Genomic DNA, 288,358 nt, shown 5'->3' with positions numbered 1-288,358 from the left:
CTTCAAGCCAATGACGCCACTCCTTGAATGCCCACTTCATGGCCAACAACTCACGATTACCAACATCATAATTAAGCTCAGCAGGCGAAAACTTTCTAGAAAAGAAAGCACATGGCTTCATCACCGAGCCATCAGAACTTCTTTGCGACAAAACAGCCCCTGCTCCAATCTCAGAAGCATCAACCTCAACCTGAAACGGGAGCGAAACATCTGGCTGGCACAACACAGGGGCAGAAGAAAAACGACGCTTCAACTCCTGAAAAGCCTCTACAGCTGCAGAAGACCAATTGACCACATCAGCACCCTTCTTGGTCAAATCAGTCAACGGTTTAGCAACAGTAGAAAAATTAGCGATGAAGCGCCGATAAAAATTAGCAAAGCCCAGGAACTTTTGCAGGCTCTTCAGAGATGTCGGCTGAGTCCAATCGTAAATGGCCTGGACTTTAACAGGGTCCATCTCGATAGTAGAAGGGGAAAAAATGAACCCCAAAAATGAAACCTTCTGAACTCCAGAGAGACACTTTGACCCCTTTAATACGAGCAAACAAATCAGACAGCAACGGCAAAGGATACTGAAATTTGACTGTAATTTTATTAAGAAGGCGGTAATCAATACAAGGTCTCAAAGAACCATCCTTCTTGGCCACAAAAAAGAACCCTGCTCCTAACAGTGATGACGACGGGCGAATATGGCCTTTCTCCAAGGATTCCTTTATATAACTCCGCATAGTGGCGTGTTCTGGCACAGATAAATTGAACAATCGGCCCTTAGGAAACTTACTACCAGGAATCAAATTAATTGCACAATCGCAATCCCTATGAGGAGGTAGGGCACTGGCTTTGGGCTCATCAAATACATCCCGATAATCCGACAAAAACTCTGGAACTTCAGAAGGAGTGGAAGACGAAATAGACAAAAATGGAACATCACCATGTACCCCCTGGCAACCCCAGCTGGACATAGACATAGATTTCCAGTCCAATACTGGATTATGAACCTGTAGCCATGGCAACCCCAAAACGACCACATCATGCAGATTATGCAATACCAGAAAGCGGATATCCTCCTGATGTGCAGGAACCATGCACATGGTCAATTGGGTCCAGTACTGAGGCTTATTCTTGGCCAAAGGCGTAGCATCAATTCCTCTCAAAGGAATAGGATACTGCAAGGGCTCCAAGAAAAAACCACAGCGCCTAGCATACTCCAAGTCCATCAAATTCAGGGCAGTGCCTGAATCCACAAATGCCATAACAGAATAGGATGACAAAGAGCAAATCAGAGTGACGGACAATAGAAATTTAGACTGTACCGTACCAATGGTGGCAGACCTAGCGAACCGCTTAGTGTGCTTAGGACAATCGGAGATAGCATGAGTGGAATCACCACAGTAAAAACATAGCCCACTCCGACGTCTGTGTTCTTGCCGTTCAGCTCTGGTCAAAGTTCTATCACATTGCATAGGCTCAGGCCCATGCTCAGATAGTACCGCCAAATGGTGCACAGCTTTACGCTCACGCAAGCGTCCATCGATCTGAATGGCCAAGGACATAGACTCATTCAGACCAGCAGGCATGGGAAATCCCACCATGACATCCTTAAGGGCTTCAGAGAGACCCTTTCTGAAGATTGCTGCCAGGGCACATTCATTCCACTGAGTGAGCACAGACCACTTTCTAAACTTCTGACAATATATCTCCGCTTCATCCTGAGCCTGACACAGAGCCAGCAAGATTTTCTCTGCCTGATCCACTGAATTAGGTTCATCATAAAGCAATCCAAGCGCCAGGAAAAACGCATCAACATCACGCAATGCCGGATCTCCTGGCGCAAGGGAAAATGCCCAGTCCTGAGGGTCACCACGTAACAAAGAAATAATGATCTTTACTTGTTGAACAGGGTCACCTGAGGAGCGAGGTTTCAAGGCAAGAAACAATTTACAATTATTTTTGAAATTCAAGAACTTAGATCTATCACCAAAAAACAAATCAGGAATTGGAATCCTAGGCTCTGACATCGGATTCTGAACCACAAAATCTTGAATGCTCTGTACCCTTGTAGTGAGATTATCCATCCAAGAGGACAGACCTTGAATGTCCATGTTTACACCTGTGTCCTGAACCACCCAGAGGTAAAGGGGAAAAGAGAGACAAAACACACTGCAAAGAAAAAAAAATGGTCTCAGAACTTCTCTTATCCCTCTATTGAGATGCATTAGTACTTTGGGCCACCTGTACTGTTATGACCTAGTGGTCAGGACAATAATGGACCTGGTGGTTGAGAGCACACGGAATGACCTGATAGTAACTGATAATATAGGACGAGCTCTGGGACGTGGGAACTCTGCTGACCGCAATCCCTAATCCTATCAAACACACTAGAAATAGCCGTGGATTGCGCCTAACGCTCCATAGGCAACTCGGCACAGCCTAAGGAACTAGCTAGCCCTAAAGATAGAAAAATAAAGCCTACCTTGCCTCAGAGAAATTCCCCAAAGGAAAAGGCAGCCCCCCACATATAATGACTGTGAGTAAAGATGAAAATACAAACACAGAGATGAAGTAGATTTAGCAAAGTGAGGCCCGACTTACTGAACAGACCGAGGATTGGAAAGGTTACTTTGCGGTCAGCACAAAAACCTACAAAAAGACCACGCAGAGGGCGCAAAAAGACCCTCCGCACCGACTCACGGTGCGGAGGCGCTCCCTCTGCGTCCCAGAGCTTCCAGCAAGCAAGACAACAATAAAAATAGCAAGCTGGACAGAAAAATAGCAAACCAAAGAAATACAAGCTGGAACTTAGCTTCTGCTGGAAAGACAGGTCACAAGAACGATCCAGGAGTGAACTAGACCAATACTGGAACAATGACAGGTGGCATAGAGCAAAGATCTAAGTGGAGTTAAATAGAGCAGCCAGCTAACGAATTAACCTCCTCACCTGTGGAAGGAAACTCAGAAACACCCACCAGAGGAAGTCCATGGACAGAACCAGCCAAAGTACCATTCATGACCACCGGAGGGAGCCCGACAACAGAATTCACAACAGCCACCCCTCCTCCGCCTCCTGAAGCGAAAGTTCGTCTACAGAGCGCGGTCGCACGACCACTCCATCCGCAGCTGCCAGTGTTGCACACGAGGTGTCCCATTATCGAACAGCTAGTGGTAAGCGTCAGCAGGCTGTGTTAGAAATGAAGTGTTTGGGTGACAACAGACACACTGTGGAAGTACTGGCCAAGTACTTGCAGCAACAAACTCAGTCATGGCTGGGCAGTGTACATCTTGAGGCAGGCAAGGTAGTCAGTGATAACAGAAGGAATTGTATGGCTGCCATAGCCCTTTCAGAACTTAAACACATACCTTGCCTGGCTCACACCCCTGATCTGGTGGTGCAGTGCTTCCTCAAAAATTATCCGGAGTTAGCAGCCCTGCTCCTGAAGGTGCGAAGAATTTGCTCGCACATCCGCCGGTCGCCCGTACACTCCAGCCGTATGCTGAACCATCAGCGATCGCTGAATCTTCCCCAGCACCGCCTAATAATCGACGTTGCAACAAGGTTGAACTCCACACTGCACATGGTTCAGAGGCTGTGTGAACAGAGGCGTGCTATAATTAATTTGTGGGAGGATACACATACACGGGCAGGGAGTTGGATGGTAGACATGGAGTTGTCTGGTGTGCAGTGGTCGAAGCTCCAAGACCTCTGTCAAGTCCTTCAGTGTTTTGAGGAATGCACACGGCTGCTAAGTGCAGACGACGCCATCATAAGCATGAGCATCCCACTAATGCGCCTGCTGATGCAAAGTTTGACGCACATTAAGGAGCTGGCATCTGCAGCCGAGGAGGAGGGAAACCTTGATAACAGTCAGCCATTGTCTGCTCAGGGAACTCTCCTGGACGAGGTGGAGGATGAAGAGGAGGAGGAGGAGAATGATGGGGATGAATATTTATGGAAGGAGGATGCTTCACAGGGGGCAATAGAAACTGGTGGTGTTGCAAGGTCAGGTACAGGGTTTTTGCGGGACACAAGTGATGTTGATTTGCAAGAAAGTGATCCTCAACCAAGCACAAGCAGTGAATTGACACCTGGAACATTGGCCCACATGGCTGAGTAATGCCTTGCGTATCCTAAAAACGGACCCCCGCATTATCAAAATGATGACCGATGACGATTACTGGTTGGCCTGCCTCCTGGATCCACGATATAAAGGAAAATTACAAAATATCATGCCACATGAGAACTTTGAGCAAATATTGACTACCAAACCAGCAACTCTTGTAGACCGTTTGGTTCAGGCATTCCCAGCACACTGCGGTGGTGATGGTTCTCACACGAGCCGTAGGGGGCAACATGGCAGAGGTGTTAGAGGTGCACAAATCTGAAGTGGCGTTGGACAGAGGGTTGTGGAGTGATTTTGCAATGACCGCTGACACGACAGGTAGTGCTGCATCGATTCAAAGAGACAGGAGACAGAATTTGTCCAGTATGGTTACGAACTACTTTTCCTCCCTTATCGATGTTCTCCCTCACAGGTCATTCCCCTTTGATTACTGGGCATCTAAAATAGACACCTGGCCTGAATTGGTAGAATATGCATTACGGGAGCTCACTTGCCCTGCTCTAGTGTGCTATCAGAAAGAGTCTTCAGTGCTGCTGGACCGAAAAAAGGACACGTCTGGCTACCCAGAATGTTGATGATCTAACCTTCATTAAAATGAACCAATCATGGATTTCAAATTATTTTGCCCCACCTTTTCCTGCTGACACATAGCTTGCCTGAAAAATGTCTTGCTTTTGGCCTCCTCTTACTGACTTCTCCAATTCCACCATTTGCAGCTGCTGAATGTCCACCATAGGCCAATTTTATACCTCCCTAAATGGGCTGACTCCCCCCACAGGGCCATGGTCACCACCTGGCGCAAGCACCCGTGTGAGTGCCGTTTGCTTGGACAGGTGGGTGCACCCACTCTTGGGCGACGGCACTGGCACAGGGTCCCTCATAGTACAATGAAGTGTCTCTGATGGTGGTGGTGCACAACCAACGTCAGACACACCGTCGTAATATGAGGGGCCCTGTGCCAGTACCGCCGCCCACGAGAGAGTGTTCCCCCAGCTCGAACAGTGCTCTACCACTTGCAATACTTACCTCTCCCTGCCCCACCACTGTGTAGTCTGTGCTGTTAAATCCTTAAATGGCACTGCCAATACAAATTTGTGCCTACTACCACTGTCTGCTACTCAGCAGAGGAGCCCATCCCAGTACCTAGCTATGCCACCTGTTTAGTCCTGTTACCAATTTTGAACTGCTTTTAGCTTACTTTTGTATTTTGGCCTACCAACTGTGTCTGCGCCACTCATTACAGTTGTCCTCCACTGAACAAAGCTATGCTGCCTGCTTAGTCCTGTTACCAATTTTGAACTGCATTTAGCCTACCTTTGTATTTGGGCCTACTAACTGTGTCTGCGCCACTCATTACAGTTGTCCTCCACTGAACAAAGCAATGCCGCCTGTTTAGTCCTGTTACCAATTTTGAACTGCATTTAGCCTACTTTTTTATTGAGGGCCCACAAACTGTGTCTGCGCCATTCATTACAGTTGTCCTCCACTGAACAAAGCTATGCCGCCTGTTCAGTCCTGTTACCAATTTTGAACTGCATTTAGCCTACTTTTTTATTTTGGGCCTACTAACTGTGTCTGCGCCACTCATTACAGTTGTCCTCCACTGAACAAAGCTATGCCGCCTGTTTAGTCCTGTTAACAATTTTGAACTGCATTTAGCCTACTTTATTATTTGGGCCTATATCTGTGTTTCCTCCTCATCCTGCCCATTGCCCAGCCACTGCTAGATGAGTCTGCTGGTACATTGACCCAGGCCACTACATTCCCCTTGCACTCTACACAGCCAGAATCTGAACCTGCTGAAAGTCAGGTTCCCCTTCCCGCATACTATACCACCTTACACGGGGACAAATAGGAAGGTACAGATGAAAGTGCAGGTTCCTTCATCAGGTGGGGGGAATACTCATTAGCAATGTCACTGGCACAGGGCTTCTCATAGTACGCAAAAGTGTCTCTGGCAGTGGGAGGCGCCACCCGCCATCAAACACACTGCCGTACTATGAGGGGCCCTGTGCCAGTGCCAAGTGCCAATGAGTGGGGCCCCCCTGCTTGCTCAGGATCACAGCACTTGCAAAGTTGAAATACTTACCTCTCCCTGCTCCACCGCCATGATGTATTCCGTGCTTCCTGGGCCCACGAAAATCTTGAGCCAGCCCTACCCACCCCTCCCCCCCACAACTTTAGCCAAATGACCCCCTGTTTTCAATGCCTAACTATTATTATAAAGTAAATTAAGATTGACAAGCTTAAGAAATAAGAATTGATGTTTTTGGCATTAAAATAGACACTGTAGGTATTTTCCTGTCCTCCACTCACTGCCGACTTTGATTCCCCATTGACTTGCATTGGGTTTCGTGTTTCGGTCAGCCCCCGACTTTTTGCAATAATCGGCCGATTTCACCTGACCCGACTTTTGACAAAGTCGGGTTTTGCGAAACCCGACTCGATCCTAAAAAAGTAAAAGTCGCTCAACTCTAGTCCGGCGCACCTGCGCCTTGGATTTAAGCTGCTGTACATAACTTTCCCCCCCTGGTGTGAAAGTACTGTCCATTAAGCCACTGTGTGTACTCTGCACCTCCCGCCTGTGGGAGTACTGTCCTTTAACCCACTGTGTGTACACTACAAACCTATCTGTCAGAGTACTGTGCTAAAATCCACTGTGTGTACTCTTTAACCCCTGCCTGTGGAAGTGCTGTCCTTTAAACCGCTCTGTATCTTCTGCATACCCCAGCCTGTGGGAGTACTGTCCTTTAAGCCGCTGTGTGGTTCCTTGTAGTCTGAGAAATAAATAATTGGCTCCAGCCATCTCTTTGCTATAAGTAGTGTAAAGAAAGTATTTTTCAGGACCGCTGTGTGTTTTCTAGTAGTTTCTAGTAGTTTTGCAAAGAACTACAAGTATATTGCATAATCCGTCTCATTGCCGTCCCATTGCCATTTCTAGGCCCAAAAAAAATTATTTTGTCTTTTTGCCATTTACAGGCTAAAGAAATAATTTTACAGGACCACTGTGAGTTTTTTAGTTGTTTTTCAAAGAAATATATTGCATCTCCAGGCCATTTCTAGGCTCAAAAAATTTTTTTTTCTGCACTGGTGTGTGCTTTTTAGTAGTCTGGGAAATAAATAATTGGCATCAGCCATCTAGTTGCCATTTCTAGGCCAAAGAAATAATTTTTTGGGACTGCTGTGTATTTTCTAGCAATTTAGTAAATATATACACTGCTCAAAAAATAAAGGGAACACCTAAACAACAGAATATAACTCCAAGTAAATCAAACTTCTGTGAAATCAAACTGTCCATTTAGGAAGCAACACTGTTTGACAATCAATTTCACATGCTGTTGTGCAAATGGAATAGACAACAGATGGAAATTATTGGCAATTATCAAGACACACTCAATAAAGTTGTGGTTCTGCAGTTGGGGACCACAGAAAACATCTCAGTACCAATGCTTTCTGGTTTTGGTCACTTTTGAATGTTGGTTGTGCTTTCACACTTGTAGCAGCATGAGATGGACTCTACAACCCACACAAGTGTCTCAGGTAGTGCAGCTCATCCAGGATGGCACATCAATGCGAGCTGTGGCAAGCAGGTGTGCTGTGTCTGTCAGTGTAGTGTCCAGAGGCTGGAGGTGCTACCAGGAGACAGGCCAGTACACCAGGAGATGTGGAGGGGGCAGTAGGACGGCAGCAACCCAGCAGCAGGACCGCTATCTCAGCCTTTGTGCAAAGATGAACAGGAGGAGCACTGCCTGTAGCCTGCAAAATGACCTCAAACAGAACACAAATGTGCATGTGTCTGCACAAATGGTTTGAAACCGACTCCATGAGGATGGTCTGAGTGCCCGACGTCCACGGATGGGGGTTATGCTCACACCCCAACACCATGCAGGTTGCTTGGCATTTGCCTCAGAATACCAGGATTGGCAAATTTGCCAATGGCGCCCTGTGCTTTTCCCTCCTGAAAGCAGGTTCACACTGAGCACATGTGATAGACGTGACAGAGTCTGGAGACATCATGGAGAGTGATCTGCTGCTTGAAATATCCTTCAGCATGACCGGTTAGGCAGTAGGTCAGTAATGGTGTAGGTGGCATTTCTTTGGAGGGCCCCACAGCCCTCCATGTGCTCGCCAGAGGTAGCCTGACTGCCATAAGGTACCGAGATGAGATCCTCAGACCCCTTGTGAGACCATATGCTAGTGCAGTTGGCCGTGAGTTCCTCCTAATGCAGGACAATGCCAGACCTCATGTGGCTGGAGTGTGTTAGCAGTTCCTGCAAGATGAAGGCATTGAAGCTATGAACTGGCCAGTTTATTCCCCAGACTTGAATCCAAATAAATGCCACCCCACAGCATTACTGACCCACTACCAAACAAGTCATGCTGAAGAATGTTGCAGGCAGCAGATCACTCTCCACGGTGTCTCCAAACTCTGTCACGTCTGTCACATGTGCTCAGTGTTACCCTGCTTTCATCTGTGAAGAGCACAGGGCACCAGTGGCGAATTTGCCAATCCTGGTGTTCTGTGGCAAATGCCAAGCTTCCTGCACGGTGTTGGGCTATGAGCACAACCACCATCTGTGGACGCGGGCACTCAGACCATCCTCAAGAAGTTGGTTTCTAACCGTTTTTGCAGACACATGCACATTTGTGGCCTGCTGCAGGTCATTTTGCAGGCTACAGGCAGTGCTCCTCCTGTTGCTCCTTGCACAAAGGCTGAGGTAGATGTTCTGCTGCTGGGTTGTTGCCCTCCTACGGCCCCCTCCACGTCTCATGGTGTACTGACCTGCCTCCTGGTAGCGCCTCTAGCCTCTGGAAACTACGCTGACAGACACAGCACACCTTCTTGCCACAGCTCACATTGATGTGCCATCCTGGATGGGCTGCACTACCTGAGACACTTGTGTGGGCTTCAGAGTCCGTCTCATGTTACCACGAGTGTGAAAGCACAACCAACATTCAAAAGTGACCAAAACATCAGCCAGAAAGCATTGGTACTGAGATGTGGTCTGCGGTCCCCACCTGCAGAACCACTCCTTTATTGAGTGTGACTTGATAACTGTCAATAATTTCCATTTGTTGTCTATTCCATTTGCACAACAGCATGTGAAATTGATTGTCAAACAGTGTGTTAGGTCTCGAGTTCCCGCTTCTGCACAGGGGAAATCTCGAGCCATCTCCGCTGCGGTCTCCCATTCTTATCCAGCCGCAGTGGAGTCTGCTCAGCAGGGACGTCGGTGCCAGCGTCTTGCTCAGTCTCACTCTGTACAGAGAGTTACTGCTGCTTCTTCAGCTTCTGCCATTAAAACCAGTGCTGGTCAGCAGCGAGCAGACTTCTCTGGGACTAAATCCTTGTCTGCACACACTGAGCATGCCCAGGGCAAGATCTCCCATTGGAGATCGAGGGTCATGTGCTCAGGCCCTGCAGCACATTCCATTGGTCCTCTTGGCAGGTCTTGGAAGGGCAAAGTTTCTGTGGCCACTTCCTGTGCTGCAACTATATAAACTGCGCATGACCGCACGGCCATGCGCTAGTGTACATTTGCATATGTGTGTTTGTTGTGAGTGCAAGTCGTCCTTGGATACCCCTTCCCTATTGAATGTCTGTTCGCGGAAGGTGTATGGTTGCTATCTAGCGCCCGACTTATCCTACAGCACGAATCACACATTACAGCGTCCAGTTGCTGTGACCGCCAGTACGGCGCCGTGCACTTCCTCTGTGCTTTCCTTACCCAAGCCTGGGTGGTTAGTGGCGTTCGTCAGTGCGGCACCGCATGCACTCTTGTGCTCTATATATTGTTATTCAGCTTCCTTACACACCCAGTTGCGGTGTTGTGCCAGCAAGGGTCTAATCGGACTTCAATCCTAGTTGGGGTTGAGTTCGCTGACTACTTGCTCGCGCTCTATGTGCGGTACCGCGATCCTGTGACGCAACAGGATCGCTTCCTTCACGCTGGGTGAAGTTTAACCCACGTGTGTATACTTATGAGTACCGCCATATAGTCCGTCATTACTTGGCAGCAGGTTCCATCTCTGCACGGTGGACCCCGGGCTGCGAACGCACCATACTCTATCTGTCTTTGTATTTGGTGCGTTCCGCTAGCCCTAACACAGTGTTGCTTCCTAAGTGGACAGTTTGAATTCACAGAATTTTGATTTACTTATATACTTTTGTTTAAATGTTCCCTTTATTTTTTTGAGCAGTGTACATCGCATCAGCTGTGTAATTGACATTTGTAAGCCAAAGAAATATTTTTCAATACTGCTGTGTCTATACGAGTAGTGTGTGTAAAAGTATATTGAATTCTGCAGCTGTTTTTTGTGAGTAGTGTGTGTGAAAAATTATTGCACTTTTCCGTGTTTTTTGCAAATAGTGTGTGTAGAAAATTATTATACTCTGCAGCTTTTTTTGCGAGTAGTGTGTGCAAAAAATAAGTGTACTCTGCAGCCTTTTTTGCAAGTGACAGGTGTAAAACGTAAGTGTACTTTGCAGCTTTTTTGAGAGTAGTGCATCTAAAACATAATTCTACCCTGCACCCTCTCTTTCCCATTTGTTGTGTCTATATGAGTAGCGTTTCTAAAAAGTTACTTTCTCTGAACCAGGTGATAATACTCAACAAGTGTGTAGGTACAATATTACTCTCCATAGCAATACCAGATAACTGTTTATAAAAAGCTCCACTATCACCTGCTGTGGCTTGCACAGTTTCTGAGCATAAGCAAGGTGGGGTTCCACCTTGTGGGTACTTCTCATGTGAGGCAGCGAGCAGGAAGTCAGAAGTGAGGCAGCACCGCAGACAAGTGAGAAGCAGCAGGGTTATAACGCCAAAAGCACACTCAAACTACCCGCACTTTCTGACCAGATGAGTAGACAGTGGAGGAAGCTGAGTAGGAAGAGGAGGCAACATGGACAAAGAAAAGGTTAGGGACTGGTTGCGGTGCTCAGTAGCAGCCAATGTAATGGCTGGGGTTCGGCATCAGCACTTTTTCTCCCTGCTCCCTTGTTTGTGGTGCAGCTGGGGCAGCATGACCACCACCTCTTCCTCTGAACTGCCCAAGTCATTCAGATGGCCTTGACTTCTTGTGGGGTCTAGGACCTCATCATCTCTCATCGCATCATTACACCTCTCAAGTCGTTACTCTGCTACCCTACTAATCCACTTCTGTCCTCGCTGGTCCTCTGCTTCTCCCTTCTGCAAATCCCTTCATTGTCTCTTAATTTCAGAATGTATTTGTTTGAGATACCTGCCATGGACACAATCGTCCTCCTCTGTTGTCAAGATGTTCTGCCGGTCGGTCTGCGCCGGGGGCAGAGCTAGCGCACACTTGGGTGGTACGACTACACGCGGTGTGCCTTGTATGAGGAAGTAGTGAGCAAAATGGGAACACAGGACTCTGTGCTTCCTACTGTTTTTGTGACTGGGGAGACATGGGACACTACGCCACTTGGTTGCCAGGCAACGCAAGACTGTGCTTTGCCTGGTGTTAGCCAATAATGGGAATTTGTTTACCTTGCTTTTCAGGTGGGCAAGGAGTGGCTCCCTGGTCATGACTGGGAGGAATGCTTCACCTGATTATTTCCCTTGGATTAGGGCTGGCTTTATAAGTTATGCTTCTAATCCAGTTAAGCGCTTCCTAGTTGAGCACGGGTTATTTCTCAGTAGTTTCTAATGGTCATCATTGGTTCTTCTTTATTAGTTATTGTCCTGGAGTTTCCCTTCTGTTTTCATCTGGGTTTTTTGATAGCTTTGGATTTACTTTTGTGCGACGCCCACCAGGGCCATGGGGTACTCGGAACCGGGTCGGACAGTTCTTTGGGGAAGTCACGGGTCCGTGACCCGGCTCCATGGCCCTGGGTGTACAATAAAAAATGATGATGAAAGGGGGAGAGTTTATAGGATTGATTCGTGACGCCACCCATGGTGTTCAGCAAGGGTTGGCCAACGCTGCGGTTCAGGTCCACTGGAGCCGTTGTTGATAGCAGAGATGCAGGCCCCAGGGCAGGGCAGGGGTTCATTTGTTGATGATAACTGTTGTAGTGCAGGGAGGTGATGCAGTAAATAATTGAAGACACAGAAAGGTGCAGTTTTCTCACTTTACTCACGGTCTCCAGGTTACAATCTCCGGCCGGGTGCTGTGTCCTCTGCGTCTGTGGTCCAGCCAGCTCTCGGGTAGTTTGGGGTGCACTTCTATGGGACCCCATCATGTGTACCTTTCCAGGTTGTCTCTCTCTGCACTGGCTCTCACCTTCCTGCCCTGTGCCTTACACACGGTGTCCCAAGCCAGCAGCCTTGGGTCCTGTCAGACGATGTCCTTTTGGTCCCCCTGACCATATGTGGCTTCCTTTTTAGCGATTATGTGTAGATTTGGCCATGGCACATACAGACACCACAGCCTCCGGTTTGCTAGCTAAGTCTTACAGTCTCTCCACTAGTCTGGGGCTGGTCCCACACCGCGACCGGGTCACTCCACCCGACTACGGTCAGTGTGGATTCGGGCGCCACGGGTGAATTCCCTCACTCCTCCTGTTTCCATAACAACACCTCACTATCAACTGTCACTCTACCTTATCCATCCACACCCTCTACCTAGTTCCCCCTCCAGCCTGAGATGGGGCCCACGCTAAATAGGGTCCGCCCAGATCCCCTGGCCTAGAGTGGTGTGGTGTTGGATGCTAGTGTGCGGGTACCGGGTAGTGCCCCCTCCTTACCCGAGAGTGGGGTACTACACCTCTGGCTGAGGTGCAGTACCTCTGGCGACTGGATTCTCAGAGGCGCCACACTTGTACCTGACTCCACATCATCCACATCACCAGACGCCAGCTACCCCGTGACAGCAGTCTGGAAAGAAATTTGAAAAACTGACCGTCACATCCAAACATAGACTAAGTGTGAACAGGTGCTGAACCTAGAGTCACCAACTCTTATACAATCAAATGAATAAGGCAGCACACTGTAGCGCCAAAACTTGCAAACATGAAATATGAAAATTTAATTGCATTACTGCACTAGAAATATTGAAAATTGAGAAAGTTTAGCACATAAATTGGTTAATTCATGTGTACCTGGTAGCCACGATAAGGCATTTCTTGTTTGCCAGGACCTGACAATGCCTTTCCTCCCTGAGATTAAAGTGACTCTAGGTTCAGCACCTGTTCACACTTAGTCTATGCTTGGATGTGATGGTCAATTTTTTGAAATTTTTATTCATTAGCCTTCTGACTGAGCACTCCGCCTTTTAGCCACAGGTGTTTTTCACAGCATGACCACTACCCCTCTACCGAGAGAGAGATTTTAGTCTAAGAGAGGACTCACATTAGGTTCCCATTCAGAACCAGAGGTATACTACATGAAAGAGAGGGTCCTGACTGGGTGTTGGTGTTAGTGTTGTGTGGGTCTTACACACGTGCAGGCCGCATTTAGCCAATGGTGTTCAATGTGTATCCTTCACAGTAAGAAACCTTTCCATTTCCACCGTATCTTTCATCTGTAGGCTACTCCAGGATTCTGCAGATTATCTATTTCATCTCTACATCGCCACAACCTATCCTCTAAGCCACAGTTCTAATCAGCAAATTTTTTTCCACTTGCTAAGCAGTTACACATCCTATGACTATGGACCTCTTCGATCTACCACGCGGGATCCCCACTAGTCTCATGCTCTCAGTCCTTTTTAGGTCCATTAACCTTCAGCACTAGTAAGCTCTTGGGTTTCTCGTAACTCGGTGTCCTATCTGATAACGCCTTCTGGTAAGTCTCTCAGTCTCATCAGTTACTCTCTTCAGGATCTTGCTATTCATTGCTCTCGTCTCTTCCAGATGTGGATCACCCATTGGCAGCACTGCACACTTCTTGCTCTCCATATTCTATCAAACTCTATCCAGGAAACACAGTCCTGTGCCTATCACTAAGCCCTCCCATGTGGACTATTCCCAACACTTAACTACTTCTAACCATGCTGTCTGTTGCTGATCAGAACTTCCTTACAGTGCACTCTATGCACTACATTACTTATCTTACACTATACATTCTGTATAATGCTGCTAAACACTATGCATATTATACTAACAATATTTATTACACTCTATACATTACATAGGCAAACACAACAATACAATACAATTCACATGACACAATATATACAAAGACACATGATATAATACACATGACGCAAGTGGTGTCTTTAAAGGGACACTGTCACCTGGATTTGGAGGGAACAATCTTCAGCCATGGAGGCGGGGTTTTTGGGTTTTTGATTCACCCTTTCCTTACCCGCTGGCTGCATGCTGGCTGCAATATTGGATTGAAGTTCATTCTCTGTCCTCCATAGTACACACCTGCACAAGGTGCAATCTTGCCTTGCACAGGCATGTACTACGGAGGACAGAGAATGAACTTCAATCCAATATTGCAGCCAGCATGCAGCCAGCGGGTAAGGAAAGGGTGAATCAAAAATCCAAAACCCCCGCCTCCATGGCTGAAGATTGTTCCCTCCAAATCCAGGTGACAGTATCCCTTTAAGGGCAGGAACGCAACAGCACAGTGCATCACCCTTACATACCAAAAAGGAAACCTCTTTAGACCTGATTATATTCGAGACACCATGCAAAATAAAAGTTAGATATGGAACTTTAACTTCATTATATATTCAATTTTCTCCCAGTGCATTTCAATACAGATCTATGGTACAGTAGGAATAGTGTTCGCAGTATGGTATTCATACAATTTACAGTGTGTTCCTTTCTTAATAAAAAAATTCTTGCTGACTGTACACTTCCTACAATATTCCCTTTCTTTCTAATTCTTTCTTACAGGTTATAGACTTCTTTTGTATCACATGCAGACCAGTTGCTTCTGATGATAGATATTATATGGACCCCTGAGTCTTTGGCCCTCGCTGTGAGCTAGTGTGTGGGCAGGAGCAAACAAACACAAATACAGTCTCCTTCACATATTTTCTCCATTACATCCACACTGTGGCCTCCACTCCAACTCTCGTCTCAATGTTGTCTTTTTGTCTCTTTCTCCCCCTTCTCCTTAATTCACTGCAGCTGTGAAAACCTTCTTGCAATACCCTCTATCATGCGGGCAGATAGGTGAGTGGCAGGAAGAGAATCCCTCTTAAGCCACTGTGGATAATACATACCACATGTGTGAACTGGCAGAACTCCCACTGACCACAAGTCCTGATCAACCAAGGGCCCTTTTGCGAGAAAGTAAAATCAAATAAGCTCACCCTCAAATTAACATTTCATTTAGAGTTTTTCTGATAACCGGTGCGTTCTAGAGATAGTGTTACCCAATCGCCTCAATCACATCATATTTTGTCTGGAATGCCACAATTCTCCTAAATGTGCTTGAATCACTCACTGGTTGTGAGGAGTACTTAACTCCCTCAGGTTGTAATACATCTTCAATGTGTGGCAGCTGGTATACAAAGCACATCTGCCCTTTCCTCATAAGATAGCATTGTGTCAGGGTGTAAGTGGCAAACCCTTTGATTTTGGAATTACACAGGATGACAAGACGCTGAGGTCACGATACATCACTTATAACGTTACTCAGTCACTGAACCTCAGTCACATATATTCTGTTTTTATCACAGTACCTCCAGAAGAAATATTTCTTGTATTGAAAGACACAAGTAGCAAACTTTAGGTTATATTAAAGATGTTGTCCTCCTTTTTGGGCAATTTACTATTTTCTATTTTTACTTAAACCTATGTGTTTAGGGTGAAAAACATGTTTGTAATTGGGTATCATTCAAACTTTTGCACCGATTGGCTTTTACAGGCTCATTGTTTCAATGCACAAACAATTTGATCTGGTCTGTGGTCATAAATCAGCTGAGAAAAGCTAAAAAAATAAAAGTATGCAAATTGCCTCTTCTGAGAAAAAGAGGACTTAAACTCTATAGCGCTACCCGTTGTTGCGAATTGAGATACTGATTTGGCTTTTATCCTAAGTCATATTGCACGACTCGTTAAAGGGTTGATTGTGACTTGTAGGATCGCTACTTCCAACAGGTGGCACTATAGAGTTTAAGTCCTCTTTTTCTCAGAAGAGGCAATTTGCATATTATATTTCCCAGAGGAGCATTGCACGGCGAATAAGCCTCCTTACCTTGACAAGCCAGAGATGGTATGTCACTCTCCATAAGGAGAAACGATACCCCCTAAAAAAAAAGATTATAGACTCTCCCCTCAGACCTTCAGAATGACCTTAGTGACTGACTCTCAGTTAACTCATTCTGCAGGAAGCAATGAGTAATGCAAAACACAAAGGCCTCGATTCATCAAAGCCTTTACACCAAAAAGCTGGTGTAAAAGTATTGAAAAATGTAAAAATTTTTGAGCAACGATAGCTTGCGCAAAAATCTGGTTCATGAAGTACATGCTGTTTCTTAAGCCAAAAATCTGACTTCAGTCTCTGACTGAGCTAAGTTTTGTGGCAAGGCAAACATGGAGGCACATGCAACTTCGCAATTTGCCTAATTTATTAGGAAGCGTACGCTTTTTAATTAATCAGGCGCCTTACACCCCATCCTACCCCTTCATCAAGACTGGCATGAAAAACTCTGGTATTAATGAATTGGTGCCAGAGGCTATAGAAAGGAGCAACTTTTAATAAAATCCAATGGCAAAATTAATTTTGAGCCCAAAATACATTCATTTAAGAAAAAATATGTTAATATTTCAGCAAGTCATAATCAATCCATAACTAATAACATTCCTAATTTTGTTTTATATGCAGCATGCTCAGAACGTTTTATGTAATTATATGTATATACTTTTTTTTTTTTAATTTTTAGCTGCTTTTACAGTTATCATACTTCCATTACGAAGATGATGATGTTAGACTATGAAAACGACAACCCTGATCTATAATATATGCAATCATGTCATGTTGACAGATTCAATAATTGGAGGATTCGCTAGTCACATTGCTAACGACAATTTTCACAGTTTCTCTCATCTCTAATTGCAAGAACTGTTTGGTCTACGTAGCAAAGCCGAAAGAGCTCGACCTTCCATAAACAGCCATAAGCTCTCCTAGAAATGCATAAGTAGGTGGATCAGGTACTCCACTGATGACATTTACGTCTAAATTTTGATGACAATATTGGTATATGCAACGGCATGAGAATAAAGAGTGATACTCCTATTTAAGCTGCTCTAGCCACACAGGTCTCACAGTCTCAGGCATCATAGCCGGAATCCGTACAGATATAATTTAGCATTGCCACACTTCTTATTTTAAACATTTTCAATATGCCTCTTCTGTATGGTCCCGAGGACCTTTTCGATAATATCTACATAACTCTGGTGGTTGTTCATTTTAGTGTTTTACACGGCTAAGTCTTACAACTAAAATACCGCACTGATCCCTTGCATGAATATTTATAAGTCAGAGCTCATGTCTAAATCAACATCCTGCATTAGAATTGTGTGTAATCTTCATCGTTCTTCATCGTTTGGTGGAAAATCTCGTTCGGGAGCAGGTTCAGGCAGTGAGGGGTTAAAATCTGACAGATTGGACAAATTTAATAAATTCCTCCTCTGCTCTCACTTTCTCCTTTCGCCCCGTTCAAGCTTTCGCTTATGCAAATATAAAAGTAATACATAGATCAAAGCAGTTTCTGAAACCATAAATTACCTGACTCGCACTTTCTCCTGTCTTCCATCCATGTGTCTACTAAGCCTGTGCTCAGAGACTGATAATATGACACATACACTGCTTTACACTTACAGTGTCATTTACCCCTTTTTTCACCCACATACTGCAGAAGAAGATTCGGACATGAGTATATTAGACCAGTTTCATGTCCATATAAGCAAGAATACTTCTGGGGAACGGCTATTTTGTTGTGCCAGTAAATAATGTTAAAATACATTTTATTTTTTTTATTGTTAAAACATATTTTATATTAATGCTAACATACAGTATGTTAGTAGTTATCTTAGTTTTACAAAGTTTCTGTTTCCAACCTTTTTTTACAATGCTAAGTGTATGATTTTCCTTTTCTCCCCATGCAGAGTCTGCAGTGTCAGTGAGTGCTTGACCCTTTCTCCCCGCAACATGCTGTGATCTGTAGCATAGAGGAAGCAGGAAAGCCATCTATGTGGAGGAGTTGCACAGAATTTACTTCTACAAAATGGTAGGAAATGTGTAATAATGACAACTCAGAAAGGTACTTAGTATAGAGTTGCAAGCAAAATTATTCAACCTAACTACAAATTAGGTTTATTAACAATAGGTGAACACAACTAAAATAACAAGTCCCCGAATGCAACACAAAATGCCTTTTTTAATTACTGCAGTCTCAGAAGAACACAGCCCCTTCATACCTAGTGTCGTTAGAACTGAATAGATCACTAAGTAGGCTGCTATGGTTTGCTGTGCATAGGCAGACACCAGCTTCTGTTAGCTTTTCTAAGGAAATTTATTCTGTTTTTCTTGTTCCATGACCTCTAATTCATTAATATTCTTGGGTTGTCTAGAGAGTGATCTAAAAAAATTAAGAAAAATTATTCTCTCGACCGAACAAGTAAAAAGATTCTAAAAGATGGAAAATAAATTGAATGTTCTAGAGATACAGTTGGAAACATAATTCACAAGTTCCAAGTTATAGGAACTCTGGCTATACTACCTGGATGTGGCAGAAAGACTAAGCTATCTCTGGCAGCCATCACATTGTTGAAAAGATAGTTGGTCGAAAACCCTCAAATGCTTGTAAAAGACTTGCTGCAAGATTTGATGGCAGCAAGCATTGAGATTTCAGTTTTTTGCACAGTAAAGTATACAGTATATTAAAAGCTGAAGGTCTCCATGTTTAGACTCTAAGACGTACTCATCTACTGACCCAAAAACATGGGAAGAGTCAAACACAAAATCCAAAGACTAGAGATGAGTGGATCAATTAAAATTCGCCTGGTTCGACAAATTTTCCACAAAAATTTGACTTGCATAGAAGCGCAATTCTGAAAAGCCACTAATAGACCAGAAGGAGAGAGAGACCAAAATTAGCCTTACTTGTCTGTAGTGTGTGAAGAATACAAAAAAGGCTGTTATTAAAGGTGCTGTTATTGTAGTATATGTCAGATCAATCAATTCACAGTCAATCTGACTATGCAAGTCCAGCACCTTTGTATAGCACTTGAATGTTGGGATTAGTATTCAAAGACTGAGACTAGGATTCTCATTTTCAATCTGCTTCAGCTCTAAAATAGTACACCACAATTAGATTAGATCTCTTTCTACTCCTAGGTAGAATGAGCTGTGCCCTCTGACCTCCTATCCTTACACTGTAAAAGCATAAATTAAAAAAGCATATTTTAGGAAGTTCAACTTGAAGTTGATCCTCCATAAATTTGGCCACTTATTGCTACCAGAGAAGTTTTGGGTTCATATTCTGCGGAGCTATAAAACAATACTGTAACTTTTCGAGCCTTTGGATGGCAGTATTTCTGAAGGAGGAAGAATGGAGTATACACTGAAAAGAACACCCTACAGTGAAGCTCCGCCATGACTCAATGATGCTCTAGAGTTTATTTGTTTCCTCTTGTACTGGAAAACTACATCACATGAAGATGGATTCATTCAAGTAGCAGGAAATCTTAGGATAAAATGTCAATTGTAAGGAAGCTGAAGCTTGACCATGATTATACCTTCTAACAGGACAATGAGCGCAAGCATACCACCAAGTCCAACAAGACGTAGTTTCAGAAAAAGTCTTGGAAGATTCTAGAGTGGCTGTCAAAGTCAACTCACTTGAACACTACCAGGAGATGGTGTCTGGCTTTGCATCAGATTTGCAACAGGTTATAACGGCTAAAAATGCTCTAAGAAGTATTAAAGATGCCTGTTATGTAGGATTTATATAATTCTGAAATTATAGTAGTGATCTTAGTTTGAACTTCGAGAAACCACTTGTTATGTTCTTTGTGTTGAGCTAAATACATTATTCTTGTTTGCTTTATTACAAACAGAAATATAACTTATTTGCAATGGGAGCTGAATAATTTTGATTGCAACTGTGCATATAGAAAGCAAACAAAACAATAAAAATAAAAAGTCCATAACCATTATAACTTTCCATGGAGAGCCATTCATTATGTCAGGTAGTATGAGCTAGAATAAATGTGAACATTAAAGATGAGCAAACACTAAAATGACTGGATGCTCGTTACTCAAATCAAGCAATTTCTAATGCTCAGGTGCTTGTTTCGAGTAAAGAGTATAATGGGTGTCAATGTAAAATCTGAGAATTTTTCCAACAGACCCTACAAGGAGGCCTGGAGGTAGTTGAAATGGATTTAAAAAGTGCTGAATGGAAGGAGAACAGCAGGAGGAAGATCCCTGGAAGCATCTATGATTTTTTTTATAAAATTTTTTTTAATTTCAGTGTAATTTATAAAGAAAGCAAGAAGTGCCAAATATTAGGGGCTCAGATACACCCTGTATTAGACATATAAGAGGGCCTCATACACATTCTGTTCAAATTATAATGTAGAGGTACTCCTAGACTCATAAAGGCTATGCACTAAGTGAAAATCTTTCCCAAAATTACAAGCAGGTTCTTCCATATACCCTTCTAGACACCAACTGTAGTGCCTCATTCAAATATTGTAAATAAAGTGTAGTTGTGTTACTCCTACACTCATAAAAGCTCTGCAAACAGTGCAAAGCCTGCCAATAATTACAAACAGGGTCATCCATACACCCTTGAAGGCACCAGCTGAAATGCCTCATAAAAAAAAATGAATAAAGTGTAGTTTGGTACTTCTACATTCATAAAGGCTTTGCAAAAGTGCTAAGCCAGGAAAAAATTACAAGTAGAATCATCCAGTCATCCATACGCTCTTGAAGGCAACAACTACCTGGCCTCATTCAAATATTGAACTTTAAAAACACTATGTACTGTATCATCTGGTGGTGTTGAAAATTCGGGTCTAATCCAGGCTTTGTTCAATGTAATCAGAGTGAGCCTGTCAGCTCTTTCTGTTGACAGGTGAAAGTGCCTGTCTGTTATGTGCCCACCTCCCTGGTGGCACTAAACACCCGCTCAGACAAGACCATGGTGGCAGCACAGCACAACTCTTCCAAGGCATAGAAGAACAGCTCATGCCAGGTATCCAGCTTTGAGACCCAATAGACGAAGGGTCTATTGCTGGTATGCAGGTATTACTTGACTATCTTTAAAAACTTTCCATCCTTTTTAAAAATACCCGATCATCAGGGCATGGACACTGGGAGGATGTCATGAATTTTGCCCAGGCCTTTGACAGTGTACCCCTGACTCTGCTGTGTGTCTCTCTCATCTCTCCTCCTTGGTTGGCCAAGGAAGCTTGCCCCATGCCGTTAGCATTGCCTGATGGGATTTTTTTCAACATATTTTCTACAATGGTCTTCTGGTATAGAACCATTTTAGAAAATCACTCTGCCTCAGGAAGAAGAGATGCAAAGTTCTCCTTGTTGCGTAGTCTAGAAGGGTGAACAACCAGTATTCTTTTTTGGCCAAGATGAATGTAATGGGAGGGTTGCAGAAAAGGCAGTGGTACATAAAGTCGGCCTTATGTGCCAAGTTCCTTACAGCTAACACGCCACTCTCTCCACCATTATGACTACTCTCTATCTCCTCCACTTCTATCTCTTACTCCTCATTCCCATTCTCAGTCCATCCACATAGGCGTAGGAGATACGGGATGAATCTTGTGTGGGTACTGGCCTCTTTTGTTCCTTGTTCCTTCTCCTCTTCTTTATCCTCCTCCTCATTGTTACTCACAAAGGGCAAAGCCAGAAAAATAATGATATGGAGGGTAAAACAGTAATACTCTTCAGGTGTCTGCCTCTTCTTATCCTTCCTCGAGAAGCTGGGGGGATTGTCTCCCCAATTCCCATGTGCCTGGGCTGTAAGTGATCCAGCTTCTGGTAGTCCTGAAGCCCCAGACATGTAAAAATGGGTGACAGCTCCTTGTATCACCTGCACCATCACCTGCTCCCGCATAAGTGGAGAGAAACCTCAAGGGCAGTCTGATCTCTCAGGTGTGGTAGCCCCACCTTGAGCCGCATCGAGGAGCCTCTCCCAGGCACATTCATTTCACTAGAAGGTTTCATCCTGCTCGATTTCTTCTCAGATCACACCCACGCATACCAATGATGTTGCCCCTCTATTTTGAGGAATGTGACTCTGCTCCCAGCTGTCAGCTCTTGCAGTCTTCAAGGCAAGTTTACCATCTCTTCTGATTGCTGGTTGAACGAGATGTGATGACGGGTACCAAACTCTTTTATAGCCCCCATCTCCGCTGCCGGTCGTAAGTAGCGGCCTCCTCTCAGGATTCCAAATGTCAGTACTTTGTGGCTAGAAGGCCCAATAGCATTTATCCAGTCCTGGTCCTGGTTCACCTCCTTGTCCTTTACAACTTGCTTAGACCCACAGTCCGCTCACTAGTTGCTGGCCCACGGCTATCCCATCTGCAGTCCGCTAGATCCCCAGTGTGAAGGCTGCGGCCTGAGTTTGGACTTTGATAGTTCTAGGAATGTTGCCGGTTCCATACCAGAGAGTACTGCCACCTCCGCTGTAAAAAAAATTGAAAGGTCACAGATTTGCCAGTGTGGTATTTCTGTTACAGCCGTCATATATCTCTGCTCCAAGTTTTGGCATTGGAGGCCGGTGTACTTATTTTTTGGCTGTGTGATACTCACATTCTATACAGCAATATTCAGCCCAAAAAAATTTTTTAAGGGCCACAGATTTGCCAGGGTGGTATTTGAGGCCGGTGTACTTACTTTGTGGCTGTGTGATAATCAAATTCTATTCAGCCAAAAAAAAATCCTATACAGCGCTATTTTGCATAAATTGACTTTAAAAAAATATGTGAACACAGTCTGTTAGGTCCGGCTGAGGCCTGTCTGGTGTTTGGGTTTGAAAAATCGTAGATTTGCAGGCATACTGATCACTAGGGTTGAGCGAAACGGGTCGGTCATTTTCATAAGTCGCCGACTTTTGGCACAGTCGGGTTTCATGAAACCCGACCCGATCCCTGTGTGGGGTCGGCCATGCGGTACGCGACTTTCGCGCCAAAGTCGCGTGCAATGATGCGAAAAGCGCCATTTCTCAGCCAATGAAGGTGGACGCAGAGTGTGGGCAGCGTGATGACATAGGTCTCAGTCTCCACCATCTTAGAGAAGAGCATTGCAGTGATTGGCTTGCTGTCTGCGGCGTCACAGGGGCTATAAAGGGGCGTTCCCGCCGACCGCCATCTTACTGCTGCTGATCTGAGAATAGGGAGAGGTTGCTGCCGCTTCGTCAGAAGCAGGGATAGCGTTAGGCAGGGTCCATTAACCCCCAAACCGCTTGTGCTGTAGCGATTTCCACTGTCCAACACCACCTTTTGTTTGCAGGGACAGTGGAGGCTACATTTTTTTTTCCTCAGCGCTGTAGCTCATTGGGCTGCCCTAGAAGGCTCCCTGATAGCTGCATTGCTGTTTGTACACCGCTGTGCAAACCAACTGCTTTTTTCAAAGCACAAATCCTGTTGTTCCTTCCTTTCTGCACAGCTATATTGTTTGTTTGTCCACACTTTTTATTTAATTTGTGCAGCAGTCCACTCCTTGTTATTGCTGCCTGCCATACATTACTGAGGTAACTGCAGGGAGATAGTAATTGTAGGACAGTCCCTTTTTTTTTTTTTTTCGTTACATCTGTTCAAGCCACTTTCTGCCACAGAAAATATACTCTAATACAGTGGCCTAGATTTATTCACTAGTCTCCCTGAATAAAAAGAAAAAGGGTGCAGATTAAAATTGGCAAATCTGCATCAGTGGCAGTCCTGTGTGTGGCATCTGTGTCTCATTTTCTGGCACAGAAAACATAAAGTCTAACAGTGGGCCTGATCTCTTGCCAATTCTCCCAGAAATAAAAAAAAAATAGTGGGAGATTAATATTGGCATTTGTGCTTCAGTGCCAGTCGTGTGTGCCATCTCTCTCAAATTGTGGGGCACAGAAAGCCTAGTGTCTGTTTTTTTGTTTTTTGTTTTTTAAATTCTCCCTGAAAAAAAAAAATAGTGGGAGATTAATATTGGCATTTGTGCTTGAGTGCCAGTCCTGCGTGTGTGGCATCTGTCTCATTTTGTGCCACAGAAAACAGAGTGTGTAACATTGTGCCTGATTTTCATTGCAGTCTCACCCACCTATAAAGGGATATCTAAATCCTACAGAAGTTTGAGTTCACCTTGTAAATTGTTTTACAGTAACAAATACCGTTACTTTGGTTACGTTTTTAAAACAATGAGGAAGTCTGGTGGAAGAGGTCGTGGCCGTGGGCGTTCATTGCCAGCTGGTAATGATGGTAGTGGTGGTGGAGCATCAGGTGGTCGTGGGAAAAACAATATAGCACCTAAGTCTCGAGCTGTGGAGCCAGGTTCGTCGTCTGGCTACCTTGTGTGAACGCTCCCTTTTCTGGGAGTAGGAAAACCGCTTTTAAAGCCGGAGCAGCAAGAGCAAGTTTTGGCTTTCCTTGCTGACTCAGCCTCTAGCTCTTTTGCCTCCTCTTCTGAAACTGGTAAATGTAAAAGCAGCGCGTCGTTAGTGGATGTTCACGCTCAGGGACAAGTCACTCCATTGTCCTGTCAGCAAAAACAACAACAGAGAAGGATGCGTCAGGCGACACAACGGGTTACTCCATGGAGCTCTTTACACATACCGTTCCTGGGTTAGAAAGTGAAACACTTAACAGGCCATGCCCATTACAAGTTGAATCGGACATGGAGTGCACAGATGCACAGCCACAGCCAGATTACTATGCTGTTCCTTTGACTCAGACCACAACATTGCCCTCGCAGTGTACTGATCCAGAATCAGACCCTGATGAGACTATGGTGCCCCGTCACGAACGCTATAACACCGGCTTACACGGTAACACAGACGAAGTTGCACATGAGATAGAAGAGGAGGTCATAGATGACCCAGTTGTTGACCCCGATTGGCAGCCATTGGGGGAACAGGGTGCAGGCGGCAGAAGTTCTGAAGCGGAGGAGGAGGGGCCGCAGCAGGCATCAACATCGCAACAGGTTCCATCTGCCGGGCCCGTATCTGGCCCAAAACGCATGGCAAAGCCAAAACCAGTTGGAGGACAGCGTGGCCATCCGGTTAAAGAAGCTCAGTCTGCAATGCCTGAAAAGGTATCCGATGCTAGAAAGAGTGCAGTCTGGCATTTTTTTAAACAACATCCAATTGATCAGCGCAAAGTCATCTGTCAAAAATGTTCAACTACCTTAAGCAGAGGTCAGAATCTGAAAAGTCTAAATACAAGTTGCATGCATAGACATTTAATCACCATGCATTTGCAAGCCTGGACTAACTACCAAACGTCCATTAAGGTTGTAGGACCCTCGGCCAATGAAGCTAGTCAGCAACGCTACATCCCTTCCGTCACTGTAAGGCCACCATTTTCCGCACCACCTGCAGTATCTGTGCAGGTTTCGTTGCCAGGCCAAAGCAGTCAGGGTCAGGGAATCACCAGTTTTGTAGAAGGAAACACTGCATGTAGGGCACCGGCAAGAATACCGTTCTCCAACCTTCTCTCAGTCTGCCATGTCCACCGGCACCCCCGCTAGTTCCACGATCTCCAGCTCTCCAGTCCAGCTCACCCTACATGAGACTCTCGTTAGAAAAAGGAAGTACTCATCCTCGCATCCGCGTACACAGGGTTTGAACGCCCACATAGCTAGACTAATCTCGTTAGAGATGATGCCCTACCGGTTAGTTGAAAGAGAAGCTTTCAAAGCCCTGATGGACTACGCTGTACCACGCTACGAGCTACCCAGTCGACACTTCTTTTCGAGAAAAGCCATCCCAACCCTCCACCAGCATGTTAAAGAGCGCATCGTCCATGCACTCAGGCAATCTGTGAGTACAAAGGTGCACCTGACAACAGATGCATGGACCAGTAGGCATGGCCAGGGGCGTTACGTGTCCATCACGGCACACTGGGTGAATGTTGTGGATGCAGGGTCCACAGGGGACAGCAATATTGGGACAGTTCTGCCTAGCCCACGGTCTAGGAAACAGTTGGCTGTAGCCGTTCGCCCCCCCTCCTCCTCCTCCTCGTCCTCCTGCAGAAGCGAGAGCTCGTCCACAGACCGCAGTCGCACAACCACTCCATCCGCAGCTGCCACTGTTGCACACCAGGTGTCCCATTATGGGGCAGCTACTGGCAAGCGTCAGCAGGCTGTATTGGCTATGAAGTGTTTGGGCGACAACAGACACACCGCGGAAGTTCTGTCCGAGTTCTTGCAGAAAGAAACGCAGTCGTGGCTGGGCACTGTAGATCTTGAGGCAGGCAAGGTAGTGAGTGATAACGGAAGGAATTTCATGGCTGCCATCGCCCTTTCCCAACTGAAACACATTCCTTGCCTTTCTCACACCTTAAACCTGGTGGTGCAGTGCTTCCTGAAAAGTTATCCGGGGTTATCCGACCTGCTCCTCAAAGTGCGCAGACTTTGCTAGCATATCCGCCGTTCGCCCGTACACTCCAGCCGTATGCAGACCTATCAGCGGTCTTTGAACCTTCCCCAGCATCGCCTAATCATCGACGTTGCAACAAGGTGGGACTCAACACTGCAGATGCTTCAGAGACTGTGCGAACAGAGGCGGGCTGTTATGTATTTGTGGGAGGATACACATACACGGGCAGGCAGTAGGATGGCAGACATGGAGTTGTCAGGTGTGCAGTGGTCGAAGGTACAAGACCTGTGTCAAGTCCTTCAGTGTTTTGAGGAATGCACATGGCTGGTTAGTGCAGACAACGCCATAATAAGCATGAGCATCCCCCTAATGCGTCTGCTGGTGCAAAGTTTGACGCACATAAAGGAGCAGGCGTCTGCAGCAGAGGAAAAGGAAAGCCTTGATGACAGTCAGCCATTGTCTGGTCAGGGCAGTGTACAGGACGAGGTAGCGGGCGAACAGGAGGAGGAGGACGAGGAGGATGATGGGGATGAGTATTTTTTTAATGAGGAAGCTTCTCCGGGGCCACTGGAAATTGGTGGCGTGGCAAGGCCGGGTTCTTGTTTTTTGAGGGACACAAGTGACGTAGATTTGCCTGTAACTGCCCCTCAACCCAGCACAACCGCAGATTTGACAACTGGAACTTTGGCACACATGGCGGATTATGCCTTACGTATCCTCAAAAGGGACCAACGCATTATTAAAATGATGACCGATGACGATTACTGGTTGGCCAGCCTCCTTGATCCTCACTATAAAGGCAAATTGCAAAATATTATGCCACATGAGAACCTGGAACAAATATTAGCAACCAAACAATCAACTCTTGTTGACCGTTTGATTCAGGCATTCCCAGCACACAGCGCCGGTGATCGTTCTCACATGAGCTGCAGGGGGCAGCAGACCAGAGGTGTTAGAGGTGCACAAATCAGAAGTGGCGTTGGATAGAGGGGTTTTCTGACCAGGTTGTGGAGTGATTTTGCTATGACCGCAGACAGGACAGGTACTGCAGCATCAATTCAAAGTGACAGGAGACAACATTTGTCCAGTATGGTTACTAACTATTTTTCATCCCTTATCGATGTTCTCCCTCAACCGTCATTCCCATTTGATTACTGGGCATCCAAATTAGACACCTGGCCTGAATTGGTAGAATATGCATTGCAGGAGCTTGCTTGCCCAGCAGCTAGTGTGCTATCAGAAAGAGTATTCAGTGCTGCTGGTTTTAACGGAAAAAAGGACTCGTCTGGCTATCCAAAATGTTGATGATCTAACCTTCATTAAAATGAACCACTACTGGATTTCGAATTATTTTGCCCCACCTTTCTCGGCTGACACCTAGCTTTCCAATGAAAAGGTCTTGCTTGTGGACTGCTCTGACTGAGTTTTCCAATCTCCTAATTTGCAGCAGCTGTTTGTCCAGCATACGACATATTTACACCTCCCTAAATGGCCAAACTCCCCCCACGGGGCCGTGGTCTCGCCACGGCGCCAGCACCCGTGAGAGTGCCGTTTGTCTGAAGAGGTGGGTGTTTGGGACAGCATGTCAAGCTCCCAACATCTACCTGGGCAGCCACTCCAGTGTAACTGAGATGCCAGTCAAGTTAGGCTCTCCTCTAAAAGGTGAATACCTAATGGCCACAGCTTCCCCTCTCAAAGAATCAGGTCTTGCAACCTGAATAGTCTTGGGACAAAGGACATAGTGAAATGGGAATACATAGTGAAAACAAGAAAACAAATAAAATAAATACTAAAGGACCCACCCTAACTTAAAGGTGTGTGCTCAAAGGAATGAAAGTGAAGAGCATGCAAATGTACTGACTGGTCTTGTCACCACTCCTCAGACACTTCCACACCTCAGGATCTCAAATTATTTTGCCTATTGCTTCAATCTTGGGGGTCAGAGTCACCTGACTAGTTGAATATATAAGCCACCAAGTAGTGAGCATCATTCTATTTGCCCTACGTAAACAAGTTAGGCCAGACCCATTTATAAGAACAGATACTACACTTCATCTTAGCCAAGATGCCAAGAAGCTGTATATATACCCCGGCTCAGTTTTCTGTTTTTCTATAGTATTTTTGTATTCAGTACAGATAGGGTGTGGCCCCCTTTTCACTGAGTTGGGCAGTTCATATATAGTCCCTCCAAAGCTGGGTGTCCATTTGGGACCCGATGACTCTGCCACTGTTCACACTAGGTAGCTTTTAACATTAGAGAGTGTAGGTCCTGTCCCATTTGGGTATACCTTGTCGCGGTGGGACAGCTTCATGCTTTTTTTTTAATCAAAAACAGTGTTTACTAAAAACCCTATGTTAATTATTTAATGAACTTGCTTTTTAACTTATTTATTTTCATTAGGGTATATGCACACATTGTCTTTTCTTTGGTTTTGTTTGTTTCCGTGGCCAGTGTGAACATGCTTTTACATCAAGCATGTTTCAAGTCATACTCCGGCTCAGTTTTCTGTGTTTTTTCTATGCAGGGTGGGCTATGTATATGGATATACCTGGGTGGGTCATGTATATGGATACACCTAAATAAAATGGGAATGGTTGGTGATATCAACTTCCTGTTTGTGGCACATTAGTATATGGGAGGGGGATAACTTTTCAAGATCAGTGGTGACCATGGCGGACATTTTGTAGGTGGCCATTTTGGATCCAACTTTATAAATGGCCCACCCAGGTGTATCCACATAAATGGCCCACCCTGTATATATAGTTGTATAGTGCTTTTTCCTCCTCATTGGAGTAAAGTAAGACGGTTGATTGGTTTGATGAGAGGCCTTGACAGATGTCAAAGGGGTAAAGTTTCGCCTTGTGGAGAGTTCCAAGCTGGAATAATAAGACTTATTTTAATGCAATGCTTTCTTGGAAAATGAGGTGAAAAACTTTGAAACATCTGTATGGAGATTCTGCTCTGACTTTATATCATAAACTATGTGACAACCCTAAATAAAGGATTGATAATGATGTCTAAGATTGCTACATCAAATAGGTGGTACTAGAGACCCTCCTCTCAGCCTTTGTGAAGAGGTTATTTAAATATTTAATTTTTCATGGCTTATATGTCTCCCTGACACTCTCAACAAGCAGAAACATTACAACTCATAACCTCTTGACACACTCTAAAAACATATTGATAGGCTGAATTGTAATTTAGGTGGTGATTCCCAATGGGGACAATGACTGATATGAGTGATAATAATCTCTGTACTGCAGTGAAACAAAAAGCACAATAGGTCTTATCTGATAATAGGAGGCAATAAATAGCAAGGAATTGCTCAACTGGTTCAGTGGTGTTACACATAAGGTAAATAAGGGTTGAACAAATCAGCTGCTGTGGATCCACGTGCTGCAAAACCATAGATTGACAGAAGATCAAAATATGTTTTTTTCTCTGCACTGCTAATGGAGTTCTGCATGCTCCTTTTTTCCTTTTCCCTTTTTTCTTCATAATCAGCTTTATTGAAACTGTCAACTGATGAGTCACTGACACTCCATGTGTTTGCTTTGGCGCCTTTATTTGAATGTACACCAAATATAAGGCTGTGAAAATGTAACCTTGTCTTCATTGTGGTTTTATCCTGATGAAGAAATTGGATGAAGTTGAAACACGTTGATAACTACATCAAGTAAAATGTGTCTCCTGAACTTCTTCAGATCTTCTTCAGCAGCACAGATGAACCACATATTCTTTGTTCTTCTAACAATCTCAGTACAACACTAGAAAATATATTAGATCTGTATGAAAAGAAAATAAGAATAAGTAAGGTTTACATTAACACGGCCTTCTTCACTGAGCACTATGTATGGGCTTCTTCTGGAATCCCAAAAAAATTGTATACTGATGGAAGCCCTAAATGAGCTATTCACTTGAATGAAGGCAATGGAGTCACTGTGGACAATGTATGGACTGGCCTCCATCCTGGCAGTAATCATCTTTTTCAAACATGCACAAAAATGAAGCAAATTGAGATGGGAAATTTATTCAAAGAAAATTGAGTTCTACTCACAGTTTGAAAAAAATTGCATTCTGGAGAATATGGATTTAATGTAATTCACTTCTTGCAAATTCAGCAAAATGTAGGCCAGGTGTAGCCACCATTTTGCTGCACAGTAATATTTAAAAGACACAGTCACTTCATTACTCCCCTGAGTCCCCTCCCCAGCTGACCCTTCAGCTCCCCTTCCATGCTTTTCCGTCCCGGAGATTACCCTAAATCGAGGCCTCCAGACTCAAGTAGAATCCTGAATTCACTGTACATGCTCTACTGCTTACAGGTCACCGAAAGCCACGATCTGGAGTTGACACCAGGCTGGAGATATGGCGCGACGTAGGAGTGCAGAAGCGGACAGCAGACTGGGAGCATCGGGGACAGCCATGAAGGTGAGATATGTTTTTTTCTTTATATCTTTTTGCCGACCACCCTTCTGTTTCCTGCACACGGTTCAGTCCTTCATGCCTCCATCGCACCACATCTCCAGATCGATGTTCTCTCAAGGACAGGGCTTCTGACCATTTTGTTCTCTGCACATGTTCTGGGTCCCTTAAGCCTAATAAGGGATATTAAAGAGAATAACTTCTCTACAAATCAATTTCCGGGTGAAATCTGCATGATCAGGCAAATTCAAATGTTGTTAGCTCTACTCTAGTTGCAAACCATGCTGTTGTGTATGTCTGATAAAAGTGAATACTACCTGGACAGAGGCCAGACAATACAGTGTGAATACGTGACTACGTTTTCTTCATTCAAGTGAATGGTTTCATCTGGGCTCTGTCGAGGATCCTATCAGAATACAATTTTCCAAACGAAACAAAGATGTAGAACACTGTGAAACTAACCTGAGGCTTTTGTATGTCAAAATCAAGACTGTCTCCAAAAACACAGAACAGGTGTTTGTAGTTTTTTTCTGTTGGTTCCACTATTGGTTTTGGCTAACAAACACTGATGTAAAATACTGGCCACATAATGACATGTGAATATGCCCTTATACCAGTGTTTCCCAAATTCCAGTCGACATGGCCCCCAATAGGTCATGTTCTTAGGATTTCCTTAGTATTGCACTGATGATGGAAGTATCATCAAGGCATCAGGAATTCTCTCACCTGTGCAATACTATGGAAATTCTGAAAGCATGACTTGTGTGGGTCCGTAAGTCCTGCAGTTTGCCTGTATTAAAAAACATATTGATAGCTACCACAAATAGGATCATATGGTTCAATATGGTATAATAAATGTAAAAGTAATAATATAATTTATGCTGCAACTAGGTGTCTAAATCGCAGTAGCAGTCAAAAGTGTGTATATTATATTAACTTCCAACATGCTAGGTGCCTGAAGGAGTTCCTTTTTTTGCAAGTTACATTTTTCTTTCTGCAATTATATTGCAGCACAGAGTATATAGTTAGTACCGTATATATTTATTGAATATAATATTTTTGCAGTGCCAATAACGATTAAAAATGTTTTGACTTGCTGAAACAAAAAAAATCAGGCTAATTGTTTAGAGGGAACACGAGAAAGCTGTCTGATTTGTTTGCTAGACATTTATTGTATTCATTATATATATATATAAGTAGTTTCACACATCTGTAATGGTCAAATAAATATTTACACACTGATATACTGTATCTCACTGTGATTGACTTATAGTATATGGAGGAATGTATGGATGCCACTATGATAAAATGAGAAGCAACATAGACGACAATGCTATCTTTGAACGTTAAAGCAGCAAAAGTATAGAGCACAAATAGCCAAAAACTGAACATGGTTACATCAGGATTCAGGAACGTAATTCAGTTTATTTTTTTACTAGTGAACTTTAACAAAAAATCAGCTGCAATAAGCTCAAAATACATGTTGCTTGGGCAATTAGTATATACCAAGCCATCCATCAATCTATTGAGCCCCATAGGATTAATTTCTTTTGTGTTGCACACAATTCAAAGTAGAACTAGTTCACCCATTATAGACCAGTTTGGGGAACACATAATTGCGCTGTAAAATTTCTAGAACTGCCAAAGGTAATTCCACCAAAGAAACAAACACAGTTTTGAGTAAATTTAGGTAAATATGTCCCTTTTTTGTTTCCACACAGTAATCATGCTTCTTTTTTACGCTCTAGAAAGTAATAATGTTACTTCAGTGCCCCATAGAAAGAAATAATTCCCAAACTGTGCTCCGTAGAAACCAATCATGCTACATGTATGGATCGTAGAAAGAAACAGTGCCCCTTTTTTCCCCTAAACAGTAATAATGCCTCCTTAAAACTAATAATGCCCATTGTTTGTTGCTTTGATGATTGTAATGCCAGAGAAACCCCCTAAAGAGAATCTGTCACTCCCCGAGACATATACTGTATGACCTATTAATATGGGCATACAGGTAATAGAAATTTTACACTAGTCCTACCTGTCTGCCTCATATTAATGGTCTTGTTGTTAAGAAATGTTATATTCTGTCTTTATGCTAATGATTGCTTTCAGGCTCTGGGGCATGCGATGCTGTAAGAAATCCCTGCCTCCTGTCTTCATTATAATACTACCCACCTCGTATGCATGTCAGTTGTGGCCCCAGAATCCTGTGTCCTGCCTTTCCTCTGAAATACATACCTCAAAATGATGTTGGAGACAGTGGTAAGACAATCACTAGTGTTTTGTAATAATGAAGGTGTGATGTCAAGTGTAGAGTTGAGCGACTTTTACTTCTTTAGGATCGAGCGAAAGTCAAAAGTCGGGTCGGGTGAAATCGGACGATTATTTTGAAAAGTCGGTGGCCCACCAAAACACGAAACCCAATGCAAGTCAATGGGGAATTAAAGTCGGCAGTGAGTGGAGGACAGGAAAACACCTACAGTGCCCATTTTAATGCTAAAAACATCAATTCTTATTTCTTAAGCTTGTCAATCTTAATTTACTTTATAATAATAGTTAGGCATTGAAAACAAGGGGTCATTTGGCTAAAGTTGTGGGGGGGTAGGGCTGGCTCAAGATTTTCGTGGGCCCAGGAAACGCGGAATACGTCACGGTGGTGGAGCAGGGAGAGATAAGTATTTCAACTTTGCAAGTGCTGTGATCCTGAGCAAGCAGGCGGGGGCCCACTAGTTAGCACTGGCACAGGGCCCCTCACAGTACGGAGGTGTGTTTGACGGTGGGTGGCGCATCCCACTGCCAGAGACTCTTTTGCGTACTATGAGGGGCCCTGTGCCAGTGCCAACAAGTATGCCCCCCACCTGATGAAGGAACCTGCACTTTCATCTGCACCTTCCTCTTTGTCCCCGTGTAAGGTAGTATAGTATGCGGGAAGGGGAACCTGACTTTCAGCAGGGTCAGATTCTGGCTGTGTAGAGTGCAAGGGGAATGTAGTGGTCTGGGTCAATGTACCAGCAGACTCATCTAGCAGTGGCTGGGCAATGGGCAGGATGAGGAGGAAACACAGATATAGGCCCAAAATAAAAAAGTAGGCAAAAAGCAGTTCAAAATTGGTAACAGGACTGAACAGGTAGCAATGCTTTGTTCAGTGCAGGACAATTGTAATGAGTGGCGCAGACACAGTTAGTAGGCCCTGGTGGATCAGGGAGAGGTAAGTATTGCAAGTGGTAGAGCACTGTTCGAGCTGGGGGGGAACACTCTCTCGTGGGTGGCGGTACTGGCACAGGGCCCCTCATATTACGACGGTATGTCTGACGTTGGTTGTGCACCACCACCGTCAGAGACACTTCATTGTACTATGAGGGACCCTGTGCCAGTGCCGGCGCCCAAGAGTCGGCGCACCCACCTGTCCAGGCAAACGGCACTCGCACGGGTGCTTGCGCCAGGTGGTGACCACGGACCTGTGGGGGGAGTCAGCCCATTTAGGGAGGTATAAAAATGGCCTATGGTGGACATTCAGCAGCTGCAAATGGCAGAATTGGAGAAGTCAGTAAGAGGAGGCCAAAAGCAAGATATTTTTCAGGCAAGCTACGTGTCAGCAGGAGAAGGTGGGGCAAAATAATTTAAAATCCATGATTGGTTCATTTTAATGAAGGTTAGATCATCAACATTCTGGGTAGCCAGACGTGTCCTTTTTTCGGTCAGTATTGAACCAGCAGCACTGAAGACTCTTTCTGATAGCACACTAGAAGCAGGGCAAGCGAGTTCCGGTAATGCATATTCTGCCAATTCAGGGCAGGTGTCTATTTTAGATGCCCAGTAATCAAAGGGGAATGACCTGAGGGAGAACATCGATAAGTGAGGAAAAGTAATTCGTAAACATACTGGACAAATGCTGTCTCCTGTCACTTTGAATCGATGCAGCACTTCCTGTCGTGTCAGCGGTCATTGCGAAATCACTCCACAACCTGGTCATAAAACCCCTCTGTCCAACGCCACTTCGAATTTGTGCACCTCTAACACCTCTGCTATGTTCCCCCGTACGGCTTGTGTGAGATCTATCACCGCCGCTGTGTGCTGGGAATGCCTGAACCAAACGGTCTACAAGAGTTGCTTGTTTGGTAGCCAATATTTGCTCAAGGTTCTCATGTGGCATGATATTTTGTAATTTTCCTTTATATCATGGATCTAGGAGGCAGGCCAACCAGTAATCGTCAATGGTCATCATTTTGATAATGCGGGGGTCCCTTTTTAGGATACGCAAGGCATACTCAGCCATGTGGGCCAATGTTCCAGGTGTCAATTCACTGCTTGTGCTGGGTTGAGGAGCATTTTCTTGCAAATCAACATCACTTGTGTCCCATAAAAACCCTGTACCTGACCTTGCAATGCCACCAGTTTCTATTGCCCCCTGAGAAGCATCCTCTTCCCATAAATATTCATCCTCATCTTCCTCCTCCTCCTCCTCTTCATCCGCCACCTCGTCCAGGAGAGTTCCCTGAGCAGACAATGGCTGACTGTCAGCAAGGCTTCCCTCCTCCTGCAGACGCCAGCTCCTTAATGTGCGTCGAATTTTGCATCAGCAGATGCATTAGTGGGATGCTCATGCTTATGATGGCGTCGTCTCACTTACCAGCCGTGTGCATTCCTCAAAACACTGAAGGACTTGACAGAGGTCTTGGAGCTTCGACCACTGCACACTAGACAACTCCATGTCTGCCATCCAACTGCCTTCCCGTGTATGTGTATCCTCCCACAAATTAATCACAGCACGCCTCTGTTCGCACAGCCTCTGAACCATGTGCAGTGTGGAGTTCCACCTTGCTGCAACATCAATTATTAGGCACCTTCAGGAGCAGGGCTAATTTTTGAGGAAGCATTGCACCACCAGGTTCAAGGTGTGAGCCAGGCAAGGTATGTGTTTAAGTTCTGAAAGGGCTATTGGCAGCCATAAAATTCCTTCCGTCATCACTGACTACCTTGCCTGCCTCAAGATGTACACTGCCCAGCCATGACTGAGTTTGTTGCTGCAAGTACTCGGCCAGTACTTCCGCGGTGTGTCTGTTGTTGCCCAAACACTTCATTTCTAACACAGCCTGCTGACACTTACCACTAGCTGTTCGATAATGGGATGCCTCGTGTGCAACACTGGCAGCTGCGGATGGAGTGGTCGTGCGACTGCACTCTGTGGACGAGCTATCGCTTCTGGAGGAGGAGGAGGGGTTACGAATGCCTACAGCCAACTGTTTCCTAGACCGTGGGCTAGGCAGAACTGTCCCACTATGGTTATCCCCTGTGGACCCTGCATCCACCAAATTAACTCAGTTTGCCGTGATGGACACGTAATGTTCTTGGCCATGCCTACTGGTCCATGCATCCATTGTGAGGTGCACCTTTCTACTGACTGATTGCCTCAGTGCATGGACAATGCGGTCTTTGACATGCTGGTGGAGGGCTGGGATGGCTTTTCTCGCAAAGAAGTGTCGACTCGGTAGGTCATAGTGTAGTACTGTGTAGGCCATCAGGACTTTGAAAGCTTCGCTTTCAACCAACCGTTAGGACATCATCTCTAACGAGATTAGTCTACCAATGTGGGCATTCAAACCCTGTGTACGCGGATGAGAGGATGAGTACTTTCTTTTCCTAACGAGAGTCTCTTGTAGGGTGAGCTGGACTGGAGAGGTGCATATGGTGGAATCTGTTGTGAGGTGCACCTTTCCACTGACTGATTGCCTCAGTGCATGGACAATGCGGTCTTTGACATGCTGGTGGGGGGCTGGGATGGCTTTTCTCGCATTCAAACCCTGTGTACGCGGATGAGAGGATGAGTACCTTCTTTTCCTAACGAGAGTCTCTTGTAGGGTGAGCTGGACTGGAGAGGTGCATATGGTGGAACTAGCGGTGGTGGTGGTGGTTGACATGGGGGATTGAGAGAGGGTTGGTGATGGTATTCTCGATGTTGGCCTACATACAGTCTTTCCTACCAATAACCTTGTGATTTCCTGACTGCTTTGGCCTTGCGACGATACCTCCACATTTGCTGCTGTTGGTGTCCTAACCGGTGGGCTTACAGTGAGGGAAGCAATGTAGCATTGCTGACTACCTTCATTCTGAGCAGGTGCACCAACGGTACGGGATGTTTGGTAGTTAGTCCAGGCTTGCAAGTGCATGCTGGTTAAATGTCTAAGCATGCACGTTGTATTTAAATTTTAAGATTCTTCCCTCTGCTAAAGGTCTTTGAGCATTTCTTACAGATATCTTTTGACTGATCATTCGGAACTTGGTTAAATAATTGTCACACTGCACTCTTCCTACTATGGAATACCTTTTCAGGCATTGCACGCTGTGCTACTTTCACCGGATGGCCACGCTGTCCTAAAACTGTTTTTGTTTTTGACCAACATTTTTGGCCTGATACGGGCCTGACAGATGACAGCTGTTGCGATGTAGATGGCTGCTGCGGATCATCCTCCTCCGCTTCTGAGCTACTGGCAGCGGCACCCTCTTCCCCCAATGGCTGCCAATCTGGGTCAACAACTGGGTCATCTATCACCTCCTCTTCAATGTCATGTGCACCTTCCTCTGTGTCACCGTGTAAGGTGCTATAGCGTTCGGGACGGGGCACCATAGTCTCATCAGGGTCAGATTCTGGCTCAGTACCCTGCGAGGGCAGTGTAGTGATCTGAGACAATGGAACAGCATTATAATCTAGCTTTGGCTGTGCATCGGTGCACTCCATGTCCGATTCATCTTGTAATGGGCAGTTAACAATTTCCCGTTCTAACCCAGGCACGGTATGTGTAAAGAGCTCCATGGAGTAACCTGTAGTGTCGCCTGACGCATCCTTCACTTTTGGTTTGGGTGAAGGACACAAGGAAACATCTTGTTCCTGACCAGGAGCATCCACTGACGACTCGCTGCTTTTATATTTGGAACTTTCTGAATAGAAGGCGAAAGAGCTAGAGGCTGAGTCAGCAATGAAAGCCAAAACTTTTTCCTGCTGCTCCGGCTTTAAAAACCGTTTTCCTACTCCCAGAAAAGGGAGCCTTCGAGGCCTTGCATAGCTAGATGATGACACTGGCTCAACACCTCCAGCCTTAGGAGCTATTGTGCTTTTGCCACTACCACCAGATGCACCACCACCACTATCAGTACCAGCTGGCATCCACCGCCCACGGCCTCTTCCTCGAGACTTCCTCATTTATTGGAAAATCTAACCAAAATAACAACCGTTATATGGTACTGTAAAACAAGGTAGAAGGTGTATATAAACTTGTTGAGAACTTGAATCTACCTTTTTTTGGGGGGAGACTGACCCAAAACTCAGGCCCAGTGTATAAAACAACGCAGAAAGTGGCTGGCTGACATACACCAAACTAACAGGACTGCAGTAGATCCATTTTGTGAGAATTTGAAACTCCCTTTTTTGGGGGGAGACTGACCCAAAACTGAGGCCCAGTGTATAAAACAACGCAATGTAAGTGGCAGAAAGTGGCTGGCTGACATACACCAAACTAACAGGACTGCAGTAGATCCACTTTGTGAGAATTTGAAACTCCCTTTTTTGGGGGGAGACTGACCCAAAACTCAGGCCCAGTGTATAAAACAACGCAATCTGAGTGGCAGAAAGTGGCTGGCTGACATACACCAAACTAACAGGACTGCAGTAGATCCACTTTGTGAGAATTTGAAACTCCCTTTTTTGGGGGGAGACTGACTCAAAACTCAGGCCCAGTGTATAAAACAACGCAATCTAAGTGGCAGAAAGTGGCTGGCTGACATACACCAAACTAACAGGACTGCAGTAGATCCACTTTGTAAGAATTTGAAACTCCCTATATCCCTTCTTCTGATGAAGCTGCGGCAACCTCTCCATATGCTACGATCGGCAGAAGTAAGATGGCGGCCGGCATGCACGCCCCTTTATAGCCCCTGTGACGCCGCAGAAAGCAAGCCAATCACTGTCATGCCCTTCTCTAAGATGTTGGGGACCAAGACCTATGTCATCACGCTGCCCACACTCTGCGTCCTCCTTCATTGGCTGAAAAATGGTGCTGAAAGCGTCATACAAAACGCGACTTTGGCGTGAAGATCGCTGACCTCATGGCCAATCCTACACTAGGATTGGGTCGGGTTTCATGAAACCCGACTTTGCCGAAAGGCAGCGATCTTTGAATTTGTCCGATCCGTTTTGCTCAACCCTAGTCAAGAGTAGAGGTGTATAATTGGGTGTCATCAGCATAGAGATGGTACTGGAAATCAAATATACTGATTGTTTGTCTAATAGAGGCAGTATAAAAGGAGAGGAGGAGGGGGCCTAGGACTGATCCTTGAGGAACTCCAACAGTAAGGGGAAGATGACAGGACGAGGAGCCAGCAAAAGATACAGTGAAGGAGAGGTCAGAGAGGTAGGTGGAGAGAACGGTATCCTTGAGGCTGATGGAGCAAAGCATAGTGAGAAGGAGCTGGAGATCCGCAGTGTTGAATACTGCAGAGAGATCCAGGAGTATTAGCATGGAGTAGTGACAATTATATTTAGCTGTTAGTAGATCATTAGAGACTTGAGTGGGCAGTTTGAGTAGAGTGTAAAGAGTGGAAACCGGATTAAAGAGGGTCAAGAAGAGGGTGATCTGACGGGAGTGGACCAGGAGTTTAGAGATGAAGGGAAGATTAAAGACAGGTCTATAGTTAGCAGCACAGTTTTAGTTGCAGGATTTTTTTAAAGTAATGTATGTATGATGGCATGCTTAACTGAGAAGTGAAAGATACCGGAAGAGAGAGAGAGAGGTTGAATATTTTTGTTAGGTGAGTGGTCACAGCAGGGGAAAGGGACTGGAGGAGATGTGATAAAATGGGGTCACTGGTGCAAGTAGTAGGGCGAGGAGATGCAAGGAGCCCGATTATTTCTTATTCTGTGACTGGTTCAAAGTCAGAGAGTGAACTAGATGCAGTGGGGGAGGGAGGATAGTGCATGGTCTGAGGGAATTGAGAGAAAATTTACTGTCGAATAAGGTTATTTTTTTTTTTTAAATAATTGGCCAGATCATCAGCGTGGAGATCCGTGGTTGAGACCTGCACTCTTGGGTTGAGTAGGTAATGAAAAGTGTCAAAGAGACAATACTATATGGAGCAATATATGGAGCTCATTATACTGTATGGAGTATTATATGGGTTCATTATACTGTATGGAGCATTATATGGGGTCCATTATTCTGTATGGAGAAATATATGGGGCTTATTATTCTTTATGGAGCACTATGTGATGCCCATAATACTGTATGGAACAATATATGGGGTTTATTATTCAGTATGGAGAAATGTATGGGGCTCATTACTCTGTATGGAGAAATATATGGGGCTTATTATTCTGTATGGAGCAATATATAGGGCTCATTATTCTGTATGGAGCACTATGTGGCGCCCATAATACTGTATGGAGGACTATGTGGCGCCCATAATACTGTATGGAGGACTATACTGATCTATTATAGAATTTGCAATAGATATCACTCATGTAATGTAAGAAGTGAAATCTTTGACATTGTACTATAACTATATTTCTCTGCCGTATCTGTGCATCATGAATTGTGGTGTGTGTTAAAGGGGCCCACTGAGACTCTTTAACCCGGGAACCATGAAAACCTGGAGCCAGCCCCGATAGGCATCTTGGTATAGCAGAGCTTAAAATGCAGACAGCACCTTAAAACACTTGAGTCATGCAAACCCACACATAACTTAATGCAGCAGAGCAAAATATGCAAACAACACCCCAAAACAGGAGAGTAAAGTAAGTAGAAAAGTAACTTGATGTAACAGAGCCAAGTTTGTGCACAGCACCTTGATACAGCAGAGCCAAGTTGACAGTCACTTTGCTATAGCAAAGCTGATTAGACAGACAGGCACCTTGATGTAGCAAAGTAGAGTGTGCCAACAGCATGTTTGTACAGCATAGCTGAATTGGCAGACAGGCACCTTAATGTGTGAATATCACATTGAAACAGCACCTCACTGTAGTGAGGGTTGAACTCCCTCTTGTGACACTATGTGGCCCAGGTAGTCGATATCTCTCTTGAAAAGGTGGCACTTCTTTGGCTTCACCTTCAGGTTATGAGCCCGCAGTCTTCCAAATACCTGTCCAAGCCGGGCAAGGTGTTCTTCGAATGAGGCCGAAAACACAATGATGTCATCCAGATAGATCAGAGTAGCCTCAAAATTTACGTCTCCCAAACACTTTTCCATCAGCCATTGAAACGTGCCCGGAGCATTGGAGAGCCCGAAGGGCATCTGGTTAAACCCGAAAAGGTTTGTCTTTCTCTGCCACGGCTACTTGCCAGTATCCGCTTGCTAGGTCCAGGATGGAGAAGTACTTGGCTTTCCCCAATGCTGTCAAGGATTCCTCAATGTGGGGCAACGGATACGAGTCTCGAACAGTGCAGGCATTGAGTTTCCTGTAATCTACACAGAACCGGATGGTCCCATCCTTTTTCTTGATGAGCACCACCAGGGCTGCCCAAGGGCTCTGACTACTCTGCACCACTCCTGAATCCAGCATTTGCCTCAGTAATGTTTTCACCTCTTGATACTTCTTGGGTGGGATCTGCCGACATCGTTCTCGAATTGGACGAGCTTCTCCGGTTGGTATCTCATGCGTGATGGCTTCAGTACAGTCGAAATCCTCGGCGTGACGGGCGAATGCGGCCTGATTTTCCCACAGCATAGCTTCTATTGCTTGCACACGCTCAGGGCCCAGAGCCTTCACATCCACTTCCATTTGATCAAGGATGACCCGTCCACTCCACTCTGGGGATGGTGTCTCTTCATCCCCTGCAGCAACTGCTAGGGTCCACCCCATACCTTCTTTCGGTGATAAAGACATCTCCTTCTGACTCACCACTTCACCCTTATGTAGGTACACCAGGGCCAGATCTGTCCCTCGTGGCAAGGTGACCTTCCCGGGGCCAACATTCAAAGCTCTTATGGGGACGTGTCCTCGCTGGACCACAGCTATCGTACGAGCTATCATGACTTCTTGGTCCACTCCTCCGCCTACCACAGGCTGAACAATCACTTCCAACCCGTCAAGGTTGCGATGCATCTCCACTGGAAGGTATACTATAGTTTCTTGCTTGGGAGGCAGGACTACAGGTTCTTTACCAGGAGCCCTGATGACCCCTACAGTCTGATGGCACACTCTTCTGCGTCCCACAGATGCGGATCAGTCATTGAAGGGCTTCTTGAGTAGGCTTCCAATATCCAGGTCCCCGTTTCATAAACATAATCTGATCGAGTTCACGTAGGATATTCATTCCCAGTATTACAGGCACATCTTCTTTGATAGGCTCAGGGACTAGCAGGATCCCTTTTCTCCCCACGTCTTGCCCACAGATTCGAATATTCATCCACACAACCCTTGTGACTGGGATCGGTTGTTGGTTGGCAGCAAACAACCGGATCAATGTATCTTTTTCTGGCTTGGCCAGGGCCTGGAAATGCTGCTTGAAATACGTTTCTGGCATTGTCGTCACTGGTGACCCGGTGTCTATCAGGCAATCCACTAGAATTCCCTCGAATTCAGCACGTAAGATGGGGCACCCAGCAATCAAGTGTTCGTTATGATATGGAGCGGCCTCTCTCCTCGCCTCCCACCCAGAGTGCCGCACTATTGCGGGGGTTGGTAGTTTAACAGCGGCTTCCGCTGGCCTTGAATATAGTTCCGACAGTCTCTAGCAAGGTGCCCCCCGTCCTCCACATTCCCAGCATTGGACGCCTCCTCCTCGCTGGGGGGCACCTTGAGCCTGTCCTCATGCCTCTGATGCCTGACAGGAGGGGGCTTGCTCCCACTGATCCCTTATCGATCGGGCCGAAGAATAGTTGCATGAGTACGGTGGGTCAGACTGTTGTAGTTCCCCCACTCTTTATTCCATCTGGGTCAGTTTCTCTTGCACGTTGACAAGGGACCGCTGCAAGTCTTGCACCATCTGGACTAGCACCTTCTGATGGTTTGGGTCCCCTCTTATTGGCACCCTGGACACGCATCACCCCAGACATGTCGCTCTCTTCTTTACTTCGGGCCACCGTTTCTGCCAGGATTTCGCTAAACGTAAGAGCCGGATCTGCCCAGACACGTTCTGACAGTGCTCGCCTCAAGGATGTGATGTGCAGTCCCAGAATGAATTGCTCCCAGAGTATCTGGTCTTTAGAGCCCATGCCACCAAATCCATCCACCTCCTTTCTCTGCACCTCCGCTAACACTTCTTGCAGTGCTGTTGCATGCTGAGAAATTCCTACTTCTTCCCGTTGCAGCCTAGAAAAAATTTTAGTGCGAAGGTGTCCAGCACTAGTAGTCTTGCCATAGATTTCTTCCAGGAACTTCACTAGCTCTTTCACGGTATTGCGGGTGTCTTCTGGTTGTAGGCAGACGTTTCTATGGGATTCTCCCTCTAGGGCAGTTAAAGCAATGTCTGCTTCAAGGTCTGGGCTGATGTTATAAATCTTCAGGGTGCTTTGCAGCTGGGACACCCAGTCGGACAGTGGCATATTATTGCCGTCAAACTTTGGTAGCACACTAAATATAGTGCCCATAGGGAGTGTCCTTGCAGGGGTTCCACCAATGCCCACAGCATCTCCATTAACATAAGCATCCCCGTGCAGGTTCAAACCCTGCTCACAGCGCCACTTGAAGCGATGGCCGGGGGACCACCACGGTGCAGGAAGACTACCGTACACAAGATGAGGTGCAAACAACAAAGGGTAGATTTATTGGAAGGCAAGGAATGAAGTGGATGAGGAAGATGCAAACAGGGGTATGCAATGGCAAAACATAATTTACAAGAGATATATTCTAAAATCATACCAAAGAAAAAAAGCACCAAATGAACCAAAGATTACTAAAACAATATGTCACCTTTATTGATACACAACAGTAAAAGAACAAGTAAAATGAGAGCAGGGACATATTGTTTTAGTAATCTTTGGTTCATTTGGTGCTTTTTTTCTTTGGTATGATTTTCGTATGTTTGCACTGAACCTTATTCCATATATCCTGGCACCATGGTTTATTTTGGACTCTTACTTTTGCACTAAGCATGTTTGGTGTGTGGTCAGGTGTATAGGTATAAGAGATATATTCTTTAGCTTGTCTGTAAAATAGCATGGTGCTCCAACTGTTACAGAATCAACATACGTCACACAAGTAAATGCAAACAATAAACAAATAATGATGCTTCTCTAAATATAACCTCCATGGGCTTTACTAAGCAGGCCTCACTGCTGTCGTGTTCTGACTATTGAAGCCTACACTAGACCCTGACATGTGCACAAAACAGGAACAAACTCACGGTGATGTTGGGGACTCAGATCCAGTCCAGGGGGGCCCCCAACAGTCCAGTACGGTGGTGCGCACGGCTTTCTGCCAGCTCCATGAAACATGGTCTTCTCCTTCTTCTGGGTGCTGGACGTGCTCCTGGAAACTTTTAAATCCCTTTCTCGGTATCTTGTGGCTTCTCAAACTCACACAGGACAGCCACTCTTGCTACACCTGGAAAAGTCTGTCAAATCTCACAAGTCCACTCTGTTACAGGCTGTGGGTCCTCTCTTGCAGAAAACAGCATAAAGTTCTCTCTGCAGCAGCTTCAGCTCACACACGCTGTTCAGGCTCCACCCCCACCCTCTGCACAGTCCAGCTCATTCACACAGCCTCTTGCAGGGGAGAAGCAGAACATTCCATCACACCAGACAAGGGAGTGCAGTCTCTTAAAGTGACAGTGTGTTCCTTACTGTCCATAACAGCACCACCCTCTTACAGTAGCATAAAAAAGTGGGCAGAAAGCACCTTCATACAGCAGAGCTAAATTGGCAGACAGGAACCATGATGTAGAAAAGATGAGTGTGCAGCCAACATCTTGGTAAGCAGGGCTGAGTAAGTCTAGTTGCTATTCCTGAGTGCAAGCACATGGTAGTGACATGATTACTCAAAAACAACTCACTAAAAAGGACATAAAATTCTACAAACTTCACAGAAAACAGCATTGAGTATTCTACTCATCTTTTTCATGTTTTATTGCACATTTTTCCCTTTTTATACAAGACTTAGCAAGGCCCTTTAGTGTAGGCTATGTAAATTGGAGTGTCTGGCCTTGTAGGGCAAACTTGCATAATGCTGGACAGCCCACTTGATCTAATAGTATTGGCATCACTATTAGGCTGTACGTCAGACATTGTACATCAAACATATCTGTGTGACTGGCGCTCTATGTAAGCATTTAAAATACTGAGTAACCACTCTCTCCATGAAGGGCAGGTTTGGGAGTGGCTATTTCCTCAGTATTTTTCACCTATGCTGCTACCGCCTTTTTCCAGGGGGTGTGCTGCAACATATAGTGCATTGGTACAGTGACCTGGTGTTGGTAAGAAAGGATACCTTTTTTCTGCAACATGAATACTCAGGTGGCATGCAGCCAATTGAACTCGCCTTAAAAGGCCTAGGGAGATGACATCAGGGGTGTGTGCATGGTTACCATGGTAGCATGAGAAACTTAAAAGACAGGAAAGAGGGACACATGCTGTGGTGCGTGTATCTTGCCAAGGCATTTTCTATTTTACGCTAAGCCACTTCCTTAACCTTGCACAGTGCTTTATATGCGCCTAGAAATAGTGCTACTAAAGAATACTATTAGAGTTTCCATATAGTTTTATAACACTTTCATGGTCTTACATAGTGCTCCCCAAACACTGTATAATTCCCCAAACATACTACATTCCACCATACATGGTAAGATGCCCTTACAATTCATTACTCACACACAGTAAGGTGCCCCTCACACAGTATGATACCTTCACTGTCCCTCTCATACAGTATAATTCCACCACAGTACTTTCCCCTACACACAGTGTGATTCCCCCCACAGTTCATTTTCCCATGCACAGTTCTTCCCATAACACAACATGATTCCCTCACAGTCCCCCACAAAATAGGATTCTCCTCACTTCCCTCATAGACAGTACAGTACACCTCATTCCTCTTCAGCTAGTATGATGCCCCTACAGCCTTTCACATTATATGCCTCCACAATCCCGCTACACACAGAATAATGCCCATACAGTACATCTGCAGTGCCCAAGAGTCCTGGATTTAACGGGAGTCCTGGTCGTTGCAGTAATGTTATTCTTCCACCAGGGGGAGTGATGTTACGTCTGAAGGCAATGAAGGAGATCTTCTGTCCAGGTATCACAACCACAAAACACACTTCACACTCCAGTCCGCCAGGGGGAGCCATGCTTCTATCTCTTAGGGCACTCCTCACACTTAGGTAAAACTGGTGGGTTGGTTAGCAAGTTAGACAGAAGCTGACTGGAGGGAGTAGGAGATAGTCAGTCAGTCCCGACCGAGTTTGGCAGAGGCAGGTTGGAGTGGGTTCCAGCCAGCTCCAGACTGCGGCCAGCGGAAGGCGAGGGGACACAAAGCTGCGCCTGCATCCCATGTGGCAGCATCCCACGAAAGAGACATTGAACGGAATTGTGTTGCAGTGAGTGAGAAACGAAGTCATAGCAAAAGGAGAGGAACGTCAGTGGGAGACCAGCTAGAAGCAGGCTGCCTCCTTCTGAAGCGCAGTACCGGTAGCCAGAACATCGAGGGAGTAAGGATCTCTATGCCATTACTTCAGAGACTGGCAGGACAGTTGATTCCACGTTGGCTGCCCGACCATATACCCAGGAGGCAGGGTGGCAACTTGTGGGGGCCAGGGCATCTCTAGGGTTCCTATAAAAAGCCTCAGGCCACCAGTCATACGGGTTTGTCTTATCCATCATGGGGCCAGAGAGAAAGAGACTTAAGATCTACAATAGTTGTGCGGACCTTACCGAGTTGCTCAGCAGGGAGGGACTACAATGCCCAGGCGCTAGAGGAAGGCTACTGATTTCCATCTGGATAAGGGACTCTGGATTTGCCTTCAGACCGGCCGGACTCTGCCTACCCTGTGGTCCCTACCCTGGACTGTGGATGCTGAAGCCTTCAGTAAAGGTAAAGAGACTGCAACCTTGTGTCCTCGTTATTCACTGCTCCTTACATTATCCACCAACCACCATCTACACTCTGAGAAGCCCTGGGGACATACTTCACCTGTGGGAAGGAAAACCATCTAGCTGCCATAACATCACCCCAGCGGACCCCTAAGCAGCGTCGGTCACCCTGACCGAATACCACAGGTGGCGTCATGAACATTATCCCTTTAACCCCTTTACCCCCAAGGGTGGTTTGCACGTCAATGACCAGGCCAATTTTTACAATTCTGACCACTGTCCCTTTATGAGGTTATAACTCCGAAACGCTTCAACGGATCCTGGTGATTCTGACATTGTTTTCTCGTGACATATTGTACTTCATGATAGTGGTAAAATTTCTTTGATAGTACCTGCGTTTATTTGTGGAAAAAAACGGAAATTTGGCGAAAATTTTGAAAATTTCGCAATTTTCAAACTTTGAATTTTTATGCAATTAAATCACAGAGATATGTCACACAAAATACTTAATAAGTAACATTTCCCACATGTCTCCTTTACATCAGCATAATTTTGGAACCAATTTTTTTTTTTGTTAGGGAGTTATAAGGGTTAAAAGTTGACCAGCAATTTCTCATTTTTACAACACCATTTTTTTTTAGGGACCACGTCTCATTTGAAGTCATTTTGAGGGGTCTATATGATAGAAAATGCCCAAGTGTGACACCATTCTAAAAACTGCACCCCTCAAGGTGCTCAAAACCACATTCAAGAAGTTTATTAACCCTTCAGGTGTTTAATAGGAATTTTTGGAATGTTTAAATAAAAATGAACATTTAACTTTTTTACACAAAAAATTTACTTCAGCTCCAATTTGTTTTATTTTACCAAGGGTAACAGGAGAAATTGGACCCAGAAAGTTGTTGTCCAATTTGTCCTGAGTACTCTGATACCCCATATGTGGCAGTAAACCACTGTTTGGGCGCATGGGAGAGCTCGGAAGGGAAGGAGCGCTATTTGACTTTTCAATGCAAAATTGACAGGAATTGAGATGGGACGCCATGTTGCGTTTGGAGAGCCACTGATGTGCCTAAACATTGAAACCCCCCACAAGTGACACCATTTTGGAAAGTAGACCCCCTAAGGAACTTATCTAGAGGTGTGGTGAGCACTTTGACCCACCAAGTGCTTCACAGAAGTTTATAATGCAGAACCGTAAAAATAAAAAATCATATTTTTTCACAAAAATTATATTTTTGCCCCCAATTTTTTATTTTTCCAAGGGTAAGAGAAGAAATTGGACCTCAAAAGTTGTTGTACAATTTGTCCTGAGTACGCTGATACCCCATATGTGGCAGTAAACCACTGTTTGGGCGCATGGGAGAGCTCGGAAGGGAAGGAGCGCCGTTTGACTTTTCAATGCAAAATTGACAGGAATTGAGATGGGACGCCATGTTGCGTTTGGAGAGCCACTGATGTGCCTAAACATTGAAACCCCCCACAAGTGACACCATTTTGGAAAGTAGACCCCCTAAGGAACTTATCTGGATGTGTGGTGAGCACTTTGACCCACCAAGGGCTTCACAGAAGTTTATAATGCAGAGCCATAAAAATAAAACAAAATTTTTTTCCCACAAAAATTATTTTTTAGCCCCCAGTTTTGTATTTTCCCTAGGGTAACAGGAGAAATTGGACCCCAAAAGTTGTTGTCCAATTTGTCCTGAGTACGCTGATACCCAATATGTGGGGGGGAACCACCGTTTGGGCGCATGGGAGGGCTCGGAAGGGAAGGAGCGCCATTTGGAATGCAGACTTAGATGGAATGGTCTGCAGGCGTCACATTGCGTTTGCAGAACCCCTAATGTACCTAAACAGTAGAAACCCCCCACAAGTGACACCATTTTGGAAAGTAGACCCCCTAAGGAACTCATCTTGATGTGTTGTGAGAGCTTTGAACCCCCAAGTATTTCACTACAGTTTATAACGCAGAGCCATGCAAATAAAAAATATTTTTTTTTCCACAAAAATTATATTTTAGCCCCCAGTTTTGTATTTTTCCAAGGTTAGCAGGAGAAATTGGACCCTAAATGTTGTTGTCCAATTTGTCCTGAGTACGCTGATACCCGATATGTGGGGGGGAACCACCGTTTGGGCGCATGGGAGGGCTCGGAAGGGAAGGAGCATCATTTGGAATGCAGACTTAGATGGATTGGTCTGCAGGCGTCACATTGCGTTTGCAGAGCCCCTAATGTACCTAAACAGTAGAAACCCCCCACAAATGACCCCATATTGGAAAGTAGACCCCTCAATGAACTTATCTAGATGTGTTGTGAGAACTTTGAACCCCTAAGTGTTTCACTACAGTTTATAACGCAGAGCCAAGAAAATAAAAAATCTTTTTGTTTTCCCACAAAAATTATTTTTTAGCCCCCAGTTTTGTATTTTCCCAAGGGTAACAGGAGAAATTGGTCCACAAAAGTTGTTGTCCAATTTGTCCTGAGTACGCTGATACCCCATATGTTGGGGTAAACTCCTGTTTGGGCACACAGGAGAGCTCGGAAGGGAAGGAGCACTGTTTTACTTTTTCAACGCAGAATTGGCTGGAATTGAGATCGGACGCCATGTCGTGTTTGGAGAGCCCCTGATGTGCCGAAACAGTGGAAACCCCCCAATTATAACTGAAACCCTAATCTAAACACACCCCTAACCCTAATTCCAACGGTAACCCTAACCACACCTCTAACCCTGACACACCCCTAACCCTAATCCCAACCCTATTCCCAACTGTAAATGTAATCTAAACCCTAACCCTAACTTTAGCCCCAACCCTAACTGTAGCCCCAACCCTAACCCTAACCCTAGCCCTAACCCTAGCCCTAACCCTAGCCCTAACCCTAACCCTAGCCCTAACCCTAGCCCTAACCCTAGCCATAACCCTAGCCCTAACCCTAGCCCTAACCCTAACCCTAACCCTAGCCCTAACCCTAGCCCTAACCCTAGCCCTAGCCCTAACCCTAGCCCTAACCCTAGCCCTAACCCTAACCCTAGCCCTAGCCCTAGCCCTAACCCTAGCCCTAACCCTAGCCCTAACCCTAGCCCTAACCCTAGCCCTAACCCTAGCCCTAACCCTAGCCCTAATGGGAAAATGGAAATAAATACATTTTTTTTTTATTTTTCCCTAACTAAGGGGGTGATGAAGGGGGGTTTGATTTACTTTTATAGCGAGTTTTTTAGCGGATTTTTATGATTGGCAGCCGTCACACACTGAAAGACCCTTTTTATTGCAGAAAATATTTTTTGCAATACCACATTTTGAGAGCTATACTTTTTCCATATTTTGGTCCACAGAGTCATGTGAGGTCTTGTTTTTTGCGGGACGAGTTGACGTTTTTATTGAAAACATTTTTGGGCACGTGACATTTTTTGATCGCTTTTTATTCCGATTTTTGTGAGGAAGAATGACCAAAAGCCAGCTATTCATGAATTTCTATTGGGGGAGGCGTTTATACCGTTCCGCGTTTGGTAAAATTGATAAATCAGTTTTATTCTTCGGGTCAGTGCGATTACAGCGATACCTCATTTATATCATTTTTTTATGGTTTGGCGCTTTTATACGATAAAAACTATTTTACAGAAAAAATAATTATTTTTGCATCGCTTTATTCTCAGGACTATAACTTTTTTATTTTTTTGCTGATGATGCTGTATGGCGGCTCTTTTTTTGCGGGACAATATGACGCTTTCAGCGGTACCATGGGTATTTATATCTGTCTTTTTGATCGCGTGTTATTCCACTTTTTGTTCGGCGGTATGATAATAAAGCGTTGTTTTTTGCCTCGTTTTTTTTTTTTTCTTACGGTGTTTACTGAAGGGGTTAACTAGTGGGACAGTTTTATAGGTCGGGTCGTTACGGACGCGGCGATACTAAATATGTGTACTTTTATTGGTTTTTTTTTTTTATTTAGATGAAGAAATGTATTTATGGGAATAATATATATATTTTTTTTTTCATTATTTTGGAATATTTTTTTTTATTTTTTTTACACATTTGGAAAATTTTTTTTTTACTTTTTTACTTTGTCCCAGGGGGGGACATCACAGATCAGTGATCTGACAGTTTGCACAGCACTCTGTCAGATCACTGATCTGACATGCAGCGCTGCAGGCATCACAGTGCCTGCTCTGAGCAGGCTCTGTGAAGCCACCTCCCTCCCTGCAGGACCCGGATCCGCGGCCATCTTGGATCCGGGGCTGGAGGGAGCAGGGAGGGAGGTGAGACCCTCGCAGCAACGCGATCACATCGCGTTGCTCCGGGGGTCTCAGGGAAGCCCGCAGGGAGCCCCCTCCCTGCGCGGTGCTTCCCTGCACCGCCGGCACATCGCGATCATCTTTGATCGCGGTGTGCCAGGGGTTAATGTGCCGGGGGCGGTCCGTGACCGCTCCTGGCACATAGTGCCGGATGTCAGCTGCGATAAGCTATGACGTACTATCCCGTCCAGGGTCAGATAAGCCCAGGGCACCTCGACGGGATAGTACGTCTAAGGTCACAGAGGGGTTAAAGACCTTTCCCCATTTCATCAACCGACTTTCCCCAAGGGCCACGGACCGGGTCAGCCACCGTGACATCCCCACTGAGAACCAAAGGGCCCGGCTCCGAGTACCCCACAGCCCTTCGGGGCGCTCCACATCCTTCCAGCATAATCAAACCAACATGAAGAAAAAGGAGTGCTTAAGAAATCTCATAAAATACATATTTTATTAATATACAGTAGATTAAGAAAAGTTTCCATAAATATCACAAGAAGGGACTGTACCAAAACAAACAGAATACCCCTGTAACATGGTGCCATAGCATGTATATACTATACAGTATGTCATATACAAATATCAGATAAAACGTGCAGAGAATGTGCAAACAACTTTTAAGGTTTAAGACCCTACCCTAGAAAAGATTCATTAATACTCACGTAGAGATGTTGCTATTCTATGTCTAAGACTAGGTGGGTAAGGTACATGTGCTCTGGCTCACAAGCTCCAATGCACGTTTCACCCCAGGCTTCTCTACGTGAGTATTCATGAATCTTTTCCTACTAAGGATTAGTCACAGCACCATGCTTTTATGACCAAGGGTATCTAGGGTACGGTCTTAGGGTACCGTCACACTATACGATTTACCAACGATCACGACCAGCGATACGACCTGGCCGTGATCGTTGGTAATTCGTAGTGTGGTCGCTGGAGAGCTGTCACACAGACAGCTCTCCAGCAACCAACTATGCCGAAGTCCCCAGGTAACCAGGGTAAACATCGGGTTACAAAGCGCAGGACCGCGCTTAGTAACCCGATGTTTACCCTGGTTACCAGCGTAAAAAAAAACAAACAGTACAAACTTACATTCCGGTGTCTGTCCCTTGCCGTCTGCTTCCCGCACTCACTGACTGCCGGCCGTAAAGTGAAAGCACAGCACAGCGGTGACGTCACTGCTGTGCTCTGCTTTCACTTTACGGCCGGCAGTCAGTCAGTGCGGGAAGCAGACTGCAAGGGACCTGACGGACACCGGAATGTAAGTATGTACTGTTTGGTTTTTTTTCCATTTACGCTGGTAACCAGGGTAAACATCGGGTTACTAAGCGCGGCCCTGCGCTTAGTAACCCGATGTTTACGCTGGTTTCAAGCGAACGTATCGCTAGATCGGTGTCACACACACCGATCTAGTGATGACAGCGGGAGATCCAGCGACAAAAGAATGTTCCAAACAATCTGCTACGACGTACGATTCTCAGCAGGATCCCTGATCACTGCTGCGTGTCAGACACAGCAATATCGTAACGATATCGCTGGAACATCACGAATCGTACCGTCGTAGCGACAAAAGTGCCACTGTGTGTCGGTACCCTTAAACCTTAAAAGTTGTTTGCACATTCTCTGCACTTTTTATCTGATACTTGTATATGACATATAGTATATACATGCTCTGGCACCATGTTACAGGAGTATTCTGTTTGTTTTGGTACAGTCCTACAGTTCTTGTGATATTTATGGAAACTTTTTTTAATCTATAGTGTTATGAGATTTCATTAGCACTCCTTTTTCTTCATGTTGGTTTGATTAATTTGATTACAGAGTGTGTCTCCTGTATGTTTTTCTATTTTTTGCTCAGTTTATTTGTTGGTATTTATTCTTCCAACATAGTATGATGCCTCCTTAGTGGCCTGCACATCTACCTTATACAGAATGATGCCCACCACAATCCCAAAAAACACAGCATAATGCCCCCAAAGTCCCCACACAGGCACACTATAATGCCCTTACAGTCCCCATCACAGAGTATGCAGACACCATAGAATCATAGAATGGTAGAGTTGGAAAGGACCTCCTTGGTCATCTGGTCCCACCCCCTGCTCAAAACAGGATTCACTAAATCATCCCTGACAGATGTCTGTCCAGCCTCTGTTTGAAGACTTCCATGGAAGGAGAACTCACTACCTCTTGTGGCAGCCTGTTCCACTCATTGATCACCCTAACTGTCAAAAAGTTTTTTCTAATATCTAATCTGTGTTTCCTCCCATTCAGTTTCATTCCATTGCTTCTAGTCTTTCCTTGTGCAAATGAGAATAAAGATGATCTTTCTTTTTTTGTGACAGCCCTTGAGATATTTGTAGACAGCTATTAAGTCTCCTCTCAGTCTTCTCTTTTGCAAACTAAACATTCCCAAATCCTGTAACCATTCCTCATAGGAAATGGTTTGCAGACCGGTCACCATTCTGGTCACTCTTCTCTGAACTTGCTCCAGTTTGTTGATGTCTTTTTTAAAACGTGGTGCCCAAAATTGAACACAGTATTCCAAATGAGGTCTGACCAAAAAGGAGTAGAGGGCAATCATGACTTCGCGTGACCTAGACTGTATGCTTCTGTTAATACATCCCAGAATTGTATTTGCTTTGTTTGCTGCTGCATCACACTGTTGACTCATGTTCAGTTTATGATCTATTAGTATACCCAAGTCTTTTTCACATGCGCTGTTGCTTAGCTCTATTCCTCCCATTCTTTATACGATTTTTTTCGTTTTTATTGTCCAGATGTAGCACTTTGCATTTTTCTGTTAAAAAATGTTCTCTTAGTTGCTGTCCACTGCTCCAGTTTATTTATATAATTTTGAATCCTCTCTCTTCTCTAGTGTTTGCTATCCCTCCTAGCTTTGTGTCATCAGCAAATTTAATCAGTGTACCCTCAATTCCTTCATCTAGATCATTGATAAAGATGTTGAACAATACAGGGCCCAGGACAAAACCTTGTGGTACCTCACAGACCATAGTCTACCTCAAACAATATGATTCCTTCACAGTCCTTCTCACACTGTTTGTTTCCTCCAGTCTCCTCCAACAGACTGTGATGCCCACAGAACCCCCACAACACAGTATGATACTCTCATAGTCTTACACACAGACACAATATGATGCTTATGACAGTTCCCACACAGAATGATGGCTCCTTACACAACATCATTCTTACTTGTCACATTCAAGCTTGCTGCTCCTATGTTACTGAACTGGACTGCAGCTAGTGTACGTAGCACCTGAATGTCTTGCTAAGATCATTTGACATTCTCAGCTCAGGATACCTAAAGTTCCTTGCAGGCTCTAGCCAATGCCTCTTTTTGGATAGCTGGATCATTTGTCTTTGCTTACTAAATACAGTCAGCTCTTTCAGATTCTAAACAAATCCCTATTAAGTTTGCAGTTATAAGCATGTAAATACATACTTGTGGAAAAATCACTGCAATTCGTCCCCCTGACGAAGGATTTACATCCGAAACGCGCGTCGGGGCGCGTTCGCATGAGGATTGGGCTGACCCCGCTGATCTGCTTGTACAATTAAGGTATAGTGTGCTCCCCATACTACCACTTCATATGCTTGGATTATTTAGGCTGCTGTGATCCCCTTGGTTATTGGTGGACTTTAGTGATTCCTACAGCTCCCAACTAATAGAGTAGTATCATTGCCCGTATTTAATATTGCGCTGCGCACCTTTTCGGCCGTATCTGGCTATATTGCACTTTGGCACCTTGTTTTCTGCTTTTTTTAAGAGCAATTTGCTAGTCTGTATAGGCAGCATCTTCTTTGCTTATCCTTTCACCAATTTTGGCAAATATTGTTGCACTATTGACACTTTATTTTTTGCACACTGCTGATATCTGTGTTTCTTTTCTTGTACAATTTTTTTATATATATATTTGGGCACATTGCACTTTAGCAGTCCAGCATACATCTATATACGGATACTCTTGTGCTGCTTATTATTTTTAAGGCTTTAGTTGGGCTACATACATTTTGTGGGAGCTACACCCCTTGTGGCTTATATATACTGTTGGGGTCAGCCTTTTACTTCAGGTTTTTCTACATTTTTATAAATTCTTTTATATATTATTATTTTTGTCTTTCCTCATGCGGATTTTTTATGAGTATGTAAAATGTACATCTAATTGCCACTGTATTCAATAAAGGCGTTTTTTAATATACAATTCCTGTCTGGTGTTTATCTTGCTTGTATCCATATGCTGGCTCTGGTTGGATCACATTCTCATGTTTGGCTGAGAAAAGCACCATGCTTGAATCCAGACGAACATGTTTGTAGTCCCTGTGCTGTCTATGTGGAGAATAAACTGGTCACATAAATTAAGCGATCCATGTGAACATGGCCTTAAGAAAATTGCCTCACATTATAAAAACATATGTGTCAGCTATGACTCTGAGTCACTTCTTACGGACATGAAGTTAGTCAAGGAGTCCAAGATCAAGAGCCAAGAGGGTACACCATAAAAAGAGGGAAGAGACAAAGGCGTAGTCACTCAGCTCACAGTCCAGAGTCAGAATTCCAAGGTCAGAGTGCATCAAAAGCATAATACAAACGGGTAGTCAGTAGGCAAATCTAGGGTCTGGCAACAAAAGTTTAGAATGTCTGACCTCAGAGTGCAAAGAACAAAGAAAACACCACTCTGAGGTGAAAGCTACAACTAACAGCTATCTGAGACAGACATATTAGGCAAATAGCTGAGTAATAACTATGAACAGAGAATACCTGAAGTAAGCTCAGCACCTCCCAGTGTCAGATTGGACAACTGAGCTGTCAATCAAAATACTGAGAGCTTAGCATGCCCCTGCACTAGATTTGACAACTGAGCAGTCACTCACTGCAGCCAAGACAGACAGTTGTGCTCAAAAGATTACATACCCCAGCAGAATTTTTGCTTCCTTGGCCTTTTTTCAGAGAATAGGAATTATAACATCAAAACTTTTTCTCAACTCATGGTTAGTGGTTGGGTGAAGCCATTTATTGTCAAAATACTGTGTTTTCTCTTTTTAAATCATAATGACAACCCAAAACATTCAAATGACCCTGATCAAAAGTTCATATACTCCATTTCTTTGCCAACATTTTAATGGTAAATTAGTGATGGGTGAGCACTAAAATGCTCGGGTGCTCTTTGCTCGGGTCGAGCAAATTGGAATACTCGGGTACTCGGCCAGAACAACGAGCCCAATGTAAGTCTATGGGAGACCCAAGTATTTTTACCGCGATGCCCCTGGAGGTCCTTTTAAGGTCTAAAAATGTCTGAAAATGATGGAAACACTGCTCAAATGACACAGGGACATCATGAGGATCGCCCCTGGAAGCATTCCTGACTCCTAGTTCACAGCCTTAATCATTTTTTTACGAGATTCATGCCATTTTCCCGGTGCTGCAAAAAACACATGAAAACTAAACCAAAAAGGGTTTTGCTTGGAAATATGTCAAGGCACATCCTTTGCAGGTTAATGACTTCCCTCCAAGGCCAAATATTTAAACCCAGACCAAAAATTTCTTCTCCCACTTAGGCTTAGTTCAGATGCTGCATTTTTGAAGCGTTTTTCAACTTTAACATTGCTTTCAACCACTACAAATGCATTCACTGGGAAATGTCATTGTAACATTTAACACCCCTAGCTGACCATGTGGTGTGTGACACATAAGCAGACCCATCTTGTTTCATGTACGAAGAAGGGACTCTTAAAGTCACAGAGCCTATTTTTACTGGTGCATCAGGCGGCATTAATCTTCTTAAAGGGCCATTATGAAACAGTGGATCTCCTAAGCTGTTGTAGCCTATGCTGTGAGTGGATGGACTGCCAAGAATTATGACGCACCACAATACCCCTTTCATAAGATGTCCAGGAAGGCCTCCTGAAAAAATGTTGCATTGAATGCAAGGCCTGCCATGCTACCAATTCATATGCACCCCAATAAGCCTTGGAACTCACATACTATATGGGCCCAGGAAAATCCCCTTCACAATATGCATTTTGTGCTCCATACTCCTTTGTTTTATACATTGGCAGGAAGGCGAGCCCTGCTGCATAGTCAGTCATAAGCACCCCATTAGGCCTTGGAACCCACATACTGGATGAACCCATGAAAATCTACTTCACAATATGCATTTTGAGCTCCATACTCCTTTGTTTTATACATTGGCAGGAAGGCGAGCCCTGCACCCCATTAGGCATTGAAACCCACATACTGGATGGGCCCAGGAAAATCCACATGGCAATATGCATTTTGTACTCCCGTACTCCTTGGTTTTACACATTAGCGGCAAGGCCAGCCCTGCTGCATAGTCATATACACCCCATTAGGGCTTGGAACCCACAAACTGGATGGGCCCAGGAAAATTCACTCGTATTTTTTAATGGTATGATGGTTCCCTCTTTGCACATTTATTTACAGGAGAATTTGGCAATTTTATTTGACATGTTTTTAACAGTAAGGTTCAGATACAGCTTTAAAAAAGGCTAATACTTGCAATACAAGGCAATTTTATTTCAAACTACAAAATTCAAGGAATAGGATGATTTAATAGTGTGAGTGCGTACACTTTTCTATGTGTTAACTTACACAGGTTAATAAGTACATATAAGGATTAAATAAATATAGTGATTACGTATATATGAAGATTAACTACATACAGTATAGTTAGATCATCACCAAGAGGCTTTTAAGCATCATCCATCTGGAATATCAGAGAAGCAACACCAAGACAGAGAACCCCTGGGAGATTATCTACAATGCATGGGCATCCCCAATTATGCAGGTATCAGCACACTGTACATGTACAGGTACCCCAGTTTTGGCATCTGTCTTAGTCATGTTTCTCTGGTCTTATATAGTGAATAACACTATGTAGTAACTATGTAGTTTCAGCCACACCTTCAAGTGGCCACTTTTCAAGGTTTGATGAAACTGAGATACCATGGAGTCATCAGACGAGGGGCCATAAACCCCTAGAAAATAAAAGTCACAAGGATTTAGATCAAACCACCACCAGCATAGTTTCAGTAAACCTTAATGTTTTACAATGACAAACAGCAAACATACAGAGGCTTAGAACTGTTTGTGAAGTGAATAAACAAACATTTATCAAGGTTGTGTCACTATGAGCATTGTCTGTCACATCTGTAAATATTTTACAAGAAATGCAGCTATGTGATTGTCTGAATGTGATTGTCTGAATGCATTCGGTATACAGTATTTCAAACTTGTTTACAAATCGCCATTTGTATATTCTCCATTTGTACATTTGAGGCAGACAAAGTTAAGGCTCGCAAGGAGAGAAACTAATATAGTGGACAGAGCTATATTTTTAATAAACTACTGAGGCAAAGTAACAGCATTGCTTTATCAAATTTATATGAAGTGTATTGTTTCCAATGTTAGCAACCAGGCAACACAAAAAGGAGCTTTTCAAGTGAGCTATTTAAGGTACACAAATGTTATGAAGTGTTTGCTAGCAAGGATGTGGTTTCACCAATGGGGGGTACCTTTTGTAAAAATAGACTAGTGCCATCACAGCCCTCCTTGACCAAACTTCACTGGCCTATAACAGTACAAACCACGTTCACCCTGGTGATCTAGTGGCAGTTAAATAAGAAACATTGCAGAAGACAGAGTTAAGAAGTAGGCCCAATGGAATGCCATGCCCAATTCCCCAAAATGTGTTGTCCTTTTTGGTCTGAATAAAATAGTGCCATCACAGCCCCCTAGCCCTAATTGCCCCGTACAGACCACATTCACCCTGGTGATATACTTGCAGATACAGGACAGATTGCGGGAGACAGAGTTAAGAAGTAGGCCCAAGGTAATGTCATGCCCAATTCCCCAATGTAAAATGCTTTTTTTAAAAAAAATAAAAGGCCTTGACAACAATGCACCATACAGAGCACGTTGACCTTGGTGATCTAGTGGCAGGTACAGGAAAGATTGCAGGAGAGCGAGTTAAGAAATAGGCCCAATGGAATGCCATGCCCAATTCCCCAATGTGGTGTCCTTTTTGGACTGATTAAAATAGTGCCATTACAGCCCCCTTGAACAAAATGCACCGTACGGAGCACGTTGACCCTGGTGATCTAGTGGCAGGTACAGGACAGATTGCAGGAGACCAAGTTAAGAAAAAGGCCCAATGGAATGTGTTGTGAATTCTGTGGTCAAGCTCCCTCCTGTGGTCATGAGTGGCACTTCGGCTGGTTCTGTCCATGAGCTTCCTTTGGCGGATGTGAGTGGGGCTGCGGCTTCTGAGTTTCCTTCCTCAGGTGACGAGGTTAAGTCGTTAGGTGCTGCTCTATTTAACTCCACCTAGTTCTTTGTTCCTAGCCTCCAGTCAATGTTCCAGTATTGGTCTTGCTCTCTCCTGGATCGTTCTTGTGACCTGTCTTCCCTGCATAAGCTAAGTCTGCTTGTGTTACTTTTGTTTGCTATTTTTTCTGTCCAGCTTGCTATATTGGTTTTTCTTGCTTGCTGGAAGCTCTGGGATGCAGAGGAAGCACCTCCGTGCCGTTAGTCGGTACGGAGGGTCTTTTTGCGCCCTCTGCGTGGTTTGTAGGTTTTTGTGCTGACCGCAAAGATATCTTTCCTATCCTCGGTCTATTCAGTAAGTCGGGCCTCACTTTGCTAAAATCTATTTCATCTCTGTGTTTGTATTTTCATCTTTACTCACAGTCATTATATGTGGGGGGCTGCCTTTTCCTTTGGGGAATTTCTCTGAGGCAAGGTAGGCTTGTTTTTCTATCTTCAGGGCTAGCTAGTTTCTCAGGCTGTGCCCGAGGCGCCTAGGTCTGGTCAGGAGCGCTCCACGGCTACCTCTAGTGTGGTGTGATAGGATTAGGGATTGCGGTCAGCAGAGTTCCCACGTCTCAGAGCTCGTCCTATGTTATTAGTAACTATCAGGTCACTTGGTGTGCTCTTAACCACCAGGTCCATTGTGTTTCTGAACCACCAGTTCATAACAGTACTGGAGGCCCAAAGTACTAATGCTTCTCAATAGAGGGAAAAGAGAAGTTCTGAGACCATTTTTTTTTCTCTGCACTGTGTTTTGTCTTTCTTTTCCCCTAGACATTTGGGTGGTTCAGGACACAGGTGTAGTGATGGACATTAAAGGTCTGTCTTCTTGTGTGGATCATCTCACTGCAAGAGTACAAAAGATTCAAGACATTGTGGTTCAGAAATCTATGTTAGAACCTAGAATTCCTATTCCTGATTTATTTTCTGGAGATAGAGCTAAGTTTCTGAATTTCAAAAATAATTGCAAACTGTTTCTGGCTTTGAAACCCCGCTCCTCTGGTGACCCAGTTCAACAAGTTAAGATCATTATTTCTTTATTACGTGGCGACCCTCAAGACTGGGCATTTTCCCTTGCGCCAGGAGATCCTGCATTATGTGATATTAATGCGTTTTTTCTGGCGCTCGGATTGCTTTATGATGAACCTAATTCAGTGGATCAGGCAGAGAAAAATTTGCTGGCTCTGTGTCAGGGTCAGGATGAGGTAGAGATATATTGTCAGAAGTTTAGGAAGTGGTCTGTGCTCACTCAATGGAATGAATGTGCGCTGGCAGCAATTTTCAGAAAGGGTCTCTCTGAAGCCCTTAAGGATGTCATGGTGGGATTTCCTATGCCTTCTGGTCTGAATGAGTCTATGTCTTTGGCCATTCAGATCGATCGACGCTTGCGTGAGCGTAAAACTGTGCACCATTTGGCGGTATTATCTGAGCATAAACCTGAGCCTGTGCAGTGTGATAGGACTTTGACCAGAGCTGAACGGCAAGAACACAGACGTCGGAATGGGCTGTGTTTTTACTGTGGTGATTCCACTCATGCTATCTCCGATTGTCCTAAGCGCACTAAGCGGTTCGCTAGGTCTGCCACCATTGGTACGGTACAGTCGAAAATTCTTTTGTCCGTTACTTTGATCTGCTCTTTGTCATCCTATTCTGTCATGGCATTTGTGGATTCAGGTGCTGCCCTGAATTTGATGGACTTGGAGTTTGCTAGGCGCTGTGGGTTTTTCTTGGAGCCCTTGCAGTATCCTATTCCATTGAGAGGAATTGATGCTACGCCTTTGGCCAAGAATAAGCCTCAGTACTGGACCCAACTGACCATGTGCATGGCTCCTGCGCATCAGGAAGATATTCGCTTTTTGGTGTTGCATAATCTGCATGATGTGGTCGTGTTGGGGTTGCCATGGCTACAAGTCCATAACCCAGTATTGGATTGGAAATCTATGTCTGTGTCCAGCAGGGGTTGTCAGGGGGTACATGGTGATGTTCCATTTCTGTCTATTTCATCATCCACCCCTTCTGAGGTCCCAGAGTTCTTGTCGGATTACCGGGATGTATTTGATGAGCCCAAGTCCAATGCCCTACCTCCGCATAGGGATTGCGATTGTGCTATCGATTTGATTCCTGGTAGTAAGTTTCCTAAAGGTGGACTGTTTAATTTGTCTGTGCCTGAGCACGCCGCTATGCGGAGTTACATAAAGGAATCCTTGGAGAAGGGTCATATTCGCCTGTCGTCGTCGCCATTGGGAGCAGGGTTCTTTTTTGTGGCCAAGAAGGATGGTTCGTTGAGACCTTGTATTGATTACCGCCTTCTAAATAAAATCACGGTCAAATTTCAGTACCCCTTGCCGCTGCTGTCTGATTTATTTGCTCGGATTAAGGGGGCTAGTTGGTTTACCAAGATAGATCTTCGTGGTGCGTATAATCTTGTGCGTATTAAACAGGGCAATCAATGGAAAACAGTATTTAATAAGCCCGAGGGCCATTTTGAGTACCTGGTTATGCCGTTCGGGCTTTCCAATGCTCCATCAGTATTTCAGTCCTTTATGCATGACATCTTCCGAGAGTACCTGGATAAATTCCTGATTGTATACTTGGATGATATTTTGGTCTTCTCGGATGATTGGGAGTCTCACGTGAAGCAGGTCAGAATGGTGTTCCAGGTCCTGCGTGCAAATTCTTTGTTTGTGAAGGGGTCAAAGTGTCTCTTTGGTGTTCAGAAGGTTTCATTTTTGGGGTTCATTTTTTTCCCCTTCTACTATCGAGATGGATCCTGTTAAAGTTCAGGCCATTTATGATTGGACTCAGCCGACATCTCTGAAGAGTCTACAAAAGTTCCTGGGCTTTGCTAATTTTTATCGTCGCTTCATCAATAACTTTTCTAGTATTGCTAAACCGTTGACTGATTTGACCAAGAAGGGTGCTGATGTGGTCAATTGGTCTTCTGCTGCTGTGGAAGCTTTTCAGGAGTTGAAGCGTCGTTTTTCTTCTGCCCCTGTATTGTGCCAGCCAGATGTTTCGCTCCCGTTCCAGGTCGAGGTTGATGCTTCTGAGATTGGAGCAGGGGCTGTTTTGTCGCAAAGAAGTTCTGATGGCTCAGTGATGAAACCGTGTGCCTTCTTTTCCAGGAAGTTTTCGCCTGCTGAGCGTAATTATGATGTTGGCAATCGAGAGTTGCTGACCATGAAGTGGGCATTCGAGGAGTGGCGTCATTGGCTTGAAGGAGCTAAGCATCGCGTGGTGGTCTTGACTGATCACAAGAACTTGACTTATCTGGAGTCTGCCAAACGGTTGAATCCTAGACAGGCTCGTTGGTCGCTGTTTTTCTCCCGTTTTGACTTTGTGGTTTCGTACCTTCCGGGCTCTAAGAATGTGAAGGCGGATGCCCTGTCTAGGAGTTTTGTGCCCGACTCTCCGGGTTTGCCTGAGCCGGCGGGTATTCTCAAAGAGGGGGTAATTTTGTCTGCCATCTCCCCTGATTTGCGGCGGGTGCTGCAAAAATTTCAGGCTAATAGACCTGACCGTTGCCCAGCGGAGAAACTGTTTGTCCCTGATAAATGGACGAGTAGAGTTATCTCTGAGGTTCATTGTTCGGTGTTGGCTGGTCATCCTGGAATCTTTGGTACCAGAGATTTGGTGGCTAGATCCTTTTGGTGGCCATCTCTGTCGCGGGATGTGCGTTCTTTTGTGCAGTCCTGTGGGACTTGTGCTCGGGCTAAGCCCTGCTGTTCTCGTGCCAGTGGGTTGCTTTTGCCCTTGCCGGTCCCGAAGAGGCCCTGGACACATATCTCTATGGATTTTATTTCGGATCTCCCTGTCTCGCAAAAGATGTCGGTCATTTGGGTGGTTTGTGATCGCTTCTCTAAGATGGTCCATTTGGTGCCCTTGTCTAAATTGCCTTCCTCCTCTGATTTGGTGCCATTGTTTTTCCAGCATGTGGTTCGTTTGCATGGCATTCCGGAGAACATCGTTTCGGACCGAGGTTCCCAGTTTGTTTCGAGGTTTTGGCGAGCCTTTTGTGCTAGGATGGGCATTGATTTGTCTTTCTCCTCGGCTTTCCATCCTCAGACAAATGGCCAAACTGAACGAACCAATCAGACCTTGGAAACATATCTGAGATGTTTTGTTTCTGCTGATCAGGATGATTGAGTGTCCTTTTTGCCTTTGGCTGAGTTCGCCCTTAATAATCGGGCCAGCTCGGCTACTTTGGTTTCTCCGTTTTTCTGCAATTCTGGTTTCCATCCTCGTTTCTCTTCAGGGCAGGTTGAGTCTTCGGACTGTCCTGGTGTGGATACTGTGGTGGATAGGTTGCAGCAGATTTGGACTCATGTAGTGGACAATTTGACATTGTCCCAGGAGAAGGCTCAACGTTTCGCTAACCGCAGGCGCTGTGTGGGTCCCCGACTTCGTGTTGGGGATTTGGTTTGGTTGTCGTCTCGTTATATTCCTATGAAAGTTTCCTCTCCTAAGTTTAAGCCTCGTTTTATTGGTCCGTATAGGATTTCTGAGGTTCTTAATCCTGTGTCTTTTCGTTTGACCCTTCCAGCTTCTTTTTCCATCCATAATGTATTCCATAGGTCATTGTTGCGGAGATACGTGGCACCTGTGGTTCCATCCGTTGATCCTCCTGCCCCGGTTTTGGTTGAGGGGGAGTTGGAGTATATAGTGGAGAAGATTTTGGATTCTTGTATTTCGAGACGGAAACTCCAGTACCTGGTTAAGTGTAAGGGTTATGGTCAGGAAGATAATTCCTGGGTCTTTGCCTCTGATGTTCATGCTGCCGATCTGGTTCGTGCCTTTCATTTGGCTCGTCCTGGTCGGCCTGGGGGCTCTGGTGAGGGTTCAGTGACCCCTCCTCAAGGGGGGGTACTGTTGTGAATTCTGTGGTCAAGCTCCCTCCTGTGGTCATGAGTGGTACTTCGGCTGGTTCTGTCCATGAGCTTCCTTTGGTGGATGTGAGTGGGGCTGCGGCTTCTGAGTTTCCTTCCTCAGGTGACGAGGTTAAGTCGTTAGGTGCTGCTCTATTTAACTCCACCTAGTTCTTTGTTCCTAGCCTCCAGTCAATGTTCCAGTATTGGTCTTGCTCTCTCCTGGATCGTTCTTGTGACCTGTCTTCCCTGCATAAGCTAAGTCTGCTTGTGTTACTTTTGTTTGCTATTTTTTCTGTCCAGCTTGCTATATTGGTTTTTCTTGCTTGCTGGAAGCTCTGGGACGCAGAGGAAGCACCTCCGTGCGGTTAGTCGGTACGGAGGGTCTTTTTGCGCCCTCTGCATGGTTTGTAGGTTTTTGTGCTGACCGCAAAGATATCTTTCCTATCCTCGGTCTATTCAGTAAGTCGGGCCTCACTTTACTAAAATCTATTTCATCTCTGTGTTTGTATTTTCATCTTTACTCACAGTCATTATATGTGGGGGGCTGCCTTTTCCTTTGGGGAATTTCTCTGAGGCAAGGTAGGCTTGTTTTTCTATCTTCAGGGCTAGCTAGTTTCTCAGGCTGTGCCCGAGGCGCCTAGGTCTGGTCAGGAGCGCTCCACGGCTACCTCTAGTGTGGTGTGATAGGATTAGGGATTGCGGTCAGCAGAGTTCCCACGTCTCAGAGCTCGTCCTATGTTATTAGTAACTATCAGGTCACTTGGTGTGCTCTTAACCACCAGGTCCATTGTGTTTCTGAACCACCAGTTCATAACAGGAATGCCATGCCCAATTCCCCAATGTGGTGTCCTTTTTGGACTGATTAAAATAGTGCCATTACAGCCCCCTTGAACAAAATGCACCATACAGAACAAGTTGACCCTGGTGAACTAGTGGCAGGTACATGACAGATTACAGGAGACTGAGTTAAGAATTAGGCCCAAAGAAATCTCATGCCCAATTCCCCAATGTGTTGTCCTTTCTTGACTTAAAAATATAGTGCCATGACAGCCCACTTGCTCCAAATTCACCGGTCTATAACAGTACTGAGCACATGCACCCTGGTCATCTAGTGGCAGTTAAAGGACACATTGCAGGAGACAGACTTAAGAAGTAGGCCCAATGAAATGTAATGCCCAATTCCCCAATGTGGGGTCCTGTTTTTGCAAAATGAAATAGTGCCTTCACAGCCCCCTTGCCCAAAATGCACCATACAGAGCACGTTAACCCTGGTGATCTAGTGGCAGTTAAAGGACACATTGCAGAATGAAGAAATAGGCCCAATGTAATGTCATGCCCAATTCCCCAATGTGGGGTCCAATTTTAAAAAAATAAGAGTGCCATCACAGCCCCCTTGCCCAAAATTCACTGGCCTATAGCAGTACAGAGCACGTTCACCCTGGTGATCTACTGGCAGGTACAGGACAGATTGCAGGAGACAGAGTTAAGAAGTAGGCCCAATGTAATGTCATGCCCAATTCCCCAATGTATAATCCTTTTTTTCAAAAATAAAAGAGTGCCATCACAGCCCCCTTGGCCAACATGCACCGTGCAGAGCACGTTCACCCTGGTGATCTACTGGCAAGTACAGGACAGATTGCAGGAGACAGAGTTAAGAAGTATGCCCAATGTAATGTCATGCTCAATTCCCCAATGTAAAATCCTTTTTTTTTTAAATAAAAGAGTGCCACCACAGCGCCCTTGGCCAAAGTGCACCGTACAAACCACGTTCACCCTGGTGATATGGTGGTTCTGGATGAGGAGGATGAGGATAAAGAGGAGGATAAAAAAACAGACCAAATCTAGAAGCGTATACCCATGTGTGGTTGTGAAGAGGTGCATGAGAATACACCACCCCAAAAGAGAGAATGTATTTGGGGTTATGTTTCGCTGTTTTCACGTGGTGGTGTACAGAAGTCTTTCCCAATCCAGCCCTTGTTAATTTTTATAAGAGTCAGCCTGTCAGCATTTTCAGTTGACAGGTGGATGCGCGGATGCGCTTATCTGTTATAATTCCACCAGCGGCACTAAAAACCCTGTCTGACAGAATGCTAGCGGCAGGGCAGGCCAGGACCTCCAAGGCATAGATAGCCAGTTCATGCCACGTGTCTAGCTTGGATATCAAATAATTCAAAGACACAGAGGAATCAACGAGGATGTTTGTACGATCTGCAAGGTACTCCCTCACCATCTTCCCAAACATTGCAATTCTTGTGACAGCACCCCTTGCCTCTGTGCCGCCACGATGGGAGGGTCTGAGAAAACTGTCCCAGAACTGGGCCATTGTTCTCCTGCCCAAGCTGGATTGTACTTCTGTCTCTCTCGCTTGGAGTCCTTGGTTGTACAACAAGCTCTGATGTCTGCTGCCAGTGTTCTCACATGGGAATTTTCTAAGTAATTCCCCTACAAGGGCTCTGTGGTACTGCAACATTTTAGTAGACCTCTCTGCCTCAGGCAAATGAGATTGAAAGTTCTCCTTGTAACATGGGTCTAGAAGTGTCACCAACCAGTAATAAGTGTCACCCAAAATTTTGATAATCCGAGGGTCACGTGAAGTGCAGCGCAACATAAAGTCAGCCATGCATGCCAGACTGCTAACAGGCAAGACTTACGTGTCCTCATCAACAGGATGACTGACCATGCTGTCCTCCTCCTCATCCTCATCCTCCTCCTCCCTGTCCTCAGACCATCCCTGCTGAACAGAAGCTAATACAGATGTGTTTGTAGTACCGTCTATAGCTCATGAAAGTAGCTCCTGTTCTTCCTCCTCCTCCTCCTCATTGCTTACCAATGCACATTGAGAAGACATGAGGCTTGGCTGAGTGTAATCCCCCTGTATGTTTCCTTGCTCCATGTCCTCGTGCTTCGCCTGCAATGCATCCTCTTTGATTGTGAGCAGAGAGTTTTTCAGAATGCTGAGCAGCGGGATGGTGATGCTAATTATGGCATCATCGCCGCTCCCCATCTTGGTGCAGTCCTCAAAGTTTTGGAAGATGTTACATATGTCTGACATCCGTGTCCACTCCTGAGGTCTTATGTGTGGAGTCTGACCTGAAATTCGATGGACTTGTTGATGTTGGTAGACAACAATGGCCTTCTTCTGCACACAAATCTTTTCCAACATATGCAGCATAATGTTCCAGCACGTAGAGACATCATACAACAGTTGGTGAGCTGGAAGCTGAAAACGCTGCTAAAGCACGGCAAGGGCGGCTGAAGCTGAAGCTGACTTTCTAAAATGGGCAAACAGACGGCATACTTTCACTAGCAGATCCAGCAGCTCTGGGTAGCTTTTCAGAAAACGTTGAACCACGAGGTTAAGCACATGGGCCAAGGAAGTTACGTGTGTGAGCTCACCTTGCCTCAGAGCTATCACCAGGTTACAGCCATTGTCACACACGACCATGCCTGGCTGTAGGTTCAGCGGTGTCATCCAAACATCTGACTGTTCTTTCAGTGCTGTCCACAACTCTTCTGCATCGTGCGGTTTGTCACCTATGCAGATTAGCTTCAGCAGAGCCTTTTGCTGCTTGGTTGAGGCAGTGCTGCAGTGCTTCCAGCTTCTGACTGATGTGTTGATTTCAGAGATGGAGGATGAAGAGGAGGAGTTGCAGGAGGTGTAGACTGTGGGGGCAACTCTGATTGACGTAGGGCCAGCAATCCTCGGCGTGGGGAGGATGTGTTCCATCCCAAGGTCCGACTGGGTCCCGGCTTCTTCTATTTTAACCCAGTGTGCCGTCATTGAGATGTACCGTCCCTGCCCACAAGCACTTGTCCACGTGTCCGTGGTTAGGTGGACTTTCCCGGTAACAGCATTGTTGAGGGCACGGGTAATGTAGTGGGACACATGCTGGTGTAATGCGGGTACAGCACACCGGGAGAAATAGTGGCGACTGGGGACCGAGCACCTTGGGACGGCCGCCGCTATCAGGTTGCAGAAAGCTTCCGTCCCAACAAGCCTAAAAGGCAGCATTTCTAGCACAAGCAGAAGAGAAATATTAGAATTGAGGACTGTGGCCCGTGGGGCGTTGGCTGGGTATTTCCGCTTGCGTTCCAAAGACTGGGTTATAGACAACTGAACGCTGTGCTGGGACAAGGACGTGGACGTGCTTGCTGATGGTGCTGCTTGACTGTGCAGGGCTAGAGGCATCTTCACATGCACGGTGTACTGGGGATTGGCTTCTATGCAAATCAGTGGAAGAAGCAGTGGTGTAACCAGCAGGCAGTGGTCCTGGAGCCTGGGGTTCGGCCCACAAAGTTGGGTGATTTGCTTGCATGTGTCTGATCATACTGTTAGTTGTCAGGCTGGTTGTTTTGCTACCCCTTCTGATATGGGCATGGCAGGTGCTGCAAATGGCCTGTTTGGGGTTATCGGCAGAGTCTTTAAAAAATAGCCCGACTCGGGAAGATCTCACAGGTGGAATGGCAACTTCACTCATATTGGTGTTACGGGGAACGGATGCACGCCTTCTGTCTGAGGCCACCACACTGCTTTTTCCTGCCTGTTGGGGGGATATGCCTCCTTCCCCATTTGTGCTGCTGTCCTTGCTATGCATGTCCTCCTGCCAGGTTGGGTCAGTCACTATGTCATCCACCACCTCATCTTCCACATCCGCACCCTGCTCCTCCTCCTGACTTTCTGGCAATTGTGTCTCATCATCGTCCACCTTTTGCGACACTTTCCCACCATCGCCTTCGTGTGACCGGGGCTGGTCAAAGCTTTGGGCAGCTCTACATGCGATCTTATCTTTCCCCACTTCAAGCTGACCAGCAGAGATTTCTGAATCTTGAAATGGAAAACTGAACAGCTCTTCAGAGTGTCCAAGTGTGGGATCAGTTGTCTCATGGCACTAGGCATGGTGGGAGGAAGGAGGATCAGGGTGAGGAATATCCTGGCCACACTCACGGCTACTCAGACTTGACCATGTGGAAGACAAGGTGGTGGTGGTGGCCAAGTGACTGGAAGCATTATCCGCTACCCAACCAACAACCATTTCACACTACTCTGGCTTCAATAGTGGTGTGCGGTCCCGCAGAAGCTGAGACAGGAAGGTCGAGCGAGAAGATGTGGGTCTGTGTTCTTGCCCACTTTCACCTTGCCCATGGCCTCATCCTCTGGATGCATCATCAGCATCACATCCACTTCCCCGTCCCTTGCCCCTTGCCCATTTTAACCTACGTCCGGCTGACTAGGTACAATTGTAACTATTCCGTTTTTTAAAATTGCAATAACTTTTTTTTCGAAAAGCTGTAGAGGGCTGAAATTTCGTGACATCTCTGCAGTTTTGGTCCAGAATACAGTGGGGCAAAAAAGTATTTAGTCAGTCAGCAATAGTGCAAGTTCCACCACTTAAAAAGATGAGAGGCGTCTGTAATTTACATCATAGGTAGACCTCAACTATGGGAGACGAACTGAGAAAAAAAAATCCAGAAAATCACATTGTCTGTTTTTTTAACATTTTATTTGCATATTATGGTGGAAAATAAGTATTTGGTCAGAAACAAACAATCAAGATTTCTGGCTCTCACAGACCTGTAACTTCTTCTTTAAGAGTCTCCTCTTTCCTCCACTCATTACCTGTAGTAATGGCACCTGTTTAAACTTGTTATCAGTATAAAAAGACACCTGTGCACACCCTCAAACAGTCTGACTCCAAACTCCGCTATGGTGAAGACCAAAGAGCTGTCAAAGGACACCAGAAACAAAATTGTAGCCCTGCACCAGGCTGGGAAGACTGAATCTGCAATAGCCAACCAGCGTTGGAGTGAAGAAATCAACAGTGGGAGCAATAATTAGAAAATGGAAGACATACAAGACCACTGATAATCTCCCTCGATCTGGGGCTCCACGCAAAATCCCACCCCGTGGGGTCAGAATGATCACAAGAACGGTGAGCAAAAATCCCAGAACCACGCGGGGGGACCTAGTGAATGAACTGCAGAGAACTGGGACCAATGTAACAAGGCCTACCATAAGTAACACACTACGCCACCATGGACTCAGATCCTGCAGTGCCAGACGTGTCCCACTGCTTAAGCCAGTACATGTCCGGGCCCGTCTGAAGTTCGCTAGAGAGCATTTGGATGATCCAGAGGAGTTTTCGGAGAATGTCCTATGGTCTGATGAAACCAAACTGGAACTGTTTGGTAGAAACACAACTTGTCGTGTTTGGAGGAAAAAGAATACTGAGTTGCATCCATCAAACACCATACCTACTGTAAAGCATGGTGGTGGAAACATCATGCTTTGGGGCTGTTTCTCTGCAAAGGGGCCAGGACGACTGATCCGGGTACATGAAAGAATAAATGGGGCCATGTATCGTGAGATTTTGAGTGCAAACCTCCTTCCATCAGCAAGGGCATTGAAGATGAAACGTGGCTGGGTCTTTCAACATGACAATGATCCAAAGCACACCGCCAGGGCAACGAAGGAGTGGCTTCGTAAGAAGCATTTCAAGGTCCTGGAGTGGCCTAGCCAGTCTCCAGATCTCAACCCTATAGAAAACCTTTGGAGGGAGTTGAAAGTCCGTGTTGCCAAGCGAAAAGCCAAAAACATCACTGCTCTAGAGGAGATCTGCATGGAGGAATGGGCCAACATATCAACAACAGTGTGTGGCAACCTTGTGAAGACTTACAGAAAACGTTTGACCTCTGTCATTGCTAACAAAGGATATATTACAAAGTATTGAGATGAAATTTTGTTTCTGACCAAATACTTATTTTCCACCATAATATGCAAATAAAATGTTAAAAAAACAGACAATGTGATTTTCTGGATTTTTTTTTCTCAGTTTGTCTCCCATAGTTGAGGTCTACCTATGATGTAAATTACAGACGCCTCTCATCTTTTTAAGTGGTGGAACTTGCACTATTGCTGACTGACTAAATACTTTTTTGCCCCACTGTATATTGGCCAAATATCACAGTGGAGGTATATATGAAGGTACAATTGTACCTCTGCAGCCTGTTAACATAAAATTATGCAGCCTGACGAAGGTTAAATGGACTACTGCACTATTTCAAATGCTCAACACAAATGTCTTTATTAGTAACGAAATAATATGTGATCAGTATGCCTGCAAATCTACAATTTTTCACACCCAAACACCAGGCAGGCTGTTATGACCTGGTGGTTAGGAGCACCCAGAATGACCTGATAATTAAACCTCATACAGGACGAGCTCTGGGATGTGGGAGCTCTGCTGACCGCAAGCCCTAATCCTATCACACACACTAGAAATAGCCGTGGAGCGCTCCTGACCAGACCTAGGTGCCTCGTCACAGCCTAAGAACTATCTAGCCCTAGAGATAGAAAATAAAGCCTACCTTGCCTCAGAGAAATTCCCCAAAGGTAAAGGAAGCCCCCCACATATATTGACTGAGTAAAGATGAAAGTCACCAACGCAGAAATGAAACAGGTTTCAGCAAAGGGAGGCCAGACTTACTAAATAGACAGAGGATAGGAAAGGTAACTTTGCGATCAGCACAAAAACCTACAAAAGACCACGCAGAGTGTGCAAAAAAAACCTCCGCATTGACTCAAGGTGCGGAGGGGCCACTCTGCATCCCAGAGCATCCAGCTAGCAAGACAAAATCATGAAAACCAGCTGAACAAGAAAACAGAGAACAAAATAAGACTATAAGGAACTTAGCTTCTGCAGGAGAAGGCAGGTCACCAGAGAGATCCAGGAGCGAACTGAACGAATGCAAAAACATTGACAGCTGGCATGGAGTAACGATCTGAGAGGAGTTAAATAGAGAAGCCAACCAAAGGATAAACCACGTCACCTGTGTAAGGAACCTCAGAAGCAGCAGCTTCACTCATAGCCACCAGAGGGAGCCCATAGACAGAACTCGCCGAAGTACCATTCACGACCACAGGAGGGAGTTCGACAACAGAATTCACAATTTTTTTAATTTTTTTTAACGCTAATTTATGCGAAATAGCGCTGTATAGAATGTGAGTATCACACAGCCAAAAAATAAGTACACCGGCCTCCAATGCCCAAACTTAGAGCACAGAGATATATGACGGCTGTAATGGACATACCACACAGGCAAATCTGTGGCCTTTAAAAAATTTTTATACTAAATGGGCAATGTGCAATAACACTATTTATTATTTAGTATTTTATGGATGATATCCTAATTCATGACTTCTAATTAGAGAGATATAACAATGGGTGCCTGACACCAAGTGGCAACCAAAAATAGAAATAAAATTGTGGAGCTATATACAATCTGTGGACATTGTTTTGTATGGATGACTCCTATATCTTTCCTCTCTTTTTTATTTTTATAGTATTGATCTGAGTGCCTACTGTAGTAAGGGGCAATGTGATTTTTTTGTATGGAGATCTATGGACTCTATTTTACCATTTTTTTATGGAACAAATTGATGTTGTATGCTGATAGCGCAAAACAAACTATGATGGCATATTAGGATCTGAACAGAGTACAGTCGTGGCCAAAAGTTTTGAGAATGACACCAAAATTATATTTTCACATGACCTGCTGCCCTCTGGTTTTTATTAGTGTTTGTCTGATGTTTATATCACATACAGAAATATAATTGCAATCATATTATGAGTACCAATAGGTTATATTGACAGTTAGAATGAGTTAATGCAGCAAGTCAATATTTGCAGTGTTGACCCTTCTTCTTCAAGACCTCTGCAATTCTCCCTGGCATGCTCTCAATCAACTTCTGGACCAAATCCTGACTGATAGCAGTCCATTCTTGCATAATCAATGCTTGCATTTTGCCAGAATTTGTTGTTTTTTGTTTGTCCACCCGTCTCTTGATGATTGACCACAAGCTCTCAATGGGATTAAGATCTGGGGAGTTTCCAGGCCATGGACCCAAAATCTCTATGTTTTGTTCCATGAGCCATTTAGTTATCACCTTTGCTTTATGGCAAGGTGCTCCATCATGCTGGAAAAGGCATTGTTGGGCGCCAAACTGCTCTTGGACGGTTGGGAGAAGTTGCTCTTAGAGGACATTCTGGTACCATTCTTTATTCATGGCTTTGTTTTTAGGCAAGTCTGTGAGTGAGCCGATTCCCTTGGCTGAGAAGCAACCCCACACATGAATGGTTTCAGGATACTTTACAGTTGGCATGAGACAAGACTGGTGGTATCGCACACCTCTTCTTCTCCGAATAAGCTGTTTTCCAGATGTCCCAAACAATCGAAAAGGGGATTCATCAGAGAAAATGACTTTGCCCCAGTCCTCAGCAGTCCACTCCCTGTACCTTTTGCAGAATATCAGTCTATCCCTGATGTTTTTTCTGGAGAGAAGTGGCTTCTTTGCTGCCCTCCTTGAAACCAGGCCTTGCTCAAAGAGTCTCCGCCTCCCAGTGCATGCAGAAGCACTCACACCAGCCTGCTGCCATTCCTGAGCAAGCTCGGCACTGCTGGTAGTCCGATCCCGCAGCTGAAACTGTTTTAAGATACAGTCCTGGCACTTGCTGGTCTTTCTTAGGCACCCTGGAGCCTTTTTGACAACAATGGAAGCTCTCTCCTTGAAGTTCTTGATGATGCGATAGATTGTTGACTGAGGTGCAATCTTTGTAGCTGCGATACTCTTCCCAGTTAGGCCATTTTTGTGCAGTGCAATGATGGCTGCACATGTTTCTTTAGAGATAACCATGGTTAACTGAAGAGAAACAATGATACCAAGCACCAGCCTCCTTTTAAAGTGTCCAGTGATGTCATTCTTACTTAATCATGACTGATTGATCACCAGCCCTGTCCTCATCAACACCCACACCTGTGTTAATGGATCAATCACTAAAACGATGTTAGCTGCTCCTTTTAAGGCAGGACTGCAATGATGTTGAAATGTGTTTTGGGGGTTAAAGTTCATTTTCTGGGCAAATATTGACTTTGCAAGTACAGTAATTGCTGTTCAGCTGATCACTCTGACATTCAGGAGTATATGCAAATTGCCATTAGAAAAAATGAAGCAGTAGACTTTGGAAAAATTAATATTTGTCTCATTCTGAAATCTTTTGGCCATGACTGCATATAGACTAGTCAATCTTTTACAGTTATATCAGCCAGACTGTCTATAGGTAGATGACAAAATACTATTTGTAGAAGCCTCATCAGCAGAATATTCTTTTCCATATATTTATCTCATCCTATTTGTCACCTTTTCTCATTTTCCTCACTCTCTTGCCAACAAGAAGACCTACTAGGACTAGGAGGGGGAGCCACTGCGCAGGATTTAGGGTGCCAACCTCCGCAGTCAGTTAGGGACATCTAGCTTAGTATAGGGGCAGGCACCCCCTTGGGCTATGTTTATGCTTGTTTGGTAGTGGTGTATTTAATATTTTTTTAAAAATGTTTTCAATAAAGTTTAAATTTATGTGAGTACCTACGGTGAACTTCACAAAATAAGTACACCGGCCTCCAATGCCCAAACTTAGAGCACAGAGATATATGATGGCTATAACAGAAATACCACACTGTCAAATCTGTGGCCTTTGTGGAATTTTTGGGAAAAAAAGGTATATAGATAGTAAATAAGCTGCAGCAACAGCAGGCAGTTATGGAGCTTTGGGAAGGATGCAATGGGACCAATGGACGCACATACAGTGCCTGTAAGCCTTGAACTTATGTGGATATGCTGTGCCCTGCCTACCTAGCGCTGCAATATCGAGACCCACGAATTAGCCCTAAAAATGACTTTTGGTTTCTGAGGAGTTGTGGATGTAAGAGCTGCAGACCTACACTAACTCTAAAACCACGATTCTGACCCTATCTCGGCAGCAGCTCTCCCTACTCTCACTGAAACAGGAACAGAATGTGGCGAGCAGAGTGGCACCTGGTCTCTTATACTTGGGATGATGCTGTACGGCCCAGCCAATCACTGCACGACCACAACAAAGATAGCTGCGGCATTTCATGGCCTGGAAGACAATCCCTGCACCATGATTGGGTCTCTAAAGTCCGCCAAAATTGCGGGGTGGAGACTGCAGTTACCGCCGAATAATCTCGGAAATGCTCGCTGCTCGGCGAGTACCCCGATACTCGAGGGAGTAACGAGTAGTGGCGAGCACGTTCTCTCATCACTAGTAAAAATCGAATTATTCTTTCTTCACAGCCCAAATTATAAATTTGAGTGAGCCTCATGTGGTGCCAACATGCATCCCTGGATGAATTCACTGAGAGGTGTAGTTTGTAAAATTAAGTCACTTATGGGGGGTTTCTGCTGTTCTAGAACCTCGGGAGCTCTGTCAATGTGACATGGCACCTTCAAATCATTCCAGCAAAATATGAACTCCAATATGGCACTTCTTCCCTTCTGAGATTTACACTGCCCCTCAAAAGTAGCTTTTGACAACATATGGGGTATCGGTATGCTCAAGAGAAATTGCTCAACAAATTATACGGTCCATTTTGCTTTTGTTACCCTTTTGAAAATAAAAATTTTGGGACAAAACCAACATTTTTGCGGGAATATTTTTTTAATTATTTTCACAGTTTAACATGAGTAGAGATAAGCAAACTGTTTGGAAAACTTTTGGGAAAGTCAAATTTGACAAGAACGTAGTACATTCGTATTCGTGTTCGGATTCCCGAGCATTTTTCCTCAAAGTCGACAAAATTCGGTCACAGTTTAGCAAATAATTGTGTTTCCACTAATGCTTTTGTTAAGACTTTGGCTCATCAGAAATTGCTCAACAAATTGTATAGTGCAGTTTCTTCTGTTCACTTTGTGAAAATAAGAAAAATTGGAGCTAAAAGAACATTTTGGGGGAAAAATGTGATTTTTTTATTTTGCACAGCTGAACGTTAGAAACTTCTGTCAAGCTTTAGCGGGATGAAGGTGCTCACCACACATCTAGATACATTTCTTGAGGGGTCTAATTTCCAAAATGGGGTCACTTGTGGGGAGTTTCCACTGTTTAGGCACATGAGGGGCTCTCCAAATGTGACATGGCGTCCGCTAATGACTCCAGTAAAGTTTGCGTTCAAAAAGTCAAATGGCGCTCCTTCCTTTCGTAGCCCTGCCATACGCCCAAACAGCAGTTTTCCACTACATATTGGGTTTTGGCATACTCAGGAGAAATTGCACAATAAATTGTACTGTGCATTTTCTCCTGTTACCCTTATGAAATTTGAGGCTAAAAGAACATTTTTGTTGGAAAAATGTGATTGTTCTGCATTCACGGATCTATGTTATAGACTTCTGTAAAGCAAACGGGTGTTCAAAGTGCTCACCACACATCTAGATACATTCCTTGAGTGATCTAGTTTCCAAAATGGGGTCACTTGTGTGGGATTTCCACTGTTTAGGCACATCAGGGGCTCTCCAAATGCAATATGGCGTCCGCTAAGGAATCCAGCTATTATCAGCACTGTTCCCATTGTGGCTCTCAATATAAATTTCATATCAGTATGTCTTTGAAGTGTGGGAAGAAACTGGAGCACCCAGAGGAAACTCACCCAAGCAAAGTTAGAACATACTAACTCCTTGAAGATGTTGTCCTTGGTGGCATTTGAACCAAGCACCCCAGCGCTGCAAGGCAGCAGTGCTAACCACTGCGCTACTGTGCTGCCCATGTCCTGATGCCCTGGCTGTGTCCTGATGTCCTGATGTCCTGATGTCATTAGTACTTTTGGTCTTCCTGTACTGTTATGAAAGGCAATTCAGTACCACAATGGACATAGCGGTCAGAGCACATACAGTGATCTGACAATAACCCAAAATCATAGAACGAGCTCTGAGACGTGGGAACTCTGCAGACCGCAATCCCTAATCCTCTCCAAACAACACTAGAGGCAGACGTGGATTGCGCCTAACTCTGCCTATGCAACTCGGCACTGCCTGAGAAACTAACTAGCCTGAAGATAGAAAATAAGCCTACCTTGCCTCAGAGAAATACCCCAAAGGAAAAGGCAGCCCCCCACATATAATGACTGTGAGTTAAGATGAAAAGACAAACGTAGAGATGAAATAGATTCAGCAAAGTGAGGCCCGACTTTCTTAACAGAGCGAGGATAGAAAAGGCAACTTTGCGGTCTACACAAAACCCTAAAGAAAACCACGCAAAGGGGGCAAAAAGACCCTCCGTACCGAACTAACGGCACGGAGGTACACCCTTTGCGTCCCAGAGCTTCCAGCAACAAATTAGACAAGCTGGACAGAAAAAATAGCAAACAAATAGCAAAGAAGAACTTAGCTATGCAGAGCAGCAGGCCACAGGAATGATCCAGGGAAAAGCAAGTCCAACACTGGAACATTGACAGGAAGCCAGGATCAAAGCATTAGGTGGAGTTAAGTAGAGAAGCACCTAACGACCTCACCAGATCACCTGAGGGAGGAAACTCAGAAGCCGCAGTACCACTTCCCTCCACCAACAGAAGCTCACAGAGAGAATCAGCCGAAGTACCACTTGTGACCACAGGAGGGAGCTCTGCCACAGAATTCACAACAGTACCCCCCCCTTGAGGAGGGGTCACCGAACCCTCACCAGAGCCCCCAGGCCGACCAGGATGAGCCACATGAAAGGCACGAACAAGATCGGAAGCATGAACATCAGAGGCAAAAACCCAGGAATTATCTTCCTGAGCATAACCCTTCCATTTAACCAGATACTGGAGTTTCCGTCTAGAAACACGAGAATCCAAAATCTTCTCCACAATATACTCCAATTCCCCCTCCACCAAAACCGGGGCAGGAGGATCAACAGATGGAACCATAGGTGCCACGTATCTCCGCAACAATGACCTATGGAATAAGTTATGTATGGAAAAAGAATCTGGAAGGGTCAGACGAAAAGACACAGGATTAAGAACCTCAGAAATCCTATACGGACCAATGAAACGAGGTTTAAACTTAGGAGAGGAAACCTTCATAGGAATATGACGAGAAGATAACCAAACCAGATCCCCAACACGAAGTCGGGGACCCACACGGCGTCTGCGATTAGCGAAACGTTGAGCCTTCTCCTGGGACAAGGTCAAATTGTCCACTACATGAGTCCAAATCTGCTGCAACCTGTCCACCACAGTATCCACACCAGGACAGTCCGAAGACTCAACCTGTCCTGAAGAGAAACGAGGATGGAACCCAGAATTGCAGAAAAATGGCGAAACCAAAGTAGCCGAGCTGGCCCGATTATTAAGGGCGAACTCAGCCAAAGGCAAAAAGGACACCCAGTCATCCTGATCGGCAGAAACAAAGCATCTCAGATATGTTTCCAAGGTCTGATTGGTTCGTTCGGTCTGGCCATTAGTCTGAGGATGGAAAGCCGAGGAAAAAGACAAGTCAATGCCCATCCTACCACAAAAGGCTCGCCAAAACCTTGAAACAAACTGGGAACCTCTGTCAGAAACGATATTCTCTGGAATGCCATGTAAACGAACCACATGCTGGAAGAACAATGGCACCAAATCAGAGGAGGAAGGCAATTTAGACAAGGGTACCAGATGGACCATCTTAGAAAAGCGATCACAGACCACCCAAATGACTGACATATTTTGAGAAACGGGAAGATCAGAAATTAAATCCATAGAGATATGTGTCCAAGGCCTCTTCGGGACCGGCAAGGGCAAAAGCAACCCACTGGCACGAGAACAGCAGGGCTTAGCCCGAGCACAAATCCCACAGGACTGCACAAAAGTACGCACATCCCACGACAGAGATGGCCACCAAAAGGATCTAGCCACTAACTCTCTGGTACCAAAGATTCCAGGATGACCAGCCAACACCGAACAATGAACCTCAGAGATAACTTTATTCGTCCACCTATCAGGGACAAACAGTCTCTCCGCTGGACAACGATCAGGTTTATTAGCCTGAAATTTTTGCAGCACGCGCCGCAAATCAGGGGAGATGGCAGACACAATTACTCCTTCCTTGAGGATACCCGCCGGCTCAGACAAACCCGGAGAGTCGGGCACAAAACTCCTAGACAGAGCATCCGCCTTCACATTTTTAGAGCCCGGAAGGTACGAAATCACAAAGTCAAAACGGGCAAAAAACAGCGACCAACGAGCCTGTCTAGGATTCAACCGCTTAGCAGACTCAAGATAAGTCAAGTTCTTATGATCAGTCAATACCACCATGCGATGCTTAGCTCCTTCAAGCCAATGACGCCACTCCTCGAATGCCCACTTCATGGCCAGCAACTCTCGGTTGCCCACATCATAATTTCGCTCAGCAGGCGAAAACTTCCTGGAAAAAAAAGCGCATGGTTTCATCACTGAGCAATCAGAAGCTCTCTGCGACAAAACAGCCCCTGCTCCAATCTCAGAAGCATCAACCTCGACCTGGAACGGAAGAGAAACATCTGGTTGACACAACACAGGGGCAGAAGAAAAACGACGCTTCAACTCCTGAAAAGCCTCCACAGCAGCAGAAGACCAATTGACCAAATCAGCACCTTTCTTGGTCAAATTGGTCAATGGTTTGGCAATACTAGAAAAATTGCAGATGAAGCGACGATAAAAATTAGCAAAGCCCAGGAACTTTTGCAGACTTTTCAGAGATGTCGGCTGAGTCCAATCATGGATGGCTTGGACCTTAACAGAATCCATCTCGATAGTAGAAGGGGAAAAGATGAACCCCAAAAATGAAACCTTCTGCACACCAAAGAGACACTTTGATCCCTTCACAAACAAAGAATTAGCACGCAGGACCTGAAAAACTGTTCTGACCTGCTTCACATGAGACTCCCAATCATCCGAGAAGATCAAAATGTCATCCAAGTAGACAATCAGGAATTTATCCAGGTACTCTCGGAAGATGTCATGCATAAAGGACTGAAACACTGATGGAGCATTGGCAAGTCCGGATGGCATCACTAGATACTCAAAATGACCCTCAGGCGTATTAAATGCAGTTTTCCATTCATCTCCTCGCCTGATTCGCACCAGATTATACGCACCACGAAGATCTACCTTGGTGAACCAACTAGCCCCCTTAATCCGAGCAAACAAATCAGATAACAATGGCAAGGGGTACTGAAATTTAACCGTGATCTTATTTAGAAGGTGGTAATCTATACAAGGTCTCAGCGAACCATCCTTCTTGGCTACAAAAAAGAACCCTGCTCCTAATGGTGACGATGACGGGCGAATATGCCCCTTCTCCAGGGATTCCTTCACATAACTGCGCATAGCGGCGTGCTCAGGCACGGATAAATTAAACAGTTGACCTTTTGGGAATTTACTACCAGGAATCAAATTAATAGCACAATCACAATCCCTATGCGGAGGTAGGGCATCGGACTTGGGCTCATCAAATACATCCCGGTAATCAGACAAGAACTCTGGAACCTCAGAAGGGGTGGATGACGAAATTGACAGAAATGGAACATCACCATGTACCCCCTGACAACCCCAGCTGGACACCGACATGGATTTCCAATCTAATACTGGATTATGGGCTTGTAGCCATGGCAACCCCAACACGACCACATCATGCAGATTATGCAACTCCAGAAAGCGAATAACCTCCTGATGTGCAGGAGCCATGCACATGGTCAGCTGGGTCCAGTATTGAGGCTTATTCTTGGCCAAAGGCGTGGCATCAATTCCTCTCAATGGAATAGGACACTGCAAGGGCTCTAAGAGAAACCCACAACGCTTAGCATACTCCAAGTCCATCAAATTCAGGGCAGCGCCTGAATCCACAAATGCCATGACAGAATACGATGACAAAGAACAGATCAAGGTAACGGACAGAAGAAATTTTGACTGTACAGTACCAATGGTGGCAGACCTAGCGAACCGCTTAGTGCGCTTAGGACAATCAGAGATAGCATGAGTGGAATCACCACAGTAGAAACACAGCCCATTCAGACGTCTGTGTTCTTGCCGTTCAACTCTGGTCAAAGTCCTATCGCACTGCATAGGCTCAGGTTTAAGCTCAGGTAATACCGCCAAATGGTGCACAGATTTACGCTCACGCAAGCGTCGACCGATCTGAATGGCCAAAGACATAGACTCATTCAAACCAGCAGGCATAGGAAATCCCACCATGACATCCTTAAGAGCTTCAGAGAGACCCTTTCTGAACATAGCTGCCAGCGCAGATTCATTCCATTGAGTGAGCACGCACCACTTTCTAAATTTCTGACAATATACCTCTATCTCATCCTTACCCTGACAAAGAGCCAGCAAATTTTTCTCTGCCTGATCCACTGAATTAGGTTCATCGTACAGCAATCCGAGTGCCAGGAAAAACGCATCGATATTACTCAATGCAGGATCTCCTGGCGCAAGAGAAAACGCCCAGTCCTGAGGGTCGCCGCGCAAAAAAGAAATAACAATCAAAACCTGTTGAACAGGATCACCAGAGGAGCGAGGTTTCAAGGCCAGAAATAATTTACAATTATTTTTGAAACTCAGAAACTTAGTTCTATCTCCAAAAAACAAATCAGGAATAGGAATTCTTGGTTCTAACATAGATTTCTGATCAATAGTGTCTTGAATCTTTTGTACACTTGCCGAGAGCTGATCCACAAATGAAGACAGACTTCTAATGTCCATCACCACGCCTGTGTACTGAACCACCCAAATGTCTAGGGGAAAAAAAGGCAAAACACAGTGCAAAGAAAAAAAAATGGTCTCAGAACTTCTTTTTTCCCTCTATTGAGAATCATTAGTACTTTTGGTCTTCCTGTACTGTTATGAAAGGCAATTCAGTACCACAATGGACATAGCGGTCAGAGCACATACAGTGATCTGACAATAACCCAAAATCATAGAACGAGCTCTGAGACGTGGGAACTCTGCAGACCGCAATCCCTAATCCTCTCCAAACAACACTAGAGGCAGCCGTGGATTGCGCCTAACTCTGCCTATGCAACTCGGCACAGCCTGAGAAACTAACTAGCCTGAAGATAGAAAATAAGCCTACCTTGCCTCAGAGAAATACCCCAAAGGAAAAGGCAGCCCCCCACATATAATGACTGTGAGTTAAGATGAAAAGACAAACGTAGAGATGAAATAGATTCAGCAAAGTGAGGCCCGACTTTCTTAACAGAGCGAGGATAGAAAAGGCAACTTTGCGGTCTACACAAAACCCTAAAGAAAACCACGCAAAGGGGGCAAAAAGACCCTCCGTACCGAACTAACGGCACAGAGGTACACCCTTTGCGTCCCAGAGCTTCCAGCAACAAATTAGACAAGCTGGACAGAAAAAATAGCAAACAAATAGCAAAGAAGAACTTAGCTATGCAGAGCAGCAGGCCACAGGAATGATCCAGGGAAAAGCAAGTCCAACACTGGAACATTGACAGGAAGCCAGGATCAAAGCATTAGGTGGAGTTAAGTAGAGAAGCACCTAACGACCTCACCAGATCACCTGAGGGAGGAAACTCAGAAGCCGCAGTACCACTTCCCTCCACCAACAGAAGCTCACAGAGAGAATCAGCCGAAGTACCACTTGTGACCACAGGAGGGAGCTCTGCCACAGAATTCACAACATACCACATAGTATAACACTGGGCAGAGTGCTTTATGATGTTTTATCGCATAGATACAGTAGAGTAACTCCGGCCTTAACCATATTCTCCTCATGCTGGAGCATAAGGGGAAGGCCGGAGTCACACTACCGTACAATATGGCTGAGTGTTATGTGATGAAACTTTGCCAAGCACTCAGCCCAGTGTTACTCTATGGGGCAGCTCAGATCTGCGATTATTTTTTCATGCCGAATCGGCATGTGAGAACAATCCCAGCATGCTCGATTGGCAGCGAGACTTGGCTAACTCACACCCATATAAGTCATAAGTAGTGTTGAGCATTCCGATACCGCAAGTATCGGGTATCGGCCGATATTTGCGGTATCGGAATTCCGATACCGAATTCCGATACTTCCCGCGTATCGGATACCGGAATCGGAAGTTCCCAGAATTCAAACTGAACGCAGCAGCCAATGAGGAATGATTGGAAGTGTGGGCACATCCTGTTTAGCATGGTGGGCATGTAAGTACTGGCAAGGCTTGGATTGGCTGCTGAAATGATGTCACTCTGCACTATAAAAAACGCTGCCGCCATTTTGCGCTCACTCTGCTGTGATTTCAGTTAGGGACAGGACGCTGTGTTCTAACTGAGGGCCAGTCGAGCTAGCTAATTGCTTTATTTTCCTTTCCAAAGGCTAATTTAGCAAAACGCTGTGTGTTCTTCACTGTTCACCTTGCTCTTGCCTTGCAGCGCTGTTTTAACAGCGTTCTGCAAGGTCTCTGTGTGTGTGTGTGTGTGCAGCTCACTCTGTAGTCTGTGTGCAGCCATATACCCGGTTGTATTCAGCTCAGGGGGGGTTCACACTGCCTCACACAGTTGTCCTTTTTTGCTCTTAGTGCAGCCTGCTGCACATTTTTTCTCAAATTTCCTATTAGTGTTTTTCCACCAGTCTCCAGCTCTATTGTGGAAAAACACTACATAGGATAACCTAGAGGGGGGTTTTTGGGCCTTGCAGCGCCGTTTACGGCTGTCTGCACGGTCTCCGTGTGAGCCCAGCTCGCCCTGTAGTCTGTGTGCAGCCATAGCCGGTTGGATTCAGCTCAGGGTTCGTTACTGGCTCATACCTTGAGAAAAATTTTACTTTTTTTCAAATAGTGCAGCCTGTTTAAAATTTGAAAAAAAAAAATTCCTATTAGTGTCTTTCCACTCGTATCCAGCTAAATAGTGGAAAAACACTATATAGGATAACCTAGAGGAGGGTTTTTTGGCCTTGCAGCGCCGTTTACGGCTGTCTGCACGGTCTCCGTGTGAGCCCAGCTCGCCCTGTAGTCTGTGTGCAGCCATAGCCGGTTGGATTCAGCTCAGGGTTCGTTACTGGCTCATACCTAGAGAAAAATTTTACTTTTTTTCAAATAGTGCAGCCTGTTTAAAATTTGAAAAACAAAAATTCCTATTAGTGTCTTTCCACTCGTATCCAGCTAAATAGTGGAAAAACACTATATAGGATAACCTAGAGGAGGGTTTTTTGGCCTTGCAGCGCCGTTTACGGCTGTCTGCACGGTCTCTGTGTGAGCGCAGCTCGCCCTGTAGTCTGTGTGCAGCCATAGCCGGTTGGATTCAGCTCAGGGTTCGTTACTGCCTCATACCTTGAGAAAAATTTTACTTTTTTTCAAATAGTGCAGCCTGTTTAAAATTTGAAAAAAAAAATTCCTATTAGTGTCTTTCCACTCGTATCCAGCTAAATAGTGGAAAAACACTATATAGGATAACCTAGAGGAGGGTTTGTTGGCCTTGCAGCGCCGTTTACGGCTGTCTGCACGGTCTCTGTGTGAGCGCAGCTCACCCTGTAGTCTGTGTGCAGCCATAGCCGGTTGGATTCAGCTCAGGGTGCGTTACTGCCTCATACCTTGAAAAACAATTTCCTTTTTTTCAAATAGTGCAGCCAATTTAAAATTTGAAAAAAAAATTCCTATTAGTGTCTTTCCACTCGTATCCAGCTAAATAGTGGAAAAACACTATATAGGATAACCGAGAGGAGGGTTTTTTGGCCTTGCAGCGCCGTTTACGGCTGTCTACACGGTCTCCGTGTGATTTAAACTAGCTCTGTAGCCCGATCTGCACCAAAAAAAAGTTAAGTTCACCAAACACAACTTAACACTTGTGTAGGCCACATTTGAAAAATAATAAAGTTTAGTCCACAATTTACAACATTAGTGTTTCTTACACCTGTTAGGAGGAGCATTTCAGGAATAAGCACACTAAGGCCTTAGTACTTTTCTGCTTATCTTTATCTGTCAACCAAGATGAAGAGGGCAGGGAGTAAGGCACGTGGGCGTGGGCGCGGAGCAGGGAGAGGACGTGGTGATTCTGTGCCTGCTGCGGGCGCCGGTGACTCGTCGTCACTCAGTTTCAGCAGGGAACAGTCCTTCATGCGCAGGTTTGTCGGAGAGCGCCGTGCACCGCTGCTACGTGAAGACCAAATTGAAGCCGTTGTCGGGTGGATGGCAGCTAACGCCTCGGCATCGACTTCAGTTAGTGCCACATCCTCTCAGGCACAGAGCACTGGAGAGCAGCCATCTGTCTCTTCACCACCTGCCAAATTGGCCAGGCAGTCAGAGAGCCCAGGACAGGAGCCGTCTCTACTTCTGTTCTCTGAATCTCTTGGCTTGGAAACAGGGGGCCAGCCAAGCAGCATTGGAGAAATGGAAGAAGAGGCAGTGTGCAGTGATGCCCAAAAGCTTTATCTCTCTGACTCTGAAGAGGCAGGTGGGCCAGTGCCTCCGGTGACCACAGCGCAGTACGCATCTGATGATGAAACTCAGGTGCCGCTTTCTGATGCGTACTGTGCTGCCGAGACTACCCAGGAGGAGCAGTTGGTGGCAGAGGGTAGTGGAGATGATGAGGTCCTTGACCCATCGTGGCGTGAGGAACAGGAAGGTGGTGGGAGCAGCTCTGAGGAAGAGCTTCCCCTTACGGGCCAAAGAGGGAGAGGGAGGGGGAAGACTGCGGAGCCTGTAGCCTCCACTTTGGCACCCGTTAGGAGCCTGTCTCTTTCCAAAGCCAAAAAGGGCGCTCCCAAGACTTGCAGTGCCTGGTCCTTTTTTGACACAGTTGCAGATGACATTTGTTTTGTCAAATGCAAGCTGTGTCATCAGAAAGTAAAAAGAGGTAAAAGTGTCAGCAACCTCAATACCACAAATATGTGGAAACATGTGCGGAACAGGCACGCGGTGGAGTTACAGAAACACAGTGAAGACGTAGGCCAACCAACAGCGGCAGCTACCACCTCTTCATCTCGTGTTGCCTCTTCCTCCACTGTTGTCCAGAGACCTAGTGTAATTCCACCCACAGCACCACCTTCCCAGTCATCCTCACACTCCCAGTCTACTCTACAGCCATAGGTAGTCCAGGCATGGGAGAAAAGGCGGGCATTCTCGGCCAACCACCCCCGAGCACAGGCTCTGAATGCAGGCATTGCCAAACTGTTGTCCCTGGAAATGCTCTCGTTCAGGCTGGTGGAGACTGACAGCTTCCGTGACTTGATGGCATTGGCAGTCCCACAGTACAAGGTGCCCAGCCGCTTTTACTTCAGCAGGCAGGCTGTCCCTGCCCTGCACAGGCATGTTGAGGCAAACATAAAACATGCGCTACTGAACGCCGTCAGTAGCAAGGTCCACCTCACCACCGATGCGTGGACCAGTCAGCATGGACAGGGGCGATATGTTTCCCTCACTGCCCATTGGGTTAATGTTGTTGAGCCAGGTACAGATCGTGCGAGTGGCGCAGGACGTGTCCTGCCCACTCCAAGGATTGCAGGAATCCAGTCTGTACGCATCGACTCCTCCTCTTACACCAGTTCCTCTGATTCCTCTCTGCAGGATCCGTCACAGTCCACCTCCACATGGACCCGTGAACGTTTACCTATGACCGACATGAGCACAGCCGTGGCCAAACGTCAGCAGGCCATCTTGAAACTAGTTTCATTGGGGCATCGAAGCCACACAGCGCAGGAGCTCTGGAATGCCATCAAGCAGGAGAGCGTGTGGTTACTGCCAGCGAATCTCCAGCCAGGCATGGTAGTGTGTGACAATGGCCGAAATCTGGTGGCAGCTTTGGCCCTTGGCAACCTCACTCACATCCCATGTCTGGCACATGTGCTCAATTTGGTTGTGCAGAGTTTTCTGAGGGACTATCCGGATCTTGATGCCCTGCTGCACAAGGTCCGCCTAGAGTGTGCTCACTTGCGGCGTTCCAGCTTGGCCAGATCCCGCATTGCTGCTCTGCAGCGCCGATTCCGCCTTCCGGAACACCGCATCATATGTGACCTACCTACCCGGTGGAATTCCACGTTACATATGTTGGAGCGGTTGTGTGAGCAGCAGCAAGCAGTTATGGAGTACCAGCTGCATCAGGCGCAAAGAAGTCGCAGTCAGCGCCGATCAGACTTCACAACCACAGAGTGGGCCACTATGAAGGACGTCTGCCAGGTTTTGCGTCCTTTTGATTATTCCACGCGCATGGCAAGTGCAGATGATGCACTAGTCAGCATGACTGTCCCCCTTATCTGCCTGCTTCAGCAAACTTTGCAAGGGTTAAGGGATGATGTGGTGGAAGAGGTGGAGGATGAGGAGTCACCTTTTCCATCAGCTTCTGGAGAGTCAGCGCCACGTGGTTCCTCACAAAGGGGTACGCAGGAGCCAATTTGTGAGGAGGATGAGGAGGAGTCAATGGAGGAGGAAGAGCTCCGTCCAGAGGAGGGAGCGACACAATTGTCCAGTGGTCAGTGTGTACAGCGAGGGTGGGGTGATGACGAGCGGGCAGAGATCATGTCTCAAGCAGGGGACAGCGTTTCTGGGCCAGTTGGCACTCTGCAGCACATGGTGGATTTCATGCTGCAGTGCCTGAGAAACGACCGCCGCATCGACCACATTCTCAACATGCCTGATTATTGGGTGTTCACCCTCCTCGATCCTCGCTACCGGGACAACGTCCAAAACCTCATCCCTGCGTTGACCCGGGAGCGTAAATTGCGGGAGTACCACGACACACTGGTGAATTCCATCATCTTCTCCTGTCCAACTGAGAGGAGTGCTGCTAGTGCTTTACAAAGCAGCTCAGTGCGTCGAGGCAGTGGGGGAGGCTCTGCCCAAAGAGGGAGCAGAAGCAGTGCCTCTGCCCAAGGCAAGCCCAGTATGGCACAACTCTGGCACACTTTTGTGTGCCCGCCCCAAATGTCTACACCATCACCGGCGGCTCCAGTCAGCAGGAGGCAACGGTTCCGTCAGATGGTGACAGACTACATGGCTTGCCCTCTTACTGTACTCCCAGACGGCTCTTCCCCGTTCAAGTTTTGGGTCTCTAAGCTGGATACATGGCCAGAGCTAAGCCAGTATGCATTGGAGGTGCTGGCTTGCCCTGCGGCTAGTGTCTTATCGGAACGTGTCTTTAGTGCCGCAGGTGGTGTACTAACAGACCGTCGCATGCGACTATCCTCCGATAACGTTGACCGGCTTACTTTCCTGAAAATGAACCAGGCCTGGATCTCGCAGGAATTTGCCACTCCTCTGCCTGATTAAGTAATTGGGTGTCATCCAGGTCTCCCGCTGTGTTCATCTTTCTACCACCTGAACTGCTATTCCTGGGCTCCAACACCGCCAGTTGCGGCTCAGAAGTGCAGGCTGCACAGTAAAAACATACGACCCAGTGTTATTGGGTTTCAGTAACGTCAGCTGATCCCCAGCTGTGTAGCCGGCAATGTGTCCTGCGACCGCCACGCTGGCACAACAACCTAAATGTAAGGGAACCTGTCCCCCCTCCCCTCCCCCGTCGTTTGTTACTGAAAGAGCCATCTTGTGCAGCAGTAATGCTGCACAAGGAAAAGGTAGCTCTTTTTTTTAGCTCTTTGCACACGCAGAACTTAACACTTATAAAATGTGTTCACTGATACCGTTATACCGTCCCGGAGCTGGGACTTTCCTTCATAATGTGACGCAGCACAGCCGTCATTCCTACCCCCTTGGTGCCATGCGCTGCCTCCTCAGCGTTGTTTTAAGCTGTCACGGAGCCTGCGCTGTTCTGTTATCCCTTGGGCATGCCCTATTTGCGCTGCCTGTCTTCTGACATAATTTGGTGTCAGGCTGGCTGCGCCTGTGCGGCCGCGCTGCCCGAGATCCCGCCTCGCAGTGTCTTCTGATTGAGTCACACTGCGGGCCTGGGATCCATGGGCATGCGCAGTGCATATCTTCCCCTCGGGCTCTCGCTCATTTCCCTCCGCCTTCTTTAGACTGTGCGCCGTCAGCTGATCCCTAGCATGCCACGGCCGTGACACCGCACAGTCTGAAGAAGAGGGAAGGAGGGGAGTGAGAGTCGAGGTTATGCACTGTGCATGCCCATGGTTCCAAGGCCCGCAGTGGGATTACGTTAGACGAGACTGCGAGGTGGGATCTGGAGCAGCGTGGACGCACAGGCACTGACAGCCTGACACCAAATTATGTCAGAAGACAGGCAGCGCTAATTGGGCATGGCCAAGGGCTAACAGAACAGCGCAGGCTCCGTGACAGCTTAAAACAACGCTGAGGAGGCAGCGCACGGCATCAAGGGGATAGGAATGACAGCTGTGCTGTGTCCCATTACGAAGGAAATTCGCACCTCCGGAACGGTTTAACGGTATAAAGGGACACATTTTTAGTGTTTACTTCGGTGTTTGCAAAGAGCATAATTAAAAGAGCAACCTTTTCCTTTTGCATCCTTAGTGCTGCACAAGATGGCTCTTTCAGCTACAAACGTCCTGGGGGGGGGGTTAAAGGTTTCCTTTCAACTTGCTCCAATCAGGCTTCGGCCTACACTCTGTTCCTCTGCTCCTCCTGCTGTCCCTGGGCTCTAACACCGCCAGTTGGTGCCTGGAAGTGCTGTGTGCACAGTCAACAGTCGCTCCTCTGTTATTGGGGTTCAGTAACGTCAGCTGATCCCCAGCTGTGTGTGCGGCAATACCTCCAATCTGCTCCTCCTGCTGTCCCTGGGCTCTAACACCGCCAGTTGGTGCCTGGAAGTGCTGTGTGCACAGTCAACAGTCGCACCTCTGTTATTGGGGTTCAGTAACGTCAGCTGATCCCCAGCTGTGTGTGCGGCAATACCTCCAATCTGCTCCTCCTGCTGTCCCTGGGCTCTAACACCGCCAGTTGGTGCCTGGAAGTGCTGTGTGCACAGTCAACAGTCGCTCCTCTGTTATTGGGGTTCAGTAACGTCAGCTGATCCCCAGCTGTGTATCCGGCAACGTGTCATGCGACCGCCACGCTGGCACAACTAAAATGTAAGGGGACCTGTCCCCCCCCCCTAGGCGTTTGTTACTGAAAGAGCCACCATGTGCAGCACTAATACTGCACAAGGGAAAGGTCGCTCTTGAAATTATGCTCCTTGCAAACGCTGAACTACACACTCATGTAATGTGTCCCCTCACACCGTCCAACCGTCCCGGAGGTGGGACTTTCCTTTGTAATGTGACGCAGCACAGCCGTCATTGCTACCCCCTTGGCACCGTGCGCTGCCTCCTTAGCGTTGTTTGATTCCGTCATGGACCCTGCGCTGTTATGTTATCCCTTGGCCATGCACAGTTTGCACTGCCCGTCCTCTGACATCATTTGTTGTCGTCCTGGCTGCGCCTGTGCGTCCACGCTGCCCGAAATCACACCTCGCAGTGTCGTCTAATGTGATCCCACAGTGGGCCTGGTATCCATGGCCATGCGCAGTGCATATACTAGCCTCTCACTCCCCTTCTTCACGCTTCTTCAGACTAGGCGGCGTCAGCTGATCCCTAATAGCATGCCACGGCCGTGACGCCGCACAGTCTGAAGAAGCAGGAAGGAGGTGAGTGAGAGGCGATGATATGCACTGCGCATGCCCATGGATCCCTGGCCCGCAGTGGGACTACATTAGATGACACTGCAAGGTTGGATCTCGGGCAGCTTGGACGCACAGGCACTGCCAGCCTGACACCTACATGATGTCAGAAGACGGGCACCGCTAACTGTGCATGGCCAAGGGATAACATTACAGCGCGGGCTCCGTGACAGAACCAAACAACGTTGAGGAGGTGGCGCCCGGCACCAAGGGGGTTGGAATGACGGCTGTGCTGTGTCACATTACAAAGGAAAGTCCCACTTCCGGGATGGTTTGACGGTGTGAGGGGACACATTATATGAGTGTGTACTTCAGCGTTTGCAAGGAGCATAATTTTCGGAGCCACCATTTTCCATGTGCAGTATTACTGCTGTACAAGATGGCTCTTTCAGCAACAAATGCCTGGGGGGGGGGGGGTTAAAGGTTCCCTTTCAACTTGCTCCACTGCAGGCTTCGGCCTACACTCTGCTCCTCTTTGATTCCCTGGGTTTCAACACTGTCAGTTGCCACCTGGAAGTGTTGTCTACACAGAAAAAACGTTAGGTGATGTGTCAGTGGGGTTCAGCACCGCCAGCTGTTCCCCTGCTGTGTAGTCGGCAACGTGTCCAGCACAAGCCACGCTGGCACAACAGAACAAAAGCTGCCACCAGTGCAGGCTTCGGCCTACACTCTGCTCCTCTCCTCCTCCTGCTGACCCTGGGCTCAAACACCGCTAGTTTTTGCCCGGAAGTGCTAGCTGCACAGAGAAAAACACCAGCCAATGTGTTAGTGGGGTTCAGCAACGCCAGCTGTTCCCCTGCTGTGTAGCCGGCAACGTGACCTGCAAACGCCACGCAGGCACATGAACTGAAATTAAAGGGAACCTGGCCCCACCCCCCCAGGTGTTTCTATGTATAACAGCCACCTAGTACAGCAGTACTGCTGCATTTGTACAAGGTGGCTGACTTTTTCTCCTTGCCCACGTGGAACTCAACACGTACAAAATGTGTCTCATTGAGACCATTCCACTGTCCCTGAGGTGTGACTTTCCTTTCTAATGATACGCAGCACCCCCCTTGGTAGCGTTTCCCGTCTTTTGTCATCATGGTTAGCTGGCTGCGCCTGTGCATCCGCCCTGCTAGAAACAACGCCCCTCGTTGTCATATTTATTTTGTGAGCGAGGGTGTGGTTTATGGGCACGAGCAGTGCATATGTTCGCCTGTCTTAACTCATCTCCTTCCGCCTTCTTCAGACTGTGCGGCCTCCTCGCCGTGGTAGGCGATAAGGGATCAGCTGAGGCCGCCCAGTCTAGAGCAGGTGTAAGGACATGTGTAAGCGGCAAACCTATTTACTGCACAAGGCCACGAATCCCAGCCACGCAGTGTGATTTTTTGAAAACACACTGTGGGTCTGGGATTCATGTCCATCGCTAACCGCAACGGCCGACATGAAATGAGGTCAGAAGACAGGAAGCGCTCACAGCGCATGGCCAAGGGATCACAATAGCGCAGACTCCTGTACAGCAAATAACAACGCTCAGGAATCTGCGCCCAGTACCTAGGTGCAAATTTTGACACCTGTGCTGCGTCTCCTTAAAAAGACAAGTCACGCCTCCACAACTGTTTGACAGTATAATGGGCTAAATAGTGTACGTGTTTTAGTCAGCGTGTGCAAGGAGCAAAACAAATAGAGCAACCTTTTACTTGTGCAGCATTAATGCTGCACAAGGTGTGGCTCTTGTACCTTGCAACACCTGAGGGGGGTTAAAGGTAACCTTTGAAATTGGTTCAACTAGGCTTCGGCCTACACTCTGCTCCTCTCCTGCTGACCCTGGGCTCAAACACCGCTAGTTTTTGCCCGGAACTGCTAGCTGCACAGAGAAAAACACCAGTCAATGTGTTAGTGAGGTTCAGCACCGCCAGCTGTTCCCCTGCTGTGTAGTCGGCATCGTGTCCAGCACAAGCCACGCTGGCACAACTGACCAAAAGCTGCCACCAGTGCAGGCTTCGGCCTACACTCTGCTCCTCTCCTCCTCCTGCTGACCCTGGGCTCAAACACCGCCAGTTTCTGCCCGGAAGTGCTAGCTGCACAGAGAAAAATACCAGCCAATGTGTTAGTGGGGTTCAGCATCGCCAGCTGTTCCCCCGCTGTGTAGCCGGCATCGTGTCCAGCACAAGCCACGCTGGCACAACTGACCAAAAGCTGCCACCAGTGCAGGCTTCGGCCTACACATTGCTCCTCTCCTCCTCCTGCTGACCCTGGGCTCTAACACCGCCAGTTTTTGCCCGGACATGCGAGCTGCACAGAGAAAAACACCAGTCAATGTGTCAGTGGGGTTCAGCACCGCCAGCTGTTCCCCTGCTGTGTAGCTTGCAACGTGACCTGCAAACGCCACGCAGGCACATGAACTGAAATTGAAGGGAGCCTGCCCCCCACCCCCAGGTGTTTCTATGTAAAACAGCCACCTTGTACAGCAGTACTGCTGCATTTGTACAAGGTGGCTGACTTTTTCTCCTTGCCCACGTGGAACTCAACACGTACAAAATGTGTCTCATTGAGACCATTCCACTGTCCCTGAGGTGTGACTTTCCTTTCTAATGATACGCAGCACCACCCTTGTTAGCGCTGCCCGTCTTTTGACATCATTGGTTAGCTGGCTGCGCCTGTGCGTCTGCCCTGCTCGAAACAACGCCCCTCGGTGTCTTATTTTTTGAACAGCGAGGGTGTGATTGATGGGCATGTGCAGTGCATATGTTTGCCTGTGTTCACTCATCTCCTTCCGCCTTCTTCAGACTGGGTGTCCTCATGGCCGCAGCAGGCGATAAGGGATCAGATGAGGCCGCCCAGTCTGAAGCAGGTGTAAGGACATGTGTGAGCGTCAAACATATTTACTGACCAAGGCCACGAATCCCAGCCACGCAGTGTGATTTTTTGAAAACACACTGTGGGTCTGGGATTCATGTCCATCGCTAACCGTAACGGCCGACATTAAATGAGGTCAGAAGACAGGAAGCGCTCACAGCGCATGGCCAAGGGATCCCAATAGCGCAGACTCCTGTACAGCAAATAACAACGCTCAGGAATCTGCGCACAGCAGCTAGGTGTAAATTTTGACACCTGTGCTGCATCTCCTTAAAAAGACTAGTAGTCACGCCTCCACTACTGTTTGACAGTATAATGGGCTAAACAGTGTACGTGTTTTATTCAGCGTGTGCAAGGAGCAAAATTAAATAGAGCAACCTTTGACTTGTGCATCATTAATGCTGTTCAAGGTGTGGCTCTTGTACCTTGCAACACCTGAGGGGGGGGTTAAAGGTAACCTTTGAAATTGGTTCAACTAGGCTTCGGCCTACACTCTGCTCCTCTCCTGCTGACCCTGGGCTCAAACACCGCTAGTTTCTGCCCGGAACTGCTAGCTGCACAGAGAAAAACACCAGTCAATGTGTTCGTGGGGTTCAGCACCGCCAGCTGTTCCCTTGCTGTGTAGTTGGCATCGTGTCCAGCACAAGCCACGCTGGCACAACCGACCAAAAGCTGCCACCAGTGCAGGCTTCGGCCTACACTCTGCTCCTCTCCTCCTCCTGCTGACCCCGGGCTCAAACACCGCCAGTTTCTGCCCGGACATGCTAGCTGCACAGAGAGAAACACCAGTCAATGTGTTAGTGGGGTTCAGCACCGCCAGCTGTTCCCCTGCTGTGTAGTCGGCATCGTGTCCAGCACAAGCCACGCTGGCACAACTGACCAAAAGCTGCCACCAGTGCAGGCTTCGGCCTACACTTTGCTCCTCTCCTCCTCCTGCTGACCCTGGGCTCAAACAACGCCAGTTTCTGCCCGGACATGCTAGCTGCACAGAGAAAAACACCAGCCAATGTGTTAGTGGGGTTCAGCACCGCCAGCTGTTCCCCCGCTGTGTAGCCGGCATCGTGTCCAGCACAAGCCACGCTGGCACAACTGACCAAAAGCTGCCACCAGTGCAGGCTTCGGCCTACACATTGCTCCTCTCCTCCTTCTGCTGACCCTGGGCTCTAACACCGCCAGTTTTTGCCCGGACATGCGAGCTGCACAGAGAAAAACACCAGTCAATGTGTCAGTGGGGTTCAGCACCGCCAGCTGTTCCCCTGCTGTGTAGCTTGCAACGTGACCTGCAAACGCCACGCAGGCACATGAACTGAAATTGAAGGGAGCCTGCCCCCCACCCCCAGGTGTTTCTATGTAAAACAGCCACCTTGTACAGCAGTACTGCTGCATTTGTACAAGGTGGCTGACTTTTTCTCCTTGCCCACGTGGAACTCAACACGTACAAAATGTGTCTCATTGAGACCATTCCACTGTCCCTGAGGTGTGACTTTCCTTTCTAATGATACGCAGCACCACCCTTGTTAGCGCTGCCCGTCTTTTGACATCATTGGTTAGCTGGCTGCGCCTGTGCGTCTGCCCTGCTCGAAACAACGCCCCTCGGTGTCTTATTTTTTTGAACAGCGAGGGTGTGATTGATGGGCATGTGCAGTGCATATGTTTGCCTGTGTTCACTCATCTCCTTCCGCCTTCTTCAGACTGGGTGTCCTCATGGCCGCGGCAGGCGATAAGGGATCAGATGAGGCCGCCCAGTCTGAAGCAGGTGTAAGGACATGTGTGAGCGTCAAACATATTTACTGACCAAGGCCACGAATCCCAGCCACGCAGTGTGATTTTTTGAAAACACACTGTGGGTCTGGGATTCATGTCCATCGCTAACCGTAACGGCCGACATTATATGAGGTCAGAAGACAGGAAGCGCTCACAGCGCATGGCCAAGGGATCCCAATAGCGCAGACTCCTGTACAGCAAATAACAACGCTCAGGAATCTGCGCACAGCAGCTAGGTGTAAATTTTGACACCTGTGCTGCATCTCCTTAAAAAGACTAGTAGTCACGCCTCCACTACTGTTTGACAGTATAATGGGCTAAACAGTGTACGTGTTTTATTCAGCGTGTGCAAGGAGCAAAATTAAATAGAGCAACCTTTGACTTGTGCATCATTAATGCTGTTCAAGGTGTGGCTCTTGTACCTTGCAACACCTGAGGGGGGGGTTAAAGGTAACCTTTGAAATTGGTTCAACTAGGCTTCGGCCTACACTCTGCTCCTCTACTCCTCCTGCTGACCCTGGGCTCAAACACCGCTAGTTGCTGCCCGGAACTGCTAGCTGCACAGAGAAAAACACCAGTCAATGTGTTCGTGGGGTTCAGCACCACCAGCTGTTCCCCTGCTGTGTAGTTGGCATCGTGTCCAGCACAAGCCACGCTGGCACAACCGACCAAAAGCTGCCACCAGTGCAGGCTTCGGCCTACACTCTGCTCCTCTCCTCCTCCTGCTGACCCCGGGCTCAAACACCGCCAGTTTCTGCCCGGACATGCTAGCTGCACAGAGAGAAACACCAGCCAATGTGTTAGTGGGGTTCAGCACCGCCAGCTGTTCCCCTGCTGTGTAGTCGGCATCGTGTCCAGCACAAGCCACGCTGGCACAACTGACCAAAAGCTGCCACCAGTGCAGGCTTCGGCCTACACTTTGCTCCTCTCCTCCTCCTGCTGACCCTGGGCTCAAACAACGCCAGTTTCTGCCCGGACATGCTAGCTGCACAGAGAAAAACACCAGCCAATGTGTTAGTGGGGTTCAGCACCGCCAGCTGTTCCCCTGCCGTGTAGCTGGCAACGTGTCCTGCAAACACCATGCAGGCACATGAACTGAAATTGAAGGGAGCCTGCCCCCCACCCCCAGGTGTTTCTATGTATAACAGCCACCTTGTACAGCAGTACTGCTGCATTTGTACAAGGTGGCTGACTTTTTGTCCTTGCCCACGTGGAACTCAAAACGTAAAAAAAAATGTGTCTCATTGAGACCATTCCACTGTCCCTGAGGTGTGACTTTCCTTTCTAATGATACGCAGCACCCCCCTTGGTAGCGCTTCCCGTCTTCTGACATCATTGGTTGGCTTGTTGCGCCTGTGCGTCCGCCCTGCCTGAAACAATGCTCCTCGTTGTCTTATTTTGACTGCGAGGGTGTGATTGATGGGCACGAGCAGTGCATATCTTCACCTGTCTTAACTCATCTCCTTCCGCCTTCTTCAGACTGTGCAGCCTCATGGCCGCGGCATGCGAGAAGGGATCAGCAGAGGCCGCCCAGTCTGAAGCAGGTGTAAGGACGTGTGTGAGCGGCCAAAATATTTACTGCTCAAGGCCACGAATCACAGCACCGCAGTGTGACTTTATGAAAAGGCACTGTGGGTCTGGGATTTATGGCCATCGTTAACCGCACCGGCCAACATGAAATGAGGTCATAAGACGGGCAGCTCTAACAGGGCATTGCCAAGGGATAACACAAGAGCGCAGACTCCTGTACAGCAAATAACAACGCTCAGGAAGCTGCGCCAAGCACCAAGGCGTTATTTGGGACACCTGTGCTGCGTCTCCTTAAAAAGCCATGTCACTCATCCACTACAGTTTGACTGTAGAATGGGCTAAATTGTGTACGTCTTTCATTCAGCGTGTGCAAGTAGACAAATTAATAGAGCAACCTTTCACTTGTGCAGCATTAATACTGCACAAGGTGTGTCTCTTGTACTTTGTAACACCTGAGGGGGGGTTAAAGGTTTCCTTTGAAATTGGTTCAAATAGGCTTCGGCCTACACTCTGCTCCTCTCCTCCTCCTCCTGCTTCAACACGGGCTCTAACATCGCTAATTTTTGACCGCAAGTGCTAGCTGCACAGAGAAAAACACACGCCATTGTGTTAGTGGGGTTCAGCAACGCCAGCTGTTCCCCCACTGTGTAGCCGGCAAAGTGTCCTGCAAACGCAACGCAGACACAAAGCTGCCTCCAGTGCAGGCTTCGGCCTACACTCTGCTCCCCCTGCTTACCCTTAGCTCCAACACCGCTAGTTGGGGCTCTAGGAAGACAATCTTTAATAGGCAACGCATCTGGGTTCCAGCACCGCCAGCTGGTTCTCGGCAGTGTTCTTGTCACAGGTACTCCCTCGTGCCAAGCCTGGTTTCAGCACCGTCAGCTGTTTCCGGGTTGTGTCAAGCTCACTGAGACGCCTATGCTTGCCCCGTCGTGGTGCGGTCGGGTTAGCCAACTCCAGGGTGCCTCCAGTTTAGGAGCTTCCTATGTGGGCTGCGTGAACTGGTAGTCAAGGCTGGTTCTGTAGTGCCAGTAGGCCCAGCTCCCCCTGTAGGACTGTTGGGGTTCGGTAACTGCGGCTGCCTCGCGGCCTAGCTATTCTCTCCTCTCCTGTGGGCCTTGGGGTCCACCACCTGGTTCCAGCACCGTCAGCTGGTTCCGGGCCGAGCCTTTGGCTTAGGTGCCTCCTCCTGGGTATCCGAGTTCCGCCAACGTCAGGCGGTCCTCGGTAGTGCTTTTAAGCGCGGGCACCTACAGCTTAGTAACCGGGTTCCAGCACCGCCAGCTGGTCCTCGGTCGTGCCATTGGCTCTTGCACACTGGGGCAACGCATCTGGGTTCCAGCACCGCCAGCTGGTTCTCGGCAGTGTTCTTGTCACAGGTACTCCCTCGTGCCAAGCCTGGTTTCAGCACCGTCAGCTGTTTCCGGGTTGTGTCAAGCTCACTGAGACGCCTATGCTTGCCCCGTCGTGGTGCGGTCGGGTTAGCCAACTCCAGGGTGCCTCCAGTTTAGGAGCTTCCTATGTGGGCTGCGTGAACTGGTAGTCAAGGCTGGTTCTGTAGTGCCAGTAGGCCCAGCTCCCCCTGTAGGACTGTTGGGGTTCGGTAACTGCGGCTGCCTCGCGGCCTAGCTGTTCTCTCCTCTCCTGTGGGCCTTGGGGTCCACCACCTGGTTCCAGCACCGTCAGCTGGTTCCAGGCCGAGCCTTTGGCTTAGGTGCCTCCTCCTGGGTATCCGAGTTCCGCCAACGTCAGGCGGTCCTTGGTAGTGCTTTTAAGCGCGGGCACCTACAGCTTAGTAACCGGGTTCCAGCACCGCCAGCTGGTCCTCGGTCGTGCCATTGGCTCTTGCACACTGGGGCAACGCATCTGGGTTCCAGCACCGCCAGCTGGTTCTCGGCAGTGTTCTTGTCACAGGTACTCCCTCGTGCCAAGCCTGGTTTCAGCACCGTCAGCTGTTTCCGGGTTGTGTCAAGCTCACTGAGACGCCTATGCTTGCCCCGTCGTGGTGCGGTCGGGTTAGCCAACTCCAGGGTGCCTCCAGTTTAGGAGCTTCCTATGTGGGCTGCGTGAACTGGTAGTCAAGGCTGGTTCTGTAGTGCCAGTAGGCCCAGCTCCCCCTGTAGGACTGTTGGGGTTCGGTAACTGCGGCTGCCTCGCGGCCTAGCTGTTCTCTCCTCTCCTGTGGGCCTTGGGGTCCACCACCTGGTTCCAGCACCGTCAGCTGGTTCCAGGCCGAGCCTTTGGCTTAGGTGCCTCCTCCTGGGTATCCGAGTTCCGCCAACGTCAGGCGGTCCTTGGTAGTGCTTTTAAGCGCGGGCACCTACAGCTTAGTAACCGGGTTCCAGCACCGCCAGCTGGTCCTCGGTCGTGCCATTGGCTCTTGCACACTGGGGCAACGCATCTGGGTTCCAGCACCGCCAGCTGGTTCTCGGCAGTGTTCTTGTCACAGGTACTCCCTCGTGCCAAGCCTGGTTTCAGCACCGTCAGCTGTTTCCGGGTTGTGTCAAGCTCACTGAGACGCCTATGCTTGCCCCGTCGTGGTGCGGTCGGGTTAGCCAACTCCAGGGTGCCTCCAGTTTAGGAGCTTCCTATGTGGGCTTCGTGAACTGGTAGTCAAGGCTGGTTCTGTAGTGCCAGTAGGCCCAGCTCCCCCTGTAGGACTGTTGGGGTTCGGTAACTGCGGCTGCCTCGCGGCCTAGCTGTTCTCTCCTCTCCTGTGGGCCTTGGGGTCCACCACCTGGTTCCAGCACCGTCAGCTGGTTCCAGGCCGAGCCTTTGGCTTAGGTGCCTCCTCCTGGGTATCCGAGTTCCGCCAACGTCAGGCGGTCCTTGGTAGTGCTTTTAAGCGCGGGCACCTACAGCTTAGTAACCGGGTTCCAGCACCGCCAGCTGGTCCTCGGTCGTGCCATTGGCTCTTGCACACTGGGGCAACGCATCTGGGTTCCAGCACCGCCAGCTGGTTCTCGGCAGTGTTCTTGTCACAGGTACTCCCTCGTGCCAAGCCTGGTTTCAGCACCGTCAGCTGTTTCCGGGTTGTGTCAAGCTCACTGAGACGCCTATGCTTGCCCCGTCGTGGTGCGGTCGGGTTAGCCAACTCCAGGGTGCCTCCAGTTTAGGAGCTTCCTATGTGGGCTGCGTGAACTGGTAGTCAAGGCTGGTTCTGTAGTGCCAGTAGGCCCAGCTCCCCCTGTAGGACTGTTGGGGTTCGGTAACTGCGGCTGCCTCGCGGCCTAGCTGTTCTCTCCTCTCCTGTGGGCCTTGGGGTCCACCACCTGGTTCCAGCACCGTCAGCTGGTTCCAGGCCGAGCCTTTGGCTTAGGTGCCTCCTCCTGGGTATCCGAGTTCCGCCAACGTCAGGCGGTCCTTGGTAGTGCTTTTAAGCGCGGGCACCTACAGCTTAGTAACCGGGTTCCAGCACCGCCAGCTGGTCCTCGGTCGTGCCATTGGCTCTTGCACACTGGGGCAACGCATCTGGGTTCCAGCACCGCCAGCTGGTTCTCGGCAGTGTTCTTGTCACAGGTACTCCCTCGTGCCAAGCCTGGTTTCAGCACCGTCAGCTGTTTCCGGGTTGTGTCAAGCTCACTGAGACGCCTATGCTTGCCCCGTCGTGGTGCGGTCGGGTTAGCCAACTCCAGGGTGCCTCCAGTTTAGGAGCTTCCTATGTGGGCTGCGTGAACTGGTAGTCAAGGCTGGTTCTGTAGTGCCAGTAGGCCCAGCTCCCCCTGTAGGACTGTTGGGGTTCGGTAACTGCGGCTGCCTCGCGGCCTAGCTGTTCTCTCCTCTCCTGTGGGCCTTGGGGTCCACCACCTGGTTCCAGCACCGTCAGCTGGTTCCAGGCCGAGCCTTTGGCTTAGGTGCCTCCTCCTGGGTATCCGAGTTCCGCCAACGTCAGGCGGTCCTTGGTAGTGCTTTTAAGCGCGGGCACCTACAGCTTAGTAACCGGGTTCCAGCACCGCCAGCTGGTCCTCGGTCGTGCCATTGGCTCTTGCACACTGGGGCATCGCATCTGGGTTCCAGCACCGCCAGCTGGTTCTCGGCAGTGTTCTTGTCACAGGTACTCCCTCGTGCCAAGCCTGGTTTCAGCACCGTCAGCTGTTTCCGGGTTGTGTCAAGCTCACTGAGACGCCTATGCTTGCCCCGTCGTGGTGCGGTCGGGTTAGCCAACTCCAGGGTGCCTCCAGTTTAGGAGCTTCCTATGTGGGCTGCGTGAACTGGTAGTCAAGGCTGGTTCTGTAGTGCCAGTAGGCCCAGCTCCCCCTGTAGGACTGTTGGGGTTCGGTAACTGCGGCTGCCTCGCGGCCTAGCTGTTCTCTCCTCTCCTGTGGGCCTTGGGGTCCACCACCTGGTTCCAGCACCGTCAGCTGGTTCCGGGCCGAGCCTTTGGCTTAGGTGCCTCCTCCTGGGTATCCGAGTTCCGCCAACGTCAGGCGGTCCTTGGTAGTGCTTTTAAGCGCGGGCACCTACAGCTTAGTAACCGTGTTCCAGCACCGTCAGCTGGTCCTCGGTCGTGCCATTGGCTCTTGCACACTGGGGCAACGCATCTGGGTTCCAGCACCGCCAGCTGGTTCTCGGCAGTGTTTTTGTCACAGGTACTCCCTCGTGCCAAACCTGGTTTCAGCACCGTCAGCTGTTTCCGGGGTGTGTCAAACTCACTGAGACGCCTATGTTTGCCCCGTCGTGTTGCAGTCGGGTTAGCCAACTCCAGGGTGCCTCCAGTTTAGGAGCTTCCTATGTGGGCTGCGTGAACTGGTAGTCAAAGCTGGTTCTGTAGTGCCAGTAGGCCCAGCTCCCCCTCTAGGACTGTTGGGGTTCGGTAACTGCGGCTGCCTCGCGGCCTAGCTGTTCTCTCCTCTCCTGTGGGCCTTGGGGTCCACCACCTGGTTCCAGCACCGTCAGCTGGTTACGGGCCGAGCCTTTGGCTTAGGTGTCTCCTCCTGGGTATCCGAGTTCCGCCAACGTCAGGCGGTCCTTGGTAGTGCTTTTAAGCGCGGGCACCTACAGCTTAGTAACCGTGTTCCAGCACCGTCAGCTGGTCCTCGGTCGTGCCATTGGCTCTTGCACACTGGGGCAACGCATCTGGGTTCCAGCACCGCCAGCTGGTTCTCGGCAGTGTTTTTGTCACAGGTACTCCCTCGTGCCAAACCTGGTTTCAGCACCGTCAGCTGTTTCCGGGGTGTGTCAAACTCGCTGAGATGCCTATGTTTGCCCCGTCGTGTTGCAGTCGGGTTAGCCAATTCCAGGGTGCCTCCAGTTTAGGAGCTTCCTATGTGGGCTGCGTGAACTGGTAGTCAAGGCTGGTTCTGTAGTGCCAGTAGGCCCAGCTCCCCCTGTAGGACTGTTGGGGTTCGCTAACTGCGGCTGCCTCGCGGCCTAGCTGTTCTCTCCTCTCCTGTGGGCCTTGGGGTCCACCACCTGGTTCCAGCACCGTCAGCTGGTTCTCGGCAGTGTCTTTTGCTCTTGTACCTTCTGCTCCCCATCCTGGTTCCAGTACCGTCAGCTGGTTCCGGGCAGAGCCTTTGGCTTAGGTGCCTCCTTCTGGGTATCCAAGTTCCACCAACGTCAGGTGGTCCTTGGTAGTGCTTTCAGGCACGGGTACCTCCTGCTTAGTAACCGGGTTCCAGTAACGTCAGCTGGTCCTCGGTAGTTCCATTGGCTCTTGGACCTTCGGCTACCCATCCGGGTTCCAGTACCGTCAGCTGGTTCTCGGCAGTGTCTTTTGCTCTTGTACCTTCTGCTCCCCATCCTGGTTCCAGTAACGTCAGCTGGTTCCGGGCAGAGCCTTTGGCTTAGGTGCCTCCTTCTGGGTATCCGAGTTCCGCCAACGTCAGGCGGTCCTTGGTAGTGCTTTTTAGCACGGGTACCTCCTGCTTAGTAACCGGGTTCCAGTAACGTCAGCTGGTCCTCGGTAGTTCCATAGGCTCTTGAACCTTCGGGTAGCCATCCGAGTTCCAGTTCCATCAGCTGGTTCTTGGCATTTTCTCAGCCTTCTTGTACCTTCTGCTACATTTCCAAGTTTAAGACCCTAAAGTCGACGACCCGGAAGACCACCCCGATGACGACGACGACGACCCGGAAGACCACCCCGATGACGACGGCGGAGACGACGACGGCGGAGATGACGACACTGGAGACGACGACCCTGGAGACGACGACATGGAAGACCGAGAAGCAGAAGAACAAGAGGCTGCAGAACAAAGAGCAGAAGAACATTAAGCATAAGACTTAATATCAGAGCAAAAGATATTATCTAAATTATATGCAGAAGAAGACTAAGCAGTGTATGGGGGTGAGTCCGTTCCTCCTCGTGGTGCCCCTGGATAAAGCCTGATGCTGCAGGCCAAACTGAACGCGGACAAATGTAACTTTTGTGACTGGCAGAACGGAAGGTGTAATCTTCCAACTTTTATAGATAACAACTACGGGAATGCCTGTCACAAATGAGAATATGATGAAGAAGTAGAATAGGAAGAATAATAACAGTGGAATAAAAAGAATATGTAGAATAGGAAGAATAATAATAGTTGAATAAAATGAATATGAAGAATGTAATAAAAAAAAAAATAGGTAGAAGATGAAGAAGAAGATGAATAAGGTGAAGAAGAAGTTGATGTCAAAGATGCTGATGATGATGAAGATGAAAGTGTGGGAAAAGTAAAAAAAAAAAAGAAGGGGAAGGGCGTGGAATAGTGAAACATCAATATCTGACAAAATAAAAAAAAATGTACATACTCAATATCTTTTTCACTCCGAACGTCTTAAAAAAAAAAAACATGCTATTCTATTTGATTGGGCTAAACCTCATTGCCTTTAATGTCTCCGCCACCTCCCACAATACATCCTACATTATTCTTAGTTGTTTTCCTTGATGTAGAATGAACCTACAAGGAAAGAAAGGGTTTATTTTAATTCCGATATTTTGGTCCCATTGACTTGCATTGGGATCGGGTATCGGTATCGGCGATATCCGATATTTTTTGAATATCGGCCGATCCCAACCGATACCGATACTTTCCGATATCGGAAGGTATCGCTCAACACTAGTCATAAGTCATTTTTGGTTAGGCCTTTTTAATTAGTTTCTTTTCTGTTGAGCCACAATTCAAAAGCCATGGCTGATTTTCATTAGATCATATTCAGTAAATTTGAATTGAAAATTATTTTTCTGAGCCTTAAGTTACAGTGGGGGAAATAAGTATTTGATCCCTTGCTGATATTCTAAGTTTGCCCACTGACAAAGACATGAACAGTCTACAATTTTAAGGGATGGTAAATTTTAACATTGAAAGATAGAATATCAAAAATAAAATCCAGAAAATCACATTGTATAAATTATATAAATTTATTTGCATTTTGCAGTGAGAAATAAGTATTTGATCCCCTATCAACCATTAGGAGTTCTGGCTCCTACAGATCAGTTAGACACTCCTAATCAACTCGTTACCTGCGTTAAAGACAGCTGTCTTACATAGTCACCTTTAAAAAAAGACTTCTGTCCACAGACTCAATTAATCAGTAACCTCTACAACATGGACAAGGCCAAAGAGCTTTATAAGGATGTCAGGGACAAGATCATAGACCTGCACAAAGCTAGAATTGACTACAAAACCATAAGTAAGACGCTGGGTGAGAAGGAGGAAACTGTTGGTGCAATAATAATAAAATGGAAGAAATACAAAATAACTGTCAATCGACATTGATCTGTGGCACCATGCAAAATCTCACCTCGTGGGGTATCCTTGATCATGAGGAAGGTGAGAGATCAGCCTAAAACTACACGGGGAAACTTGTTAATGATCTCAAGGCAGCTGGGACAACAATCACCAAGAAAACCTTTGGTAACACATTACGCCGTAAAAGTTTAAAATCCTGCAGTGCCCACAAGGTCCCCCTGCTCAAGAAGGTACATGTGCAGACCCGTCTGGAGTTTGCCAATGAACCCCTGGATGATTCTGTGAGTGATTGGGAGAAGATGCTGTGGTCAGATGAGACAAAAATTGAGCTCTTTGGCATTAACTCAACTCGCCATATTTGGAGGAAAAGAAATGCTGCCTATGACCCAAAGATCACCATCTCCACTGATTTAGAGATAATCTGCAAAGAGGAGTGGACCAAAATTCCTCCTGATATGTGCACAAGTCTCATCAATAAACTCCAAAAAATGTCTGACTGCTGTGCTTGCCAGCAAGGGTTTTGCCACCAAGTATTAATTCTTGTTTGCCAGAGGGATCAAACACTTATTTCTCACTGCAAAATGCAAATAATTTTATATAATTTATACAACGTGATTTTATGAATTTTATTTTTTATATTCTAGCTCTAAATGTTAAAATTAACCTGCCATTAAAATTATGGACTGTTCATGTCTTTGTCGGAGGGCAAACTAACAAAATCAGCAAGGGATCAAATACTTTTTTTCCCCACTGTATGTATATATATATATATATATATATATATATATATATATATATATATATATATATATGTATATACATATATAGATAGATAGATAGATAGATAGATAGATATTGCTATATAGATAGATAGACAGATAGATAGATAGATAGATATGTATATACAGTATATATATATATTTTATTATTTTTTTGCGTCATAAAATACAAAAGAAATGTGTCATCTTTAACTTTAGGTCTTTTAGAGAACATTTCATCTTCAACTTGCTTAACTGTTCCCAATAACAATAATTTTGACCAGGGGTGGCCAAACTTTTAAGTGCCACTGTCCATACAGATAGATAGATATGTATGGACATATATTTTGTTTATATGCCTACTGTGTGTATATGTGTGTTTGTGTGTGTGTATAATCTGAATATGCCTGCTGTGTGTGTTTATGTGTATATCTGTATCTATAATATGTGTATGCATGCTTTGTGTATTTGTGTGCATGTATAAAGTGTATCTGCCTGGCATGTTTAATGTGTGTGCTATATACTGGTATATGTGTAGTGTGTATGTGCAATTTTACATGTGTGTATGAATCTGAATGTGTGTATGTGTGTAACATGCAGGGTGTTTCACTTGTATTGAACAAACTAGTGACCTGAAGAATGGTAGTTATTTTATTTGAACAGCTTTGCATCTTAGGATACCTGACGAGATAAAAAAAGCTAAAAAACTGAACATATGCACATGTTCATTCGTATCTCATGTTTAATTAACGTTTTTTCAGACGGCTTATGGGACCAGTCGGCACATACATGACGAACAATAGTGCTGCAGAAGAGTTATAAACACAGTACCATAGGATACGTTGGAAAAAGACCTTTTTCAAGGTTGCTGGAAGCATTGCAGCAATACAATGAATGTAAAGGTGAATTTGGAACTATGACTATTGACATTGGATATCGTAAATCACAGGTTGTTTTCTTCTTAACCTAGCAATTGAATGTGCACACGGCACTCTTCTGCCTATAGGATATTGTTGATTAGCTGGTGATTTCAATTATGTGGAGATATTTTTTTATCCATAGCTTTCATAATGCTTCTTTGGTTCTGTCACTTCTCCCCTTTCTCAAAAGCCTTTTGCGTCCTTTTTTGTTATATGGCATCTTTGTTTCCTTTTTACCTGAACCCTGAACACCCTCTAATAACGAGTCATTAATTATGATAATGATGATAATCCTTGTCTGCATCTGCACAGATTCAGGATAAAAGGAGAAGCAGATTCCATGCAGAAGATCAGAATGAGGGTAACACAAAGCTTCATTGTTCTATGCAAGTAGGAAAAAAAGGCAGAAGAGTGGGGAGGTTCAGATGTCAAAGGTTCTCAGTACTAAACTAGGAGTAGGCTATAATACCTCAAGGTTTTCTGAGGAAAAAAAGAACATTTCATTACCATAGATTTACATTTCGGCTACGTATCTAAGCTGACACATGAGTCGAGACTTACAGGGGGGAGATTTACTAACTAAAATTGAGCCAGGATTCTGGCGCACATGCAATGTGCCACATTTTTAAAGATTTTTAGACAATTTTAGAAAGAGCCTAGAAAGGGGCATGTAGCTAAGTGTTTTAATAAATTACTTCAAATGTATTATACAGTGGCATGTAAATGTTTGGGCACCCTTGTTCAAAATCGCTGTTTATTCTGAACAGTTGAGTAAGTTGAAGATGAAATAATCTCTAAAAGGCAGCACGGTGGCGCAGTGGTTAGCACAGCAGCCTTGCAGCTCTGGAGTCCTGGGTTCAAACCCCACCAAGGACAACATCTGCAAAGAGTTTGTATGTTCTCTCCATGTTTGCGTGGGTTTCCTCCGGGTACTCTGGTTTCCTCCCACATTCTGAAGACATACTGATAGGGAACCTAGATTGTGAGCCCCAACGGGGACAGTGATGATAATGTGTGCAAACTGTAAAGCGCTGCGGAACATGTTAGTGCCGTATAAAAATAAAGATTACTATTTATTAAAAGGCCTAAAGTTAATTATGACACATTTCCTTTGTATTTTAGGCCAAAAAATAACTATCTATATATATATATATATATATATATATATACAGTACAGACCAAAAGTTTGGACACACCTTCTTATTTAAAGATTTTTCTGTATTTTCATGACTATGAAAATTGTACATTCACACTGAAGGCATCAAAACTATGAATTAACACACGTGGAATTATATACTTAACAAAAAAGTGTAAAACAACTGAAAATATGTCTTATATTCTAGGTTCTTCAAAGTAGCCACCTTTTGCTTTGATGACTGCTTTGCACACTCTTGGGATTCTCTTGATGAGCTTCAAGAGGTAGTCACCGGAAATGGTTTTCACTTCACAGGTGTGCCCTGTCTGGTTTAATAAGTGGGATTTTATGCCTTATAAATGGGGTTGGGACCATCAGTTGTGTTGAGCAGAAGTCGGGTGGATACACAGCTGATAGTCCTACTGAATAGACTGTTAGCTGCTTTTTTATTGCCATAATACAAATTCTAAGTAAAGAAAAACAAGTGGCCATCATTACTTTAAGAAATGAAGATCAGTCAGTCCAAAAAATTGGGAAAACTTTGAAAGTGTCCCCAAGTGTGGTTGCAAAAACCATCAAGCGCTACAAAGAAACTGGCTCACATGAGGACCTCCCCAGTAATGGAAGACCAAGAGTCAGGTCTGCTTCTGAGGATAAGTTTATCTGAGTCACCAGCCTCAGAAATCGCAGGTAAATGGCAGCTAAGATTAGAAACCAGCTCTATGCCACACAGAGTTCTAGCAGCAGACATTTCTCTACAACAACTGTTAAGAGGAGACTTTGTGCAGCAGGCCTTCATGGTAAAATAGCTGCTAGGAAACCACTGCTAAGGACAGGCAACAAGCAGAAGAGACTTGTTTAGGCTAAAGAACACAAGGAATGGACATTAGACCAGTGGAAATCTGTGCTTTGGTCTGATGAGTCAAAATTTGAGATCTTTGGTTCCAACCACAGTGTCTTTGTGCGACGCAGGAAAGGTGAACGGACGGCCTCTACATGCCTGGTTCCCACCGTGAAGCATGGAGGAGGAGGTGTGATGGTGTGGGGGTGCTTTGCTGGTGACACTGTTGGGGATTTATTCAAAATTGAAGGCATACTGAACCAGCATGGTTACCACAGCATCTTTCTAGCTACATGCTATTCCATCTGGTTTGCGTTTAGTTGGACCATCATTTATTTTTCAACAGGACAATGACCCCAAACACACCTCCAGGCTTTGTAAGGGCTATTTGACCAAGACAGAGAGATGACCTGGCCTCCACAGTCACCTGATCTGAACCCAATCGAGATGGTTTGGGGTGAGCTGGACCGCAGAGTGAAGGCAAATGGGCCAACAAGTGCTAAGCATCTCTAAGAACTCCTTCAAGATTATTGGAAGACCATTTCCGGTGACTACTTCTTGAAGCTCATCAAGAGAATGCCAAGAGTGTGCAAAGCAGTCATCGAAGCAAAAGGTGGCTACTTTGAAGAACCTAGAATATAAGACATTTTCAGTTGTTTCACACTTTTTTGCTAAGTACATAAATTCCACATGTGTTAATTCATAGTTTTGATACCTTCAGTGTGAATTTACAGTTTTCATAGTCATGAAAATACAGAAAAATCTTTAAATGCGGAGGTGTGTCCAAACTTTTGGTCTGTACTATATATATATATATATATATATATATATATATATAGTCATATTTTACATTTTAAAAATTACAAAGAGGAAAATGGACCAATGCAAACGTTTTAATATCCTTGGACATTTGTGTGCTCAGATAGCTTTGAGCAAGGTTTCAGGCCTTAATTATCCTGTTAGGGTTATGGCTTGTTTACTATCATTGTTAGGAAAGGCCAAGTGATGCAAATTTCCCATCTTTATAAAAACCCAGCCTCCTCTAACCTTGTGTCAAAAAGCAAGAGCCATGGGTTCTTCTAAGCAGCTGCCTAGCACTCTGAAAAACATGTCACCATATAATCTTTGACTATGTTCATAGTTTTAAAATTATAAATAGTCAAGAGTTTGAGGACATTAATGAGACAAAATGTGATTTGAGTAAAAGTGACTATGGAAGGATTTGTTTGGTACTGGTGAAAAATATTTAGAATTGAGAGTCCTCAGTGGTTGATACCTTTTTATGGCTAACTGAAAAGATGGTAACAAATTGCAAGCATTCAAGACTACACAGGTCTCTTCATCAGGCAAAGACTAAAAGAAATTCTGAAGAATCACATATTTATGCACAACATAGCACAGAAAAAAAAGAAAAATCCATAGATAAGGCAGGTGACATGAAGCAGAATTACCATGAGTGATAAACACTAAACAGTTATGTCCATAAATATTGGGCCAGTTCTTAGATAAGGATTGTTTTATTGTCCTCTGATTGGGGTCTGGTTCTGTTGTGATGACCCCTCATAGTTTGAGGGGCAAGTTCCTTAGTTGATGTAAAAAGACATAAATTCGTGGGACACATTCATTCCCATACTCTTCTGTCTCTCTTAGATTTGAAGCTACCTTTTAACACAAGTAATTTCATGTCCATAATGTTATGATTTGGGAGACAAAAATGTATTGCCACAGGTAGATCCATTCTTTTTTCTCTTATTGTGTGGCGGTGAGAATTCATTCTTGTTCTAAGCTTTTGCCCTGTCTCCCCCACACACAGACCACCAGTTGGACATTTAGTTCAAATAATTAGGTACACCACATTAGAAGTGATGCAGCTGAAAGTACCTGGTATCTTGTAGTCCTGATGTGAATTGGGGATCTTTAGCTTGGCCGTGGTCATTATAAATGGACAGGTTTTACATTTTTTTCTGATTGCAAGGAAAGGTACCTGCAGCTGTTGGAGAGGACAGGGAGATCTTGACAATGATGCTTCTTAGATTTGGGGGCTGACTAAAACACAATAGTGGGGGGTCTGGAAAAATGGATTGCAAGCGGTCATCTTTTTAGTCCCTTGAAATAGTCCTGTGTAGGATCCGACTCCAATTTTTTGTAGTAGTGTGTGTCCATAAATTGTCTGTTTGAAGCAAACAGACAACTTATGGACACACGCTACTATAAAAAATTGGAGTCGGATCCTACACAGGACTATTACAAGGAACTAAACAAGTTGGCATCTTGTCTGCCCGACGAATTCGTAAGAGCCAATGACCTGATACCAGAAAGTCCAAGAACAGGGGCATTCTACATGCTTCCCAAAACCTACAAATCTGGAAATCCAGGAAGACCAATTAGTTCATGTGTGGGCACCCTTACTGAGCAGGTATCTGGATGGGTAGAGGGTATTCTTAAACCCCTGGTAAAGGATACACCCAGCTTCATTCAGGACACAACTGACCTATTGAATAAACTATCAGCAATAGGTCCTCTACCAGAAGGAACCATCCTAGCCACCATGGATGTGGAATCTTTGTACTCCAATATCCCACACCAGGATGGTTTAAATGCCTGCAAATTCTTCCTGGAAAACACAGGGACTGATGCACATTCTGTGGTGAAACTTATAAAATTCATCCTCACCCACAATTACTTTGAATTTGACAAGAAGATCGATCTACAGGAGACTGGCACAGCAATAGGAAGTAAAATGGTCCCACAGTATGCAAATCTTTTCATGGCCAAGCTTGAAAGCGACTTTTTATCCTCATGTCCCATCAGGCCTCTGGCCTACTACCGCTACATTGATGACAATTTAATCATCTGGACGGAGTCTGAGCCACAGCTAAAGATGTTCCATGAACAGTTTAATCAAGTTCATCCTACCATCAGCTTGACACTCAACTACTCCTGCACTGAAATTAACTTTTTGGACACCATCATTAAGCTGCAGAACAATAAAATAGAGACATCCCTCAAAGGGATTTTTACAAATATTTGCAGATTTGGCATTTCCTAACTGAAAGGAAAAAACAAATGCCTGCACCGCCATCTAAACTTTACTCTATGCTGATGAACCCAACATCACAGATTAGGGCGCTGTTCACAAGCTACGACTGTATGTTGGAGAATACCCTGCCCTCTCTAACTACATACCTGCAAAAGTGGGAAAAAGACCTAAAATGCACATTCACACCGGATCAGTGGAGGGCATCCTTCTTAATTATTGGAAGCCAATCTAAATGTACTAACCACATAGAAAACACCAGGAAATTGTTATATCGGTGGTATTTCACTCCCAATAGATTGTCTAGGAGGTTCCGCAGTTCCACAGACACGTGCTGGAGGTGTGGAGACCCCTGTGCAGACATGCTACATATATGGTGGAGTTGTGACAGAATTAGACATCTGTGGGAAGCCATAGATCATCTGATGTTCCAGATTTGTGGTATACCAGTGACTCTTAATGCACAGCAGGCGTTACTCGCTATTGATTTGGACTCGTTTCCCTATGAGTTCCATACAGTGATTGTGCATATTATTGTAGCAACAAGAATCAAAATTGCTAGTTACTGGAAAAACTCCAAATGCCCAACACTGTCTGAGATCGTGTCACTGATCAACGAGAATTGCCTATCGGAAAAAATAATTGCTACATCTAATAACAATATAGCTCAATTTCATAAAAAATGGAACAATTGGTTATCTTTCCGCTTAAATACCGTTCTTAACCCCTTCATGACCGGGGGATTTTTCGTTTTTCCGTGTTCGTTTTTCGCTCCCCTCCTTCCCAGAGCCATAACTTTTTTATTTTTCTGTCAATTTGGCCATGTGAGGGCTTATTTTTTGCGGGACAAGTTGTACTTTTGAACGTCATCATTGGTTTTAGCATGTCGTGTACTAGAAAACGGGAAAAAAATTTCAAGTGCGGTGAAATTGCAAAAAAAGTGCAATCCCACATTGGTTTTTTGTTTGGCTTTTTTGCTAGGTTCACTAAATGCTAAAACTGACCTGCCATTATGATTCTCCAGGTCATTACGAGTTCATAGACACCAAACATGACTAGGTTATTTTTTATCTAAGTGGTGAAAAAAAATTCCAAACTTTGCTAAAAAAAAAAAAAAAAAAAACAATTGCGCCATTTTCCGATACTCGTAGCATCTTCATTTTTCATCATCTGGGGTCGGTTGAGGGCTTATTTTTTGCGTGCCGAGATGACGTTTTTAATGATAGCATTTCGGTGCAGATACGTTCTTTTGATCGCCCGTTATTGCATTTTAATGCAATGTCGCGGCGACCAAAAAAACGTAATTCTGGCGTTTCGAATTTTTTTCCCGCTACGCTGTTTAGCGATCAGGGTAATACTTTTTTTTAATTGATAGATCGGGCGATTCTGAGCGCGGCGATACCAAATATGCGTAGATTTGATATTTTTTTATTGATTTATTTTGATTGGGGCGAAAGGGGGGTGATTTAAACTTTTGTTTTTTTTATTTTTTTCACATTTTTTTAAACTTTTTTTTTTTACTTTTGCCATGCTTCAATAGCCTCCATGAGAGGCTAGAAGCAGGCATAGCACAATCGGCTCTGCTACATAGCAGCGATCTGCTGATGGCTGCTATGTAGCAGAATTGCACATGTGCTGTGAGCGCCGACCACAGGGTGGCGCTCACAGCGACGGGCAATCAGTAACCATAGAGGTCTCAAGGACCTCTATGGTTACCATTCACAAGCATCGCCGACCCCCGATCATGTGACGGGGGTCGGCGATGACGTCATTTCCGGCCGCCCGGCCGGAAGCGGTAGTTAAATGCCGCTGTCTGCGTTTGACAGCGGCATTTAACTAGTTAATAGGTGCGGGCAGATCGCGATTCTGCCCGCGCCTATTACGGGCACATGTCAGCTGTTCAAAACAGCTGACATGTCCCGGCTTTGGTGCGGGCTCACCGCGGAGCCCTGCATCAAAGCAGGGGAGCCGGCATCGGACGGTATAGTACGTCCGATGCCGGTAAGGGGTTAAATAACTTTGCAGATTCGCATATAGAGAATGTGATTGGATAGTTATTGTAATGTCACCATATCCCCTATCCTCTTCCCTTTTCTAACCCCCATAACATTGTGTTAATTGTTAAGAATTTACTGACAATAAGATGTAATGCTCGATACAATTTGTAAATAAATAAAAATTTACGTTTAAAAAAAAACTCTATTGTCTACAGCCAAGCCTTCAGATACAATCGTATATGTTCCAACCCAATGGATAGGGATGAACACCTTGGTCGCCTCAGAAAGACCTTTTTGAATCAGGGCTACCATTCAAGAACAATTGAAAACCAGATTACCAGAGCCACCAGAATATCAAGGAATCACCTGCTACATTACAAAGCTACAGAAGAAAATAACCGGGTACCTATAGTAGTTACCTACAATCCAAATCTGGAGGTGCTAAGGGGAGCCGCACGGAAACTACAACCTTTACTACAAAAAGATGACCGCTTACAATCCATTTTTCGAGACCCCCCACTACTGTGTTTTAGTCAGCCCCCAAATCTAAGAAGCATCATTGTCAAGATCTCCCTGTCCTCTCCAACAGCTGCAGGTACCTTTCCTTGCAATCAGAAAAAATGTAAAACCTGTCCATTTATAATGACCATGGACAAGATAAAGATCCCCAATTCACATCAGGACTACAAGATACCAGGTACTTTCAGCTGCATCACTTCTAATGTGGTGTACCTAATATATTTGTACTAAATGTCCAACTGGTGGTCTGTATGTGGGGGAGACAGGGCAAAAGCTTAGAACAAGAAAGAATTCTCACCGCCACACAATAAGAGAAAAAAGAATGGATCTACCTGTGGCAATACATTTTTGTATCCCAAATCATAATATTATGGACATGAAATTACTTGTGTTAAAAGGTAGCTTCAAATCTAAGAGAGACAGAAGAGTATGGGAATATACGGATTTATGCATGGATTTATGTCTTTTTGCATCAACTAAGGAACTTGCCCCTCAGACTATGAGGGGTCATCACAACAGAACCAGACCCCAATCAGGGGACAATAAAACATTCCTTATCTAAGAACTGGCCCAATATTTATGGACATAACTGTTTATCACTCATGGTATTTCTGCTTCATGTCACCTGTCTTATCCATGGATTTTCCTTTTTTTTTTCCTGTGCTATGTTGTGCATAAATATGTGATTCTTCAGAATTTCTTTTAGTCTTTGCCTGACGAAGAGACCTGTGTAGTCTCGAAAGCTTGCAATTTGTTACCATCTTTTCAGTTAGCCATTAAAAGGTATCAACCACTGAGGACTCTCAATTCTAAATATTTTTCTATCTACTGGCTAACACGGTACCAAGATATATATATTTCCTGTATCAAAATGTTTGGTACTAGTGGTTTTAAATCCATAAACAGTTTATTCACCTGGGATCTTTCTGCTAAATTATCTAAAAGTTACAAAGAATGATGTGAAAAACATCCAGTAAGTTCAAGATCTGTGGGCAAAAATACCATGCTAATGATACTAACATAAGTCACCATGTGTTATGCAGTGCCCCAGAGTCCTGGCCGTTGCAGTAATGTCGCTCTGCCACTAAGGGGAGTGATGTTATGTCTGATTGCACTAAAGTCACACATTACACTTCACACTTCGGCCACCAGGGGGAGCAAAACGCACTATGTATTAGGCCGCTCCTCACACTTTGGTAAAACTGGGGGTTGGACAGGAAGTTAGTGAGAACACAGCCTGGGAGAGCTCCAGGGAGGACCTGTCAGGGGTGGGTTCCTGGCAGGTACCTAGCCGAAAGGACAGACAGTTACGGAGCCGCGCCTGCACTACCTTGCGGCGGCATCCTAAGGAAGGACACGAAGCGAAGGATATTGTGGAGAAGTGAGAAACGAGATCACAGTACAAGGAGATAGACCATTAGGAGTCGTGCCCCGAGATCGGCAACATCCTACTGAGGCGCGTAGCCGGTGGTCGGAACGCCGAGGAAGTAACAGACTTCAAGCATTACTTCAAACAGCGGCAGGACAGTTGATTATAGGTTGGCTGTCTACCTTACATCACCTAAGCAGACATAGGGGGCAATTGTGGGAGAGGGGCGTCTCTAGGGTCCCAGAATATCTCCAGGCCTTCCCATCAAATGGGTGCATCCTATCCAGATAAACTTGGGGGATGGAGAGAGAGAGAATGAATGAATACGAAAGTTGTGAGGACTATCCCGAATGCTCAGCAGGAAAGGACTACAACACACAGGTGCTAGTTGGTAGGCACTGATTTCCACCTGCAAAGGGAACTCTGGATGTGCCTTCGGACCGGCCGGACTCAGCCAGCCCTGTTAGCAGTGCCCTGGATTGCGGATCCCGAAGTCTTCAGTAAAAAGGTAAAGAGACTGCAACCCTGTGTCCTCATTATTAACTGCGCCTCACATCATCGCCACCTACACTACTGGGAAGCCCTGGGATATAATTCACCTGTGGGGAGATATACCATCTAGCTGCCATTCCATCACCCCAGCGGACCCCTAAGCAGCGTCGGTCACCCTGACCGAATACCACAGGTGGCGTCACGAACCCTTGACAACTTTCATCACCCTTTCATTGGACACCCCTTGGCAGGGTCACGGACCGGGTCCAGCCACCGTGACAACCCCAGCACCGAGACAGAGAGGACCGGTACCGAGCACCCCACGGCCCTGCGTCTGGGGGCACTCCAGTTACATCAGTGGTATGCCGAAGAACATCTTTAAATACACAGCAGGTTGTCCCTTGAAGTGGTTGAGCTGCATCAGGAGAAAAAACGCATGAGTTTCTGCTCCTGTCAAAGAAGAGGTGACAATAGGTAATGAATGGGCTTGGCCAAGGACCATAGGTGAATATGCACCCAGGGTGCTCCTAGAATGACTGTTTAGAGTAAGGCGAGTGCATTATTGGCAGTGTACCGTTAAATCATCTCTAGCCATCTTACAATAAATAAAATAAACCAGGCATGCTGTGTTTTACACATTATGATGTGACCACAGATGATTGAAAGCAAGTTAGAGTTTCAAAAAGCCATCCAGCAGCAAGGCTGCCCTAAATAGTTATTATGCTAACCCCTTAACAACAGGGCTGCATGCAGCATGGTTGCCGAATGTTTTACATAGCCAGCACCTTAAAATACCTATTCCCCTAAAGGCGGAGCTCCGTGCAGCATAGTTGCTGATTGTGTTATACAGCCTGAAACTAACCGTACCTAGCACCTGAAAGAGGGACCTTCATGCATAATGAGTGCAAGCTTTGTTATATAGCCGGCACCTGACAGTAACTGATGCGAGTGAACTGCCCTCAGCATGACACGATCACAAGGTCCTAATCTATTGGCCATGGCAGCCAAGGGCTATCTCTGCTATGAAGGTCTCCTATGAAACCTAGCCTGTGGTTTGGCTTCACAGGAGCCCGTTGGTTTCAAAATACATGCAATACTTTAGTATTGCGGAGTGTTTCAAGTTCCTTAAAGGGGCTCTTTATAAATGTAAAAAGACATAAACCAGCCCTCTGAAACCCATATGTGAAGAATGAAATGTAAAATTAAAAAAAAACATATTTGGTGTTGCTGTGTGCATAATTGAATGAAAAAAAAACTTCTCCACATTTTTTCATGTTACACTCAGAATCTTAACTAATTCAAGAGACCTGATCCCAGAGGATTGCAGTGGTCAAACTTCAGCAATCTGTAAGTTATCCCCTATTCCCCTATTAAGCGGAAAAGGGGATAATAATCTTTATTTTTAATAATCTTTATTTTTATGTAGCGCTGACACACATTATCATCGCTGTCCCCAATGGAGCTCACAATCTAAATTCCCTATCAGTATGTCTTTGGAATGTGGGAAGAAACCAGAGTACCCAGGGGAAACCCACGCAAACACGGAGAGAACATACAAACTGCTTGCAGATGTTGTCCTTGGTGGGGTTTGAGCCCAGGACTCCAGAGCTGCAAGGCTGCGGTGCTAACCACTGCGCCACCGTGCTGCCTTTTTAGGCATAAGGGGATAACTTAAGTGGTTCAGCCTGTGTACAGTGTATGTGTATATTTATTGGTAATTCATCTTTGCTATACTCATTCATGCTTGCCAACTGCCACAGATTAGGGGGCACTGGGGAAGATGTCCCAATGTCCCAGGAGGTCTGGGCTATGACCCAACTTCAACTGTGTGCTCAGCTGATGTCAGGGCAGCTTGTGCAGCATAGCTCCTGTTTATGTATGCTGCTGCTATCATTCATCTCCTCCTTTTCTTGTGGCTACATTTGTAAATGCTGTTCTTCTTTACGTATAGGCACATTGTACTTGTACATAGAGATACAGCTTTATGTACCAGCACACCACTATGTACTAACTAAATATTTATATTCAAGTATAAACAAGGATCCCCTTTATATATCCTTTATACTGTATAATATGTTAGTCTCAGTTTGTGAATAATAATCCAAAGTTTCAAGTGTTCTATAAGGAAGTGCTGTACCTGTCGGTGTGACTGAAATGTTGATCTGAGATATAAAGCTGAAACAACAGGATCTTAATATCCAGCCTTTTTTATTCTTCACATACTGCAAACAATGAGGACAGTATAATACCCCACAGTGCTATTTTTACAACTAAAGCCAAATCGTGAAACACAGGCCACCTAAATACAGTGGCTGTTGCATTTTACTGCTTTTGCAACTAAAGTCTTCTGAGCTTTTCTTGCCCCAACACGTGGTCATGTTTTTTTTTCTTTTTTAATTTCATACAACTTACACTCCATGACCATAACATATGCTGTGGACATATTTTTACAGTATATTCAATCCTGAACTTACATGTAGTGACTTTGCAATGTAGTATTTTGGGGTTACACTACTGATATTGCATTTTTGTTGAATTGAGGGATAATTACCTTATTTTAAATACTATAAATATATATATATATATATATATATATATATATATATATATACAGTTAGGTCCATATATATTTGGACAGAGACAACATTTTTCTAATTTTGGTTACAGACATTACCACAATGAATTTTAAACAAAACAATTCAGATGCAGTTGAAGTTCAGACTTTCAGCTTTCATTTGAGTGTATCCACATTAAAATTGGATGAAGGGTTTAGGAGTTTAAGCTCCTTAACATGTGTCACCCTGTTTTTAAAGGGACCAAAAGTAATTGGACAATTGACTCCAAGGCTATTTCATGGACAGGTGTGGGCAATCCCTTCGTTATGTCATTCTCAATTAAGCAGATAAAAGGCCTGGAGTTGATTTGAGGTGTGGTGCTTGCATTTAGAAGATTTTGCTGTGAAGTAAACATGCGGTCAAAGGAGCTCTCCATGCAGGTGAAACAAGCCATCCTTAAGCTGCGATAACAGAAAAAACCCATCTGAAAAATTGCTACAATATTAGGAGTGGCAAAATCTACAGTTTGGTACATCCTGAGAAAGAAAGAAAGCACTGGTGAACTCATCAATGCAAAAAGGCCTGGGCGCCCACAAAAGACAACAGTGGTGGATGATCGCAGAATAATCTCCATGGTGAAGAGAAACCCCTTTACAAAAGCCAACCAAGTGACCAACACTCTCCAGGAGGTCGGCGTATCAAAGTCCAAATCTACCATAAAGAGAAGACTGCATGAAAGTAACTACAGAGGGTTCACTGCACGGTGCAAGCCACTCATAAGCATCAAGAAGAAAAAGGCTAGACTGGACTTTGCTAAAAAACATCTAAAAAAGCCAGCACAGTTCTGGAAGAACATTCTTTGGACAGAAGAAACCAATATCAACCTCTACCAGAATGATGGAAAGAGAAAAGTATGGCGAAGGCGTGGTACAGCTCATGATCCAAAGCATACCACATCATCTGTAAAACACGGCGGAGGCAGTGTGATGGCTTGGGCATGCATGGCTGCCAGTGGCACTGGGTCACTAGTGTTTATTGATGATGTGACACAGGACAGAAGCAGCCAAAGGAATTCTGAGGTATTCAGAGACCTACTGTGTGCTCAGATCCAGCCAAATGCAGCCAAACTGATTGTCGTCATTTCATACTACAGATGGACAATGACCCAAAACATAAAGCCAAAGCAACCCAGGAGTTTATTAAAGCAAAGAAGTGGAATATTCTTGAATGGCCAGGTCAGTCACCTGATCCCAACCCAATTGAGCATGCATTTCATTTGTTAAAGACTAAACTTCAGACAGAAAGGCCCACAAATAAACAGCAACTGAAAACCACCGCAGTGAAGGCATGGCAGAGCATCAAAAAGGAGGAAACACAGCGTCTGGTGATGTCCATGAGTTCAAGACTTCAGGCAGTCATTGCCATCAAAGGGTTTTCAACCAAGTACTAAAAACAAATTTTTTGTCTAAAATTAATGAATCTGTCCAATTACTTTTGGTCTCTTTAAAACCAGGGTGACACATGTTAAGGAGCTGAAACTCCTAATCCCTTCATCCAATTTTAATGTGGATACCCTCAAATGAAAGCTGAAAGTCTGAACTTCAACTGCATCTGAATTGTTTTGTTTACAATTAATTGAGGTAATGTCAATAACCAAAATTATAAAAATGTAGTCTCTGTCCAAATATATATGGACATAACTGTATATATATACAGTGGGGGAAATAAGTATTTGATCTCTTGCTGATTTTGCAAGTTTGCCCACTGACGAAGACATGAACAGTCTTTTTTTCTGCCAATGGCCATTTGGATATTTATGCAAACCTTCGGGGGTCATACAAATTGAGCTCTAACTCCACCCACAAAATACGTCTTGATGCTAATACTGGTGTTAGTACATAATCTTTCACTGCACGTGGCTCAGCGTTCAGTAGTGAACACTGCGTGCATGTGCTCACAGAGCAAAAATAAATTAAAGAGATGGCAGCCAACAAAATACAGTTGCCAGCCCAAGCACTGCAGTCCATGGGAATCTGCCCGGAGGGCTGGAAAAAAGGTCATCGAAGCCGCGGGTCTGAAGCTCCCCACCCCTGCCAGAGGGTATTGTTACGGTTACGACCGCAGACGCGGCCGAATTGATGCCTCCACATCGCCAAACCATGACGACGTGGGTGAGCGTCCCAAGCTGGAACGCAATGTGGACTGTTATGAACAGGTGATTCAGAACCACAATGGACCTAGTGGTTAAGAGCACACAAAGTGACCTGATAGTTATTAACATAGGACGAGCTCTGAGACGTGGGAACTCTGCTGACCGCAATCCCTAATCCTATCATACCACACTAGAGGTAGCCGTGGATTGCGCCTAATGCACCCTATGCAACTCGGCACAGCCTGAGAAACTAGTTAGCCCTGAAGATAGAAAAATAAGCCTACCTTGCCTCAGAGAAATTCCCCAAAGGAAAAGGCAGCCCCCCACATATAATGACTGTGAGTAAAGATGAAAATACAAACACAGAGATGAAATAGACTTTAGCAAAGCGAGGCCCGACTTACTGAATAGACCAAGGATAGGAAAGATAGCTTTGCGGTCAACACAAAAACCTACAAACAACCACGCAGAGGGGCAAAAAGACCCTCCGCACCGACTAACGGTACGGAGGTGCTCCCTCTGCGTCTCAGAGCTTCCAGCAAGCAAGAAAAACCAATATAGCAAGCTGGACAGAAAATATAGCAAACAAAAGTAACACAAGCAAAACTTAGCTTATGCAGGGCAGACAGGCCACAAGAACGATCCAGGAGAGAGCCAGACCAATACTGGAACATTGACTGGAGGCCAGGAACAAAGAACTAGGTGGAGTTAAATAGAGCAGCACCTAACGACTTAACCTCGTCACCTGAGGAAGGAAACTCAGAAGCCGCAGCCCCACTCACATCGACCAGAGGAAGCTCATAGACAGAACCAGCCAAAGTACCACTCATGACCACAGGAGGGAGCTTGACCACAGAATTCACAACAGTCCCCCCCCCTTGAGGAGGGGTCACCGAACCCTCACCAGAGCCCCCAGGACGACCAGGATGAGCCAAATGAAAGGCACGAACAAGATCGGCAGCATGAACATCAGAGGCAAAGACCCAGGAATTATCTTCCTGACCATAACCCTTCCACTTAACCAGGTACTGGAGTTTCCGTCTCGAAGTATGAGAATCCAAAATCTTCTCCACTATATACTCCAACTCCCCCTCAACCAAAACCGGGGCAGGAGGATCAACGGATGGAACCACAGGTGCCACGTATCTCCGCAACAATGACCTATGGAATATTGTTATGGATGGAAAAAGAAGCTGGAAGAGTCAAACGAAAAGACACAGGATTAAGAACCTCAGAAATCCTATACGGACCAATAAAACGAGGCTTAAACTTAGGAGAGGAAACTTTCATAGGAATATAACGAGATGACAACCAAACCAAATCCCCAACACGAAGTCGGGGACCCACACATCGCCTGCGGTTAGCGAAACGTTGAGCCTTCTCCTGAGACAATGTCAAATTGTCCACCACATGAGTCCAAATCTGCTGCAACCTATCCACCACAGTATCCACACCAGGACAGTCAGAAGACTCAACCTGCCCTGAAGAGAAACGAGGATGGAAACCAGAATTGCAGAAAAACGGCGAAACCAAAGTAGCCGAGCTGGCCCGATTATTAAGGGCGAACTCAGCCAAAGGCAAAAAGGACACCCAATCATCCTGATCGGCAGAAACAAAACATCTCAGATATGTTTCCAAGGTCTGATTGGTTCGTTCAGTCTGGCCATTTGTCTGAGGATGGAAAGCCGAGGAAAAAGACAAATCAATGCCCATCCTAGCACAAAAGGCTCACCAAAACCTTGAAACAAACTGGGAACCTCTGTCAGAAATGATGTTCTCCGGAATGCCATGTAAACGAACCACATGCTGGAAGAACAACGGCACCAAATCAGAGGAGGAAGGCAATTTAGACAAGGGTACCACATGGACCATCTTAGAGAAGCGATCACAAACAACCCAAATGACCGACATTTTTTGAGAGACGGGGAGATCCGAAATAAAATCCATAGAGATATGCGTCCAGGGCCTCTTCAGGACCGCCAAGGGCAAAAGCAACCCACTGGCACGAGAACAGCAGGGCTTAGCCCGAGCACAAATCCCACGGGACTGCACAAACGAACGCACATCCCGCGACAGAGACGGCCACCAAAAGAATCTAGCCACCAAATCTCTGGTACCAAAGATTCCAGGATGACCAGCCAACACCGAACAATGAACCTCAGAGATAACTCTACTCGTCCATTTATCAGGGACAAACAGTTTCTCCGCTGGGCAACGGTCAGGTCTATTAGCCTGAAATTTTTGCAGCACCCGCCGCAAATCAGGGGAGATGGCAGACAAAATTACCCCCTCTTTGAGAACACCCGCCGGCTCAGACAAACCCGGAGAGTCGGGCACAAAACTCCTAGACAGGGCATCCGCCTTCACATTTTTAGAGCCCGGAAGGTACGAAACCACAAAGTCAAAATGGGAGAAAAACAGCGACCAACGAGCCTGTCTAGGATTCAACCGTTTGGCAGACTCGAGATAAGTCAAGTTCTTGTGATCAGTCGAGACCACCACGCGATGCTTAGCTCCTTCAAGCCAATGACGCCACTCCTCGAATGCCCACTTCATGGCCAGCAACTCTCGATTGCCAACATCATAATTACGCTCAGCAGGCGAAAACTTCCTGGAAAAGAAGGCGCATGGTTTCATCACCGAGCCACCAGAACTTCTTTGCGACAAAACAGCTACTGCTCCAATCACAGAAGCATCAACCTCGACCTGGAACGGGAGCGAAACATCTGGTTGGCACAACACAGGGGAAGAAGAAAAATGACGCTTCAACTCTTGAAAAGCTTCCACAGCAGCAGAAGACCAATTGACCACATCAGCACCCTTCTTGGTTAACTCAGTCAACGGTTTAGCAATACTAGAAAAATTATTGATGAAGCGACGATAAAAATTAGCAAAGCCCAGGAACTTTTGCAGACTCTTCAGAGATGTCGGCTGAGTCCAATCATAAATGGCCTGAAATTTAACAGGGTCCATCTCGATAGTAGAAGGGGAAAAAATGAACCCCAAAAATGAAACCTTCTGAACACCAAAGAGACACTTTGGCCCCTTCACAAACAAAGAATTCGCACGCAGAACCTGGAACACCATTCTGACCTGCTTCACGTGAGACTCCCAATCATCCGAGAAGACCAAAATATCATCCAAGTATACAATCAGGAATTTATCCAGGTACTCTCAGAAGATGTCATGCATAAAGGACTGAAACACTGATGGAGCATTAGAAAGCCCGAATGGCATAACCAGGTACTCAAAATGGCCCTCGGGCGTATTAAATGCTGTTTTCCATTCATCGCCCTGTTTAATACGCACAAGATTAAACGCACCACGAAGATCTATCTTGGTGAACCAACTAGCCCCCTTAATCCGAGCAAACAAATCAGACAGCAGCGGCAAGGGGTACTGAAATTTGACCGTGATTTTATTTAGAAGGCGGTAATCAATACAAGGTCTCAGCGAACCATCCTTCTTGGCCACAAAAAAGAACCCTGCTCCCAATGGCGACGATGACAGGTGAATATGACCCTTCTCCAAGGATTCCTTTACGTAACTCCGCATAGCGGCGTGCTCAGGCACAGACAAATTAAACAGTCGACCTTTAGGAAACTTACTACCAGGAATCAAATCGATAGCACAATCACAATCCCTATGCGGAGGTAGGACACTGGACTTTGGCTCATCAAATACATCCCGGTAATCCGACAAGAACTCTGGGACCTCAGAAGGGGTGGATGATGAAATAGACAGAAAAGGAACATCACCATGTACCCCCTGACAACCCCAGCTGGACACAGACATTGATTTCCAATCCAATACTGGGTTATGGACTTGTAGCCATGGCAACCCCAACACGACCACATCATGCAGATTATGCAACACCAAAAAACGAATATCCTCCTGATGCGCAGGAGCCATGCACATGGTCAGCTGGGTCCAGTACTGAGGCTTATTCTTGGCCAAAGGCGTAGCATCAATTCCTCTCAATGGAATAGGATACTGCAAGGGCTCCAAGAAAAACCCACAGCGCCTAGCATATTCCAAGTCCATCAAATTCAGGGCAGCGCCTGAATCCACAAATGCCATGACAGAATAGGATGACAAAGAGCAGATCAAAGTAACAGACAAAAGAAATTTCGACTGTACCGTACAAATGGTGGCAGACCTAGTGAACCGCTTAGTGCGTTTAGGACAATCGGAGATAGCATGAGTGGAATCACCACAGTAAAAACACAGCCCATTCTGACGTCTGTGTTCTTGCCGTTCAGCTCTGGTCAAAGTCCTATCGCACTGCATAGGCTCAGGTCCATGCTCAGATAGTACCGCCAAATGGTGCACAGTTTTACGCTCACGCAAGCGTCGACCGATCTGAATGGCCAAAGACATAGACTCACTCAGACCAGCAGGCATAGGAATTCCCACCATGACATCCTTAAGGGCTTCAGAGAGACCTTTTCTGAAAATTGCTGCCAGCGCACATTCATTCCATTGAGTGAGCACAGACCACTTCCTAAACTTCTGACAATATATCTCTACCTCATCCTGACCCTGAGACAGAGCCAGCAAATTTTTGTCTGCCTGATCCACTGAATTAGGTTCATCATACAGCAATCCGAGCGCCAGAAAAAACGCATGAATATTACATAATGCAGGATCTCCTGGCGCAAGGGAAAATGCCCAGTCTTGAGGGTCGCCACGTAATAAAGAAATAATGATCTTAACTTGTTGAACTGGGTCACCAGAGGAGCGGGGTTTCAAAGCCAGAAACAGTTTACAATTATTCTTAAAACTCAGAAACTTAGCTCTATCTCCAGAAAACAAATCAGGAATAGGAATTCTTGGCTCTAACATAGAATTCTGAACCACAAAGTCTTGAATATTTTGTACTCTTGCAGTGAGATGATCCACACAAGAAGACATATCTTTAATGTCCATCACTACACCTGTGTCCTGAACCACCCAAATGTCTAGGGGAAAAGAGAGACAAAACACAGTGCAAAGAAAAAAAAATGGTCTCAGAACTTCTCTTTTCCCTCTATTGAGAAGCATTAGTACTTTGGGCCTCCAGTACTGTTATGAACAGGTGATTCAGAACCACAATGGACCTAGTGGTTAAGAGCACACAAAGTGACCTGATAGTTACTAACATAGGACGGGCTCTGAGACGTGGGAACTCTGCTGACCGCAATCCCTAATCCTATCATACCACACTAGAGGTAGCCGTGGATTGCGCCTAACGCTCCCTATGCAACTCGGCACAGCCTGAGAAACTAGCTAGCCCTGAAGATAGAAAAATAAGCATACCTTGCCTCAGAGAAATTCCCCAAAGGAAAAGGCAGCCCCCCACATATAATGACTGTGAGTAAAGATGAAAATACAAACACAGAGATGAAATAGACTTTAGCAAAGCGAGGCCCGACTTACTGAATAGACCAAGGATAGGAAAGATAGCTTTGCGGTCAACACAAAAACCTACAAACAACCACGCAGAGGGGCAAAAAGACCCTCCGCACCGACTAACGGTACGGAGGTGCTCCCTCTGCGTCTCAGAGCTTCCAGCAAGCAAGAAAAACCAATATAGCAAGCTGGACAGAAAATATAGCAAACAAAAGTAACACAAGCAAAACTTAGCTTATGCAGGGCAGACAGGCCACAAGAACGATCCAGGAGAGAGCCAGACCAATACTGGAACATTGACTGGAGGCCAGGAACAAAGAACTAGGTGGAGTTAAATAGAGCAGCACCTAATGACTTAACCTCGTCACCTGAGGAAGGAAACTCAGAAGCCGCAGCCCCACTCACATCGACCAGAGGAAGCTCATAGACAGAACCAGCCGAAGTACCACTCATGACCACAGGAGGGAGCTTGACCACAGAATTCACAACAGTGGACTCATTGAACCACAGAGTATCCTGGACCTACCTAGACTAGGGAAGGGCAGCGAGCAGGGTCTGTGGCAGCTGAGCAAATGGCAATGTGTAGAACTAGATTACACTGCACAACTTCAGGTATGAAGAAACCAAGTTTACTTAAATGAAAACACAGTACATAAACAAAACATAATGATGTCGGGATCACAATTCCACACATCAGAGTAGGGTACATGTCTGAGGATAACAGATTAAGGCAGGAGGACATCACGGGTTGATGCAGTCCTGGGTTATCTGGCACGGGCATACTAGGACGGACTCACTCTTAGACCTCAGGTGCAGCACAGTCTCAGCAGGAGAACATCAGATACCGACCTCGGACGGACTTCAGATGATGGCAGGGGTCATCACGGCTTGATGCAGTCCAGGGTCATCTGGCACGGGCTTACTAGAACAGCCTCTCTCTCAGGCCTTGGGTGTAGCACAGGCTCAGCAGGAGAACATCAGACACCAATTCAGGATAGGCATCATCGCAGGGTGGACCCCGGGAACCGGTGGAACATCGGATCCCTGGCAGGACATCAGACACAGGCTGGACATCAGGACACAGACTGAACATCAGGACATTGGGCACAGGAAGGACATCAGGACATCAGGACACAGGCAGGGCATCAGGACATCAGGAATACCGGATGGACATTTGGAACACTGGCATGGCAGCCCAGGTCATCGGCTGGGACATTGGCGTGGCAGCCCATGGCATCAGTTACATCAGAACATCAGACACAAGATGGACATCAGGACATCAGGACACAGCCAGGGCATCAGGACATGGGCAGCACAGTAGCGCAGTGGTTAGCACCGCAGCCTTGCAGCGCTGGAGTCCTGGGTTCAAATCCCACCAAGGACAACATCTGCAAAGAGTTTGTATGTTCTCTACGTGTTTGCGTGGGTTTCCTCCGGGTACTGCGGTTTCCTCCCACATTCCAAAGACATACTGATAGCAAATTTAGATTGTGAACCCGAACAGGGACAGCGACGATAATGTGTGCAAACTGTAAAGCGCTGCGGAATATGTTAGCACTATATAAAAATAAAGATTATTATTATTATTAGGACATCAGAAATACCGGATAGACATCTGGGACCCTGGTGTAGCAGCCCAGGTCATCGGCAGCCCAGGGCAACAGTTACATTAGGACATTGGACACAGACAGGGCATCAGGACACTTGCGTGGCAGTCCCGGTCAGGAACACGGATGGCACAGGACCAGGCAGCGGCGGTCATCAGGTTCCTAGTTATGGCCATCAGGCTCTGGGCATCGGACCTAGAAAGGAACTCAAGCGTGATGGTGCAAGCACCGCAGGACTGGACCTAGGCCGGACAGGGTTAGCACCACATAGCAGGCTGAGCACAGCATAGTAAGAGCTCAGCAAGAACACCAGACTCCATCTTTAAAAGATGAGCCCAGGAAGTTCACAGTCACTGGGTATGGGATGTCAGACACAACAGGACTTCAGGAACATAACACAGAGGACATAATTCAGACAGGATCAGGTACTGGATATGCAGCCTCCAAGATAGGCGGATCTGGGTACTCTGCCCCCAGAACAGGCGGAAAAACAAGATACTAACGGATCTGGGTACTCTGCCCCCAGAACAGGTGGAAGACAGGTATCAGCTCTCCCAGAACAGACTGCAGACAGAATGGGAGCTGGATATCACACACAAGGTTAGACTCAGAAACATAATGCAATGCTCTGGTGACACCCAGCAGGAAAGAGGGAGTTTATATAGGAGCTGCTCCTCAGCAATAGGCTGAGGAAGCAACACAGGTGCACACACAAACCCTAATAAAAGCAGGGTAGGTGTGGCCGTGCACATCCTAAGCACAGACAGAAACCATTACAGCACAGTCAGCACAGGAACTGTGGCTTAGGGCACCTGGCAGCGACTGCTAGTCTGAACACACGTGGAAAGTCATGCATCAGCTGCAGAGGACCTTGCAACCCACAGATAGCTTCCACAGTGGCAGCCAGGGACCGCACATGCGGATAGTCGTGCAGCAGAGCAAAGACATCACAGCACATGTGCAGCTACGCAGCAGAGCAGGGAACTGAGCCGCATCCATACAGGTAACAGACAACAGTATCACTGCACATTAGGGGGAGAGGAGAAAGGATTAAAGCAGAGACATGCAGAGTAACGCTGAAGAAACAAGGTATAAACCCACCGGCGTTACAGGTATATTTTGTATTTTTGCATTCTGTGCAAGCCGGGATGTGGCCTCCCTCTCATGAGCTGGAAAATACATTTAAAGGCTTCTCCAGACTGGTGTCCACAAGTCGGGACCCGGTCCTTTTGTCTGCCCTTATTCACACACTGAGGTCAACTCTGACACATGGAAAGGTTTTTAATATTAGATAGCAAAGGACCCAGGACCTTGTCGATGGTGGAATGGCTTTTATGCTATTTTTGATCAAAAACAGTGTTACTAAGAACCCTATGTTATTTAAATGCACTTTTGATTTTTACGCAATTAGTTACAGCAGGGTTTTTGCTCATTTTGTTTCTTGTAGGTTTTGTATAGGATATATATTGTGTAAAAGTCCTATTCAAGATGCTTATAAAAGTGTCCCATTTGCTTTATATACTTTTATATTTCAGAACATTGTTGCAGTTTATGGCACTAAAATGATTTCTTAGCTGTTAGAAAATCGCCATACTGAAGCTTGTAGTCCTTGTAGCTGCTCTGCTATGCATATTAAGGATACATGAAAACGTATTATTTGCATTCACTATTACCCAAGTGACCCCTAACCCGTGTATTTAATATGAGGTCTGGCCTATTGATGAATAATAGGTCAAGCAGTGCCCCCGTTCTTGTTGTGTCTTGAAACAGTTGTGAAAGGTAGTTGTCTTTCATTGCTGTTAAAACTCTGTTTCCTTTGCTGGTCGTGCAGTTTCTGCTCACCAATTTATAGCAGGGTAGATCAACTTTCAGGAAACCCACAGCCACCAACTCCTTACTTCAGTGGGACAGAAGCCATCCCATACATCTGAAAAGGGGCATCCCAAAAGGCCAGTACCTGAGGGTCCAAAGAAACTGTTCAATGGAGCAACTTTTTTAAATCCAGGCAAAGAACCTCAGGGACAGGTTCCTAGAGAGAGGTTACTTGCAAGGCATTCTAAAGATAGTCTATAAAGAGGCAAGGTTTAGGAGAAGATCGGAGTTGTTAAATACGAAACCCAAAACTCCCGAAACTGGTGTTGCCAAGTTCATAACCACATACGAAAATGGGGCACTGAAAGTACATGCAATTTTAAACAAACATTGACCTATTTTGTTTGTGGACCCTAACATTGCTACCTATCCTTTCCTTCTCTCTATCACTTTAACATCTGTTTATAATAACAGTTAACCCCTTAACAACCAGGGGTATTTCATTTTTCTTAATTTGTCTTTCTTTTTTGCTCCCCTTCTTCCCAGAGCCATAACTTTTTATTTTTTGGTCAATATGGCCAATATGAGAGCTTGTTTTTGCGGGACCAGTTGTATTTTTGAATGACACCATTGATTTTAACTTATCGTGTACTGGCAAACGGGAATAAATTCCAAGTGTGATAAAATTGCAAAAAAAGTGCAATTCCACAGTTGTTTTTTGTTTTCTTTTTTACCATGTTCACTAAATGCTAAAACTGACCTGCCATTATGATTCTCTAGGTCACTACGAGTTCACAAACACCAAATATGTCTAGGTTCTTTTTTATTTAAGTGGTGAAAATAAATTCCAAACTTTGTCCAAAAAAATTGGCACCATTTTCTGAGATCTGTGGCTGGGTGAGGGCTTATTTTTTGTGTGCCGAGCTGATGTTTTTATTGCTACAATTTTGGTATAGATATTATCTTTTGATTGCCCATTATTGCATTTTATTGCAATGTAGCGGCAAATTAAAATTAAAATTTCTGGTTTAAATTTTTTCTCATTATGCTGTTTAGTGATCGGTTTAATTCTTCTTTTATATTGATAGTTCAGGCGATTTTGAACGTGGCAATACCAAATATATGTGTATTTGATTTTATGTTATTGTTTTATTTAGAATGGGGCAAAAGGGGGTGATTTGAACTTATGTTTTTCTTTAATTTTTGTAAAAACATTTTTTTTTACTTTTTCAATGCTTCAATAGCCTTCATGGTAGACTAGAAGCTGCAGTACTTTGATTGCTTCTGCTACACACAAGCCTGTGTGTAGCAGAAATGCTCACTTGCTATGAGCGCCAACCACGGGGCGGCACTCATAGCAATCTGGCAATGACAATCATAGAGGTCTGCTGTAGACCTCTGGTTGTCATGGCGACCCATTGGTGACCTGTGTTCATGTGGCGGGATTAGCAATGCGCTTCCGGTAAACGCGTGTTAAATGCCGCTGTCAGAGATTGACAATGGCATTTAACTAGTTAACATCCACTGGTGTGCGATTCCACCCGCAGCTGTTGCAGGCACATGTCAGCTGTATAGATCAGCTGTCATGTGCCTGGAAAGGTGCTGGCTCAGTGCCAGAGCCCGCACTAAACAGGGGGAGTCCAATGAGGACGTACATTTACACCCAACGTCGGAAAGGGGTTAAACTGGGAGATGGAATTCCTGCAATTGCTGTTGAACCCTGTGAAAATAAAGTATGTACAATTCCTGCTGCCATGATCAAGGTTTACACATCTTATATGCCTATGTTTGTTATTTTTATCAGAGCCCAATTGATAAAGATGAGGCTATCCATTGGGACATTTCATGTTCCTCCCATATTAAATGAAAGTATACAGACGCTCCTCCTTTTATTTAAGGTGTTTACCTCCTGGTGATCTATACATTAATGAGACCATAGGCATGGTAACATAAAATAAAGTTTATTTTACTCCTCCCTTACATATCATTCCACTGTGACATTTGAATGTATAAATAGCATATTTGTGTTAGGAGGATTTAACTATTGCCTGTGCAAGATAGAGTGCCGTCATGATCTGCATAGTTTGTGGGATTAGGTAGTTCTGGGGTTCATCTGGACGGCCTCACTATGGGATTCTGGGAGGCTTCTTATAGCCTCATTGTTGGCTCATTCCTCATTGCTTATACTCTGACCCTTGGCCGAGTGTGTGTGACCCTGTTGTGCCTGTGCTACTTTATGCTTGTCTGGTTCTGATCTGGTTCTGTCCCCGTTTAGAGTTCTGCCTGTCCCTCTTGTACTGCGCTGCTATCTCCTTGTATGACTCCTTGCCTACATTCTGACTATTCTCTGCTCACCCCTTCTGTACCACACCGCCCTCTCCATGTATGACCCCCGTTTGTACGACTTGAGTTCCCCTCGCCTCTACTTCAGGGTGCCTGTAGAGTCATGCATTCATCTTCAGTAGCAGGACGCTAAGCTCCGCCCCTGTGGTCACATGATCGTAGGTCCTTCTGTTCTCTGTCATACTCAGCACTCTGCTCAGGTCCCGTCTTTCTGAGCTTTCCCCGTGGCATCTGACCCCGGGCTCTCCTGCTGTGTGGGTGAGTCACCCTGCTCAGCCATAGCAGCGCGCTGGTGCTGACAGGATCCTGATAAGTGCCCAATAGGATTAAGGAGGGTGAGTTGATACATTTGAGATTGCTGATCCTTCTATTAGGACAATAGTTTCAAACTTCCGGAAATGACGCTGCTACAGTATAGATTTCATTCATCTGGAAATGAGACCAGAGGGAGACAGGCGCTTTGCGTTCCAAGATACCAGAAGTGACTCTGGCATGTTCCAAACACTGGAAGCACAGATAATCTGAATCCAGAGTCATGTTCTGGCTACACAAGGTGGATGAGATTTGTCTTTCTGAAGCACAACCTCTCAGTATATGCTGGACAATTGGGGTTAAGTTCTTGAAAATGTCAATTATTCCTAATAGTCCACTATCTATATATATATATACTGTATATACATGGACATTTAATTAATTCACTCTCTGCAGGACTAGACAGAGAAGAGAGGGAGCCATTTTTACTCTACACCTAGGACTTTGAGAACTCTACTCTAGGATACAACTGTAAACTCCTCTGAGGAATTTACTTGGAAGAATCGCTAAGGGACATTCATTAAAAGAGAGTGCAGGACCTCCATTTTAGATATAGCTGTGAACTGCCCTTGTCAGGGCGGGAGTACTGTGGGGCCATACTGCACCCCTTTCTTTCCTGGATGATTCCTTGTTCACTATCATCGTTAGGAAAGGCCAGGTGATGCAAATTTCACAGCTTGATAAAAACCCAGCTTTCTCTAATCTTGTGCCAAAAATAGCAGCCGTGGGTTCTTCTAAGCAGCTGCATAGCACTCTGAAAATTAAAATGGTGGAGGATCACAAAGCAGGAGAATGCTATAAGAAGATAGCAACGCGTTTTCAAGTTGCCATTTCCTCAGTTCAAAACATAATTAAGAAATGGCAGTTAGCAGAAACAGTGGAGGTTAAGGTAAGGTCCGGAAGACCAAGCAAAATTTCAGTGAAAGCTTCTTGTAGGATTGAAAATCAGAACTCCTGCTTGACTGCAAAATAACTTCAGAAAGATTTAGCAGACTCTGGAGTTGTGGTACAGTGTTCAACTGTTCAGAGACACCTGCACAAATATGGCCTTTATAGAAAAGTCATCAGACGAAAACCTCTTCTACATCCTCACTATAAAATCCAGCATCAGAAGTATGCAAAAGAACATCTAAACAGGAATGTGTGGAGAGAAAAGTGCACAGAATTTCAGGAAAAGAAGATCTCACCAAACATTAAGCATGGGAGTGGATCAAATATGCTTTGGGGTTGTGTTGCAGCCGAAGGCACGTGGAACATTTCACAGGTAGAGGGAAAATGGGGTCAATGAAATTCAACAAATTCTTCATGCAAACATATCACCATCTGTAAAAAAGTTGAAGTTGAAAAGAGGATGGCTGCTACAAATATATGATTCTAAGCATACATCAAAATCCCCAATAGATTACCTCAAAAGCCACAAGCTGAAGATTTTACAATGGCCCTCACAGTCCCCTGATTTGAACATCATTAAAAATGTGGGTAGACCTCAAAATAGCAGTGAATGCAAAACAACCCTGTAATCTCATAGAACTAGAAGAATGGTTGAAAATCTCTCATCCCATCATCCTTTTTGCAATTTTTAAAATGTAAAGGATGAATATATATATATATATATATTTTTATTTTTTTTTTGTTGCTTAAAATGCAAAAGAAATTTGTCATCTTTAACTTGAGGCCTCTTAGAGATCATTTCATCTTCAACTTGCTTAACTATTCCCAATAACAGTAATGTTGACCAGGGGTGCTTAAACTTTTACATGCCACTGTATATCAGGTACCATGTATTGGTTTGAACCCCTATGCTTGCCACTTTGCATGGTCTTGTTTGTTTATCCTAGCCTATTTTGATAATGTTGGTCTGACCATTGTCAGCGCTTGACTCAGGATGATATCAGTGATTTCTGGGGTAGAAACAGTTAGAGATATATGAACAATGTCCAATAAATGTTTTTGCAATAGGATACTATTGTCTCTTGGATTTGGGTGGACCCTTGGGCAGTGAGCACCTAACTGTCCTCCTGTATGTAATAATAATAACAATTTTCATTATTTATTCTTTCCACAACAGAACTCCCTGGATTCATGATTTGGACCTCATTCCTGCACTGTAGTCTAGATCATTATTTCTTTTTAACTTTGTTTTGTTTTACTAAGGCTACTTTCACACATCAGGTTTTCAGTGTCAGGCTAAATCCGGCTAATTTTCAAAAAAACGGATCCGGCGAATGTTGCCGCCGGATCAGGTTTTTTTCCCATAGACTTGTATTAGTGCCGGATTGCACTGGATGACATTGTGTTTGTCCAGTTTTCGCCGGATCCGGCAAATCTGCTGCTTCCGGTTTCTTGAAAAAACATCCACAGCAACGTTTTTTGTCTCCGGCGAAAAGGCGTCGCTTCCGGCTGTTTGCTAGAATGGAAGCCTATGGGAGCCGGAAAAAGGCGGATCCGACGGCTTGATCCGGTTTTTTAAACTGAGCATGCTCCAAATTTTTTTTTTTATGTGCTAGCCGGATCCATCAAAAAAACTGCACCGGATCCAGTTTTTCCAACATTTGACGGATTTAGCCTGAAACAAAAAACCTGATGTGTGAAAGTAGCCTTAGAGAGGTAGACCTCCATATCACACAAAAGGTCACTCATGCCATTCTGCCCCCTCACCACCGCCCGAGCTGCCTCCTCACCACCACCAGAGCTGCTGCACCCCCGACTTTCTGTCTCTTCCCCATTATCCCGTAGAATGTAAGTCCGCAAGGACAGGGTCCTCTCCCCTCTGTACCAGTCTGTCATTGTAAATTTGTATACTGTAAACGATATCTATAACTCTGTACGTAACCCCTTTCTCATGTACAGCACCACGGAATTAATGGTGCTATATAAATAAATAATAATAATAATACCTTGGGTGGAGCATCTCCCCTTTTTTTAGGCAGCACTGTGATTTTTAAACATTGAATTATTAAAAGTTAAGTCTTAGGCCGGGGTCACACACAACATATAAAAAAACGGTCCGTTTTTGACGGACGAGAATCGCACAAATGTTACCAAAACAGTGATCCGTGTGCAGTGCGAGGATGCGATTTTCTCGCATCAAATGATCCGTGTGACATCCATGTGACAACCGTATGGCATCCGTATGGTGAGATTTTCTCACACACTTGCAAAATGAGCAAATAATGGCTGAGCCTTTCCTGTCACCTGCCCAATGCCTGAGAATTTCTCGCAAGTCACACTGATGGTCCGTGTGCTGTGCGATTTTTTCTCACCCCCATAGACTTTCATTGGCGATTCTCGGCCGAGATACGCTGACAATCGCAGCATGCTGCGATTTCACTCGGATCCTGAATACGGCCGAGAAAATATCGGATGATGGGAGCTGCCCCATAGATTAACATTGGGACGAGCGCTATGCGATTTTTTATCGCATTGCACGCGTCCGTATTACGGTCTAGTGTGACCCTGGCCTTATTGTAACTCTCACAATTGCTTTATTTGTTGTAGTTGAAGTCCCCCATAATAATGACTTCTCACTGATTTGCCGCCTCATCTATTTGCTTTATAAGGATATTTTGTCCCACTTCTATTATATTAGGAGACTTATAACAAACCCCTATCAGTATTTTATTATTCTTACTCCCTCCTTTTACCTCCTCTCAGAGGGACTCTACATTTTCATTGGCCCCACATGTATTGTCATGTAGGATGGCTTTTAGGGGAGACTTTACTTATAAGGGTATGTGCACACGATGCGGAAAATGCTGCGGATCCGCAGCGTTTCCGCGGCTGCGGGTCCGCAGCAGTTTCCCATGAGTTTACAATTCAATGTAAACCTATGGGAAACCAAAAACGCTGTGCACATGCTGCGGAAAAAACCGCGCGGAAAGGCAGCGGTTTACATTCCGCAGCACGTCACTTCTTTCTGCGGATTCTGCAGCGGTTTTACAACTGCTCCAATAGAAATCCGCAGTTGTAAAACCGTAGTGACATCCTCAGAAAAACCGCAGAAAAAATGCGATAAATCCGCAGCGGTTTTCCACTGCGGATTTATCAAATCCACTGCAGAAACATCCGCAGTGGACCAGAATACGTGTGCACATAGCCTTAACAAACCACTCTCCACTTTCATTACTTATGCCCTGATCATTATCTACATATCTTCCCCTCCTGTACAGTAATTGCTCCCCACCACAGTCCCTAGTTAAAACACTGTGCCAAATTTCTAGCCATTTTTTACCCCAACACAGCTGCATCTGTAAGGCTAAGTTTTTTTTATGCAAATTTTGAGCCATGTTTAACAGTACCAGCAAAGCCTATTGGATTTTAGAAATCTCATGCACACACATGGTTTTTTTTTTGTCATCAGGATTTCGTGCTTTGCCTGTCACTCCTTTCAGCGTTTTTTTCAGCGTTTTCACCCATTGAAATGAATAAGTGGTGAAAAATGCAGAGATCATGTTTTGCTGCGTTTTTGTGCTAAAACCTGATTCTATGTAATAGAACTTTTTTCCGACATTGAACTTTATCAGCCTGAGACCAATCTAGCAAGCCAAAATCACAGCAAAAACTGCACAAAATAACGCATAAAAACCGCAACAAAAAGCGCAAGAAAAACCAAGGAAAACATGCTTTTTTCTACAGCTTATTTCCTGCCAAGAGATCAGGTTTTGCTGCAGAAAAAAAGGCCGTAAAAACGCCTAGTGGGAACTTACCCTGAGAGTGGTGGACTGTACTGTCACATTCCAGCCCCGGAAGCCACCCATAGCATTATAAAGTAGTGTGAATGATGTTATGTATCTTTTATATAAATTGTGATATAGTAATGTATAAAGTATAGAATAAGACATTATAGCTAAATCACCTGCTATATGCACAGGCTCTCTCTTTCTGAAGAACAGTATTATATAGCATTATAGCATAGAACGATTCATAATTTTTAATAATATGATGCCTTTAACCCCTTAGCGACCGCCGATACGCCTTTTAACGGCGGCCGCTAAGGGTACTTAAACCACAGCGCCGTTAATTAACGGCGCTGTGGAAAAAGTAAATAGCGCCCCCCAGAGTCGGATTTTCTCCGGGGTCTCGGCTGCCGGGGGTAGCCGAGACCCCAGAGAACATGATTCGGGGTTTTTTTTACCCACCCCGCATTTGCGATCGCCGGTAATTAATCGTTTACCGGCGATCGCAAAAAAAAAAAAAAAAGCGATCTCTTTTTAATTTGTGATCGCACATCGGAGGACAGAGGAAAGGGGTCCCAGGTAGCCCCCCAATACTTACCTGTCTCCCCTGGTGCTCCTCGTGGCTCCCGGTGGGCACCGCCATCTTCAAAATGGCGGGCACATGTGCAGTGCGCCCGCCGGCCGGCCCCGCGAGAATCTTTGGGGTCTCGGCTGCCGGGGGTAGCCGAGACCCCAAAGAGCATGATCGGGGTTGGTTTTACCGACCCCTGTTTTGCGATCGCCGGTAATTAACTGTTTACCGGCGACCGCAAAAAAAAAAAAAAAAAGTAAAGTGTAATTCTCTGTCCTCTGATGGGATCGCACATCAGAGGACAGAGAAATAGGGGGATTCGGGGACCCTATCATACTCACCTGTGTCCCTGGATCCTCCTTCTGCTCCTCCTGGCCGCCAGCAAAAGAAAATGGCGGGCGCATGCGCAGTGCGCCCGCCATCTGTCTCCATCTGCTGGCCGGCAGAAGAACAGCAGTTGGGGCTAAAATTAGGGTTAGGGTTAGGGCTAGGGTTAGGGTTAGGGCTAGGGTTAGGGCTAGGGTTAGGGCTAGGGTTAGGGTTAGGGCTAGGGTTAGGGTTAGGGCTAGGGTTAGGGCTAGGGTTAGGGCTAGGGTTAGGGTTAGGGCTAGGGTTAGGGTTAAGGCTAGGGTTAGGGCTAGGGTTAGGGTTGGGGCTAAATTTAGGGTTAGGGTTGGGGCTAAATTTAGGGTTAGGGTTGGGGCTAAATTTAGGGTTAGGCTTCTTTCACACTTACGTCGGTACGGGGCCGTCGCAATGCGTCGGCCCGACATACCGACGCACGTTGTGAAAATTGTGCACAACGTGGGCAGCGGCTGTAGTTTTTCAACGCATCCGCTGCCCAATCTATGTCCTGGGGAGGAGGGGGCGGAGTTACAGCCACGCATGCGCGGTCAGGAATGGCGGATGCAACGTACAAAAAAAGTTTCATTGAACGTTTTTTTGTGCCGACGGTCCGCCAAAACACAACTGATCCAGTGCACGACGGACGCGACGTGTGGCCATCCGTCACGATCTGTCGGCAATACAAGTCTATGGGCAAAAAACGCATCCTGCGGGCACATTTGCAGGATCCGTTTCTTGTCCAAAACGACGGATTGCAACGGAATGCCAAACGACGCAAGTGTGAAAGTAGCCTTAGGGCTAGGGTTAGGGTTGGGGCTAAAGTTAGGGCTAGGGTTGGGATTAGGGTTAGGGTTTGGATTAGGGTTGGTATTAGGGTTAGGGTTGGCATTAGGGTTACGCTTGGGATTAGGGTTAAGGTTAGGGTTGTGATTAGGGGTGTATTGGGATTAGGGTTAGGTTTGAGGTTAGGGTTGAGATTATGATTAGGGGTGTGTTGGATTTAGGGTTTTGATTAGGGTTATGGTTAGGGTTGACATTAGGGTTGTTTTGGGGTAAGGGTTGTGATTATGGTTAGGGTTAGTGATTAGGATTATGGATCAGGTTGGGATTAGGGTTAGGGGTGTGTTGGGGTTAGGGTTGGAGCTAGAATTGGGGGGTTTCCACTGTTTATGTACATCAGGAGGTCTCCAAACATGACAGCCAATTTTGCGCTCAAAAAGTCAAATGGTGCTCCCTCCCTTCTGAGCTCTGCCGTGCGCCCAAACAGTGGGTTACCCCCACATATGGGGCATCAGCATACTCGGGATAAATTGGACAACAACTTCTGGGGTCCAATTTCTCTTGTTACCCTTGTGAAAATAAAAACTTGGGGGCTACAAAATCTTTTTTGTGGAAAAATATATATATATATTTTTTTATGACTCTGCATTATAAACTTCTGTGAAGCACTTGGGCATTCAAAGTTCTCACCACATATCTAGATAAGTTCCTTGGGGGGTCTAGTTTCCAAAACAGGGTCAATTGTGGGGAGTTACTACTGTTTAGGTACATCAGGGGCTCTGCAAATGCAACATAACGCCCACAGACCATTCTATCCAAGTCTGCATTCCAAAACGGCGCTCCTTCCCTTCCGAGCTCTTCCGTGCGCCCAAACAGTGGTTTACCCCCACATATAGCGCATCAGCGTACTCGGGATAAATTGGACAACAACTATTGCAGTCCAATTTCTCCTGTTACCCTTGTGAAAATAAAAACTTGGGGGCTACAATATCTTTTTTGTGGAAAAAAAATATTTTTTATTTTCACGACTCTGCATTCTAAACTTCTGTGAAGCACTTGGGCATTCAAAGTTCTCACCACACATCTAGATAAGTTCCTTGGGGAGTCTAGTTTCCAAAATGGGGTCACTTGTGGAGGGTTTCTACTAGTTAGGTACATCAGGGGCTCTGCAAACGCAACATAATGCCCGCAGACCATTCTATCAAAGTCTGCATTCCAAAACGGCGCTCCTTCCTTCCGAGCTCTGCCGTGCGCCCAAACAGTGGTTTACCCCCACATATGGGGTACCAGCATACTCAGGACAAATTGGACAACAACTTTTGGCATCCAATTTCTCTTGTTACCCTTGTGAAAATAAAAACTTGGGGGCTAAAAAATCTTTTTTGTGGAAAAAAAAATATTTTTTATTTTCACGACTCTGCATTATAAACTTCTGTGAAGCACTTGGGCATTCAAAGTTCTCACCACACATCTAGATAAGTTCCATGGGGGGTCTAGTTTCCAAAATGGGGTCACTTGTGGGGGATTTCTACTGTTTAGGCACATCAGGGGCTCTCCAAACGACCATGGCATCCGATCTCAATTCCAGCCAATTCTACATTGAAAAAGTAAAACGGCACTCTTTCTCTTACAAGCTCTGCGGTGCGCCCAAACATCGGTTTACCCCCACATATTGGGTATCGACGTACTCAGGAGAAATTGCACAACAACTTTAGTGGTCTAATTTCTCCTGTTACCCTTGTGAAAATAAAAATTTGTGGGCAAAAAATCATTTTTGTAGAAAAAATGCGATTTTTTTTTTCACGGCTCTACGTTATAAACTTCTGTGAAGCACATGGGGGTTCAAAGTGCTCACCACACATCTAGATAAGTTCCTTAAGGGGTCTAGTTTCCAAAATGGTGTCACTTGTGGGGGGATTCCACTGTTTAGACACATCAGGGGCTCTCCAAACGCGACATGGCGTCCAATCTCAATTCCAGCCAATTCTACATTGAAAAAGTAAAACGGCACTCCTTCTCTTCCAAGCTCTGCGGTGTGCCCTAACAGTGGTTTACCCCCACATATTGGGTATCAGCGTACTCAGGAGAAATTGCACAACAACTTTTGTGGTCTAATTTCTCCTGTTACCCTTGTGAAAATAAAAATTTGTGGGCAGAAAGATAATTTTTGTAGAAAAAATGCGATTTTTTTTTTCACGGCTCTACATTATAAACTTCTGTGAAGCACATGGGGGTTCAAAGTGCTCACCACACATCTAGATAAGTTCCTTAAGGGTTCTAGTTTCCAAAATGGGGTCACTTGTGGGGGGTTTCCACTGTTTAGGCACATCAGGGGCTCTCTAAACGTGACATGGCGTCCGATCTCAATTCCAGCCAATTCTGCATTGAAAAAGTCAAACGGCGGTCCTTCACTTCTAAGTTCTGCGGTGCGCCCAAAAAGTGGTTTACCCCCACATATGGGGTATTGTCGTATTCAGGAGAAATTGCATAACAAAATTGATGGTTACATTTCTGTTTTTACACTTGTGAAAATAAAAAAAATGGTTCTGAATTAAGATGTTTGCAAAAAAAAGTTAAATGTTCATTTTTTCATTCCACATTGTTTCAGTTCCTGTGAAGCACGTAAAGGGTTAATAAACTTCTTGAATGTGGTTTTGAGAACCTTGAGGGGTGTAGTTTTTAGAATGGTGTCACACTTCATTATTTTCTATCATATAGACCCCTAAAAATTACTTCAAATGTGATGTGGTCCCTAAAAAAAAATGGTGTTGTAAAAATGAGAAATTGCTGGTCAACTTTTAACCCTTATAACTCCCTAAAAAAAAAAATTTGTTTCCAAAATTGTGCTGATGTAAAGTAGACATGTGGGAAATGTTATTTATTAACTATTTTTCATGACATATCTCTCTGATTTAAGGGCATAAAAATACAAAGTTTGAAAATTGCAAAATTTTAAACATTTTCGCCATATTTCCATTTTTTTCATAAATAATCGCAAGCAATATCGAAGAAATGTTACCACTAACATGAAGTACAATATGTCACGAAAAAAAAATCTCAGAATCAGCGGGATCCGTTGAAGCGTTCCAGAGTTATAACCTCATAAAGTGACAGTGGTCAGAATTGCAAAAATTGGCCTGGTCATTAAGTACCAAATTGGCTCTGTCACTAAGGGGTTAAAACAAGCCCTGGACAATATAGCAAAATAAGCTCCAGGGATTTTCTGTTATGGGATGCATCATTTGAGAACCACACTTGGTTACTGCTCTTGTTAGGGCAGGAGCAACTGCAGAGGGCACGACTGGATCGGACAACCCCCCAAGGCTCAAATTTGTGAGATCGACACTTTTTTACGCACTGTGACACTTTATTGTCTTGGCTTGTTCTACCCTATCTTGGTACATATTATTGAGGTGGCCTAACTTGAGCTGGCCATCGCTTTTCAGTTTGTATTAGTGGTGCTAAGTACCTTTGTTCTTCATTTGTGAGGCTCTTCAGGACAATTTTGAATCCAAGAGTGGACTTAGAGATTATTTTGCTATATTGTCCAGGGTATGTTTTAAAAGTAAAGTTTTATATATATCTTTCTATGCTGTATAATAATATAATGCAACTTGGTATAGGATTTAGGACATAAGGTAGTGTGCAGTATGGAATAAGTATAGGGTCAGATAGAGTGCGATAAGTATTCTAAGTTTATAGAAATGTATTTCATAGTGTTTGTGAGAGATATCTGCCCAGCTACAGACTGTAGAGACAGATATAGTTAAAGTTTGGAACTAGCCCATAGTGGGAATGGCAATTCACAGTAAAAAGGGACTATATATATATATATATATATATATATATATATATATATATATATATAGTCCTTGATTTGATAAATTGAAGAATTATGAAAAGAACTGAATTCTTTTGTTTTCATCGCATGTTCACATATTTGCTCATTATTTAAACAACCCTTTATAATCTAGCCATTTTTTTGTTTTTAGATGTTTGTTCCATCTGACTGGAAAATAAACTGGCGGATAAAATTGATCCCAATGTGGGTGCTTTTTTGCTACAAAGCGAATGTCTTTTTTTATAATTTCCCTGAGATTGTCATCTTGGTTCAACACTGGTATATATTTCTTTATAATATTAACTATTTCCTGGTATTGTAAACTATAATTAGTTGAAAATGTTATATTATTATTATTTTTTGGTCATTTTCTTTTTTTATCAGTCAATATATCCCTTCTATCCCTATCAGAAACAAGTTTTTTGGCTTTGTTCAGTGACCATGTGGGGTCACCTCTATTTTTCAGTCTAGAGCAAGTTTTTTCTGATTCTATGTTAAATGTTTGTTCTATGGAGCAATTTCGTTTAGTTCTAATTAATTCTCCATATGGAAAGTTATTTATAATGTGTGGTGGGTGACACGATGTTGCTTTAAGTATGGAATTACTTGCTGTTGGTTTTTTATATGAATATATTATTATTCTTTCATCATTTTTATCTCCTATAAGATTTAGATCCAAAAAAATTAATATTTGTTTCATGATGTATTGAAGTCAATTTTAAATTGATATTATTGTTATTAATATGATTAGTGAATTCAGCGACTTCCTCCTGGGTGCCACCCCATATAAAGAGGAGGTCATCTATGAAACGGCCGCACCATATTATATTATGACTGTAATTATTTTCATCATTGTAAATATGGCATTCTTCACAATGGGACATTACTATATTTGCTAGAGACGGGGAGAATTTTGTTTCCATGCTTACTCCATTCAACTGAAGAAAATATTTACTATCAAAAGAAAAATAATTATGATACAAAAGGAATTGTACTGCAGAAATGATGAAATCATTGATTTCCACATTATAATTCCTAAATGTATCTAGGTGATAGGATAAACTAGATAATGCTACTGTATATAGTATGGAAGGGTATAGCCCCACTATGTCACATGAAAGCCAGGAATAATTATTTTTCCAAACAAATTCATTGAAAATTGTAGTAATATATTTTGTGTTTCTTATATGGCTAGGAATTTCTTGTACCAGCGGCTGCAAGTAATAATCCAACTATTCTATTAATTTTTCCCCCAAAGAACCAATTCCTGCCACTATTGGTCTTAATGGTGGGGGGAAAATGTTTTTATCTATCTTCGGGAATGAGTGATATATAGGTATTACTGGATGTTCATTATATAGATATTTTGATATCTTTTTATTTATAGCTCCAGTGTCTAGTCCTTCTTGTATTAGATGGCATGGAATGTCATTTTATTCCGCTGTTGGATCTCCATTTAATTGTTTATACATAGGTTCATTCTTAAGATTTAAAAGATTGAGTTTTTCATATAGTCCTGCATTCATGAGCACAATAGTGCCACCTTTGTCCGCTCTCCGCACAATAGTGCCACCTTTGTCCGCTCTCCGCACAATAGTGCCACCTTTGTCCACTCTCCACACAATAGTGCCACCTTTGTCCGCTCTCCGCACAATAGTGCCACCTTTGTCCGCTCTCCGCACAATAGTGCCACCTTTGTCCGCTCTCCGCACAATAGTGCCACCTTTGTCAGCTCTGAGCACTAACAGATCATGGTTATTTTTTATTTTCTGGATAGCATGTCTTTCTGCATTAGTTAAATTTGAATGTTTATGTTGTTCTCTGTATTTTTCCTTTCGTTTAGTTCAATCAGTTCTCCTTCTATAAGGTCTTGGAATTGATCTAATATTCCTGGTCTTGACTGCAAGGGATAAAAAGAAGGATCTCCCATGGAAAAGTCTTTATTCAAAGAAATAGTCTCTTGGGCAATTTCATTTTCTAAATGTTTTAAATTTAATAGTATTTTTTGCTCTTCAAAAGATGTTAAAATAGTTTGAGGGCATATGGTTTCATTTTCATTAAGTGCGGGTATTGCGGTATCTGTTGTGAAAAAATGACACTTCACAGTGAGATTGCGAGCTAATTTGTTTACGTCCATTAATGTTTGAAACACATCAAATTGATTTGTTGGACAAAAACCCAATCCTTTGCTTAAAGGGAATCTTTAAGCAAAGTACGCCTGTGCAGAAAGAAGACAAGAAGAGGACGTGATTGTATGAAGATGGGAGGTGCTGGACCCGGACTGTGACGCCCATCGGACCGGATAGCATCGGGACCGCCCCTGGGTGAGTAAAATCTAACCCGTTTTTCTTATCTTTCAGGATACATCGGGGGCTTATCTACAACATTACAGAATGCTGTAGATAAGCCCCTGATGCCGGTGGCCTTAGTTTATAGGCCATTTTTGGGGTGACAGATTCCCTTTAAAACTGAAATTTGTGCTTCTGATATTCTATAGCTTGATAAATTCCATATAGGGGTATCTAGTATTGACGGTTCCTGTTGCGAGTTGGATATCTTCCTTCTTCTGTGCTTTCATCCTGCCCTTCTGCCCCTTTTTTATGTTGTTTCAGTTTGTTTGCTAGTGGGTTAGTTTTTTTATATTTAGCATACTGAAAGTTTTTATAATTAGATGAACTCACTGGTGAGTCTGAATAATCTTCAGATGTGGGTGGAGCGGAGTAATCTGTTGACTCCTGCCTTTCTCTGAAACTGACTTTTCCTCCATTGAGATGTTTGTTCATGCATTTTTTTTAGAATATAACGCGGGTTTTTTTTTTCCAGGTGTATACTTGGTTTAAGGTGTAATCTTCTGTATCCCTTTTAAACTTTATTTTCTTCATATCCGTAATAGAATTTTCCAGTTTCAATAAATTTGCTTTGAGTCTCTCATTATAAAAATTAAAATATTTGGTCCTTAAACGAAACCTTGTTAGATTCCAGTACTAATACCATTAAATTAGCTGCCACCCTAAACTGCTTTTTTCAAGAAAACTCCAACTCAGGACCTCCAACTACCGTCATATGGGAGGCACACAAAGCCGTTATGAGGGGAGAATTCATAGCCCTTGGTGCTTTCATTAAAAAAGAAAGGTCAAAACAAATAATATCTATTATACACCAAATCAACACCCTCGAGAAGATCCATAAAAAATCCCAAAGCCATTTAATACAAAACGAGTTACTAGAACTGAGAAGTACACTGAAAAACCTCCTTAGCATACAGTCAGCCAAAATTTACATGAGCCAACAGAAATTTTATTTACATGTCAATAGAGGCAGCAGACTAATGACCTCACTACTCAAAAAACGCAATGAACGTAAGTTTATAAATACTATTCGGTCAACTGATAAGACACACAAGCACAAGACTCCTGACATTGCAGAAGAGTTTCGATCTTTTTATGAAAGCCTTTATAATTTACCTACACCATCACAACTAGGGGACCCATCCGAAATTCTCACTAAAATAAATGACTTTCTCGCACCCCTTAAGCTCCCTAAAATCTCTGCAGAAGGCCAACAGAGGTTATTGGCTCCAATCTCGCCGAAAGAGATACTGGACACACTAGCACAGATTCCCAACGGGAAGGCTCCAGGTCCGGACGGACTGCCTATTACTTATTACAAAAAGTTCATTAAACAACTCCAGCCTCATCTCTCTGTTTAATTCACTCCTAGTAGGCCAACCCCTCCCTAGACAATCCCTTGAGGCCTTTATCTCTGTTGTCCCCAAAGAGGGTAAAGACCCTGCAGAATGCGCTAACTACAGACCCATTTCCCTCCTTAATTCAGATATTAAGCTCTGGGCAAAAATCCTAGCTAACAGACTGAGCCCTTTCTTGCTTGGACTGATCCACACGGATCAAGTGGGGTTTGTGAAGGGAAGAGAGGGGAAAGATAACTCTGCGAAAATTATTCAGTCTATAACCTTCGCTAAGAATAATGGGATCCCCTTAGTCCTTCTATCAACAGACGCTGAGAAAGCGTTCGACAGGGTGAGCTGGTGCTTCATGGAACAGGCTTTGCTTAAGTTTGGCTTTCCACCACAACTTATCAACGCAATCCTGTCCCTTTACTCGCAACCTACGGCTAAGGTACGAATAAACGGCACCCTGTCGAATAGCTTCAATATCCACAATGGTACAAGACAGGGATGCCCATTGTCCCCATCATTATTTATTTTAGTTATAGAAACTTTAATTCAAACAGTGAGGCAGGACACGCGGATCAGGGGTCTAAAGATAGGCCCGTTGGAGTTAAAAATGTTGGCTTTTGCGGATGACCTGCTTTTTTTGATCACTGACCCTTCACAGGCCTTTCCAGTAATTCTGGATGTTTTTCAGCAGTTTGGGCATTTATCCAATTTCAAAATCAACGCTACAAAATCTATAGCTCTAAACATCTCCCTCCCCCACTCACGTCTCTCCACTCTACATTCCCTCTGCCCCTTCTCTTGGTCTACCTACTCCATAAAATATCTGGGTATAAATATTACTAGGGATCCCAGTCTTCCCTTCCAAACCAATTACTCCACTTTAACCAAGAAGGTGCAGGGCCTACTGAAGGCTTACAACTTGCCCACACTGTCTTGGTTGGGCCGTATAAATATTTTCAAGACGTATATCATGCCCATCATCCTGTACACTTTAACCATGGTCCCGATACATGTCCCTCAAACCTATTTTAAAAATTTAAACTCCTTAATATCCAGATTTATCTGGAAACAGAAACCGGCTACAATCACATATAAATTCCTCTCCCGCTCGACCTTAGCTGGAGGTTTGAAGGTCTCCGACCTGACCCTATATTTTTGAGCAGACCATATATGCAGATGGTTGAGGATTGTCTCTGGCTACGAGAGAGGAGTCTGTAATAGTGTGGACTGTTGTGAATTCTGTTGTCGAACTCTCTTCTGTGGTCGTGAATGGTACTTCGGCGAGTTCTGTCTATGGGCTCCCTCTGGCGGCTGTGAGTGAAGCTGCTGCTTCTGAGGTTCCTTACACAGGTGACGTGGTTAATCCTTTCGTTGACTGCTCTATTTAACTCCTCTCAGATTGTTACTCCATGCCAGCTGTCAATGTTTTTGCATTGGTTCAGTTCGCTCCTGGATCTCTCTGGTGACCTGCCTTCTCCTGCAGAAGCTAAGTTCCTGATAGTCTTTATTTGTTCATTGTTTTCTTGTCCAGCTGGTTTTCATGATTTTGTTTTGCTAGCTGTAAGCTCTGGGATGCAGAGTGGCCCCTCCGCACCGTGAGTCGGTGCGGAGGTCTTTTTTGCACACTCTGCGTGGTCTTTTGTAGGTTTTTGTGCTGATCGCAAAGTTACCTTTCCTATCCTCTGTCTATTTAGTAAGTCTGGCCTCCCTTTGCTGAAACCTGTTTCATTTCTGCGTTTGTGACTTTCATCTTTACTCACAGTCAATATATGTGGGGGGCTTCCTTTACCTTTGGGGAATTTCTCTGAGGCAAGGTAGGCTTTATTTTCTATCTCTAGGGCTAGATAGTGCTTAGGCTGTGACGAGGCGCCTAGGTCTGGTCAGGAGCGCTCCACGGCTATTTCTAGTGTGTGTGATAGGATTAGGGCTTGCGGTCAGCAGAGCTCCCACATCCCAGAGCTCGTCCTGTATGAGGTTTAACTATCAGGTCATTCCGGGTACTCCTAACCACCAGGTCATAACAGTACAGGTGGCCCAAAGTATTAATGCATCTCAATAGAGGGATAAGAGAACTTCTGAGACCATTTTTTTTCCTTTGCACTGTGTTTTGTCTTTCTTTTCCCCTAGACCTTTGGGTAGTTCAGGACACAGGTGTAGATATGGACATTCAAGGTCTGTCCTCTTGTATGGATCATCTCTCTGGAAGGGTACAAAACATTCAAGATTTTGTGGTTCAGAATCCTATGTTAGAGCCTAAAATTCCTATTCCTGACTTATTTTCTGGGGATAGATCTAGGTTCTTGAATTTCAAAAATAATTGTAAACTGTTTCTAGCTTTGAAACCCCGCTCCTCTGGTGACCCCGTTCAACAGGTAAAAATCATTATTTCTTTGTTGCGTGGTGACCCTCAAGACTGGGCATTTTCCCTTGCGCCAGGAGATCCGGCATTGCGTGATGTTGATGCGTTTTTTCTGGTGCTTGGATTGCTTTATGATGAACCAAATTCAGTGGATCAGGCAGAGAAAATCTTGCTGGCTTTGTGTCAGGGTCAGGATGAAGCGGAGGTGTACTGTCAGAAGTTTAGAAAGTGGTCTGTGCTTACTCAATGGAATGAATGTGCCCTGGCAGCAATTTTCAGAAAGGGTCTTTCTGAAGCCCTTAAGGAGGCAAGAACATAGAAGTCGGAATGGGCTGTGTTTTTACTGTGGTGAATCCACTCATGCTATCTCCGATTGTCCTAAGCGCACTAAGCGGTTCGCTAGGTCTGCCATCATTGGTACGGTACAGTCCAAATTTCTTTTGTCCGTTACTCTGATTTGCTCTCTGTCATCCTATTCTGTAATGGCATTTGTGGATTCAGGCGCTGCCCTGAATTTGATGGACTTGGAGTATGCCAGGCGCTGTGGTTTTTTCTTGGAGCCCTTGCAGTATCCTATTCCATTGAGAGGAATTGATGCTACGCCTTTGGCCAAGAATAAGCCTCAGTGCTGGACTCAATTGACTATGTGCATGGCTCCTGCACATGAGGAGGATATTCGCTTTTTGGTGTTGCATAATCTGCATGATGTGGTCGTTTTGGGGTTGCCATGGCTACAGGTCCATAATCCAGTGTTGGATTGGAAATCTATGTCTGTGTCCAGCTGGGGTTGTCAGGGGGTACATGATGATGTTCCATTGCTCTCAATTTCACCTTCCACTCCTTCTGAAGTCCCTGAGTTTTTATCAGATTACCGGGATGTATTTGAAGAGCCCAAGTCTGGTGCACTACCTCCTCATAGGGATTGCGACTGTGCTATTGATTTGATTCCTGGTAGTAAGTTTCCTAAGGGCCTTCTGTTTAATTTATCTGTGCCAGAGCACGCCGCTATGCAGAGTTATATAAAGGAATCCTTGGAGAAGGGTCATATTCGTCCGTCGTCATCACCATTGGGAGCAGGGTTCTTTTTTGTGGCCAAGAAGGATGGTTCTTTGAGACCTTGTATTGATTACCGCCTTCTTAATAAGATCACAGTCAAATTTCAGTATCCTTTGCCGCTGCTGTCTGATTTATTTGCTCGGATTAAGGGGGCTAGTTGGTTCACCAAGATAGATCTTCGTGGTGCTTATAATCTGGTGCGAATTAAACAGGGTGATGAATGGAAGACGGCATTTAATACGCCCGAGGGCCATTTTGAGTACCTGGTTATGCCATTCGGGCTTTCTAATGCTCCATCTGTGTTTCAGTCCTTAATGCATGACATCTTCCGAGAGTAGCTGGATAGATTCATGATTGTATATTTGGATGACACTTTGGTCTTTTCGGATGATTGGGAATCTCATGTGAAGCAGGTCAGAATGGTGTTCCAGGTCCTTCGTGCGAATTCCTTGTTTGTGAAGGGGTCAAAGTGTCTCTTTGGAGTTCAGAAGGTTTCATTTTTGGGTTACATTTTTTCCCCTTCTACTATCGAGATGGACCCTGTTAAAGTTCAGGCCATTTACGATTGGACTCAGCCGACATCTGTGAAGAGCTTGCAGAAGTTCCTGGGCTTTGCTAATTTTTATTGTCGCTTCATCGCTAACTTTTCCAGTGTTGCTAAGCCGTTGACTGATTTGACCAAGAAAGGTGCTGATGTGGTCAATTGGTCCTCTGTGGCTGTAGAGGCTTTTCAGGAGTTGAAGCGTCGTTTTGCTTCTGCCCCTGTGTTGTGCCAGCCAGATGTTTCGCTCCCTTTTCAGGTGGAGGTTGATGCTTCTGAAATTGGAGCATGGGCTGGTTTGTCGCAAAGAAGTTCTGATGGCTCGGTGATGAAACCCTGTGCCTTCTTTTCTAGAAAATTCTCGCCTGCTGAGCGCAATTATGATGTGGGCAATCGGGAGTTGTTGGCCATGAAGTGGGCATTCGAGGAGTGGCGACATTGGCTTGAAGGAGCTAAACATTGCGTGGTGGTCTTGACGGATCACAAGAATTTAACTTATCTCGAGTCTGCCAAACGGTTGAATCCTAGACAGGCTCGATGGTCGCTCTTTTTCTCCCGTTTTGATTTTGTGGTTTCATACCTTCCGGGATCTAAGAATGTGAAGGCTGACGCCCTGTCAAGGAGTTTTTTGCCTGACTCTCCGGGTGTTCCGGAGCCGGCGGGTATTCTTAAAGAAGGGGTAATTTTGTCTGCCATTTCCCCTGATTTGCGGCGTGTGCTGCAAAAGTTTCAGGCTGATAGACCTGACCGTTGTCCTACGGAGAAACTGTTTGTCCCTGATAGATGGACTAGTAGAGTTATCTCGGAGATTCATTGTTCAGTATTGGCTGGTCATCCTGGAATCTTTGGTACCAGAGATTTAGTGGCTAGATCCTTTTGGTGGCCTTCTTTGTTACGGGATGTGTGTTCTTTTGTGCAGTCCTGTGGGATTTGTGCTCGGGCTAAGCCCTGCTGTTCTCGTGCCAGTGGGTTGCTTTTGCCCTTGCCGATTCCGAAGAGGCCCTGGACGCATATTTCCATGGATTTTATTTCTGATCTCCCTGTTTCTCAAAAGATGGCGGTCATTTGGGTGGTTTGTGATCGCTTCTCTAAGATGGTCCATTTGGTAACCTTATCTAAACTGCCTTCCTCCTCTGATTTGGTGCCATTGTTTTTCCAGCATGTGGTTCGTTTGCATGGCATTCCGGAGAACATCGTCTCGGACAAAGGTTCCCAGTTTGTTTCGAGGTTTTGGCGGTCCTTTTGCTCTAAGATGGGCATTGATTTGTCTTTTTCTTCGGCTTTCCATCCTCAAACTAATGGCCAAACCGAACGAACTAATCAGACTTTGGAGACATATCTGAGATGCTTTGTTTCTGCTGATCAGGATGATTGGGTGTCTTTCTTGCCTTTGGCTGAGTTCACCCTTAATAATCGGGCCAGCTCGGCTACTTTAGTTTCTCCTTTTTTCTGTAATTCTGGTTTACATCCTCGCTTCTCTTCAGGGCAGGATGAGCCTTCGGACTGTCCTGGTGTGGATGCGGTGGTGGACAGGTTGCAGCAGATTTGGACTCATGTGGTGGACAATTTGACATTGTCCCAGGAGAAGGCTCAACGTTTCGCTAACCGCCGGCGTTGTGTTGGTCCCCGACTTCGTGTTGGGGATTTTGTTTGGTTGTCATCTCGTCACGTTCCTATGAAGGTTTCCTCTCCTAAGTTTAAGCCTCGTTTCATTGGACCATATAAGATTTCTGAAGTTCTTAATCCTGTGTCATTTCGTTTGGATCTTCCAGCTTCTTTTGCCATCCATAATGTGTTCCATAGGTCGTTGTTGCGGAGATACGTGGCGCCTATGGTTCCCTCCGTTGATCCTCCTGCCCCGGTGTTGGTCGAGGGGGAGTTGGAGTATGTGGTAGAGAAGATTTTGGATTCTCGTGTTTCGAGATGGAAACTCCAGTACCTGGTCAAGTGGAAGGGTTATGGTCAGGAAGATAATTCCTGGGTTTTTGCCTCTGATGTTCATGCTGCCGATTTTGTTCGTGCCTTTCATTTTATTATTATTATACATTTTTATGGCTCATCCTGATCGGCCTGGGGGCTCTGGTTCGGTGACCCCTCCTCGGGGGGGAGACTGTTGTGAATTCTGTTGTCGAACTCTCTCCTGTGGTCGTGAATGGTACTTCGGCGAGTTCTGTCTATGGGCTCCCTCTGGCTGCTGTGAGTGAAGCTGCTGCTTCTGAGGTTCCTTACACAGGTGACGTGGTTTATCCTTTGGTTGACTGCTCTATTTAACTCCTCTCAGATTGTTACTCCATCCATGCCAGCTGTCAATGTTTTTGCATTGGTTCAGTTCGCTCCTGGATCTCTCTGGTGACCTGCCTTCTCCTGCAGAAGCTAAGTTCCTGATAGTCTTTATTTGTTCATTGTTTTCTTGTCCAGCTGGTTTTCATGATTTTGTTTTGCTAGCTGGAAGCTCTGGGATGCAGAGAGACCCCTCCGCACCGTGAGTCGGTGCGGAGGTCTTTTTTTCACACTCTGCGTGGTCTTTTGTAGGTTTTTGTGCTGATCGCAAAGTTACCTTTCCTATCCTCTGTCTATTTAGTAAGTCTGGCCTCCCTTTGCTGAAACCTGTTTCATTTCTGCGTTTGTGACTTTCATCTTTACTCACAGTCAATATATGTGGGGGGCTTCCTTTACCTTTGGGGAATTTCTCTGAGGCAAGGTAGGCTTTATTTTCTATCTCTAGGGCTAGATAGTTCTTAGGCTGTGACGAGGCGCCTAGGTCTGGTCAGGAGCGCTCCACGGCTATTTCTAGTGTGTGTGATAGGATTAGGGCTTGCGGTCAGCAGAGCTCCCACATCCCAGAGCTCGTCCTGTATGAGGTTTAACTATCAGGTCATTCCGGGTGCTCCTAACCACCAGGTCATACCAGTGGACCTAGCATTGTTGGGGCGGGAGGGGAATGTCATTCCTCTGGTCGCTCGCAGAACCACCTAGCGATCTCAAATTAGACGAAGTGACTTTAACTACACTAAAAATCAGACGTGTATTGAATAAGGAACTTCCTTCTGACTCCTTCCCCTCTATGTTTGCCCCAATTTGCTCCATTCCTTTCTTATTGGATCCAAGCTATAGAGATCCATATGGATTGTGGTCCTCCCTCCCCTTGGAACCTTTGAAGAATTTCTATAATGAGAAAATCCTTCATAGAGGGTCCTGGTTCCCGGGTTCCCTTTCGCGGCCAAGGGATTTTCTTCAAACTCAAACATATCAGACGCACGCTTATTAACTTAAAAAAAAAGTTTCCACATAAAACTAACTGGTCTTGGCTCGACATTATGTTTAATATCCCCCACCCCGAAATGAAAAGCATCTCTCGTATTTACTCTCAACTTAACTCCTCTAACAACCAATACAAACCCGCTTTTATCCACTCCTGGGAGAAGGAGATGGGGGTTGATTTCACAGAGACTCAAATTTTCAGAATCCTAGCTAACGCTCGGGGATTCTCCCACTGCTTTTTACTTCAGGAAAACTCTTACAAAATCTTGACCAGGTGGCATTTGACTCCCACTAAATTAACTAACCTAGGTCTGATGAAAGATAGCGCCTGTTGGCGCTGCCGGAGCTCTCTGGGACATCATACCCACATTTTCTGGGAATGCCCTGTTCTGTCAAATTTCTGGGCTGAGATTTATAAGTTCCTCAAGAAACTTAAGTTAATTGGGACTGACTTACAAGCCTCTGAAGTCCTGCTTTCCTGCCCTTCGAATAACTATAGGCCTAGGAAGCATAGACTTTTACCACTACTAGTAAGTGCTGCCAAACATTTAATTACGTTACACTGGAGAGATGTTTCCCCCCCATCTGTGGCAGAATGGTTGTCCAAAGTGGACCAGATCTCGAGGCTCGAGGAACTTTCCAGTTGGGAGGTGGGCAGTCATGTCCTTTATGAAAAGGTTTGGGTCCCCTGGAAAGATATGCGGGCAAGCTGGTATAGTTAATTACTTGTGCCCCTCATTGTATATCTAAGTTGTTCCTCATTAGGCCTGTTGGTATTTTCTTGCCTTTCTCGGGATACTTACTAGGTTTCAATGTATGGTTCCTTTTCATGCTGTACTAGTTGACACCCCTACCTTTTCTCTTCCCCTCCCCCTCTGATCCCTTCCTCACTTCCCCTCCCTTCCCACCCGCTCGGGGAAGCCCTCTTCCCTATTCCCCAGCTCTGTTTTCCTTCCCCCTGCTTCTTTTTGTATTTTCCCCCTTCTCTCTTCCTTATTATGATATACCTGAAATTACTATGTCGTTTATTGTCAATTTTGGCCATAACCGTATGTTTTTTGCCTCTGTTTCTGTGATTATTCATAAATAAAGAATTTACAAAAAAAATTAAAATATTTTAGCACAGTGTGTACTTCCAAGGATTTTTGTATACTTTTGATGTCTTTTCTTAAGCTGTCCAATTCCATGTCCACATATTTTATAATTAAAGAAATTAATTGCAGTGAACATTGATTAAGGATGTTTGTACCATTCCTTTGCTATGACATGCGTTTATTTATGAAAAAAACGGAAATATGGCGAAAATGTTTAAAATTTTGCAATTTTCAAACTTTGAATTTTTATGCCCTTAAGTCAGAGAGATATGTCACACAAAATACTTTTTTTGGAGACAAATTTATTTCTTAGGAAGTTATAAGGGTTAAAAGTTGACCAGCGATTTTTCATTTTTACAACACCATTTTTTTTTAAGGGACCACATCACATTTGAAGTCACTTTGAGGGGTGTACATGACAGAAAATACCCAAAAGTGACACCATTCTAAAAACTTCACCCCTCAATGTGCGCAAAACTACATTCAAGAAGTGAACTGAAGCGATGTGGATGAAAAAATGAACAATTTTACTTTTTTCACATTTTACTTCAGATCCAAATTTTTTTATTTTTCACAAGTGTAAAAAGAGAAAATGAACCACAAAAGTTGTTGTGCAATTTCTCCTGCTGATGTCCGATAAGTGGGGGTAAACCACTGTTTGGGCGTATGGCAGAGCTCAGAAGGGAAGGAGCACCGTTTGACTTTTCAACGCAGATTTGGCTGGAATTGAGATCAGACACCATGTCACATTTGGAGAGCCGCTGATGTGCCTAAACAGTGGAAACCCCCCACAAGTGACACCATTTTGGAAACTAGACCCCAAAGAAACTTATCTAGATGTGTGGTGAGCACTTTGAACCCCCAAGTGCTTCACAGAAGTTTAAAACGTAGAGCCGTGAAAATAAAAAAGGGTAACAGGAGAAATTAGACCCCCAATTATGTTGTGCAATTTGTCCTAAGAATGCTGATACCCTATATGTGGGGGTAAACCACTGTTTCGATGCATGGTAGGGCTCTGAAGGGAGGGAGCACCGTTTGACTTTTTTAACACAAAATTGGCTGGAAACCCCCCATTTCAAATTGCAACCCTAACCCCAACACACCCTAACCCTAATCCCAACCATAACCCTAACCACAACCCTAACCCCAACACACCCCTAACCCTAATCCAAATCCTATCAATAACCCTAACCACAACTCTAACCCCAGCACACCCCTAATCCTAACCCTAAACATAACCCTAACCACAAACCTAACTCTAACATACCCCTAACCCTAATCCCAACCCTAACCCTAGTCCTAACCCTATTGTTAACCCTAACGCTAACCCTTACGCTAACCCTAACCCTAACTTTAGCCCAACTCACTTTAGCCCAACTCATTTTAGCCCAACTCACTTTAGCCCAACTCTAACCCTAATGGAAGAATGTAAATAAATATTTTTTTTTATTTTATTATTTTTCCCTAACTAAGAGGGTGATAAAAGGTTTTTTTTTTGCAATTCTTTTTTGTTTTGATCACTGTGATATGGTCTATCACAGTGATCAAAATGAAGCAATAGGAAAAATTTCCTGTTGATGCCGGGTGCCGGCCAGCAAATCACAACGGGTGCATTGTGCATGCGTTTGCCATTTTCTCCTGGAAAAAGATGCCAGCAGCCCATGGGACATCACAGGGGTACAGCTGGGACTCCATAGGTACCAGGAGGTTATCGGTGGACCCTATTTATCTCTCCTCTAATGTGCAATCACATCAAAGGAGAGAGAAATTAATTGGAAAATCGGACTTTTCTTTTGCAGTCTTCGTTACACTGTTAATAATGGCGATCGCAACACCGGGGTCGGTAAAAACTGACCCGAATCATGTTCTCTGGGGTCTCAGATACCTGGACAAACATCACTGGAGATTCCTTTGTTTTGCATTACCGTATATACTCGAGTATAAGCTGACCCAAGTATAAGCCGACCCCCATAATTTTGCCACAAAAAACTGGGAAAACTTAATGACTCGAGTATAAGCCTAGGGTACGAAATGCAGCAGCTACCGGTGAATGTCAAAAGTAAAAATAGATACCAATAAAAGTAAAATTAATTGAGACATCAGTAGGTTAAGTGTTTTTGAATATCTATATTGAATCAGGAGCCCCATATAATGCTCCATAAAGTTTATGATGGCCCCATAAGATGCTCCATATTAAAATATGCCCCATATAATCCTGAACAAAGGTTAATAATGGCCCCATAAGATGCTCCATAGAGACATTTGCCCAATATAATGCTGCACAAATGTTGATTATGGCCCCATAAGATGCTCCATAAAGATATTTGCCCCATATAATGCTGCACAAACGTTATGCCCCATAAGATACTCCATACAGACATTTGTCCCATACAGTGCTGCACAAAGGTTATGGCCCCATAAGATGCTCTATACAGACCCTTGCCCCTTTATAGTGCTGCACAAACGTTATGGCACCATAAGATGCTCTATACAGACACTTGCCCCATTATAGTGCTGCACAAACGTTATGGCCCCATAAGATGCTCCATACAGACATTTGCCCCATACAGTGCTGCACAAACGTTATGGCCCCATAAGATGCTCTATACAGACACTTGCCCCATATAGTGCTGCACAAATGTTATGGCCCCATAAGATGCTCCATACAGACACTTGCCCCATTTGCTGTTGCTGCGACAAAAAAAAAAAAAATCACATACTTACCTCTCCGTCGCTCAGGCCCCCTGCACTTTACGATACGATACAATACGATACGATACACTTTATTGATCCCGTGGGAAATTATGGTATCACAGCAGCACAACTTAAATCAGATCATAAAAATCATAAAAGAATTACATAGTTGACATGACAGTGGAGTTGACAGAATCCAATTTCTCATCCCCTCCTCAACCTTCATATCAGTCATCTTTTTGTGTAGTAAAAGTGGCTGCAGGGAGTTAAATGCACTCGAGAAATCGAAGAACATCGCTCGCACTGTGGTTCCGTCAGTCTCCAGAAATGAATGTACCCTATGTAACAGAGAAAGAATAGCATCATCCACCCCCAATCTATGTCGGTAGGCAAACTGAAGGGGATCGATAAAAGCATTGACCCTTGGTCTTAAGTGAGCAAGCACTAATCTTTCCAAGGCCTTCATAGCGTGAGATGTTAAGGCTACAGGACGATAGTCATTTAGGGTTGCAGGAGAAGAAGTCTTGGGTACCGGCACCAGACAGGAAGTTTTCCATAACACTGGTACCCTCTGTGTTTGTATACTTCCATTAAATAGGCGTGTAAAGACAGTACACAGCTGGTCTGCACAAACTTTAAGGACACGTGAGCTGAGACCATCAGGTCCTGCAGCTTTACCAATGTTAAGTGACTTAAACTGCCTCCTCACATCATTTTCGGATACTCTAAATTTAGTCTGCTCATCCTCCAATATCGATGTTGCAGAATTTGCACCCAGCTCCCATCCACTATCAGTTGGCAGTGCACATGTACTAAACCTGTTGAAAAACTCGTTCATCTCATTAGCCTTGTCCATTGTTCCTCGATCATTTTCAGGCCTCACCTTAAGCCCAGTCAGTAATTTCATTCCTGACCAAACCTCTCTGGTATTATTGTGGGACAGTTTCTTTTCAATATTTACTTGACTTCGTTCCGGCGCCGCTCCATCTTCAGCATCTTCTGCACTGACGTTCAGGCAGAGGGCGCGCACTAACCACGTCACCGCGCATTCTGACCTGAGCGTCACTGCAGAAGACGCTGAAGACGGAGGGGTGCCCAGAACGGGGAGCAGGTGAATATCGCACAGCGTTGCGCTCCCCTCCCCGTTATACTCACCTGCTCCTGGCGTGGTGCAGTCCCTGCGCCGGGGAGCCAGGGGCCTGCAGGGACCACGCCAGCAGTAGGTGAGTATAATTAGATAGCCCCCGCTCCACTCCCCTGCTGACCCCTGGGTATGACTCCAGTATAAGCCGATAGGGGGACTTTCAGCCCCAAAAAAGGGCTGAAAATCTCGGCTTATACTCGAGTATATACGGTAAATGTTTTTATTAAGTAAATACATTTTATACAAATTTTGAAAGAAACACTGCAAACAAATAGATAAAGTACTTTTCGCTTGGTGAAGACACATACAGTAGGTCAGCACATAATACATCACCTCCTGATAAAAGGTTTGACAACAATTGTAAATGTTATGAGACCTTCTAAAGCTACGTCGCAAATATAGCCATGTACTTCCGGCACTCAACCGTTGCAATTAAATAAAACATACTGAATGTGCACAAAAAAATCTGAGAGAAAAATACAGACAAAGAAAGACATATAGAATAAGGGGGTAAAGAGACATTTTGGTAATAAAAGGTGATGGGGAAGGAATATCCCTAGAACTACGCAAAGTTTGTTATTAAAAGTAACCAAATTTGTATAGGAGGGCACCACAATGAATCTAAAGGGCAGCACGGTGGCGCAGTGGTTAGCACTACAGCCTTGCAGCGCTGGGGTCCTGGGTTCTAATCCCACCCAGGACAACATCTGCAAAGAGTTTGTATGTTCTCTCCGTGTTTGCGTGGGTTTCCTCCGGGCACTCTGGTTTCCTCCTACATTCCAAAGACTTACTGATAGGAATTCTAGATTGTGAGCCCCATCGGGGACAGTGATGATAATGTGTGCAAACTGTAAAGCGCTGCAGAATATGTTAGCGCTATATAAAAATAAAGATTATTATTATTAAAGGGATACACCCAGGGTCAATGCAAAATTTTTTATAATAACATACGGAAATAAAGCTGCAGACCACAAACTGGGGATCACCAGACATACATATAAGAATAATAATTTTATTGAATACACACCAACAAACTTATTAAAAACATTTAAAAAGTCAACAGCGACTTGAACATGAAAAACACCCACTCAGCTTATAATAAAGCCTGAGGCTGCCCCTCCTAAGGCCGATAGCAAATCCAAATGACTTTTGCAATGTCACAAAATAAAGTAGGACTATTACTAATAGTGGTCAAAACAATGTGTATATCAACAATAATGTGAGTTCTGATAACACACTTGTATGATACAAATGGATATATATCTACAACATAGTAATAAGTCCAACAGTATCTCCACGGGCTCCCCGCTCCCATGTACCATGCGCTGCTTTGCGTCTGTATTAGCTACTCTGCCATGCTGCACAGCATGATTTCATGGTTTTGCGAGCACTATTAGTGACATCAGTATTTTTCAGCCAGTGTATTTAGCATTCTCTTGTTTATTAGGCAGAACTTATGCATCGCAGCTATGGTACTGTTGGACTTATTACTGTTGTAGATATATATCCATTTGTATCATACAAGTGTGTTATCAGAACTCACATTATTGTTGATATACACATTGTTTTGACCACTATTAGTAATAGTCCTACTTTATTTTGTGACATTGCAAAAGTCATTTGGATTTGCTATCGGCCTTGGGAGGGGCAGCCTCAGGCTTTATTATAAGCTGAGTGGGTGTTTTTCATGTTCAAGTCGCTGTTGACTTTTTAAATGTTTTTAATAAGTTTGTTGGTGTGTATTCAATAAAATTATTATTGTTATATGTATGTCTGGTGATCCCCAGTTTGTGGTCTGCAGCTTTTTCTCTGTATGCTGTTTGTTATTAAAAGGAAATGGTCATGTGAAAAAACACTATTAACCTGCGGATATTGGGACAATCTGCAGGTTTATAACATTCTGAAGCCATATATCCATCACATTGAAAGCTCGGCTGCAGGGAGGAAATTAACTTTGTTCCTCCTGAGAGCCTCGGACTTTGTCATACAGTTGAAAGGAGGTGGCTGCTCCCCTCAGTTTTGCCCCTTCCTCCTTCCTTGTGACCTCTCGTGCACTTGATATAGATATGTTCATTATTGCAATGTATGTGATGTACCCTGTATGTTATTGGGTCATTATGCTGTATGTGTTATGTACCTGTAATGTATTAGGATGTTTCCCTTTAATTGTTGTATATGCAATGTATAATGTTCCTTTATGTGTCGCTATTGCAGAGTTAGGGACAGGCAATAGTTAAAATAGGGGCTGGTCCAGTAGTAGTAGGACTTGCAGCCACGAGGGGAGATGATGCTGTTGCTTCCTCAGAACTGCCCAGATATATTGGCCAGGGCAGATGTGTATTACAGACGGGACACTGCCAGACCCCCCCTGACGGGAGAGGTCTGTTGCCCCGGACTAAGGACTAAGGACTGAACAAAAGGGCTAAGGACTGCAACATGGGCCCCAGGACTCTGAAAGGGCCCCCGCTGTCATGATCCCAATGGCAGGGGATCACAAAAGGACAAGCACAAAAAACAAAACAAGCTCTAGGGTGATGGAAACTGAGCTGACCGCGATCCTGAACCTAACACACAACTAGCTGTAGCCGGGGAACGTGCCTACGATGATTCCTAGACGTCTCGCGCCAGCCGAAGGACTAACTTCCCCTATTAGAAGAAACACAGACCTCTCTTGCCTCCAGAGAAACACCCCACAGAAATAGCAGCCCCCCACATGTAATGACGGTGAAATGAGAGGAAAGCACATACGTAGTTATGAAAACAGATTCAGCAAAATGAGGCCCGCTAAAGCTAGATAGCAGAGGATACAAAAGTGAACTGCACAGTCAGCGAAAAAACCCTACAAAAAAAACCATCCTGAAATTACTTGAACTCATGTGCCAACTCATGGAACATGAGGAGTAATATCAGCCCACTAGAGCAACCAGCAAAAAGGAATCACATATCTGCAAGCTGGACTAAGACAAAAATTAAGCAAAACGTGGAACAGGAAAATCAAAAACTTAGCTTGTCCTGAAGATTACAGAAGCGGGAAGCAGAGGTAACAAGACACACTGATTACATTGATAGCCGGCGAGGAAATGACAAGAAAGCCAGGTTAAATAGGAAACTCCCATATCCTGATAGAACAGGTGGACACCAGAGACCGCAGAAAACACAAGTCACCCAGTACCATCTGTAACCACCAGAGGGAGCCCAAAAACAGAATCCACAACAGTACCCCCCCCTTGAGGAGGGGTCACCGAACCCTCACGAGAACCACCAGGGCGACCAGGATGAGCCCTATGAAATGCACGGACCAAATCAGCAGCATGAACATCAGAGGCAACCACCCAAGAATTATCCTCCTGACCATAACCCTTCCATTTGACCAAATATTGGAGTTTCCGTCTGGAAACACGAGAATCCAAGATCTTCTCCACAACATACTCCAATTCTCCCTCCACCAGCACCGGAGCAGGAGGTTCAAGCGAAGGAACAACAGGTACCTCATACCTCCGCAACAACGACCGATGGAACACATTATGAATAGCAAACGATGCCGGGAGATCCAAACGAAACGACACAGGGTTAAGAATTTCCAAGATCCTATAGGGACCGATGAACCGAGGCTTGAACTTAGGAGAAGAGACCTTCATAGGAACAAAACGAGAAGACAACCACACCAAGTCCCCAACATGAAGTCGAGGACCCACGCGGCGACCGCGATTAGTAAACTGCTGAGCCCTCTCCTGGGACAACTTCAAATTGTCCACCACATGACTCCAAATCTGATGCAACCTATCCACCACCATGTCCACTCCAGGACAATCAGAAGGCTCCACCTGACCAGAGGAAAAACGAGGATGAAACCCCGAATTACAAAAGAAAGGAGAAACCAAGGTAGCAGAACTAGCCCGATTATTAAGGGCAAATTCGGCAAGCGGCAAAAAGGTAACCCAGTCATCTTGATCAGCAGAAACAAAACACCTTAAATAAGTTTCCAAGGTCTGATTAGTTCGTTCCGTCTGGCCATTCGTCTGAGGATGGAATGCAGACGAAAAGGACAAATCAATGCCCATCTTAGCACAGAACGTCCGCCAAAATCTAGACACAAACTGGGATCCCCTGTCAGAAACGATGTTCTCCGGAATCCCATGCAAACGAACCACGTTCTGAAAAAACAGAGGGACCAACTCAGAGGAGGAAGGTAACTTAGGCAAGGGTACCAGATGAACCATCTTAGAAAAGCGGTCACACACAACCCAGATGACGGACATTTTTTGAGAGACAGGGAGATCCGAAATAAAGTCCATGGAAATGTGCGTCCAAGGCCTCTTCGGGATAGGCAAAGGTGACAAGAATCCACTGGCCCGAGAACAGCAAGGCTTAGCCCGAGCGCAAACTTCACAAGACTGCACAAAAGAACGCACATCCCTCGACAAGGAAGGCCACCAAAAAGACCTGGCCACCAAGTCTCTAGTACCAAATATTCCAGGATGACCTGCCAACACAGAAGAATGGACCTCGGAGATGACTCTACTGGTCCAATTATCCGGAACAAACAGTCTTTCAGGCGGACAACGATCAGGTTTATCCGCCTGAAACTCCTGCAAAGCACGTCGCAAGTCTGGGGAGACAGCCGACAAAATCACCCCATCCCTAAGGATACCAGTGGGCTCAGAATTTCCAGGGGAGTCAGGCACAAAACTCCTAGAAAGAGCATCCGCCTTCACATTCTTTGAACCTGGCAGGTATGAAACCACAAAATCGAAACGGGAGAAAAACAGTGACCAACGAGCCTGTCTAGGATTCAGACGCTTGGCAGACTCAAGGTAAATCAGATTTTTGTGATCAGTCAAGACCACCACACGATGTCTAGCACCCTCAAGCCAATGACGCCACTCCTCAAATGCCCACTTCATGGCCAAAAGCTCCCGATTACCAACATCATAATTCCGCTCAGTGGGCGAAAACTTTCTAGAAAAGAACGCACATGGCTTCATCACTGAGCAATCGGAGCTTCTCTGCGCAAAACCGCCCCCGCTCCAATCTCGGAAGCATCAACCTCAACCTGAAAAGGAAGCGAAACATCTGGCTGACGCAACACAGGAGCAGAAGAAAACCGGCGCTTAAGTTCCTAAAAGGCCTCCACAGCCGCAGGAGACCAATCAGCAACATCAGCACCCTTCTTAGTCAAATCCGTCAAAGGCTTAACAACACTAGAAAAAATAGTTATGAAACGACGATAAAAATTAGCAAAGCCCAAGAACTTCTGTAGACTCTTAAGAGATGTAGGCTGCGTCCAGTCACAAATAGCCTGAACCTTGACGGGATCCATCTCAATAGTAGAAGGGGAAAAAATATACCCCAAAAAAGAAATCTTCTGGACTCCAAAGAGACACTTTGAACCTTTTACAAACAAAGAATTGGCCCGCAGGACCTGAAACACCTTCCTGACCTGCTGAACATGGGACTCCCAGTCATCAGAAAAAACCAAAACATCATCCAAATACACAATCATAAATTTATCCAGATATTCACGGAAAATATCGTGCATAAAGGACTGGAAGACAGAAGGAGCATTAGAAAGTCCAAAAGGCATCACCAAATACTCAGAATGGCCCTCAGGCGTATTAAATGCGGTTTTCCACTCATCACCCTGCTTTATCCGCACAAGATTATACGCACCCCGAAGATCAATCTTAGTGAACCATTTAGCCCCCTTAATGCGAGCGAACAAATCAGTCAACAATGGCAAAGGATACTGATATTTGACTGTAATCTTATTCAAAAGACGGTAATCTATACAAGGCCTCAAGGAACCATCTTTTTTGGCCACGAAAAAAAAACCAGCTCCCAAAGGGGACGAAGATGGACGGATATGTCCCTTTTCCAAGGACTCCTTAACATAATCCCGCATAGCGGTATCCTCTGGCACTGACAGATTGAACAAACGTCCTTTAGGAAATTTACTGCCAGGAATCAAATCTATAGCACAATCGCAATCCCTGTGAGGAGGAAGCGAATTGAGCTTAGGCTCCTCAAAAACATCCCGATAATCAGACAAAAATACAGGAACCTCAGAAGGAGTAGATGAAGCGATAGAAATCGGAGGTGCATCATCATGAACCCCCTGACATCCCCAGCTTAACACAGACATCGTTTTCCAGTCCAAGACTGGGTTATGAGTTTGTAACCATGGCAGACCAAGCACTAAGACATCATGTAAATTATACAGTACCAGGAAGCGAATCACCTCCTGATGAACAGGAGTCATACGCATGGTCACTTGTGTCCAGTACTGAGGTTTGTTCATAGCCAAAGGTGTAGAGTCAATTCCTTTCAAAGGAATAGGGACTTCCAGAGGCTCCAGACTAAACCCACAGCGGTTGGCAAATGATCAATTCATAAGACTCAGGGCAGCGCCTGAATCCACATAGGCATCGACGGAAATGGCTGATAATGAACAAATCAGAGTCACAGACAGAATGAACTTAGACTGTAAAGTACTAATGGCAACAGACTTATCAACCTTTTTGTGCGTTTAGAGCATGCTGATATAACATGAGCTGAATCACCACAATAAAAACACAACCCATTTTTCCGCCTATAGTTTTGCCGTTCACTTCTGGACTGAATTCTATCACATTGCATTGTCTCAGGTGCCTGTTCAGAAGACACCGCCAAATGGTGCACAGGTTTGCGCTCCCGTAAACGCTGATCAATCTGAATAGCCATAGTCATAGACTCATTCAGACCTGTAGGCGCAGGGAACCCCACCATAACATCTTTAATGGCCTCAGAAAGGCCATCTCTGAATCTTGCAGCCAGGGCGCACTCATTCCACTGAGTAATCACCGACCATTTCCGAAATTTCTGACAATATATTTCTGCTTCATCTTGCCCCTGAGAGAGAGCCAATAAAGCTTTTTCAGCCTGAATCTCTAGGTTAGGTTCCTCATAGAGCAAACCCAATGCCAGAAAAAACGCATCCACATTGAGCAACGCAGGATCCCCTGGTGCCAATGCAAATGCCCAATTCTGAGGGTCACCCCGCAGGAAAGATATAACAATTTTGACTTGCTGAGCAGGGTCTCCAGAGGAGCGAGATTTTAAAGAAAGAAACAACTTGCAATTGTTCCTAAAATTCAGAAAACTAGATCTATCTCCAGAAAAAAACTCTGGGATAGGAATTCTAGGTTCAGACATAGGAGCATGTACAACAAAATCTTGTATATTTTGAACCTTAGCTCAAGATTATTCAGGCTGGAAGCCAAACTCTGGACGTCCATGATAAACAGCTGAGGTCAGAGCCATTCAGGGATTAAGAGGAGGTAAGACGCAGCCAGGCTGCAATTAAGGCTAGGCAGCAACCTCTGAGGGGAAAAAAAAAAAAAAACTTCCTCAGACTACTTTTCCTCCTACTTCAGCCAATACGATTACCACTTTTTGGCCGGCTATACTGTCATGATCCCAATGGCAGGGGATCACAAAAGGACAAGCACAAAAAACAAAACAAGCTCTAGGGTGATGGAAACTGAGCTGACCGCGATCCTGAACCTAACACACAACTAGCTGTAGCCGGGGAACGTGCCTACGATGATTCCTAGACGTCTCGCGCCAGCCGAAGGACTAACTTCCCCTATTAGAAGAAACACAGACCTCTCTTGCCTCCAGAGAAACACCCCACAGAAATAGCAGCCCCCCACATGTAATGACAGTGAAATGAGAGGAAAGCACATACGTAGTTATGAAAACAGATTCAGCAAAATGAGGCCCGCTAAAGCTAGAAAGCAGAGGATACAAAAGTGAACTGCGCGGTCAGCGAAAAAACCCTACAAAAAAAACCATCCTGAAATTACTTAAACTCATGTGCCAACTCATGGAACATGAGGAGTAATATCAGCCCACTAGAGCAACCAGCAAAAAGGAATCACATATCTGCAAGCTGGACTAAGACAAAAATTAAGGAAAACGTGGAACAGGAAAATCAAAAACTTAGCTTGTCCTGAAGATTACAGAAGCGGGAAGCAGAGGTAACAAGACACACTGATTACATTGATAGCCGGCGAGGAAATGACAAGAAAGCCAGGTTAAATAGGAAACTCCCATATCCTGATAGAACAGGTGGACACCAGAGACCGCAGAAAACACAAGTCACCCAGTACCATCTGTAACCACCAGAGGGAGCCCAAAAACAGAATCCACAACACCCCGCTTCTGAAGGGGTAATCCCGGCACGTGGAATTCCTCTTATCACTGACTGCTGCAGCAGCTGTGGGTGCAGTTGGAGAGCGTGACAGAGAGAGTAGGAAAACCAGTGTTTTACATGTTCTCTTCTTTTTCTTCTTCACCACTGTTCATTATGGAATTTGTTTTACCTGTTAAACAACAATTACGTTGGTGTGCTTTGAAACGTCTAGACTGCTGTAACCAGAAGAGAAGGTAATCTGTGGGAAAAACTGCATCCCTCCCATATTACATGTACAAGGGGCTGGGGTTGCTGAACGTTTGCTCAGTGGACTCTGTTGGTGAACTGTGCCTCTAAATAGCTTGGCCACAACTATCTTCCCGGTTGCCCTTGTTACACAGGCACGGACAGAGCGGCTTCAGTCACCACTCAGTATACAGTGAGGGATGGCTGTTACCATAATCCCCAAACTGACTGACAGCCAGCTCTACAACTCAATAGAGAGCCTGCTGTTAGTGTCGGGGCATGGTTTCAGCTACCTTTCACTATGTACTGAGCCGTGACTGAAGCCATGTCGGCAATGCCGCTGTAATTGAAAGTCCAAGGTTTCCAAGTGGAATAAAGTTCAATCTTTCCTGGCAGCCAGGCTTTCAGTGCAATGTCTGCATGGGCTTCAGAACACTTTTAATCTTCAGATTAACTTTATATTTGCAGGTTAATAGTGTTTTTCACATAAATAGTTGACTGATAATTAAAGAAAGTTAGATCAGGACTTTCTGAGAACAACATCCAGTAAACCCATGACTAAACCACGTCATCAGGTCACCATGGCAATGATCAGGAGAGTGGGGTCTCCGATCCAATGGCAGAGGGGCTGTCATCCGTCTGCCAGCTCCCGGAATGCTGCAATTGAGTTTGATCTCAGCATTTTGAGGGTTAAAGTGCCGGGAGCGATGCGGGACCACGCCTGGCACTTAATGTCTGGTGTCAGCTGTCAGAATCAGCTGACATCCGACGGTGATCGAGTGCACACAGCCCTTGTGCGTACTCTATCACCTGGATGTAGTAATACGTCCCGCGTTAATGAGGCTCAGGGCGTGTGGACTTATGATTATTTCCAATGTCAGAAAGGGGTTAAGCAAAAGGCACCACTAACCAAACAACACCATGAAGACCAAGAAGATCTCCAAACAAGTCAGGGAAGAAGTTTTCGAGAACTACATGTCATGGTTGGGTCATAAAAAAAATCACAATCTCTGATGATCGCCCAGAGCACCATAGTATCCGTTATCATCAAATGTAAAGAATGTGGTACCACAACAAACCTGCCAAGGGAGGGACACCCACCAAAACTCTAAGTACAGGCAAGGAGGGCATTATTCAGAGAGGTGGCACAGAGACGAAAGGTAGCCCTGAAGGAGCTGCAGAGTTTCCAAGCAGAGACTGGAGTATCTGTCCTTATGACCACAACAGGCTGAACACTCCAGAGAGGTGGCCTTTATTAAAGAATGGCCCACAAAAGGTTTACTTACACACAAATTGTAAGGCTCCTTTTGAGCTTGCTAAAATACATGTGGGAGACTCCCTAAATGTATGGAGGAATATGCTGTGGTCAGATAAGACCAAAACGGAACTTTCGGCCACTAAGGTAAGTGCTATGTCTGGTGCTAACACAAACACAGCTTATCATCCCAAGAACACCATTTCCACAGTGAAACATGCTGTGGGGATGTTTTTTGGTAGCAGGGACAGGGAAAATGGTATGAGTGAAGTTGAAAATCGATGGTGCGAAATACATGGATATTCTTCTTTCCTCCAACTGTACCTTTAACCCAATCCCACCTCTACCCTCCCTTATCCTCCCCTCTTTTGAAGTCCATTCTGTCCGCATCTACTCTCCCTCCAGGCTCCAAAGGACCATCATATACCGACCTCTGGGCCCGACCACTGCCTTTATTGACCAATTCTCCATCTGGCTTCTTCACTTTCCCTCTGCTGACATTCCCACTATCATCATGGGTGACTTCAACATCCCCATCGACATCCACCAGTCAGCAATCTCCAAACTCCTGCCCCTTACTTCATCTTTTGGACTTACTCAGTGGTCCTCCTCAGCCACCCACACAGACGGACACACATTAGACCTGGTCTTCACCCCTTTCTGCTCGCTATTTAACTTCACAACCTCCCCACTCCCTCTATCTGACCACCATCTACTTACCCTCTCATCACTGACCTCCACACCTGTCACCCATGTCCAGCAACATACACAACCCCCGCAGAAACCTCGCACATCTAGACCCTCGCACACTCTCTGACTCTATTCAGTCACTGTCTTCCATAGCTTCACTCAACGACATTGGCACTGTAGAAACTAGTGGCAGTGTCTCTCTGGCATCAGCCATCGACTTGGTCGCCCCTGTTATGCATAGCAGAGTGCGACAAATCAATAGACAACCCTGGCACAATAACATCACTAAAAAGCTTCGGCATGTATCCAGAATTGCAGAACTGTGTTGGAAGAAAAAGCATTCGCAAGATGATTTCACTGCACTCAAACAAGCAACACTCGCATTCAAATCAGCTCTCACCTCTGCTAAACAGGCCTACTTTACATCCCTTGTATCTTCCCTATCCCATAACCCCAAACAGTTGTTCAATTAACTCCCTCTTCCACCCACCACTGCCCCCTCCGACTTCCCTAATCTCTGCCGAGGACTTTGCCACGCACTTCAAAAATAAGATAGACCAAACAAGGCAAGTCTTTGTTGTCCGACACCACAACCCCTTTGCATGCCACACCAATAACTTCCCTCTCCAAAATCACTGAAGGACAGCTTGCTCACCTTCTCTCCAAATCACACCTCACCACTTGTGCACTTGACCCCATTCCATCCCACCTCCGCCTCAACCTCACCACTACACTAATCCCATCCCTAACCCACCTCTTCAATCTATCACTAACTTCTGGTACCTTCCCCTCTGCTTTCAAATATGCAACAATCATACCTATCCTCAAAAAGCCTTCCGTTGACCCGAGCGCTATGCCCAGCTATTGCCCCATAACTTTGCTCCCATTTGTTTCCAATGCTGAACTTTCTTCTCACCTTGCATCTAACTCTCTCTTTGACAACCTACAATCTGGCTTCTGTCCCCACCATTCCACTGAGACTGCCCTGACCAAACTTAGGCTGGTTATTACTGTAGCAGATGTATAGCTGTGATACACAGCATACATAGGCTACATTGGATATTATTGTAATGGATGCTCAGCTATGACACATGACATACACAGGTTGTACTAGATGTTATTGTAGTATATGCTTAGCTGTGATACACAGCACAAATAGACTGCAATGGATGTCATTGTAGCTCAGCCGTGACATATATCATATACAGGTTGTATTGGATATTATTGTAGCAGGTGCTCAGCTGTGATGCACAATACACAGGCTAATCCATAGAGTTGTCATATTGAATTAATAGGGATATATCTCACAAACTTATTTTGTGTGGAAAAGGAGGCAATAATCTGAGTAGGAGTCGTTGATTTTCTGGTAGGCTGTCTCACATTTGATTTTGCAATGAATGCAAACCAATCATGTCAAGCAACAGGTGTACATGGTTTTACTTAATGTAATGGGTATATAAAGATGTTTTTATGTATTGTTCATATGCCTATGACTAAAAACTTTGTTTGAAACACGTCAGGCGTTTAGGGGCTGCGCATGATGTTTTTTTCTTGACATGAGAATAAAGTACTGAAGATTTTATGAAGAGACGCCTGGTGCTGGAACTTTTTTCTTTCCTTTTTGCTGTTGCTATTGAGTGGTATCCAGCCACTTGTTCCTGGCACCTGTGTTCATCAGGATTCCAGTGAGGCACCACTAATCCCTTTCCTTGTTCCCTGTATGATGTCAAACTTACGAACGACTTATTACAGCCAAAGCTAACAGACAATTCTCTATCTCCTCCTTGTAGACCTGTCCTCTGCCTTCAACACAGTTGACCACTGCCTCCTACTACAGATCCTCTCTTCCTTTGGTGTCAAAGACCTCACCATATCCTGGATCTCCTCATACCTTACCAACCGCACATTTAGCATTTCCTACTCCCATACTACCTCTTCATCTTGCCCCCTCTCTGTTTCTGTCCATCAAGGCTCTGTCCTTAGACCCCTTCTCTTCTCAATCTATACCCTTGGCCTGGAACAACTCATAAAGTCCTATGGCTTCCAGTACCATCTATATGCCGAAGACACTCAAATCTACCTCTCTGGCCCAGATGTCACCTTTCTGCTCTCCAGAATCCCAGAGTGTCTATCAGCCACATCCTCCTTCTCCTCTCACTTCCTCAAACTCAATGTGGACAAATCTGAACTAATTATCTTTCCTCCATGTCACACACCTTCCCTACCTGATCTATCTATCACAATAAATGAATTCACACTTTCCCCTGTACTGGTAACCCTTGACTCTGCCCTGTCATTTAAACCGCACATCCACGCTCTCGCCACCTCCTGTCACCTCCAGCTCAAAAATATTTCCAGAATCCGTCCTTTCCTCAACACTCACTCTACCAAAATGCTTGTGTATCCCCTAATCATCACCTCGACTACTCTGTGGCCTACCTTCTAACACTCTCGCACCCCTCCAGTCCGTCCTTAACTCTGCTGCCCGACCAATTAATCTCTCTCCTCGCTACACTCCTGCTTCCCCTCCTTGAAAATCCCTTCACTGGTTCCCAATTTCCCAGCATATCCAGTTTAAGCTGCTAACACTGACCTACAAAGCCATCCATAACCTTTCTCCTTTGTATATTTCTAAACTAATCTCTCAATATCTTCCCTCATGTAATCTCTGGTCCTCCCAAGACCTCCTTCTCTCCTCCATGCTTATTCGCTTCTCACCCAATCGCCTCCAAGACTTGTCCCGAATATCCCCCATCATCTGGAATTCTGTGCCCCAACACGTCCGGTTATCAGACATTCGGATCCTTCAAACGGAACCTGAAAACCCATCTCTTCAAAGAAGTTTACAACCTGTAATGACCACACGGCCACCTCAACACCATCGGAGCTACTGCAACCCCTGACCTACTGTCTCCTTCCCCACAATCCTGTAGAATGTAAGCCCGCAAGGGCAGGGTCCTCTTCCCTCTGTACCAGTCTGTCATTGTTAGTTTTATTTACTGAAAGTGATATTTGTATTTTGATGTAAACCCGTCTAATGTACAGCACCGTGAAATTAATGGTGCTATATAAATAAATATTAATAATATTCTTGAGCAAAACCTGTTTCAGTCTGCCAGTGATTTGAGACTGGGATGGAGGTTCATCTTCCAACAAGACAATGACCCAAAGCATACTGCTAAACCAATGGTTTAAGGGGAAACGTATAGATATTTTGTAGTGGCCTAATCAAAGCCCAGACCTAGCCATTCTTCAGGTTCTAAAGATACTTTATGATTTCCAATACAAGTCAATGCTAATGCTCAGAAGATGCCTGGACTATGTGAGGGTATCTCCTGAGAATTTTGCCAGCATTTTTGCTCAAAAAACTGTTAGCAGTTTCTTTATTGTGGAATGGAGTTTAAAAAATGTCTAGAGAATGGACACCACAAAAATACAGGAAAGACACTAAAGAACACTACCAGTCAAAAACATCGAAAAACTCTCGGGAAACGATCAAAAGAACTCTCAAAAAGATGCTTCAAGAAGAAAAAAACACTGCCGTTTCTGGAAGCGTCTTCATCCTGAAAAACTTCCTTCATGCCTGAAAAGGACATTGTGTGCATATAGCCTTACACATCTACATCCTGCTTGACCCACTTTAGGCTTTGGCCCCAAAAAACTGCATCAAAACTTTTATGTGTAATCCTACTATTAAACAGCTATTGTTGACCTAGTACAGGTAATTAGTGGATCTAAGTAAATAACAGTCACATTTCCCATGAGGCATGTAAAGGGCATTTGCCTATAAACTGACAGTAGCTTGCACTGTTTACTATCTGTAATTATCAATCTGAATTATGGAGGAAAACAAAGAACCATCCATGTGCTCTGCAAGAACCAAAGTTTTGCAAAGAAATAGTTTCTGTAAAGGAGACAAGACAAGCTTCACTTCTCTTTCCCCTCCTTCTTCTACTTCAGGATTTATGTTTTCTTTAGTCTATACATTTATGTATGTTTTTTGCTTCCTGTATTCCTTAAATAGATTGGAATCAAGCTGTTTAAAAAGTAGAAGAAAAAAATCACGTATGTATATAAACATGACATTCACTTTGTGTTTGGTGTTGGTGACAAAAGATGAAAAGCAGATGGTGGAGGGTAGTTGTGAAGAGGAGAGAAGATATGTAAGAGTAGGTATATAAATATATATGTGAACATGTATTTTGCCTGCACTGTCACAAGAGCGCAGAATGGTCTATTTAACTGTGTACAGTGTGCAAAAATTAAAAACTAAAATATCAATTTATTTTAAAGAAATTCAGCTCTAATCATTTCATATACATGTTTATTTTACATGACTCCAACCTTTACCATAAAAAAACAAAACAAAAACATATACACTCCTCAACATCGAAATTGTAACACCAAGAAGAAAAAGTCGTGGAATTATGGAAATCACAGAATTGATATACATTTTAACAATATGTAAATTATGAAAAAGTAGAAACAAAATTTTCAAAACATCTTGATTTATTTAGTATCAAGTGTGAGCACCATGTGCAGAAATACAGGCACTTAAATGCCTTGGTATGCTACCAGTGAAGTTATAACTTATTAATGGTTGTTTGAGGAATGTTATGCCATACTTTATGCATTTGGGCATGCAAATTATCAAGATCCACTGCTGGTAGCTCTCTTTGCAATTGCTTACCAATGACATTTCATGTGTTCGATGGGAGACAAGTCCAGAAATGCTGCAGGCTATGGTAGCACAATTAGGTTAGTCTGGTGGCTCAAAGTAGCACCAGCAACATGCGGCTTGGTATTGTCATGTTGAAAAACAATTCCTGGTACACAATGAAGAAATGGCCATACTACTGGTTCCACAACTAAATCATGGTAATGCCAAGCTAATATTGTACCTAGAATGAAGACTAGAGGGGTCAGGCTGTCATATACTTGTATTATGCTATCCTACACCTTAATCCTAGGAGTAGGACCGGTGTGACACTCCCTTCTGAAGGCCTCCTCATGGCAGTGTCCAAGTGGTTTCCAGACCAATCTCTGGCTATCATTGCATCCAAGATAAAAGCAGGACTAATTTCTGAAGACAATGGACCTCCATTCCACATTCAATTGCCATCTTGATCAGCACTAAGATAGCCTTTACGAGCGGTGATGTGAGGTCAATGGAACATCTACATGAGGCAACATAGCATAACTTATGAGGTGACTTATGTACAATAGCCAGACCACTTCAGTCTGTATTTCAGGTACACTAACTGCTCATTGTTACGCTGACTTGGTCATGGATTTAGTGGTACAGCCACTTCTCCAAAGTGTCAAAGGAGCCATATTTCAATACAAAAATGCCAGGCCACATGTTGCTGCTGCTATTTTGTTGCCTAAACATGCTACTATGGCCTAGAGTGACTCCGGACTTGTCTCCTACGGAGCGCATCTGGAATGACATTGGTTGGCAATTGCAAAGGTAGCTGCCAGCAGTGGAGCTTTATGATTTGCATGCCCAAGTACATTCAGCATGGCAGAAAATTCCTTAGACAACCATTAATAACCTCATTGATAGCATGCCAAGCGTGTAAGTGTGTGTATTTCTGCGTGTAGCTCTCATATTCAATACTGAAAAAATCAAGATATTTTTAAAATTTGGTTTTAATTTTTTCAGCATTTGCACATCATTAACATGTCTATCCATCCTGTGATTTTCATAACTCTATGAATTTTCCTTCTTGGTGGTTACAATTTCAATATTGAAGAGTGTTTTACTAATGTATGAAAGAAATGTATGCACCTCTCCAGATACTACTGTAATTCATGCTTGATCATTTTTCCAAGGGTCAACAGAGTGATGCCATATAAGTGAACATAAAGAAATATATTTTTTTAATAATATGTCGGGACTTTTTTCATAGCAAATGCCTACATATTTGAAATTGTACATATCATACCCTTTAGCATGCAAAAAATAAATAAAAAGAGACCTTAGCCCAGACCCTCTAAACACATACTGTCTGTACATAAGCCCTAAAAATCCAGATCAGACCATCTAAACACATACAGGTCATCAAAATGACACCCTCCATAAACAATACAGACCCAGTTGGATAAAGATTTATTGGCAAAATATGAAGTTTTTTGCCACTACTGATCACTAGGGGTCCACCACTCGGACCCCCAATGATCCCAAGAATGGGGCATGAATGCTTGGTTATATTCAGCAGTTTAATAGACAATGAATGGAGCTGAAGTAGAACAAGCACACCCCTGCTCAATTCAAGATGGGCCTGATCCTTGGGTTTCAGAGCACCATTCTCAGGTTCACTAAAAGTTCCAGAGTTTGGTCCCCCATTGATCAGTTAATTATTTCCTGTTCCATAGATAAAGAATAAGTTCATAATTTGGAAAGAACCCTTTAGTTACAAACTATATTATTAGTTTATACAATGTTCACCATGTGGATAGCTATGTACATATAAGTCATACATGCAGTAGATAGCCTAATACCATAGAAAGTAATAGTAATGGGAAGTATAAGGATGGAAGCTGCTAAAGAAATACAGGCAAATATCAGATAGGTGCCCCTAATGGCTCTACAGGAACTATATGGAACTATAGTTGGAAGAGCACAGCAGACAGAGCAGTACTCTATCCTCTTGCAGTACTATAGGCCAGGGATTGGTACAGCCAGCAGGCAATGCTCAGACCTTGCGATAAAGATTTCTGCAATGACTCCTAAAGGTACAATAGTGTGTAGGATCAGTTACTTTAGAATGTTGTGCAGAAATATTGAGAAATTGTCACATGACTAAATGGTCCAAAGGGCAAAGCTGCAAGGCTTGACATATGTAATATGTGTTAGTGTATAGAAGTCTAGTCTTGTGTCTGCATTAGTTTAGGTGGTCCTGAGTCTTTTCTAGTCTAGGTTTACGTAGTCTGATCTGGGGTCTGTAATTTAGACATTTTGATCTAGAGTCTGTATTTAGGCAGTCTGATTTGAGGTCTTCATTGGGTTTTATGGCCCTAAAGAGGACCTTTCACCAGTTTTAGCATGTTAAACTGGTCAGATCATGGAGTGGTGGCTGTAGAGCTGAATAAAACATTTTTTATTTTTATTTCTCATCTTTGAAGTAGAAATATTAGCCTCTAATAGCTTTAACAAAGGGAGCATTAGCAGAGATTTCTCTCTGGGGGCATGTCCTTTTTTCCCTGTAAGATGTTGCCCAATTATAAGCAGGAGGTGTTATGCAGGGTAAAAAAAGAACATGCTCCTTGAGAAGCTTAGATACAGCGTTCTTCTGTAATGACACTCTGGGCTTTGTGACCGCTGCACCTACTGTGCACAGTAGACCAGCGGTCAGCTTCATTTCAAACACCTTTTACTGCTTTCATCTCACTGCACTGAGTGTGCATCCTTGAGCCATGTAACCATGTTCTATTTAGAAAGAAGACTTTCCCTTGAAAACCCTACCAAATAAGCCATACTTGTTCAGTATTTGTTTGATTTGTCCTGCAAATTGTCTCTTCAGAGAGGAAGAGAACTAGAACTCTAGTGCCACCTATTGGAAGTAGCAATCCTACCAGTCAATGTCAACCCTTTACCGAGCCTTGTCACATGACTTAGGGTAATAGCCAAACCAGAATCTCAATTTGCAGACACTGTGTTTCGGGGTACTGCCCCTCGTCAGTGCAAAGTGGAGATTTGATTTGTCCTGTCATTAAATTGAACATATATTTTGCTTAGGCCTTTACAGTCTGAGCTGTAACTCTTCGATTTTTTGCAAATTCTCTGAGTATTGTACAGTCCTTGGAGTGAATTTATTGGGACATCCACTCCTAGGATGATTGTCAACTGTCTTGAATATTTTCCACATATGATTAATTTTTCTCACTGTATAAGTTTGGATTCCAAATTGTTTGGAAATGGTCTCATAACCCTTTCTTCCTTGACATTCTTTGAACACATGCGTAAATGCTCTTACAAAATGCCAAAACATATGCTTTTACTTTTGGAAGCAGGGATGGTGTACTTTTTTTTCCTCATGAATGTGTTGAAGGTAGTAAACCACTGGACACCAATTTGACACATAAATATTACAAGTATTTATTTTGCTTGCTTACACAACATCAATAATTTCCACAGCGCTTTATAGACTTCAGCATCGCTGTCCCCATTGGGGCACACAATCTAAATTCCCTATGAGTATGTCTTTGGAGTGTGTGAGGAAAGCGGAGTACTCCGAAGAGGAAACCCATGCAAACACGGGGAGAGCATTCAAACTCCTAGCAGACATTGTCCTAAGTGGAATTTGAACCCAGGATCCCAGTGCTGCAAGGTTACAGTGCTAACCACTGAGCCACCATGTTGCCCTATTAACTAATCCATTACTATCAATGACCCATCACTACAATTCTGAATAGATTTTATTGCAGGTTAAATGTACCTTTTCTACCCAGATCAGATTTTTTTTAATAGTATTTGATACAGTAATGTGGTAAAAATAATCAGCTATCCTTTTCAGGATATATTCAGCAGTCAAATCATTTGTGGCATTCAATGAGTTAATGTGGCTACAATCATGATTTTTTTCTCATAGTGACTTGTAATTTTATGGATTTGTATGGCAGAATAACCTCTGTGTTTATTTAGCCAGGAAGAATGTGGATTAAGAACTCATAAATCATTCTTACAGTTTCATGCAAAACTTATCATTTGATACAAACCTGTTATGAATCATTTCCAAGAAAAACATATCTATATGACTGTGTCTGTACATACAGCACCCAAGTTTTTATGCACATGTGTACGAATAATATGCAAAACTTGTGAATATTGATCAAGTGTACATAGGGTCATCAAAACCAAGAAAAGCTCATATTTGCTCATATGTATTTCTGAAGCTCCTTCAGGAACCCTTCTTTGAAAATTCTTTCATGCCTGACAAAAAAAATCACTGCATACAGTGCTATATTTCCCATCAAAATAACAGTCACCTTAGACGAGTCAGATAGACTCCATTATTATAAAAAACAGGGTATTTGGTTGATACGTTGTTTGCAAAAAATGTATACTAAGCCGCTCTACCAAACGTCAAGGTATACCTGTATCAGAGCAGTCCTAACTGATGTATGTAATCCCTATCTGACGTATATAAAAACCTGGTCATCTGTATAGTACCTGTTACCAAATACCCTGTTTTTTCCATTTTTTTACTAGCACTTGCTGTTCACTGTGATTTTTTTGTAAGAGTGTTTTTTTTGTTTTACTGTGCTTTTTTGTGTTTCCAAGTCTCTTGGTGGTGTGAACATATCTCTACAGGCTTGTTCACTGTGCACACGGCTCATGTGCTTCTGTTTTACATAATTGTTCTCTTGTGTCTACAAGACCGGGGAGGCCTTCACCCCTCTTTTTTTGAGCCATGCGCACATGAGCTGTTCTATCCAGCGTGTCCCCATTGGACATTTCCTCTCTGAACCCTGCTCATACAGGTATTGTACAGATACTCGAGTCATACCCAGGGGTCGGCAGGGGAGGGGGAGCAGGGGCTGTCTAATTATACTCACCTACTCCTGGTGCGGTCCCTGCAGGTCCCTGCTCCCCGGCGCCCCAGCTTCTTCCTGTACTGAGCAGTCACATGGTACCACTCATTACAGTAATGAATATGCGGCTCCACCTAGGGACGCATATTCATTATTGTAATGAGCGGTAACGGTGACCGCTCAGTACAGGAAGAAGCTGCGGCGCCACAGAAGCAGGGACTGCACATCGCCAGGAGCAGGTGAGTTTAACGGGGAGCGCTGCGCGATATTCACCTTCTCCTCATTCCAGGCGCCACTCCGTCTTCAGCGTCTTCTGCAGTGACGCTCAGGAAAGAGGGCGCGATGACGTGGATAGTGCGTGCCCTCTGCCTAAAAGTCAGTGCAGAAGACGCTGAAAATGGAGCGTCACCGGAACGAAGTCAGGTGAATATTGAAAGTGCCATGGGCCTGAGCGACGGAGAGGTGAGTATGTAATTTATTTATTTTTATTGCAGCAACAGCAAATGGGGCAAGTGTCTGTATGGAGCATCTTATGGGGCCATAAGCTTTGTGCAGCACTGTATGGGGCAAGTGTCTGTATGGGGCCATAATCAACGTTTGTGCAGCACTATGTGGGGCAAATGTCTTTATGGGGCCATAATCAACGATTGTGCAGTACTATATGGGGCAAGTGTCTGTATGGAGCATCTTATGGGGTCATAACGTTTGTGCAGCACTATGTGGGGCAAGTGTCTGTATAGGACCATAATCAACATTTGTGCAGCACTATATTTGGCAAGTGTCTGTATGGAGCATTTGATGGGGCCATAATTAACGTTTGTGAAGCACTATATGGGGCAAATGTCTGTATGGAGCATCTTATGGGGCCATAATCAACGTTTGTGCAGCACTACATGGGGCAAGTGTCTGTATGGAGCATCTTATGGGGCCATAACATCTGTACAGCACTATATGGGGCAAGTGTCTGTATGGGGCCATAATCAACGTTTGTGCAGCACTATATGGGGCAAATATCTTTATGGAGCATCTTATGGGGCCATAATTAACGTTTGTGCAGCACTGTATGGGGCAAATGTCTGTATGGAGTATCTTATGGGGCCATAATGTTTGTGCAGCACTATATGGGGCAAATATCTTTATGGAGCATCTTATGGGGCCATAATTAACGTTTGTGGAGCATTATATGGGGCAAGTGTCTATATGGAGCATCTTATGGGGCCATAATCAAGGTTTGTGCAGCACTATATGGGGCAAATATCTTTATGGAGCATCTTATGGGGCCATAATCAACATTTGTGCAGCATTATATTGGGCAAATGTGTCTATGGAGCATCTTATGGGACCATTATTAACCTTTATGCAGGATTATGTGGGGTATATTTTAATATGGAGCATCTTATGGGGCCATCATAAACTTTATGGAGCATTATATGGGGCTCCTGATTCAATATGGATATTCAAAAACACTTAACCTACTGATGTCTCAATTAAATTTGCTTTTATTGGTATCTATGTTTACTTTTGACATTTACTGGTAGCTGCTGCATTTCCCATTCTAGCAGTAGCGTGGCTACTGGGGGGGCAGAGGGGGCCTTCGCCCCGGGCCCTGTCACATGAAGGGGCCCAATGGGAGCCGGCACTGCCACTTCTGTGCTGAAGCACAATACAGCAGAGGTGGAGAGCAACAAAATGCCTGCTCTCCTGCCTGATGGAGATTCTGCATGCTGGTCGGACAGTGGCCAGTTACAAGTCTCCCTCCTGCACTGTATTGTGCTGACCGACCTCAGGAGGTTCTCCCAGGCTGCAGGTTTCTTCCCTCCATGTGCACACTGGGACTAGCTCATACTTCCTGGTCCTGCTGCAATCTTCATTGGTAAGTGGGGATAAGATTGATAGGCGTGTCATAGTCACTGGGGGGTAAATGTGAGAAGATAAGGGTATTGTGAGGGCTGAGGTGGGTGAGGGGGTGACAGGCATTGGGGGGCTGATTATTAGATGGTTACCAGATTATATGCACTCCATCACATGTAATAGTTGTTCTCTGGGATGGGGAGGTAGGGGCTTATTATACTAACCAGCTGGGTAAGCCATAAGCTACATCACATTTAAGGATTACCCCAGCATTTTTTTTTATTTGACCGCTGGAGTGGCGCGTTAAGGGTATGTGCACACATTGTGGATTTGGCTGCAGATTCGCAGCAGTTTTCCATGCGTTGTACAGTACCATGTAAACCTATGGAAAACAAAATCCGCAGTGCCCATGCTGCGGAAAATTCCGCATGGAAACGCAGCAGTTTATTTTCCGCAGCATGTCAATTCTTTGTGTGGATTCCGCAGCGTTTTACACCTATTCCTTAATAGGAATCCGCAGATGTAAAAACGCAGGCGAAATCCGCACAAAACCAACAAAATCCGCAGTAAATCCGTGGGGAATCCGCAATGTGTGCACATACTCTAAGAGGTGCAGTTACAGCTGCTGCTCTATACTCAGAGCGGTGAATGAAATCGTGCTGGCGCCGCACCCAAGGCTACAGTAAGGAATAACGTTAATTTCCTCCTTGCAGTGTGACTCTCAGTGCAGGAGACACACAGTGTCAGAACACTATTAACTATTATACTGTGTTTTGGAGGACCAATGGGGACATCATTCTATGTATAGGGGAACTCTAATGGACATCATACTGTATGTATGGAAGCTGTGGGCCCATCATACTGTGTATAGGGGAGCAGTGGTGACATCATACTGTGTATAGGGGAGCAATGGAGACATCATACTGTGTATAGGGGAGCAGTGGGGGCATCATACTGTGTATAGGGGAGCAATGGAGACATCATACTGTGTATAGGGCAGCAGTGGTGACATCATACTGTGTATGGGGGGCTGTGGGTTCAAAATATTGTGTATAGGGGAGCTGTGGGGCATTATACTGTGTATAGGAAAGCTGTGGGCCAACCATATTGTGTATAGTTAAGCTGTACATGGAGGCTACTTAGGTGACATTATTAAATGTTAAGTGGGCACTTAAACATTATTGTTATATGGGCACTCACAGTACTGAGACCATCAAAATTTCATGTGTGGTATTTTTACTTTTTAGGGACAAAATATGGAGGGCACTAGCACAGGGCATTAGTGTTTTCTAGGGGTGAATTTTATTATCTAGAGACCACAAAAGAGTCATTATTACTATGTAAGGGTCACAGTGGTGGCATTACTATGTGGGGCGGCACCATGATTGTACCACACAGCAGGTGCTGTAGGACACATATGGCAGCAGCGGCTCAGTATTGGGGTATCAGCAGAATGAGGAGTTTGTGCAGGTTGGGGATAGATGGGGATGGGGCTGGAAATGTGAGAAGTCTGATGTGTCATCAAAATTTCTGCAGACGAGTCCTGGGTGGAGAAGCTGTCATGTCGGTCTGGGCCAGATGGAAAAGACGAGAAAGTGAACGATTCCATCAGAAAGAACGTCAGCGGTAAGTCCTTATCTATAACTGTGCTGTGATCTCTTATATGATCTGTAGGACTGGTATCTACCAATATATGGTCCTCATATAGTAGTATCAGGGTTTATTTTTGTATATAGATGTATTTTCAGTCACAGTGCGGTCATCTGCTGATGTTCCCCTATGCTCACAATTAGGGTGCACCATGTAGCTGTAGTCAGGGGTACCTCATTAGGGGCCCACTCAGATTTTTATATATATATTTTTTTAGGTTTATACTCGAGTCATTAAGTTTTCCCAGTTTTTGTGGCAAAATTAGGGGGGTCAGCTTATACTCGGGTCTGCTTATACTCGAGTATATACGGTACATTTATATAATTCATACAATGTGATTTTCATGTCTTTGTCAGTGGGCAAACTTACATAATCAGGAAAGTATCAAATAATTATTTTCTTCACTGTACTATAAATCAAGACATTGATTGTAAGTTTCACAGTCGGACTAATTACAAAAAGTTAAATATAGTTTTTAAAAATGTAAAAAAGCATGATTTTTTTGTTCAACATAAACCACCATTTATGTAAAAGCAAAACATAACTTTTATTGCCGGGTTAAGAATGAACCAAGCCATACAACTCTCATAGTATATCAACCATTTTGCCATAAAAAAAACTACAGTGTGTCCGTAAAGTCATGGTGCACTTTGGACCAGTCACTGGAAAGCAGCATAAAACGATAGAAATGTGAAATCTGCTCCAAATAAAAGAAACACTCTCCAAGTTTCATACCTATTCAGTGCAGTGCAGTGCAGTTCTATGTGGGCTCCATTTATTGCATGATGTCACAGACATGGCAGTGTATTAATCAGAGGTCATTTCTTATCAGGGGTTAATCTGACTGGGGGCTCAGCAACAGCTTAAATGAGTTTGTGTTGTTTGATTGGTTCTTGTTATCTCTCCTTATGAACAGGTCTGATATGATTGGGCCAGAGAAAGGGCGCCAAAATGTAAACTATAAAAGTGCACCATTATACACTGTATTGAAAAAGATAAAGCTTTTTCATCATACCGCCACTCAAAAATGGAATAAAAAAAAAGATTTTGCAAAATATGGCCAAGAAAAAGTAATTATCTTTGCAAATAAAGTGTTTTTAATGTGCAAAAGTAGAAAAACATTAAAAACTATATACATTTGTTTTCACTTCAGGAAGAACAAAATTAAATCAATAAATAATTCAACTCATCCAGCAAAAAACAAGTTCCACTTGTCCATCAATAGAAAAATTATAACTTTAAGGATATGGTGACATCAAAATATTTTTTCTCCTAAAAGAAAAGGGGTTTAAACATATTGACCCACAAAATAAAGTTACAATGTTAATTGTGATGCATGGTGAATGGAATGAAAAATTAATTAAAACAATTATAAATTTGCTGTTAATTTTCCTCCTGAAAAGCAAAAAAAAAAAAAAGAGAAATAAATCAGCCAATCTGCCAAGTATCGCAAAATGACAGAGTAACTCCTCCTGCAAAAACACGCCTTGTAAAGAGCCCTGACAACAGAAAAATAAAGAGTTAGGGTATTCAGAATATGGCACAATGAAAACATGATTTTCAAAAGTAAATTTTTAAATCTGTAAAACATTAAAAAAATCTATTTGATATTGCCATAATTGTCCTGACTAAGTCAGTCAGTGATACCACCCACTGAATGCAGTAAATATGAAACTTAAAAAAATGTTGGGATTGCTATTTTTTTCATTCTTTCTCCTAAAGGAATCTGTAACACTTTTATTGAGGCCCCAAAATGGTGCCCTTATCCCCACCCCTAAAAAAAATCTAAAAAATGATATTGCTATATAGTTGTTAAAACATTTTGGGGGTCACTTGTCTGGAGTGGTTTCAACTTTAATGGTAGTTCAGAAGCTATGCCAATGTAACATAACTCAAAATCTATGCAGGAAAATTCCGATTTCCAAAGCCAAATGTTCTCCCCCCATTCTGAGTTCCGCAGTGTGCCCAGACTGGGCACAATGTATCGAGCACTAGATTAGAATATGTGCAATTTTCACTCTTCTACATCCACTAATTTTGGGAAAACACTTGTGGGTTCAAAATGGTCACTACACAACTAGATGAATACATAAAGGGGTGTAGTTTCCAAAATAGGGTCAGGAGTTTATTTTATTACTTCACCTGAGAGTCTCCCCAATTTTTGGCCTGGGCGATGTCACGAAATTAGACCTTAAGTGCTCGTGGTGATCTTTCACTAATGAGCTCTGTTTTAAGTTCTGGCAAAAGATTATGGCCACATCTAGGGTGTTTCTAAAACAAGGAAACATTGAGATCTAAATGCTTACTACACCCCTCAAAAAAACCTCTGTATTCCATGAGGGGTAGTTTTTCAAAATGAGGTGGTTTTTACTGTACTGGTACCTCAGGATCTGTGCCAATGTGACTAGGTGTCCAAAAACTATTCTAGCAAAATTTGTGCTATTTCTTTTCTAATATGTTTTGAACAGCTGACATGTGCCCGTAATAGGCGCGGGCAGAATCGCGATCTGCCCGCACCTATTAACTAGTTAAATGCCGCTGTCAAACGCAGACAGCGGCATTTAACTACCGCTTCCGGCCGGGCGGCCGGAAATGACGTCATCGCCGACCCCCGTCACATGTCCGGGGGTCGGCGATGCGTCTCCATTGTAGCCATAGAGGTCCTTGAGACCTCTATGGTTACTGATTGCCCGTCGCTGTGAGCGCCACCCTGTGGTCGGCGCTCACAGCACACGTGCAATTCTGCTACATAGCAGCAATCAGCAGATCGCTGCTATGTAGCAGAGCCGATCGTGCTGTGCCTGCTTCTAGCCTCCCATGGAGGCTATTGAAGCATGGCAAAAGTTAAAAAAAAAAGTTTAAAAAAATGTGAAAAAAATAAAAAAAACATAAAAGTTTAAATCACCCCCCTTTCGCCCCAATCAAAATAAATCAATAAAAAAAATATCAAATCTACGCATATTTGGTATCGCCGCGCTCAGAATTGCCCGATCTATCAAATAAAAAAAAGTATTAACCTGATCGCTAAACAGCGTAGCGGGAAAAAAACTCGAAACGCCAGAATTACGTTTTTTTGGTCGCCGCGACATTGCATTAAAATGCAATAACGGGCGATCAAAAGAACGTATCTGCACCGATATGCTATCATTAAAAACGTCATCTCGGCACGCAAAAAATAAGCCCTCAACCGACCCCAGATCACGAAAAATGGAGACGCTACGAGTATCGGAAAATGGCGCAATTTTTTTTTTTTTTTTTTTAGCAAAGTTTGGAATTTTTTTTCACCACTTAGATAAAAAATAACCTAGTCATGTTTGGTGTCTATGAACTCGTAATGACCTGGAGAATCATAATGGCAGGTCATTTTTAGCATTTAGTGAACCTAGCAAAAAAGCCAAACAAAAAACCAATGTGGGATTGCACTTTTTTTGCAATTTCACCGCACTTGGAATTTTTTTCCCGTTTTCTAGTACACGACATGCTAAAACCAATGATGTCGTTCAAAAGTACAACTCGTTCCGCAAAAAATAAGCCCTCACATGGCCAAATTGACGGAAAAATAAAAAAGTTATGGCTCTGGGAAGGAGGGGAGCGAAAAACGAACACGGAAAAACGAAAAATCCCCCGGTCATGAAGGGGTTAAAACCACCAGAGGCTGGGTGGACTGCTTGGTCAGAAAGTCTATGTATACAAATAACAAAAGACTAAGGCCCTTTTCAAACATCAGTTATTTTACGTCAGTCACAATCCGTTGGCTTGACGGATCCGTCGCAGTTTGTTAAAAACTGATGCGATGGATTCGTTTTTTTTACGGATCCAACTAGCGGATCTGGCTAATTGGATCCTAAATAAATCGAAGCATGCCCAATGGAATCCGTCGATGGATTCTGTCATTTGACGGTTCTGGCGCGAATAGGCTTCCATTCTAGGAAACGACGGATGGCGACGGATCCGTCCCTGTCCGATTTTTCGACATACACAAAAACGTTACTTTGCCCATCGTCTCCTGCTGCCAAACAAGCAATGGATGAAATGTGAGGCCATCGGTCGCAATCTGTCACCGGATTTGTTTTTTTCAAAATTTCATGGATTTCGACAGATAGCAAAAAACTGATGTGTGAAAGGGGCCTAACCATCAGTTCCAAACAGAAAACAGGTGTGTACAGGTGCTTACTAAGGCTTCTTTTACATTTCCGTCGGTACTTGGCCGTCGCCAAGCGTCGGAGCGACGTACCGACGGAAGTTTGTGAATTTGTGAGTAACGTGAGCAGTGGACGCAGTGTTTCAACATGTCTGCTGCCCATTGTAAAGTCCCAGGGAGAAGGGGGTGGAGTTCTGGCCTGGCATGCGCAGTAAAAAAGGCAGGACACAACGTACAAAAAAATGTTCCCTTGAACGTTTTTTCGATACGACGGCCCACCAAATACCGACGCATCCAGTGCACAATGTATGGAACGTGTGTCCATACGTCGCAATGCATCTGTAATACAATTCAGTGAAAAAAATGCATCCTGCGGGCAACTTTGCAGGATGCGTTTTTTCCACAGAACGACGCATTGTGATGGTCTGCAAAAGACGGAAATGTGAAAGTAGCCTAAGAGCAGCCATCTCCATATACGAGATGCGTATAACTAACAAATAATGATGCAACTGGTTGCAACTTGGCCAGATGATCTACTATTTGTCAGTCACACACAAGCTACAGCTTTTTGTGGCAATAGCAAGCATTATTTAATCTTTGCCTTAGTTTACCGCCATCCAAGACCTGGGCCCTTATTTAGGCCATGAGTATTACATTTAAAAAGTCTCTTCGACAGATCAAATGCAACACTTTGCAGGACTAGCTGAACTTTCCTGGACTCAAGGACATGAGCTGTTTGTTTGAATTTCACCTTGTTCGCCTTCACCTAGGTGACATGCAATGTTTGCCTGCCAGCATCAGTCAGGATCCCCGTAATGGCTTAGGAATAGAAAGATGTAGTTCTCACTCTGGTGCTCAGAATCTGATATCACTTTTTCTCTATGCTCTTTCACAACTTATATGACTCATCCTTCTGTCATCAGAGAGACATTTCTGTGGGGTTTTTTTTGGTTCTTTTTATTTGTTTTTAGGTGTGCAGTTCCTTCCCTGTGGCTACTATTGTACCACAGGATCTCAGTGTTGGGCTCCAGAGGAACTGGCACCCATCTCATACTAACTCTAATTTGCTGGATGTACCACCTACCCATTTAATTATTGAATAAATTCTAGAGATCCATAATCTCATGATTAAAATATCTTTTTTACTATATTACAATAAAACAGTGTAGGATCATTTGTAAGGGTGTAGGCATCTAAGCATTACATGCCATTTTTGCTCATTGTGACTATGTGAGGCAGTGCTCTGTGTTTTTTAAGCTGAAGTGAGTGATAGATACAGTCATGGCAGAAAGTTGGCACCCTTGAAATTGTTCCAGAAAATAAAGTATTTCTCCCAGAAAATTATTTCAATTACACGTTTTGTTACACACAAATGTATTTTCTTTTTGGGCAAAAAAGGCAAAGTGAACATAAATTCACACAAAACCCCCAAAATGGGCTGGACAAAATTGTTGGCACCCTTAACTTAATATTTGGTCTCACATCCTTTATAATAAATAACTGCAATCAATTGCATCCTATAACCATCAACAAGCTTCTTACGCCTCTCAACTGGAATTTTTGACCTTTTTTCTTTTGCAAACTGCTCCAAATCTTTCATATTTGAAAGAACACAAACCCAGCTTTCAGACACTGGGTATAACATTGCGACACAAAATCTTTTGGTAATAATCAGATTTCATGATGCCATGCACACAGTAAATGCACACAGTGCCAGAGGCAGCAAGACAACCCCAAAACATCTTTGAACCTCCACCATATTTGATTGTATGTACTGTGTTCTTTTCTTTGTAGGTCTCATTCCGTTTTCGGTAAACAGTAGAATGATGTGCTTTACCAAATAGCTCTATCTTGATCTCATCTATCCACTAGACACTTTCCCAGAAGGATTTTGGCCTAGTCATGTACACTTTGGCCAACTGCAGTCTAGCTTTTTTATGTCTCTGTGTCAGCAGTGGGGTCCTACTGGGTCTCCTACTACAGCACTTCATTTCATTCAAATATTGCCGGATAGTTCGTGCTGACACTGATGCATCCTGAGCCTGGAGGAAAGCTTGAATTTCGTTGGAACTTAATTGGGTCTGTTAACCCACCAACCTGTGTTTCAACCTTTCATCAATAAGGAAATAAACATGTGTATAACAAAATGTATACTTGCAATAGATTTCTGGTAGAAATACTTGACTTCTGGGACAATTTCAAGGATGCCAACACTTTTGGCCATGTCTGCATGTTTGCTGTGTAGGAAGATGGACCAGTAAAGTGGTCCCTCTTGTGTGTTCGGGCCGGAACTGTCAGGACTGTCACCATTGTTGCCGGGAGAAGACCTTTGCACCTGACTGTTAGGTGTGGGTGTGATATAAAAAAGACTGAGCTTGCAGGAACGGGGCTTTTAGTGGATACCCAACATGTCCTACAGGAGAAGGTTGACTCCCTCTCCGCTGACCGAACGCCAACTGGCAGTCCCGCTTTGCAGCTATCCATCCCCCGCGTATACAGACTGTGCATCTCCAGAGACAAGCTCCCGTTATTCTCTGATCCTGACAACACTAACCGGTCAGTACATCGGACATCTGCTGGCCCTCTTCACAATGCTGATCCAGCATTGCACGCAGTTCGCAGTGGTGAGACAGCTGCCTACACTCCGGGACTTCGTACATCCTTAACTGTGCAGCAGACCTTTCCCCATTCTGACCCTCGTTCCAGGATCACAAGACCACGTGTAAGAAGACCAGGATACTTCGCCGGCATACAGAGACAGTGCTTCACTTTTCTCCAGGACCGGCTCACAGACTTCTCGCGCCACCTACGGCGCCATTGAGGGATTTTCCACCCACCATCCTCTAGGAACTAGAGACTGATAAGTTAACCCATTATTTTACTTGTTGTAGTTACTTTATTGCCACATACACATTCTGGGCCTGTATATTTACACTCCCTCACTCCCTACTTGGAGTATTTACTGTTGAGATCAATATCTATATAAAACCTGTTAACTCTTGCACTGCCTCCTGCTCGTCACTGCATCCCGCGTTTCTGCTAGAACCTTACAGCTGCACAAAGAACATTGTATGAGAAATATGGCTAGTTTATTCAATATTTATTAGACATCATAGGTGAAAAATGTTGCTTTTGGTCCATTGGTGTTTAACCCATTATGGACCAGGTCTATTTTTAAATAAAAAGTATTAGATCCATTTGTTTGTTGCACCATATTAGAGTGCTGTAACCTATTGCCTAACTTTTATTGAGTCTATTAGGATAAATAAAAAAACAGGAATTCTGCTATTGCTTTTTTATGAGATAAACAAATAAAGTGTTGTCTTCATTCTGTGGGTCAGTATCATTATAACAATACCAAATGAAAATAGTATTTATGATTTTTTTTTTTTCATATAATAAATATACTTTGTGAGAACAAAATAATTTACTTTTGTGTTTCTAAATTTTGAGAGTTATAAATTTTACATTTTTCTGTCAACAGAGCTGTGTGAGTCCTTATTTTTGCGTGACAAAATGTAGTCTATATTTTGACTACTTTTAGGCCGGCGTCACACTAGGTGTAAGTAAACTCGGTCCGTTTTTTACGGCCGTAATACGCAGTAATTGTCCCAAAACACTGTTCTGTATTCAATGAGAGGATGCGATTTTTACGCACAAATTTATCCGTGTGTCATCCGTATGGCTTCCGTACGGCGATTTTTTTCTTGCAGGCTTGCAAAATGGACATATCATGGATCCATCGGCTCAAAAATTCTTAAAAACATATATACAGTCTATATATATATGTATATATATATATATATATATATATATATATATATTTAATTCAGCGCTATATAGCAGAAAAGCCGGTAATTCAATTGCCGGCTTTTCCTATCTCCTTCACAAACCCGACAGGATATGAGACATGGTTTACATACAGTAGACCATCTCGTATCCCTTCTTTTATTACATATTCCTCTTTAGTAATGTAACAAGTGTCTTTGTGTCAAATTTGGGGTCTCTAGCTATTAACCGCTTTACCCCCAAGGGTGGTTTACACGTTAATGACCGGGCCAATTTTTACAATTCTGACCACTGTCCCTTTATGAGGTTATAACTCTGGAACGCTTCAACGGATCCCAGTGATTCTGACAATGTTTTCTCGTGACATATTGTACTTCATGACAATGGTAAAAATTCTTTGATAGTACCTGCGTTTATTTGTGAAAAAAACGGAAATTTGGCGAAAATTATGAAAATTTCGCAATTTTCCAACTTTGAATTTTTGTGCAATTAAATCACAGAGATATGTCACACAAAATACTTAATAAGTAACATTTTCCACATGTCTACTTTACATCAGCACAATTTTGGAACCAAAATTTTTTTTTGTTAGGGAGTTATAAGGGTTAAAAGTTGACCAGCAATTTCTCATTTTTACAACACCATTTTTTTTTAGGGACCACATCTCATTTGAAGTCATTTTGAGGGGTCTATATGATAGAAAATACCCAAGTGTGACACCCTTCTAAAAACTACACCCCTCAAGGTGCTCAAAACCATATTCAAGAAGTTTATTAACCCTTCTGGTGCTTCACAGGGATTTTTTGAATGTTTAAATAAAAATGAACATTTAACTTTTTTTCACAAAAAATTTAATTCTGCTCCAATTTGTTTTATTTTACCAAGGGTAACAGGAGAAAATGGACCGCAAGCATTGTTGTACAATTTGTCCTGAGTACGCCGATACCACACATGTGGGGGTAAACCATTGTTTGGGCGCATGGCAGAGCTCGGAAGCGAAGGAGCGCCATTTGACTTTTCAATGCAAAATTGACTGGAATTGAGATGGGATGCCATGTTTCGTTTGGAGAGCCCCTGATGTGCCTAAACATTGAAACCCCCCACAAGTGACACCATTTTGGAAAGTAGACTCCCTAAGGAACTTATCTAGAGGTGTGGTGAGCACTTTGACCCACCAAGTGCTTCACAGAAGTTTATAATGTAGAACCGTAAAAATAAAAAATCATATTTTTTCACAACCATTATCTTTTCACCCCCAATTTTTTATTTTCCCAAGGGTAAGAGAAAAAATTGGACCACAAAAGTTGTTGTACAATTTGTCCTGAGTACGCTGATACCCCATATGTGGGGGTAAACCACTGTTTGGGCGGATAGGAGAGCTCGGAAGGGAAGGAGCGCCGTTTGACTTTTCAATGCAAAATTGACAGGAATTGAGATGGGACGCCATGTTGCGTTTGGAGAGCCACTGATGTGCCTAAACATTGAAACCCCCCACAAGTGACACCATTTTGGAAAGTAGACCCCCTAAGGAACTTATCTAGAGGTGTGGTGAGCACTTTGACCCACCAAGTGCTTCACAGAAGTTTATAATGCAGAACCGTAAAAATAAAAAATCATATTTTTTCACAAAAATTATCTTTTTGCCCCCAATTTTTTATTTTCCCAAGAATAAGAGAAGAAATTGGACCCCAAACGTTGTTGTACAATTTGTCCTGAGTACGCTGATACCCCATATGTGGGGGTAAACCACTGTTTGGGCGGATGGGAGAGCTCGGAAGGGAAGGAGCACCGTTTGACTTTTCAATGCAAAATTGACAGGAATTGAGATGGGACGCCATGTTGCATTTGGAGAGCCACTGATGTGCCTAAACATTGAAACCCCCCACAATTGACACCATTTTGGAAAGTAGACCCCCTAAGTAATTTATCTAGATGTGTGGTGAGCGCTTTGACCCACCAAGGGCTTCACAGAAGTTTATAATGGAGAGCCGTAAAAATAAAACAAAAATTTTTTCCCACAAAAATTATTTTTTAGCCCTCAGTTTTGTATTTTCCCGAGGGTAACAGGAGAAATTGGACCCCAAAATTTGTTGTCCAATTTGTCCTGAGTGCGCTGATACCCCATATGTGGGGGGCAACCACTGTTTGGGCGCATGGGAGGGCTCGGAAGGGAAGGATCTCCATTTGGAATGCAGACTTAGATGGATTTGTCTGCAGGTGTCACATTGCATTTGCAAAGCCCCTAATGTACCTAAACAGTAGAAACCCCCCACAAGTGACACCATTTTGGAAACTAGACCCCCAAAGGAACTCATCTAGATATGTTGTGAGAGCCTTGAACCCCCAAATGTTTCACTACAGTTTGTAACGCAGAGCCGTGAAAATGTAAAACAAAAACTTTCCCCAAAAAATTATTTTTTAGCCCCCAGTTTTGTATTTTCCCGAGGGTAAGAGGAGAAATTCGACCCCAAAAGTTGTTGTCCAATTTGTCCTGAGTACGCTGATACCCCATATGTGGGGGGGAACCACCGTTTGGGCGCATGGGAGGGCTCGGAAGGGAAGGAGTGCCATTTGGAATGCAGACTTAGATGGAATGGTCTGCAGACGTCACATTGCGTTTGCAGAACCCCTAATGTACCTAAACAGTAGAAACCCCCCACAAGTGACCACATATTGGAAACTAGACCCCCCAGGGAACTTATCTAGATGTGTTGTGAGAACTTTGAACCCCCAAGTGTTTCACTACAGTTTATAACGCAGAGCCGTGAAAACTAAAAAAATCTTTTTTTCGCCACAAAAATGATTTTTTATCCCCCAGTTTTGTATTTTCCCAAGGGTAACAGGAGAAATTGGACCCCAAAAGTTGTCCTATTTGTCCTGAGTAAGCTGATACCCCATATGTTGAGGTAAACCCCTGTTTGGGCACACGGGAGAGCTCGGAAGGGAAGAAGCACTGTTTTACTTTTTAAACGCAGAATTGGCTGGCATTGAGATCGGACGCCATGTCGTGTTTGGAGAGCCCCTGATGTGCCTAAACAGTGGAAACCCCCCAATTATAACTGAAACCCTAATCCAAACACACCCCTAACCCTAATCCCAACAGTAACCCTAACCACACCTCTAACCCTGACACACCCCTAACCCTAATCCCAACCCTATGCCCAACTGTAAGTGTAATCTAAACCCTAACTGTAACTTTAGCCCCAACCCTAACTTTAGCCCCAACCCTAACTTTAGCCCTAACCCTAACCCTAGCCCTAACCCTAACCCTAGCCCTAACCCTAACCCTAGCCCTAACCCTAGCCCTAACCCTAACCCTAGCCCTAACCCTAGCCCTAACCCTAACCCTAGCCCTAACCCTAACCCTAGCCCTAACCCTAACCCTAGCCCTAATTGCAAAATGGAAATAAATACATATTTTTATTTTTTCCCTAACTAAGGGGGTGATGAAGGGGGGGTTTGATTTTCTATTATAGCGGGTTTTTTAGCGGATTTTTATGATTGGCAGCCGTCACACACTGAAAGACGCTTTATATTGCAAAAAATATTTTTTGCGTTACCACATTTTGAGAGCTATAATTTTTCCATATTTTGGTCCACAGAGTCATGTGAGCTCTTGTTTTTTGCGGGACAAGTTGATGTTTTTATTGGTAACATTTTTGGGAACGTGACATTTTTTGATCGCTTTTTATTCCGATTTTTGTGAGGCAGAATGACCAAAAACCAGCTATTAATGAATTTCTTTTGGGGGAGGCGTTTATACCGTTCCACGTTTGGTAAAATTGATAAAGCAGTTTTATTCTTCGGGTCAGTACGATTACAGCGACACCTCATTTATATCATTTTTTTTATGTTTTGGTGCTTTTAGACGATAAAAACTATTTTATAGAAAAAATAATTATTTTTGCATCGCTTTATTCTCAGGACTATAACTTTTTTATTTTTTTGCTGATGATGCTGTATGGCGGCTCGTTTTTGCGGGAGAAGATGACGTTTTCAGCGGTACTTTGGTTATTTATATCTGTCTTTTTGATCGCGTGTTATTCTACTTTTTGTTCGGCAGTATGATAATAAAGCGTTGTTTTTTGCCTCTTTTTTTTTTTTTTCTTACGGTGTTTACTGAAGGGGTTAACTAGTGGGCCAGTTTTATATGTCGAGCCGTTACGGACGCGGCGATACTACATATGTGTACTTTTATTGTTTTTTTTTTTTTATTTAGATAAAGAAATGTATTTATGGGAATAATATATTTTTTTTTTCTATATTTAGGAATATTTTTTTTTTTTTTTTTTTACACATTTGGAAATTTTTTTTTAACTTTTTTACTTTGCCCCGGGGGGGACATCACAGATCGGTGATCTGACAGTTTGCACAGCACTCTGTCAGATCACCGATATGACATGCAGCACTGCAGGCTTTACAGTGCCTGCTCTGAGCAGGCTCTGTGAAGCCACCTCCCTCCCTGCAGGACCCGGATCCGTGGCCATCTTGGATCCGGGCCTGGAGCAGGGATGGAGGTGAGCAGACCCTCACAGCATCGCGATCACATCGCGTTGCTGCGGGGGGCTCAGGGAAGCCCGCAGGGAGCCCCCTCCCTGCGCGATGCTTCCCTGCACCGCCAGCACATCGCGATCATGTTTGATCGCGGTGTGCCAGGGGTTAATGTGCCGGGAGCTGACACCCGGGGTTAATGTGCCGGGAGCTGACACCCGGCCGCGCTCCCCCCGTGAGCGCCACCGATCACGCTGGATGTACTATCCCATCGGTGGTCATAGGGGCCCACCCCACCTCGACGGGATAGTACGTCCGATGTCAGAAAGGGGTTAAATTAAAGGGTTAAATCCCGGAAAAAATTGGTGTGGGCTCCCGCGCAATTTTCTCCGTCAGAGTGGGAAAGCCGATTACTGAGGGCAGATATTAATAGCCTAGAGAGGAACCATGATTATTGCCCCCCCTGGCTAAAAACATCTGCCCCCAGCCACCCCAGAAAAGGCACATCTGTAAGATGCGCCTATTCTGGCACTTAGCCACTCTCTTCCCACTCCCCTGTAGTGGTGGGATATGGGGTAATGAAGGGTTAATGTCACCTTGCTATTGTAAGGTGACGTTAAGCCAGGTTAATAATGGAGAGGCGTCAATTATGACACCTATCCATTATTAATCCAATAGTACGAAATGGTTAATAAAACACACACACATTATTAAAAAGTATTTTAATGAAATAAAGACACATGGTGTTTTCATATTTTATTATACTCTTAATCCACCTGAAGACCCTTGTCACCTGAAACAAAGTTAAAAAAAAAAACAATATTCCATACCTTCCGTCGTTACAGTCTTGTCCCACGCTGTTGCAGCACCCCAGAGATCTGGTCGTTGCAGTAACGTCGCTCTGCCACTAAGGGGAGTGATGGTACGTCTGATGGCACTAAAGGAGTTCTACTGACCAGGTATCACCAAGCACACACTACACTTCACACTCCGGCCACTAGGGGGAGCAAAAGGCTTATTTATTGGGCCACTTCTCACATTGGTAAAACTAGGGGTCGGACAGGAAGTTAGGCAGAACGAAGCCTGCGAGAGGTCCAGGGAGGACCCGTCAGAACTGGGAAATCTGGCAGGTACTTAGCGAAAGAACAGATTGTTACGGAACCGCGCCTGCACTACCTTGCGGCGGTATCCTAAGAAAGAGACAAGAAAGGAAGGATATTGTGGAACAGTGAGAAACGAGATCAGCATAAAGGAGATCCAGTAGGAGTCGTGCCCCGAGAACGGCAACATCTTACTGAGGCGCATAGTCGGTGGCCGGAGCACCGAAGAAGTATCAGTCTCCATGCATTACTTCGAACAGCGGCAGGACAGTTAATTACAGGTTGGCTGTCTACCATACAACACCTAAGAAGGACATAGGAGGCAATCGTGGGAGAGGGGCGACACTAGGGTTCCAGAATAACTCCAGGTATACCTGTCATAAAGGTGCGTCCTAGCCATAACATACCTGGGGACGGAGAAGAGAAAGATCTAGAACGAACGAGAACAGAAGTTGTGAGGACTATCCTGAATGCTCAGCAGGGAAGCACTACAACACACAGGCGCTAGTGGGTAGACACTGATTTCCACCTGCAAAGGGAACTCTGGATGTGCCTTCGGACCGGCCGGTCTCAGACAGCCCTGTTGAAAGTGCCCTGGATTGAGGATCCTGAAACCTTCAGTAAAAGGTAAAGAAACTGAACCCTGTGTCCTCGTTATTCCTCGCACTACGCCCCATCACTCTTTATTGGACGCCCCTTAGCAGGGTCACGGACCGGGTCCAGCCACCGTGACAACCCCAGAACTGAGACAGAAAGGACCGGTACCAAGTAACCTGTGGCCCTGTGTCTGGGGGCGATTCACTGTAAATCCATCTGAAGGGGTTAAATCATTTTACACCCAGGAGCTCTGCTAATGCAGCTGTGCTCCTGACTGTAAAACTTGGTGAATGAATGGAATGCAGGGCAATGTACTGTAGTTACCTCGCGTCGCGGTGATGCGCCCTCTGCTGGATAAACTCATATGAACTCGAGTGTGAGAAAATATTCTGAAAAGTTCCCAGGCTCGAGTTCATATGAGTTCATCCAGCAGAGGGCGCATCACCACGACTCGAGGTAACTACAGTATATTCCCCTGCATTCCATTCATTCACCGAGTTTTACAGTCAGGAGCACAGCTGCATTAGCAGAGCTCCTGGGTGTAAAATGATTTAACCCCTTCAGATGGATTTACAGCGTGGGACAAGACTGAACGACGGAAGGTATGGGATATTGTTGTTTGTTTTTTTTAACTTTGTTTCAGGTGACAAGGGTCTTCAGGTGGATTAAGAGTATAATAAAATATTAAAACACCATGTGTCTTTATTTCATTATAATACTTTTTAATAATGTGTGTGTGTTTTATTAACCATTTCGTACTATTGGATTAATAATGGATAGGTGTCGTAATTGACGCCTCTCCATTATTAACCTGGCTTAATGTCACCTTACAATAGCAAGGTGGCATTAACCCTTCATTACCCCATATCCCACTGCTACAGGGGAGTGGGAAGAGAGTGGCTAAGTGCCAGAATAGGCGCATCTTACAGATGTGCCTTTTCTGGGGTGGCTGGGGGCAGATGTTTTTAGCCAGGGGGGGGCCAATAACCATGGTCCCTCTCTAGGCTATTAATATCTGCCCTGAGTCACTGGTTTTCCCACTCTGACGGAGAAAATTGCGCGGGAGCCCACGCCAATTTTTTCCGGGATTTAACCCTTTAATTTAATAGCTAGAGACCCCAAATTTGACACAAAGACACTTCTTACAATACTAAAGAAGTATATGTAATAAAAGAAGGGATATGAGATTGTTTACTGTATGTAAACCATGTCTCATATCCTGTCGAGTTTGTGAAGGAGATAGGAAAAGCCGGCAATTGAATTACCGGCTTTTCTGTTATCTAGCGCTGAATTAAATATATACCGTATATATATATACCATATATATATATATATATATATATATATATATATAGTGTAATGCCGGCCTAAGGTGTATGTGAGTTTTGAACAGCTTTTTTTTTACTTTTTTTTACAATTTTTTTGGGGGTGTGGAATGAACAAAAAAAAACAGCAATTCTGATTTTTTTAAGCACTCTTCCATTCATATGTTAACTTTATTTTGCAGGTTGTTATGACAATAATACTAAATCTATTCATAAATAGTTTTTAGTTTTTCATGTTTTTGCACAAAAGAAAAAAAATCTCTTTTAGAAAAAAACAAACATATTTTTAGACACATAACGGTTTTATTTTTCCATAGATGGAGAGATGTGAGAACTTGATTTTTTTAGAGGGTTCTAATAGCCATCTGCATATAGTAGACCCATAGGCCATTATTAAACCTTCATTTGCCTCCGCAATCCATCGGCATCCCACAATGGTGGACTGACAAGGGAGTTAAACAGTCGGTATTGGAGCTCCCAACAGTCTCCTGCATTTTCATTTTCCCCACCGATTTGCTGCATCCTTCATATTTTGTCCAAATAAGAGGAGAGCTGTTTCTTCCTACAGAAATGTCAAGGCTGCAGCCTCTAATTGGTCAGAGTGTTTTGGGACGTACACTGTCAGCAGTTGATGCCTAGAAACCGGCAGAGGACAAACTACCTGGCGCAGAAAAGCACCACCGGTCCAGAAATTTAAAATATAAGAACTGATTTATAACTGACAATAAATTCCTAAAGGTCAGGATAGATCATCTTACCCTCAGAAAGCTGTCCTAATCTATTTAGCCCCAGGATATACCATAAATGTCTAATAGATGTGGGTTTCTCAAGAATAGGGCCCTATCTATGCCACCATTCATAGAGAAGCATTCACTGCTCGGGGACTTTGGAAAATAGCTGAGTATTTTGTTGCTTGAGGGATAAACTCATAGGTCCCAATTCTTCAATGCTGTTTCTCAGTTGCTGGAGTACTTTGTTCCTTTTTGGTCACTTTAGTGTATGCGCCTTATTCTTTATACTTTTTGTGCCAATTTTTAAGTTATCTTTTTAAAGTCTTTTTTATTATAATTATTTTTGCATATTCAGATGTGTTAGACATATTCATGAAATGTGATTTTTACTAAACACTCTAGTCACTGCCTGGAGTACGTTTTTTGGAGGAGTTTTCAATTGGGTGTATTTGTGGAAAGTTTTGCACACGTCAGTATTTCTTGCAGAAATTTCCTGACAAAAAACGGACATTTCTGTCAGAAATCCGCATGCGTTTTTTTGGCTTTTTTTATGCGTTTTTTGCGCGTTTTTTTTTTGCGTTTTTTTCCCAATGCATTAATTAGCAGGAAAAACGTGAAAAATCCACTAAATTAATGAACATGCTGCTTTTTTTACTGCGATGCGTTTTTTTGCGGAAAAAAACACGTCGTGCACAAAAATTGCAGAATGCATTCTAAATTATAGGATTCATATGTATGCGTTTTTATGTGTTTTTATAGCGTTTTTATCACGAAAACGTGAAAAAACCTAAACGTGTGCACATACCCTTAAAGTATTTGTGACTTTTGTTGCTTGAAAGTCATCAAAATTAGACTACCATAGTTTTCTAGACAATCATCTTGGCTATCTCATACATAAATTTGACTTGCAACTATTTAGCATATGATTAGTTATGCAGATTCTTGGCATGTCACTTATTGCTATTAGTTTGCACATGGCGGTGGAAGACTATTTTAAATTCCTGTATACTACAAAATACAACCTCTTCTCACTTTCCCTAATAATGCAATGTGTTAGTACATTGATTCCCAAGTGAAAAGTCATTGGTTCAAATTGAGGAGCAACCAGGAAGAAGATTTCCCAAGAAAAGAGAAACTGTATCATCAGGCTCATTGATAGCAGTCTCTCGGACAATAAAATTGCCAAACTGCATCATGAGAGTGCCAGTTGAAAGAATACAAATTGAAGTCCATCCATTCAAAAGCCAAAAGGTGGATGTCCAGGAAAAATATTGCAGTCAACAAGTTAGCTCATCACAAGGTCTATAAGATTCACGTTCTAAGGAGTAGTGGATGGTGAGATATTGAGCCTGTAAGTTAAAAGTTCAAAACATTGTAACCCTTTTGCTCATCAGTGTATTCATGCATTTATGGTGTTTATGTTGATGCTTTCAGGTACTGATGGTGGTTCTGTCACCGTACTCATGTGCTGATGGTAATTCTGATTTTATACCCATGTAGCAATCCATAATGTGCTATTTGGCTATGGTAAAACTTAAAGGGACTCTGTCACCTGAATTTGAAGGGAACAATCTTCAGCCATAGGGGCGGGGTTTTCGGGTGTTTGATTCACCCTTTCCTTACCTGCTGGCTGCATGCTGGCTGCAATATTGGATTGAAGTTCATTCTCTGTCCTCCGTAGTACATGCCTGATTTTTTGGAGCAGAAACACTACAAATTCTCTTCAGTCAAAACTTGGTAATGTATTCACTTAAGTGCCCCTTTAAAAAAAATTGTGAGCCTTGAGATTGGTTCAGTATGGCAATATGGCCCTTGGACCAAAAATGTAGTGCAAGCTTGTTCTAAAATCTATGAAATTCTCAGTATTGATAATGCCTTTCAAGATTTGTAAGCTGTTCATGCCCTAGTTACTAATGCAACTGCACACCAACAGAAATACAGGTTTGTCAACTGTACACTGATAACAAGCTGAATGGTCTTTCTAGTCGAGTCCACACAACATGTCATCCATGGTTTTGATAAAGAATTTAAATGTTGATTCATCTGATCACAGAACAGTTTTCCATTTTGCATCATCCCCCAAAGAAGAGAGCTGCATTTCTGGATAATTGTCGATATATGGCCTATTATTTGCATAATAGAGCTGTAACTTGCATTTGTAGATTGTGCACAAACAATGATTTCTGGAGATATTCCTAAGCCCATACAGTAATTTGCACATCAAAATAATGTTCTTTTAATGCAGTGCCACCTGAAGGCCTGTAGGTTACTAGCATCCATTATTGACTGTCGTTATTTTTTCCCTTGTGTACATGAATTTCTCCAGAATCTCTGAATCTTTTGATGACATTACGTACTGTAGATTGTGGAGTATTCAAGTATTTGCAAAAATTAGGAGTGGAACAATCAGAGAAAAAGTGTAATAGAAACACGTCTCCACTTCTGCATTTTTCACCCGCTCGTGGTTTACAAATACTGATGTAAAATACTGACCAAATACTGAAGGTGTGAACATGGCCTTATCTTGAGGAACATTGTTCCATAATTTTTAGATGCAGGAATTCACAAACTGGTTAGTCAACTTCTTGACCATATTTGCTTCTCAGAGACTCTGCCTCTTTAACATATATTTTTGGAGCTGTGTTACTACTACCATCAGTTTGGAAATAAATTAATTTATTCAAATGAAATGGAACAATGTCTGTTTTTCAATTTTTGACATTCTGTTGTGAATAAAATATGGCTATAAGAGATTTTCAAATCATTGCATTCTTGTTTTCTTTTCATATAAGGCCTCCTTCACACGTTCATGTTTGCAGTATGTGTGGCATCCGTTTTTTTCAAGGATACTAAACATATCCATTATAACCTATGGGGCTGCTGACATGTTCGTGGTTTTACTCAGGCTGTGTGTCCATCCAAAACACAAGGAGACATATCCATTATTTTTGGCAGCACAGATGACAAGGGCCAATACAAATCTATGGGTTTGTGGAAAACATGTACAGTACACAGATGGCATCCATGTGCCAATGCATGTGCTGTCTGTTTAACATTGCAAAATATACAAGGTTGTATTTTATTTCTTTAAAGAAGTTCTCCACTACTTGGACAACTTCTTCTCATACCCCTTGCTTGGCCCCCATAAAATAAGAAAGGTTATACTCACCTCCCATGCCAGCACTGTTTGCGTGGTGTCGGCACTCTGTTTCCTGGTCTTCACGTGCCCTGTCGAACTGAGCAGGAAGAGGAAGTCCGAAATCAGCTGCAGCCTGGAATTCCTCTTCATGGTCGATTTGTCTTAATGCAGGGACAGTGATGCCAGCTGTAATTGGGTGCCAGAGTCACGTGTCACAACAACCGCACGCAAGCCCCTGGAGAGCAAGTGCTGACACCGCGGGAACAGTGACGGCATGGGAGTTGAGTATAGTCTTTATTATTTTATCGGCACCAAACATTTTGATCAAGAAGAGGTTGTCCTAGTAGTGGAATACCCCTTTAATCATAATGCAAAAACACGGATGACTCACTGATGGTAAAAATGGAGACAAGGATGATACACAGATGACTCACTGATGGAAAACACTGATGACACCAGTACCATTTTTCCACATACGTGTTAAACACAGATATGGGAAGCAGGTCTTATCCAGCATTGCAACTTTTTTGGAATTGGGGTTGCATAAAGATTTAAAAAAATAAATGATAAAATAGATAATACCCACAGGCCTTTAGCAAAAAGGATATAACAAGAAAAGCTAGTTAAGCTAACAACCCAAAAGTAAACGCCTACAACAATCCACTATATTGGAGCGACGTGTATGGGTCTAATATTGGTCTCTTAAAACAAAGGAGTGTGCAAAACGTATACTTTTTTACAACACAAACACACACTTTTTGAGGTACATAGTTATGTCTACATTTCTGGAATTTGGTGATTTTTCTTTATCCTTTTTCTTTAACCCTGCTAAAAACATGCCATCAAAAAAGATGCCATGCCAATTATGCTACAGTGTTTTATTGAAGTATTGTAAAAACAGATAAATTATTCATGAGATTTTGGGTCGTCTAGCATTTATCCAGTAATCAAATGGGTAGGTGGCACACCCAGTGAATCAGAGTTAGTTTCAGACAAGTGGCAGATCCTCTGGAGCCTACCAAAGTGCACACTTAAAAGAAAATGGAGATGCTTTTGTAAGGAGGCCAGGGTGGTAGTTGTAACAACGGTCTGTTCTGTTCCCACGCCCTGGCACCCAACAGATGAAATACAGTGTCCCTTCTGCTGCATGTGCAGCGCATGCAGCAACACACTCACGGTTAAGGTCAGAGACTTCTCGGCTGCTGTCATATCGGCTCCGCATTCATGAGCTCTGCAAATCACTTCTGAGATGTGGTCTTTTTCCAACAGCTTAACTTTACTAGACAGCAGAATATTCATCACATAGGCAGCACAGTTCAAACACAGAGACATCTTATCTGCATTCTTCACACAGGCAGCACAGGTTAAACACAGAGAAATCTTCATATCGTTTCCTGCCTTCCGGGCAGACTCAGTTCTTCCTGTCAACTTTGTCTATATCGTTGCAGCCTCTGTCTTACTCTTGGTCAATCTCTGACCCACTATTGGACAATCCCTGTCCCTCTTCTGGACAATCTTTGTCCCACTCGTGCTCAGGCCCACCAGCTTCCTACCAGTCCCAGGTCCGGTTCCAATTGGAAAAGGTACCAGGATCACCTTCTCAGCTCCTCCTGCCCCGGTCGTAGACCCCAGATCCTCTTTGGGTTGGCTTCTATTCTTGCTGGTGACTGCCTGCACGACTTCCACCCTGGGGCCCCTCGCTGTCTAGCAGCTTTACCCCACGGCCTGTGAACCTTTGCTCTCACTGCTGTGTGCATCTTGCCCTGGGCAAGATTGCCCAGGCTCTGCTGCCTATATAGGAAGTGCTTCTGCTACATTCCTGTGGCTCTGTGCTGCCCTGCTCTAACTCCTCCCAACTGGTTAACCCCTATGCTGCCTGTATCTCACTAACACTCCTGTCTATTCTATGCTATCCTATTTTTTATCTCTATTCTAATCCCCCTTTGTCCTATACTACTTCCTAACCTTCCCCTAGGCCTTTGTACAATACATAACAAATACATTTACATTGCAGTACACAAACATCAGTAAACATTTATAAATGTTGCGTTTCGCATTAATACACCATGGGGTGCCACATGTAATATGTTAACAGTGATCAGGGGAGAGGAGGCATGTGAGGGTCCCTGCCACCTCCTTACATTCCTCAATCCTAGAATATGGTCGTCCCCGACCATGACGGCACCATACAGTCTCTATCTGATAGCTTTGTTGGGTCAACCGTGACCCCACTTCCACTCGGTTGGAGCCCTGGAACAAAAGAGTTCAAGTTCCTTCCTTCATAGGTAAAGCAGCTGCACATAGTCCATTTTTCCCAAGGTTGATTAACACCTTCAGGGTTCAGTCCCGTAATCCAGCAGGGGTAACGCAAACGTGCACACATAAAACTTGGATTAGAGGGGGGAAGCAAAAACAACAGTCCTTTAACTGTGACCATACTGGCCACCACCAACAACCAATCCTGGTGCCGTCCAGGGCTCCCTGCCCTTCTGGAGATGCAGAACAGTCTCTTACTTAGTGCAACCAGCACAACACATCCATTTAAAGGAGCCACCTTCACTCCTTGCAACCAGAATAGTGGGCCGTGCCTCAGCCCTGAATCAAAATAAATGTGTGGCCCAAAGATCCACTGGAGGGTCATCCATAGACCCTTGAATGCAACAGCTGCAGGGCCTCATTCAATTAAGAAAGCATAGTTATGGTATTCCTACACTCATAAAAACTCTGCACACAGTGCAAAGCCAGAAAATATTTATAAGGAGGGTCATCCATACACCCAGGAAGGCAACAACTGGAGGGCTTTGTTCAAATATTGAAGATTTAGAAACACTTTATGAGCTACTGTCTAGTGGTGTGGAAAAGTCTTGGCTAACACAGGCTTTGCTAGCTTTTATCAGAGTGAGCCTTTCAGCATTTTCTGTGAACAGGCAAAAGCGCCTGTCTGTTATGACCTGTCGGGCCGCACTATGAGCGCGCTCAGACAAGACTCTAGCAGAAGGGCAGCATAACACCTCCAAGGCATAAAAGGACAGCTCATGCCAGGCGTCCAGCTTTGAAACCCAATAGTTGGAGGTTGCAGAGGAATTAAGGAGTGACCACTGGTCACCCCACTGCCTCTTCCTGTCTGTTTTGGTGCTGCCAATCCCTCCACCACAGTGCTGCTGGGTTCGCTCTGCATGCCAGCATACCAGGTTAGGACAGTGACTTCATCATCCATCACTTCTTCTTCCACCTCCTCCTGACTTGGTGACTTTACAACAACCTGACTTATCGGCAATTGTGTCTCATCATCATCCACCTCCTCAGACAAAATTTGCCATTCTGCATCTTGTGACAATGGCTTCTCTAAGTTTTTTACATCACCAAACAGCATGTCCCACTGTCCCTCTTGGAATATGTAGGGTCCCTCCTGCGACTCAACATGGTGGGAGAAAGCATGATGAAGGTGAGGATTAAGTTATCCAGACTCTTGGCTGGTGATACTGAACCATGTGGAAGATTGGGAGGTGCTGGAAAGCATGCTGGAAGCATTATCTGCTATCCAACCTACCGCATATTCTCACTCAAAAGCGGTGTCCCGTGCCTCCCTGCAAAGTGGGACAGGAAGCTATGTGTTATGGATGGGCATGTTGTTTGTGTTTCAGCAACAGGCACAGTCACAGCTGCCGTACGTTCTCACCGTCTTCCATTTCCCTGTCCCTTACCGCATGCTTTAGACATTTTCTAATTGCAAGGTCTCTGGAAACCAAGTTTCCTTGCTTAATTGAAACTATGGTACATTTATTTAATTAAAAAAAATTTGGTGGCCAGCATTTTTTAAAAATTTCAAACGACCTTAATTTCACACATAGCACGTTAAACTGTATTGATGACACTAGTCAATTTTTTGAAACAAAAAAAATTGGTGACACGTAGCAGGCCAAGCGGTTTTTAAAAATACCTAAAATCCCTTCCTAGAGGCTGTACTCAGCCACTCTCGCTGCTCCAGCCGCTGTCTCTAGTCTAAATGCAGAATGTATCGCATAGAAACAGCAAAGCACAAGATTAGCTCTAAGGCCGGGTTCACATTAGCGTTTCTATGCGCAGCATATGATCCGCATACATCCGCATGCGCCATGCGTACATATCTTTAACATTGTGTACGCAGGGACATGCTTTTGCATGCGTTCGCATGCGGATGCATACACACAGGCGTCATTTCACGGTGTGCTGCTGTGCCCAGCAAACGCAACATGTTGCATTTTTTTATTGAGGATGATTGCGCAAAAAAAGCAATAATGTCTATGGGAACGCATTGGTACGCAAGGACATGAGTAAGCGTGTTGTTGATACGCATGCGTACTTTATACTGCGCATGTCCAGAAAATGATGTCACCCCACCATTCGCATAAAAAACACAAACGCATGCCAAAATGCATTTAAACACATGCACACACAGCATTTTGTGTTTGCGTCATGCACAAGATGATGAGCAGGCATAAGCATTAGTGATGAGTGAGTATACTCGTTGCTTGGGTTTTCCCGAGCATGCTCGAGTGACCTTCGAGTATTTGTTAGTGTTCGGAGATTTACAGTAGTTTTCATCACGGCAGCTGAATGATTTACAGCTACCAGCCAGCCTAAGTACATGTGGGGGTTGCCTGGTTTCTAGGGAATCCCCACATGCATTCAAGCTGTTTATCAGCTGTAAATCATTCAGCTGAGGCGATGAAAACTAAATCTCCGAACACTAACAAATCGGAGGTCGTAGTCTAAGACCCCTAAATGAAATCCTGAGTGACCAATTGCGTCCAGGAGTCACTTAATTAGAAAATAGAGTCCACCTGTGTTTAATTTATTCTCAGTATAACTACAGCTCTTCTGTAAAGACCTCAAAGGTTTTAAATGCATACAAACGGCACCGCGCTTGGGTTGCTAAAATGACCTCCCCTGATAGCAGGGGCGCAATAGTCCCGAGTAAACTGATGGACACGTATGTCACACTGAAAACAAAGCGCCGGGAGTCGCGCTATTAGTGAGGCGCTGCACTGGTATGTGCCAGAAATGTTTGCCCCTAAGAAACAATACTGAAACCCTGATGAAGAAGGGCGTTCTCCCTTCGAAACGCGTCGGTTTACCTTTTTGGTCCTTGGGTGCTTCCGTAGGCCCGTGACGTCACACGCTGCGTGTCAGCGTCGGCCATCTTTGTTTTTCCAGTGTAACCAGGGACGCCTCCGGCCGGGACGTTCCCTGGCTCTGCACTTGGTAGCGGCGTTCTATACCGCTCTCGTCCGCATGTGCTCCTGCACGCCCACCCTCCGGTCATTGCCATTTGCACGTCTTGGATCACAGCCGCACGTACGTCCATCAGCAGCGGAGGGTCTCTTTTTCATTACCCACGGTAAGAGATCCACTTTCTTTATTTAGGTTCGTAGTATTGTTTCTTAGGGGCAAACATTTCTGGCACATACCAGTGCAGCGCCTCACTAATAGCGCGACTCCCGGCGCTTTGTTTTCAGTGTGACATACGTGTCCATCAGTTTACTCGGGACTATTGCGCCCCTGCTATCAGGGGAGGTCATTTTAGCAACCCAAGCGCGGTGCCGTTTGTATGCATATTGTTTTGGTCTTTACAGAAAGTGGCACATATTCTGTGGCTACCAGCAGCGGGGTTACTATATAGGTTATCCCCACTTCTTGTAGTGGGTTTAGGTGCTGAGCGCCGGTGATAGTCTGTTTTATACCTCAAAGGTTTGTTTTAGCACATCAGGGATCAAACAGCATCATGAAAAACAAGGAACACACCAGACAGGTAAGGGATAAAGTTGTGGAGAAGATTAAAGCAGCGTTAGGTTATTGAAAACTAGACCAAGTGGTTTACTTCTCACAGAGAACTGCTCAATCCATCATCCAAAAATGGAAGGAGTATGACACATCTGCAAAATTAACAAGACATAGCCATCTACCTAAACTGACATCTCAAAAAAGGAGAGCAATAATAGGAGAAGCAGCCAAGAGGCACAAGGTCACCCTGGATCCACAGCTCAAGTGAGAGAATCTGTCCACAGCACAACAAGTCATATGCTCCACAAATCTGTCATTTATGAAAGAGTGTCAAGAATAAAGCCATTTTTTGAAAGCACAAGAATACCCCGTTTTCAGTCTGCAAAAAGCCATGCAGAGTACTCTGGTCAGATAAGACTAGGAGAACTTTTTGGGCTAAATGCAAAATTTAAGTGTCTCAGAAAATTAGCATTGCACATCACCGTATGAACACCATCTCTACTATCAACCATGATGGTGGCAGCATTATGCTGTAGGTATGCTTTTCTTCAGCAAAGACAGGGAAGTTGTTTGGCCTTGATGGGAAAATAGATATAGCTAAATACATGGCAATCCTTTAGGAAAACTTGCAAAAAAAATAAAACTAGCGCCCCCATATAGTGTGAACAGGTGCAAGCTGCAATGACTGCATGACATACAAAAAAAAACATGAATCTAAATTATATACTTTCTGAATAAAAAGTACTTTTTTTGCAAGTACCTTTTATTTAGCAACAATGTAGTTTATATCTTGGCCCTTACAGAGTGCTGCTGTGTTCCCCCTTTTTTGTATGTTATGCAGTCAATGCAGCTTACACCTGTTCACACTATGTTGAAGTGCTGGTCAGGTTTTCTGGTTTTTTTAAGTTTACCATTGGAGGTTGTGACTGCCTCCTTTTTGACTCTGCATTTCTCCCATCAGCCAAAGGGTGCTTTTAATTAGTGCTGGCTCCAACCTGCCCATTAAAATCGCAGGTTTATAATCCAAGAGAGGCATGTTTGCACATTTAAATTGTGCTGCTCTGTTTACCTCCATTTAGGAAACCTGTTAGAGACGTGAGACTGGGTCAGGTTCACCTTCCAAAAAGACAATGACTCAAAACATACTGCCTGGCTTTTGGCTTTTTGCAAAGAAGAATGGCCATCTTTATCATCTGAGAAAATAAAGAACCTCATCCACAACTACCCCAAAAGACTTCAAGCTGTCAATGATGTTAGAGGGGGCAATACACAGTATTAAGAAATGAGGTATGTAAACTTTTGATTAGGTTCATTTGGATGTTTTGGGTTGTCATTAGGATTTAAAAAGAGAAAACACAGTAGTTTGACAATAAATGGCTTCATCCAACCACTAACCATAAGTAGAGAAAAAGTTTTGGTGTTATCATTCATATCCTCTGAAAAAAAGGCCAAGAAAGCTAAAATTCTGCTGGGTTATGTAAACTTTTGTTCACAACTTTAGGTGGGCTTTATGGAAGTATGGTCAGGAAAAAGCCTTTACTTACATAAAAAAATTGTAAGGCTCATTTTGAGTTTGCCAAAAGACAAGTGTGAGACTCCCCAATGTATGGAGGAAGGTGTTGTGGTCAGATGAAACCAAAATTGAACTTTTTTTGACACAAAAGAAAACACTATGTCTAGCACCAAACCAGCAAAGCTCATCACAGGTGATGAGCGAGTGTGCTCGTTACTCGAGTTTTCCAAGCATGCTCGGGTGTTCTCTGAGTATTTGGGGCGTGCTCGTAGATTATGTTTCTGTCCCCACAGCTGCATGATTTGTGGCTGTTAGACAACCTGAAAACATGCATGGATTGCCTGTTTGTTAGGGAATCCCAAAATTTATTCAGGTTGTCTAGCAGCTGCAAACCATGCAGCTGCGGTGACCCAAACATAATCTACGAGCACGCCCAAGATACTCAGAGAAAGCCCAAGCATGCAAACTCGAGTAATGAGCACACTCGCTCATCACTACCCCAAGAATATCATCCATACAATGAAACATGGTGGTGGCAGCATCATGCAGGGGATGTTCTTTGGTAGCAGGGAAAGAGAAAATAGTCTGTTAAGATGGATGCACACAGCTGTTGAAGAAAGTCGGCAGCAAGAATGTTCCCAGCATCTTGGAAAACTAACCACAGATATTCAGTGAATGTTGGCTTGCACAAATCCATTTATCGCTTCATGTAAACCCAGACAGACTTGATGATGATGAGATCAGGGCTCTAGGAGGGCCATATCCTCACTTCCATTACTCATTGTTCTTATGTACTCGGAAGATAGTTCTTAATGACATTGGCTGTATATTTGGGGTCGTTGTCCCCCTGGAAAATAAATTTGGAGCTAATCAGACGTTTCCCCAATGATTCTGCATGATGGATAAGTATCTGTCTGTATGTCGCCGCATTGACTCCATTAAGCCTGACTAAATGTTCAACTCCATTTGGAAAAATGTAGCCCCAAACTTGTATCATTCACCATGCTTTACTGTTGCCTGCAGACACACATTATTGTACTGCTTTCCAGACCATCGGCATACAAACTGCCTTATCCTCTGTCTAGAGCCCCTGTTCTCATTTTTATGAACAACAATTCCTAACTTTTCATTCATAGTTTAGTTCATTGGACTTGTATCCATGTCAAGTGTATGATTTTGACCACAATTTTCTTCCATGAAGACTTCTGGCCAGAATTTTCCAAACAGTAGATGGATGTACCTGGGTCCCACAAGTTGCTGCCAGTTTTGAGCTGATGGCACTACCAGACATCATACAAATTAGAAATGAAGAAAGCTTGATGTGTCTTTCATATGCTGCGCTGTTTCCTTGGTTGACAACTGCATCTAAAGTCCTCAGTGTTGCCTATTTCTTGGTGTCCTAAATGTGGAGAAATACAGATAGATGCTTATCCATGATTCAGTACCATCAGGGAGACATCTGATTGTCTCTAAATTTATTCTGCAGCAAGACAACAACCCCAAACCTGCTGCTAATATCATTAAGGACTATCTTTAGTGCAAAGAACAAGGAGTCCTGGAAGTGATGATATGGCCTCGACAGAGCCCTGATCTCAAATCATAGACCATTCTGGGAGTACATACAGAGACAGAAGCCTACATCCACTAGAAAAGTCTAGAAAAAAGACGACTGAGGGGCGATCTAATAACCATGTATAAGTATATAAGGGGACAGTACAAATATCTCGCTGAGGATCTGTTTATACCAAGGAAGGTGACGGGCACAAGGGGGCATTCTTTGCGTCTGGAGGAGAGAAGGTTTTTCCACCAACATAGAAGAGGATTCTTTACTGTTAGGGCAGTGAGAATCTGGAATTGCTTGTCTGAGGAGGTGGTGATGGCGAACTCAGTCGAGGGGTTCAAGAGAGGCCTGGATGTCTTCCTGGAGCAGAACAATATTGTATCATACAATTATTAGGTTCTGTAGAAGGACGTAGATCTGGGGATTTATTATGATGGAATATAGGCTGAACTGGATGGACAAATGTCTTTTTTCGGCCTTACTAACTATGTTACTATGTTACTATCTGTAGTTAGTTTTCCAAAATTATGGGAACAACCTGACTGCTGAGTTCATTCCAAAAGTGTGTGCAAACTTACCTAGAAGAATTGTTGCTTTGATGCTGTTTTGAAGGCAAATGGTAGTCACGTCAAATATTGATTGATTTATATTTACATCTACTTTTTAAAGCATTCTTGCTTAAAACTTTTGCATAATACTGTATATCTAATAAATAGTGTTTTTAAGAAGACTTTATTTGAGTTCTAGTATATAAACTTCCCCGCTTTAGTACCACTTTCTCTTCAGCAAATTACTAGATTTACCATAAATTAGCAATACTGTTGTTAATGCATAGACTAAAAAAGTGGAACATACAGATGTGTTTGTCCCCTTTCTGATTTCCTATTCTTTTGCATGTTTGACACACTTAAATGTTTCAGATCACCAAACAAATTTAAACGAGACAAAGATATTACAAGTAAATACAAAATGTAGATTTTAAGTGAAGGTCTTCATTAGGAAAGTAAAAAGAATTCCAAACCTACAGGGCTCTGTGTGAAAAAACATACAGTTAGGTCCAGAAATATTTGGACAGTGACACAATTTTCGCGAGTTGGGCTCTGCATGCCACCACATTGGATTTGAAATGAAACCTCTACAACAGAATTCAAGTGCAGATTGTAACGTTTAATTTGAAGGGTTGAACAAAAATATCTGATAGAAAATGTAGGAATTGTACACATTTCTTTACAAACACTCCACATTTTAGGAGGTCAAAAGTAATTGGACAAATAAACATAACCCAAACAAAATATTTTTATTTTCAATATTTTGTTGCAAATCCTTTGAAGGCAATCACTGCCTTAAGTCTGGAACCCATGGACATCACCAAACGCTGGGTTTCCTCCTTCTTAATGCTTTGCCAGGCCTTTACAGCCGCAGCCTTCAGGTCTTGCTTGTTTGTGGGTCTTTCCGTCTTAAGTCTGGATTTGAGCAAGTGAAATGCATGCTCAATTGGGTTTAGATCTGGAGATTGACTTGGCCATTGCAGAATGTTCCACTTTTTGGCACTCATGAACTCCTGGGTAGCTTTGGCTGTATGCTTGGGGTCATTGTCCATCTGTACTATGAAGCGCCGTCCAATCAACTTTGCAGCATTTAGCTGAATCTGGGCTGAAAGTATATCCCGGTACACTTCAGAATTCATCCGGCTACTCTTGTCTGCTCTTATGTCATCAATAAACACAAGTGACCCAGTGCCATTGAAAGCCATGCATGCCCATGCCATCATGTTGCCTCCACCATGTTTTACAGAGGATGTGGTGTGCCTTGGATCATGTGCCGTTCCCTTTCTTCTCCAAACCTTTTTCTTCCCATCATTCTGGTACAGGTTGATCTTTGTCTCATCTGTCCATAGAATACTTTTCCAGAACTGAGCTGGCTTCTTGAGGTGTTTTTCTGCAAATTTAACTCTGGCCTGTCTATTTTTGGTATTGATGAATGGTTTGCATCTAGATGTGAACCCTTTGTATTTACTGTCATGGAGTTTTCTCTTTACTGTTGACTTAGAGACAGATACACCTACTTCACTGAGAGTGTTCTGGACTTCAGTTGATGTTGTGAACGGGTTCTTCTTCACCAAATTAAGTATGCGGCGATCATCCACCACTGTTGTCATCCGTGGACGCCCAGGCCTTTTTGAGTTCCCAGGCTCACCAGGCAATTCCAGGCAAACTGTTGATTTTGCTACTCCAAGCATGTCTGCTATCTCTCTGATGGATTTTTTCTTTTTTTTCAGCCTCAGGATGTTCTGCTTCACCTCAATTGAGAGTTCCTTTGACCGCATGTTGTCTGCTCACAGCAACAGCTTCCAAATGCAAAACCACACACCTAGAATCCACCCCTGACCTTTTAACTACTTCATTGATTACAGGTTAACGAGGGAGACGCCTTCAGAGTTAATTGCAGCCCTTAGAGTCCATTGTCCAATTACTTTTGGTCCCTTGAAAAAGAGGACGCTATGCATTACAGAGCTATGATTCCTAAACCCTTTCTCCGATTTGGATGTGGAAACTATCATATTGCAGCTGGGAGTGTGCACTTTCAGCACATATCTAATATATAATTGCCTAGAATACTACTTCCTGCAATTTGTGCCAACTTCCTGTCCGGAGCTAATGTCCGGAGCTAATGTCCGGAGCTAATGTCCGGAGATAAGTGACGTCAACAGTGTCCAGTGTCTGATTGGTTGCCGCCTGCTGCGAGCGACCAATCAGAAACGTGCCGTACTGTGACACACTCCGCCCGCCATTTTGGTGTGATTTTTGAATTTTTACCTCACAGCAAGTTTCTACTGCGTGGAGGCGGGCCCAGTGACGTTGCTCTTCAAGCTCCTGCCGAATTTCGTCAAAAAAATGATAATACCATTTACCAAAACTATATATATTTAGTTGTGAAGTGGTTCAGTGACATTTTCACACCAATTTTGAACTTTTGTTTGGTGTTTTCTCCATATACTGCCTATTATTCACTGACTGTTATACTGAGAGACTGCCGTTTATTAACCTCTTCTTTGCCACATTGGGTATATTGCTCTATTATTTGCCACATAAGGACATTGTCCATTATTGCCCAGCAATTTCTTAAATAACAAGAATTGTCAAGAGCTGGTAAGTGCAGCCATTTTTTGTTCTTTCTTACTATTATTTATTAATTGTATTATTCTTACATTTGAATAAATAAAGTATATATGGATTCTAGACTCCCGATTCTTTAGAATCGGGCTGCCATCTAGTTATATATATAATTGTATTTCTGAACATGATTTTGTAAACAGCTAAAATAACAAAACTTGTGTCACTGTCCAAATATTTCTGGCCCTAACTGTAAATCAACTGTGGTCTAAGGCTACTTTCACACTTCCGTCAGTACAGGGCCGTCGCAAACCGTCGGCCCGACTTACCGACGGACGTTGTGAAAATAACTGCATGATGTGGGCAGTGGATGCAGTTTTTCAACTCATCCGCTGCCCATTCTGCAGTCCGGGGCGGAGTTTCGGCCGCACATGCGCGATCGAAAATGGCAGACGCGACGCACAAAAAAAAGTTACATGGAACTTTTTTTGTGCCACGGTCCGCCAAAACACAACGTATCCGTTGCACGACGGACGCAACGTGTGGCCATATGTCGCAATGCGTCGCTAATGCAAGTCTATGGAGAAAAAATGCATCCTGCGGGCAACTTTGCAGGATGCGTTTTTTTCTACAAAATGACGCATTGCGACGTAGCCCAAATGACAGAAGTGTGAAAGTAGCCTAAGACATCTTTGAAGCTGAGTTCAAATCTTATAGCCACACTCAGGTCTGATTACTGCCACACATTTTCTCAATCAAAAAATCAATTAAATAGGACTTGCGTAACAAAGTGAAGTAGATCAAAAGTTCATCAAAAGCTAGACATCATGCTGCGAGTTAAAGAAATTCTAGAACAATTGAGAAACAAGATAAATGAGATCAATCAGTCTGGAAAAGGTTATAAAGCCATTTCTAAAGTTTTGGGACTCAAACCAAATCGTAGTGAGAGCCATTGTCCACAAGTGGCGAAAATTTGGAACAGTGGTGAGTTTTCCCAGGAGTGATCAGCCAGCCAACCAAAATTACCAAACGAGCGAAGTGACAACTCATTCAAGAGGTCACAAAAGACTCCACAAGAACATTCAAAGAACTGCTGGCCTCGCTTGTCTCAGTTAAGGTCAGTGTTAATGACTCCACTAGAGTTGAGCGACCTTGACCTTTTTAGAGTCGAGCCGGGTTTCGCGAAACCCGACTATCTCAAAAGTCGGGTCGAGTGAAATCGGCCGATTATGGCGAAAAGTCGGGATCGACCGAAACACGAAACCCAATGCAAGTCAATGGGGCAGCATAGTCGGCAGTGAGTGGGGGCCAGGAAATCACCTAGAGTGCCCATTTTAATGTCAAAACCATCCATTCTTCTTAATGAAGCTTGTCAAGCGTAATTTACCTTATAATAATTGGAAGGCATTTGAAATTGGGGGTCATTTGGCTAAAGTTGTGTGGGGTAGGGCTGGTTCAAGTAATTAGTGGGCCCAGGAAATCTGGACCACGTCACGGCAGTGGAGCAGGGAGAGGTAAGTATTTCAACTTTGCAAGTGCTGTGATCCTGAGCAAGCAGGGGGGGCCCACTTGTTGGCATTGGCACTGGCACAGGGCCCCTCAAAGTACAGCGGTGTGTTTGCACGGCGGGGGCGCCTCCCACCGGCAGCAACACTTTTGCGTACTATGAGAGGCCCTGTGCCAGTGACGTCGCCAACTAGTATTCCTCCCCCCACCTGATGAAGGAACCTGCACTTTCATCTGCACCTTCCTCTTTGTCCCCGTGTAAGGTGGTATGGTATGCGGGAAGAGCAACCTGACTTTCAGCAGGGTCACAATGTTGTTGTGTAGCATGCACGGGGAATGTTGCGTTATGGGTCAATGTACCAGCAGACTCATCTATCACTGGCTGGGCAATGGGCACGATGAAGTGGAAACACAGATATAGGCCCAAAGAATAAAGTGGGCTAAATGCAGTTCAAAATTGGTAACACAGGAATAACCAGGGGGCATTGCAGTGGAGGACAACTGGAATGAGAGGCTGACACAGAGAGTAGGGCCAAATCAGTAAGTAGTCGAAATGCAGTTCAAAATTGGCAACCGTAGTAAACAGGCGGCACAGCTTTGTTCAGTGGAGGAGAACAGCAAGGAGTGGCAGACACCGATAGTAGGCCCCAACCCAACTAGTAGGCCAAATGCAGTCTAACATTAACAACTACTTAACGAGAGCCTGAAAATGGAATTTCAGGACAGGAAACCAGGAGAACAGCAAGGAGTGGCAGACACCGATAGTAAGCCCCAAACCAACTAGTACGCCAAATGCAGTTGTTCCATTTAACCACAATTTAATGAGAGCCTGAAGATAGAAGCACAGGAAAGGCAACCTGGGGAACACCTTGGAGTGTAACACACCATCTCTCTCCACCCCATACCCATTTTGTAGGCCTAATGCAGTGTACTTTTCTACAACTACTAAACGAGAGTCGGAAGACCGAAGCAATGGCAAGGAAACCTGGGGAACACCTTGGAGTGTAACACACCATCTCTCTCCACCCCATACCCAATTTGTAGGCCTAATGCAGTGTAGTTTCCAAGAACTACTAAACGAGAGCCGGAAGATCGAAGCTCAGGAAAGGCAACCTGTGGAACACCTTGGAGTGTTACACACCCTCTCTCTACACCCCATACCCAATTTGAAGGCCTAATGCAGTGTAGTTTCCAAGAACTACTAAACGAGAGCCGGAAGATCGAAGCTCAGGAAAGGCAACCTGGGGAACACCTTGGAGTGTAACACACCCTCTCTCTACACCCCATACCCAATTTGAAGGCCTAATGCAGCGTAGTTTCCAACAACTACTAAACGAGAGCCGGAAGATCGAAGCTCAGGAAAGGCAACCTGGGGAACACCTTGGAGTGTAACACACCATCTCTCTACACCCCATACCCAATTTGAAGGCCTAATGCAGCGTAGTTTCCAACAACTACTAAACGAGAGCCGGAAGATCGAAGCTCAGGAAAGGCAACCTGGGGAACACCTTGGAGTGTAACACACCCTCTCTCTACACCCCATACCCAATTTGAAGGCCTAATGCAGTGTAGTTTCCAAGAACTACTAAACGAGAGCCGGAAGATCGAAGCTCAGGAAAGACAACCTGGGGAACACCTTGAAGTGTAACACAACGTCTCTCTACACCACGGAAGGGCTGATTCTTAGGAAGGAAGGCTGTTGGAAATAAGCATTGCGCGTCCGAGGGTGATTATATTCTTATTAGGTATATACTCACCCTCGGACGCGCCCTGTTTCTTTATTTGGAATGAATGTTTATTTGCAATGTGGTGTTGACTTTCTCTATTATTTTGGTAATTAATGATTTTATTATTTTCATTGTTTTGCATCTTCTCGGCAATAATATAAAGAAGACGCGACAGGACAACACTCGGTGGATGCCATATCTGTGTTTTCAATTTAAAAAACCTTTCAGTTAAATACTTGCAGGATAAAGTAATTGTAGCTGGTGGCCATTTTTAGTACTGTACCAGATTTTAGTTGTGTGTTTGTTTTTAATGTTAAAATGTCTGCATTTGATATCTCACCAGTATTTTCTTTTTTATAAGCAAAATACTTTTTTTTTTATTTTATGATGTTGGTTCAAGGGGTACACGGGCAGCAGTAGACAGGTCAGTGGAGGCCTAGTGGAAGGAGGGACCGCAGACAGGCTTCGAAGCCCTAACATAATAAATTGGGCTGCCTGTAGGCAGTTTAAAATTGGTTCCAGGGGAACACGGGCAGCAGTAGACAGGTCAGTGGAGGCCTAGTGGAAGGAGGGACCGCAGACAGGCTTCGAAGCCCTAACATAATAAATTGGGCTGCCTGTAGGCAATTTAAAATTGGTTCCAGGGGAACACGGGCAGCAGTAGACAGGTAAGTGGAGGCCTAGTGGAAGGAGGGACCGCAGACAGGCTTCGAAGGCCTAACATAATAAAATGGGCTGGCTGTAGGCAATTTAAAATTGGTTCCAGGGGAACACGGGCAGCAGTAGACAGGTCAGTGGAGGCCTAGTGGAAGGAGGGACCGCAGACAGGCTTCGAAGGCCTAACATAATAAAATGGGCTGGCTGTAGGCAATTTAAAATTGGTTCCAGGGGAACACGGGCAGCAGTAGACAGGTAAGTGGAGGCTTAGTGGAAGGAGGGACCGCAGACAGGCTTCGAAGGCCTAACATAATAAATTGGGCTGCCTGTAGGCAATTTAAAATTGGTTCCAGGGGAACACGGGCAGCAGTAGACAGGTAAGTGGAGGCCTAGTGGAAGGAGGGACCGCAGACAGGCTTCGAAGGCCTAACGTAATAAAATGGGCTGGCTGTAGGCAATTTACAATTGGTTCCATGGGAACACGGGCAGCAGTAGACAGGTCAGTGGAGGCCTAGTGGAAGGAGTGACGGCAGACAGGCATCAAAGGCCTAACATTATAACATTGGGCTGTTGGCAATTTAAAATTGGTTCCAGGGGTACACGGGCAACAGTGGTCTGGTCAGTGGAAGTCTAGTGGAAGGAGTGACGGCAGACAGGCATCAAAGGCCTAACATAATAACATTTGGCTGTTGGCAATTTAAAATTGGTTCCAGGGGTACACGGGCAACAGTGGTCTGGTCAGTGGAAGTCTAGTGGAAGGAGTGACGGCAGACAGGCTAAGAAGGCCTAACATAACAAAATTGGGCTGGCTGTAGGCAAGTTTAAATTGGTTCCAGGGGAACACGGCCAGCAGTGGCCTGGTCAGTGTAGTAGTTGTAGAAAGAACGGACCGCAGACAGGCTTCGAAGGCCTAACATAACAAAAATGTCAAAACAATGGTATTGTCAGTGCCAGGCATTGAAGGATGTCAGCGCATAGACTAAACATTGGTGAAGCTGTGAGAGATAATTTTGCTAGTGGTAGAGCACTGTTTGAGCTGGGGGGGGGAACTGTCTTGTGGCCGGCGGTACAGGCCCAGGGCCCCTCATATTACAATGGTGTGTCTGACGTTGGGTGCGCACCACCACTGCCAGAGACACTTTATTGTACTATGAGGGACCCAGTGGCAGTGCCGTCGACCAAAAGCGGGCACACCCACCTCTTCAGACAAACAGCACTCTCACGGGTGCTGGCGCAAAGTGGCGATACCACGGCCCCGTGTGGGGAGTTTGGCCATTTTGTTAGGAGTAAACATGTCGTATGCTGGTCAATCAGGTGCAGAAAATTACGAGATTGGAAAAGTCATTCAGAAGAGTCCACAGGCAAGACCTTTTCATAGGAAAGTTAGGTGTCAGCCGGGCAAGGTGGGGCAAAAGATTTCGAAATCCAGTTGTGGTTCATTTTAATGAAGGTTAGATCATCTACATTTTGGGTAGCCAGACGAGTCCTTTTTTCAGTTAGTATTGAACCTGCAGCACTGAATACTCTTTCTGATAGGACACTAGCTGCCGGGCAAGAAAGCTCCTGCAATGCATATTCTGCCAATTCTGGCCAGGTGTCTAATTTGGATGCCCAGTAATCAAATGGGAATGACGGTTGAGGGAGAACGTCGATAATGCCACTTCTGATTTCTGCCCCTCTAACACCTCTGGTCTGCTGGTCCCTGGAGCTCGTGTGAGAACGATCACGGGCGCTGTGTGCAGGGAATGCCAGAAGCAAACGGTCAACAAGAGTTGATTGTTTTGTTGCTAATATTAGTTCCAAGTTCTCATGTGGCATAATATTTTGCAATTTGCCTTTATAGCGAGGATCAAGGAGGCAGGCCAACCAGTAATCGTCATCGTTCATCATTTTTGTAATGCGTGTGTCCCTTTTGAGGATACGCAAGGCATAATCCGCCATGTGGGCCAAAGTTCCAGTTGTCAAATCTGCGGTTGTGCTTGGTTGAAGGGCAGTTGCAGGCAAATCTACGTCACTTGTGTCCCTCAAAAAACCAGAACCCGCCCTTGCCACGCCACCAATTTCCAATGACCCCGGGAAAGCTTCCTCATTAAAAATATACTCATCCCCATCATCCTCCTCATCCTCCACCTCCTCTTCGCCCGCTACCTCGTCCTGTACACTGCCCTGACCAGACAATGGCTGACTGTCATCAAGGCTTTCCTCTTCCTCTGGTGCAGACGCCTGATCCTTTATGTGCGTCAAACTTTGCATCAGCAGACACATTAGGGGGATGCTCATGCTTATTATGGCGTTGTCTGCACTAACCAGCCGTGTGCATTCCTCAAAACACTGAAGGACTTGACACATGTCTTGAATCTTCGACCACTGCACACCTGACAACTCCATGTCTGCCATCCTACTGCCTGCCCGTGTATGTGTATCCTCCCACAAAAACATAACAGCCCGCCTCTGTTCGCACAGTCTCTGAAGCATGTGCAGTGTTGAGTTCCACCTTGTAACAACGTCTATGATTAGGCGATGCTGGGGAAGGTTCAAAGAACGCTGATAGGTCTGCATACGGCTGGAGTGTACAGGCGAACGGCGGATATGTGCGCAAAGTCCACGCACTTTGAGGAGCAGGTCGGATAACCCCGGATAACTTTTCAGGAAGCACTGCACCACCAGGTTTAAGGTGTGAGCCAGGCAAGGAATGTGTTTCAGTTGGGAAAGGGAGATGGCAGCCATGAAATTCCTTCCGTTATCACTCACTACCTTGCCTGCCTCAAGATCTACAGTGCCCAGCCACGACTGCGTTTCTTGCTGCAAGAACTCGGACAGAACTTCCGCGGTGTGTCTGTTGTCGCCCAAACACTTCATAGCCAATACAGCCTGCTGACGTTTGCCAGTAGCTGCCCCATAATGGGAGACCTGGTGTGCAACAGTGGCAGCTGCGGATGGAGTGGTTGTGCGACTGCGGTCTGTGGACGAGCTCTCGCTTCTGCAGGAGGATGAGGAGGAGGAGGAGGGGGTGCGAACGGCTACAGCCAACTGTTTCCTAGACCGTGGGCTAGGCAGAACTGTCCCAAACTTGCTGTCCCCTGTGGACCCTGAATCCACCACATTTACCCAGTGTGCCGTGATGGACACGTAACGTCCCTGGCCATGCCTACTGGTCCATGCATCTGTTGTCAGGTGCACCTTTGTGCTCACAGATTGCCTGAGTGCATGGACGATGCGCTCTTTAACATGCTGGTGGAGGGCTGGGATGGCTTTTCTGGAAAAAAAGTGTCGACTGGGTAGCTCGTAGCGTGGTACAGCGTAGTCCATCAGGTCTTTGAAAGCTTCGCTTTCAACTAACCGGTAGGGCATCATCTCTAACGAGATTAGTCTAGCTATGTGGGCGTTCAAACCCTGTGTACGCGGATGCGAGGCTAAGTACTTCCTTTTTCTAACCATAGTCTCATGTAGGGTGAGCTGGACTGGAGAGCTGGAGATCGTGGAACTAGCGGGGGTGCCGGTGGACATGGCAGACTGAGAGACGGTGGGAGATGGTATTGTTGCCGCCGGTGCCCTAGATGCAGTGTTTCCTACTACGAAACTGGAGATTCCCTGACCCTGACTGCTTTGGCCTGGCAAAGAAACCTGCACAGATACTGCAGGTGGTGCAGAAAATGGTGGCCCTACACTGCCGGAAGGGATGTTGCGTTGATGAGTAGCTTCATTGGCTGAGGGTGCTACAACCTTAAGGGACGTTTGGTAGTTAGTCCAAGCTTGCAAATGCATGGTGGTTAAATGTCTATGCATGCAACTTGTATTGAGACTTTTCAGATTCTGCCCTCTGCTTAAGGTAGTTGAACATTTTTGACAGATTACTTTGTGCTGATCAATTGGATGTTGTTTAAAAAAATGCCAGACTGCACTCTTTCTAGCATCGGATACCTTTTCAGGCATTGCAGACTGAGCTTTAACCGGATGGCCACGCTGTCCTCCAACAGGTTTTGACTTTGCCACGCGTTTTGGCCAAGATACGGGCCCGGCAGATGGAACCTGTTGCGATGTTGATGCCTGCTGCGGCCCCTCCTCCTCCGCTTCAGAACTGCTGCCGCCTGCACCCTGTTCCCCCAATGGCTGCCAATCGGGGTCAAGAACTGGGTCATCTATTACCTCTTCTTGTAGCTCGTGTGCAACTTCGTCTGTGTCACCGTGTCGGTCGGTGGTATAGCGTTCGTGATGGGGCAACATAGTCTCATCAGGGTCTGATTCTTGATCAGCACCCTGCGAGGGCAATGTTGTGGTCTGAGTCAAAGGACCAGCATAGTAGTCTGGCTGTGGCTGTGCATCAGTGCACTCCATGTCAGATTCAACTTGTAATGGGCATGGACTGTTAACTGCTTCACTTTCTAAGCCAGGGACGGTATGTGTAAAGAGCTCCATGGAGTAACCCGTTGTGTCGCCTGCTGCATTCTTCTCTGTTGTTGTTTTTGCTGAAGAGGACAAGGAAGCGACTTGTCCCTGACCGTGAACATCCACTAACGACGCGCTGCTTTTACTTTTACCAGTTTCACGAGAGGAGGCAAAAGAGCTAGAGGCTGAGTCAGCAAGATAAGCCAAAACTTGCTCTTGATGCTCCGGCTTTAAAAGCGGTTTTCCTACTCCCAGAAAAGGGAGTGTTCGAGGCCTTGTGTAGCCAGACGACGAACCTGGCTCCACAGCTCCAGACTTAGGTGCAATATTTTTTTTCCCACGACCACCTGATGCTCCACCACTACCACTACCCTCATTACCAGCTGACAATGAACGCCCCCGGCCACGACCTCTTCCACCAGACTTCCTCATTGTTTTAAAAACGTTACCAAACGAACGGTATTTGTTGCTGTCACACAACTTACACGGTGAGCTATAACTTCAGTATGATTTAGCTACCCCTTTACAGGTGGGTGAGACCACAACGAAAATCAGCCACAATGTTACACACTCTGTTGTTGTTGGCAACAAATGAGATGGCACACACGCAGGACTGTCACTGAAGCGCAAATGTATATATTTATCTCCCACTGATTTGTGTTTGGTTTTTTTAAAAGGGAGACTTCAGAAAAAAAAAAAATTAAAAAAAAATTATTTTTTACAGAAGAATTTATAAAACAAATAAAATGAAATGATTGTTTCAGGGAGAATTTAGGAAAAAAAAAAAAAAAAAAGGCTTTGTAGGGCCCACTGAGTGAGAGAGGACGCACACAGGAGTCAGGAGTTGGACACAAGCCCAGAGGCCAATATTAATCTCCTACCGATTGATTTAGTTATTTTTTTTGGTAGATTTTGGAACCCAAATCAAGCAAAAAAATTAATAGGCTTTCTATGGCCCACAATTGGGGAGAGAGAGAGAGATGGCACACCCAGGAGTCAAGACTGGCACACAAGCAGAAGGGGCAATATGAATCTCCCACAGATTTTTTTTTTTTTTTTCAGGGAGACTTGAGAGAAAAAAAAATACAAAAAAAATGATTTTTTTCAGGAATAATTTAGAAACCAAAGAAAATAAAATGATTGTTTCAGGGAGAATTTAGAAAACAAATAAAACAAAAAATAGGCTTTCTAGGGCCCACTGAGTGACAGATGACGCACACAGGAGTCAGGAGTGGCAGACAAGCCCAGAGGCCAATATTAATCTCCCACTGATTGATTTAGTGATTATTTTTGGTAGATTTTGGAACCCAAATCAAGCAAAAAAATTAATAGGCTTTCTATGGCCCACAATTGGGGAGAGAGAGAGAGATGGCACACCCAGGAGTCAAGACTGGCACACAAGCAGAAGGGGCAATATGAATCTCCCACAGATTTTTTTTTTTTTTTTTCAGGGAGACTTTATAGAAAAAAAAATACAAAAAAAATGATTTTTTTCAGGAATAATTTAGAAACCAAAGAAAATAAAATGATTTTTTCAGGGAGAATTTAGAAAACAAATAAAACAAAAAATAGGCTTTCTAGGGCCCACTGAGTGACAGATGACGCTCACAGGAGTCAGGAGTGGCACACAAGCCCAGAGGCCAATATTAATCTCCCACTGATTGATTTAGTGATTTTTTTTGGTAGATTTTGGAACCCAAATCAAGCAAAAAAATTAATAGGCTTTCTATGGCCCACTATTTGTGAGAGAGATGGCACGCTCAGGACTGGCACACAAGCCCAGAGGCCAATATTAATCTCCCATTTTTTTTTTTTCCAGGGAAAATTTATAAACCCAATAAAAAAAATAATAATAAATAGGCTTTCTATGGCCCACTATCTGAGAGAGAGAGATGGCACGCTTAGGACTGGCACACAAGCCCAAAGGCCAATATTAATCTCCCACTGATTGATTCATTGATTTTTTCAGGTAGAATTATGAACCCAAATCAACCAAAAAAATAAATAGGCTTTCTATGGCCCACTATTTGTGAGAGAGATGGCACGCTCAGGACTGGCACACAAGCCCAGAGGCCAATATTAATCTCCCACTTTTTTTTTTTTCCAGGGAAAATTTATAAACCCAATAAAATAATAAAAAAATAGGCTTTCTATGGCCCACTATCTGAGAGAGAGAGAGATGGCACGCTTAGGACTGGCACACAAGCCCAAAGGCCAATATTAATCTCCCACTGATTGATTTAATGATTTTTTCAGGTAGAATTTAGAACCCAAATCAAGCAAAAAAATTAATAGGCTTTCTATGGCCCACTGAGTGAGAGATGGCACACACAGGAGTAAGGAGTGGCACACAAGCCCTGAGGCCAATATTTTTCTCCCACTGATTGATTGATTGATTTTTTCAGGTAGAATTATGAACCCAAATCAACCAAAAAAATAAATAGGCTTTCTATGGCCCACTATTTGTGAGAGAGATGGCACGCTCAGGACTGGCACACAAGCCCAGAGGCCAATATTAATCTCCCATTTTTTTTTTTTTCCAGGGAAAATTTATAAACCCAATAAAAAAAATAATAATAAATAGGCTTTCTATGGCCCACTATCTGAGAGAGAGAGATGGCACGCTTAGGACTGGCACACAAGCCCAAAGGCCAATATTAATCTCCCACTGATTGATTGATTGATTTTTTCAGGTAGAATTTAGAACCCAAATCAAGCAAAAAAATTAATAGGCTTTCTATGGCCCACTGAGTGAGAGATGGCACACACAGGAGTAAGGAGTGGCACACAAGCCCTGAGGCCAATATTTTTCTCCCACTGATTGATGTTGTGATTTTTTCTGGTAGATTTTGGAACCCAAATCAAGCAAAAAAATAAATAGGCTTTCTATGGCCCACTGAGTGAGAGATGACACAGACAGAGATGGCACTCTAGCAGAAATGTCAATCTTAATCTCCCACAAAAAAAAAAAAAAAAAAAAAAAGGAACTGTCCTTCAATTACTATCTCCCTGCAGTAATCTCAGCCAGGTATGGCAGGCAGCAATAAGGAGTGGACTGATGCACAAATTAAATAAAAAGTGTGGACAAACAAACAAGATAGCTGTGCAGAAAGGAAGGAACAAGAGGATTTGTGCTTTGAAAAAAGCAGTTGGTTTGCACAGCGGCGTACACACAGCAATGCAGCTATCAGGGAGCCTTCTAGGGCAGCCCAATGAGCTACAGCGCTGAGGAAAAAAAAAAAAAAGGAGCTTCCACTGTCCCTGCACACCGAAGGTGGTGTTGGGCAGTGGAAATCGCTACAGCACAAGCGGTTTTGTGGTTAATGGACCCTGCCTAACGCTATCCCTGCTTCTGACGAAGCGGCAGCAACCTCTCCCTAAGCTCAGATCAGCAGCAGTAACATGGCGGTCGGCGGGAACTCCCCTTTATAGCCCCTGTGACGCCGCAGACAGCAAGCCAATCACTGCAATGCCCTTCTCTAAGATGGTGGGGACCAGGACCTATGTCATCACGCTGCCCACACTCTGCGTTTACCTTCATTGGTTGAGAAATGGCGCTTTTCGCGTACCGCATGGCCGACCACGCACAGGGGTCGGATCGGGTTTCATGAAACTCGACTTCGCCAAAAGTCGGCGACTTTTGAAAATGTTCGACCCGTTTCGCTCAACCCTAGACTCCACCATAAGAAAGAGACTGGGCAAAAATTTCCTGTATGGCAGAATTTCAAGATGAAAATCACTGCTAAGTAGTGTTGAGTAGGGTTGAGCGACCTTGACCTTTTTAGAGTCGAGTCGTGTTTCGCGAAATCTGACTATCTTAGAAGTCGAGTCGAGTGGAATCGGCCGATTATGGCGAAAAGTCGGGTATCGCCCGAAACACGAAACCCAATGCAAGTCAATGGGGGAGCATAGTCGGCAGTGAGTGGAGGCCAGGAAAACACCTACACTGCCCATTTTAATGGCAAAAACATCCATTCTTGTTACAGAAGCTTGTCAATCGTAATTTAGCTTATAATAATTGGAAGGCATTTTAAATTGAGGGTCATTTGGCTAAAGTTGTGGGGGGTAGGGCTGGTTCAAGTAATTAGTGGGGCCAGTAAATCTGGACCACGTCACGGCAGTGGAGCAGGGAGAGGTAAGTATTTCAACTTTGCAAGTGCTGTGATCCTGAGCAAGCAGGGGGGGCCCACTCGTTGGCATTGGCACTGGCACAGGGCCCCTCAAAGTACAGCGGTGTGTTTGCACGGCGGGGCGCCTCCCACCGGCAGCAACACTTTTGCGTACTATGAGAGGCCCTGTGCCAGTGACGTCGCCAACTAGTATTCCTCCCCCCACCTGATGAAGGAACCTCCACTTTCATCTGCACCTTCCTCTTTGTCCCCGTGTAAGGTGGTATGGTATGCGGGAAGAGGAACCTGACTTTCAGCAGGGTCACAATCTTGCTGTGTAGCGTGCACGGGGAATTTTGCGTTATGGGTCAATGTACCAGCAGACTCATCTATCACTGGCTGGGCAATGGGCAGGATGAGGAGGAAACACAGATATAGGCCCAAAGAATAAAGTTGGCTAAATGCAGTTCAAAATTGGTAACACAGGACTAACCAGGGGGCATTGCAGTGGAGGACAACTGGAATGAGAGGCTGACACAGAGAGTAGGCCCAAATCAGTAAGTAGTCGAAATGCAGTTCAAAATTGGCAACCGTAGTAAACTGGCGGCACAGCTTTGTTCAGTGGAGGAGAACAGCAAGGAGTGGCAGACACCGATAGTAGGCCCCAACCCAACTAGTAGGCCAAATGCAGTCTAACATTAACAACTACTTAACGAGAGCCTGAAAATGGAATTTCAGGACAGGAAACCAGGAGAACAGCAAGGAGTGGCAGACACCGATAGTAGGCCCCAAACCAACTAGTACGCCAAATGCAGTTGTTCCATTTAACCACAATTTAATGAGAGCCTGAAGATAGAAGTTCAGGAAAGGCAACCTGGAGAACACCTTGGAGTGTAACACACCATCTCTCTACACCCCATACCCAATTTGTAGGCCTAATGCAGTGTAGTTTTCAACAACTACTAAACGAGAGTCGGAAGATCGAAGCAATGTGGACGAAACCTGGGGAACACCTTGGAGTGTAACACACCGTCTCTCTACACCCCATACCCAATTTGTAGGCCTAATGCAGTGTAGTTTTCTACAACTACTAAACGAGAGTCGGAAGACCGAAGCAATGTGGACGAAACCTGGGGAACACCTTGGAGTGGAACACACCATCTCTCTACACCCCATACCCAATTTGTAGGCCTAATGCAGTGTAGTTTCCAACAACTACTAAACGAGAGCCGGAAGATCGAGGCAATGGACAGGAAACCTGGGGAACACCTTGGAGTGGAACACACCATCTCTCTACACCCCATACCCAATTTGTAGGCCTAATGCAGCGTAGTTTCCAACAACTACTAAACGAGAGCCAGAAGATCGAAGCTCAGGAAAGGCAACCTGGAGAACACCTTGGAGTGGAACACACCATCTCTCTACACCCCATACCCAATTTGTAGGCCTAATGCAGCGTAGTTTCCAACAACTACTAAACGAGAGCATGAAGATCGAAGCAATGGAGAGGAAACCTGGGGAACACCTTGGAGTGGAACACACCATTTCTCTACACCCCATACCCAATTTGTAGGCCTAATGCAGTGTAGTTTCCAACAACTACTAAACGAGAGCATGAAGATCGAAGCAATGGAGAGGAAACCTGGGGAACACCTTGGAGTGGAACGCACCATCTCTCTACACCCCATACCCAATTTGTAGGCCTAATGCAGTGTAGTTTCCAACAACTACTAAACGAGAGCCGGAAGATCGAAGCTCAGGAAAGGCAACCTGGGGAACACCTTGGAGTGGAACACACCATCTCTCTACACCCCATACCCAATTTGTAGGCCTAATGCAGTGTAGTTTCCAACAACTACTAAACGAGAGCCGGAAGATCGAAGCTCAGGAAAGGCAACCTGGAGAACACCTTGGAGTGGAACACACCATCTCTCTACACCCCATACCCAATTTGTAGGCCTAATGCAGTGTAGTTTCCAACAACTACTAAACGAGAGCCGGAAGATCAAAGCTCAGGAAAGACAACCTGGAGAACACCTTGGAGTGGAACACACCATCTCTCTACACCCCATACCCAATTTGTAGGCCTAATGCAGTGTAGTTTCCAACAACTACTAAACGAGAGCCGGAAGATCGAAGCTCAGGAAAGGCAACCTGGAGAACACCTTGGAGTGGAACACACCATCTCTCTACACCCCATACCCAATTTGTAGGCCTAATGCAGTGTAGTTTCCAACAACTACTAAACGAGAGCATGAAGATCGAAGCAATGGAGAGGAAACCTGGGGAACACCTTGGAGTGGAACACACCATCTCTCTACACCCCATACCCAATTTGTAGGCCTAATGCAGTGTAGTTTCCAACAACTACTAAACGAGAGCCGGAAGATCGAAGCTCAGGAAAGGCAATCTGGAGAACACCTTGGAGTGGAACACACCATCTCTCTACACCCCATACCCAATTTGTAGGCCTAATGCAGTGTAGTTTCCAACAACTACTAAACGAGAGCATGAAGATCGAAGCAATGGAGAGGAAACCTGGGGAACACCTTGGAGTGGAACACACCATCTCTCTACACCCCATACCCAATTTGTAGGCCTAATGCAGTGTAGTTTCCAACAACTACTAAACGAGAGCATTAAGATCGAAGCAATGGCGAGGAAACCTGGGGCACACCTTGGGGAGGCAGACACCGTTAGTAGGCCCTACCAAAGTCGTACCCCCAATGCAGTTTTAAAATTCCTAGAGGCTGAAAACAAGACTATTGACACTCAGCTTTTTTCAAAGGAACACAGCTGAATTGAGTGGCGCAGACAGACACAGGTAGTAGGACTTAAACCAAAAATGTGGCTCACTGCAGCTTAAAAAAGTTACAGGGGTACACAAGCAGCAGTGCTCTGGGCAGTGGAGGACAATTTCAATAGTGGACCACAGACAGACTTTGTACGCCTACTATTAAAAAAAGGATGCTCTATGCAATTAAAAATAGGTTCCAGGGGTCCACGGGCAGCAGTGGTGTGGTCAGTGGACGAGTATTGGAAGGAGGGACCGCAGACAGGCGTAGTAGGCCTAACATAACAAAATTAGGCTGTAGACACTGTAAAATTGGTTCCAGGGGTACACGGGCAGCAGTGGTGTGGTCAGCGGAGGAAAATTGGAATTAGGGACTGCAGACAGACTTTGTAGGCTGTCCCCTGTGGACCATGCATCCAACACATTAACCCAGTGCGCCGTAATGGACACGTAACTTTTTGTGGACATGCCTACTGGTCCATGCGTCTCTTGTCAGGTGCACCTTTCTACTGTTTGATTGCCTGAGTGCTATGACAATGCAGACTTTTTCATGCCGGTGGAGGGCTGGGATGGCTTTTCTCGCAAAAGAAATGTCGACTGGGTAGCTTGAACCGTTGCACAGCGTAGTTCATCTGGGCTTTCTAAATATAAAACAAAGAAAAAAAGGAGGCTACATGCACTTTCAGCTGGGTTCCAGGGGTACACGGCCAGCATTGGTCTGGTCAGTGGAGAACTATTGGAAGGAAGGACCGCAGACAGGCATCGAAGGCCTAACATAATAACAGATGGCTGTAGGCAATTTTAAATTGGTTCCAGGGGTACACGGGCAGCAGTGGTGTGGTCAGTGGAGGCCTAGTGGAAGGAGTGACCGCAGACAGGCATCGAAGGCCTAACATAATAACACATGGCTGTTGGCAATTTTAAATTGGTTCCAGGGGAACACGGGCAGCAGTGGCCTGGTCAGTGTAGTAGTAGTAGAAAGAACGGACCGCAGACAGGCATCGAAGGCCTAAAATAAAAAAATTGGGCTGGCTGTAGGCAATTTTAAATTGGTTCCAGGGGTACACGGGCAGCAGTGGTGTGGTCAGTGGAGGCCTAGTGGAAGGAGTGACCGCAGACAGGCATCGAAGGCCTAACATAATAACACATGGCTGTAGGCAATTTAAAATTGGTTCCGTGGGTACACGGGCAGCAGTGGTGTGGTCAGTGGAGGCCTAGTGGAAGGAGTGACCGCAAACAGGCATCGAAGGCCTAACATAATAACACATGGCTGTAGGCAATTTTAAATTGGTTCCAGGGGAACACGGGCAGCAGTGGCCTGGTCAGTGTAGTAGTAGTAGTAGAAAGAACGGACCGCAGACAGGCATCGAAGGCCTAAAATAAAAAAATTGGGCTGGCTGTAGGCAATTTTAAATTGGTTCCAGGGGTACACGGGCAGCAGTGGTGTGGTCAGTGGAGGCCTAGTGGAAGGAGGGACCGCAGACAGGCATCGAAGGCCTAACATAATAACAGATGGCTGTAGGCAATTTTAAATTGGTTCCAGGGGTACACGGGCAGCAGTGGTGTGGTCAGTGGAGGCCTAGTGGAAGGAGTGACCGCAGACAGGCATCGAAGGCCTAACATAATAACACATGGCTGTTGGCAATTTTAAATTGGTTCCAGGGGAACACGGGCAGCAGTGGCCTGGTCAGTGTAGTAGTAGTAGAAAGAACGGACCGCAGACAGGCATCGAAGGCCTAAAATAAAAAAATTGGGCTGGCTGTAGGCAATTTTAAATTGGTTCCAGGGGTACACGGGCAGCAGTAGTGTGGTCAGTGGAGGCCTAGTGGAAGGAGTGACCGCAGACAGGCATCGAAGGCCTAACATAATAACACATGGCTGTAGGAAATTTTAAATTGGTTCCGTGGGTACACGGGCAGCAGTGGTGTGGTCAGTGGAGGCCTAGTGGAAGGAGTGACCGCAGACAGGCATCGAAGGCCTAACATAATAACACATGGCTGTAGGCAATTTTAAATTGGTTCCGTGGGTACACGGGCAGCAGTGGTGTGGTCAGTGGAGGCCTAGTGGAAGGAGTGACCGCAAACAGGCATCGAAGGCCTAAAGTAAAAAAATTGGGCTGGCTGTAGGCAATTTTAAATTGGTTCCAGGGGTACACGGGCAGCAGTGGTGTGGTCAGTGGAGGCCTAGTGGAAGGAGTGACCACAGACAGGCATCGAAGGCCTAACATAATAACACATGGCTGTAGGCAATTTAAAATTGGTTCCGTGGGTACACGGGCAGCAGTGGTGTGGTCAGTGGAGGCCTAGTGGAAGGAGGGACCGCAGACAGGCTTCGAAGGCCTAACATAAAAAAATAGGGCTGTTGGCAATTTAAAATTGGTTCCAGTGGTACAAGGGCAGCAGTACAATGGTCAGTGGAGGCCTAGTGGAAGGAGGGACCGCAGACAGGCTTCGAAGGCCTAACATAACAAAAATGTCAATACAATGGTATTGTCAGTGCCAGGCATTGAAGGATGTCAGCGCATAGACTAAACATTGGTGGAGCTGTGAGAGATAATTTTGCAAGTGGTAGAGCACTGTTTGAGCTGGGGGGGGGACTGTCTTGTGGCCGGCGGTACAGGCCCAGGGCCCCTCATATTACAACGGTGTGTCTGACGTTGGGTGCGCACCTCCACCGCCAGAGACACTTTATTGTACTATGAGGGACCCAGTGGCAGTGCCGTCGACCAAAAGCGGGCACACCCACCTCTTCAGACAAACAGCACTCTCACGGGTGCTGGCGCCAAGTGGCGATACCACGGCCCCGTGTGGGGAGTTTGGCCATTTAGTGAGGTGTAAACATGTCGTATGCTGGACAATCAGGTGCAGAAAATTACGAGATTGGAAAAGTCATTCAGAATAGTCCACAGGCAAGACCTTTTCATAGGAAAGCTAGGTGTCAGCCGGGCAAGGTGGGGCAAAAGATTTCGAAATCCAGTTGTGGTTCATTTTAATGAAGGTTAGATCATCTACATTTTGGGTAGCCAGACGAGTCCTTTTTTCTGTTAGTATTGAACCTGCAGCACTGAATACTCTTTCTGATAGGACACTAGCTGCCGGGCAAGCAAGCTCCTGCAATGCATATTCTGCCAATTCTGGCCAGGTGTCTAATTTGGATGCCCAGTAATCAAATGGGAATGACGGTTGAGGGAGAACGTCGATAAGGGATGAAAAATAGTTTGCAAACATACTGGACAAATGTTGTCTCCTGTCACTTTGAATTGATGCTGCAGTACCTGTCCTGTCTGCGGTCATAGCAAAATCACTCCACAACCTGGTCAGAAAACCCCTCTGGCCAACGCCACTTCTGATTTCTGCCCCTCTAACACCTCTGGTCTGCTGGCCCCTGCAGCTCGTGTGAGAACGATCACGGGCGCTGTGTGCAGGGAATGCCAGAAGCAAACGGTCAACAAGAGTTGATTGTTTGGTTGCTAATATTAGTTCCAAGTTCTCATGTGGCATTATATTTTGCAATTTGCCTTTATAGCGAGGATCAAGGAGGCAGGCCAACCAGTAATCGTCATCGTTCATCATTTTAGTAATGCGTGTGTCCCTTTTGAGGATACGTAAGGCATAATCCGCCATGTGGGCCAAAGTTCCAGTTCTCAAATCTGCAGTTGTGCTTGGTTGAGGGGCAGTTTCAGGCAAATCCACGTCACTTGTGTCCCTCAAAAAACCAGAACCCGGCCTTGCCGCGCCAACAATTTCCAGTGGCCCCGGAAAAGCTTCCTCATTAAAAATATAATCATCCCCATCATCCTCCTCGTCCTCCTCCTCCTCTTCGCCCGCTACCTCGTCCTGTACACTGCCCTGGCCAGACAATGGCTGACTGTCATCAAGGCTTTCCTCTTCCTCAGCTGCAGACGCCTGATCCTTTATGTGCGTCAAACTTTGCATCAGCAGACGCATTAGGGGGATGCTCATGCTTATTATGGCGTTGTCTGCACTAACCAGCCGTGTGCATTCCTCAAAACACTGAAGGACTTGACACATGTCTTGAATCTTCGACCACTGCACACCTGACAACTCCATGTCTGCCATCCTACTGCCTGCCTGTGTATGTGTATCCTCCCACAAAAACATAACAGCCCGCCTCTGTTCGCACAGTCTCTGAAGCATGTGCAGTGTTGAGTTCCACCTTGTAACAACGTCTATGATTAGGCGATGCTGGGGAAGGTTCAAAGAACGCTGATAGGTCTGCATACGGCTGGAGTGTACGGGCGAACGGCGGATATGTGAGCAAAGTCCACGCACTTTGAGGAGCAGGTCGGATAACCCCGGATAACTTTTCAGGAAGCACTGCACCACCAGGTTTAAGGTGTGAGCCAGGCAAGGAATGTGTTTCAGTTGGGAAAGGGAGATGGCAGCCATGAAATTCTTTCCGTTATCACTCACTACCTTGCCTGCCTCAAGATCTACAGTGCCCAGCCACGACTGCGTTTCTTTCTGCAAGAACTCGGACAGAACTTCCGAGGTGTGTCTGTTGTCGCCCAAACACTTCATAGCCAATACAGCCTGCTGACGTTTGCCAGTAGCTGCCCCATAATGGGAGACCTGGTGTGCAACAGTGGCAGCTGCGGATGGAGTAGTTGTGCGACTGCGGTCTGTGGACGAGCTCTCGCTTCTGCAGGAGGACGAGGAGGAGGAGGAGGGGGTGCGAACGGCTACAGCCAACTGTTTCCTAGACCGTGGGCTAGGCAGAACTGTCCCAAACTTGCTGTCCCCTGTGGACCCTGCATCCACAACATTCACCCAGTGTGCCATGATGGACACGTAACGTCCCTGGCCGTGCCTACTGGTCCATGCATCTGTTGTCAGGTGCACCTTTGTGCTCACAGATTGCCTGAGTGCATGGACGATGCGCTCTTTAACATGCTGGTGGAGGGCTGGGATGGCTTTTCTGGAAAAAAAAGTGTCGACTGGGTAGCTCGTAGCGTGGTACAGCGTAGTCCATCAGGGTTTTGAAAGCTTCGCTTTCAACTAACCGGTAGGGCATCATCTCTAACGAGATTAGTCTAGCTATGTGGGCGTTCAAACCCTGTGTACGCGGATGCGAGGCTAAGTACTTCCTTTTTCTAACCATAGTCTCATGTAGGGTGAGCTGGACTGGAGAGCTGGAGATCGTGGAACTAGCAGGGGTGCCGGTGGACATGGCAGACTGATAGACGGTGGGAGTTGGTATTGTTGCCGCCGGTGCCCTAGATGCAGTGTTTCCTACTACAAAACTGGTGATTCCCTGACCCTGACTGCTTTGGCCTGGCAAAGAAACCTGCACAGATACTGCAGGTGGTGCGGAAAATGGTGGCCCTACACTGCCGGAAGGGATGTTGCGTTGATGACTAGCTTCATTGGCCGAGGGTGCTACAACCTTAAGGGACGTTTGGTAGTTAGTCCAAGCTTGCAAATGCATGGTGGTTAAATGTCTATGCATGCAACTTGTATTGAGACTTTTCAGATTCTGCCCTCTGCTTAAGGTAGTTGAACATTTTTGACAGATGACTTTGCGCTGATCGATTGGATGTTGTTTAAAAAAATGCCAGACTGCACTCTTTCTAGCAACGGATACCTTTTCAGGCATTGCAGACTGAGCTTTAACCGGATGGCCACGCTGTCCTCCAACAGGTTTTGGCTTTGCCACGCGTTTTGGGCAAGATACGGGCCCGGCAGATGGAACCTGTTGCGATGTTGATGCCTGCTGCGGCCCCTCCTCCTCCGCTTCAGAACTGCTGCCACCTGCACCCTGTTCCCCCAACGGCTGCCAATCGGGGTCAAGAACTGGGTCATCTATTACCTCTTCTTGTAGCTCGTGTGCAACTTCGTCTGTGTCACCGTGTCGGTCGGTGGTATAGCGTTCGTGATGGGGCAACATAGTCTCATCAGGGTCTGATTCTTGATCATTACCCTGCGAGGGCAATGTTGTGGTCTGAGTCAAAGGACCAGCATAGTAGTCTGGCTGTGGCTGTGCATCAGTGCACTCCATGTCAGATTCAACTTGTAATGGGCATGGACTGTTAACTGCTTCACTTTCTAAGCCAGGGACGGTATGTGTAAAGAGCTCCATGGAGTAACCCGTTGTGTCGCCTGCTGCATTCTTCTCTGTTGTTGTTTTTGCTGAAGAGGACAAGGAAGCGACTTGTCCCTGACCGTGAACATCCACTAACGACGCGCTGCTTTTACATTTACCAGTTTCACGAGAGGAGGCAAAAGAGCTAGAGGCTGAGTCAGCAAGATAAGCCAAAACTTGCTCTTGCTGCTCCGGCTTTAAAAGCGGTTTTCCTACTCCCAGAAAAGGGAGCGTTCGAGGCCTTGTGTAGCCAGACGACGAACCTGGCTCCACAGCTCCAGACTTAGGTGCAATATTTTTTTTCCCACGACCACCTGATGCTCCACCACTACCACTACCCTCATTACCAGCTGACAATGAACGCCGCCGGCCACGACCTCTTCCACCAGACTTCCTCATTGTTTTAAAAACGTAACCAAACTAACGGTATTTGTTGCTGTCACACAACTTACACGGTGAGCTATAACTTCAGTATGATTTAGCTACCCCTTTACAGGTGGGTGAGACCGCAAGGAAAATCAGGCACAATGTTACACACTCTGTTTTTGGTGGCAACAAATGAGAGAGATGCCACACACGCAGGACTGTCACTGAAGCACAAATGTAAATATTTATCTCCCACTGATTGATTTAGTGATTTTTTCAGGTAGATTTTGGAACCCAAATCAAGCAAAAAAAATAATAGGCTTTCTATGGCCCACAATTGGAGAGAGAGAGAGAGATGGCACACCCAGGAGTCAAGACTGGCACACAAGCAGAAAGGGCAATATTAATCTCCCACTGATTTGATTTTTTTTTTTTTTTTCAGGGAGACTTTAGAAAAAAAAATAATAAAAAAAAATGATTTTTTCAGGAAGAATTTAGAAACCAAATAAAATAAAATGATTTTTTCAGGGAGAATTTAGAAAACAAATAAAACAAAAAATAGGCTTTCTATGGCCCACTGAGTGAGAGATGACGCACACAGGAGTCAGGAGTGGCACACAAGCCCAGAGGCCAATATTTATCTCCCACTGATTGATTTAGTGATTTTTTCAGGTAGATTTTGGAACCCAAATCAAGCAAAAAAAATAATAGGCTTTCTATGGCCCACAATTGGAGAGAGAGAGAGAGAGAGATGGCACACCCAGGAGTCAAGACTGGCACACAAGCAGAAAGGGCAATATTAATCTCCCACTGATTTGATTTTTTTTTTTTTTTTCAGGGAGACTTTAGAAAAAAAAAATAATAAAAAAAAATGATTTTTTCAGGAAGAATTTAGAAACCAAATAAAATAAAATGATTTTTTCAGGGAGAATTTAGAAAACAAATAAAACAAAAAATAGGCTTTCTATGGCCCACTGAGTGAGAGATGACGCACACAGGAGTCAGGAGTGGCACACAAGCCCAGAGGCCAATATTGTTCTCCCAATGATTGATGTAGTGATTTTTTCAGGTAGATTTTGGAACCCAAATCAAGCTAAAAAAATAATAGGCTTTCTATGGCCCACAATTGGAGAGAGAGAGAGAGATGGCACACCCAGGAGTCAAGACTGGCACACAAGCAGAAAGGGCAATATTAATCTCCCACTGATTTGATTTTTTTTTTTTTCAGGGAGACTTTAGAAAAAAAAATAATTAAAAAAAATGATTTTTTCAGGAAGAATTTAGAAACCAAATAAAATAAAATGATTTTTTCAGGGAGAATTTAGAAAACAAATAAAACAAAAAATAGGCTTTCTATGGCCCACTGTGTGAGAGATGACGCACACAGGAGTCAGGAGTGGCACACAAGCCCAGAGGCCAATATTTATCTCCCACTGATTGATTTATTGATTTTTTCAGGTAGAATTTAGAACCCAAATCAACCAAAAAAATAAATAGGCTTTCTATGGCCCACTATTTGTGAGAGAGATGGCACGCTCAGGACTGGCACACAAGCCCAGAGGCCAATATTAATCTCCCACTTTTTTTTTTTTTTTTTCAGGGAAAATTTATAAACCCAATTAAAAAAATAATAAATAGGCTTTCTATGGCCCACTATCTGAGAGAGAGAGATGGCACGCTTAGCACTGGCACACAAGCCCAAAGGCCAATATTAATCTCCCTTTTTTTTTTCAGGGAGAATTTATAAAACCAAAAAAAAATAAATAAATAGGCTTTCTATGGCCCATTATTTGTGAGAGAGATGGCACGCTCAGGACTGGCACACAAGCCCAGAGGCCAATATTAACCCCTTCGCGACATGCGCCGTACTAGTACTGCGCTGCCGGCACTGCATTAGTGCCAGCAGCAGTACTAGTACGGCGCACCGATCACCGCGGTCTCGCGCTGAGCGCCGCGATGATCGGGTGCGGGTGTCAGCTGTATACGACAGCTGACACCCCGCAGCAATGCCCACGATCGGCGCTATCGCCGATCGCGGGCATTTAACCCCTCTGATGCCGCTGTCAGTAGTGACAGCGGCATAGAGGGGGATCGCGCAGGGACGGGGGCTCCCTGCGCTCTCCCACCGGAGCAACGCAATAAGATCGCGTTGCTCCGGTGACCCGGAAAGAGTCCCCGGATCCAAGATGGCCGCCGGACTCCTTCCGGGTCATGAAGTGACCTGGCTAGCCGGCGCCTGCTGAGAGCAGGCGCTGGAGAGCCACCTAAGCTGCCTGTCAGATCGTTGATCTGACAGTGTGCTATGCACAGTGTCAGATCAACGATCTGATCTAATACAGAGATGTCCCACCCTGGGACAATGTTAGAAAGTAAAAAAAAAAAAAAATAGAATGTGTAAAAAAAAATTTAAAAAAATCCCCAAATAAAAAAAAAAAACCATTTCCCAATAAATCCATTTATTTATGTAAAAAAACAAAAAAAACAATAAATGTACACATATTTGGTATCGCCGCGTCCGTAACGACCCGCTCTATAAAACTATCCCACTAGTTAACCCCTTCAGTGAACACCGCAAAAAAAAAAAAAAAAAACAAGGCAAAAAACAACGCTTTATTATCATACAGGCGAACAAAAAGTGGAATAACACGCGATCAAAACGACAGATATAAATAACCATGGCACCGCTGAAAACGTCATCTTGTCCCGCAAAAAAAAAGGCGCCATACAGCATCATCAGCAGAAAAATAAAAAAGTTATAGCTCTCAGAATAATGCGATGCAAAAACAATTATTTTTTTATATAAAATAGTTTTTATTGTGTAAAAGCGCCAAAACATAAAAAAAATTACATAAATGAGGTATCGCTGTAATCGTACTGACCCGAAGAATAAAACTGCTTTATCCATTTTACCACACGTGGAACGGTATAAACGCCCCCCCTAAAAGAATTTCAGGAATTGCTGGTTTTTGTTCATTCCGCCTCCCAAAAATCGGAATAAAAAGCGATCAAAAAATGTCATCTGCCCGAAAATGTTACCAATAAAAATGTCAACTCGTCCCGCAAAAAACAAGACCTCATATGACTCTGTGGGCCAAAATATGGATAAATTATAGCTCTCAAAATGTGGTGATGCAAAAACTATTTTTTGCAATAAAAAGCGTCTTTTAGTGTGTGACAGCTGCCAATCATAAAAATCTGCCAAAAAACGGTATAAAAGTAAATCAAACCCCCCTTCATCACCCCCTTAGTTAGGGAAAAATAATAAAATGTAAAAAAATGTATTTATTTCCATTTTCCCATTAGTGCTAGGGTTAGGGCTATGGTTAGGGCTAGGGTTAGGGCTAGGGCTAGGGTTAGGGCTAGGGTTAGGGCTAGGGTTAGGGCTAGGGTTAGGGCTAGGGCTAGGGTTAGGGTTAGGGCTAGGGTTAGGGTTGGGGTTAGGGTTTCAGTTATAATTGGGGGTTTCCACTGTTTAGGCACATCAGGGGCTCTCCAAACGCGACATGGCGTCCGATCTCAATTCCAGCCAATTCTGCTTTGAAAAAGTAAAACAGGGCTCCTTCCCTTCCGACTTCTCCTGTGTGCCCAAACAGTGGTTCCCCCCAACATATGGGGTATCAGCGTTCTCAAGACAAGTTGGACAACAACTTTTAGGGTCCAATTTGTCCTGTTACCCTTGGGAAAATAAAAACATAGGGGATAAAATATCATTTTCGTGGAAAAAAAAAATTTTTTATTTTCACGGCTCTGCGTTATAAACTGCAGTGAAACACTTGTTGGTTCAAAGCTCTCGCAACACATCTAGATAAGTTCCTTTGGGGGTCTAGTTTCCAATATGGGGTCACTTGTGGGGGGTTTCTACTGTTTAGGTACATCAGGGGCTCTGCAAATGCAACATGACGCCTGCAGACCAATCCATCTAAGTCTGCATTTCAAATGGCGCTCCTTCCCTTTCGAGCTCTGCCGTGCACCCAAACAGTGGTTCCCCCCAACATATGGGGTATCAGCCTTCTCAGGACAAGTTGGACAACAACTTTTTTGGTCCAATTTGTCCTGTTACCCTTGGGAAAATAAAAACATAGTTGATAAAATATCATTTTCGTGGAAAAAAAATATTTTTTATTTTCACGGCTCTGCGTTATAAACTGTAGTGAAACACTTGTTGGTTCAAAGCTCTCACAACACATCTAGATAAGTTCCTTGGGGGGTCTAGTTTCCAATATGGGGTCACTTGTGGGGGGTTTCTACTGTTTAGGTACATCAGGGGCTCTGCAAATGCAACATGACGCCTGCAGACCAATCCATCTAAGTCTGCATTTCAAATGGCGCTCCTTCCCTTCCGAGCTCTGCCGTGCACCCAAACAGTGGTTCCCCCCAACATATGGGGTATCAGCGTTCTCAGGACAAGTTGGACAACAACTTTTGGGGTCCAATTTGTCCTGTTACCCTTGGGAAAATAAAAACATAGTGGATAAAATATCATTTTCGTGGAAAAAAAAATATTTTTTATTTTCACGGCTCTGCGTTATAAACTGTACTGAAACACTTGTTGGTTCAAAGCTCTCACAACACATCTAGATAAGTTCCTTGGGGGGGTCTAGTTTCCAATATGGGGTCACTTGTGGTGGGTTTCTACTGTTTAGGTACATCAGGAGCTCTGCAAATGCAACATGACACCTGCAGTCCATTCCATCTAAGTCTGCATTTCAAACGGTGCTCCTTCCCTTCCGAGCTCTGCCATGCACTCAAACGGTGGTTCCCCCCCACATGTGGGGTATCAGCGTACTCAGGACAAATTGGACAATAACATTTGTGGTCCAATTTCTCCTGTTACACTTGGGAAAAAAAAAATTGCGGGCTAAAACATCATTTTGTGGAAAGAAAAAATGATTTTTTAATTTTCACAATGCTACATTCTAAACTTTAGTGAAACAATTGGGGGTTAAAAGTGCTCACCACACATCTAGATAAGTTCCTTAGGGGGTCTTCTTTCCAAAATGGGGTCACTTGTGGGGGGTTTCCACTGTTAAGGCACGTCAGGGGCTCTCTAAATGCGACATGGCGTCCGATCTCAATTCCAGCCAATTTTGCATTGAAAAATCAAATGGCACTCCTTCCCTTCCGAGCTCTGCCATGCGCTCAAACAGTGGTTTATCCCCATATATGAAGTATCGACGTACTCAGGACAAATTGCACAACAAGTTTGGCGTCCAATTTATCCTTTTACCCTTGGGAAAATAAAAAATTTGGGGCAAAAAGATCATTTTTTGTGAAAATTAATAAAAAAAAATTTTTTACGGCTCTACATTATAAACTTCTGTGAAGCACTTGGAGGTTCAAAGTGCTCACCACACATCTAGATTAGTTCCTTAGGGGGTCTACTTTCCAAAATGGTGTCACTTGTGGGGGTTTCCACTGTTTAGGCACATCAGGGGCTCTCCAATCGTGACATGGGCTCCGATCTCAATTCCAGCAAATCTTGCATTGAAAAGTCAAATGGCGCTCCTTCCCTTCCGAGCTCTGCCATGTGCCCAAACAGTGGTTTACCCCCACATATGGGGTATCGGCGTACTCAGGACAAATTGTACAACGACTTTTGTGGTCCAATTTCTCCTGTTACCCTTGGTAAAATGAAACAAATTGGACCTGAAGTAAAAATTTTGTGAAAAAAAAGTTAAATGTTCAATTTTTTTAAACATTCAAAAAATTCCTGTGAAGCACCTGAAGGGTTAATATACTTTTTGAATGTGGTTTTGAGTACCTTGAGGGGTGCAGTTTTTAGAATGGTGTCACTTTTGGGCATTTTCTGTCATATAGACCCCTCAAAGTCACTTCAAGTGTGAGGTGGTCCGTAAAAAAATGGTTTTGCAAATTTTGTTGCAAAAATTAGAAATCGCTGGTCAACTTTTAACCCTTATAACGTCCTAACAAAAAAAATTATGTTTCCAAAATTGTGCTGATGTAAAGCAGACATGTGGGAAATGTTGTTTATTAACTATATTATGTCATATAACTCTCTAATTTAAGGGCATAAAAACTAAGAGTTTGAAAATTGCTAAATTTTCATAATTTCCGACAAATTTTTGTTTTTTTCACAAATAAATGCAAGTCATATCGAAGAAGTTTTACCACTATCATGAAGTACAATATGTCACGAGAAAACAGTGTCAGAATCACCAGGATCCGTTGAAGCGTTTCAGAGTTATGACCTCATAAAGTGACAGTGGTCAGAATTGTAAAAATTGGCCCTGTCACTTAGGTGAAAACAGGCTTTGGGGTGAAGGGGTTAATCTCCCACTTTTTTTTTTTTTTTTTCAGGGAAAATTTATAAACCCAATAAAAAAAATAATGAATAGGCTTTCTATGGCCCACTATCTGAGAGAGAGAGATGGCACGCTTAGGACTGGCACACAAGCCCAAAGGCCAATATTAATCTCCCACTGATTGAGTTATTGATTTTTTCAGGTAGAATTTAGAACCCAAATAAAGCAAAAAAAAAAAATAGGCTTTCTATGGCCCACTGCGTGAGTGATGATGCACACAGGAGTCAGGAGTGGCACACAAGCCCTGAGGCCAATATTTTTCTCCCACTGATTGATGTAGTGATTTTTTCAGGTAGATTTTGGAACCCAAATCAAGCAAAAAAATAAATAGGCTTTCTATGGCCCACTGACTGAGAGATGGCACACACAGGAGTCAGGAGTGGCACACAAGCCCTGAGGCCAATATTTTTCTCCCACTGATTGATGTAGTGATTTTTTCAGGTAGATTTTAGAACCCAAATCAAGCAAAAAAATAAATAGGCTTTCTATGGCCCACTGAGTGAGAGATGGCACAGACAGGGATGGCACTCTAGCAGAAATGCCAATCTTAATCTCCCACAAAAAAAAAAAAAAGGAACTGTCCTTCAATTACTATCTCCCTGCAGTAATCTCAGCCAGGTATGGCAGGCAGCAATAAGGAGTGGACTGATGCACAAATTAAATAAAAAGTGTGGACAAACAAACAAGATAGCTGTGCAGAAAGGAAGGAACAAGAGGATTTGTGCTTTGAAAAAAGCAGTTGGTTTGCACAGCGGCGTACACACAGCAATGCAGCTATCAGGGAGCCTTCTAGGGCAGCCCAATGAGCTACAGCGCTGAGGAAAAAAAAAAAAAATAATGTAGCTTCCACTGTCCCTGCACACCGAAGGTGGTGTTGGACAGTGCAAATCGCTACAGCACAAGCGGTTTGGTGGTTAATGGACCCTGCCTAACGCTATCCCTGCTTCTGACGAAGCGGCAGCAACCTCTCCCTAAGCTCAGATCAGCAGCAGTAACATGGCGGTCGGCGGGAACGCCCCTTTATAGCCCCTGTGACGCCGCAGACAGCAAGCCAATCACTGCAATGCCCTTCTCTAAGATGGTGGGGACCAGGACCTATGTCATCACGCTGCCCACACTCTGCGTTTACCTTCATTGGCTGAGAAATGGCGCTTTTCGCGTCATTGAAACGTGACTTTGGCGCGAAAGTCGCGTACCGCATGGCCGACCCCGCACAGGGGTCGGATCGGGTTTCATGAAACCCGACTTTGCCAAAAGTCGGCGACTTTTGAAAATGAACGACCCGTTTCGCTCAACCCTAGTGTTGAGCATTCCGATACCGCAAGTATCGGGTATCGGCCGATACTTGCGGTATCGGAATTCCGATACCGAGTTCCGATACTTTTGTGGTATCGGGAATCGATATCGGATCCATAGTTATGTGTAAAATAAAGAATTAAAATAAAAAATATTGATATATTCACCTCTCCGGCGGCCCCTGGACATCACCGCTGGTAACCGGCAGGCTTCTTTGTTTAAAATGAGCGCGTTTAGGACCTGAGAATTACGTTGCGGCTTCTGATTGGTCGCGTGCTGCTCATGTGACCGCCACGCGACCAATCACAAGCCGCGACGTCATTCTCAGGCACTAAACTCCTCATTCTAGGAATTTAGGACCTGCGAATGATGTCGCGGCTTCTGATTGGTCGCGTGGCGGTAACATGAGCGGCACGCGACCAATCAGAAGCCGCGACGTCATTCTCAGGTCCTAAATGCGCTCATTTTAAACAAAGAAGCCTGCCGGTTACCCGCGGTGATGTCCAGGGGCCGCCGGAGAGGTGAATATATCAATATTTTTTATTTTAATTCTTTATTTTACACATTAACCCTCCGTCACATACAATATTCGGACTAACAAGTTCACATACAATGTGTCTGTCAGGCGCCTGCTGGAAAAATGCCTATAATATCTAATGTTTGCAATTTCAGTGCTCTAAAAGTGATCAGTGACCTTCATAGGGATGTAATAAAAGAGACTACACATAATCAGTTGCAAAAAAAAACATTTACTTAACATAAAACTAATAACTATGAAATACAAACTTTTCAAAACTCCCGCCAAATAGTCCCCAGTTCGACTCTCTCAAAAAAATGTACAAAGAAAATTTTTGAACACAAACTTAATTTTAAGGTACCTTAAGTACTATTAAAAACATATTCAATCAGAAGTAGATGCTGAGGTTTCCCCAGAAAAGTCACACTTGCAGAGCAAATAGCAAGAATTACACACCATTTTTGCATGTGTCAGGCAAATTGCTTTATGACATTTGAGACATTCATAATTTGAAAGCCTTCTGGTTCCGCTTTCCGTTTGGCAGGTGGTGCATCTCCTTCTTTTGTGAGGTGGTGCAGATGGTGACTTTTCACCATCATCTTCTGGGCGGAACCTTTTGAGCTGAACTTGAAGGCGAGAGGGGATACCGATTGTTTTCACGCTTCTCCTGCGTAGCTCTCCAAGTACTAGTTCATGGGCCAATTTTTTCAGATACAATCGTCTACGGAGTGGTTCAAGCTTGTTTTCAAGATAAATTACTTGTGAATTTATACCACCCAAATTCAACATAGCAAAAAATATGACCATTGGCCAGCGTTTGATGTTTCTGCTGACGTTGAAAGTGGAGCACATCTGATCTGCTGTATCCACACCCCCTTTGGTGGCATTGTAAAATGTAATTATCTCCGTTTTTTTTTCTGCCCCATTCCCAGGATCGATGGCAGCATCATCATGAAGTGTTGATAGAAGAAGTACGATTTTTTTGGCATGTTGTACATAGGAAACTAAAGCCTTTCCATTATGGAATGCAAACATACTGCTGTACTGTTGTCTCTCTTTCACACTTACAAACTGTGGCGGCAATTCCCTTTTGTTTTTTCTTACAGTTCCCACATATGACAGCTTCTGAATTTTCAGATAATCAGATCACAACTTGTAAACCAATTGTCAGCTGTAATATTGCGACCCGATCCAAATAAGGGTTCAGCCAGTCTTTTTACAACATCAATGGGTTTGTTGCTCACACAGTAAGGACCTTCTGGTTGTTTTCCTGCATAAACTTCCAGGTTGTAAGTGTAGGTCTTACTGGCATCAACAAGGGCATACATTTTTATTCCATATTTGTTTGGCTTTGATGGAATATATTGACGAAAGGCACATCTACCACGAAAACCAGGGAGCATTTCGTCAATAGTGAGATTCTCTCCAGGGTAATAACTTTGTTTACAGTTTACAACAAATCTTTGAAATATATCATGAATTGGAGCAAGTCGGTCATGTGTTTTGCGTTCGGTTCGGGTAGTTCTGTCGTCAAACCGAAGGCAACGAATTAGAATCTTGAATCTGTTTATGGACATAACAAGGCTAAATTTTTCAACTCCATCCCCATCTTTACCCCAAAGTTCCTCCAAACTTTGTCTATTTGCCCTATAAGCTCCTGCAAGGTACAGTAATCCAAAAAAAGCACGCAGTTCTATTTCATCTGTGGGCTTGATGGTTCTGTTGCAGATGTACTTGTCCTTTATAATGTCTATATATTGGTTGGTATATGTGACAATAGAGTCCAGAATGTCATCTGTAAATATACTGTTCCAGCATTCAACTGCAGTTTTTGCATTACGTGCAGTTCCTATTACTGCAGGAAGGTGAGTAATAATGTTTAAAGGTTCCCTACGTTTTTTCTGGAATGGCTTCTTGTTCCATTTAGTATTTTTATCTTTTCCAATATAATATGATCCAACTTCTTCATCCTCACCACTGTCACCATCTTGCTCTGTTTCAGAATCCAGGACACATTCTTCCACCTCATCATGAGAATCAATCTCACTTTCCTCTCCTAAATCCTCATTCAGTGTGAGGTCTCTATCATCTAACAGCATGTTTGTTACTTCCTCAACATCAAGTTGTTTGGATAAATTGTACATTTTCCTCTCCATTTCAGCAGATAATCTGAAGCAAGAGAAGGAATATGTTAGGGAACTACTGTATATGCCTGAGCAGCACACTTTCTTTTATAAAATCTCACTTATTTCTATGAAATATCCTCACATTTTGTGCTATACATTCATAAAACAAGCTAAATAAACTATTGCGATGAATAAAAACATAAAATACCAACCTTACTGAATGTGACGTATTCACATACAATGAGCCTGAGAGATCTGTGCAGCTATATACTCTCCCCTGAAGCTCTGAAATCCAACTGTGATATCAGGTTTCACAGACCTTCAAGAGACAGGAGACTACCTGGAGGGAGGGGGTTTCCTCACAATCTGGTGAGGAAGGAGAAATGAAAGTAAAAGAGAAGCGCCTGTCAGATCAGTTGTATGTGACGGAGGGTTAATATGGATCCCAGGGCCTGAAGGAGAGTTTCCTCTCCTTCAGACCCTGGGATCCATTACTGATACCTTCCGATACTTGGTGTCCCATTGACTTGTATTGGTATCGGATATCGGTATCGGCGATATCCGATACTTTTTGGGTATCGGCCGATACTATCCGATACCGATACTTTCAAGTATCGGACGGTATCGCTCAACACTACTGCTAAGCAATAAGAATATAAAGGCTCTCCTCAGTTTTGCCAGACAACATCTTGATGATCCCCAAGACTTTTGGGAAAATACTCTGTGGACTGATGAGACAAAAGTTTAACTTTTTGGAAGATGTATGTCCCATTATATCTGGCTTAGAAGTTACACAGCATTTCAGAATAGGAACATCATGCCAATAGTAAAATATGGTGGTGGTAGTGTGATGATCTGGTGTTGTTTTGCTGTTTCAGGATCTGGAAGACTTGCTGTGGTAAATGGAACTATGAGTTCTGCTATCTACCAAAAAATCCAAAAGTAGAATGTCCAGCCATATGTTTGTGACCTCAAGCTAAAGCACACTTGGGTTATGTAGCAGGAAAATGATCTAAAACACCAGCAAGTCCACCTCAGTAGTGTATAATAGCCATGATCCGTCAAACTCAATCTGACAGGTGCCCCGCCCCCTATCAAAGTGTATCAAAGTGTGTAACCCCTCCCCTCCCCTTGTCTGACGGCTGGTATCCAGCTGTCCCTCCTTGTTTGATTTCCCCTTTTGATATAGTTTAATATAGTTTAATTTGTTGTAGTTTTGATATTATTCCCGTATTTTGTGGAATAACACATGTTTATAATTATAGCCTAGTCGTGTATTTATTTTACACGTGGTTTATAACACCTTTCTCATTTGTTTTATAATAGATTTTATACGTATCCCCGAGTTTGATTCTGTAAGCTTTTGTTTTATTCACAGTGTATTCATATAGTGGAGAACTTAAAGCTGTTTATATGTGTCTCTACTGAACACTATGGTGAACATTAACTAAATGTTTATTTTCCCAAACAGAGAATCTGCTGTGGGTATTTGCAGTGTATTCATATAGTGGAGAACTTAAAGCTGTCTATTTGTTTTTGTAAATGGTGAACACTAACTAAATGGTGAACATTATCTAAATTAGGTTAACTGCGGTTCAGAGGCTCATAACACCTAGGTCAATTTATAGCACCTAGGTCAAGCAATTGTTGTTGTATTTGCGTACCCCATAAATGTTTATTCTCACAAACAGAAAAGTTATTGTGTCCTGAAGATGGCATCTGAGGTTATTTGTTTTTTGTATTAGCTTTCTCAGAAAACAGCTGTGTTATCTGAGGGTCAGATATTTTTGTACAAACTCATGCTGTTTGGTGATCTTTGTGAAGCAGAACTTTGTTTATAACACATTTGTACCTGTATTGTACCTGAATTGATATTTGCTTTCTCTTTTATGTGTCCTGAAGATGGCATCTGCAAAGTTATTTGTTATCTACTGATGCCATTGCAAGTTGTGTTTATTCACATTGTAGCAGGTTTTATCCTTGTGGCTGCCTTATATACACAGAAGAGATATGCACCAATGTCACAACACAAGTTATAATATGAACCAATGTTACAACACAAGTAAGAAGCGGCGTGTTTTATACGAATAAAAACCAAAGACACGATATTGTAAAAAAAAAAAAAATTTAAAAGATTTATTTCTCACGATAAAACAAAATTGTTATCTACTGAGGCCATTGCAAGTTGTGTTTATTCACATTGTAGCAGGTTTTATCCTTGTGGCTGCCTTATATACACAGAAGAGATATGCACCAATGTCACAACACAAGTTATAATATGACCCACTGTTACAACACAAGTAAGAAGCGGCGTGTTTTATACGAATAAAAACCAAAGACACGATATTGTAAAAAAAAAAAAATTTAAAAGATTTATTTCTCACGATAAAACAACAGCTCAAATTTTAAGTTAGCTAACAGCATGATGCTGACAATACAGAATATAAAAAGTAAAAACATTAAAATAGTACAATGAACAATTACACTTCTTACAAAATAATTAATATAGAGTTACAAGGCGAGTACAGCATTTTAGCCAGTACATTCTTTACATCGTGAGCCACATGGTTTGCAGCATCGGTAGAGACCTTTTTTAGGTAGCAGAGTTCCACGTGTGGTACCTAATGACGGGGAATGTAAAGATTGAATTGTACGGGGAACCGCCGCTAACTTCAGCGGTGTAGATACAGAGCGTGTCTCACTGTTGGTAATTTTTAATTCATCTAAAAGCTTCCTAGTAGCGGTGTTACCCACAACTGTAGACGGCATATTTAGTTCGGCCATAGCTTGCATAAATGAATCCCAACCCGGTGGTAAATTTCTACTGTTCAGAGCATGGCTCTGCGTTGTACTACGTACCAAATCCAGTAAGTTAGACCCTGGTATTACGGATCCTTTGAAAATAAATTCAGCATTATTATTCCATGCTGTGACATTTTTATTCTGCAGCAGCCTGTTTAGTAAAAATTCAGCATTCTTTTTATATCTCTGGTTTATATGGCTGACAATTTCAGCGATCTCATGATTTTTATCAGAGTCGGTATGATTTTTATCAGAGTCGGTATTTGGCAATTGATATATATATATATATATAATATGACCCAATGTTACAACACAAGCAAGTAAGAAGCGGTATGTTTTATACGAATAAAAAAACCAAAGACACGATATTGTAAAAATAGAAAAAGATTTATTTCTCACAATAAAACAACAGCTCAAATTTTAACATGAAATAGACATTTAGGACTTATTTATGTTATTATCTTTATGCACGTTGCCTGTGCTGCCTATAATTTGACTCTATCCTTGTTTTGTTGAAAATAACTGGACATACATAAGAAACCGGGCAATATATCTTTATAGAAATAACACTTCTGCACTCTTTGTGCATTTCTATCAGTTTTATTCATGCATTTATAGCACACCATGTTTGATATTGGTAATTTGATTCTGGGAACACATTTTAAGTTACATCTGCACATGTATTACTGTTTTTTTTTTTTAGGTCATATAAATAGAAAATTATGTAGAAACCCAAAGTTTTGATAAGTGTATGAAAATACACCAATATTAACTATTTGTGCTATTTTAGGCGTAAATTTGTCCTATATGTATAGCAGTCAGGAGTTGGGGGCGATGAAATATGTGTTACAAGCGTAGTGAATTGCAGATATATTCTACAGTGTATGTCATTTTGAGAAATGTGTGGCATAACCAATGTATACAGTAACAGGCGGAATGACTGAGTGTAATATTGCACTCAATACTGTGCAAAGGGTCTGAATACTTATGACCGTGTGATATTTCAGTTTTCTTTTTAATAAATTCGCAAAAAATCTACATTTCTGTTTTGTTCAGGCATGATGGCGTGCAGAGTGTACATTAATATATATATATATCTCAGAATGCAACTGAATAGTATTGCTAATTAGGCCATATAAATAGAAAATTATGTAGAAACCCAAAGTTTTGATAAGTGTATGAAAATACACCAATATTAACTATTTGTGCTATTTTAGGCGTAAATTTGTCCTATATGTATAGCAGTCAGGAGTTGGGGCGATGAAATATGTGTTACAAGTGTAGTGAATTGCAGATATATTCTACAGTGTATGTCATTTTGAGAAATGTGTGGCATAACTAATTACCTATTACGGCCACATTTCTATGCAGTGTATTTTAGAACCAGTGTTTCTGGCTGCAGACTGTAATGTGTAAGGTATTCTCATTTTTATATATTGTATTTTATAACACACCATGCCGTTTATATAATAATCACAGTTGTGTCTCTACAGGACAACGTGGCTTACAAAGACATTTCATTAATACAAGTGTGAAACTGACAGACAAGCACACCTGTGTCTCTACAGGACATGCTGGTCACTAGACAGCCAGAGTTTCTGTGGGGGAGATATACTAACAGAGGTTCTGTTGACCCAATAAACCGGTGTAGAACGTACACAGAGAGCAACTTACAATATTTACTAAGGTAGCGGAAATGGGTTTACTGCAGTTATCAGAGCATTGTATTTTATTTGACAGCCACAAGTCACACAGGTCATGATGATAGTGTATCTGCAGCATGTTATTTGGAAATAAAGAAGCCTTTTTTGTATTCGCCCGCATTTTATATAAAATCTGCATAAAAAATCTTCTTGGCTGCACCAAAACACGTAAGAAACAAATGTATAACTTTTAGCGCTGTCGCATCCGCAGATATTATTCCAGCGTTCTTTAATTCTATATTATTTTATCACATATTAATTTCACAACTTTTATATGATATTTATAACACATTCTCATTTATAAGGGATTTATAACACAATATTGTAAAATCATTTATTGGTTCGCGGCCTTACTAATATCCTTTGAAAATAAATTCAGCATTATTATTCCATGCTGTAACATTTCTATTCTGCAGCCTCCTGTTTAGTAAAAATTCAGCATTCTTTTTATATCTTTGGTTTATATTATATTAGCTTTTTGATAATCCCGGGAGTGCCATCTATCTAGCCCTAGTATTTTTGTTATCTCAAAAGGGTGTGACACAGTCCCATATATTATTCCAGCATTCTTTAATTCTACATTATTTTAGCACATATTAATTTCACAACTTTTATATGATATTTATAACACTCATTTTATATGAGTTTTCTAACACAGTCTCACGGGGATATTATATATATATATATATACTGTATATATTTTGTGTTATGCACCATTATTTGACACTGTAATTCGCATTTTATATGCCGCTGCTTTTTCTTGTTTTTGTGTAAAAATCTCTGGCAGACAGGCACAGCTGTATCTCTACAAGACATGCGGGACACACCAGAGACATTGGAAATTGGGGGTTATAATGTCGAATTCAGAAAATAACCATTTTATATTGAATGACTAATGATTTCTATAGGCCTACTTTACTATGAAATTATGCATAAAAAATCTTCTTGGTTAACCCAAAACCGTAAGAAACAAACGCATAACTTTTAGCTCGAACACATCAGCATATATTATTACAGTTTTTTGCTGAATTAAAAATTATACAGTTATTTCATATTTTTGGGGCTTCATGACAGGAGAAATTATTGATAGAAACCCAGAGTTTTGATACGTGTATGAAAATACACCAATATTAACTATTTGTGCTATTTTAGGCACAAATTTGGTCTATATGCATAACAGGCAGGAGTTGGGGCGAAGAAATATGTGTTACATGCGTAGTGAATTGCAAATATATTCTGAAGTGTATGGCATTTTGAGAAATGTGTAGCATAACCAATTACCTATCACGGTCACTAGATGGCAGAATATCATATTAATTATACATTGGGGTTTACTTTTGGAAGCTTATAAAGGCGGTGTGTATGTGCACAGGATGACTTATTTTGTTTTTTATAGTCACTAATATCCATATTAAATGACTCTTTAGCTTTATGAGTAAGAGACAACCTACAAATAGAATCCTTTTCCCTAGTAGTTTTATATTCTATGTCTGATATATTTCTACACAAAGCTACAAAACTATTTTGTAGTTTATAATGTATCACAGTAGTTTCATGTGAAGTTACATCTTAGGTTCTGTTCAGACTATTGTAATATCTATAGCTTAAAATAGAGCCAAATAGCTACTTTCAAACACGGACATACACCATTGATTTTCGTCACAAATGGATCCAATATATCTCGTGTCACGGTTTATTTTTACCGCGTTGCGGTTTAAAGTTATAAGCATTTAAATAATAATTTTCTCATTAGATATGTGACTCGCGATATTTATTTGCTTAGGTTAGATCATTTTCAGTTTAACAATACATTTTATCACAAAAATGACCATATCTGGGGCCCTAGAAACAACATAGCAGCATTAGTAAGCCCCTTTCTTTTTACATTATCAAGAATCCTTGGGTTAAGATAACGTAAGTTTATATGCATAAAGCATTTAATATAGTGCACCAAACATGATATGGTTTTTGATTTCTATGAACTGTCGCGAACAAATCATATAAGGTTAAAAATATGAATATTATTGAATATAATGTTTTACTATTGTTTACAGTATTTTATTTTCCGGGTGTTACTTTTGTTCATGTACTACTGGTTTCTTCCTCAGTTGTGATTTTTACCTTTTCTATATAAATATGGGTAAATGAATTGGCCATTATAGATTTATGCCGCGTGATTGACGTGGTAGTGGTGAAAGTCCAGTGGGTTGTGTGTGATGCATGTGTTGTATGTGTTCTGTGTGTTGTGTGTGTGTGTGTATGTTTGTCGTGTGTGTTGTATGTGTTGTGTGTGTTTTGTATGTTATGTGTGTTTGTTGTGTGTGTGTGTGTTCTGTATGTTGTGTATGTATGTTTGTTGTATGTGTTGTGTGTGTGTGTGTTTTGTATGTTATGTGTGCTTGTGGTGTGTGGGTTCTGTGTTGTGTGTGTGTGTGTGTGTTCTGTATGTTGTGTATGTATGTTTGTTGTATGTGTTGTGTGTTTTCTGTATGTTATGTTGTGTTTTGTATGTTATGTGTGTTTGTTGTGTGTGTGTGTGTGTGTGTGTGTTCTGTATGTTGTGTATGTATGTTTGTTGTATGTGTTGTGTGTGTGTGTTTTGTATGTTATGTGTGTTTGTGGTGTGTGGGTTCTGTGTTGTGTGTGTGTGTGTGTTCTGTATGTTGTGTATGTATGTTTGTTGTATGTGTTGTGTGTTTTCTGTATGTTATGTGTGTTTGTTGTGTGTGTGTGTTTGCCTGCAGCCATCTCCTTTCTGTAATTCTCCTCTCTCTTTACAGCGCCATAAATCTATAATGGCCAATTCATTTACCCATATTTATATAGAAAAGGTAAAAATCACAACTGAGGAAGAAACCAGTAGTACATGAACAAAAGTAACACCCGGAAAATAAAATACTGTAAACAATAGTAAAACATTATATTCAATAATATTCATATTTTTAACCTTATATGATTTGTTCGCGACAGTTCATAGAAATCAAAAACCATATCATGTTTGGTGCACTATATTAAATGCTTTATGCATATAAACTTACGTTATCTTAACCCAAGGATTCTTGATAATGTAAAAAGAAAGGGGCTTACTAATGCTGCTATGTTGTTTCTAGGGCCCCAGATATGGTCATTTTTGTGATAAAATGTATTGTTAAACTGAAAATGATCTAACCTAAGCAAATAAATATCGCGAGTCACATATCTAATGAGAAAATTATTATTTAAATGCTTATAACTTTAAACCGCAACGCGGTAAAAATAAACCGTGACACGAGATATATTGGATCCATTTGTGACGAAAATCAATGGTGTATGTCCGTGTTTGAAAGTAGCTATTTGGCTCTATTTTAAGCTATAGATATTACAATAGTCTGAACAGAACCTAAGATGTAACTTCACATGAAACTACTGTGATACATTATAAACTACAAAATAGTTTTGTAGCTTTGTGTAGAAATATATCAGACATAGAATATAAAACTACTAGGGAAAAGGATTCTATTTGTAGGTTGTCTCTTACTCATAAAGCTAAAGAGTCATTTAATATGGATATTAGTGACTATAAAAAACAAAATAAGTCATCCTGTGCACATACACACCGCCTTTATAAGCTTCCAAAAGTAAACCCCAATGTATAATTAATATGATATTCTGCCATCTAGTGACCGTGATAGGTAATTGGTTATGCTACACATTTCTCAAAATGCCATACACTTCAGAATATATTTGCAATTCACTACGCATGTAACACATATTTCTTCGCCCCAACTCCTGCCTGTTATGCATATAGACCAAATTTGTGCCTAAAATAGCACAAATAGTTAATATTGGTGTATTTTCATACACGTATCAAAACTCTGGGTTTCTATCAATAATTTCTCCTGTCATGAAGCCCCAAAAATATGAAATAACTGTATAATTTTTAATTCAGCAAAAAACTGTAATAATATATGCTGATGTGTTCGAGCTAAAAGTTATGCGTTTGTTTCTTACGGTTTTGGGTTAACCAAGAAGATTTTTTATGCATAATTTCATAGTAAAGTAGGCCTATAGAAATCATTAGTCATTCAATATAAAATGGTTATTTTCTGAATTCGACATTATAACCCCCAATTTCCAATGTCTCTGGTGTGTCCCGCATGTCTTGTAGAGATACAGCTGTGCCTGTCTGCCAGAGATTTTTACACAAAAACAAGAAAAAGCAGCGGCATATAAAATGCGAATTACAGTGTCAAATAATGGTGCATAACACAAAATATATACAGTATATATATATATATATAATATCCCCGTGAGACTGTGTTAGAAAACTCATATAAAATGAGTGTTATAAATATCATATAAAAGTTGTGAAATTAATATGTGCTAAAATAATGTAGAATTAAAGAATGCTGGAATAATATATGGGACTGTGTCACACCCTTTTGAGATAACAAAAATACTAGGGCTAGATAGATGGCACTCCCGGGATTATCAAAAAGCTAATATAATATAAACCAAAGATATAAAAAGAATGCTGAATTTTTACTAAACAGGAGGCTGCAGAATAGAAATGTTACAGCATGGAATAATAATGCTGAATTTATTTTCAAAGGATATTAGTAAGGCCGCGAACCAATAAATGATTTTACAATATTGTGTTATAAATCCCTTATAAATGAGAATGTGTTATAAATATCATATAAAAGTTGTGAAATTAATATGTGATAAAATAATATAGAATTAAAGAACGCTGGAATAATATCTGCGGATGCGACAGCGCTAAAAGTTATACATTTGTTTCTTACGTGTTTTGGTGCAGCCAAGAAGATTTTTTATGCAGATTTTATATAAAATGCGGGCGAATACAAAAAAGGCTTCTTTATTTCCAAATAACATGCTGCAGATACACTATCATCATGACCTGTGTGACTTGTGGCTGTCAAATAAAATACAATGCTCTGATAACTGCAGTAAACCCATTTCCGCTACCTTAGTAAATATTGTAAGTTGCTCTCTGTGTACGTTCTACACCGGTTTATTGGGTCAACAGAACCTCTGTTAGTATATCTCCCCCACAGAAACTCTGGCTGTCTAGTGACCGGCATGTCCTGTAGAGACACAGGTGTGCTTGTCTGTCAGTTTCACACTTGTATTAATGAAATGTCTTTGTAAGCCACGTTGTCCTGTAGAGACACAACTGTGATTATTATATAAACGGCATGGTGTGTTATAAAATACAATATATAAAAATGAGAATACCTTACACATTACAGTCTGCAGCCAGAAACACTGGTTCTAAAATACACTGCATAGAAATGTGGCCGTAATAGGTAATTAGTTATGCCACACATTTCTCAAAATGACATACACTGTAGAATATATCTGCAATTCACTACACTTGTAACACATATTTCATCGCCCCAACTCCTGACTGCTATACATATAGGACAAATTTACGCCTAAAATAGCACAAATAGTTAATATTGGTGTATTTTCATACACTTATCAAAACTTTGGGTTTCTACATAATTTTCTATTTATATGGCCTAATTAGCAATACTATTCAGTTGCATTCTGAGATATATATATATATTAATGTACACTCTGCACGCCATCATGCCTGAACAAAACAGAAATGTAGATTTTTTGCGAATTTATTAAAAAGAAAACTGAAATATCACACGGTCATAAGTATTCAGACCCTTTGCACAGTATTGAGTGCAATATTACACTCAGTCATTCCGCCTGTTACTGTATACATTGGTTATGCCACACATTTCTCAAAATGACATACACTGTAGAATATATCTGCAATTCACTACGCTTGTAACACATATTTCATCGCCCCCAACTCCTGACTGCTATACATATAGGACAAATTTACGCCTAAAATAGCACAAATAGTTAATATTGGTGTATTTTCATACACTTATCAAAACTTTGGGTTTCTACATAATTTTCTATTTATATGACCTAAAAAAAAAAAACAGTAATACATGTGCAGATGTAACTTAAAATGTGTTCCCAGAATCAAATTACCAATATCAAACATGGTGTGCTATAAATGCATGAATAAAACTGATAGAAATGCACAAAGAGTGCAGAAGTGTTATTTCTATAAAGATATATTGCCCGGTTTCTTATGTATGTCCAGTTATTTTCAACAAAACAAGGATAGAGTCAAATTATAGGCAGCACAGGCAACGTGCATAAAGATAATAACATAAATAAGTCCTAAATGTCTATTTCATGTTAAAATTTGAGCTGTTGTTTTATTGTGAGAAATAAATCTTTTTCTATTTTTACAATATCGTGTCTTTGGTTTTTTTATTCGTATAAAACATACCGCTTCTTACTTGCTTGTGTTGTAACATTGGGTCATATTATATATATATATATATATCAATTGCCAAATACCGACTCTGATAAAAATCATACCGACTCTGATAAAAATCATGAGATCGCTGAAATTGTCAGCCATATAAACCAGAGATATAAAAAGAATGCTGAATTTTTACTAAACAGGCTGCTGCAGAATAAAAATGTCACAGCATGGAATAATAATGCTGAATTTATTTTCAAAGGATCCGTAATACCAGGGTCTAACTTACTGGATTTGGTACGTAGTACAACGCAGAGCCATGCTCTGAACAGTAGAAATTTACCACCGGGTTGGGATTCATTTATGCAAGCTATGGCCGAACTAAATATGCCGTCTACAGTTGTGGGTAACACCGCTACTAGGAAGCTTTTAGATGAATTAAAAATTACCAACAGTGAGACACGCTCTGTATCTACACCGCTGAAGTTAGCGGCGGTTCCCCGTACAATTCAATCTTTACATTCCCCGTCATTAGGTACCACACGTGGAACTCTGCTACCTAAAAAAGGTCTCTACCGATGCTGCAAACCATGTGGCTCACGATGTAAAGAATGTACTGGCTAAAATGCTGTACTCGCCTTGTAACTCTATATTAATTATTTTGTAAGAAGTGTAATTGTTCATTGTACTATTTTAATGTTTTTACTTTTTATATTCTGTATTGTCAGCATCATGCTGTTAGCTAACTTAAAATTTGAGCTGTTGTTTTATCGTGAGAAATAAATCTTTTAAATTTTTTTTTTTTTACAATATCGTGTCTTTGGTTTTTATTCGTATAAAACACGCCGCTTCTTACTTGTGTTGTAACAGTGGGTCATATTATAACTTGTGTTGTGACATTGGTGCATATCTCTTCTGTGTATATAAGGCAGCCACAAGGATAAAACCTGCTACAATGTGAATAAACACAACTTGCAATGGCCTCAGTAGATAACAATTTTGTTTTATCGTGAGAAATAAATCTTTTAAATTTTTTTTTTTTTTACAATATCGTGTCTTTGGTTTTTATTCGTATAAAACACGCCGCTTCTTACTTGTGTTGTAACATTGGTTCATATTATAACTTGTGTTGTGACATTGGTGCATATCTCTTCTGTGTATATAAGGCAGCCACAAGGATAAAACCTGCTACAATGTGAATAAACACAACTTGCAATGGCATCAGTAGATAACAAATAACTTTGCAGATGCCATCTTCAGGACACATAAAAGAGAAAGCAAATATCAATTCAGGTACAATACAGGTACAAATGTGTTATAAACAAAGTTCTGCTTCACAAAGATCACCAAACAGCATGAGTTTGTACAAAAATATCTGACCCTCAGATAACACAGCTGTTTTCTGAGAAAGCTAATACAAAAAACAAATAACCTCAGATGCCATCTTCAGGACACAATAACTTTTCTGTTTGTGAGAATAAACATTTATGGGGTACGCAAATACAACAACAATTGCTTGACCTAGGTGCTATAAATTGACCTAGGTGTTATGAGCCTCTGAACCGCAGTTAACCTAATTTAGATAATGTTCACCATTTAGTTAGTGTTCACCATTTACAAAAACAAATAGACAGCTTTAAGTTCTCCACTATATGAATACACTGCAAATACCCACAGCAGATTCTCTGTTTGGGAAAATAAACATTTAGTTAATGTTCACCATAGTGTTCAGTAGAGACACATATAAACAGCTTTAAGTTCTCCACTATATGAATACACTGTGAATAAAACAAAAGCTTACAGAATCAAACTCGGGGATACGTATAAAATCTATTATAAAACAAATGAGAAAGGTGTTATAAACCACGTGTAAAATAAATACACGACTAGGCTATAATTATAAACATGTGTTATTCCACAAAATACGGGAATAATATCAAAACTACAACAAATTAAACTATATTAAACTATATCAAAAGGGGAAATCAAACAAGGAGGGACAGCTGGATACCAGCCGTCAGACAAGGGGAGGGGAGGGGTTACACACTTTGATACACTTTGATAGGGGGCGGGGCACCTGTCAGATTGAGTTTGACGGATCATGGCTATTATACACTACTCACCTCTGAATGGCTTAAGAAAAACAAAATTAAAACCTTGGAGTGGCCTAATCAAAATCCTGACCTTAATTCAATTGAGAGGCAGTGGCATGACCTTAAAAAAACAGTTCATGCTCGGAAACCCTCCCATGTGGCTGAATTGCAACAATTCTGCAAAGATGAGTAGGCTAAAATTCCTCCAAAGAGTTGTAACAATCTCATTGCCAGTTATCGCAAACGCTTGATTGCAGTTATTGCTTTTAAGGGTGACCCAAACACTTATTAGGTTTAGGGGGCAATTTTTTTAAATTTCTTTTTCCCTTAAAAACAAAGATTTTCATTTAAAAACTGCATTTTTTTAATGTTTACTTGTGTTATCTTTGTTTAATATTTAAATTTGTGTGGTGATCTGAAACAATTAAGGGTGTCAAACATTCAAAAGAATAGGAAATCAGGAAGGGGGCAAACACTTTTTCGCATAACTGTACATTAATGGTAAGTACCGCACTCAACTATCTAACCAATGTTAAAGGCATAGTGAGAACAGCTAATTAAGGAAGTAGTTCAACTTCAAGAATAATGACTTTTCAATTGTCAGGATTTTGCAGTCCATTATACAAAAACCTGTGACAGTTTGTAGAGATTAGTGACTACTGAAAACTATGGTACTGGTGTTTTGTCAATGTCATAGTCAGAAGTGTCTCCTTTATATGATCAATATTGGTCTACATTGCAGCAGAATTATTATAAATTATCCTATGCTTTCACAAGTCAATCATTTGTATTTTATTTACTACTAGCTGTACTACCCGGCTTCACCCGGGTTAATACCTGCTGTTAGCAAAATAGAATGTGTTAACAAAAATTTATTCAGCACACAAAAACTACAAAACAAATTGATAGAAATGTAATTATTAAAAGGCAAAAACTAAGCTAATAGAAGCATTTAACAACATATATTTCAATACAGAGATATTCCACACAGATTTAAAGTTCATTGGCCCTTGAGGAAGCAGCTCTTGTTTTCATGTCTGTAAGCCTCACATCCCTCTCCTCAGAAAGTTAATTGGCTCTTGAGGAAGCAGCTCTTGTTTTCATGTCTGCAAGCCTCACTTCCCTCTGCTCAGAAAGTTCATTGGCTCTTGAGGAAGCAGCTCTTGTTTTCATGTCTGCAAGCCTCACTTCCCTTTCCTCAGAAAGTTAATTGGCCCTTGAGGAAGCAGCTCTTGTTTTCATGTCTGCAAGCCTCGCTTCCCTCTCCTCAGAAAGTTAATAGGCTCTTTAGGAAGCAGCTCTTGTTTTCATGTCTGCAAGCCTCGCTTCCCTCTCTCAGAAAGTTCTTTGGCTCTTGAAGAAGCAGCTCTTGTTTTCATGTCTGCAAGCCTCACTTCCCTTTCCTCAGAAAGTTCATTGGCCCTTGAGGAAGCAGCTCTTGTTTTCATGTCTGCAAGCCTCGCTTCCCTCTCTGTTATGATCTGGTGGTTTAGGAACAACATGAGACAAGCTCTGAAGGAGGTGGTATCTGTACTGACCGCAAACCCTGAACCTAGCAGCGCAACTAAATATAGCCGTAGGGGGTACCTGACGCTCCCTAGACCCCTCGGCACAGCCTAAGATCTAACTTCCCCTAAAGATGGAAACAGGAAACCTATCTTGCCTCAGAGAAAATCCCCAAAAGAAAGATAGCCCCCCACAAATATTGACGGTGAGAGGAGGGGAAAATAACATACGCATAAATGAAATCAGATTTTAGCATAGGAGGCCAGTCTAACTTGATAGATATGACAGGAAAGGATACTGTGCGGTCAGTATAAAACTACAAAACAATCCACACAGAGTTTACAAAATCTCCACACCTGACTAAAGGTGTGGAGGGTAAATCTGCTTCCCAGAGCTTCCAGCTAACAGAAAAAATCCATACTGACAAGCTGGACAAATATAGAATGCACAGAACAATAAGTCCACAACATGTGGACTGAAAAGAGCAAAGCCAGAACTTATCTTTGCAGAACTGGTCAGGAAACCAGAAGAATCCAAGCAGAGATGTGAATCCAGCCAGAACACATTGACAAGTGGCACAGGCTGAAGAAAGAGCCGGACTTAAATAGCGGGCGATAAGTGGAGGCAGCTGATGACAGCTAACTCCAAGGAGCAGCCATACCACTAGAAACCACAAGAGGGAGCCCAAGAGCAGAACTTACAAAAGTGCCACTTACAACCACTGGAGGGTGCCCAAGAGCGGAATTCACAACACCTCTCCTCAGAAAGTTCATTGGCTCTTGAGGAAGCAGCTCTTGTTTTCATGTCTGCAAGCCTCGCTTTTCTCTGCTCAGAAAGTTCATTGGCTCTTGAGGAAGCAGCTGCTGTTCTCATGTGTGTCAGCCTTGTTTCTCGGTCTTCACATTTTTCATTGGCCCGTAATGTAGCTTTCCTTTTCACATCAGCTGACATTCATGCCATGGAATTCCTTTTCTTATGAGGCATTATTGTGGTAAAAATAGTCTGTAACTGGCAGTTTCTACGTACATCCTCTCACATAGAGATAATGTGACTGACATCAGCCTTTCCATCAACACACCCTAACTGACATGCTATTACCTCACACAAGATTTGTTATACTGAGAATGTCCTTTGTTGCCTATATTAACCAATCAGAGCTCAGATTAATAAACTGTAGCAAAATAGAAGCTGAGCTGTGATTGGTTGCTATTGGCAGCCTGATAAATCCCCAGCCAACAGGAAGCCCTCCCCCTGGCAGTATATATTAGCTCACACATACACATAATAGACAGGTCATGTGACTGACAGTTGCCGTATTTCCTATATGGTACATTTGTTGCTCTTGCAGTTTGTCTGCTTATTAATCAGATTTTTATTTTTGAAGGATAATACCAGACTTGTGTATGTTTTAGGGCAAATTTCATGTGTCAAGTTGTGTGTGTTGAGTTGCGTGTGGCGACATGCATGTAGCGACTTTTGTGAGATGAGTTTTGTATGACGACATGCGTGTATAGCAACTTTTTGTGTGTCGAGTTGCATGTGGCAGGTTAGTGTAGCAATTTGTGTGCAGCTAGTTTTGCGCATGGCGAGTTTTATGTGTGGTGCGTTTTGAGCATGTGCAAATTTTGTGTGAGACAACTTGCAACGTGTGCTGAGGGTGGTATATGTGTTCAAGCACGTGGTAGTGTGTGGCGCATTTTGTGTGTGTGTTCATATCCCCATGTGTGGTGAGTATCCCATGTTGGGGCCCCACCTTAGCAACTGTACGGTATATACTCTTTGGCTCCATCGCTCTCATTCTTTAAGTCCCCCTTCTTCACATCTGGCAGCTGTCAATTTGCCTCCAACATTTTTCCTTTCACTTTTTCCCCATTATGTAGATAGGGGCAAAATTGTTTGGTGAATTGGAACGTGCGGGCTCAAAATTTTGCCTCACAACATAGCCTATGACGCTCTCGTGGTCCAGACGTGTGACTGTGCAAAATTTTGTATCTGTAGCTGCGACGGTGCAGATGCCAATCCCAGACATGCACACATACATACATGCATACATACAAAAATATTTAGAATTGAGAATCCCCAGTGGTTGATACCTTTTAATGGCTAACTGAAAAGATGGTAACAAATTGCAAGCTTTCGAGACTACACAGGTCTCTTTATCAGGCAAAGACTAAAAGAAGAATCACATATTTATGCACAACATAGCACAGAAAAAAAAACATGGATAAGACAGGTGACATGATTCAGAATTACCATGAGTGATAAACAGTTATGTCCATAAATATTGGACCAGTTCTTAGATAAGGAATGTTTTATTGTCCTCTGATTGGGGTCAGAGGACAATAAAACATTCCTTATCTAAGAGCTGGCCCAATATTTATGGACATAACTGTTTATCACTCATGGTAATTCTGCTTCATGTCACCTGTCTTATCCATGTTTTTTTTTTTTCTATACTATGTTGTGCATAAATATGTGATTCTTCGGAATTTCTTTTAGTCTTAGCCTGACGAAGAGACCTGTGTAGTTTAGAAAGCTTGCAATTTGTTACCATCTTTTCAGTTAGCAATTAAAAGGTATCAACCACTGAGGACTCTCAATTCTAAATATTTTTCTATCTACTGGCTAACATGGTACCAAGATATATATCTTTCGTGTATCATACATACATACATACACACACACACACACACATTCAGCTTTATATATTAGATAAATCTTTTTTTTTTTACATTGATTTCTTTCCGAAGATCATAGACATCAGAAAAAGATATAGGAGAGAGACCTGTTTACAGGGTGATAAGTAGTAGGACCTAGCTTTGTTCTTCTTTTATTTTCCAGATTCTGTCTGCCAAGAAGACTTACAAAAGTAAAAGCTTTGTATTTGTCTCCATGTTGTGTTGACTTCATATGATTTTCAAATGTTTATTTAAAGTTTCAGAAAACAGTTGACACCCAGACTTAAACCAAATCTGCCAAGACTCAGCTTCTATTTCTCCATCCATGAGTTCAGGGGGTCAACAAAAAGGGGGGGGGGGTAATTTGAAACAGCTGGTTGACCCGAAAGCCGCAGGATTGTGCGATATTGCTGTGTAGTGCATTACGTACCTTGGGCGCTGAACGGCTTAATTGTCCCTGGGTATGGATAGGCCAGATACTTTGTGTAACACATTGGTGTTATTCTGATCTGCAGATAATCATATGTAATTAACAAGACATTAGCATAGTAATCACTCAGTGCCTCGTTATTACATTAATTAGAGGGAACTAGTGCAGACCTCATACAAAATAGAAAATCCATTTTCCAAGAAAGAGTGGCGATTCCTCGAGCCCCCAACCTCCCACAAGCACGGTCAGCTCTCCATCTGCTCCCTGACCTGCAGCAGGTTCCTGATAAAGGTAGGCAAAGAATATGATACGTTGTTGCAAAATGGAAAACAACTTTTGACAAAGGCTGATTTTACACCTTTCCTTAAGAATACATTGCCTTAAGAAAAGTGCAAGCAAGCAGAAGAAAGCAGGATATTGAAAAGGAACCAGAAAGAAAACAAAAAATAAAGAGACAATGGGTTATTCTTCTTTTGTAAACAGCCAAACCAGAGAGCAAAACCGAGGGAGATTATCTCACTCACAAGCGTATCAGTGTTGGAAAATCCCCAGATTCTGTAGGGCTGCTTTGATACCATAGAATACAAAGAAGGGTGAATTTTGCAAAAAAAAAAAAAAAGAACAGTGCTGAAAAAGTGAGAACACGTGCATAACATTGCCAGAGCCGTTAAATAATAGTACTGGTTGCATATGCCATAGAAAACAAATAGCTCAGTAATAGGCAAGCAAATACTATTATTTACAGCATTTACAAGGGAAATCTATTAGAAAAAGTTTGCATACGTATTTATTTTTTTTATTTTCAGCACTGGGTGTTGTATTATTGTATGTGTCTTTTTTCTTTTTTTTCAGTCCATTGCTGATAAATTGCTTTCCTTCCCTTATGTGTGCACTTTGTGGTGTAAAAACTGCCTGTTCCTTATGATGCCACCTGCATCCCAGCCATTTGGCCCGCTCCTTGTAAAACGCCCTGCTTGTTGATACAGCAGCCAGAGCCGCTTTCATTAAATTTTGCACATTCCATAACACAGGAGCAGATTTGTAGGTAATGTTAACTCTTGAGAGCATATTTCATGAGGCAGGAGTATATTGCTTAGGCAAGGTTCACATAGCGTTTGCCACTACTGAACGTACACCTTATCTAACTACTGAACGTGGAGGCAAACGCTATGTGAACTCAGCCTTACGGTATGTGCACATGCTGCGGATTTTGCTGCAGATTCGCAGCAGTTTTCCCTGAGTTTACAGTACCATGTAAACCTATGGAAAACAAAATACGCAGTGCACATGTTGCGGAAAAAAAAGCGCGGAAACGCTGCGTTGTTTATTCCGCAGCATGTCAATTCTTTGTGCGGATTCCGCAGCGGTTTACACCTGCTCCATAATAGGAATCCGCAGGTGTAAATTCGCAGGTGGAATCTGCACAAAAACCGCAGAAAAAATGCGGTCAATCCGCAGGAAATCCTCAGTGAGGTTTACCTCCGGATTTACCAAAATCAGTCCGGAAAAATCTGCAGAGTAATCCCCAGCGTGTGCACAAAGACTTAGGGCTCATTCACACATCCGATGTACGAGAAAAAGGACCGATTATTCTGATCAGACTTTGATCAGAGTTGATCAGACTTTGATCATAGTTGATCAGAGTTTGATCTCGTACTTGGAGAAATATAATGTGGCACCCCTAGGGGTATTTGCCACAAAAATAGTTACTGACAGTAAGTACAAATACTAAAATAGCAAGACTGCACTACCACCTCCGGCCAGAAGGGGGAGCTCCAGAGACTCCCCTTGATCCATTCTGGTCTGAGAGAAGAAATGGCAGTTGGGCTAAGGAGCTGAAAGTGAGAGGTCATACAGTTGAATCTCTAACAGCCCTGTGACTGTTACCAGGCCTAAATCACCGGCCTGAGGAGAAGAGGGATAGAGAAAAAGGACATTGTGAGAACCGGGTAGCATTAATCACTACCCAGAACAGGCGCAAAGACGGATACCGGATCCGTGGCTGTATTCATTATATATAATACAGCAACCGGAAAAACGTGAGGTGATATCAGCTTCACTAGGGCCGGACGCAGCAACAGACACAGAGTTCAGCGGTACTCCCAGAGGGGGTAAACCGATAAAAGGACTCGGGTTGCCCGTCGAACCAGGACCCGGAGGGGACAGATTGGGCCGGCAGCCAGTTCACATACAGCAGCAGGGCCACACAGAAATTGCGCACAATAAGAGGCGAAGACCCCGGCAGGGTCAAAGTAACTCAGAGTTCCCATACAGACTCCGGTGACAGGACTGGTTGTAAATCCTTTTATGTTAAAGTAAACTGGTTAAACGTTTCAGTGCCTCAGTCTTTCATTTGGACAATAGCCATCTATCCAGGATCGGGATCGTCACCGCTGGGAGAACCTGCTGCTGATCAAGTAAGTGCCTGTCCCCTCATGATACCCCTTACACTGTGCATTGCCTGAGGCCACGGCACCGGGTCAAGCCACCCGTGACATCCCCCTCAAGAGACAGACTCCATTGGTCCGGTGCTGGGTATCCCGGTCTCCTGGGCGTCACAATTGGCGTCACGAACAGGATCTAGCCAGCCCGTATACCGGGTATTGTGTGCCGTGATTGGAGCCCAAAACTGTGAAAACTGGGATGAAAAATCTTGAAAATTGACTTTATTAAAGAAAAATCCATTCCCCATTGAAAACTATTGAAAGTGACTTTTCCCCATTGATTATAATGGAGTAAAGATGGCCGCCATCCCCTGAGGTAATCACTTCATAACCGTTAGGCACGAGACTGTTAATTGAGCTACGCCATTACCTGAGCCCCAGTCTAACTGAAAAACTTCAGAATCCGCCATTACTGAGCGCGCGGCGGGCGGGAGCAGCAGGGGGCGTGTCATTGTGGGCAGCACCAAGCTGAGCGCTCTGACATCAGAGCAAGGGGAAAATCGATCCTGCTGCACAGCGGAACGAATCTACACTATCCCGACGGAAGCGGAGGACCGGAAGGGTCCGGATTAACTAAGGGGGCACAGTATGTCGCAGCACGGAGACGCCGCAGCACCCGGCAACGCTAATGCAGCTGAAAGACAGAGTGTCAATAGAGAGTCCGGTAGCACAGCGGTGCAAGGAGTGGCGCCCATCATGCCGGTGCTGATGCCATATACCCCGGGTGGCCCATGGCTTCCAATGTATGAAGGTGAGCCTAATACCCTTGACGATTTCAGAGAAAAGATGCTGGCCCATTTTGACATGTTCCCTGTGGGTGAAGTTCAGCGTGTTAGTCTCCTGATGATGCAGTTAAGTGGCCATGCTAAGCGAGAAGTCACAGCATGGGCAGCTGATCTAAAAGGCACTGTTGAACGCATATTTGCTGGATTAAAAGCTACATTTGAAAGCACGGCCAGCAGCAAAGCTAAAATACGATTCTTTAATTGCAAACAAAAAGCTAATGAGGGCGTGAGAGACTTTGCCTTAAACCTGCAGGAAGCCCTTAAATCACTTACACTGGCTGAGCCCATTTTTAACACCGGAGCGGATAAACTACTAAGAGATCAATTTATTGAGGGACTCTACACCCCTTCTCACCGGGGGCATGTGAGCATGCTTGTTTTTAAGAACCCTGAATTGACATTTGCCCAATTAAAGGAGAGCGCTATACGTCTCCAGCTGGCAGAGGCACCTCGGGATCAGGATCCTGCGCAACCCATGGCAGAGGCACCTCAACAACAGGGAGTGCCAGTGACATCAGCTATGTCTGGGGCCATTGCTAAGCCCTTGGGGCCCAGTACTAATGAGGCTCTTCAACAAAAGCTTGACTCTTTAGCTGATGTTGTTGCTTCAATGGCTAAAACCATGCAGGAGATGAGAGGACACAAGATAGAGTTGGCAAACTGTAGAGAGGATGTTCCATGGATGAGACCCCGGAGATACCCGACATGGAGAGGACGACCCCGCGACCGCTACCAACCGGATGGACAGCCCATTTGCCGCCGTTGCCAGCAGCCGGGCCACTTTGCACGAGATTGTGATTTAAACGGGAATCCCCTGGGAATGCGGGCCGCTTCGCAGGAATGAACTTTCAAGGCCCAACACCCTGGCACGACAGGTACATCGGAGGACGACCCATTATCCCTATCGTGCTGGACGGAATGCCCCTCAACGCTTTGCTGGACACAGGTTCCCAGATTTCATCTATACCGTTTATCCTTTATAAGAGGTACTGGGCTGATGCAGATATTGATAAAGGGCCCTCTGATGTTGAACTAGATATATGGGCCAGTAATGGTAAGTTGGTACCGAAACTAGGATTCAGGGAGATGACCATAAAGATTGGTAAAGTAGAATTGAAGAAACAGGGTATAATTGTTGTTGATGTTGACCGGCGGAACTGTGAACCAACTGTATTGATAGGAATGAATGTGTTAGAGAACTGCTTTTCCGAAGTCATTTCTGTCTTACAGCAAATTGCTGAAACTGCCCAATCCTGCCAGCAGAGAGTTCTCCGGAGGGAAATAAAAGTATTGATGTTAAGGCAACAGGTAGAAGTTGCAGGTGGAGAAATCGGCAGTGTGAGGGTAAGTGATCCAACGTCTATTGTAATCCCACCAAAAACAGAAATGCTGGTATGGTGTAGAGCAGCCATTGGTACTAAGGGACGAGATTATCAAGCCTTAATAGAACCAGTGTACACCGACAGCAGGCCCACTATACTCACAGCACGAGGGATAGTCGAGGTACACCGGGGACGAGTGCCGGTACGACTTTTGAACTGTGGAGAGGAAGAGGTCACTTTGCCAAGGTATGCTACAATGGCAAAGCTATATACTGTTGACAACAATGCCATCACAACCATTGAGCCCTTAGAACCAACCTGTCAGGTGGAAGGCAATGGCTCAGATGGAGAAATGGAGGATTGGTGCCAACAGCTACACGTGGGCATAAATTCAACACCTACCCATCAAAAACAAGGGGTGTATAGGCTAGTGACGGAATATGAACAAGTCTTCAGTAAACACCCATTGGACTTCGGACGGATAGAAGGGGTAGAACACACAATCCCCACAGGTGACCATCCCCCAATAAAAGAAAGATATAGACCCATACCGCCCGCTCACTATCAATGTGCAAAAGATATGCTGAGGGAAATGAAATAGGCCGGGGTAATAAGAGACAGCTGTAGCCCCTGGGCGGCCCCTCTAGTGATTGTCAAAAAAAAGGACGGAACCATGAGAATGTGCGTAGACTACCGGAAGATTAATAACATCACCCATAAAGACGCCTACCCCTTGCCTAGGATAGAAGAGTCCTTAACTGCTTTGAAATCTGCTAATTATTTTTCCACCTTAGACTTAACAAGCGGGTATTGGCAAGTCCCTGTGGCTGAGAGAGATAAGGAAAAGACGGCATTCACCACACCAATGGGTCTATGTGAATTTAATCGCATGCCGTTCGGACTCTGCAACGCATCCGGTACCTTCCAGCGGCTGATGGAATGCTGCCTCGGACACAAGAACTTCGAGACCGTCCTCCTGTACCTAGATGATGTGATCGTCTACTCGAAGACTTACGAACAACACTTAATAGACCTGGCAGAAGTGTTCGAAGCCTTATCCAGGTATGGCATGAAAGTCAAGCCATCCAAATGTCACCTTCTCAAGCCAAAGGTACAGTACCTGGGACACATCGTGAGTTCGGAGGGAGTAGCACCAGATCCCGAGAAAATAAGCGCCATAAGGGATTGGCCAAGACCTACCAGCGCAAAAGAAGTGAGACAATTCCTGGGATTGGTGGGTTACTATCGCAGATTTATAAAAGGATTTACCAAGTTGGCAGCACCCTTGCAAGACACCTTGGTAGGGCAGACGAAGAAACCTTCAAACCGAAACCCTCCTTTTCAGTGGAACGACGAAAGGGAAGACTCCTTTGAACAACTAAAGAAGGCACTAACCGGAGAAGAGGTTCTGGCATACCCAGATTACCATCAACCTTTCATCCTCTACACCGATGCCAGTAATGTGGGGCTAGGAGCGGTGCTGTCACAAAAGCAAGAAGGTCGGGAGAAAGTCATCGCCTTTGCAAGTAGAAAGCTCCGGCCTACTGAAAGAAATTCAGAAAATTACAGCTCCTTCAAATTGGAACTACTGGCAGTAGTTTGGGCTGTGACGGAGCGTTTCAAGCACTATCTGGCCGCTGCAGAATTTATTGTCTATACTGACAACAATCCGTTGACCCACCTGGACACAGCCAAAATAGGTGCGTTAGAACAGCGATGGATAGCCCGGTTATCTAATTACAACTTCATAATCAAGTATCGAGCAGGTCGCAAGAATGGAAATGCCGATGCCCTATCCCAGATGCCACACTTGAGAGATGTAGAAGAGGAAACGGGGGAGCTTGAAGAAATTGAACTACCAGCCTTCCATCGTCCCAAGGGAAAACATCATCAGTCAAGTACCTATCAGAAACAACAAGAGGTGAATTTTAATCCGTTAGCACACCATAGATGGGCTGACACCCAAGACAGCAATCCGGCTGTGAAGTTGGTGAAGGAACTGTTGACTGAGCAAAGTGCATATCCCGATGAGGATGCCCCAGAAGAGACGCATCAACTCTGGAAAGAGAGAGGCAAAATGTTCCTGTATCAAGGGAAGCTCTGTAGAAGATACACCAATCCGAAAACACATGAATTGGTTTGGCAGATTATTGTGCCTAAACAAGATGTGAAGATGGTCCTCGAAGCTTACCATAATGGTGCTGGTCACTTCGGTTGGAAAAAGTTAGAAGTACTTCTAAGAGAAAGATTTTATTGGGTCGGGATGAGAAAATCAATCGAACAGTGGTGCAGAAATTGTGGCCCGTGCAACCTCAGAAGAAACGATCAAAAGAACCAAAGAGCACCACTGCAGCCCATAATCACCAAACAACCACTTGAACTTGTAGCCATGGACCACGTGAAGTTGACACCAAGCCGGTCCGGCTATGTCTATGCCTTGACCATCGTGGACCATTATTCACGCTTCTTGGTAGTAGTACCCGTAAAAGATCTGACAGCAAAAACAGCAGCCAAAGCGTTCCAAAGGTACTTTTGTAGACCCCATGGATATCCGGAACAGGTTCTCACCGACCAAGGTACAGCCTTTGAATCAGAGATCTTCAGAGAATTCTGTAATATGTATGGTTGCAAAAAGATCCGGACGGCGGCCTATCATCCACAAACAAACGGCTTATGCGAGAAGATGAACCATATTGTAATAGAACTACTAAAGACTTTACCTGAGGCAGAAAGGAATCAATGGCCAGAGAAATTGCCTGACTTGGTGGATCTGTATAATCATGTCCCGGTGAGTTCCACCAATTGCACCCCAGCTTACCTTATGCGTGCAAGACCCGGCCAATTACCAATCGATCTAGAAATGGGAATTCTGAAACCAGACGCAGAAGTCCAAGACTCCAATTGGGATATCATACGGCAAAAGCAGTATCGCCAAGTGCAAGAGAGTGTGGAAAGAAGCCTTCAGCAAACTAGAGAAAGACAAGAGCGAACTTTCAACCAGAATGCTCTAGCGACCCCATTAAGACCGGGTGACCAAGTGCTCAAGAGAAATCGTCGAACCAATAAACTAGACAATCAGTGGGAAGCCGTACCCTACACAGTTTTACCATCAAGAATGGATAATCCTAAAATGTGTCTCATTAGCAAAAACGGGGGCTTATCATCTGTACTAGTGTCAAGAGACAATCTTAAATTATGTCCGGAAGCATTGAAAGAGACAGAAGTTGTCCAGCCAGAACCAGAAGTTATTCAACCCATGCAGGTCCAACCAGTAAAGGAAAAAGAAGAGGAAATGTATCACACCTGTATAGGAGACTTTCCCAAAACCCTACTAACATACCATGGTGCAGTAGAGGTTCCCATGGTGGCCTTTTACCCAACACCGAACCCAATACCAGAAGTCCCAAGACAGGAAGAGGCTGACCCCGTACTACAGGAGGTTCCAGGCCAGGAAGAACAGATTCCTGATCAGAGTGATCCCATTCACGGTGGACTTGCCAACTCCATAGTCGTGGAATTATCTTTAGCAGAGCGGGCAGATACTACATCCGCAGTAGACAGTAGTACACCACATGAAGAGATACCGCTATTACGTAGATCACAGCGTAGTACCCAGGGCCAATTACCGGCCAGGTATGCAGATTACCAACTATAAAGCTCATAATGTGAATTGTATATATGTTATGCCATATATAGTTAAACAGAAAATGTAGTATAGTCATTGTTATCAGTCTGCAACGTTTAAGCCCAGTGCCTACAGAGACTTGTCTGTATGAACTTATTGCATATTCTTGAACTTTTTATCAGCCCGGAGGCACTAAATCAAAGCTCCGGAAAGACTGCTTTTTGAACTTTGCTTTTTGCTCTTTTTGAACTTTCTTTAGACTTTATATTGATAACTCCGTTGGAAAAATGGAACTAAATTCCTGGACACTAAGTACAGTGCCTTTCCTAATACCTTCAAGGATAGAACTGTATTAATGGACGCTATTTGAAGTGACTTTTTACAGAACTCTATTTTTGTTTCCTTGAGTGGTTTTTGTAACTTTTCATTTTTAAGACTCTGTACATATTAATTGTTATTTCAAAATGTTATTGTCCCACAGTCCCGGAGTACTGTTCTTAACTAAGGGGGAATGTGGCACCCCTAGGGGTATTTGCCACAAAAATAGTTACTGACAGTAAGTACAAATACTAAAATAGCAAGACTGCACTACCACCTCCGGCCAGAAGGGGGAGCTCCAGAGACTCTCCTTGATCCATTCTGGTCTGAGAGAAGAAATGGCAGTTGGGCTAAGGAGCTGAAAGTGAGAGGTCATACAGTTGAATCTCTAACAGCCCTGTGACTGTTACCAGGCCTAAATCACCGGCCTGAGGAGAAGAGGGATAGAGAAAAAGGACATTGTGAGAACCGGGTAGCATTAATCACTACCCAGAACAGGCGCAAAGACGGATACCGGATCCGTGGCTGTATTCATTATATATAATACAGCAACCGGAAAAACGTGAGGTGATATCAGCTTCACTAGGGCCGGACGCAGCAACAGACACAGAGTTCAGCGGTACTCCCAGAGGGGGTAAACCGATAAAAGGACTCGGGTTGCCCGTCGAACCAGGACCCGGAGGGGACAGATTGGGCCGGCAGCCAGTTCACATACAGCAGCAGGGCCACACAGAAATTGCGCACAATAAGAGGCGAAGACCCCGGCAGGGTCAAAGTAACTCAGAGTTCCCATACAGACTCCGGTGACAGGACTGGTTGTAAATCCTTTTATGTTAAAGTAAACTGGTTAAACGTTTCAGTGCCTCAGTCTTTCATTTGGACAATAGCCATCTATCCAGGATCGGGATCGTCACCGCTGGGAGAACCTGCTGCTGATCAAGTAAGTGCCTGTCCCCTCATGATACCCCTTACACTGTGCATTGCCTGAGGCCACGGCACCGGGTCAAGCCACCCGTGACATCCCCCTCAAGAGACAGACTCCATTGGTCCGGTGCTGGGTATCCCGGTCTCCTGGGCGTCACATTATTATATTATAATTTTGACAGTCCGTGAAAATTGGACCGCACAGGAACGTAATCTGAGTCCGGTCTGAGTTTTCACGGACCCTTTGACTTGCATTGCCAATTTTGATTCAACCCTCGGATCAAAATCAGACATGTCTCCTTGTGTTTCCAAGGACCTCTCGGTCCACGAAAAATCACGAACATGTGACTATCACAGGCACAAATGCCTCTGCTCCCCATGAGAAACAAGGATAGCACTTGCACGTGAAAAACAGATATTTGAATGAAGCCTAAGGCCGGCGTCACACTAGCGAGTTTTACAGACGTATGAGCGCAGAAAATATGTCCAGAAAATACGCACTGCACATGGCCCAATGAATCTCTATGGGGCAGCTCCTATCTGCCGTATATTACGCATCCGTAATATACGGTATGTTACGGGCGTAGAAAATCGCAGCATGCTGCGTTTGTCAGCGTATTGCGCAAAAAATACGCCAATGAAAGTCTATGGGGGCAAGAAAATTACGGATTACACACAGACCATGCGTGTGACTTGCGAGAAATACACAGCAGTGTTCTATAGAAAAGCCGGCAATTCAGCGCGGTGTACAGTAAAATCACACTGACAGCTTACAATAGAATAGGTAGAATAATGTGTACACATAGAATAGGTATATATATATATATATATATATGTCAGTGAGACACACATATATATGTATATATACAGTATATATATATATATATATATATATATATATATATATATTTAATTCAGCGCTAGATAGCAGAAAAGCCGGTAATTCAATTGCCGGCTTTTCCTATCTCCTTCACAAGCCCGACAGGATATGAGACATGGTTTACATACAGTAAACCATCTCATATCCCTTCTTTTATTACATATTCCTCTTTAGTAATGTAAGAAGTGTCTTTGTGTCAAATTGCGCCCTCTGCTGGATGAACTCATATGAACTCGAGCCTGGGAACTTTTCAGAATATTTTCCCACGCTCGAGTTCATATGAGTTCATCCAGCAGAGGGTGCATCACCGTGACTCGAGGTAACTACAGTACGCTCCCCTGCATTCCATTCATTCACCAAGTTTTACAGTCAGGAGCACAGCTGCATTAGCAGAGCTCCTGGGTGTAAAATTATTTAACCCCTTCAGATGGATTTACAGCGTGGGACAAGACTGTAACGATGGAAGGTATGGAATATTGTTGTTTGGTTTTTTAACTTTGTTTCAGGTGACAAGGGTCTTCAGGTGGATTAAGAGTATAATAACATATTAATTATTACTTTTTAATAATGTGTGTGTGTGTTTTATTAACCATTTCGTACTATTGGATTAATAATGGATAGGTGTCATAATTGACGCCTCTCCATTATTAACCTGGCTTAATGTCACCTTACAATAGCAAGGTGACATTAACGCTTCATTTTGCAAGCCTGCGAGAAAAAATCGCCATACGGAAGCCATACGGATGCCATACGGATGACACACGGATAAATTTGTGCGTAAAAATCGCATCCTCGCATTTAATACGGAACAGTGTTTTGGGACAATTACTGCGTATTACGGCCGTAAAAAACAGGCCGTATTTACTTACGCCTAGTGTGACGCTGGCCTTAGAGTTATCAATTCAGTATAATTCTGTTTACAGTGCACACAAGATTCAGTAGATCCACCATCCCCTCAAAAAACTATCATGCAGCTGCTAAGCATAACCTATATATGAAGACGCAAGCCACACAGTTTCATTTAGGGGGTCCCAGAAATTTCAGATATGCCATTAACTGCATCAGCATATGCCTATTTTATGACCTAAGATATGATGGCATACTGACGCACAGGATACCAAGACTGTTGGCAGTCGTCAGAATTCTGGATTTCAGCTTCTTGTTTTGGAAAACACATCATTTGCATGACAAATGCATAAAATATCTCATGCTTTAATACAATATTTGTAGGTAACACAATGTTTTATATCTATGATTCAGATTTGGATTGTTCATCAAGGGAATTCAGAAGTCTGCAGTCACTCAAAGTTGCTCCATACAGTATAATGGGTCCGATATATTGCTCCATATAGTATAATGGGTCCATACATTGCTACATACAGTATAATGGGTCCCATACATTGCTACATACAGTATAATGGGTCCCATATATTGCTCCATACAGTATAATGGGTCCTATATATAGTGCTCCATACAGTATAATGAGCCCCATATAATGCTCCATACATAACAAATAAATAATCAAATACTCTCCTCGTTCTAGACTGCTCTCGTCTCCTCAGCGTTTTCGTGTCCTCTGCACTGATACGTCACAGAGCTCAGGTGCAGAGAGGAAATGATGGGAGATGAAGCGTCAGCTGACGGCTTCCTCTCCTATCATTGCTTTCAACTGTATCAGCATTCAGGAAACAGCTTCAGTGACAAGTGGTAATATCATAGAGGTTATCACCGGTCACTGCTAGCTGTTCTCACACTCAGTACACTGTAAGTGGCCCGATCACCTGCGGTGACCTCAATAAGATCACCGGTAGCACCATGAGAAAATTCTCACTTTGCTAGTGGTGACGTCATGAAGGTCACCCCAGTCATTGGCCTCTCACTGTGAACTGAGCATGGGAACAGCTGGCAGGGACTGGCAGTAACCTCTGACATTACCAGTCGTCATTGAAGCTGCACCCCAAGCTCAGCTCAGTGTCTCCTGAATGTCAGGGTGAACAGTCACATCATGCCACCATTCATCAAGACATCCAGATGTAGCAGAGATAGATTATGGCGTGGGCAAATGGATTATCTTCTCGTTAGACAGGTGAGGAACATATTTTTTAATTATTTTCAATTTTACAGTAATAAATGTGAAAAAGAGGGTCTGGGAGTATTTATGTAAAATAAAGGATTTTATTCTTGCTGTGTGTTTATTTCAAAACATACTAAGGGGTTAGTAAAGGGGGTGTCTCTCAATTACTAGCCCTGGGCTCGATGTTAGCTGACAATACAAAGCTGACATCAACCACAACCCTATTACCCCACTTGTTACCACACCAGGGAAAGTGGGAAGAGCTGTGCTAAGTGCTAGATTTGGCACATCTTATGGATGCGCCATTTATTGGGTGAATGAGGGCTGATGTTGGTAGCCTGAAAGGGGGGGCAATATCCCTGGCCCCCTCCCAGGCTATTAATATCAAGCCACAGCTGTTTGTTTAGCCTTTGCTAGTTTGAATTTATAGAGGTACCCTACATCATTTTTTTCCTTGGGTCCTCCGTAAACTAACCAGTAAAGGCTAAGCAAACAGCTGTGAACTGTTATTAATAGCCTGGGAACCTTTTGAGATATTGTTCCCTTTCCCAGATTATTAGCATCAGCCCCTAGCCATGGGCATTCTACCTGTTGGTTGAAAATTAGCCTATGCCATTTTTTAAATTTAATTCCTAATTTTACCCACGATATACACAACGGGTGCTGAATACAACTCTCACCATTGTCGCCAGGTTGTGCTCATCTCAGGAAGACCAAGCGTCAATGATGACAGCTATCTTCAGCAACTTGGGATCAGCGTGAACTGTACCGCTTTTTCCTAGGAACTGGTACATGTCACATGGATGACGTGTGCCGTGCGCATTTTGTTCGTACTACGTTAAAAAAAGACACGCCTGCAGGTTTTTCACACAGAAATGGTCGGTGTGAAAAAACTTACATGTGTGCACCACCATTGAATACAATGGGTGTGCATGTGTCCGTATTTGCGGTCTTCAAAAAACAGACCGCATACGGAGACAAAAAAACGGATGTGCGAAGGAGGCCTAATAGTGGGAACCAGTCAACTTGTAAGTGAGTTAGAGTTTGCAGCTCAGTTAAAGCGCACCTGTGTTAAAGCAGTGATTAAGTGGCTGTAGAAGTTGTGGATTGTGGTAGACCCCCTGAGTTCTCCTTTGAACTGACAAACTAATTGTTAACTCTGGAGAGAGCTGCCCTAGAAACATCAAGTGGTTATGGACCCTTCCCTCACAGTTATTGGTAGGATAAGTATAGTATAAGTATAGTCATTACATCCAGAATGAAATCGTGAACGCTGGGCAAAAACAGAAAGCTACAACCTAAAGTGGTCTACTGTGATGATTACTTTAGTCTGCCTGCTCCATAGTCAAATATGTTCAATTTAGCATGCCTAAGATAAAGGGACTATGGCTTGTAATGCTAATTAATGCTGGCACTTGATACTGTAGAAAAAACAATCAAGTGTGCATTGTAGACTGTGACAACACGCTTGGTAGTCTCTTGAGACAGTGAAGTTAGCTATAGCTTGAACTGTGTGTCTTCTGTGACCTGAGACAGTGATGAAGAATGTAGTCTGCTCTGAGAGTTCTGCTAAAAGTCCAAAGTTTTATTCATCTGCATGTGTTTGAAACACTGCATTGTTCCTGTTAAGGTTGCCCTCACACTAGCAGTATTTGGTCAGTATTTTACATCAGTATTTGTAAGCCAAAACCAGGAGTGGATCAAATAGAGGAAAAGTATAATAGAAACATATGCACCACGTCTGCATTTATCACCCACTCCTGGTTTTGTCTTACAAATATTGATGTAAAATACTGACCATATACTGCTAGTGTGACGGCAGCCTAAAGCAAAATGTGAACACCTTCCAGTGTGATAATTGCACTAAATCCAAAGCTGTAGGGCTTTTGTTTTCTCCACCCACAATTGCCAACTGTTTTAGTTATAATACCTGCTGTAGCAGTACTATGAAGCTCAGTTCCACAGTTTTGTTGTGTAAGCCCAAAGCTCATTGCCACAATATTGTTGTGTAACCACCAAGCTCAGTGCCACAATATTGTTGTGCAACCACCAAGCTCAGTGCCACAATATTGTTGTGCAACCACCAAGCTCAGTACCACAATATTGCTGTGCAACCAAGCTCAGTGCCACAATATTGTTGTGTAACCACCAAGCTCATTGCCACAATATTGTTGTGCAACCACCAAGCTCAGTGCCACAATATTGTTGTGCAACCACCAAGCTCAGTACCACAATATTGCTGTGCAACCAAGCTTAGTGCCACAATATTGTTGTGCAACCACCAAGCTTATTGCCACAATTTTGTTGTGCAACCACCAAGCTCAGTGCCACAATTTTGTTGTGTAACCACCAAGCTCAGTGCCACAATATTGTTGTGCAACCAACAAGCTCAGTGCCACAATATTGTTGTGCAACCACCAAGCTCAGTGCCACAATATTGTTGTGTAACCACCATGCTCAGTGCCACAGTATTGTTTTGCAACCACGAAGCTCAGTGCCACAATATTGTTGAGCAACCTCCAAGCTCAGTGCCACAATATTGTTGTGCAACCACCAAGCTCACTGCCACAATATGGTTGTGCAACCACCAAGCTCAGTGCCACAATATTGTTGTGCAACCACTAAGCTCAGTGCCACAATATTGTTGTGCAACCACCAAGCTCAATGCCACAATATTGCTGTGCAACCACCAAGCTCAGTGCCACAATATTGTTGTGCAACCACTAAGCTCAGTGCCACAATATTGTTGTGCAACCACCAAGCTCAGTGCCACAATATTGTTGTGCAACCACCAAGCTCAGTGCCACAATTTTGTTGTGTAAGCACCAGCTCAGTGCCACAGTATTGTTGTGCAACCACCAAGCTCAGTGCCACAATATTGTTGTGAAACCACCAAGCTCAGTGTCACAATATTGTTGTGCAACCACCAAGCTCAATGCCACAGTATTTTTATGTAACCACCAAGCTCAGTGCCACAATATTGTTGTGCAACCACCAAGCTCAATGCCACAAAATGGTTGTGCAACCACCAAGCCCAGTGCCACAATATTGTTGTGCAACCACCAAGCTCAATGCCACAGTAGTGTTATGTAACCACCAAGCTCAGTGCCACAATATTGTTGTGCAACCACCTAGCTCAGTGCCACAATATTGTTGTGCAACCACTAAGCTCAGTGCCACAATATTGTTGTGCAACCACCAAGCTCAATGCCACAATATGGTTGTGCAACCACCAAGCTCAGTGCCACAATATTGTTGTGCAACCACTAAGCTCAGTGCCACAATATTGTTGTGCAACCACCAAGCTCAATGCCACAATATTGCTGTGCAACCACCAAGCTCAGTGCCACAATATTGCTGTGCAACCAAGCTCAGTGCCATAATATTGTTGTGCAACCACCAAGCTCAGTGCCACAATATTATTGAGCAACCACCAAGCTCAGTGCCACAATATTGTTGTGCAACCACCAAGCTCAATGCCCCAATATGGTTGTGCAACCACCAAGCTCAGTGCCACAATATTGTTGTGCAACCACTAAGCTCAGTGCCACAATATTGTTGTGCAACCACCAAGCTCAGTGCCACAATATTGTTGTGCAACCACCAAGCTCAGTGCCACAATATTGTTGTGTAAGCACCAGCTCAGTGCCACAGTATTGTTGTGCAACCACCAAGCTCAGTGCCACAATATTGTTGTGAAACCACCAAGCTCAGTGCCACAATATTGTTGTGCAACCACCAAGCTCAATGCCACAATATTTTTATGTAACCACCAAGCTCAGTGCCACAATATTGTTGTGCAACCACCAAGCTCAATGCCACAGAATGGTTGTGCAACCACCAAGCTCAGTGCCACAATATTGTTGTGCAACCACCAAGCTCAATGCCACAGTAGTGTTATGTAACCACCAAGCTCAGTGCCACAATATTGTTGTGCAACCACCTAGCTCAGTGCCACAATATTGTTATGCAACCACTAAGCTCAGTGCCACAATATTGTTGTGCAACCACCAAGCTCAATGCCACAATATGGTTGTGCAACCACCAAGCTCAGTGCCACAATATTGTTGTGCAACCACTAAGCTCAGTGCCACAATATTGTTGTGCAACCACCAAGCTCAATGCCACAATATTGCTGTGCAACCACCAAGCTCAGTGCCACAATATTGCTGTGCAACCAAGCTCAGTGCCATAATATTGTTGTGCAACCACCAAGCTCAGTGCCACAATATTATTGAGCAACCACCAAGCTCAGTGCCACAATATTGTTGTGCAACCACCAAGCTCAATGCCCCAATATGGTTGTGCAACCACCAAGCTCAGTGCCACAATATTGTTGTGCAACCACTAAGCTCAGTGCCACAATATTGTTGTGCAACCACCAAGCTCAGTGCCACAATATTGTTGTGCAACCACCAAGCTCAGTGCCACAATATTGTTGTGTAAGCACCAGCTCAGTGCCACAGTATTGTTGTGCAACCACCAAGCTCAGTGCCACAATATTGTTGTAAAACCACCAAGCTCAGTGCCACAATATTGTTGTGCAACCACCAAGCTCAATGCCACAGTATTTTTATGTAACCACCAAGCTCAGTGCCACAATATTGTTGTGCAACCACCAAGCTCAATGCCACAAAATGGTTGTGCAACCACCAAGCTCAGTGCCACAATATTGTTGTGCAACCACCAAGCTCAGTGCCACAATATTGTTGTGCAACCATCTAGCTCAGTGCCACAATATTGTTGTGCAACCACCTAGCTCAGTGCCACAATATTGTCTTGTAACCACCAAGCTCAGTGCCACAATATTGTTGTGCAACCACCAAGTTCAGTGCCACAATATTGTTGTGTAACCACCAAGCTCAGTGACACAATTTTGCTCTGTAACCACCAAGCTCAGTATCTCAGTATTGAACTATATCAACCATAATTAATGAGTAACTAACAAGCTTGATGCCACTATCCAGTGTGTAACCATCAACTTTGTGACCACGTTGAGAGACTGTAACAGTTCATCCTGTGCTGCCACAAGTTTTACTTTAATGTTTCTCATCTGGGGTCAAAGAGCCACTCATGACATCTGACCTACTTCCATGTCTGGAATTCCTATAATAATCCCAGAAGATGAATCCATATCTGGAACAGCAGGTGATTCAAAGTAACAAGGTCCATGAGGCACTGTGGTGGACCCAGTCTCCAGCTACATACTGACTGATGGAGAACTGGATAACTTTTACCATTAAATTACTAGGTTGGACCAACTGACGACAGAGACCTTTATGAATAATGAACATCTGCGTACAGTGATATGAACATATTGACACCATATAGGCAGCATTTCTTAAAATCTCATGCACTTTGATGGCAGTGTTAAACACAGATTTTCCAGTGAATGTGGAGGGAACTTAACCTTCCTGGTTTGCTTTTTTTCTAAACTGATTGTAATAATTAGATTATATCAAAATATTATGTTTTACTAATATTATTTCAAATAGCTCCGTAATATAGGTGCAGGGTCGCATATCTAAAAATTGGGTTTCTAGGAAGTTTTTTATGGGCAGCATCTGACCAAAAGCCCATTGAAGGAACCTAACGCCTAGCCGCTACAGGCAAACAGATCAAGTGTAAAAATGACTAAAAATTGTGCCCATGGCAAATATAAAAGGGAAAGAACTGTTTTCAAAGGCTAGAAAAAGCAGAACATTCCATATTAAGGAGCTGTGTAAGTGACCTGGCCTGCAAGCTTCTCCTTTGGGTTTTCCACCTTATAGCATGAAAGAAGCTAAATTAGCAAAACAGAAGTAAACTGTTGACTGTTTCATTGCAGGATTAAGTGTGATAAATGGGGGTTTTGTTCTGCCTCTGTCCAGATGTTGTGTCTATGCCTTGGTGTTTTTTCTTTTACATTCTTGGCTTGGAGCCCGTATATATTTTGGATACTGAGGGGAGAATATAATACCGCTGGAAAATGATGCGGTCTGGTTACCTTTTAAATAACATTTCCTCCCTCCTCGATTTTCTAATAGTTTGTTTTTCTTTCCATGTTTTCCTTTTATTGGAAGGGTTTTTTTTTTCAGGGGGGAAATTATTAACACAGCCAAAAAGCTCAACCAGAAAAAAAAAGTGCTTCTATTTATTTTATGCCTGAAGTTAAAGAAAAGGCTCTTCTTCAATTAATTTCTTTGAAATTAAAAAAAAAAAGAAAAGCTTTTAGACTAAAAACCTTGCCCCCCAAAAAATCACACATGTTGGTTTATGTGTCTGATTTTGCACCTTTGACCTGTCATTTTCTCTAATTGTAGCTCCAGAGATGCTCCCTCCATTTTCTAGGAAGTACCTGCAGTTCCTGGCCTTCAGTCTTAAAAAACACCCAAAACTGCTACGGCATTGAGAAAGAATTCAGACCTCCCAATCTCAGGAAAACAAACAAAGGAAGGCTGTCCAGTGAGGCCTCCGCTTTCACTGCAATAGAAAACCTTCCACTGATCTCTGCTCTCAGAGTCCTGACACCAGTGTTTCGCAGATCTCTAATTAACCTCTGCACTGCCAATTTGGCGGCCCACTGCTCTCCTTTCCTAAACTTGAACCCCGGCTTGTGATCCTAGATGCAATCATCTCAGCTCCAGAAGTTCATTACTGTAAAGGGCCGCATGATTTGCAATATTGTTAATTGACAATTAGCACAAATTTAATTTCTGAAGGTAAATTGTTGCTGGATTATATACTTTAGGTGGAAAGCTTTTAGAATTTAGATACACAGTAGTAACTTACTATAGCGCTAATGCATGGAAAATATCCCAGCAGAGCATACTGCTGGTGTAGCTTGCTTATAGGTTTTTATTAAGGCCGGTGCTACAACGACTTTAGCCGAGACACGAGTTGAGCGGCCAAAGATTACTGCAGGGTAAGTTGTAAAAAAATGGATGCAATTTAGATTACTATAGGGGTCAAAGTGCATTTGGCTATTCACCTGCATTAGGCTAGGTGCAGATGACCGTAAATTCCGATTACGCAAACCACACTGTGATCAAACTCTAATCAGAGGTGAGTGCAGAGTGATGTGATTCACTTGGATGAGAAGTTGGAGAAAAAAATGTCTCCATCTTCTCCATTCTGTCAGTCCACAAAAATGGGATTGCACTCAGATATCATCTGTGTGCGGTCCAATGGTTTCCACAGGCTCATTCATTTACATAGTCGACTGTGATCCAAATATCGTCTCAAACACGGGCTGAGGAAAAAATCTGAGGTGCATAGCCCCATAGAATAACATTGGTCCGAGTGCGATCTGATGTTTTGTTGGCACGCACTCCGACCAAAAATACGGAGATGTGCACAAGCCCTTACACTTTGATGTAGCAGCGCTTAGCGAGATTTCGTCACTGCCCCAGCTTAAGACTGACCTCATGTTAATGTCCTTTTGACGCTTATACACATCTGTTCACATATAAGAGATGTCACACGCCAAGGCCCTTTTTGGATGCCAGTCTTGATGACGTGTGCTCAAGAGTAAGATGCACCAAATCCTTTAGGAGGCGAGCGGGCTCAACTGCTCCCATCATGGCTGAGTTCTACCCACTTTTCAAAAAAATTAACGAAGCTGGTCAAGATTCTCTTAAAAATGATTAAGTCGCAAAGTTTTGCCGCAGCTCAAAAGTTTTCCACCATTTCAGACAGTTTTACAGTAGAATTCAGATGAAAACTGATGAAATGGGGCGCCTTTATTTATTAATTTATTATTTATTCTAGGCCAAAACTCCACGCACACAATCGGCTTGCCTATATTATTGAATTTTGTGCTTAAGGTATTATTATTATTATTATAGTTCAATATTGCATAAATTTGTTCCAATGCTAACTTCTGTGTATTGCATGAAATAAATTATATATGAAATAGTATATTTTGAGATCACAAACTGCTTGACACGTGCATCAAGGAATCAGAACAACTTAACATTTACATTATTCTGGCTATAAAAATGAAGAAATTGAGCTTGAAACCTAAAATGTGACAAATATAGCAGTGGCACCTATGCCACAGTTTTCGTGGCTCTAAAGGCATGTTCCCACTGTCCTTTTTCGCAGCATTTTTTTCATATGAAAAACTCATTGTTGGCAAGAAAAACGTTGTGGACTTTATGAATGATGCGCTTTTCATGCAGTCTTTAGGTGTTTTTGACTAGTTTTTTATGCATTCTATTGGATAGGAAAAGTGGGTAAAAGTGGTAAAGTGGATAAAAGTGCCCGTTCTGTTGAACACCCACCGATCAGTAAATTATCTCCTATCCTTGTTTTCACTGGACAACCCCTTTTAAAGTGAAATATAAAATTAACTACATGCAACGCATTTGGGTTTGTGGCATTTTTTGACACTTTTTTGGATTACTAGTGTAGTTCCCGAAACTCAGGTCTAGGTATCACATTTGTTCTTCTTTTATTCCTACAGGCGTCTTTATAGGCATTGAAAACTGTCAACAACTGTTCATTGTTCATGAGAGGAAAAAGCGCAAATGATAATGTTTGCAAAAAATGAAAACATTTACAATTCTAGATATTTTTACAAGCTTCCCGAAAACAACAAAATGAAGCAAGAAAAGTGTGTGGGGAGATGAGAGCGTTTCTATGTGGCGGGGGGATCTCATAGGAGGTAGAAGACGTTTGCGTTTTCCTAAGTGACTGAAACGTCACTTTTCCGGAGTAACATCACTGAAGTCCCGCGAATGTTGAAGGTCACAAGCAGCTGTTGATGGCCCAAAATCAGTCTCCTACTTGTGAGATCAGCCCAATAACACATCTTCCTCTCTTGGGCTTTCAACTTATAGGCAGCGAGGGCCAGAGGGCAGAATTTGGGAAATAGGAGCGGTCTCAGCTGGATTCAGCAGTAAACACCTCGGCAGCGTGTTCTCAATTTTCTTTTTTTCCTTCTTCCTTTCTTTCTTTTCTTTCTTTAAGGTAGCCAGGCGGGAGCTTTGCCAAAACTGTGCAGTCCCATGGGGAGATTCCCCCTCTCTGAGTGCGCCCCAGCGCCTGCCAGCCCAATTAAAGGGACACGAGGGGGAGGCTGCAGCTGGAGCTGTCCTGCTTCTCACAGCCAAGTCACAATTGTTTAGTCTGAAAGGCTTTTCTGGGAGTGCTGGCCCCCACATCTGGATCTGCGGCTAGACGGCCTCTCTCCTTGGCTGCTGTCCCTTGAGCCTGTGCAGTCTGTAACCCGGGGATCTGCTGACAGGCTGCAGTCAGACAGTGTGTGAAAGCAGCAGGGCTACCCCTCTGACACACAGCTTGGATAAATACAGGGAGCTTGGCTTCCCAAATCAGCGGGGCTCTCCCTTTCCTCTTCAATGTCTTTTGTTACCACAGTATGAGTATACAGATGAAGCAATGTGTAGACTTAACCCTTGCAAGTATACAAGTCTTAATATAAGGGGAAAAAAAACGCATAGTGTCTACTTTTGCTGCAGACGACATTCATTAACGAGAAAAATAAAATTATTTTTGCCCTTTTCTTGACCTTTATGCTTCAAGATTTATGCAGTGTAAACGTGGTAGAGTTCCAAGTACCGTGCCAACTTTGACTTCAGCGCTCCTTGCTTTGGCATCTTGACAAACAAAACTTGGTAGCATCTGTATGGCAGAAAAAGTTTGGACAACTTTATTGTGGATGTTGCGAATTTAAGAGAGGGTCGTCTCCCATTGTTAAATAACCATCCTGAATAGAGTTGAGCGACTTTTACTTTTTTAGGATCGAGTCGGGCTTCGCGAAACCCGACTTTGTGAAAAGTCGGGTCGGGTGAAATCGGCCGATTATTTCGAAAAGTCGGTGGCCGACCGAAACACGAAACCCAATGTAAGTCGATGGGGAATCAAAGTCGGCAGTGAGTGGAGGACAGGAAAACACCTAGAGTGCCCATTTTAATGCCAAAAACATCAATTCTTATTTCTTAACCCTTTTACGACATACGCAGTAATAGTACGGCGCATGTCATGTCTCACCCTTTGATGTGGGCTCCGGCGGTGAGCCCACATCAAAGTCGCGACATGTCAGCTGTTTTGTACAGCTGACATGTGCGCGCAATAGCAGCGGGTGAAATCGTTATTCACCCGCCGCTATTAACCTGTTAAATGCCGCTGTCAAACGCAGACAGCGGCATATAACCGGCGCGGCCGAAAATGATGTCATCGCCGACCCCCGTCACATGATCGGGGGTCGGCGATGCATCAGGAAGGTAACCATAGAGGTCCTTGAGACCTCTATGGTTACTGATGCAGGCCTGCTGTGAGCGCCCCCCTGTGGTCGGCGCTCACAGCACACCTGCATTTCTGCTACATAGCAGCGATCTGATGATCGCTGCTATGTAGCAGAGCCGATCAGGCTATGCCAGCTTCTAGCCTCCCATGAAGGCTATTGAAGCATGGCACAAGAAAAAAAAAATGTTTTTAAAAATATGAAAAAAATATAAAAAATATAAAAGTTTAAATCACCCCCCTTTCGCCCCATCCTAAATAAAACAAAATAAAAAAAAACAAACCTACACATATTTGGTATCGCCGCGTTCAGAATCGCCCGATCTATCAATAAAAAAAAAGCATTAACCTGATCGCTAAACAGCGTAGCGAGAGAAAAATCCGAAACGCCAGAATTACGTTTTTTTATTAAAATGCAATAACGGGCGATCAAAAGAACATATCTGCACCCAAATGGTATCATTAAAAATGTCAGCTTGGCGCGCAAAAAATAAGCCCTCACCCGACCCCAGATCACGAAAAATGGAGACGCTTCGGGTATCGGAAAATGGCACTTTTTTTTTTTTTTTTTTAAGCAACGTTTGGAATTTTTTTTCACCACTTGGATAAAAAATAACCTAGACATGTTAGATGTCTATGAACTTGTAATGACTTAGAGAATCACAATGGCAGGTTAGTTTTAGGATTTAATGAACCGAGGAAAAAAGCCAAACAAAAAACAAGTGTGTGATTGCACTTTATTTTTGCAATTTCACCGCACTTGGAATTTTTTTCCCGTTTTCTAGTAAAAGACATGGTAAAACCAATGGTGTTGTTCAAAAGTACAACTCGTCCCACAAAAAATAAGCCCTCACATGACCATATTGACGGAAAAATAAAAAAGTTATGGCTCTGGGAAGGAGGGAAGTGAAAAATGAAAACGCAAAAACGAAAAAGGGCCGCGACTTGAAGGGGTTAAGCTTGTCAATCTTAATTTACTTTATAATAATAGTTAGGCATTGAAAACAGGGGGTCATTTGGCTAAAGTTGTGGGGGGTAGGGCTGGTTCAAGATTTTCGTGGGCCCAGGAAACACAGAATACATCACGGCGGTGGAGCAGGGAGAGGTAAGTATTTCAACTTTGCAAGTGCTGTGATCCTGAGCAAGCAGGGGGGCCCACTAGTTGGCACTGGCACAGGGCCCCTCATAGTACGGCGGTGTGTTTGACGGCGGGTGGCACCTCCCACTGCCAGAGACACTTTTGCGTACTATGAGGGGCCCTGTGCCAGTGCCAACGAGTATGCCCCCCTCACCTGATGAAGGAACCTGCACTTTCATCTGCACCTTCCTCTTTGTCCCAGTGTAAGGTGGTATAGTATGCGGGAAGGTGAACCTGACTTTCAGCAGGGTCAGATTCTGGCTGTGTAGAGTGCAAGGGGAATGTAGTGGTCTGGGTCAATGTACCAGCAGACTCATCTAGCATTGGCTGGGCAATGGGCAGGATGAGGAGGAAACACAGATATAGGCCCAAAATAAAAAAGTAGGCCAAAAGCAGTTCAAAATTGGTAACAGGACTAAACAGGCGGCATAGCTTTGTTCTGTGGAGGACAATTGTAATGAGTGGCGCAGACACAGGTAGTAGGCCCAAATACAAAAGTAGGCTAAATTCAGTTCAAAATTGGTAACAGGACTAAACAGGCGGCATAGCTTTGTTCAGTGGAGGATAATTGTAATGAGTGGCGCAGACACAGGTAGTAGGCCCAAATACAAAAGTAGGCTAAAAGCAGTTCAAAATTGGTAACAGGACTAAACAGGCGGCATAGCTAGGTACTGGGGTGGGCTCCTCTTCTGAGTAGCAGACAGTGGTAGTAGGCGCGAAGTATTAACTGGTCTAAATGGAGGCCAGGGCCCAAGTATATTTTAACTATCATCTATCATTTCAACAAATTTGTATTGGCAGTGCCATTGAAGGATTTAACAGCACAGACTACACAGTGGTGGAGCAGGGAGAGGTAAGTATTGAAAGTGGTAGAGCACTGTTCGAGTTGGATGGGAACACTCTCTCGTGGGCGGCGTTACTGGCACAGGGCCCCTGATAAGTATTGAAAGTGGTAGAGCACTGTTCGAGTTGGGGGGAACACTCTCTCGTGGGCGGCGTTACTGGCACAGGGCCCCTGATATTACGAAGGTGTGTCTGACGTTGGTTGTGCACCACCACCATCAGAGACACTTCATTGTACTATGAGGGACCCTGTGGCAGTACCGTCACCCAAGAGTGGGCTGCACACACCCAGCCCCCCCCACCCCCCCCTTCACCACCACCACCACCCTCCTTCTGTTAAATCCAGTACTTCCGGACCGGGAAAAAGAAAACAACAATACATCAGCAAAAGACATGCAACATTTTTGAAATGCTATAAAACAAGTTAATATATACTAAGCTTCCCTTTATGGGAGGTGAGAACACTTGAACGTTGAAAAACAATAGCATATTTACATTGCGCGCGCGCGCGACTTCTAAGGGCAATTTGAAAACAATTACTATCTAACTATAAAACACAATTACCCGTACAGGTATTCTATCTACTAAGTGCAAGTACCCACTAAGGGTATACTATCATTAACCCTTAAAGTGCAAATCAACATTTTCCTTATCTCTCTTCTACACATGCAGGACTATCTGTCTACCCCACGGGCCTACTGCATTTCTTTAACTTAACTTCAATTTTATCTAAAGTACATCATTTAACATTTTATTCTCAACATTATCAAACATTTTATCACTATCTAACTTTCTAGCTACATACTATCTCCTATGTAAACATTATTACTATTCTGACTTTATTCGCTATAATACCCTATAATATATTAACTTTCTAGCAAAGTGCAACAAATGTACATTCCCTTTAAGAGGAAACTCAAGTCTTTCTCCGAGGTAGTGCAAAGTATCAATACACAAGTCACTTATTAGCTTTAAAACAGCAAAAGCTTTCACGATGTCATCAGGAACAGTCTCTTCGCAAAAGCTCTTCTTGTAAAACCAGTAGAGAGCACCTTTAAGAAGGTGCAAACTATATACAGTGGACAGTTTGTGATCATGCACAGTTCATGATTCTGCAGTTCTTTGGTATAAAAGTAGAAACTTGTGCAAAAACAGGTGCAATCAAAACATAGGATCCCTTTAAACAGGGGACCCCTTTAAGGGATAACCCTAGAAGGGTTTTAAAGCAGGAAAACAGGAAAATGTTTTTAGAAACTATATACAGTTTTCAGGTTTTCGAGGTTTATTTATTCCACTCTGGGGGTAGTACCAGTGGGGGTATTCCTGTTGGATGTCGGCTACCACCGGGTACTACGTAGAGTGCGTCCTCACTCTGAATAGGGGTCTGTGTACTCACAGTTCTCCATGCTACTGAGGTCTGGGTGCACTTTGAGCACATGGTGACCAGTGCAGGGGTCACCAGTTCGGGTGGAGAGCGGTAGGACGGTGTTACAGTGACGTCTGGCTTATATTTGCGGACATGGAGGGAATACCACCCCTTGTCTCCCCAATGCCGCATGTACCTGACACGGTCACCCGGGTACAGATCCCGGCCTGGGTGTCCCTCGATGAGGTGCGCCTCCACATCGCGCCGATTTCCGAACACCTCAAGATCGAGGCCGGGCTCCTTTATAAAGCCCCAGCCTCCCTGCAGGCA

Source organism: Ranitomeya imitator, chromosome 3 (genome assembly GCF_032444005.1).
Source record: "Ranitomeya imitator isolate aRanImi1 chromosome 3, aRanImi1.pri, whole genome shotgun sequence".
In the NCBI taxonomy this organism is placed as follows: Eukaryota; Metazoa; Chordata; class Amphibia; order Anura; family Dendrobatidae; genus Ranitomeya; species Ranitomeya imitator.
This window is presented reverse-complemented; position numbering follows the sequence as displayed.